This window comes from Maylandia zebra, linkage group LG5, assembly GCF_041146795.1.
Source record: "Maylandia zebra isolate NMK-2024a linkage group LG5, Mzebra_GT3a, whole genome shotgun sequence".
Taxonomy (NCBI): domain Eukaryota; kingdom Metazoa; phylum Chordata; class Actinopteri; order Cichliformes; family Cichlidae; genus Maylandia; species Maylandia zebra.
This window is the reverse complement of record NC_135171.1, coordinates 31,614,526-31,858,318: the sequence shown is the minus strand read 5'-3', so window position 1 is coordinate 31,858,318 and position 243,793 is coordinate 31,614,526. Positions and strand designations below refer to the sequence as shown.

Here is a 243,793-nt window from a genome sequence, read left to right as displayed (position 1 = left end):
ACTCTAAGGAGGAGTGCAGGTGTTGAGCAGTTAGACAAAACAAAGAGGAAACACGTCATCATTTGGAGGGCGTGTCTCGTTTACAGCCAACGGACACGTGTCGGGAAGAGGAAGTGATGTCACCAGCGCTCTTAAGTTCCTTCTCTCTTCCCGGAAACAGTTTCTGAAAGCTGTTAGTCGCATATAAAACGGTGATGACCTCCACAGCTGCAGCTGTGTCCCTCCACAGGCTCCGCCTCCTCCAAGATCTGAATTTCATGACCACAAAAACAAACAAACTGTGGTCCAGGGCCGGATTGAAACTTCTTAGGGTTCTTACAGACAAGTCCCCCTTTACCCCCAATATGTAACCATGCACATTAATGCCTCAAGTAAATTCATAAAGCTCCTGCTGTACCTGGATGTTGTAATAAATATTAACTCTACAAAGTGAAGCCTCACCTTTATCAGTTTAACCAGTGACCGAGTCCTGAACACAAAGCCAAGTCGCTGTGGGCTCAAATACATTCAGTCTAACCTGGTTTGGGCAGAGCGCTAAATTTTAGAGCTAACCAGACCACGCCTTGTGACAATTTTGGACGAGGGCTCAAAGACTTACAGCAACACTAAGATTACCTAAAGCTTGACTTAGAGTACAGCACTGAATCCACACTCCATCCTGATGTGCACGACACAGGATTGGTCTACTCGGTGGTACCAAAGTCTTTCTTGAAGCAACTCACAGAACTCGTTATCCTGCAAGCCCTTACATGGGCATTTATTTTGAAAAAACAGCTTAAAAAGTCATTTTTCAACTTTGCCCCAGAATAAGATTTTCAATAAAGAAGTTAGACTTGTCCCACGATTCTTTCTCTCTCTGTCGCCTGTGTTTGCTGTGCATACACTGTAAAACCCATTGATTAGCACTCTGTTAATGCCTCTGTTGAACCAAATGTAATAGGCTGTGATTGTATCTAGTGCGATCACAATGCTAATGCAATGGCTGGTATTCTGCCAGTGTACATGGCATTTTCTCATTTTTACAGCTCAGTTCCCTTCTTCCTGCTTTAAAGTAAAAGTAACTGTTGTTCAGAGTCCAACGTGAGCAGCTCAGCTAGTAAAAGCAAAGATGGCCGCTCTGGGGTTTGTGGCAATTCAATGCAGAACTTCAAATTAAGCTTAAAGCCTTTGACCTTGAGTCTGGGAGGTCAGAGCTTGCTTTGTGATTTGGTCTGTCTCTGTACTGACTACAACTACATGGAGCTTACTTTCGGAGGTTTTTCGCGCAGAGGGGTTGGGAAGTCAATTTGGACAAAGGTGGGCGTGCCTTCACGGACCACGGCCCCTTCAAAACGGAGGCGGAGCATGACGTGGGACACAGCTTTGATCCTCTTTAAAGTCATCAGCTCCGACACCTGCAAGCTGGAAAACAGCATCAATCCACTCATTCAAAGAAATCAGTCGCTGTAGCTTCAAAGCAGAGAAACAAACAAACCCAGAGGTTGGATAAATAATTATACACTCCCATTTAATGTTTGATACAGTTAGCTGATGCATTTTCTGAACTCTAATGGAGTTGGATAACTGCGAAAAATCACTTAAGGTGTAGTGTGTCACAACATCTCAGGTAAAGTGATTATACTCATGTAAAAGGGGGCTGATGGGACTAGACTGTTCAGATTCCAATTGATTGGGCGACAGGAAGTAAACAAGTCACTGCAGGTTTCTGAGCCCTAACGTCAGGTGACCAAGACGACACACGTGGCAGAAATATTTAGAGAGCTGTAAAAAGACAGAGTCCACGGTAGGTTCATCTCATTCATGTACGGTACTGTCACCAAACTCTTCAGCCTATACATATATATTCATATATCTCCAAAATATTAAAAAGTACTTAATATAAAAATACAGAAGAATTGTAAAAAATGAGCAAAACATTGAATTTTATATGAAAACCATGCAAGAAAGATTCCCCATTTAGTTAAATAGTAACTCTAAGATTCAGGAAAACAAGGGAGTGAAAGGAAAGTGGTCGGATGAGAGAAGCGCAGACGAACTGCCACCGACTCGCTTTTCATGTAAACATTGTAGAGGTCCTTTTAACTTGGTTCGGCAGTGACGACTGAAGATTTTTCTCCTTGTTTTTTTTCTTCTTTTGTTTCTTTTTTGGTCGTGTTTGAAGTAAAAGGGCCAGGGGAGGAGAGAGGGTGTGTGCTGGGACGGGGTTAGAAAGGGTGAGGGGTGAGAAAGTCCAAAGCAAACCTCGATAACAATGAGATTTAAAAAAAAAAAATCAATACAGACAACCTATAAAATATGGCTCTGAGTTACATAGAAAAAGCTCATCAGTGGGGAAACCTAGTCATGACAAAAGTTGGAAATATGGCAGTAGTAGCACATTACTTCAATAACGTGTCCTAGTTCAGAGATAGGTTGATGGCTGCTAGTCAGACTAAGAGGGGATTAGACGCACCGCTGCTTCTGATTGGAGGATGAGTCTTTCTTCTTTTAAGACAGTAATCTGCAGACAAGCAGGAAGTACTAAGCGGCAGCAGGAACACAGTGGATTTTAATCTATGGGCTGACTGGTGACATCATCAGTCTCCCGTAAACCTCAGCATGGCCGCCACACTGATGCCTGCCAATCAGACACAGCAGAGAAGAGAGCAATGATGTTGATGGTGAAGATCAAACATCTTCTCCGCTCCTGGCTGTGTGATGTCACTGACAGCTGATTTAAGTTTATGTTATAAAGTTATAAAGTCTGAGAAAGGAGCTAAGATTTGTCTTAAACACAGGCAGACGGTCCAGACGCTGTTTAAAGCTCCATTTACTTCCTGTCTTTGCCCCAAAAACAGACTTGTCAGCGGTGCAGTCGTTTTCTGTTTAACACGCGTTTAAACTCACTTCTTTTACCAGCGCCACAGTCAGACTGCAAAAATGTGAGTGACACCAACAGATGTGAGCTGCCCGTAGGCTTAAAATGCTTCAGATTCACTGATAGCAAAACTAAACTTTGTGGCAAGCCTACATTCTGTATCGACCTGTATCCCTATGTGATGTCTGTGTTGTGTGTGTAAGGTCGGGGGGGGGGGGGGGGGGGTCCCATTTCACTGCAGGGCAACCTGCACGTGGCGAATAAAGCCTTGATTGATTGATTGATTGACATTCATGGGTCCAGACATGAAGCACTAAGAGTACAATCTGACCTCTGACAGAGACGATCTTTAAGAAATGGGTAGAAGACTAAATAAGATTTGAAATGCTTTACCTAAACTTTTCCTTGAACAAACTAAAAGGTTAATACTCCTTCATCCTCTGAAGGAAATGTTTACTCTTTAAGCAAATACCCTAAGAAGTTAGTTGTGATCAATTGTAACTTGCTGATGGTGGGCGGGTTTTGTCTAATACGAGCCTGTCGGAGTGTAGAGTGAGGAGACACAAACGAGAGTTACAGTTTTCACACCTATCGGTATGCAAACATCTGCTTGGGAGTGACATAAATTTGGTCAGCAAAGGGTCACGTCCCTGTGCCCGGTGTATCGAGAGGACAACCGTGATTCCTCTCAGAGGAAGAGCACCGACTTAACCTCGGTGTCCAGGTGCGAGTATTACAAGACCAGAGATGAGAATGCATGTGTTTTAGTCTGTCTCTATCCATGTATTACTATTTTGATTGTATTCAACCTCTCCTAGCTGAAAGCATCTCTGTGCACAGCTGCCGACATGAGATTGGAGTGGGCCGGTCGCAGCCACGTGGCGAGCGAGCGACACGGTGGGGGTCGAGCAGTGGAAAAAACAGGCTGCAGCTTTTGTTTGTTGTCGTTGGCCCTCGGGGCTTTCCGTGTGTGTGGCGACCTCATCTTACCAGCGATACCTGTGTTGTGACAACACCGAGACAGACATTGGATTTCAGGGCTTTGTGACTTCGCATTACCCCGATACCGAAACTTTTATTGCACTCGCCTACTCTGAAACACACGCGGACGCCGGGGTATCGATTGTGTTAAACACCCTGATGGTTTCCTCTGCCAGAATATCGATGAGGCTGCCGTGGTAACAGGAGGTTCAGTCCTACAGACAGGAAGCTCATGGAGCTCTGAACAGACGCTGCTGCAGACGCACAAAGTTGAAACAGAATCCCGAATATTCATTCCTACTGTACGTTATCATGCGACTCAACACGAATTAAACAAAAACATGCATCCTACTAGAGACGGAAAACATGAACCACACTCCCGTTTCCTATCCTCACAGGGGACAAACTGGGGGAGGGGCAGAGAGAACCAGAACCCTGACTGGATGAGATGAGGTCAGAACCCCCACTGAGCAGAAAGCGAGCCCCCTCCAGATGCTGCCGTCTTCAGTATTTTTGGGTAGTAAACATTCTGTTCTTCCACATGCAACACAGCAGCTAAAAAAAAAAAAAAAAGCAACACATACAGACACGATAAAGGGAAAAACATTATTTTAACCTTGAAAGCTGTAGTGTCACACTCACAAGACATTCTCAGGAGTCTGAATCAACCATCGATTGACATTCGTTAGAAGGTTTCAAAAAGAAATCAAGATCAAGGTCTAAAAAAACAAACAAAACAAAACAAAAAACAACAATAATAATAATAAGGTTACATTTTTGCATTTGCCTAAAAATCTTCTGATCAACAAACCCGGCTTATAGCTGTGTAGAAGAGCGGAAGCGTATGTACATCTGATTCACTGCACTCTTTGAAAAGTTCGGTGCCGTTTGAGAACGCAGGAATGAAGCGAGTACAGAACACAACATGCTGCTGCTGCGAGTCCTGCAAGGATCGAATCCAATAAAGTTTAAAAGCTTTTCAAAAAGAATGTCAAGTTAAAAAAAACAAAAAAAGGAAGAAAAAAAACAAAACATGAATGGACTAGAAGAGGCCTTCCACTGTGGAGACTCTATCAGACTTACAGGCAGAACGACGCCACAGTCAGTATGAAAAACACAACGTGGCAGGAATGACTGAGGGGGGGGTGGAGACGATGTGAAGCATGTGTGTGTGCAGAATGAGTCATGACTCCCTTCCTCGGTGTGACAGTTCGGTTGGTGGGGTGACAGATGATGCTGATGAAGAGGAGAGAGGAGGAACTCAGATGGATTAATCGAGGTTGAGGGGGAAGGTGGTGGGCAAGTCTTCTCCTCCCCGGATCAATGATGAGGAGCTGGGGAGGGGGTCGATTTCATCTCCAGTCTCCTTAATGGTGGGGATGCGAGCCTCCTCCTCCTCGGACAAGGGCACGAACTCAGGATGGGCCATGAAGTTGTGGATGGAGCTACGGGACTCTGGGCTCTCCAGCCCCGCGTACAGGGAGCTACGGAACGCATTCACCACCTTAATCTGAAACAAAGAGAGGAAACAAACGTCAGAGGAGGTCTCGTAGGTGGGCAGCCATTTCTACACAAACAAAAACAAAACTGGCAGCAGGGGCTGATGGGACACGTGGCGGTCGTGCGTCTGAATCTGGGCACGGAAATGAGAAAAGAAAAAAAACACAACGAGTGGAACAGCTGAATGAGAACACGGTTGGAAAGCTGAAAATATCCACAAAACATCAACGCAAAAAAGGTCAATGCTGGAGGCAGCTCATAGCAGGAAGTGCATCAAAAAAAAACACACAACAAAAACAAAAGCATCATCAGGGAGTCACATGTGGAGAAGCACTGAATCACAATCACCACAGTACGCACACCTGCACACAAGCACACACGTCTGCAGAGAGAGTTCGATTGATGCTTTCTCTACATCTATAATTCTGCTTTTTAATATCTGACAGTTAAATATTGATACGATGTGTCCAAAAGTCTGTGGACACCTTAGTTACAGTTAAACTGGGTTCTTAATGTATGAGCACATCGACAAAAGAATGCATCATCACATGTTTTATCTTTCTACACACGAACTTATGCATAGTTAACTTTTAGCCATCACAGCCGACTTAACCTTAACAAAACCGCCACTGTAACCGTCACTTCACTAACATTCGAAAACCCCATTTAAACCAGCGCAGATCTCACAATTAGCAATGTTAACTAAATTTATCTGATGTGTTCATTTATCCCTGAGCTGGCACTCAGTCATCAAAACTTCCTGACAGAAGACGCTGCATGTTATCAACCCGCTCCCCCACTCGTCTAGCTCCAGATGTCGAAGCTGTATGCACTCCCATTCAGCCACTGCAGTATTAATGAGGACGGATGCTGGCGCTGGGTGATGAGGCCTGACACACAGTGGGTGTTGTAGTTCTTTCCAGAGTGGATAGATTGGGGCTGGGCTCTGTTCCCCCCCTTTCTTTTCTACCAAACTGGAAAAATATTTACTAATAATTCTTTTTGTACATTGGGGAATCGTCACATTGTGTCACACTGAAAGAGTAATAGGATTACCTGAAACGTAATACAGACTACAAACATATTTGTTTTCAGATTTTCTCTCACTGGAAAGCAGGGGCTAACACCAGGACAAACGCACTCATACTACATAATACAGTAAAGGGTGTGAATGGTTTTGATTCACCCAGCCTTCGTGATCTCATACCTGATGAGAGATCACCCAAAATGACTCAAAAAACACATGCAAGTCTTTCGTTACATTTGTAAGAGATCAGTCTCTGAGAATGAATTCCTAAACTGAACCTTAAAAAATTTAAGCACAGTATGAAATGCATCTGTGGAGCTATTTGTTTAGACAAAACTCTTATTCTGCTGCCCAGTTTTAGATGACAAGTTTGTTAAATAAAAATTATACTGTAGGGGGAAAAAAAAGGCATAATCACGAACACAGACGCGTCTTTATTTGTATGGTGCTTAAATAGCTGATTAAAATTTCAGTTTCAGTAAATTTGTATTATTTTTAAAGCCATGAACCAATCACAGCGCTTCCCTGCACTGGGCAGCCTGAAATCACAAACCAAAAATATGTTTCCAATCAATAACTAATTAATAAATATGTCCAGTAAGGACAATGAGTGACGGGTGGCGGAGGGGGGGGGGGGGGGGGGGGGGGGGGGGGGGTTCAGGTTCAGGCAATACAGCATCGCCTCGCATGATTATAGTCCCAAAACGGAAAAGCCTGGATCGGATTTGTCTTCTTTGTCTACAAAGAAGGTTTAATTAGCAGGAATGTCCCACAATGTAACAGTGACAGCAACAGTGGCCTAAAAACCCCCAAACATTTTCTTCTGAGAGATTCATTGGATGATTTTTAAATTTTAAACTGTGAAAGCAGTGTCCGCATTCCAGGAAAGTGTAATAAAACCATTTTTGCCACTAAAACCAACAATTAATATTAAATTTTATCCTCCCGAGTCGGTTCCTGCGTGTTAAAAGATTTCCCCAGTGGATGAAAGGGTTACTTTGAGTCAAAAAAACGGGCTCCGACTGTGGTTTGTAGCCACTCCAGTTCTTGGCCTGATTGTTGGAAGCTGCACCATCTGTAGTTCTCAGCGCTTACCTGGGAAAGTGAAATCTGGAGGCTTGTGACTGGGAGGTCTAATCTGAATCTGGCTAAAATTTAACCTCAATGCATGATCTCGTCTATGCAAATAAGATATAAATACCATAAACTAACCGTCCTGCAGCAAACTGACTTTCTGGGGTCACTGCTGGTTGGAGGGCACGTTTTACCAACTCGGCTATGATGGCGTCAGCGAGAATACCGAAATATTTCAGCCGATCCCCGACCCCAGTAAACACCACACACATAACAAACACAATCTCACTATTAAGCATTTCTAATCACGTTCCGAGTGAGAATCGTTTTGTCCTCGGCCTGCTCTCCTCTCTCGGCCTAAAGTCGTTTTCTGTGTGATGAATCCGCAGAGGCTGCAGCTGATCACACTGATTTATACGCACCAGTAGACACTCTTCATTATAATTAATAACCCTGCAGTTCAAAGCTCTCTATTACTGAACCACAAGAGAGCTGCAGGCTGAGCTCTGCAGCTTAGAGCATGCATGCAACAACCACAAACACTCGTGCATACACAAAGCTCACAAGTTAAAAAGCTCTTGGCTGTTAAACCACGAGGGAGACTTGCTCAGCCTGACAGATTTAACCCTACACAGGATTAACCCATAAAATTATCTCGATGACCAGGATGTTGCCTCAGAGAAATAGAGGGGGAAAAAAAATCAACAAAGAAAATGGGACGGGGAAATGAGAGCGATTCATCGTCTCTTTCTCTTCTAGTAGGTCACACGTGCCTTTAGTGACTTGTCAGGCACCAAGTCTCATCATGGGTTAATAGATGCATGGTGAGTTTAATTCTTCATGCAGGATGGAAGTGATGGAAGTAATAACAAGAAAAAAAGATGAATATAAAAGCACAGGAAGGTGAAGTGGACAGCACATGGAAGCAGAGAGATGGAAACAGATCAGGTTGTCTGCAGGCTCTCTCAGTACTTTTTTCTCTGGCTTTTACAGTCAAACTGCAGTTCACACTGGTGTCTATTCAAAGCCGTAATGTACATACTGAACACTTTAGAAGGATTTAATAAAACACATTCAGTGTAATTTTTTCTGTACAATAGAGCTGAAAATGTTTGAATGTTCTAGAAATGCTGAACTGAATGAAAGAAACATCTGAATGCTGCAACAAATCATCTAAAAGAATCTTAAACCTTTGTTTCTCACTCGCACCACTGTTCGAATGAAGCAGGGTAACATGAAGCAAATTAGCAAGTTTTAAAGATGTTCACTTTTTCTCCAAATATGCTTTTTAATATCTTGTGATGTTCAGCTCTTACTATACTCACATCTTCAAACTTGTTTACTTATAGATTTCAGCAGCAGCATCACAGCTTTATTTGCGGTTTTAATTGCAGCGATTGCAAACGGAGCTTTTTCACCTCGCTGCTGGTTTACATTTAAAGCTCTCCACCAAACCTTTGGGGGGCTTTTATTGTAAAGCTGCGGTAGACAATACAACTTAGCCACGAGTGTGATTAGAAGAGCTTTCTAAGCTATGCTCCTTGTGAAGGAAGGAAAGTAGAAAAGAAAGAAAAGTTTCTATTTAGTGAGCAGTTAATAAATAACCTAGACACACTCTTCACATGAAAAATTCCAGATCAGTTCAGGGCGTGCAGACACCCAGTTACGACAGCAGCAGTGCAGTGGCTTCAGTGTCGGTAAGTCATGCAACGTTCAAACAGAGGAAAAAAAAGACAGAGTCCAGCCTGGTGGAGCGTGCTGTTAGCTGGCCTCCAGTCACCGACTCACTGCCTGCAGTGGAGGAGGAAGCAGCAGCAGCGGGGGGCAGAGCCCCACCCGAGTTGGTGAGAGAGGAGGAGGAGCTAAGCCCTATGTGGGTGGGGCTAGAGAGAGTTTTGGCAGCAGTGGCGTCATTGTGCTGGCTGACGACGGACGGCTGGCGGCGCAGGGCACCGGGCACCGCCGCCTGGCTCGTCTGGAAGGTATAGACCACATCCATCTGAAGGAAGGACAGTCACAACACACTGTTAGAGAGCAGAGAGAGCAAGAAGACAGCACAGAGGAACAGACTTCTGCAGAGGTTAGAGACAGTGCAGTCTGACCTTTTAATTCATTCGGACGTAAAGAAGAGGTAGTGCAAGTACAGCGATGAAGACAAGCACATCTGATTAAATTACTCAATTTCAGGGTAGTTTACATTTAGTGTTAGCTGGCAGGAAACAGTGCAATGGCATTAGCTGATAAAATGTTGTGCATCAATCTACGATGAGACTCATCTATGTCATGCTTTGCTGCTAACAGCGTGACTGGGACTGTATCAGTCTGAATATGTCACACATTCAGTGGTAAGATTTTAAATTGTCCTGACAAAAGGGTGACGCTATGTTTTCAATGAAAGTTGGCACAGATTCTGAGCCTTTCCCTCTCATACTGACTTGAATTAATCATCCAACCACAAATATCAAAACTGTAAAAAAAATCATCTGATCAAAACCAACTAATATTTAATTTCATTCATCAAGATCAGTGCCGATGAAATAGACAGATTTTATTAAGTGGATCCTTTCCTTATTTTCTGTCATGTATGTATACACTGATGCTGAAAGGTCATTTTAAACTTTGCAAAGTTTCAAATAATGGATGATTTTGAATTGTGAATCATGGAACGCTTCTCTGTCAGAAGCTGGGTATCTACTGTCCCCACACTGAACAGACTGTATCCAGCATTTAAATTCAACAGTTAGTTTTACTGAAAGAAAGCAAATGGACATTATGGCAGTAAGAAACTTTCTGATTTTTCCATTGAGGTATTTCTTGCATATTTAGTACATTTGTTAAAGAAAAAGCAAAATAAAATATCAAATCTTCCAATGGGATAACCTCTGCAGTCCTTATCTGTGCTGCTGCAATACAGAAAAACTGAGCTACTGACACTTTTAGCAGGTAGAGACACTAGAATATGAAGGAGAAACAAAGATGAGAAAGAGATCAGGACAGAGGAGAAGTTGTAACAGCAAGGAGAAGTTTGAGAGCTGTCATTTAGTGTCAAAATGTGAAAATCCTCTGACAGAACGAAGGGATGAAGAAAGAAATGGAACAGTGAATAAAGAGCTTTTGAATCAGGCTTACGGCACTCTGAGAGAGAGAGAGCTGAGACAGGAGAAAGAGAAATGTGTCATTTGGAATGACTGATAAAGTTTCTGCAGCGAGGTGCTGCATGTAGCAATTATTCCCCCACTGTGTCTGACTGTTGAGGCGTTGAGCGGCACAACACTGCCCACCAGGATTAGAGAGGAAGAGGACAGGAAGAGGAGCGTGGAGAGATAAGAACCTAATTAGCTTGCAGCCTTTCGTCGCCTCCCTCTCCATCATCGCTTCCTCCCATCCTCCCATCCCGAGAGGACAACACTGATATTACAGATACACAGCCCCGAAGAGAAAAAGGAGAGCGTCCTCAGTTCTGTACAGGAGATCCGATGGCAGACAGAGAGAAGTGGAGGAGAAACATCCGCCTTTCACGACACCGATTTACGTGGACCGGGTGAAGATTATCGTAAACCGCACACGTGGATCAGGGTTTTCCGCTCCACCTGAAATCACACTTGCCCTCGCCTGTTCATTTGTACCCGCTTTGAAGCTTTCAATCAGATTATGTGATGAATGAGCATTTTAACCTCTAGACATTTACCAGCTCACCGGTAACGCATCGATGGTTAGGGTTTTGTTTTAGCTTCATGCAAAACAGGCACGTTTTAAATGAAGTATCATTTATTAAATTTGATATTACCAGATTTGCCTACAGTTTCTATATGAAACCACCGACTTACTAAATAATTCATTTGTATTCTTACAGTTTTAGTCTGTTTGTGTGATAGATAGTGTATTTTGGATATTTAATAGTCTACTTTCCAGTTTTTTTTCTGAACAGCTGTTGAACACTTTGGCCATCACCTGCTGTTTTAATCAAGGTATAATGTATAACACAATAATAAAAAGGACAAATGATGGAGAAGCACCAGAGCTCTGGATTAAGAAGCTACACTTATTTGTTTTGGTGTTTTATTTGGAAGAGGTCTGGTTTAAAATGAAGTCTTATTTTCTGTCAGTTACAGAATTGAGTGAAGAAGCAGAGAGTCAGTGTTTCTGCAGAGGTCAAACTGAGAAACTCAAGACGACAAACCAGAAAAAATTCGCTATTATTATTCAGACCTGGTTACCCTCTGGCCTCAGTAAGTACAAGCAAGCCCACTGGTAAGAGGAAAACACCTGACCCCGCTGACTCCATGTGTGTGCGCGTGGGAGCGGAGCGATGACTGCTGTTACTGTAAGTGGGCGTTAGCATGGAGGCTAATGAAGCCCACAGAGACTGAATGGAACTGCCCGTGGACATGCTAAAGCTCAGTGAGCTGTCCTGTAGGAGGAGGATAACACAGACAAGTTCCAGCGTACGAAAACAGCGACTACTAAGAACACCAGCTAGATTTCAATCCAAATGCAATGTAGCATGAAGTTAGTTTACTGACATAATAATTCACTAATGACACTTACTCTCCAATTCTGATGGAAGAAAAAGATGATAGCATTCGTGTTTTAAAATCCGGTTTATCTCTTCCTTTGATTAGAGGAGTGTTGACTCTTGTTTTTTCTTTGTCCGTGCTTTTTTTGCTCTCGGTCGCTCTTTTTGTTTACTTTGTGGTTTATTTTGTGACTTTTTTTTCCCTGACCCATGTTATTGGTTTGATTGTGTCTTATTGCTTTCTTTTTAACCCCTCTCTCTTCCTTGCTGTCTGAATTTAGTCGGAATTTCAATCAGTCTTTGCCAGGCTATTGCATTTTCAACTTCCTCTTGTTCCTCAGTCTTCCTTAGATTCACCCCATGTTTTAGATTCAGTGCTTTTTTTGGACTAACCAGCCTAATTGTGCTGCAGGTTTTCTAACTAACTTTCTCTTTACCCTTTCTGCGTGTCTGTCTCCGTGATTCTGTATTTGGGTCAACCTTGCGGTTCTTAGAAGTATTCCTAAAGATTTGCTCACTAAATCTGGCTTTGTTATTATTTAATCAGTAACTTTTTCAAAAAGCGTGACTTTTTAATTTCTTGTGGTTTCCCTCAGGTTACACAGGAATTGAAAGTCCGGATGGAAACAGGTGGATGGAGACACGCTTGCTGACATGACTGATTAATTTACTGACTAATGAAAGTACTCAGGAAGGTTTGTGCCGCTGTAGCAGTGTTTAATTTCTGTTTTTTAATAAAGTGGTTCTGTGCCGAAGCTCTGCAGCAGAGTGTGAAATTGACAGGACAACATCTGCAGTTGAGTGTGTGTGTTTAATCTTCAGTTCAATTCCACACACACACACAGACACACAGTGTGTGTCACAGAGGTGCCGACATGAAGCTGCAGTCGGAGATACAGCTACGGTAAACTTTTATCGAGAGTTCTGGTTGACTGCACTATGTTGTACAGTATACATATGATAAAGACTCTACAGGCTTCATTTGGTGTCTGATCTGAGATGGCTGCTGACAGAGTTTAGAGGCTCCACATGGAAAGTTTGCAGAGCCAATCAGGCTTTGCGGCACAGCTCCACGCACTCGTTAAATGTAGATACTGTGCTTTCTGTATATATTTTTTCTCCTAAGCGGCGGTCAGCTTGACTTCAAAGATTTTTTTACACCCTCCAGCTGTTAATTTCACCGTAAAGCAGCTTGATGCAGTTTACCACTTACTGCTTTTATCTCAGTAAGAGATGGTAAGGAGATTTCCATGTATCTGAAAAAAGGTCCTTTTTTCTTTTCTTGCAACGAGAAGAGAACGTCAATAAGAAAAAAGATGTACTGTACTGTGAGAGCGCAGAAAATGTGTAGAGCATTTTATGTTGAATGAAAGTGAACTTGTCGTTTTGCAACAGAGTCTGGCTGGTCACCAGTGGTGATAAGCCGATGCTTGAGGTGATGCTCTGCTTGAAAAACACAAATGATGTTCGAGAGATCTGAAATAAAAACTTTGGTAAGGAATTTGTTGATTGTGAACCAGATCAAAAATGGACCCGGTTGTTGGATTCCATCGATTGTGATGCATTCAGGTGTCTGCTGGAAAAAATATTTTTATTAAAGTCTCTCTTTGTCATCTTGATGAGAGAATGCCTCTCAAACAACAATTCAGATAAGACAATAGACCAAGAACAAAACAAGCCTTCAGCCGTTGCCATCAAAGGGGGAAACTGATAACAGAAGTAGGTGATAAAGTTAGACATGTCGAGGAGCCGAGGCGAGCATACCTGTGTCTGGATGCGGTTCAGACCTCTGAACCAGAGAATCTGGCCTCTCCTCAGCTCCATCTCGGCGTGGTCGATTTCATCCGTGCCTTCGTTCAGCTCCTCCTCGGGAATCTCCTCCTTTGTGATACCGTGACCGGCCTCCTTCAGGAACTTCAGGTGGTGTGTGGGGATGGCCGAGATCAGCTGAGGTTGAGAGAAAACCATCGTCAGCAGATCAGATCTGGTGGTGTTTACGCCAAATCAGCAGATGAAAACAGCTGACAATATCCGATAACATCGATGGTCGAACTGCATTATGGGAAATGTAGGATCTTTTGGAGTGTGACTGATTAAAGTCCACAGAAGTTAATAATTCACGTATTAATATGTGTAGTGTATAATGACTCAAAAATTAAAAAAAGCATGGTGTGCAGGGTGCTTTCCCAATCTAGGACCAAGACTTATGTGAGACAACAGGACTGAGGTGTTACTAAGAGGTTGTAGGAAGTATTTTGGGTAAAGTTTGGCAAATTTATTTTAAAAAATAAAAAGCTAACAAATGAACTCATTACTTATTAGCGCTTTCATTTTTTTTTTTTTTTACTAACAAGCAAAATGTTGCTAAAGCTGCACTGAAGCTTGATTTGACCTCAGTTTTAAAACATAATATACAAAAACTAATGAAGCACAATTAACTTGTAACTTGGTTATGCAATCATTATTTTCCTTCTGCTGGTGAACTATCTGTTCATGGTTGTTAAAAGAGAGCGGAGAGACACCCAGCATCCTGCTGGAGCTGCACATCAGCTTTTTATATCTCCGTCACCCTCCTCTCTCTCCGTTAGAAACAAAACGTGTTTTTACCTCTTAAATAAATCACAGACTTCAGATGACTCTGTTTCTGTCAGCATATTTCTGTCTCTCTGCCCTCCACCTGAACCCAGCAGGCTAGCTATGACTGAACAGTTTTTCTGTGTGTTTGCATGCTAACAGGATCATGCGTGTGATGGCGTGTTCGTGCGCGTCCACAGAGGCGCTGACACGCCGGGTTTGTTTTCCCTCGGCCCTCGTAAACAGGAGTCGCACAGCTTTCATGTGCTGAGCTCATTACCATGGCGATGGTCGTGATGGCAACACCGCAGCAGCGCGAGTGTGACAGGCAACAGTTTTCTGCCATAAACCTCACATATCCACCTCTTCATCAGCTCCTGGGTACACGTTGCTTATTCTCACAGCTCGGGCTGGTGTTTGTTCTGCTCAGCTGTTTGTGCACTTGAGGTTTTCGTCTCACCTGTCCCCACAGCAGCTCTCCCACGCCGATGAAAACGCACCACAGCCACTGGTCGATGGTCAGAGCCGTGCAGGAGAACGGCTTTCCTCCGAACTGAACAATGACGATCTGGGAAGGAAACAAGCAAGCAGCATGTCAGCCGTGTGAACTTTTAGTCGGCAGATCTGGTGGTTTAACAAAGTTATGTTAGACTATTCTATAGTGTGAGATTGGTAATACTTTTACTCATACATTATTCCAATGCTAATGTTAAGGCAAATAAATGAGATGACAGGGTAACAGAGGAAACTCCAATTTCCAGTGTTACAGGTGGGAGAATCAGTGACACCTGCACTGACCACTGGCACCCAAAAGAGACAGAAACGACACAACTTATTATTAGGTACTAAGGTTTTTCGCCATTTGGGCACTACTTTTTAAATAATACCAAGGTGCGATGTTAGTTAAGTTGCCAATAACTTCTCTGTCATTTACTGTAATCATTAGCCAGCTAACTACAGAATCAACACGACCACCACCTTTCTATTGACAACCTTTCGACACTTTGTCCCCCACACAGCACAGGCAACTGATCATCTCGTGATCTTCCACCTGTTTTTGGTCAACATTTTGGATGTGTGATTCATCGTACCACCAGTTCTACTGTTAAGGTCTTAACCTGATGTGCTGATGTCTTCTTACCATTTCTAATTCAGTGAAAAAAAAACCATCAGAAGGTTTCAGCTAAACTCTTTTAAATGTAACCAAACTATGTGGAGCAAAAATGCAGCTGCAGCTACTGAGACCATGAATCCATCCAGACTGAGCGGTAACATAACAGGAAAACCTTGGTAGCACTAAAGGATGGTGAAGGTGTTACCTGCAGAGCGAAGGTCCCCAGTACAACGCTGCAGAAGATAGGGTTCCTGTAGACACCTTCGAACACGTTCCTCTCTCCGTGGATCTTCCTGGCATTGATTTCGTTGAAGAGCTGCATCATGACGAACACGTTGAACACGATGGTGTAGTGCTCTGATGGTGGGGAGTGCAAGGGAGCGTTTCGCCCACTGTCGATGTCGAAAAAGTTCTCACCTGATAAAAGATGAAGGAAAATACCCCAAAAATGTATCTCAACTGTTTCGACAATGATTAACAAACATCAGCGTCTTAGTATCAATGCATTACTGCAGAACCAGGTTTACACCCAACTTGGATGGAGTCAGACTCACCAGCGAAGAGCAGGGTAAAGATGATGACGAGCTGGTACACAGCATGGCCAAGTATGTTCTTCATCATGGTCCTGGAGATGAGGGGCTTGTTCCGACCGTAGGGTTTACGTAGCAGCAGAGACTCAGTGGGCGGCTCCGTGGCAAGAGCGAGAGATGCCAGAGTGTCCATGATGAGGTTGACCCAGAGCATCTGGACAGCTTTCAGGGGAGAGTCCTTTTGGAGAAGGAGTAGGAGTTTAATTTACGAGAAGAGAATATAACATCAGGTATATAACAGAATACAAATATGATTCAGCAACCAAACAACAGGGAAACCAGCAGACTCTTTGCAGACCAGCAAAGAGCATTACTCCCAACTACAGCTTTGAAATTCCCACGTTTACAGCATGAGAAACTGTTTTGGTCTAATTTTCCTTATTGTGACAACTGGAATGGTGTGACTGGTTTCAAATTTTGTAAAGGTATCTCGTGATCAAAAGACCCTGTTAAATGCCACCTGCTTGAAAAGATGGACTCAGTTCAGTTGGACTCGAATGTAGTATAAACGTGTATTCATACTAGATGACTGAACTCCAATGCTTTCTCAATGACACAGTAACACACACGGTAAATAACAAACCTATAAAACATGTGAGAGGACAGTGTGACCACTACTGACAGAGGAGCTGAGATGCTGAGAAGAACTGATCATTCAGGGAGCATGCTCTGACACGGTACAGGGCAATGAGTGGCCTGCTGTCTGGAACAAATATGGAATCTCTGAGATTCAAAAAAATGTTGCCACTGATACACAAGTTATTGTTTAAGAAGGTTCAGGGACCTCATGGTGGACACATCCCATTTTTCACATGGTGTCTATGGTTATATTTGAACTTCCACATATTGTTAGGATTGCATTGTTAGGAAACAAATATATGGGCATTTTTTATACTGCTGTCACTGTGAGAACCATACTGTAAGAACTGATTTAATCTTAGTGCGTCTAACATCAAATGAGTAATTTAGCTGCATAAAAAAATGAGGAAAAAAGTACACACACATTTCAAAGCACTCCCTCCACTTCTAAAACTCAGTTTACGCCTCTGGGTCCTGCCTCTGTTCCTCTGTACACACACCAAACACATAAATCGCCTTTTAATGATCTTTTCCGTGCACTAACAGAGACCGAGCGCCTGATGATCAGTGAGCAAAATCACAGCACAGAGACCACAGACCTGCTGAGTCCCCCGTTATATTTCAGGATTATGATGGTGACGTGTTGCCATGGTTTCAGGCTGAATCTTAGCCTACTTTGTGTTCTTCGCTCTGTAGTCGAGTTAGTTATCTGGTCTTGCCAGCTGTGAGCCTTTCAATTAATACACAGCCCCAAGACTTTCTTCTTTATTGTGTCAGGGGTTCAGCTTTCTGATTACAGGCACATTATGAAACAAAGAAAATGTGACACGGCCAACTCGCCTCCTCGCAGCACTGAGACGGTCACATCGAAATCACAAATTACTCTTTGTTTCTATGGATATTTTATCAAGCGGAGATTTAAAGATGTTTCCACAGCGTGCGACGAGGTACACCAAACACACCAGCCAGCCTCAAAATCGAATCAAAACACGAGTTAATCAAAAGCATAAGTGAAGGCGATGTTTTTACTGTTTTTGAATTTGAGATGAAAACCAGCAACGACACAAACACAATTTCACATGCTGTTTATACGCAAATAGCACACTCATTTAAATAGTTTTACATTCAAAACCTTTTAAAATCTATACATTCAAAAGCATGTGATTCATTGATCACTGATTAGAGATACTGTAGCACAAATGCTAGCAGCTGCTATAGTGAACATACAGTGGCTTACAAAAGTAGTCGGCCCCCTTGAACTTTCCCACATTTTGTCACATTACAGCAACAAACATGAATCAATTTTATTGCAATTCCACGTGAAAGACCAATACAAAGTGGTGCACACAGTGAGAAGTGGAATGAAAATCATACATGATTCCAAACATTTTTTACAAATAAATAACTGCAAAGTGGGGTGTGCGTAATTATTCAGCCCCCTTTGGTCTGCGTGCAGTCAGTTGCCCTTAGAAATTTACTTGATGAGTTCTAATGACTAAATAGAGTGCACCTGTGTGTAATCTAATGTCAGTACAAATACAGCTGCTCTGTGACGGCCTCAGAGGTTGTCTAAGAGAATATTGGGAGCAACAACGCCATGAAGTCCAAAGAACACACCAGACAGGTCAGGGATAAAGTTATTGAGAAATTTAAAGCAGGCTTAGGCTACAAAAAGATTTCCCAAACCGTGAACATCCCACAGAGCACTGTTCAAGCGATCATTCAGAAATGGAAGTAGTATGGCACAACTGTAAACCTACCAAGACAAGGCCGTCCACCTAAACTTACAGGCCGAACAAGGAGAGCGCTGATCAGAAATGCAGCCAAGAGGCGCATGGTGACTCTGGACGAGCTGCAGAGATCTACAGCTCAGGTGGGGGAATCTGTCCATAGGACAACTATTAGTCATGCACTGTACAAAGTTGGCCTTTATGGAAGAGTGGCAAGAAGAAAGCCATTGTTAACAGAAAACCATAAGAAGTCCCGTTTGCAGTTTGCCACAAGCCATGTGGGGGACACAGCAAACCTGTGGAGGAAGCTGCTCTGGTCAGATGAGACCAAAGTGGAACTTTTTGGCCAAAATGCAAAACGCTATGTGTGGCGTAAAACTAACACTGCACATCACTCTGAACACACCATCCCCACTGTCAAATATGGTGGTGGCAGCATCATGCTCTGGGGGTGCTTCTCTTCAGCAGGGACAGGGAAGCTGGTCAGAGTTGATGGGAAAATGGATGGAGCCAAATACAGGGCAACCTTGGAAGAAAACCTCTTGGAGTCTGCAAAAGACTTGAGACTGGGGCGGAGGTTCACCTTCCAGCAGGACAACGACCCTAAACATGAAGCCAGGGCAACAATGGAATGGTTTAAAACAAAACATATCCATGTGTTAGAATGGCCCAGTCAAAGTCCAGATCTAAATCCAATCGAGAATCTGTGGCAAGATCTGAAAACTGCTGTTCACAAACGCTGTCCATCTAATCTGACTGAGCTGGAGCTGTTTTGCAAAGAAGAATGGGCAAGGATTTCCGTCTCTAGATGTGCAAAGCTGGTAGAGACAGACCCTAAAAGACTGGCAGCTGTAATTGCAGCAAAAGGTGGTTCTACAAAGTATTGACTCAGGGGGCTGAATAGTTACGCACACCCCACTTTTCAGTTATTTGTAAAAAATGTTTGGAATCATGTATGATTTTTGTTCGACTTCTCACGTGTACACCACTTTGTGTTGGTCTTTCACGTGGACTTCCAATAAAATTGATTCATGTTTGTGGCTGTGATGTGACAAAATGTGGAAAAGTTCAAGGGGCCGAATACTTTTGCAAGCCACTGTATGTATGTGCTCCAAATCTGACACCTGACATTAAGATTCAGCCACACTGGTACTCTGCTTTTTGGTTGTGGCATTCACAAACTGCTATTAACATACATGTGAAAAATGAAAATTTGAAATGATGTTTGGAAACAAAAAATCTAAAGCAAAACACTACAAAGAAGAAGCACACTGAGCACACAAACCTTTGCCAAACAACTCACTCTCTAGGCAGTTCTTACTAGAATTGTATTTTTTTTTTTATTGTATTCACCACAATAAATTCACCTTTAAGACTTTGGTGGATCGAAGCCAAATTTAAATGGATTGCTTCCATGACCCCACACTACACCCCTTTTCAAGCTATCATTTTTACAGACAGAGTGATGACACACACGCACACAAACACAACCAAAAATAGAACCTCCGCAGTTTTTTCTGCCCACTCGTACTCTAAACTTCTTCTTTCTTTTTTTTTTATAAACACAAGCAAACAATATCAAACTGTGAGACTGAATTTAAACAGAAGATTTTGAAAAATCCAGTGATCGTGACGTCCTTTTCTTTTTGGGTTGTGTAGTTACAAACATTATGTGAGATTTTTTCAAAAATTCTCATTCACACGTGTTCGTTCCAGCTTTTTCAGCTCATATTCAGGAGGTCCCACTGAGCCGTCTGTCGTTATTCAGACTCAAACTGGTGTGCTAAATGAGCTGTAATTTCAGACATAAGCGGTTTACCTGTGTGATGCAGGCGCCTGTGAACGCCACAATCACGGCCACCACATTGACGGTCAGCTGGAACTGCAGGAACTTGGAGATGCTGTCGTAGACGTTCCTCCCCCACATGACGGCCTTGACAATACTGGTGAAGTTGTCGTCAGTCAGGATGATGTCAGATGCCTCTTTGGCCACATCTGTGCCGGCGATTCCCTGAAAGGAAGCAGAGAGGCATCATTAGTCCTTGAATAAGAGCAAACAGCCTCTGTGATGCCAAGTTTCCAACAAATACGGAAATTCTGTTCACACAAGATCCACACAAGCAATGAATCAACTCTGCTAAAAAGTGTTCATCGAAACTTTCTTATACATACATTTTTGTATTTTTATGGTATTTATAAAAAAGTTCAAATATCTGAATCTGTGAGAAACGGTGTATTTGGAGCTAGGGTGGTGAGTTAGAGTCATAAAGTACTGGAAGAGACACAAACTACAGTATTATTTTTTAGATTTCAGTCAAATGACATCTCCGGGTACAAAATCAGAATTTTTCTATTTTCCTCCTCATGTTTAAAACACTGCTCGTAAATTACCATCCCAAGCACCAGGTGTGGGCCTGCTGCTGTTTATTGATGCTTAAGGTAATTTCTAATCGTTCCTCCAAAAAGTCCATTGGCTCCAAAATCCATTCAATGCTCATAGGTCCTGTGTTCAAATGCCCAACTTCAGTCATGAAGATAATGTTTACAATAACCAGGCTTCCCCCTTGAGCACTAGAAGACCTATGATGTAAAAGACTAAAGTCTGGCACTCTCTTCCAATCTGATTTTTTGTCACAGGCTATGTGATTTTACATAAAGACTGCGCAGTTTGCCTTAAACATAATGTGCAAAGACAAAAACTGTCGAACAAAGACAGAAATGGAAGATGCTCGGAATCACTGCTGAAGAGTGATTTGCTCAGATCAAGCAGTCCAAAAGAAAGAAAACACTTTAGATACCGTGGACACGACATCGATCACATACTTGAACATCAACCAAAGCAAAACTTGCAGCAATTTGTCTTTGCTGGAACACAAAGCAGAGAGCAGAGCAGGTGTAAGACAGTGCTGAGTGTTACAAGCAGGCTACACCAAACAACTGAAAACTCAGGATTTTATTGTTACACTGGACACTGAACTTGCTTAAAAATGCTACCGTTAGCGAAATTAATTAATGAAACCGGCCCTCTCAGCTGTGTTTGTCACTTTGGTGCCTTCTGGAGCACTTTTCATGCAGTTATCCAATAAATAATATGGCTTCCTGTGGCATATTAATATTGGTCTATGACTTTATGGTCACTTTATTCTATTAGTAGTATAGCACTTTCATCCGCAGCTGCTACTTCTGTGTTTATGAATAAATCTGAGTTGACTTGACAATCCTGACAAGCTCCATATAACAAGATGGCCAACAAGCTAACTGAGGCTCAAAAAATGTGGAGACCAAGTCAAAACATCAGCCTGGCTTTGTACTAAACTGCCTCTCAGACTAGCACTTATAGATCCCCAAAGTGCACAACACATAAATCTGAGGGACTGTAAAGTGATTAATAAGGTAAGAAGACAGAAACAAGTATTTCTGCTATGCAAATTCCACATTTACTGCCATCTTCTCCCAATGCTTGACTGATCACCACTCAACTAGACAAACTGTGGTAAGCGGTCACAGATAACACATTGCTTTACCTTAATGAGTCCCAGTAGTCACAACCTAAAAAGCCTTGGAACCGTGGCTAACTAATTGTGCATAAACATCTCAGCTGTGAGCAAGAGAACTCTGGTTTACTGAAGCTCATCTAACACCAAAATGTTGAGCTGGAGCGCCCACAGTTTCCTCAGAGATGGATAAACGATTATCTTTCTGTGGAGTTTAATGTTACTGCTTCCTAGCTCATCCGCAGGGTACAAGCACAGTTGAATAATGCTGCCGAGGTTGTAACGGCAGAGCAGTATGACAGGTACAAGGAGAAAGTCCAGCTGTTCAGCTTCACTATGGATAAAGCGACGACTTATTGTTGGGTTCTTTCTCATCTCCTGTAGATGCGAACAATCTGCCAGCTGGACGTTTAATTTTTAAACCCCCTTTCATCTAAAGTCTGAAAAGCTTTGACAGAGAGTATTTTATGCTGCTCAACTGACAGTAAAGTAAAAATAAAACAGGAGGGTCGGCCTTGTCTTAAACAGCAATTCTAAAGAAGTTCTGAGCTGCTGTGTCTCTCTACGCAGGCAGACTCGCTCAAACAGATGGAGGTGAATCGCTTTCAGTTTCCCAGCTAACCAGGCGATAATTGAACAGGGACGCTGGAGTTGAAACTGAAAATGTTCCAAATGGGACATATAAGCGCTGAAAGGTCACTGCTTTAAATCCACAAATTGCTTTTGTGATGTGTTTAGGAACAGTAGCTACTATCAGGGAATTGTTTGACAGCACAGCAGCTGCTCAGCACCCTGCAGGAGAGCCTGATGTTCAGATGACTTTCCCCAGTAAATAAAGGTCACAACAACACACAGAGGAGTCAGCTGTGAACTCGTCCACATGCATGTATTCTGTTTTTAAACAGATACACATTGGCAAGTTGTCAGCTGATCATCTGTTCAGTGTTACTCTTTAGAGGTGAGAGTTATGACGCCACAGTGTTAATTCATTCAGTTTCAAATACAGCAGAATTGGATCCTTTAAATCTACAAACACTTCACTCGCAGGCTGTCTCTGTTTTACAAACTTGCACGATACAAAGAAATGCTACCATTTGGCACTGGGTTGCCAGGTCTGTGGTTTTCCTGCAGAATTGGAATACTTGCCTCTGTCAGTGCGCCCCAGGGCAGCTGTGGCTACAATGTAGCTTGCCATCACCAGTGTGTGAATGTGTGGATGACTGAATGTAGTGTAAAGCGCTTTGGGGTCCATAGGGACTAAGTAAAGCGCTATACAAATACAGGCCATTTACCATTTACTTTACAAGTTGCAGTTGCCATCCTGAACTCCTGTACAAGTTTACTTAAAACAGTCTTCACTTTGAGGTAAATATGATGAAGATTCGGTTGGTGCGTCAAAAGTGTTACATAACAAATGAGCTGACGTAGGTGCAGCGCTTGGGAATCATAAAACTGGGACAGTGAAAACAACTGAATTTACACAGCAAACAAATGTTTATGAGTGGCTGTAGGAGAAAGTTTACTGAGACATATTTTGACATATGTCAAACAAAAACATGTTTATGCAATTTTATCTCTTTTCCATTTCCTCCAAAGATAAATATGGTTTTAACTTTTGAAACTTTTAGGTGATGTAAATAAGGAGTGCGATGTTTCCCCTTAGTGAGTTAGCTTTGTGCTATAAACACAAGCCCCAATATGTTTCGTTCCAAAAGTTCTACTGGGAAGATGATCATTTTATCCGGGCTGAGCTCAAGTCCAAACTTGGACGTCTCATGTTCTCATTTTCCATAGTAACAACTTTCTAAGCCACCTGGAAGAAAGCTATAAATATTGTAAATAATGATGATTGCTGACCCTTTTCAAATGTATCCTGAAAAGCAGCACATTTTCCAAGACATATTTCCTTACAGCATGCCACTGGTTGTAAATGTATTTCCTGATAGTCTCCAAAAAAAAAGAAAAAAGAAAAAATCAATTTCCCTACTTAAAACTTGCTTGAGGTGTTTCATTTATTGTTGATGTGCGAGTCATGTGCATTAACAATACTTTTACCAGAGTAAATGTAACCATCATGTGATGGATTACTCAACTCAAGTTTCAGGAGTCTGAAAATTAATTTGTTAACGAAAAATAAAAACTAATAAATGTCGTTTCACTTAAATCTATAAAACACACCCAGATCGCCCAGAGGATTGTTATTGGTCATATATAAAACTCAAATGGGAGTTTCAGCCACCCACCCACTACCTTTTGATTGCTATTCTTCGCGTTTAGTGACCACTTTCAGGCATTTCTCAACATCATTACTTTAACTGTTATTACACACTTTCAGCTATGAATTTACCACATTTGTGTCTTGATAAAGTGCTAGTCACACTTTTAGCCAAGAAGCTCCTTCTTTTAATTTATAATTTTAGCTACTATAATAACTGTTTATCTAGTTTTTCCAGCTACCAATTTCATTTGTTTAACTTTCTTTTTCTTTTTTTTAAGTAATCAGTTGGTCAACAATAATATGCATAGTCACCATTGCTTATACAGCTTTCTAGTGTGATTCCTCTTTATGGTTATTCTTCTGCTTTTGTTTATTTAATTAAAGAATATGAAAACAGAGCATGAGATGTTTGAGAGAAAGAAAAAACAAACAAACTTAATAAATTACAGTAACCAGATATACTTGGATATTAACCTAATGAGGAAATATCTATCTAAATCATAAAAAAGTACTGATATAATGAAATTAAGTTATAGGAAGGGCATTTCAAGGAGATACCATCTCTCCACTTTTCCTCAGACTGACCCTCCTGTAGCCTCATGAACCCAATATCAGGGCAAAGTGTGTAATAGACACGGCGGTCCATCATGTGTATGTCATGCTTTGCTTCTCCAAAGCATGAAATGCACAGGTGAAGTTGCATTACCAGCAGAGGGACATAGTATATCTAAAAAGCCAAGATGTTGCTCGTGACCCAGGAAGGTGTAAAGTAACTCCAGGATCAGTCTATGCCAGAAACAATTAAGCTAGGTGGCTAATATGCAGTTACAGATAAATATTTTAGTGATGTCTCTAAACGCTTTCTCGTGATTATTTTCAAGGTGAAGTAATATCATAAAATTCTTAAAGGGGGCGATATCTGACTCTGTAAATTGAAGTGCTGTGAGGTCTGGAAAGGTGGGATAAGATAGCCAAACGCTCGCCATGAAACAGAGCTTGATATTTTTCTATCTAAATGTGTTTTTAAACTATTTTGTTTGTTCATTTTTACTTTTACCTGAATATTTTAACTACATTTAACTAATAAATTCCACATATTTTTAACCAGCTATTGTATTTTTTTCATTAAGTTTGTTTAGCTAAAACCATAATGTTTTTATCCATACATGTGTTGAACTAATATTTCCAGATTTTAATAATTCAGCATTGTAGCTTCACATTATGAATGATTATCCATAACATGTTTTTGTAAATGGGTGAACAATCTAACAGTTTCAACTGTTTTGTTAAGCGAATTCAACTTTTTTCCACTTCGTGACCATTACTTATTTGTTTTAATCATTTTAGCAATTAATTTTGGCTGGGTCGGTCTTTTTATCTATTAACTTTAGTTAAAAGTGTTAACTTTCTTGCTCAAACACATTCTGCTCTTACCACTTCTTTAATTAAACTGTAATTTCAGTTTTTTCTTTTTTCCTTTTTGAGAAAATCTGTCCAAATACCCTCAAAAATGTGCAAAAATGCACCCCGGAGTACATGCACTCTGGTTGATAAAACAGACAACATAAAGAAACAGCATTAGTCTCACTCTCTGTGAGTTGATCTGTAGAAAACAAAGGCAGTGACAAGGTGGTAGAGTGGGGCCCCACTGTGCTGAATGCACCGAACTCAACATTTATTGATTTATTATTCCATTTCACAGCTATCTTAATGAATCCGCGGCATTAAACTGAAGAGTTATTGTCAATGACGTTTAGAGAAATGACCTATTTCATGGCTGCATTAGAAACATAATTAACTGAAAGGCTTATTTTTTTCTTTAGGTAATGATGCAGAGAAACCTAAGTAGCAGAAGAGTGAAGCAATGAAGAGCCGTGAAACAAAGGCAACAGAAGAAAAGGACGAGGGGAAAAAAAAAATGAAGAAGTGGTTACCATAGCAAAGCCAACATCAGCTTTCTTGAGGGCGGGGCCGTCGTTGGTACCGTCTCCTGTCACTGCAACCACCTGTCGGGTTTCGCCCACTGTGCTGTCGATGATGCCTGATCAGCAGAGTGAAACAACAAGAACCTAGTGAGTGCATGATCATTCAAAAAAAGAAGGGGGAAAAAAGTAGATCCATTTACAGCAGCTTGACTAAAGGTTTACATATACACGCAGATTTAAAGCAGCTCAACAGTCTCCTGTCAGAACAAACCCACCTTTGACCAGAGTGTGTTTGTCTGTGGGTGATGATCGAGCCAGAACACGCAGCTTGGGCCAAACTTTGTCCAGACGCTCTTGTTCCACCTAGAAATGACATGTTTAAGTTTCAAATAATCTTTTTCTAGCATATAAAAATAACCATCCCAGTTGGGTACAGAGCAATAATGGGGACTTGGAGCTTCATCTTTAACTGGACAAATCTGAGCACTTTGCTGGGCAGAGCAAGCAAAGCATAAGTCATAAACCTAATGCATGTGTTTGAATTTGCCTCGAGGCCATTTGCTGTGTCTGTCCTATCCAAATAAAGACAATGTCCGAAACTCCAGGACAGGCAGTGAGAGAAACAGCCAACTGCTTAAGAGTTAAACTGATTAATTGGTTAATGGGCTGCACTGATAGTTCTATAAGCTTTTCTAGATTTACTGAGCACTCAAAGCACTTTTTATGCTATGAGCTGCATCCATCCATTTACACACACTCATGCAGCACTTTATGTACACAAACACTCACACACTGATGGATGCATCAGGGGCAATTTAAGCTTCACTATCCGTACAATCAGTAAACAAAGCTCTCTACCTCCCAAACCCCCAAAAATCAGCTGATATAAGCTTAATGCAGACAGATCAGTTTAACATGATACTGTTGTAAAGAGTGCTGTGTGGACGGTATCAGCTGAACAGGTAAAACACTACCAAACACAACATCTCCCTTGCTCTAATAAGATACCTATAAGATACATTAGGAAACTTAATGTTTGCTGCTTTTGTACATAAGCCTTTGGAAGGGGGTTAACTCAGGGCCGTTAGGCCACCAGAGATGTAATGGGCTAGTGGAAATCTGGCATTAGCAACAAAGACTTATTGGGCCATATTGACTTAATTTGGTGGTTGTTTTGAGTTCATTTCAGAGTCATTCTCTGGTCAAAGCTTCTTTTTTTTTTTTTTAAACTTAAATGCTCATATGAATGTTGCTTGCAGTTGGATTCTTTTTGTAGTCGTTTTACCTCTCCCTTGTCATTTCTTATTTGTTGGTTGAACTCTTTGCCCTCCAGACACAGGAAGTCCTCCCCAGGCAGCAGGATGCCACACTTAGTCGCAATGGCACGAGCAGTGTTGATGTTGTCTCCGGTAACCATGCGCACGGTAATGCCTGCACGCTGGCACTTAGAAATAGCCTCGGGTACCTGGAGGAGAGTCAGAACAAAGGGACTTGAGCATTTTCACAGTAAAAAAAAACAAAAAACCTTGAAGATGAATGCAGAGTGACAGAAAAGATGAAGATGATTTTGAGTCTGAAACATAAGGAAGGACCCCTTGCCTTTAACCCAAATAAAAAAACTGTCACAAACATTCTGTTGGTTGTTTCTTCAGGGTCTTAAAAGATGTTAAAGAAAGAGTTTATACTGCAGCAGAGCTTGTGTGTAAGAGGTCCAATTCCAGCAGCAGCAGATTTTACATGAGAACCACCGTTGTTGTTCTTAAACCCACCCTGAGATTCATTCATCTCGGTCTGGGAGAGGTGATAGTGACTACACAAAGGTACACAGACGAGAGAGGTGCTGACTACTTCTTGTGCTCCTCAGGTGGTCCGACTGATATGACCAAAACCCAACAGAGGGCACATTTTTTGCTTACAAATACATACAAATGTTGCACAGTTCTCATTTAAAGTGCCTCAGCCAGGGTGCAGCATACTGTTTCCCTTCCTTAAGAATGGCTTCTTAACAGCCATCCTTCCACTGAGACCATTTCTGAGGAGGAAGTAAACAGTGGATCCCCTGAACGGCCAGCTTCATCTCTCTATTCCTGTGTCAGGTCTTTTTAGGCATCCCACTTCTTTTTTTGTCTTCCGGGTCTCGCTTTTCCTCATAATTTTAAGGACATATTACACAACATGCCAAGATATGCAGAGTTTTCATCTCTTTGGGAATCAACTTGTTGGAGCAAAGATTTTCTGCTGTCAAACTATAAGATCGTTGGGATTTTTAATGGATTTGGCTAAAGAAAAGGTACAGATGTGTTTTTCTTACAGGCTGTGAGTAACAAAGTTCCCAAAGACACAATTTAAAATTGTTTTTTTGCTAAGTTGTCTGCTATGTGTAGACACAACGCTGGTTCATTACCTGGAGTTAGTGACCTACGAATCATTCAAGCATCAAAATGCACCTGCTAAATTGCTTAAGAAACAAAAAAACATTCTCTCAAAGGTTTATGTACAAGGGCTGGGCTGAAAATGAGTGAAAAAGCAGCCAGTGTCCGAAGAAAAATGTTAAAAGAGCTTCAGAAAGCCTAGAGATCTATTGCTAAAGAGCATTTTTAAAATTAGTCTGGCTCCTTTTGTAGCACAATGTAAAGAAATAATGGGTGGCTCAGGACTTTGGCGCAACACTGCGGACACTTACATTAATTATAGTAAAATGTTGTAGGAAATGCTCTATGAATGGTCTGCATACATTACCCTTTAAGTTAATGAACCAATCAGGTTAAAAGGGGATCCTTGTGTTTCCTTAACTTTCAGCACTGACTGCTTGATTTTGGGGTTACTTGCAGTTACAAAAACACTTTTTCTGAACGTGAGGAGAAAAAATTATTTGTAGCACAAAGCCAAAATATTCAGTCTTGTGCCCATCACAAGTTGTGAAGAGATAAACACTGTGCTGCTGATTGACTCCTGCTGCTCTCCGGTTATTTCCATCCTGTTGGTGATCTTTGTGCTCTGACATTAAAGCAGCAGGCAGCAGCACTGATGCTTTCTCAGCTTCATTACAGGCCTCATTTAACACTTCAGAGCATCCGGACTGTAAGATCTGGCTAGGACAAACTTCGGTCTTCATGTTAGGAGAAAGTTAATGGCATGCTTACACAAATATAACAATATAGTCAAGAGCAGCCTCTCAGATGAGTTTCAATCTCAATGAAGAAAATTTAAGCTCCCTGTTTGGTCTGTTTAACTTATTTTTGCATCATCAGAAAAAACAAGCTGCACACCACAAACTCTGATTATCCCGTAGATCTACTGATCCCTGCGTGAAGTCTGGATTATTGCAGGCAACAGAAGCAGCAGCCTCTTACTGCTGTTTAGTAAAGCAACAAAGCTATTTCCGGCGCTTTTCATGTGAACAACTGATTGCAACACTATGAACGTCTTTGAATAGGGACCTTCTGGAAGTGTGAGAAACAAAAACACACACAAATGGCACAGAGCTGTTAGCGAGAGGATAGGGAGGAGGACAGCGGGAGGTAGAAACAACTGGATTATCTGTCAGTCTGCATGCATAGACAGCTTATCAGTCCTTTTACCTTTTTTTTAGGCAAAGTGGAAATTATGTAAATTCATCTCCCATGAAAATACAATATTTATCAAGGCACTGGGATGTGACATATGACTGAATGGTAATTATGTAATCCATAATTACAGTGTGTTTCTTGTTGAATAACATCATGGTCTCTTCCTCTCTGCTCTCACTGACTGTTAGGTTATCCACACTTCAGGTCAAAAGAGGAAATGACACATCGTGAATAGAAAAGTCTTTTTGGTGAACAGCGAACATTGTTTTATGTTCAGCCTTTTTATTCGGAGCTGCGGTTTTGCATGGTTAAAACAGATCCACGATTTTATCTAAACAGCGAATCCCAAACAAATCTGAACAAAAAAACGTCAAAACCATATAAGACGGGAAATGGTAAGCCCATGCAATTCCATACTAACCACCACTAACCACTGAAGCTGCCATGGAAATCTATGGAAAAATGGTCCTCATATCCCTTACTCTGTGACTTCAGTATAGTTTCCTGATAAGTTTATGGTCTCAATGACTAGCTTCAAATTATGCTGATCACATTAAGAATCAGAAAAGAAGATCCCTGTCACATTTCAAAACACCAACATGGCTACGCTGAAACCATTCACCTTGGGGTTTCGTAGCAGTCTGGCCAGTCGCACAGTCCTCTTTAAATATCTTTGTAAAGGGGGCCCTCTATGGTTGTCCTAATGTTTTTGTCATATATACACAAAGCGATGGATACTCTTCCAACAACAAGGTCAGTTTATGTGCAAGTAGTGCCTATGAGCTAATACAGATCTGGCTGTCAGCAATGAAGCCCCATCCACCTGTTACCGTTTATGAGGGGCAGCCAATGAGAGGAATGGTGGCTGCACCACAGTCCAGTATAAAAATAAATCAGGATTATTTTCACCTGTGAATCATGCTAAGCTACCACAGTGGTATTCAATTGAAGTAATTTGGACCAAGAAATGTGCATTAACTTCATATTTAACTGCACACATTCTGAGCTAATGGTGGAATGGAAAGCATGTTGGTGCATTTGTTAGCACTGTTACCTCACAGCAAGGAGGTTCCTGATTCAAACCCTCTGATTGGCTCGGGGCTTTCAGAGGACATTGCATGTACTCTGATGTCTTCCCAGAGTCTCAAAAATGCATGTTAACATGCGGGTTAATTTATGCTTGTTAATTAGCCACAGATGTGAAAGAATGCTTGTCTGCTTTTCTGTGTAAGCGCTGTAAAGAACTGGCAAACTGTCCAAGGAGAAGTCTTTTCCTCAGCCTATGACATCTGGGATAAGCTCTAGCCTAATTAAAACGATGAATGGAAACTCTTTTTATGACTTTAATATTTTGTTTATATGACTGCTTTGCAACACAGTGTTTTCAACAATGCTACAGAAATAAAGATTGGGATGTTTGGCCATAAACACGCCCAAAGAGGAAAGGTGAAAATGATAAGAATAAATAAGCTGTATAAAGATTCTTCAGCAGGTAACATCATTGATTTTGAAACCTAACGGCACATTGGCCAACATGAGCTGTTAACTACAGAGAGCATTTTGATCGGTGGTGCTGTACCTCAGGTCTGACGGGATCTTCGATCCCCACCACGGCGATGCAGGTCAGTTCGTTGAGGATGTCATTCTCAGCGTCCCAGTCTGGCTCTCCAGCCTCAGCAGGAAAGTCCCTGTAGGCCACACAGATGGTCCTCAGCCCATCGCACGCCATCGGCTCAATCACCTTTCGCACCATCTCGTCACGGTCCTTGGGCTTGAAGACACGAGGCTGGCCCTGGGCGTCCAAGATACGAGAGCATCTGGGAGATGAGAGAGAATCAGAGGAAGTGAAGGGAGATTATAAAGGTATACCAAAAAGGTTACTGTGTCCACCCAAGCAGCCATCTTTCCTCAGACTGTTTGTTCTTACTTCCTCAGGATGATCTCTGATGCTCCTTTGCTGTACATCCGGAAGCCTCCGTCAGCGTTCTTTAGCACCGTGCTCATGGATTTGCGGGAGGAGTTAAAGGTGTAAACCTTGTAGAGTTTCTCTTCGGGGACTTCATCTCTGATTGGCTGGTAGTCCCTCTTCAGCTCCAGCACCAGGCCCAGCAGAGCACATTCAGTCTTGTTACCCACATGGCGAGGTAAGCCGCCTTCTTTCTCCGGGGGCTGAGGAGCGAGAAAAAGTTTGGAGGTGCTTAAACATGATTAAAGTTACAAGCAAAGCGGGTCACTAGGAACATCCAGCGGTTCAGGTTTGTTTGATGTTTGCTGGTTCAATCAGAGAAGCTTGGGCTCCAGAATTAATCAAATTTTAATCATTTCATTGGGTCTATACGCACAAAACAAGACCATCTGAAGAACACAACGCTTCTGTAGCTGCAATTCAGGTACATGTGCAGGTTAACAGTAACTGTCAGTCATGTTGGTGCCATGAAACAGGTTTAATACTATAATTTAAAATCACTTAACACACATGGTGACACATATCTAATAAATTAATATAATAAATTATATCAGATAAATGATTTTAATTAAAATGTTAGTATTCATTTTTCTTGACTTGACATGAGCCAGCGTTAGCTTGGGTTTCAAGTCCAATATGAACACAGCGATGTACTAGGAGATTTTAGAGCACTTCATGCTTCCATGTGAGGACATGCGTTATGGAAATGACAGTTTCCTTTTCCAGCAGGAGTTAAAACCTACACACAGTGCCAAAACCGCAACCAAACGGTTTGTTGGCCATAATTTTACTCTGTTTGATAAGCGAGCCAACTCCACTTACTCTGAATCTACGGGGATATTGTCAGGGAGAAGAATGTCCAATATAAAAAGAGCTGAAGGCTGATATCAAGCACTGCGGGCTTCAGTGACACCTCAGCAGTGCCACAAGCTGATCATCTCCATGCCACACCGCACTGATGTTGTAATTCGTAACTTGAAAAGCATCCAGTGTGTAAATGACCATAATTTTCAGACACCAGACATTTCTGTATTGCCATAATCATCAAAATGAAATAAAAAAAAAAGGCTTTATATCTAACATATACAAAATATATCAGAGATTACTTTTTTGAGATATTTTCATTATCTGACTACCTCTTGTTTTCTCTGTCATGATGACACTCGCTATAATAAAACTATGGACTACCAAACACTAATAACACTACATACTAGTCTACATACTGTAATAAGAATACAGTACTTTGATCTGTAAAATAGATGGTTACTGTATGTAGGTAATGCGTTACCACTTTCTGCTTGGGGTGTGGAGGATAAACAGAAGGACAGAAAGCTCCCGGAGCGAATGCTGCTCACATTTATGCACACCTGAGGCCAAATTTTCAGAGTATGGCAAAGTTGTATGTTTGTGAAGAATGCGATCAACAGTTTGTATTGGCTCATAAATATACACTCAATATAAGAAGGGATGATGCTGAATCTCATTCATTAGATTGTGCTCAGATTTTTCTGGTATGTTCTTTGCTTAGATGTTTTTTCTCCTGTGTAATCATCAGGAAACATTGTCCCAACTATAGTTACTGCCTCAGGCAGGCACTCATGTTGCAGTTTACATGCTTGTCAGTCTATACTCATAACTTGCGTAGTGAAGACTTCCATTAATAAAGCATTTATCACAGCACAGCTTCTTTCTTTAACATAAATGAAATGTTAGGCCCATAAATAACTGAATATTCTCTGTTTATTATCATAGATGCTCCAGAGCCAAATAATTGCATTTGGAACACCTGAGTGTCACTATTTGTCGATGTGATAGTTAAAGACTCACCAGGATCTTGGTGGTGTACGCTGAGTTGATAGAGATGCTGTTGACCATTATTTCCAAAGTATCCGGCTTGATAGCATCTGGTTCTGGGACAGTCTTGTAGTGCGTATCGCCGATGTATGCCTGCACCACTGTCATCCGATTCATAGTCAAAGTACCCGTCTTGTCGGAGCAGATAGCCGTGGCGTTGCCCATGGTTTCACAGGCGTCAAGGTGACGCACCAGGTTGTTGTCTTTCATCATTTTCTAAGGGATGGACGATGAAGGTGCACTCATTAAAACCTCAGCGTCTCTGACATGATTTTGAGAGGATTCTATTAATGTTAAATAATTCCCTCCTGCTCACCTTGACAGAGTAGGCCAGAGAGATGGTGACAGCAAGCGGCAGCCCCTCAGGGACAGCGACGACCAGAACTGTCACACCGATGATGAAGAACTTGACAAAATACTGAATGTAAATGGGGGTGCACTCAGCTAACCACTGCCGACCCTGGACCCCAAAGGTGTCGATCACAAAGTAGAGGATGAGGATGATAACTGTCACCGCCGACATGATCAGACCTGGGTGGAACAAGAGCAGTTTTCCATTAAAGTCAAGTAAGCTTTTTTTAAGGGTTTTAAGGTTTCTACAACACGTATCTTTAAACCTTCAGTTTCAATCCTTTGGGACTGAGGCTGTTCTTTTGTTGCTGTGTTCCCAGTTTCTATGGACTCCTGTGTTCCTCCATCTCTGCTAACTTGTTTAGTCTCTGTCTTCATGTAATTTTGTAGTTTACTTTCAAGTTTTTCATGTACCTGGTTCTAGTTTTACCTCCGGCTCTTTCCTCCTTTGCAACTGTTTTTCTAGCACTCATTAGTTTTACCTGTCTTTAATTACTTTCCATTGTTTCATGTAATCAGTCTCTGTCTGTATATAATCTTGTCTTTCCATAAATCCTGTGTTTGACATCTGGATTCCTGTTTTATTTACTCCTTTGGGAATTATGTTTACCATTTTCAGCTGTTAGTAAATAAAGGCTAATTTTTTTGTTAGCATGCCTATCTTCTCTAACCATTTTATGTCATGTATGATGTTATAATCTTGGTGATCCAATACCTATTATCTTATTTTGTATTCAGCAACTTATACTCACATTTTAAATTGACTTACTTGACTGATCTGCACTTCTTGTCCACATTTCATACTTTTACACATTTTTTTCTAAGCAGAAGACACGTCTGCAGTGACAAGTGCACGGGACTGTTAATGTTTACCTTTAAATGCTTAATTTAATGACATTGTGATCATTATTTGAGTGACGACATTTGTGTGTTGAAGAACACTGTAAAGGCTTAGCTATTAACAGCCCACCATGACTGTGTCTGCAGCGATTAATGACACTTGTTCAGTGAACCTATTCAAGGTTGTTAAGGTTAATAAAACCAGCGTTCCTGGAACGCAGTGTGTCTTAACTCATGATGGAAATACAGCTGCTCAACTTCAGCTTTCTAAAGTTGGTCAATCTTAGTGCATTTTCAGATTGTAGTCCCCATTATTTGCTCAAAAAAAATCCACTGAGAACTGACGTAAAAAGTATCCTTAACTTAAACTATCTTTTTTTCTGATTTCCTGCCTCATTGGAAAGGCCGGAATGTCCTCTATTGAGCACATCAGTAGGGTAGCTCAAATAAGTCAAAAGATATAGACCAAAACCAAATGTCCATTACAGAGGACATTTGGAGACTATGGCTTAGTTTATTAGGTTTACGTGACTTGTCCACATTAAGTACTGCAGATTCAGTCACATTCAAGTTATTAAAAACCTTCTTTTATTTAAATTAGCATTTTTTAAGCAAAACCAACCTGGTATTTTTCACAGTGCTGTGGCAGCACTTTTCAGATCTCTTGTGGTGCTTTTAAAGATGATCTGATGAGCAGTCCTGCTGAAGACCTGCTGGCAAACTCTCCCTGTGGTCTAGCCTTTTGGGAAATATTTAACCACACTGTCCCCAGTCTGATGCTACTACAAAATAATTTTGATTGCATGTCATCCCCTTTGCTTTCCATGTCTCTGTTTCTATAGTCAACTACCAAAAGAAAATACACTTTAATCTTTAATCTATTTATGCTTTGGTGTCTAACTGCACTGATTCCGGACTGCCAACACTTGAATATGTCTCGCTTGTAAAAAATTGAAAGGTGGTTAAACTATGATATTTAATAAGGCAGTGAAGTCTGGATGCCTGTAACCAGACAACATCCTGAATATCAAACAGGTGAGGGGAAGTAACAGAAAATTCCCGTTTGTGTTTCTGTACTTCATCTCTCCTGTCAGTCACCTCCAGTCAAAGTGTTTGGCCCAAATTCTATTTCTGTTCGGTAATGATGTCCTGAAAACCCCTTGGTGTATTAAGGTCAATTGAAATGACACAGAAAATGCTTTCAATTCCGGGATGAATCGTGTCCCCAATAAAAAACATCCATCCAATAGAACTGAGTGCATTTTGACCCTCAGCCTCTTCGTCCCTGCGCTGCCTGATCACTTTGTGTGCTATTAGAGGGCAAGACACACTTTTTCTCAAATGTCGTCTTTGTGAGAGTCATGTAGCAGCATAAGTTTCATTTCTATGTATCTAATAAAGAGACTTGTTTAGGATCTACTAGCCTGTAAAGAAATAAAACTGCAAAGATCCTCTTAGTGTAATCAAAAAGAGACAAAACTGCCTTTCCAATAACTTCAGATATGTCTGATGTTGAATCAATCCTGTAGATATCTGGGTTGAACTAACAGTACAGTCAAATTCAGGCACCTAATAATGAGTAGGATCACATAATAAAACAGCCAGTTCATTTTATTAGTGATTCTGTACATTTTATGCTTTATTTATCAGTTTTGACATCCTTTGGTATTGTGACTGCGCTGAACTGCAGCTGGAGACTCACCGCTTATAGCTGTAATATACTGATAACATTAACTAGCCTTCACAGAGGCTGGCAAGGCGATGCCGTCAGACATGATCACAATGTTTACTTAGCTCAGGGCACTCTGAACTCTTTTGGCAACAGAGCTGATTTAATAACTCTGGCAATCTCTTACATTTTTATTTAACACCATCATTCAGAGGCAGAGCAGTAATACTTAACGTATGACTCAGGAACCAACTCAGGATTGCCACAGGACGTTGGCTGGCCCACAGACATTTTATAATTCACTAAATAAAATCTACTGAAGGGGTTCCAGCTATGTTTAATGCTGTACAGAGTCCTTCAAAAGTAACCAATTCAATCAACTGCAGCTAAAACGCAGCAGCAGCAGCTGCTGCTTCCAAATATGGTAAAATGAATGACTTGTCATTCTGGGCGGGTATTCAAGTTAATATAGATAAGAAATAAGGAAAATATAGGAAAATGTTAAATATTATGTGAATACAGAAAACTACCACAACACTTTGTCTTCCTGGCGAAGTAACACTTTAAGTTTATTCTTCTAAATGGCAAAAAAAAAAAAAAAACAGACCACTGCATATCAACTGTAAGCTTTCATCAGGGTCTGATAAACACATAATCAGTGTGAATTAAATTACAGTAATGCTAACACTTGTGTGGAGGAGATTGTTTGCTTGTTTAATGTTTATTAACCAGCCTCTGGTCTCCAGTGATTGTGCAAAAGTGGTCCTCAGACAAAGCAGCGCGAGTATCCCTGTTGTAGGCTCCCAGCATAAAAAAAAAAAAAAAAAAAAAAAAGAAGACGAAGGAGAAAGGTCCCATCAGAGTTTCACAGTAGTTTAAAAACTCAAATTACTGACATTCATTTGTGGCTGTTAAAGTATTCTTAATAATCAGTTAAAGTTAAACCTCAAAATCTTTTACAAAACTATTAGCTTCATTCATTTTGGCATGTCTCTTTAAATGTGGTCTACAAAACTGTGCTGACTCGACTTTTACGTTTTTGGAAAGTGAATTAAAAAAAATAAAAATACTCCACCCCAGGTTGAAGCTAGACCAGCAGATTCCCCTCAACCGCCAGCCTTTGTTCTAAGCTAGGTTAAGATTGTTCGTGTGTGTGCGTGTGTGTGAGCTACTCACCAGCCTTCCCAATCTGCACAGCTAGTCTGGTCAGTTTTCCCTGAAGCACAGACTTCTCCTTCTTGGTAACATTGACCTTTTTCACTGGTTTGACCTCTTCCTTCTCCTCAGACTCAGCGGCCTCTTCACTCTTCAAAGGCTGTATCTCCAGAGCAATGCCATCCTGGGTCTTGGCTGTTAGGATGGAGGCGGTAAAAGGAGGAAGCGGAAGGTTTTACGGGGAATGACAGAAGGAAGGAAGTAGGGTTCGAGGTGGTGAGTAAAGACAGATGAGGACAGACAGAATAATGGAGAAAATTGATGGTAGTTGGAAAAGGAGGAAGGTTTTGGATGGGAGCAAAATAAAATTTGAATGAATTAAATTGATGTTTAATTGGCAACAAAATAAAACACAATGAGGATGCAAGGTTCAGGAGTGGTTAGGGGATGAAGGAAGAGAGGCAGAGAAAACGTTACAGAATCAGTCTGAGGGAAAGCTGAAAAACGACAGGACGAGTTTTCTCAGAAAACAGAAACACCTCTGACTCCTAATCATTACATGGTGAACCTTTGGCTGAATGCAGAGAGCAGCATTTCATCGTTTTATGATCACACAACATTCATGATAAAAAGGTCCAGGTAGCTTTCAGAGTGTCACAGACGAGTTGGGTGCAGCAGTTCATAATGAAGTGCAGCAGACAGAACAGAAAACAGCAGATACAACAGTGAGGATTTAACACGGGGCTGTCAATCACACACAATCACACGCACAATCACGCACACATACAGTTTGTTTGACATCAGAGCTCCGAGTTTGAGATCTGAAGTCTGATGTGCAGTCTAGCTTCGCGTCCTGCTCGACGGCTCTGCTCTGCATTTGCATAAACAAACTGTGTATTTGCATTTCACTTCATCAGCTGTGATCCTGTTTGGACTGTAGTAATGTATGTGGAGAGTTTGTGATCTGTTTGATCTCTGCTCACAGCGCATTCAGCTCCGCTCGCTCCATCCGCTGTTTGTCGTATTTCCATACCAAAGAAATATGAGCAGGTGATGAACGAAAACAAAACAGAGCTTCTCTAATCTCACACACTGAGGTTTGATATTTGTCCTCATGAACGACTGAGCTGACAACTCTGACTGGATGATTTTATCTGAAAATTCCTTCATTTCCATGTCATGTTATTCACAATTAAATACTGGAAATGCTCTGCTGGGTCAACAAACTGGGGCAAAATTACTCAAATTTACATCATTAAAGCTATTCAGACTGACTGCTGGTAAACATTTCAACATCAAATATGGAACCAACATTTCCAACAAATCGTGGATATAAAGCAAGTTAGACAGATGACCAGAAAGTAACAAGTACTCTTGTATTGCTAAGGTTATAGCTCTACTGCTGTGAAAACATAACATTTATTCAAATTCTGAATTTTAGTTAAAAAAAATATTCAATGGAATGAACCAAAGGAAAAAACAAAACAAAAAACAATCCAATAATAATAACGTGAACTGGAATGAGGAGTAAAACCATGTTGTCCAGTTTTGCTTCACTTTTGCAGAAAGTTTCAGCAATAAGTTTAAAAGAAACTGAATTAAATCAAACTGAGATACTGAGCCTCAAGCAAGAACCGATTTAAATGTTTTTAAGGGAATTGATTCTGTTTTTCCTTTTTTCTGTCAAATATACAGTCAGTTTGCGCAGTCCTGTGAAGTACACCCTATAACCCAGCAGCTTTAGCATTTCACTGTGTGACTTTATCAGCTTCTCACATCATTGTGGAGTAATTTTTGCCCACTCTTCTTTAAAATGTTGTTTCAGTTTATGCACTTATTTAGTTTATGAACTGAAGTTGATGTTTGGGATCATTTATTTATACACGACTCTTAAGTATTTTTCAGTCAGGTTAAAGTCTGGACTTTGATTGGATCATTGCGGCAACCTGAGTTTTTCCTTTTTCAGCCATTCTGTTGTAAATTTACTGGTCAAGCTTTAGCCGTCAGACTGATGGCCTCAGATTTAACTTTGGAGTTCACAGTCGACCCAGTGACTGCAAGGTATCTGAGAAAAACAAATCCTCAGCCCTCCACCACTGTGCTGACAGTTGGTATGAGGTGTTTGTGCTGATCTGTCCAAATGTGGCGCTGTGATTCACAGCCAAACATCTCCATTTTGGTCTCATCTGTAGAAACCTGCAACAGTCTTTTTTTCCTTTTTTGTTTATGCAGATTAACTTTGAAATTCTTATGACTGACTGACATAAATCCTGGTATTAGCTGGTGAGAAAAGATGATGTTTGAAATGTGTTGTATGTATATAGTGAGAATCTGAGCTCAATCTAACAAAAAAACTGAAGATTTAAGATAGAAACATTAAAAAAGTCCCTGCATGAGGCTCCTTGTCTTTAACGGCTATATTGCCTTCTAACCTGGGTAAAATGAAAGAATTTGCATGCTCAACAAAGCCAGGAGTGTCGCCCTAACATGTTTTTTGTCTGACCACTTTTATCCACTCCTCAGTACCACCACCTTGCTCTGAGTTTCATCAGGTTGTTAATGAGAAACCTCCGACACAGATTATTTCCAGAAGGGAAGTAATTTCACAACAGCACGACCTCAACAAGACATTTAACATTCTGGATGTGGGGATGGGTCGGTGTTAAACCGGGAAGCTGCGGAGCCTTATGCACATAGTCCACTCTGAAGACAAGCCACAACATAGAACTAACTGACACAGCTTCACACGAACAGGACTGAGACCCACTGACCAACCACAGAAGTGTAAACAGGCGCAGCACTGAACCATGGGAGAACGCACGGCGAGCAGAGGGGAGGGGGTGTCTGACAATCAAAAAGTAAAGCAAGTCAACAAACAGAAGATGAACTCAAAGGATCACCCCAAAAAAAATGAAAAACAACAGCGATGCAGAACCACGACAGAGAGAGACAGGAGGAGGTAGTGGAGGCTGCAGAGCTATGGAGGCTGCAGGAGACTTCAGCAAGACAAAAAGGAACAGAGGAGAGAATCAAACAGTGCCTACAAGACAACATGAAGTCCTGAGCAACGCCCTGCGAGGAGGCAACAGTGAGAGAAATGAGAGGAGTCAAAAGGGAAAAAGAAAACAAACTGAGGATAATACACAAACAGAACAGACGACAGCCCACAGCCCACTGATACTGCAAGGGTGCAACTCCCACATCCTCGCTTCAGCGCCCCCACCCGCAAACCCCCCCGGCCATGTCTGTTTTCCCTCAATACTGCCAAGAGAAGCTTACATTGACCACAGCATGTTAAAATGTGATTTAAAAAACAAACAAACTGTGGGGTATTTTAAAGGTGAAACATCAGATTCTCAGATCCTTCTTTTGCTGCTGCACTTCCTGCACAGATGTTTCACATTAAAAGCTTTCCAACCGCTCAAGGGACAAACACCCACATGATATTAAAGTGAAACATCTGCAGGAAGTGTTGTGATACAAAGGGTAAAAAAAAAAAAAGGAAAAGCAATTATTAAATAAATGATAAATAAACTATATTAAAAATTAAATCTTTAGGTTTTAAACTAGAAACAAGCTATTATGAGATGTGACCTTGGGCTTTTTAAAAACGTGCAATGGGATACTTAATCAAAAGACAAGGGTTAGACACCTTTGTCAGCCCATTTGTGGAATCTGCACCTCCCAAGACACCTGCAGTATAGGGTGTCACCACCATAGACAGTATAAAAGATGGTAGCAGCTGACCAGTCTAAATAGTGCCTAAGTGCATCAAACATGCATTACTCTTAATGGCCAGTAGGGTGTGCCTCCTCTGGTTGCAATAAGACTTTAGGTTGTCTAGAAGAAAACAACACTCGGCTTCCTCGCACTCTGACCTCAGTAAAAACTTTCCATATGACTTTATGGCTCCACTGCTACTTTCAGGTCACACTGAAGAAAACAGGAAGTTCATTTCATAACTTATGGTTGGAAAAAATAAGCGGCTGGAAACATGACTGATGGGAGAACTGGGGCTATTTCACGTAGTTAATGTGCTGCAAAACTTGGAGCTAAAAAAGGTGGTGACAAATGCATTCAGGGCTTTAAGGTTCATAAAAATGAGCAAAGATGTTCCTAGAAATGTTGTCCAGCTTGTGTTTTTCAGCGGAGGTCGGCTGTGACTGCAGCACTGACTATAATTTCCGTGTGAAAAACAGTGATGAGCATCCAAAAGCTGTGTGTGCGTCTTTCTCTGTACATGAAGAAGCATTCTGTCTGCAGCAGATGCTTTAACCATGGGAGGTCTGGATGAGGGGAGTGTGTCGGTGTGTGCGTTTAAATGTGTGTGTGTGTGTGTGTGTTTGCTGAGACAGCTTGCAGAGGAAGCTGGCCATGTGCTGGAACACCCAGGACATGGAGGGCATTTGGCTGATTTTGGAGGTTGCCGCAATGACGTCATCAGCAATCTCACACACAGTCATTAAACCCATTAAACAAGGACACCTCAGAGGTCAGAGCAGTATGTTAGGAGTTAGTAACCCTCACTGATGGTCTCGCAGCCCAATTCTGACCGTGAACTGAGAGACTCTGATGAGGGGAAAAAAGGTGTTTAGCAAGCACATGACTTACATTTAAGAGATTAGTAATAACCGTTCAATGTTTTGTTCTTTTTCTTTCAAACAGAAAATAGCGATAAAGATCCCAACAGTTGCATAAGTTAGTTTGCAAAGTGCACACTGATAACATTTACAAATCAGTAGTGCTTCCATGTTTGTTTGAATATTATGAAAACAGCCTAACTTGTTTCTGCAATTTAACTTTTTTTTTTTTTTAGTGTGAATGTCTGTTGAATGTTTTGTGACATTTAAAGATTTGCTGACCAAACAAGAATTAATCATCATTTGAAGTCCTAGCTCGTTAGTCTGGCTAATATTTAATAACAGGCCTTCTGCAGGCGATTAACCATTAGTGTGTCTCCTTATAGACATAATATATTAAGTAAATCTGAATGATTACTAATTGATTGTTGTTTTTAACATTATATACTTCTGTTTCTTGTTGACTCTTGTGTATGCGTGCACCTGAAGCTTGCAGGCCTCGCTTCTGTGTACTCCTTAGCAACAGGTGTCACCACAAAAACATGCCAATGGGTGTGATGTCACTTTTGGTACACGTTCCTGTTGGCTAGTGCGACAATGAACTTCCTGTAAGTGATCATAAATGACTTGTATAACCCACGTCTTATTTTTGTTTTGAGTGCTGCAAATAAACGTGATTTACACAAAGATAACCACTACACTCACATTTTTAAAAATTTCCCTGTGGCTGATTTCTCACCCAAACATAAATCATGTGCTTCCAAAAAACATGCCCTGCTTTCAGGGTTGAGGCATTAATGCACTTCTACAGGGCGACCGCAGACTCGGCTGTTAGAGACTTGAAGGTTGAGAGTTGCACCCTTGGACAGGTAAAGCAAGGCGAGAGAACGTCCCCCTTTATACAGCAGAAAGAGAGAGAGAGGGAGAGAGATGGACTGGACACTCCCCTCCTGCCGCTGGGTGAAGGGTGAGGAGTGGGTGAGTAACAGGGAGGATGGAGGGACAAAGCGGGACAGATGGATGAATGGAGGGGTTACCTTTGTTGCGATTTTCGGGGGGTCCTTGTTTTTTACCTGTTCGGACAGAGAGAGAGGGCGGAATGCTGATAAGATGGCTCAAAGGAAAAATAAGATCAAATCAAACTGAGGGACAACACAAAGTTCAAACTGATAGAAACCCACAGGTGTGTGTGTGTCGTGTGTGTGCCGTGGGCAGGAATGGACGAATCAGAGGAGAGAGACACACGACTTCCCGCTGCGGAGAACCGATGGCCAACGAAATCTAAAGTTTTAAAAATATTCATCAGAAATTTAAAATGTGGTTTAAAAGTAATCAGGCGATCGATTTATTTGTACTTTCCTGAAGCTCTGCATTACTCTGTTTCTATCATTTATTGTGAGAAGGTAGACCTTTCAGGAAGTTGTCTGTCTGTTTTTGAAATGACACTGAATTCATGTTATTGATCATTACAATACAATAACATGTAAGACCCACTAGTGTGCTCGCTTCTGTATTTCACTTCACTTTATGCAGTGTGAATTCATCTGTACCAGCACACTGTGGCCTCTTTTAAAAGGTGATGCTTCACATGGTACATAACATTGTTAATATGATACTTTATCTAAGCTTACTGAGGTTTTTGTTCATTATGTACATCGTTAAATAGACTGCATGTTGGTCTGTTCTGACACATTCTTGTAAGCTGCATTATTTTCAGATTATAAAATATAAAAATATATATATAAAAAAATAAGTTGATATTATGGTCATTTATTTATCAGAGTGTGGATTTTTTTAAAATTTTTTACTTTAAAGTGGAACGTAATGAAAAATGTTAAGACTCAATTATTTCACACAATTATTGAAGGTTGTGTGATGTGAATAATCAAATCTATGTTAGCACGTTCACCGCATTGATTTGTTTCAGTACTGCCTCAAAAGGCTGCCAGCACAGCTGCAGACGCTGTGATAAACAGTGACCACGTTTACATTTTATTTTGAAATTCGTTCCTTGTTTGAGCAGAAAGTGAGAGTTAACAGAAAGCTTTGCTTTTTAGGGCACTCCCTTTGTAGAGTGGTTGTGAGATGCTCTGACATGCATCAAAACATCATTTTATTTTTGTCTGCTGATTTTCTTGAGGTCTGATTTTTTTATGTGACTAACAATGCGTTCACTTCCTGCCAAGATGCCGTCTGTGTATCCTCATTATGTGCATGATGTTCTGTGGCGTTGGTGCCCCGAAGAGCCAGCCAAGGCAGTCTTGGAGATAATGTTCCCCTTTTATATCCCTAATGGTCCCCTTTTAGAAGACTTTTAGAGGATAGCAGTATGGCATTGATTTTTCTAATCTTTTATTGACTTTTTACTTTTGCTTTCATTTGCTGGATATGTATATTTTTGTTTATTTATTTATTTTTTCAGATTTAATCCTCAAAAAAGTATTTAGGCTTACGCGTTGCAGTTTGGGTTAGAAGCTGCATCTTTATAACAGTAACCGTGCACATGTAAAGATAATGACTTGAGAGTTACAGTCACTCTCACTAGTGCTAAAACTCAGTGTGTCAGGGAACACATGACAACGGACACTTCAAATTCAAATTCAAATTCAAATTCATGCCACATGCCAAACACATGCCAACGGACACTTTGTGTGTAAACGAGCCATTCCAGTGGCTTTGACTAAACAGCACTAATTGATGCCCTGTGGATGAAACTGGGCTGTCTGAACTGGACTGCTGAATCTCTAAAAGGGATTTTATTCACCCCAAAAATGACTGAAAAGCTAAACACATGGGCTGATGCTGTCTCTGAAATTGATCTTAACGAGGTGTCATGTACTGATTAGACACAATAAAGCACATCACAGGTGAAGTGCAGGTCAGGTACGTTTTCCTGCTCATAGGAAGTTACCTTCCTGCTGCAGTAAAACTAAGCTGTCTGCTTTTATTATGAAAGGAACTTTGGCAAGGTCAGAGCTAAACAGCGCGCGCACACACACACACACACACACACACACACACACACACACACACACACACACACACACACACCTCTTTGTTATTCAGTTGGTGGCTTGATATCGAGAGTGAACTGGTTCGAGTATGTGTGTGTATGTGTGCGTTTGCAACACTGAAGGCTTTTATCCCCGCAAGATAACTGATGGCTGTGACTTGACACGAATGCATGAATGTGTGCAGTGCATGTGTGCGTGTTTACGGCGGATTGATGCAGCCATGTGTGACAGTGAAGTCTGCTGTGTGTCTGCTGTTAAAAGAACACAAGAACCTCATGACAGTGCCTCCGTGTGTGTGTGTTTGTGTGCGCGCTTCTATCTTTGCGAGGATTCACTTCCAATTTGGAAAATAAGGGCTTTTTTTTTTTTTAAGTTAAGATCCCTTTTGAAAAGTCTGAAAATATCAAAGCAAGGACTTGTTCTGAAAAGTGATGACACTTCTCACTTCAAAGACTTTCTGAGGGTTTGTGCTTTGTTTCAGCATAAGGATTAGTAACACATTTTAAGATTAAGATTAAAGCTTTGACAATGTAAACATGGAAGTAACGGCCTGTGTATGAGATGTAAATGTAAAGGCTCTTTTCTTTAAAATTTAGAATTTACTTTTAGCTGAATCTGTTTTGTGGTTCTCCTCATTAGGAAGCCAGCACCAATTTTGTTTTTGTCTGTTTGTCTGTATTTTTTATGAACCAGAAACTGGAGGCCGAAATGCAAACCTGAGCGTCTCTCTCCGCTGAGCTGGTACATTCAGCCAGTTCACAATGAATGCCTGACAAACTCAAACTTTAGCCAGTAAAACAAAATGATAAGACAAAAACAAACTAAAGGAAAAGGATACATGTGTAAAAGGGGGTTAGCATGATCACAAGCAAATCAAAAGCAATAGAGACCGACTGCAGAAGCCTGTTGTTTTACATCTGCTCTGACATAGTACAAAGATCATCTGGACGTTGGCTTTTGAAGGGTCCCTCTATAAAAGAAGCAACTGTGTTTCACAGTTAATTGATATTACGTAACTGGCCAATTTACTCAGTACTGTGGCCATGAATTTACATGAATAAATGAGACCACGATGAGGTGTTTGCTCAGGTGACCAATCAATCTGTCTTTGAGTCTTTGTGAAATCACAGTTCAAAGTGTTGCTTTACTGAAATATTAACAAAGATTGTTTGCAAGCCCACGACAGAGAACAAAAGTTTAAATGGCCTATCAAGATTCCCATCAAGCACTTAAACATAACAACTGAATAATGTTAAAAATTCAAGTATTTTTTAAAATTTTACATCTGGGGTGTCAAGCTCATTTTAGCTCGTAGGCCACATACAGCTTGATTTGATCTTAAGTGGGCAATTGCAAACCATTGCATAACAACCCCTAAAGTGCTCCCTTTCTTTTAGTGTACAGAAGTACATTCTGCACACTTTCCTGTTTAATGAACCATCCACTTACAAATGACAGCTTGACGTGACTGAAAGTGAACCTATTGTGCTTTTTTGAAAATATTTTCTGCCATATGTCACATAATGGTGGATTCTCTTATTAAACATGGCAAAAGTTTCAAATAAAGAGGTCAGTATATCCTTGAGTAATTTCTGTGAGCCAAAAGTTCAGGCTGCAGTGTGCTCTGAATGCTTGATTTCATTTTTTCTACTTTTGGATCTGTATGATGTGAATAAGAGAAGATATATATAATATGGTCTCCTCAGGCACACAGCTCCACCTGTGAGCACGGAAGCCCCACCTACCCGCTATTCAAACCTGTTCAATGAGCAGCCAATCAGATGGAGTAGCTAAAACAGCTTGTTTGAACTGAGGTGCTGCACCAAGGACCATTAAAATATCAATAAGCGTTATCTTCTAACTGAATCATGCAAAGCTATTTTGAGTCCAAGAATTATGTCTGACTCCTCAACAGCCTCCAAACTCTGGAGATTCATCTAGTGGGCAGCACTGAGTCCTTTGAAGGACTGGGGCTGTCTGCTTAACTTACAGAATGAAGTAGGCTATAATGATCCATGGATATAATAGCCATTTATCCCCTTAAGGATACATGGTCACATGCATTTCTTTGAAATGTAGCTTTGGGTACAACCATAGACTGTATATAAAAGAAGGACAGAGCAGAAAAGTGCAGCTAGTGCAGCATTTTTCAAATGTCCAGCAAGAGGTGACTGTTTGCAGACGTCTAGGAAGTACTTGTCCTCAGTACTTGTCTGATGAAGCACATTTAACATTTCTAGCCTATGACATCGCGATATGTTTCTGAATCAGCTCCACCTCACATCATATCCTGTTTGTAATCACCAAGATTGTCATACCAAAAAAGGTCAGCTCAAGACTTCAAAACAGGACTTTGCTAATTCATCTTTTATATACAGTTTAAGCTAATTACCTGGTCATAGCAAATGAACTATAATCTTACAAACTCTTTGGAATCGGTCACTAAAAAGGTGTGCATGCCACTTTAAAATTACGATAAGCTAAGTTTGGTAAGATTGTGGGAGCTCCTTTGTAGACGTCACTTTTATTTCACTTGTTTTGGGCCGGTACAATCACAATATTACTCATCTTTGGTCTCGTGTATTCACTATGGAAGGTTTTTGTGCTTAGATTGAAGTTAAATTAAGCTTACAGATCACATTCAGACCCTTCAAAAAGCTCTGCTGTTATCAGCTCAGACTGGATGAACTCTACCTGCTGACAGAGTCGGCTGGTACGACAGGAGAAACGTCAAATCAACACCAGCTGATAAAAACGGGCAAAATATTTCCGATCAGCCTGTTCAGAAATATTCAGAAGCTGACACAGTGACAGTCGTTCTAGCCAAACTTTCCTCACACTTCACAGACTTACTGTCCTCGTATGACCTTCCACACTTCAACATATGTTGTGTTTCTTGACATGTGTGACAGGCTCTGTCTCATGTCTTACTTTTCTTGACCTTCTTCTCTTCGTCGTTCTCGCTGGCGCCCAGCAGAGTAAAGATGATGCCTGTTTGAGAGTTGAGGCCGACAGCTGACACCACCATCCTGCCTGATCCCTCCATCACGTGGGTCCCTGAGGAAATATTCAAAAAGCTACGAGTCAAAAAAGAAGCTTTATTTATTTATTTTTTAAAACTGTTACTGTGTTACTGTCATTTGTTTTCATTTTAAATCAATGTCAAAGCACTTATTTATCCATCTAATCTCATTTTAAGACGCATTACTGAATATTTAAAATGACATGCTTTTACTTATGTTGCTTTTTTTCTAGGTAAATAGTCTTGCACTCCTGTGTAGCCCTACTCTGCATCCAGATATCCTTCTGAATCAAGGGATTGAATTCATACATGGGAAATTTTAGCTTTGGCGGGGTCTCAGACAGCTCTTGTGTTATAAGCAGGACATCAATCTTTCAGTCAAACACCGTGAACCTGATTTTTTTAGGAGAACAGTTTTCCAGGCACTCACCGGACAGCAGCATGGGGTCTTTCTCCATAGACTTGCGAACCTGGTCAGATTCTCCTGTCAGAGAGCTCTCGTCAATCTTCAGGTCGTTGCCTTGGATCAGGATACCATCAGCAGGTAGCAGGTCTCCTGCAAGCAGATCGATCAGATAGGTCAGAATCTTTTTCCCCCATCAGCCACAGGGTTTGAACAGGATCTTACACAGAGTCCTTTTAAATTTAAATTTTGTATTGTAAAGCAGCTCCACAAAGGTTGTTGCTGTAGTCATAAAAGCTTGACAGTTAAACATCACATGAAATAACCAATAACAATGTTTGCGTTTCATACCGTATTTGATCTGAGCGATGTCTCCAACCACGATCTCGGCCACAGGGATCTGGATGACCTGACCTTTGCGGATGACCGTGAACTTTTGTTCTTGCTCGATGCGACTCTGCAGCCCGCGGAATTGCTTCTCCTTGGACCAATCGTTGAAGGCCGTCACCAGGACCACAATGATGACTGAGAACAAGATGGCAGCGCCTTCGATCCAGCCAGCCTGGGCCTCGCCCTCGTCCTCTACGCCACCCGAAGTTGCGCCGCATGCTGTGAAAACATGAGGACATGTTGAAATCAAATCCCATCATAACAGCAAAGACAGATGGCGAGATGGAGAGCTCTTATTGGAAAGGTTAGGCAATAATGACTGACTGTGTAATGATTTAATGAACAGGTAAGGCAAGAAGCTCTAAGCTGTGATGGGGTTTAACCCTCTCAAGCCCGAATTAAGTTTTTTGTTGCTAATGCACAACCAAGTCCTGCAGTGGTACTTCTGAGTAAAAAAACCTCATAAAATATGTATGTGGGTTAATCAGGTTGTTATGTCTTAACTGTTGCAAATCTGCAACGTCTGCCTGGAGAGGGTTAAGATGACATATGGTATTGTATTGTGCATTTAAAGTGGGAATCCTGAAATTCCAAGTTTCCAGTTGCAATTTTCATCTGGATGCTCTCTCAAGTCAGACTTTCTACTTAGAATTTGGAGACGCAACAAAAAACCCACATCTGAATTCTTAAATTGCTGTGACAACCATAGACCAGTGGAATATGCTCCACTCAGGCATAACATCATCACATTATAATTTTTTCTCTTTTGGATTTTTATTAAGGCACAAAACACAACATTGCACAACAACTGTATCTCAGTTATCCTGCTTTAATAATTGTAAAATCATTAAAATTTAATTAATTGCTCAGCCGTCTTTCAAATTAGCAAAAAGCAAAAATGACCTGTATCCTTCAGTCAGGAATACTGTCAAAAGCTAAACAAAAACTTTACTTAAACAACTTTATTTACAGTACATATAATATATACATCCCCATATAAATAATAATATAAATTAAAATATAAACCAACTACCTACATATATCAGAATACTGAAAATAAATAATAATAATTAATAAATACATGTTACTTTTGGAATAGATGCAGTAATTGTGGGACGTGCAAAGGTTTGGGCTTTCAGTAACCCCTATGGGATTATCACAGCTTGGAAAACCTTAACCTTTAATCAGCTGAAAAAGTTTCTTCTCCTAATTTGTCATCTTTCAGAAATTCGTGACTAGCAGATAATTTCCTGTTTCTAGATATTTTTAGACTCCCTTGCATGCAAAGCATCTTCACAATCCACAAACATACTGCTGCCTTTTTCAGCAAACAGAGCTTTGATAATTAAGGCCAACAAAACATATTTTATCTCAGTCTGCACACAGCAGCTGTTACTCTGATCCAAATGCTGCTTTGCTGACCACACAGACTGACTTTTGTGACGCAGCAGCAGGTGAGGTTTTTCCTTTGATGTGGGCCCTGATTGTGAATGAACCCCACGCAGCGAAACAGTGCAGCATCACTTCTGTGTCAGCTAAACATTCCCGTTGCTGCTCCTCTGCAGACATCTTGTTTCGATTCCTGGCGCTCCCATCAACCACCACTACTGAATGACATTTTAGACAGCAAGCTGGAAGTGCTCTGATTTCCTTTTATAGCCTTCCCTGCTTCGTAGGCATCAGCTTCATTTTCAGATTCTCACTCACTTGATTAGAGGAGCCCGTGAATGTGTGAGTGTTACCACGAGGCTTAAAGACTCAGATAACTTATCAGGCTCTGAATTGTCATCAAGTGACAATTCCTGATGGCAGTTCTTAACCTCTCTTAGCCAACTCAATTAAGGCTCACCGAGCTAATGAAGTTCTTGCCACAATTATTGTTTCATTATTTGCATGACATAAAACGTATCTGCGTGTAAACACTTGAAGAAAGTCACGTTTAGATGTTTGTTTTCTGCACCACTTTATTTTCTTACTTCATTTTAATGCAAAAATTGACAGTAATGGAAACTAGCCCAGTAACTACTGACATTTTTAAACAAATCAATGATCAGATTTCTTGTTTTATAAAAGTGGATTACGTAAAAATGAAAGTAAATAAATCCACTTATAATTTACCCAGAAAAACATACCTGATAAAAGCATGTAATTAAAATAAACAACATGGATATAGAAAAAAAATACAGGTGGCCGCTGGTGCTACCCGTCACCCCCTTAGTAGATACATGTATGGTATTCATTTGAAACTCCCATGTCGCCTTCTTTCACAAGAGTTCACAAACTTGAGTGTCCACATCAAGTTCTAGTATTTTATAACAGTGCTCTAATTAATCTGCATCTGTGCATGACACCCATTCAGCTGTGACCAACCCAGCCAGTCACCTGATTGCTGGGCTTGCCTTTTTCAGGTGTTTAACCCATGTTGCCTTCCACCTCACAAAGGAAATGATTTCTCTTCCTGGGAGTCTAATAAAACGGTGGTTTTCTCCTCCAAGTTAGCTTCACTTGCTTTGGTTAATGTTGGAGTTCCCTCTATTTTAAGCCACGGGTAGTTTTGTCTTAGCAGTTATTTCATTTCTTAATTAATTTAACTTAATTCGTTTAAAATAATAAAATTATCCAGAGAAAAACTCCAAAAACCAGACGACACGCTGCAAACAAGCGCTTGGCGACAGTGGGAAGGAAAACTCCACTGGAGAAACAACCCTCTTTGTTATGTCTATGTGTGCAGCTTGGTATACTGATAACTTAGCACTGCCACCTCTCCATATATGTTCATCTCTGGCTCTGAAAAACCACCAGCTGGCAGCAGCTAAAATGCTCAGGTTGAGTCTTCAGTGTACCGAAAGCAATGGGTAAAGACACAGCGTCTACGACGATCTACACTGACCTTCACTGTCACCACCAGGTGGATGGTAGAAAGACAGACCCAGTGAGATGATTGCAGCGATTTCCAGAATGATAAGCGTGACGTCCTGCAGAGCTTCCCACACCAGCTGCAGGAATGTCTTGGGCTTCTTTGGGGGGATAAAGTTCTGTCCAAATGCCGTGTGACGTTTTTCCAAATCGACAGGGTTACCAGACAGACCTGCAGACACAACCGAAAGGTCATGAATATTGACATCAACATTAGTTATTGTTCTTTAGTAAAACAGTAATTATTCTGACATGTGGATGGAAACTTGGAGAAATGTCAAATGAATCCAGCAACATGACAAAGAGTGCAGACATACAGACACAGTTACAAAGAACAAGGACTTTTCTATATCAATTTATTATAGTTTTTGCACTTTTTTTTAAGGCTTGGGTTTTATTTTATTTCTGTTAACTGAAATTATTTAATATTTTAAAGAACTGTGCAGAGATATACCTTTACTCCGTTTTCAGTATTTCTGTGACGTCTCTCTGTGTGTACCTGTGTTGCAGGTGAATGAGTGTTGCAGTCAGACTGAAGTGTGTTGCTGTGTTAATATTTAGTTAGAGCAATGCTGTTTATAGTGCTAAAGTTCACCGGCCCTAAATATCTCAATGAATTTGAAATATAACTATTACAATCTTGTTCTGCAAGACATGCTTTTTCCACCACAGCTTATCAGCAGCAGCAATAGCAGCTGTGTATAAGGGTCAAAGGCTAACTCCTGTCTTCAAACTTTATTATGTTAACTCACCACACAGGGCAGAAGATGTACTTTAGTAATAGAAAGTCACGATCAGCCCCCTTTTGCTGCAGACTGCAGCATTTCCACACACAGTACTTATTTGAGCAATTCACCAAAACAGACCTGTTCCACCCAGAAACCATCTGCAATGACATACTCATCATTTCCGCCACAAAAAAAATGACCTAAAGGTCAGAAATCTGGTACACTCAGGTTCAGCTACAAAGATTGGAAAAACAATTCCCCTGATCAAGGGTGAATTATAAGCAGCTGTGATGGGGTGTGTTGTTTTATAAGTTTCAGTGACGATTCCTGAACGTTTCTTTTTGTTTCGCTTTGTTTTGTAACAGCGGCTGAACTTTTGTGGCTTGCGACCTCTAAAACAACCCTTCATTCAAAGTTACAACCGTCTACGGGCTGCAATTAGTTCAACCAAAGAGAAATGATGTAATTAACTTTTAGAGGGTGATGAACTGAAAATCACAGGAAACCTAAATATTAGCGGAAAGCAGAAAGAAAGCAGTCATCCTGCCAGCCTTCAGCTTTATTCTGTGGCCCCTCGTGTTGATCACAGTCACCGGGTCAGGGGCCTCCACTGTGTGTGTGTGTGTGTGTGTGTGTGTGTGTGTGTGTGTGTGTGTGTGTGTGTGTGTGTGTGTGTGTGTGTGTGTGTGTGTGTGTGTGTGTGCGGCAGCGATGAAACCAAAGCAGCCTGAACTGACCCAAGTTCCCCTCCCGCTGAACACGCAATCTGCTGCTCCACCAGAGCCAATCTGCTCCACGTCAACACAGCACCACCCGTTCAGACCAGCCCAGTCGCTCACAGGAAACTAATGAACCATCCCGCTAATCAAATTTGAAATCTAAATGAACAAATTGACAGATGATACACATTTTATACTGCAGCAATCATGATTTAAGGCTTATCAAAACCTTAAACTAAAGCTGGAGCCTGTCCCAGCCGACACTGGGCAAGAGGCAGCAGACTGTGGATAAGTTGGCAGTCAACCACATGTCTAGAATCATCAATTAACCTGACAGGGAGAGCACGCAAACACAAGTTACAGTCTCGGTCGTTGTGTCCTTGGGCAAGACCCGTTGTCTACTGGTGGTGGTCAGAGGGCCTGGTGGCGCCGGTGTCTGGCAGCCTCGCCTCTGTCAGTGCGCCCCAGGGTGGCTGTAGCTAAGATGTAGCTTGCCATCATCAGTGTGTGTGAATGGGTGGATGACTGGATGTGTAAAGCGCTTTGGGGTCCTTAGGGACTAGTAAAGCGCTATACAAATACAGGCCATTTACCATTCAACCAGTTTAAGGTGAAAAAACTACTGGTGGACTAAAGTGGCTGGGTTTTTGTGTCTAAAGGGGCGTTCCAACAGGAAGAGACTGACCAGACCATTAAAGGTCCACAAATTTCAGCAAATTTTGAGATTAGCACCTGAAACAACTACCAATGAGAGCGAAGGATAATACTGACTGAACTTGTTAAATCTCTCCAAAGAGTCCTGGGTCTACCCCGGGGCTTTCTTCCGGTAAGACAGGCTCAGAATACCTCACCTAGAAGCCATCCTGGAGGCCTCCTAGTCAAATGTCTGAATCACCTCAACTGGCTCCTTTTGATGTGGAGGAGCAGCAGCTGCACGCCGAGGCCCTCTCGAATGGCTCCACACCCCATCTCTAAGGGAGAAGGAAACCCATTGTTGCCGCTTGTAATGGGTGGCAGTCAGAGGCGGAGGAATGTACAAGGAATGTCATCTTGCTTTACAGGAACATTTGCTCTATGTTGCAGTGTAAATGTTTATTCAGCACTGTTTTCTAGAAGGACTTTTCATAACGTTCCCCTCAAAACAGTCTGAAAACACCTTCTGTAACTGCAGTCAAACCTCACCTTACTTAACCTTATTGTTTAAGAGTAAAACACTTTCCTTAAACACACCATTAGAACTTGCAGATGGTGTTTGCTATTTTTGTGGAAGCATCCCTTCTAGCAGAGTTGCATCAAATTTCTGCTAATGTCAGTCACTGGATTTCTCCAACTAATCAATGAGTTCACCGAATTGAAAAATGGCAATGTTTCTCCTCTTATCACTCTGCAGAGATTGCTCCCAAACCTCTGCTTACCGAGGAACAAACAATATCACTGAGTTATTGATTCCAGAACTGTGACTGTCATTTTCCAGCCGTGGCTCATATCTCGCTGCTCATTCATTCTCCATATAAAGATAGTACAAACAAAAAGATTTCCCAGTCGACCCAGATGCTCAGAAAGACGGAGACACCAGGGCTTCATCCATCTTCAGAGCTCCTTACTTGTGGTTTTATTGAAACTGGGCTTAAATTAGATTTTAAAAACACCAACTGCAGTTTGCTAATTAAAAATGGATAATCAGCAGCTTGTTTCTGTATTGATTTTCATTCACCGGAAGAATCTCAACAGTTAGCTCTTTAAAATCACGTGTTCTTGTTAACTTTAACTGGTGTTTGCTGCAACTTTAATGACACACACATACAACTGAATGGAAAAATAGTGTAACCACTTGTTTAATTATGTATTTTTCCACTAAAGTCTGATCATCAAAGACGTCCTCCTCATGGTCACGCGGGCACCAACATGGCTGCTGGGGATTCTTAGAGAAATCGGGAGGTATGCAGTGGAACGTGATCTGAATGTTAACAGACCCCACTGCCAGGATCTCTCATGAAGACAGCCTCCAAGTCAGCATGAACATGAGCTCAGCCATGTCTCTGCCGTCACATGTTTTAATAACGGACTCTTATTCTCGCTCTCTCTGATGATGCTGTCCAGACGGACCGAAAAAAAAGAGTTCCTCCTCTCCTCCTCGTGAATTCTCCCCCGTCTGTCACACTCCTCTTTGGATGCAGTAATGAGGTGAAACTATGAGACACTAGCTTCTGCCATTTTGAGGGTTTGCCTACACACAGCACACACAGATGTACTAGTTTCATGCCATCTAATCTTAATTGGACAGCTTCAGCGGCAGAAATATTCCACATCAAGGCTGACCGAGATAAGGTGAGAGATTAGATGTGGTAAAGGAGAGATGAGAGGAGGGCAAATAAGGTGAGGGAAGAAGAGATGGGGTGTGGATGGTGTAATGATATAAGGTTAGACGGAATAAAATAAGGAGAAAGGACACAACGAGAGATAAGAAGAGACAAGTTGAGATTAAATAAGTTCAGTGAGATCAATGAGATGTGAGGCGGCTTAAGACAGTAGAGGTGAAATGTGATTAAAGAAAATTAAAGTAAGGTGATCCTACGGCATATTCACACCAAACCCAATCAAAACCTATGCAAAGACACAAAGTAGGGGATGTGCGTAGAAGTGAATCTGTGTGTGGATGTTAAATATATCACATTTTCACTCTGTGTCTCAAAAATCTATCAGCAGACACTGGCTGTCCCACAGACAGTGGATGCTCCTGAGCCCACTGACAGTACAAGTATCTGTAGCTAAACTCATCGTTTCCAACAGGTCAGAGAATGACTGCGATCTGGTAGTGAATCAACTAAGTGAGCTGACTTTATACTATCATACCTTAAATAGCATGAGCTAATTCTGAATCAAGTAAGCTGATCTGAAAACATAAACTTTGACAATTAAAAAAATATTTGAATATTAACTCATTCACTGCCAGCCATTGGCAGTGAATGAGTTAAACCCATTGACTCATTCACTGCAATTGACGGCTATAGACGTCAATGGCAGTGAATGAGTTAATATTAATGCTAACAAATTGTAAATTGTTATCATTGGACTCACGCTTTGCATAATTCACGGTTCAAAATCACCCTTTTTTTAAATCTCCATCAGCTTCGGTACTAGGGCTGGGCGATATATCGAGTTTTTTAAAAATATCGATATATTTTCATACGAGATATAAGATGTGACAATATCGTTTATATCGATATAGTCTATGTTACGTTATAATTATACTCGTGGAGCCGCAGGTTTGCCTCTCTTTCGTCCACTTTTGTCTCTACGCAACGTTACTCGGCCTTGCCTCTCCTTCACTGAACACAACTCCGCCTCCCCCATAGCTTCACCTGCAGGCAATGACAAGATGAAAGCGGAAAATCTCCGTTAGCGAGTTACCGTGCGTGGGGCTGGACGGCGTCAACGTGTTAGCGAGCTAACCGCGCTAACGACATGCAGCCCGGAGGGGCTGCACGGCCTAAAATCCTTTCATTTTCTCAAAATTTGACAGTGCGCCTTATGTATGAATTCTGGTTGTGCTTACTGACCGCGAACCGATTTTATGTGGTACACAGCGCTCAGCAATCTGTCAAAAAATGTTTTAATATGACTTTGCTAAGCTACGGAGCTGCACCGCTTGATGGATTGTCTTGGAGGATTACGGCTACCGGGGAGGAGCCTCGCAGAGTGATACGTACTGTGCTTCAACGTAATATTACCGTACTGTGTGTGTATAAGGACCACAAATGGCACCTGTTCAGAGACGTGGTGCAGCTGTGAAATCTGTCTCTTTGTTATTATGCTCAGCGTCTATTAGTTTACATTTTGACTGCACAATTGTGAGCTTTTTGTTATGCACAAAAACAACATTGTTTTCTTTTATTTATGGACCATGATTATTTAATAAATGCTGATAATTTATTTTTGAGTAATTTCTTCATGTACATCTACGCTGTATGTAAATAAAAGTGCCCGTGTGACATCTGGGACACAGTGTGACTAGAACTCTCTTTTTGTTCTTAACTTATGGCTTTAAAAAGAAAAAAATCGAGATATATATCTTATATCGCCATCCAGCTAAAAAATATCGAGATATGAATTTTGGGTCATATCGCCCAGCCCTACTCGGTACAGCACCTCAGTTCATCTTTTGTCTAAAACAAGCAGCTTTAGCCTTTAAGCTAGCTGTCTTTTGTTGGTTTAATCAGAAGGCAGGCAGAGCTCTGTGCCTGAGATGACCACGACATAAACTAGCTTAGAAATACAGACCCAAGAGCAAAAAAACCCCCCACAAAACTGCCAAAGTGAGCATTTACAGCAGTCTGAACCCTGAATCTGTGGCTCATAGGGATTAATGTTCACCAGTATAAATATGAGAAAATAAGGAATGAAGTTTTTTTTGGATACTTCTTAATGATCCTTGTCTAATGTGGCACTTGTTAAATCTCTACATGCTGCAAACCATTTGCATTCTTTGAACAGATCATTTCCAAGCTTTTTGCCTTTTTTTTTTATAGTTTTATTTTTAGCAACTAAAGGTGACATGACACATATTAAATATAAAAATGAGAGCACCCTACCATGCAGTGGGATAAGAAAATATACAGTAATTCTGACACAACATAACAGAGCTGAGGACAGAATATCTTCATGATGAGCTATGACACACTCCGATATTTTAAAAATACACTTTCTGTCACAGGCACCATCGGCCATGTTTCATCACACTGTGGTTTAGTGCAGAGTCCAGTTTGATCATGCTGAGGCCAGTGATTGTCACTGAAAGCTGCTGTCAGATTAAAATAAAGATGAGTTCAATCACAGAGCACCTTTACTGAAGGTTTGAACGATATGAGTCTGTTTTTTTCCCATTTAATGCTGTGATTGTGAAATCATGTTTCATCTAGTGCTTGGCATCAGCTTCCTGTTAGCAAGCGTCCCCATGGAGATGCACAATAAAGCTCTAAGATGACGTTCCAGTAAAAGAAGAGCAGACCGCCGCACACTCGCCAGTCACAGATGTTTGGAAATTTCAGCTTCCAGCAGAAATGGGCTACCTCGATCCAAAATGAGAACTCTTCCAATCTACAGTTTTATCAGCCACCACACAGTTCTCACTTTCATTCATTCTTCCTCTACTACAAAAAGACACCACTACAGAGACTGAGGACTATTTGTCCTTTCTCTGTCCTCCATGCTGCCAAAACCGCTTCACGTTTCCTTCATCCTCTCTGTGGTTCTTCCACCTTGTCGTTTGTTTTTTTTTTCCTTTCACCACCATCCCACAGCTGGACTTATTGAGAAAAACAGCAGCAGTAACAATTCATGCTGAAGTCGCACACCCGGATCTAATAACAAAATAACAAACCCTGTACTGATAATTTAGTTTAGGAGTGGCTCAGGAGGTAGGGCAGATCATCTATTAATCGGAAGTTTGGTTGTTTAATCTCTGGCTGCTCCACTCTGCATGCCAAAAATAAGAGGGCGAGATACCGAACTCCAATAATCCTGATGTGTTCATCAGAATGTGAATGTCTGATAGAGATCACTTAAACGTAGAAAGAAAGTGCTCATCATGTTGTATAAACATGCTTTAAGAGCTTGAGTAGAAAAGTGCTATATATAAGAACAGGTTCATTCAGTAAAAGAGAACCTATTATGCTTTTACCCATTTTCTGTCAGAGATACAGTGGGGAACACTCATAATAAACATGGCCACTGTTTGAAATAATGAAGTCAGTGTAACTGCAGGTAAATCTGCTGACCCAAAAGCCTTTCTCATTGCAAAAATGTGGATTAGAAACAAAAAAGCAATTTATTTGTTTGTGTTCATGGATATTAATTGTCAAGTTTTTTTATAACCATCAGCAAGATTTTGAAAATAACTTTCATTTCAGTAGGGCACGAATGAGTTTGTATGAGACCAGTCTACAGCTTCATTTTTAAACAATTGCACTCAGGAACACACAAAGCTGATGGACTGAGGCGCTGCACTAACGGCTGGTTTAAAATCCAGAAGTTATTTGTGTCTTGGATGAATCCACATAATCACTAAAAACTGGCAGTCGTGCAGACGTCTACACGGAGCCTGAAGTAATTTAAGTCAAGTGTCCCCCTGTATACTCCGATATGGATACAAATACACTGTTAGTATTAACGAAGTAAATATTGTATTGTAAAAATGAGCCAAACCCATCCAGCACAGCACTGATTTAAGCTGTGCGAGAATAGTTCTCTTATACTTTGCCTTATAAATTCAGAAACTGCACAGTTATTTCTCGGTTTACATTTCAGAGTCAAAGATCCTCTGATGATATTTTTTCAAAACCCTTAAGCTGAGAAAAGAAACAGGTATAATGTAACAAAATCCAACACAAGGTACAAGGCTTTTTCTACAAAGGGCTTCGCTTGTTTCATCTTTTGCTCACACAAAAATGTTATCATTAAATAGTGATAAGACAAACTGTTGAACAGAGAGTTCATGCAGAAGTGGTACAGCGAGCTGCAGGGCATGTCAGTAGGCGACAAATATTTAACAACAAATGAAACAGAAATTACTTTTTTTTGAGGCTGTTTAACCTTTTGTCCATGCAAAAAGGCAAGCCTATGAGTTTGACTATCGACGATGGTTTTTCCAACACCTTACTGTGGAAAAAAAGAAGACAGTTTTTGAGTTTCAAATAATAAAATAAATTATTAAAACTTAAAATTTGTCTCGGACATCTTTCCTACCTTTGATCTCCTACAAAAAAAGTTTTTAAAAAGTTACAACTGCCAGCTAAATATATTCTTCTTCATTTAAATGGACCTGTTTGATATGCATGCTGCACTGATGTGACCTGACATTACGAACAGTGACTCAAATGATGTCACGGGCCTAAATTGGGAACCATCTCGTTAAAGAGTGATTAACCTCTGAAATTCCACCAGGTCATCGGTGAACCACAGAGTGGAAGGGTTGGGCTGAGGCTCCATTTAACCACAAGTGACACAGATGCTTTCAAAAAATAGAAGACGGCAGCTTTCAAACCAGCCCTCTGTCATGCATTAGATGAGATAAGATCGCCTTTATTAGTCCCACAGTTGGGAGTGAAAACTCTATATGAGAAGATAAATGTGAGATTTACCCTACCCCGAAATAAACATGCTGTAAAGTAACAGTCATCACTACACTGTTCTCTCCACATGCTGTAACTGTCCATATGTGGGGATTTTTCTGGTAACCATGGCACTAAATTGCCCCCCACAGCACAAAGATCTTTTTGATATCGGGATGAAGCATTTACGGCCCTGTTCTCTTGGTCTCCATAATATTCCTGAAAACTGAGAGCATGAGCGGTAAAGGATGACTACATCACTTTCCCCCCACATCCCTCTAGACCAGATCCGGTAGTGTTCACATTACTGAACTCTTAAATCTGCATTCATCTTTGTAACGAGGTGTTTATTCACTGCATCCCTGCTATAATATCCCTCTCTAGGTAATTGTCTCGTCTTGTTTTCTCATGTCCTGGATTCTTACATCTTCTCTCTTCTGATGAAGAACTTACCTTCTGTTTGTTTCCTTGCGTAATAACACCAACACATTTTTCTGATATAATGTAGAGAAGGGCCTCATATTGTGAGAAATTGTTATTATAGTGGGATGTAAGTACATTTTAAAGAATTGAGGAGGTAATAACCCTGGTCACTGTGAAAACATGGATAAAATTTGTTTTTACTGATGTCTTTTCCATAGATGTTAAAGCATTTGTCTCTTTAGTCACTGTTCCTCTAGAAATACAAGCATGCTGAGGACTTTGCTACTGTAATGCCTGCTATTATTTTCCTTTTCTCTTGCTATCTAGAAGTAAAATCAGAATTTGTGTCATTGCTCAGCATTTTTCATATTGTATATGCCACAGAGCAGGAATAGATATCAATCGGTTGACTGTACAATGCAGTTTTATTTGGTGGTCAAGTTTCTATTTAAAGCCATCACCAAGCCCTGTTTAATCTGGATGTTTCTTTCATTGTTTGAGGCCTCAAGCATCCTCTGAACCACTTTTCTTTCAGTGCCAACAGCACCTTAAATGGAGCCTGGTGACCGAATGAGGCCTATTTTAATAATTAGATAAAGAGAAAGCACATCAGCAAACACTAGCAAAAACAGGCACAGATGTGGATGCAGAACAAACATTTAACGCAGACTGCATAAAATACAGGAGCAACTATGTCAAGATGTCTAGAGTTCAGCTGTGATGCTTTCACCATCTTGTTTTGTTTGTTTACTTCTTTGTTGTTTGGAAACAGTTGCATGGCAAACATTAGCTAAAACTGTACAGCTGTGGTATTTCTATCAGCTATTGTTAGCACTGGCTAACCATTTTGATTAATAAGGTGCGTCTGATTTAATGTGAAAGGCTATTAAACAGGGTGCTAATTTGGGCGATCGTGGCTCAAGAGTTGGGAGTTCGTCTTATAATCGGAAGGTTGCCAGTTCGAGCCCCGGCTCGGACAGTCTCAGTTGTTGTGTCCTTGGGCAAGACACTTCACCTACCGCCTACTGGTGATGGCCAGAGGGGTTGATGGCGTGATATGACAGCCTCGCTTCTGTCAGTCTGTCCCAGGGCAGCTGTGGCTACAACTGTAGCTGCCTCCACCAGTGTGTGAATGAATAGTGGAATTGTAAAGCGCTTTGAGGGCCTCGATTGCTTTTCGAGGCCCTCAAAGCGAATGCAATCCATTATTATTATTATTATTATTAAAAAATTAATAAGATAATTAAAGAAAATTGTATTGTGTTTTAAGAGAGGAAATTCCCCCACCAGTCTCTGAAAGCTGCATCACCCCTAATATTTTACATTTTTAAGCTTCAATATAATTTAAGCCAGCCTCAAGTGGCCACTGAAAAAGTTCTTTGGCACTTCAGCATGCCATTTTTAACCCTCCTGAGGTTATAGCTTAATCCAATATCTGCCCAAACTAACTCCACCTGCTGTTGTCAGCAACACATTTTTTTAAATTTAATGAGAGCAATAAATTGTAATGTGTGACAGATAAAAGCATCCTGGCTGAACGGAGGACCAATAGTTCACCTGAAGCATTTCATTCACAGGCTAAGCCAGAGATGGAGAATGATGACCGTGATGACCATATCACCGGTATGAAGAGACGAGTGTCTACAGGAGATAGATTTCTCTTTAACACAGACTCGCATCCTCTGTTGCAGAATGACATAAGGCTGAGCTTTATAAGTCCTCAGGTCTATCCTCTTTGAACAAAACCAGAGACCTGGTATGCTGCAAAATGACTTACACTGTATTTAAATGTGTACGTCTCAACTAAAAGAAAGAAAGAAAGAAAGAAAGAAAGAAAGAAAGAAAGAAAGAAGAGTGTCTTTGTAGCTTTCTTCCTCTTGCTGATTGCTTAGAGGAGCGTTCAGCTTGAATTGGCAAAGACATGGATGTCCTGAGGCTGTGTGTGTGTGTGTGTGTGTGTGTGTGTGTGTGTGTGTGTGTGTGTGTGTGAGAGACAGTGAATAGGACTCGGGTCATGCAGCTAATACTGAAACTCTGATAGGGTGCTGACTTCTTGCACCAAAGAGTTCAAAAAGATCTGACAGACCAGCAGGCCGAGAAACCTCTTAACCTACAAACACGTACACTGTGTGTGTGAGTCTGTGTGTCCGTGTGTGTGTATGGGAATTCATTTACATAAAGCTCAGAACTGAACTGTGGCTGATAATTAGCCCTTTCACAGTACACACAGACAGGTGACACCATAATGAGGGGATCTGGAAGCGTGATTTTAAAATACTTCTGCTCGTATTTAAAGGCTATGTAACATTTCTGTTTGTCTGACACTTCATGTGCAAAGTTGCACTCCTAATCCTCCATGACTGAACTGTTAGAGATCTGGTATTCCTTGAGGAGAATAACTGGGGATGCAGCTTTTGCCGTTTATGCCCCCAACATTTGGTGCTGCTTTCCTCAAACTAGACTGATAATTTAAAAAACTCTTAAACATCTACTTCTTTAATCTTGCATCTAACTAGTGTTTGCATCACAGACTATCATAGAAGATGACATAGCTTAGGGTCTGACAAATTGTGTCAAACCAGAAAGACCTTAAATCTGCATTATTAAAAATGAATTATTTGACCTTGGGGTGACACCTGCACAAGAGAAACAACTTCCTGTCACATACAAGTCTATGGAAAAAACCGTTGGACTCGACCTCTGTAAACACTTTCCTGACGCCTTCAGCTGCTCAGTCACTCATTTGAGTCATACTGAATAAACCATTAAGTCCATTTTGTAATAACCAGTATGTGAGTTCTCCCATATTTAGTATTCAGGTCAAAAAGAGCATTTGTGTCAATATCAACGTCAATATCACGTCAGCTTTCTACTTTTATTATCTCTGAGTTTGTTTTCTCTTGCCACATCGCTCTTCCTTTGTCCACTCCAACAACCTATTAGAGGTGGGAATCACCATACATCCCACGATACGATATTATCACAATACTTAACGCACGATACGATATTATTGCAATTTTTAAAAATATTTTGCGATATTCAGATTCTGTACATAAAGGTAAACTTTATCAATATTCATTTTATCTAGTATCAAAGTCTCACACTCAGTTTCTCATTTCAGTCAGTTTTATTGTTGACAAACTGAACGGTTTGTATTACAGTCTAGTCCAACTTAACTGAATGCAACCATCTGGTACAATTATAGCTATTCTGAACTATGCAATTTATGAAAACTATGCAGCCCATTCAGCAACTGAAGAATTTGAAAGTAAATTAAAACAAAATATGATTTTACATTAAATAAAAAAAGTTTTAAACGTAATTAAAATAAAACATGTCTTAAATTAAAATAAGTAAACTGTCATGTTTATTGCTGCCAAAAAAAAAGTTAAACACATTTGGACAGTGAAGGAATGTCAGGATTCTTGCTCAGAAAAAGGATCAAAATGCTCTGAAGTCAGAGTTCCAGTCCACAAAAACCTTTTTTGTAACAAAATATCGATTTCTGCTGTCCCTGTATCGATACATTATTAGCAAACAAAATATCACGATACTACACAGTATCGATTTTTCCCCCACCCCTACAACCTATGTCCTTTTATTCTTTTAAATTATTAGTTTTCCCCATGAAGCTCTTCGAAATTCACATGTCAGATTGAGGTCTACAAGGCAAGGCAAGGCAAGGCAAGGCAAGGCAAGTTTATTTGTATAGCACAATTCAACAACAAGGTGATTCAAAGTGCTTTACAGAGACATTAGAAACAAGAACAAATAAAAAGCATGATTTAAAATTGAATAAAACAAGCAAATAAACTAACTAACTAATTAACAAACAAACAAACAAACAACAGTATATAAAATCAAAACAGATAAAATCAGAACAGTAGATAAAATCAGTAGTTAAATGTAAGTTTTGAAATTTAAGCTTAAAGTGTGGATTTGGTGCTTTATTCAAATGCAGCTGAGAACAGGTGAGTCTTCAACCTGGATTTAAATAAACTGAGTGTTTCAGCTGATCTGAGGCTTTCTGGGAGTTTGTTCCAGATATAAGGAGCATAAAAGCTGAATGCAGCTTCTCCGTGTCTGGTTCTGACTCTGGGAACTGATAAAAGACCGGATCCAGATGACCTGAGGGATCTGGATGGTTCATACTGGGTCAGGAGGTCATTGATGTATTTTGGTCCTAAACCATTCAGAGCTTTATAGGCCAGCATCAGAACTTTAAAGTCTATCCTCTGACGGACAGGCAGCCAGTGTAAGGACCTCAGAGCTGGACTGATGTGGTCCACTTTTTTGGTCTTACAAATAAAACTGACTGCACTAGTGTGGCATTCTCCTGGCATGGTTTGGATCCACTTGCCCTGCAAGAGGGTGGCTTCTGAATTTGTCAATGTTCATTTGTCAATTACGGCAAACAGGATATGGCTGAGGTGAACACAGGAAATACGCACCCACCAAACATTTTAGGTTTCCAACTTATCTTCTCAGGAGTTGGTGGTTTATTTTGATGAGTGCCAGTATTTTGATTATGATTAGAGAAACCCATGCAGCTCCAAAAGCCAAAGAAACGGACAAAAGTCAATAAATAGGACTAATACAAAAAATATTACTTTATTTATCATGATATAGTTTTATTTCATTTTGTTTCCATTTCTAGTTGCTCTCAGTCACTGTATGTGAGAGGGAGGGTGGAGGAACCAACTGATTACAGCTCATGAGCCCAAAATAAAATCTTTCCATTGAGTGATAAGTCATCTAAAACCACAGTTAGGTAAACTTCACAAGCTTCTGGAAATCAGATTATTTGGGAACCAGTCAAGGTCACACTATTGTCGCTCCTACTAAGTTATATCTGAAAAACCCAACAGTAAAGGTCACACGTTCATGAGTGCAGAATAACACACTGAAACTGAAAAATACATTAAAGACACTTTAAAAAATATATATATATTTGGCCAAAACACGGTGGGATTTGACCTAGAGGTGATTTTTTTTTCCCATCACCAGACTACATTTTTGACGAGTTTTTCTAAAAATGATTCAATGTTCTCAAACTTGAAGCACATTTTTGTTTATAAAATGGTCAAAAATATAAAAAAAAGCACCCACTAACATTTCTGCACTTGAACTACACCACAGGAACATTATAAAGACAAACCCTTTAAAAGCTTACTCTGCAAGAACTACTACTTACAACTGTTCAGTGCCATCATTCCCTGTACCATCATTAAATTCTGCATGAAAATCCAGCTACTTGTTCATCTGCTGCCTTTAATCTTTGTTAATAGGCTGGAAGTGAGAAACTACAACCCCAGCTAGTGTTTCGGCAGCAAATTGGAGGCACAACACGTACAATTGCAAATCCTGGCAATGGTGATTTGTGTAGGTTATCACATAAATAGACTTTCAGCTTCATTCACTGGTCAGATTTAGGCACTAAAAACTCTTGGTTAGCTTTGGGAAAATGGTGAGAGCAACAATGCATGTTTAAAAATGACTACCGGGTGTGACAGAACCATCTCCCTAGTATCATTACCTGGTTACCAAAGAGCAGAGTGTGCATAAATGAGCCGCCCTAGTGTGGTCTTTGACAAAATGGCATCAACTGACAAGCTGGGAATGGGTTGTTGTGCAAGAAAGATTAACACTAACAGCGGGAATAAAAGAACAATTTGTTTCATTCCAAAACCCCATCTCTGTTGTTATTGAATAGACTTCAAGTGACGTGACTGATTCACTGCAGCACAAATCGACCAATCGGAGCTTTTGACAAGCAGTTAACTAATCAGAAAGCCATTCTGATGTTAAGTTAATTGTTTAAGTCATTCATCAGTCATCAACGGCAGCTCTTCTCTGGCTCCACTTTCTCCAGCTGTCTCACATCACCATAAACTGCATTTCGCCTTTGCTGGCTCTCAAATGAGACCGATATTTGTACACAAGATAAACAGGAAGACATCTGTGTGACTTCCATGCCGCTTGCGCTTCAAAATTAGCATGAAACTGAACATTTGATCATTAGCTGATGCCACAGTAAGAAACTCTTTAAATCCATTTTTATCTGCCACTTTCAGCTCTAATTTCTTGAAGCTATTAAAAAGCGATGACACAAAATACAAAGGGAATTATCTCCTGTCTTCTTCTCACCTGAACAGTGACAGAAAACGCTGCTGCTCAGTGGCACTTTCCTAAAATAGAGGCTTATTTTAAGGCCCGCATGTGTATTTTTATAAAGTTTACATCTGGCTCCGTGTGTTATGTTCAAAAGCTGCATGTCATCGCAACATGAAACACACTCAGACTTTGATTAATCAATACACATTAACCAACAGGATGCACAGCTGCAGCTGAGCCTTCGGTTTTAGGATGTGTGTGTGTCTGTGTGTGTTAATGATCAGGTTCAACTCAGGATGACGAGGTCTGTGTCTGTGTCCATTCATGAGCTGGTTTTACAGACTGAAGCATCTAACTATCTATCATAGCCATCGAGAGAGAGCTGCTAAAGACGCGCCTCGCATGTGGTTAAATATAACTGTGTGAAATCTCTAACTGCTAACATAACGACGAACTGAGCTGTTACAGAGCTAATCAGGTTAGTTAGCATGGCAGTGGGCTATCAGAGAGAAGGAACAGGTTTTCTATTGTGAGAAGCATGATTCATCTGAGGCTCATTCCAGATCTGTTTACATCAACACAAGAAATCATGCGATCAATGTGAGAAAATTAGCTTAAGGTGAGAAACAGACAACCCCTGTGTGTGACTCAGGTTTCATGCAGGTTTCCCTTCTGTCACAGAGACACAATAAATGAGATGTACATGCTTTGAGGGGCAAAAAACACACAATATTCACTATTTAACTCCTCACCTCTGACACTGCGCATCCACTGTATCATTGATATTACAACATCCTGACATGGAACAAAACCCATATTAACAAATAAAATGCTGTTTAACCTAAAAAGCTTGCAGTTTCCCTTTAGTTCTAACTTACTATGCGTGGTAAGTTATTAATTCTGTATATGTTTTTGGTGTATATCACAGTATTGCTTTTCATTTTTGGTTTAGAGTCACAGAAAACAGGCTTCCATCATCTACCACTTGGGTAGCTGAATGCTTCGATGTAAACTAACAAACTATGGTTATGGTATATAGTTCACATTTCTAGATGGAGAATAGGAGAGCGGTAAAAGAGGATTTATCAATACAGCGTACTCCCACAGCAAACTCTGTGCCTGCCATGCAGACTGTAAAATCAATTTGGAGTTTATTATTAGGATGGAAACTGTGATACGTTCAGCCAGTGTAGCAGTGCTGTCAAAATCCAGCACTAAACTTTAAATCCTGCACTGAAACAACCATAAACCGTGACACAAACAACATTTAGTAGGTGAGTCCACTAGTTTAACATGTGAAATTATCAGATTAGTTAGGGTCGGTCCATCTCAGAGAACAGTTTTAGTAATGCATTGCCTTTACCACAGCCACCTTAATGATTAGGCTTGGGCTTTTCTGTTTCATAGCTTAAACATTTTCACTACTTAGGCTACATTTTATAGGTTTATTGAATTTTTAAAAAGTAGGGACGGGGTGATATATCAGCCACATAACAGCACCTCCCTGTATCAGCCTGGGTAAGAGAAAGAAACGTATCGACAAATGAGGTAGCCGATGTTTATCTGTTGTCAGCGCAGCTTCCCTGAATAAACGTTCAGGGACAGAGACTTTCAGAGATTTCTTTGTTTTCATGTTAAAAGTGAGCATCTGTATTGAACCACAATTTCAAATAACTGGTCCATCAGAATCAGCTTTTTTTTGACAAAGTAGGTGGACACATTCAAGGAAACGGGATCGTTTTTTTCTTTGCTCTCAATGTTCTTAACAGCATGGAAAACAGATAATACCAAAAACAGCAACATGACAGACAATAGCAGGACATATGTCATATTGATGTTTATGTGCAACAATGCAGCGGTGCGGAGTATATAAATAAATAAGGATTGGATAACTGGTTACTATATATAGAAGGGACTTGACAACATACATTTATATAATTAGAAATAACACCATATTTACTTTAAGGTATTTGTTTTGTCATAAATTGTTGATTTCATTGAGCTACATATTATATATATCATTGTACACCTTGCAGCTGTAGTAATCAGTCAAACTGCCGTTTAAACCATGCGTATACTGCCAAATAACACTTGTACTAAAGACTTGCAATCAGAGCTGTGAATCTGAGATAAACATATTAAGGCAGGTTTCAAATATCAGTTACGATGAATCTAAATGTATTTTAATTGGTATCAATGAACTTCCTGTGTCATTTTAGCCACTAACAAAAAAAAAAAAAAACACAGAAACACACACACAAAGAGAAACTCATATGATGTACTGGAACAATCATACATAATTGATATAAATGAATCTAAATCTCATAAATGTTTTACCGGTTTATCAGTTTTATTGAATAACCAAAGGCTTTAAACCACTGAATTTAAAGCCTTATGATTTATGAAGTCATGTTACGTAAACATCCATCAACACTATAGATGCAACAGCCACTAATGCAAATACTGACTGTGTAACAGAAAAATAAATAAATAAATAAAAGTCATTTGTGGAATACACTAAATGGATGGATTTGTCTTTCATTTTAGTCTCAGGACTCTTGAACCTGTGTAAAAGGACTCAACAGTAGCACGGTGACTCTGTGCTGTAGCTCACCTGTTTCAGGTTTAGTAGGCTGTGATTCAAGGTTAGGCCCTGACCTATATTCTCTGTGTGTCAGGAATAATTGAATAAATAACAGTCACTGCTGTAGTGCCATATGCGTAAATGTGTGCAGTGTCCTGTTAACGTTTTGTCAAACCAGGATTAGGCTGCGTTCACTGGCGAGTCTCTTTATTAACCAGGCTCGTGCACATTTGCAAATTAAGCACATGAACTTTATTCTGTGCTTCCTGATGTTTATGGACTACTGTTGGTGCAAAAGAAGCCTGATGTCAGAAAAAAAAAGAAAAGAAAAAACGCCACTTCAACTTATCACTGTTTTCACAAAGTACAGGCCTTGAGTGTTTTCCTGTATCTGGTGTGAGATTTTCTTGGACATCTTATGAGTGTGAGATAAAATCATGTGTCTAGGAAGCAGCGTCAAAAACAACTAGTCTGTGGGATCCACTTATCCACTTTTGTGCTAGTTTTGGTTTCCAGATAAAGAAATTCTCCATCTTGAAGTTAAACAGTCTTAAAAACAATGTAAACTGTCCACTGCTGCTGCTGCTGTTTGCGCTTCTCTTAATGCTTTTTGTTATCCCTTGTTGTCTTTTTTGTGCTTTTTCCCCTTTTGATGAACTTTGTTGCCCCCTTTTGTCCAACAGGCATTCGACCTACCGGTATGCTTAGCAACTTCACCGTCAGGCTATGTGCTGTCAGTTTTTTAACTCTAACTCCCTTATATGTGATTGTTTGATTAAGACAAACAAACTGACCAATAAATACACAAAAATGTTGTCTGACAATTGACCTTTTTTTTTCTTAAATTGTCATAAAGCTCAGTTTTTGTTTTTGTTGTTTTTTTTAAAAAAAAATGGAATTTACTGTCAATTATTTCATGATTTACATGGTTAAGTATATTTGCTCTCACTGTAGCAGTGAGTAGTAGGAGCAGGCTGAAGCCTGAGATTTAGGTTCAGGGGGATAATTTGCATTTATGAAGAAACTTTGACCATGTATGATATAACCCTGCCCCACAGGAAAAGCAGGAGCCCTTTAGATGGCAAAAAGATGCTCATGTAGGACATGATGTTACTAATAAACCTGGATTGATGTCTTTACAGTGTAACACACTAACAGTCTCATTTCATGCGTGTTTGCCCTAAATCTTACATCCAGATTTCCCCGTTGTTGTTTTTTACCCCCTCCCCCCTCTGCAGTGAAAATATAATTACACTTTCTTCATTAAAGTGAGTAATTTCTTGCGTGGAGGACTCGACTACAGCTGTCCTCTGATTACTAAATGGAACGGAGCAATGATCTATGGAGCCATTAGGGGAACGGGCTGGAACTAATTTCAATCCTGGAATGGACCAGTGGCTGCAAACACACTCACACACATACAAACAAACACACACACACACACACACACACATACACAAACGCAGAGGGATCAAAGGATGAGAGTGGGAGAGAGACATAACAAACAGCCACATGTCGGCCATTTTCTGGTCTCACATAGAGCTCCAAAATGATCATCTTTTAGCACAAAATAACGAGGGTATCCATGTTTCACCAAACAAGCGTGGCTCACACACACTTATCTCCTGCTCTACTTGTGTTGTCAATGTAACTGTTGATGCACTTCCATCAATATGCCTGAGCAAGAATTTTGAGAAACAGTATTATTTATTGCCCTGCCAGCTACAGTCACTTTCAGAGTTGCTGAATAAGGCTGCAGTCTCATCATGTTTGATCTTATCAGACTAAATTCTCATTGGTCTGACAATCGCTAGCTTTACTTGCACGAGGGGAAAAGTGCTGCAATAATAGCCTTCAGTCCAATCCATTACTTTTGGCAGTGTGACCAGACCTCCCCTGAATTTCCACAACCATAACTCTGGCTATAAGAAAACTTGGACAACTAACATCTTTCTTAACCATAACCACAGATTATTGCCTAATCCTAACTAAGGATTATAAAAAAAGACTACGGATTCCAACCAGAATATCAATCAATGGATTAGGAATGGAAAGGTCATCGAATCAACCGTAAACCCAACAAATCCTAATCCTAATAGTACACAGCAAAAATGCCACGTCCCGTCACCGCTGTTAATTAGTGCACTACTGTTAAAGTTGGTTTCTTCTGTTGCAATAGCTTGCTTCTTTCTTTGTGTTTCTTAAATGCAGAGATTTATGAAGAAAAGCTTGAACTGAAGTACAATTTTTATGTTCACAATTAGAATCACTCTTTATAAATGTGTACTAATAAAAAATGTTTAGTGTGCATAATGTCATGAAAATAGTAGCTACAGATTAAGATTTTATTCCTCCTGTAAATTAATAAATAATTTCTTAAATGTATGTTTTTCCATCTATTTAATGCTACTAATTAAAGGTTTTATCGTCATTTTTGTACATGCATTACAAAATCAACATTTTTTCTTTTTCGGTTTATCTGATAGGAAGATGTGACCCATGTCTTTCAGTTGCTTAGCAGCAAAATATGGTGTATTAAGACAGCCACATACTGTGTATTTCCAGGATTTTTACTGTGAAAGGCAAGGACAAGAAGCCCTTTTTGAAGAACAAGCGTGTATGGTACAGATCTCCACTGCCACCTGCCCAGACTGAAACACAATCCCTGCGTTTTTTCAATTTAACAGAGTAAGCAGTTTCCAAGTCTTTGTTTTTAGGGCTCCTAAAATCCCAGAATTTGTGTTGTCTGACTTAAATGCTGTTAGGAATGTCAAAGATGGAGGTTGCCCCGTCCCCACCTTTAAAGGGCGATTCCACAACACTCCAACAAGGAACAAGTACATGAGCTGGTTGTGTTGGCTCATGTGCTCATGCTTACAGCAGGTTCAGCTGTGTGCTGCCAAATCTCAAGGTAAACATAAGAGCAGAAATGTACTGGGCCTGGGTGTGTCATTCATCAGACCACGTGAAGCGTAGTTGCGTAATACTCTGGGTGTGATTAATCTGGTGTAAGTGTAGTTATTATCATGGTCCTGGGTCGTTGACCCAGCGTTTTGTGTTTTGTGATTATTTCCCTCTGTTCTAGTTATTCTGTGTCCTCCCCCCTTGTGTCCGGTTCGGGTTCTAGATTTCCTGTTTTGTTCTGAAAGTCTGTGTCTGTTGTCATTGTGTTCAGCTTGTGTCCTCCAGTCATCATGTGTATTCAGATCAGCTGTTCTTCCCTCCTGTGTGCGATTACCCGATTACCTTGTGTGTGTGTGTGTGTGTGTGTGTGTGTGTGTGTGTGTGTGTGTGTGTGTGTGTGTGTGTGTGTATATATATAGTGGGTGTCGGTCTGTGTTCGTTGTCGGCTCGTCTGTGTTTCTTGGTATCCTGGTCCTTGGTCTGCGTCTCTCTGCTCCGCTCTCCGTTTTGTAAGATTTCAGGTTTGCTCTTTAGTTTCTCCCAGTTTAGGTTTGTCATTACTCATGCTTCATTGCCTGTTTTTACCACTGCCACCGTGTAAATAAACTTCACTCGTATCATCAGTTTGCTGCATTTTGGGTCCTCCTTTTCCTCCACTCCACACGGCTCACTCCGCCAGCCGTGACAGTACGAGCCGACCAAACATGGACCCAGCGGCATCCGCACCTCCCGAGGAGCTTCGGGAGGAACTAATTGACTCTGTTTCCAGGTTGGTTAACCTATGGCTCGAGCATGAGGGGGAAGAGTGTCTCCGCGCTGTAGAAGCCAGGCTACAGCAGCTCATCTCTGCTCACTCCTGGCTGCTGGACTCTCTTCACAGGACTTCATACTCAACGAACTGCACCTTCACCCACCAGCCGCTACCGCTTCCCAACTCAGCCCGGCGGCGAAGATTTTGCCCGGCCCGCCGGAGGTTTTGCCCGGCCCGCCGGAGGTTTTGCCCGGCCCGCCGGAGGTTTTGCCCGGCCCGCCGGAGGTTTTGCCCGGGAGGAAGCGACGATTGCGCCGTCGGCGCATCACCCCACAGCCGAAGACTAGGACTTTGGAACTGCCAGCTGTGGTGAGTGAAAAGGACCCTTTTTCTGTTTTGGACTGTGTGTCTGTTTATTCCGGGGCTGTGTTTTTTGAGTCGGCTGCCCTGCCGGTAGCTCAGTTAGCTGCCCAGCAGCCACTAGCTCAGTTAGCCACTCAACCGTCACCCCCATTACAGTCACAGCCAGACCTATTAGACACTTGGTTACAATCCATAGCTCAGTCAATAGCTCAGTTGACAAGAGACTCATCCGCCTTATTATCACCTATTCAGCCATCGTTGTCACCAACTCCTCCTGCACAACAAGTTAAGTCCATCCAACCCGGAAAGAACTATTTTTCACCTGTTCATGTCAAGCAGAGAGACACACCACATAATATTGTAATCAGTCCTCAAAAGCTGGCCAGCCCAGAGACTGTGACACACTCCAGGGCCTCCCCAGAGGCTGGGTCCCAGCCCCCGGCCGACTCTGGACCCCTGGAGATTAAGAAGCCAGCTGAGGACTGTATCCGGCTGTCGCTGCCCGAGCTGGGTCAATGCTCTGTGCAGCTGCAGTCTGCCTTGTGTTTGCCAGAGGCCCGTGTGCCTGCTGGTTCTGACCCGTACCTGCCAGAGGCCCGTGCGCCTGCTGGTTCTGACCCGTGCCTGCCAGAGGCCCGTGCGCCTGCTGGTTCTGAACTGTGCCTGCCAGAGGCCTGTGCGCCTACTGGTTCTGACCTGTGTGTTCCAGGGGCCCCGGTGCCCACTGGTCCAGAGACTGTTTTCGCTGGGGGGCCCGAGGAGCCCGTCCAGCCTCCTGCTTCGCCTGCTGGGGGGCCCGAGGAGCCCGTCCAGCCTCCTGCCTCGTCAGCTGGGGGGCCCGAGGAGCCCGCCCAGCTTCCTGTCTCGCCAGCTGGATGGCCCGAGGAGCCCGTCCAGCCTCAAGACTCATCGGCTGGAGGTTCAGGAGAACCTAGCCAGCCTCAAGACTCGTCAGCTGGGGGGCCCGAGGAGCCCGTCCAGCCTCAAGACTCGTCAGCTGGGGGGCCCGAGGAGCCCGTCCAGCCTCAAGACTCGTCAGCTGGAGGTTCAGGAGAACCTAGCCAGCCTCATGCCTCGTCAGCTGGAGGGCCCGAGGAGCCCGTCCAGCTGCCAACTGCAGCCTCATCATCCTCGCCAGCTGCAGCTTCATCCACGCCACGGCCAGCAGCAGCTTCTTCCACGCCTGCAGCGCTACAGTCTCCGGCTTCCACGCCGTCGCCTGCTGCAGCCTCATCATCCTCGCCAGCTGCAGCCTCCGAGCCTTCATCCTCGCCCGGTGCAGCATCATCATCTGCCTCGCCTGGCCCGGCTGCAGCATCGTCATCTGCCTCGCCTGGCCCGGCCTCTGCTTCAGCCTCGTCATCTGCCTCGCCTGGCAGGCCTCTGCTTCAGCCTCGCCTGGTCCGGCCTCTGCTTCAGCCTCGCCTGGTCCGGCCTCTGCTTCAGTCTCGTCTGGTCCGGCCTCTGCTTCAGCCTCGTCTGGTCCGGCCTCTGCTTCAGCTTCAGCCGCGCCTGGACCAGCCGCTGCTTCGGTCTCGTCTGGTGCTGCGACGGCCACGCCACCTTCGGGTCCCGAACTGCCGCCTCGACATCGGCGGTCATCTACCAGGCCGCTGGTGGAGCGTCATCGTCAATATGGACGACCTCCTAGACGCCGCCGCTGCCTTCTGCGCGGTCGGCCTCCAGACTTGTGTCATCATCGCCATTGCTGTCCGCACGGTCGGCCGCCTGAACGGTTTCCTCGTCGCCGCCGTTGCTGTCCGCACGGTCGGCCGCCTGAACGGTTTCCCCGTCGCCGCCGCTGCCGTGTGCACGGTCGGCCCCCTGAACTGCCTCCACTCCGCCACCGCTGCCTTCCGCTCGGTCGGCTTATGGATCTACGTCGCCGACGTGGCCGGCCTCAGAAGATGAACTGTCCTGGACTTCTGAGTTGTCAGCCTCCGGGCCGGCCTCCTGAACTGTGTTTTGTTCTCGTGCTCCAGCATGTGTGTTTTTGTTTTGGACAATTCTCTCGGTTCGCTGGAGCTTGTGTTGGTCCCTCCGTCCTGGGCCCCCGCCGCCCGCCCTGGGTTGGTCGTCTGTTTTTGTTTTGGGCTGTCTGGAGCCAGCCCTTGGAGGGGGGGTACTGTCATGGTCCTGGGTCGTTGACCCAGCGTTTTGTGTTTTGTGATTATTTCCCTCTGTTCTAGTTATTCTGTGTCCTCCCCCCTTGTGTCCGGTTCGGGTTCTAGATTTCCTGTTTTGTTCTGAAAGTCTGTGTCTGTTGTCATTGTGTTCAGCTTGTGTCCTCCAGTCATCATGTGTATTCAGATCAGCTGTTCTTCCCTCCTGTGTGCGATTACCCGATTACCTTGTGTGTGTGTGTGTGTGTGTATATATAGTGGGTGTCGGTCTGTGTTCGTTGTCGGCTCGTCTGTGTTTCTTGGTATCCTGGTCCTTGGTCTGCGTCTCTCTGCTCCGCTCTCCGTTTTGTAAGATTTCAGGTTTGCTCTTTAGTTTCTCCCAGTTTAGGTTTGTCATTACTCATGCTTCATTGCCTGTTTTTGCCACTGCCACCGTGTAAATAAACTTCACTCGTATCATCAGTTTGCTGCATTTTGGGTCCTCCTTTTCCTCCACTCCACACGGCTCACTCCGCCAGCCGTGACAGTTATTGCTTCTTCTTTTTTTTTTTTAAGCATACTAAATAATCTCGTACAGTCAATTAAAATGGTACAACCTTCTGGCTTTAACTACCTGTTGTTCAGATCCAGAGCCAACCTTTCGAAACACTATCACCCATGATTGTTGACATTGTTTGAAATAAAAAAGTATCTTCATTAAAACTGTTTAGATCATTCTAAGGTACCAAAAGCAAACTTTCTTGACTGTACACAAGGTTCCAATAAACAAAAAACTTCCAGACTTTTTAGTACATAACACCATATATGGGGTCATGAAGAGGTGGGCTGGAGCCTATCCCAGCTAACACGTGTTGACAGAAGTTAAGCAGTTAAGCAGAATAAATGTGATTTCTGGAGGGAAAACTTTCCAAAAGTATTTATTGATGATATAACGGTGACCACTGCCAATCTAATTCACCTTGGATCATTTGTTTTTATTGTCACAGACTAATAAAAATTGTAGGTTGTGAACTGTTTCAGATCCACTGACTTAAATGGTTTGGTTGTGTGTATTGAACCGGTCTTACCTTCTATAGGGGATGTTTTCAGGCGGCGGCAGATGCCCTGCACATCTCCGTAAGTGTCCCGTATCTTGTTGACGGCCTCAGTGCTCCGCAGCTCCATCACGGTCCTCAAGTCCACCATGCTCACCCCAAAGTCCCCTTCATGGTTGCCCTCAGCAACCGAATTCCCCGGAGGGTGGTCTGCAGGGTTGTTTGCCATGGTGGTCCTCTTCACAGCAGTGTCGTTCTTCTGACTGTCTTTGTTTGTAGTGATCGAAACGTTGGCTATGTTATTAGTCACAGGAATTGTGGGTAGTGTAGTTCTTTTAGATGGCAGTCGGAGGAGACAAACTGTGACGTTAAAGCCTTCTCTGGACGTGCATGCTCCTCTCAGTAACTATGGAAACAGTGGAGTAAACATGTTCTGCTGGTTTTACTCTGCAGAGAAAATAGAAAACAGGAAAACAGTTGTTTAGAAACCAGAACCAGAGTGGAAACTGTCTAAAGACGTACCAGCCCAGCATCAGAAGCAGCACACATAAAAAATAAAGAAATAAATAAATTAAAGGGACTCCTGAAGTAATCTTTCTAATTAATAGCAGAGAGACTAATTTGCCCAATTAGAGAAGAGATTTTCTCATCTTAGATTATTAAAGGAGTCCCCTGAATCACCGAGGTCGTTATGATATAAACTTATTATCAGTTTGCGCAGCTCCTGTGAGACTTGTGGTTATTTGGTAAATATCTGCTCTCCATTAACCATATGCTGTGAGTTTATCACTCTGGTCAGAAAAAGCAGCATTTTGTCTTTTGTTGTATTTATGAGGGAGTCATAGTTTATTTCCTTGCAAACAGCTGTGGATTGAGTTCAAAATCAAGGGTGTCAAATGTAGTTTTACTAACAACCACACTGGGAAATGAGAACGAAATCAAGTGCTGGACAGATACGGTCTGTTGACAAGGTTTACCTTCATTGAAAATGTATGTCTTCTGCTAGTTCTTCACATTAAAGCCCTGAAGCAGGCCACACAAAAACATTTATTAGCCTTTATAACATTTAGTCAAGATCACGTAGTACACCTGTGCCATATAAAATAAATACCTCATTGTATGGTAGGGTTACTACTGCTTGCCAGTGGGTGTAGTACCATCATAGTAATTTCATAATTTACATAATTTCCTCTTGGATTCATGAAGTATTCTGAATCTGATGCTACAGAACTGCCACTGTGTCATTGAAAAAGGGTCCAAGGGCAAATCCTGAACCCCAAGTGGCAATTTTTCCACCTTAGTTAACATTTACTCATTACTATCAGAAAGAGCTTTCCATTTCCTCTGCCACACCAACTGGCCAATTCCTGCAGAAATAATTAAAAAAAGTGGAAGAAGACTCACCCCCCTCGGTTACACTGGTGTGTGTAGACCACAGCTACAACGGGGTGGATCAGATTTGGTCAACACTGAAATTATATGTGAGCCATATAAACATTTTGAAGGGTTTGAGTTGGCCCACAGGCCTTGATTTATTCACATATTCTCTTCTTCTCAGCCTTACTATGTGTGCAAAAGCACAGCTATACAGTGAAATAAAACACAGCAGTTGAAGACAGCAGTTGGCCTCTGAATTCATTAACTGAAGCATCTGTGAAAACAATATCAGGCAGCAAATTTAATTACAGACTACAAATCAGGAAAAGATTAGATGCCATAATCAAGAGTTTAGGAAAAACTAGATGAAGAGATGAAGAGCCAGAGGTCACTGTAAATGCAATGCAGCTCTGAGAGCCAATCAGCATCAAGCAGGAGACAATGAGATGGAGGATATCCACTGGGTCAGAGTGTGAAAATGTGTGTCTGGCCAAACTCTGACTCTCCAGCCCATCGCTACAGATTATGTAAGTGCACATCAAAGGCTGTCCTCCATTTTTCGCAGTTTAGCGCTCTTTGATGGACGAGCGCGTGCACACACACACAGACCCTGTTAGAGAAGTACTACCATTACTGCCGGGGTTAAGCATTTTCTGAGTGGTGGTTTTTGGTACAGGTGTTGCAGGATGATGCTTGGGTCAGTGGTTCTCAGACTGAGGAGGACAGACAGAACAATTTCAAAGCTCTGGTGAATGCTTAATATAACAGTGGGAGCTTCAGCTGGCTCGCTGTGCAATAATTGGCACCTGGTTCACTTAGAGAAATTACCAACTGAACGTCTAATCAAAGTATAGACCTCATTTACATTCGATGGCATCTGGACTCCCAAGTCAGAGACAGTTAAATGTTTATTGTGTAAAAATGCTAAAAAAAATTCGTGATGCTTTCCTCTTCAGAAATTTGGTTTGAAGTCTTTATAATAATCCTAACATGGTTTGCTCGGTATCAAATGTAAGACAGAGATTGTTGTTCAAACAGGAATTGCTGATGGCCATCTCAGTATGACTTTACATAATGCAAATTTTCCCAACCTGAAACAAAATACACTGCACAGGGAGACTCACTCCACATCAGCGTGGCGGTACGAGCGAGAGCTCACAAGGATCAAAGACATTTTTCTTTCTCGACATGTAAAGTAAAGTAAAGTGTGCGTGTTAGTCCCCATAGGGAAATAGTTCCTCTGCATTTAACCCATTCACCCAGTGAAGCAGTGGGCAGCCACCAGTGCAGCGCCCGGGGAGCAGTGTGTAGGGACGGTACCTTGCTCAGGGGTACCTCAGGGTAGCCGTTCAGTGGAGTCGAACCCCCGACCTTGCGATCATGGGGCCACCACTCTACCTACTGAGCTATCCCTGCTCACGTTTGCAGTGCAATATCTGCAATGTGATACTTTAAAATCTACTACAATGGCATTACTTTTTACAGGCCACAATACAGGAAATAAGAAAAGTTTACTAGACATATTAATGATTGAAGAAGAAGAGGTGCAGTCTCAGTGTAAGCTGTTGTGCTATGACAACTGCACACGGTGCAGATTTCCAGTTGGATCATTTAAATTGTAAAAGTCAAGTTTTTTGACTGACATTTTGCTGTTCTCATGCCAGATATCTGCTTCCACTCACGTATTCCCCTTTACAACCTAATCCTGTAACGCCAAATGTATCATATTTCATACATGAGTTCGGCAGCTATTTCATGGTTCAGCATTTACCAGGCTAATAATAGACTGCAGCTCATCTATATACTTAATTAAAAATTCATTTTTTTACCTAAATCTATTAGTTACTGCTCCTTACCCTTAATCCAGGGGTACTCTCTATTTCAATAAAAAATATCCAAAATAAATATTAAGAGTGGATGGATGGAATAAAACCAGATAATTCATATTAAATAAACATTTTCCCAGTCTGTGTGATGGTTTTCTTTGTGAGGGTTTTCACCACGTCCTGCGTAATGTTCAACTTTGGGTTGACTCCAAATTCTTCCCGTTTAGAGCAACGCCAGCGTTCACAGTGACAGCTTAGCCTGAGCTTGAACCCGTGTGCGCACAGTTTGATCGACATCCCCCTAAGGGGACGGGGCCTTCCCCGCTTTCGTCACAGCCACTGATCAGTGGCAGATTTGAGAAAACTTTCTGTTCTGCAGCGTTGAATATTACAGAGCTAATGAAAAAGAATAACGTGGCGCATAAAGATGCTGTGCAGTCCTTCACAAAGTAGAATATCGAGTCATTCTACACAAATAAACAAAATTACATTAACATGTTTGCAAAGTTGATTTGAATAAATTGTAAATAATTGCCGTAAAGAGTTTACAGATTTATCTGTGTCAACATCTGTGTCAACGTTTATTAATGATTGCTGCACTTTTACAAGTAAAAAAGAGGAGCTGGATGAGTTTGTTTTATGCCCCATCTCTCGCTTTTTTTTTTTTTTTTTTTTTTGGTCTTTTTGTTAACTGGAAAATATTAATAAGAAAAAGCTCGTGTTTTTCTTTTTTTTGTATTTACACGCTTTATATTAATGTCCGCCACAGTTTCACACGGCACTGGCCTCTCCCAGATAATTTAACAATCCCGTAAGTCGGTTTCATGTTTTCAGTAACTATTTTTGAGTCATTAGTCGCAACATAAGAACGCCGTAATAAAATGAATGCTTGTTTGTTCTAAGTTATTAAAGAAATTGTTGATGATGTCACTGTGATGGAATGTGTTAATTATGGATAATGAGATTACTTAATTACAGAGGCAATAAGAGGATGAAATGTGCGACTATTTAATTAAAAAAGATCGAATATCTACGTTTACATTCATTATTCAGATGTGCATTAAAGAAACCAAATGAGTTACCATGTTGTGCTTTTAGTGTGTTTTGATGTACATGGGCAGAGCTTCAGTGTGCAATTCATAGCTCAGTTTCTTATCAATTTCCTATTAATAGCAGTATTTTTCAGAAGCTTTATGACCGTCTTATCAGCATGGATATAATCAGCAACATTAGTCAGAACATTAATGTTTGTTACTTAATAAAAGTCCCTCATTCATGAATGTGAAATGGAAATAAAACAAAACTGCACAACCCACATATTTTGGGTGGAGTTTCACAAACAACATACACCTTCTGTTTGTTGACTATACAACCACACCCAGCTCAGTTCGAAGGTAAGCATTTTGACCTTAAACCCTAATGACACACCTGCTCATTCAAACAAAACACACATTTTCTAGCCTGTCAGGTCACTGAGTGTTTGCAAGGTTGTCAGGCTTTAACAAGTTGTTTCCTTATCACAAACATAAGTGGGGGAACAAAGTGATGACACGAAGATACACCACCAGGTTGCATATACTGTCACAGTGCAGAAAAAAATAGGTTTGTTTCATCTGCTTTGCAAAGGCATTGTAACCCACAGAAGCTGTCATCTGATAACTGTCATACATAACAAGCTGCAGAGCCATTAAGCTCATGTGCAGGTCAGCTTGCTACTGAATATTAGTGTAGAAGTTGGCCAGAAACCATGTTATTGTCACTGACGACTAAAACTGGGTGGGGAGACACATTTCAGTTAAAATACAAATAGAAATAGAAACTAGAATAGAAAAATGGAAAAAATAACTGAAACAATACTGGGCACTTACAAAAGACATGCAGTATGCAGAAGCACTGGTATATAAATTTACTGAGATGTGTATATGTCAATACACACATGTATAATTAATGCTGATTCTTAATTTATAGCATCTTGCATCTGACAAATTCATCTATCGCTAACAACAAAATCTCTCTCTGGAAACCAAATCTAAAGTAAAATCTAAGATTTCAAATGAAATCAAGAACATAATAACAACTGAAAGTTTTTAAAACAACAAGAAAAAAATCCTCCTGAATCCTCATGCCAGTCAGGAGAGAAATGGGATTTTCACCTCTTGTGTTTGAGAGCAAGACAGGAAAAATGACTTGCACATACACAAATCAATACAGAGATGAGAGCCAGTGAAACGCTGCATCCTCTTCTGGTGGTTCATTTTTGATCATTTTCAGTTTTGATTAGATCTGCTCTCTGCTGCTGCACAAACAAACAAACTAATCAAGCATTTGTGGTTGGGGCTAATTCAGGGTTAGTAAATTATGTAATGCCCGGCTCAAACTACATGATTTTCTGTTTGTTGCGTTAGTGTTTGTGTAAGATTAGGCGATTATGGAGTCATAAAATCCTGCTTTTTTCTTACTGTAATCTGTAATGAGAGGTGTTACAGATTACCGAGTTGCTCCTGCTGAGTTGCTAGTTGGTGTAAACATCTTCTTTTCCTGGAAATCACTAAGTGTATTAAATTTAACTAAACTAAACATAAAGGCGGGCAGCAGGAGTGTGGAAACTTTTAAGTGAACTGACAGAAATGTGAAGTAAAAAACTTCACATTTCTGTCCTGAAAAACAAACTAAAATAAAAAAGGCAATTTATTTAGTATTGTATTTATTTTTATTTTTTAGCTCATTTGTGTTTTTTTTTCCTTCAAACTAGTGTATTATTCTATTAGACTAGCATGTCTACATGACAGTAAGTCCTCCACTACAATGCCTGACAAATACCCAATCTCTGTTTTTAGAATTATAAAAATGTAAACGATCACTAAAACTTACAAAAACCTTACCAGCTGGTTAGAGAAACACGTGGACGACCAAAAAGTCTTCGAGCAGCTGCAGCATTAGCTTCCATCCATTATGATGTGAGAGTCACTGCATGAAACCCATTTTCATTTCCCTACATCGATATCGTGTAGCCTAAACAATAGATTACAAAAGCAAAGTAGCCCGCCCCTAACATGTTACAACCACTTGCCAAATGGGAATGGAATATATTTGTAAAATCTAAATCACAAAACCACAAGGTTGTAACACAGGTCCAACTAGCTAACGCTGGAAAATTCTCCAATGTGTAATCACAACTACAAACAAGCTGCACAGAATAATGTACATGTGAAAACCGACAGGTCCGATCAGGTCAACATACACAAGCTAATCCTCCTGCACACTTACATATCACTCGCACAAACCAGTTCTTTCTCAGATTACTGGTGATGAAATATTTCCACTAGCCAAGTGCCAGCTGGAATGAGAAGTAGCTTTCTAATACACTTGTGTGCCGGTTTATTATTAGCTAAAACTAATGCAACAATCCTCTTAAATACCTTTTCATGAAGGTTATAATGAGTAACAGTTTTAAAGAGGTGCTAATTCTACTGCGAGATCATTTTGGAGGCTGCAGCACATCTACAATATAGAAGTATAAATACACACAGACAGAAAACGCACACTTAATTTAGACTACTGAGTATAGTGTACATTTTTAAATCTTTTTAGGTGGAAGCTAGTTATTAAAAACTGTAAGCAAGAGTTAGTGATCTAATGACACTCACATCAACACTAAAGGAAAAGCAGGTTATTTAGGCGGAAATTTACCCACTGGGCAAGAACTAGTTGAAAGATGACTTTCCTAGACATCCAAACTACGTCATGGATTTGATTAAAAACGGAAAAGTGTTAAGTCGTCTTTCCAAGTTTTCAAGTTATAATTGTTATGATTTTTGCCTTAAATGCAGAACTGCAGGTGTTAACAAGTTAAGTTTTGACTGAGCACAAAGGCCAAAGAATTACTTTCATTATGCAAGTACTATTCAGATTTTAGTCTTAACGTGAGGCCAAGAACACCCGGCAGCACTGTTAAAAGAAACAATGATGTTAATGCGTTATTTTTACGTTCTAAAAATGTTACTTTTGATGACTCGATATAGCATTACCCAGACTTAGATATGATGTCACAGATATGTTAGTTTTTATGTTGTTCTGCAACACTGCAGAAGGCCTGGTGATCTTGAAACCACAGAGCAAAGTTTCCAAGACGTCACCTGTTGGTAGTAACCAAATTATGACCAAATGCTACACTGGAAACAGGTGATGTGTTCGTGAGAGTATTGCTAAAACTGCACATGCCCTTGCAAGTTGTTCATCTACACAGAGATCATTCATAGAAAGATAGTATCTGAGAGACTGGGCAACAAACATTGTTCATATATGCATGACAGCGGCATGCCTATAGTATGTCTGTCTGCATACTGAACGCAGCCGCAGGATATCTCTGAAACCTGTTCTGTATGTTTGTGAGCCCTGATTCACTGCAAGACAAAAAAAGAGAGAGAACATGCATTCATTTCCAGGCAGCTTTCCTTGCCACAGTAATGGGCCGATTCCCATTGAAAGTTAAAGGTTTAAAGGTGTTAACATCCAGTGTTTGGTGGAGAACCTTTACTAAACATTTCCTCTGGAAATGCAGTGGGAATGCTGTCAGCTGAAATAATCCAACATTTTCGTGTTTCAATATTTGACAAAGAGAAGATAAGAAAGTCCCAAGAGGTTTTGAGCAGACATCTAAATATAGATGGAGCATCAACGTGGCATTAAGACAACCAGTTTCCGTGCATGAGAGGCAGTGTGTCTGTTCTTTGTCTGTCTTATCTATTTCTTACTGCAGATTAAATTATGCTGTAGTTGCCATGTTGCCAGCCACTCAACTTATATGCATGTGCGATAGCATAAGCTTGTGTGTGTGGAAAGCGAAAAAAAAAAAGACTATTTTGGATTATATGTGTGGTTTGAAGAAGCCTTAAAACACTTTATAGTACAAGAACCCAATTGTTACAGAAGCGAGGCATCCCACTTTCACATCATGTGGAGATGGAGAAAGCGCCGTGTTTATAACTTGGTAAGTATTATTCAAAAACTGAGGGCAGTTGAAAGACTGCAGAGCTGGTTATGAATAAATATTCTCATAAACGAGTCTCGCTTTGGAGCCCATTTCTGAGAATGTTTTGGAAAACACCTGAAAACATAAACATGTAGGCACGTCTTTTCACATGTAAACAGTTTGCAGACACACTCTGCCTCAGAGAGGATTGGATTCATGTTTTGGCAGTTCTAACTGCATTTGGTTAAACTAAACAAAACCAAGGTGCACAATGACTCACGCACTGACATCACATTGTTATTATAAAGAAACCTGCGGGACATTAACACAATAGAGTTGTGTTAAAATGTTCAAAAAGGCACCTAAAACGTCAGAAACACCGTCAAGATGACACAATTATCTAGACAGCGCGACTCCTGAATAAATTATTGGCGGGACTGCAGACTTCTGCAGTGCAGATGCTGAACTGTGTTTGTTGGACGCGTGGAAGACATTTGCTCAATCTGAGCTCCACCAAGTATCACCATTTTCTGAAACGTACTTAATTAACTGATACAAATAAAACAAGTCACCTCAAATTCAGAAAACTGACCCCTAGCATTAATGAGGCGTTTGGGGTCACTCTGAAATGCCGCCATTAATCAAAGTCAGGTAAAGGATAAACTGACAGACATCGTCACGTTTGCATCTCTTTTACCTGGTTAATTATCAAAGCAGCTGATGCTCATTATAACCTGATCTGAAGCCAGTTATGTTCAGAGTTTTGTTTTTCCCACATTTTCACTGATGGTTTTTTTTTCGTTTTCTGTACGTTCCGTGAGCGAAACGGATTCTCTGCAGAAGAAAAATGTTGGGGTTTTTTTTTATATTCTTAGCCCATTGAGCCGTATAACACTAGAGAAGGAAGTTGCGCAATAAAGTTACAGTACAAGTTACAAAATCACATGAAGTGACATTCAGCTGGTGATGCAGAAAATACACAAATGTTTTATGCTTGATTCGATCTGCTGCCAGGTCCCATTCAGGCTGCTGGGGATGAAATAGCTAGAACACAGATTAGAAAATGTATCATTATAGGTTGTTTATTACCAAGAATATTATAATATATAAGGTCAAAGATCAAGCAGGTAACTAGAAAAAGGACATATCACATGTCAGAGAATGATAGAGGATATGGCTAAAGGCTGTGACAAAGGCTGATAAGCATATCCATTCAGAAGCAGGGCTCTATAGTAAAGTCTGTTTTCAGCCTGCTCTGTCTCAGCCAATGCCATTAACTCTTTTGATATTGATTATCTTACAGGACTGTGCCTTTCTGTTTACAGCTTTTTGCACATCTAGTTTCTGAGCCTATAGATAGAAATAAAACCAATCAATCATAATACTTTAACACACTCGTCTGAAAAATGTTTTTCATTGCAGTTTAATGAAGTCATTGTGCGCTACTCTTTGGCCTTAGACAAAATGATGCTGATGTTTACAGTGTTTTTCCTGCTTAGAGAAATTTTTGGCATGGCCCGGAGGTCTGAAATCATCAGCAGTGAAGTGAAAATAACAGGAAAAAGCAGTCAGATTTGTTAATTAGACTTAATGCTTCCCTTTACACAAATTAACCCACCAAAGGCCAAAGCGAAGACAGGAAGGAACCCTGCTTACATTTTATTTTGAAAGTTAAGCTAAGCTGCAGGCAGACCACAATTTATCTCAGGAAATGCAATCATGCAGCAAGGCTAAACACACGGGTGGAGGACAGGAAGTAACACAGAGGGCTGTAAATGTAAACTCCAGAAGCTAGCAACTGTAACTCTTAATGTTGTAAATCACTCAGCTTCTTATCAAAAGCTTCACTGTCATCAGCAGCTATAAAAATGTTTGGAGGGTCGGTGAAGCTGTGCTAGTTGAAGGGGTCAAACATGTGGCCCAGGAGCCGTGACAGACCTGCCAGCAGGTCCAAATCAGCTTTATTTATTTATTTATTTATTTCTGGTGTGACATATCAATTCCAGCATTTTTTACGTAGGAGTGAACATTTCTGGAAATTTCCACATATTTATACATTTAGAACAACTTTTCTTGAAGCCATAAAAACACATTTGTTTTTCTCAACACTTGTCATGCATTTATAGAGTTACAATAAAAATGAAAAAAATTTGAGTTTTCTTTCCTTTTTTAGAATATATGGCTTTACTGACTGGCTCCTGTGAGTTTAAATTGAGCTGTATGCGGCCCGTGAAGTAAAATGTGTTTCACACCCCTGGCCTTGTTGACATTTAATGATCTGTTACCAGGTCGCTAGCTACAGAGCTAGGCTAATAATATAAACCGATCACTACACGAGATGTACTGATGATGGCTAAATTATTTTAAAAAATAAAATAATGGGGTCCCTGATGGGCACAGGAATGCCATCACACATGGCAGGAAGAAAACGCTCCTAATGGATTAAACTTCAGCCGAGAGAACATATGAGACGGGTCCAAAGAGTGACTCTTTTCTGAAGCGTCAAAAATCAATATTTGGAAAAAGCATGAGGCTGGAGGCTCAAGTGTGCACCACGAGTTTTTAAAACTTAAATTGAAGCCTTGCTGCACATGAATAGTGCATACACAAAACTGTAGGGACCGAGAATCATATGCCTCTACAGTTTTTTTGGGGATTTTGTGTGCGTATGTGTGTGTGTGTGTGTGTGTGTGTGTGGGGGGGGGGGGGGGGGGGGGGGGTTCCTCATATGGTGGAGACGCTTGGACCAGGAAACAGGATCAATACCTCATCACAGCTCAGCCTGTCAGACAGTTCTTCTCTTCCTGTCTTTAGAATATTTAATCACAAACTGTTTCCTAAATACTTTGATCTTTTATTTGATGTTTCAGCCACAGTCCAGCTGCTGTCACTTATATTATTTTGCCTGCTATGAGAAGGCTGCTGGCATAAGGAAATTTGATTTGAATGTAAATTTTAAAATTTCTCTGTCTCTCTCTCTCTCCTCCAAACACGCAGTGAAACACACACAATAACAGGTCATAAAAACAGTTTCATTCATCTCTCTCTTTTCATTATCTTCCATCAGACCGGTCTGCTGTTCAGCTGCTGTTATCCTCCCTCCTTTTCCTCCATCTCGGTTCTCTGCCTCTGCAGACACACCTGCTCTGCATACTAAAGGAGAAGCCTGCACCGCCCTCCTCCACACACACACACACACACACACCTACTATTCAACCTCACTGCTGCCCACACCCACCACACAAAGAAGAAGTTGATTCTTGGTTCGCTCAACAACCAATCACATGCAAACACACACACCCCACACACATACAGTCCTGAGTCCTGAATCATGTCAGTGACTTCATACAGGCTTTTCCACATGCAGGACACGTTACACTGAGCTAGTGTGAGTTGAGTCTAGACGACAGTGTGTGTGTGTGTGTGTGTGTGTGTGTGTGTGTGTGTGTGTGTGTGTGTGTGTGTGTGTGTGTGTGTGTGTGTGTGTAAGAGAGAGAGAGAGTGTGTCGCAGGATGCCAGATGGCCTAAGGAGAGCAAAGCAAGAGGCCAGGAATGCAGGAGACCACACCCATATCTGCAGTCATGTGACCAGAGTGGAAAAAGGAAATCCCCATACTGCAGAGAACAGAAACGTCACATATACACAAGAACACACAAACACACAGTCATGTTTCCATCACTTCACAATGGAAGGACTTGCATTAATTATGTTGAGGCTTACCCAAATCATACCCCATGTCGGAGTCCCCACAGTGTGTCTATAGATTTATGGCCCCTCAGCATGGCTAATACACACACACACACACACACACACACCAGGGGGGTGTTTTTTTTAAAGCACAAAATAGGCTTTTACTGGGTGACTATGCAGCTAAAAATATTTGGGTCCCTTACAGTGCACACAAATGTGTTTTCTGTGTTACCTTACTGAACAGTACATGTATATTTATATTCTATTCTATCACTATTACTATTTGTCCCCTCTTTTATGTAACATATACACTGTTATAGTGGTAAATTTCATATTAAATATGCCCAGAGTTACAAATAATAAGGTCAGGGTATGTACAAGTTATGCTGTACATGCACTGACCTTGTCAAATTATTTAAAACATGAGGAATATGCCCATATTTATATGCATATTCTTGTTTCTATCAGTTTGATGGTTGTATGAATGATAATTAACGTAAAATATGAGAAACATATTTTGTTACAACTCTGGTGACTTTTCTTTGGGGCGGAAAGCTAAAACATCTTTGGAGGGAGCCACAAACAGACACACACCCACACACATTGCCTTTGTGTCTGTTAATGATGTTCTCACACAGCGACACTATATGGACAATTAGCAAGATTCATCTTACAGTTTTCCACTGCAAAAAAAAAAAAAAAAAGCTCCCAAGGCTCAAAGTCACACAAGCACACTCATTCACTGGTTTGTAAATGACTCATGATCACAGGAAGCAAGACATGTGTGCAAGCAGTGCCAGCTTCCCGTTTGTCTGTTTATTTCAGGCTGTGCAATTAACCCTTCAAACTTTAAGGCAGTCAGCACAAACTGAGGCTCATCAACTTAAACCCTTTAATTTAATCTTCCCATCACAGAGCAGAAAACTGCCATTAACCAGTCAGATCTACGAAACCTGAATCTATAAACCTATGTTTTGGAAGTAAAAGAGCCTTTTATGAAAAATATGTGAATAGTTTTGATGTCTGTCAGTTTACATGTTTGTGATCAGGACTTAGGAGAACAATGTGTCTAAAAGTCAAAAATGGCCAATTTTAATATTTTCAGGTTATCGGGTACTTATTGTTCATGACGATACTGCCAAGTTGCCTTGCGCCTTCCATTCTTTGTAACCAAGATGCCTAACAGCAGGAATCTGTCTCTACAAGATTTCACAAGTTCTATCACAACGCAGAAGCACAGAAATTCCCAGATGAGTTTGTTGCAGCAGTTGGAAAAGATGAGATGTTCTACATAAAACAGTGAAGAAACCTTAGCCATTGCTTTGCTTCCTATATTGACTTCTATTTTCGAAGATGGGACTAGAATAAACCGCACTGAGATGCTGTGAGAGTATAAATGGATACCGAGCTGCTGACGTCTCTGTCTGCATGAACAATGACAAATCTGTCAACCATAACCACAGTTTAGGTAGTCAGCTGATTGTTTATCTAGGAGTGACTGTGCAAAGAGATAAAAAGCAGGATTTAGAAATATCACTGTCCTTCATTTGAAACAGCAAATATGGTGGATGGATTCATATTAATATATAAGATATATAATATATAATTTCTACTCCTGCTGAGAACTCCAAGCAACTTCACACTACAGGCCACACTCACTCCGCTATGATACCTGCTAAGATTTACTCTTAAATGGGTGAAAATGGGCCCAGCTTTCCCAAAACTGCAAAGTCTACAACCTGTCACACATGTCTCAAGTATCACCTATTAAGGATTGCTGACGTGGTGAAGCAACAGCCAAGATAGTAGGCTAATTCATTCAGATTTTTTACAGATGACTCCCATGACGTTTAAAACAAATAAATAATATGAAAAACAAATAAACCAATGCATAAATGAAGGAAAGGGGTGGGGGTGGTGATTTTTGGGGTGAAGAAGGTGGCAAAGAGAGCCTGGGGTTTCTGCCCACATCACCTCCATCACAGATGAACTGACCTGCACTGTAGCAGCAGGGCAACCACTGGAAACGCATGCTGGCAGTTGCTGTGTTTCGCCAAAAGCAGACCAGGAAACAGACCTTAAGTGATCTGGAGACAGTCAGCTGCAGCAACGAAAAGTCTTTGTACATCATCATCTATGAAAACTTTGAGAGTTTTACTTCCGCTAGATAGATCTTGTTAAACGAGGTTTCTCTTTACACCTAAAGAATGACTCTGGGCTTTTAGTCAGGGGCAAAAAAGGTAAAGGGAAAAAATAGAAAAATAAAGGGAAAACAAGAATCTTCTTACCCCAATTATCTTGTGTTTACAATCTTTGGAGATGGTCTTAAACTGCACGGGAAATGGAGGCGGTGTCATATTTATAGAGCACTTTTATCTTTGGCGCTTTAATTGCTTTTAATCCATTATGTACATACTCAAAATCAATGGACACAGCATGGAAAATCTGAGACTCACTATCTCATCCGAGGACTTCTCAATATATAGGATCAAACAATCGACCCATTAGTAGACAAGCCCCTCTACCTCCTGAGCTACAGCTGTCATCTGTGCCAAAAGAACCAAACTAGGGGCTCTAGTGTTGAAAAGTGTTTTTATTAACTCTAGAAAAGAGTCAGTGCAATCCTAGACAATCCAATCCATCAGGGCGATGAAATATGAGACCCCGTAGATTTACAGAGGGCTCATTTTGGATCAAGTGGAAACCTCTTTGCTGTCATGGATAGGCCAGAGAGAGTGTAATCAGGCATGTTGGTAATCAACTCTGAAGGTTATAACATGCAATTTCAGAAAGAAGCAACACAAAAATAACCAGAAGAGATCTCAAACTTTCCTATTTCAATTGGTTGGAAAACAAAAACATAAAATTCTTCATTTGTAAGATGTCAAGTCTGCCTCTGACACACTACCAGCTCTGTTAAAAGATCTACAGGCAAACTTTAACAGAGCTGGTAGTGTGCAGACTGTGGTCCTGTGGTAAAAGAATTTAATCTACTGAGTGCCACAAATAAGTGACAGACATTTAAACCCAACATCATTTTATTATTCCAGGTTTTTCCTGTCTCAAACTGAGCCTTTAGGAATAACTATACAATATCAGACATTGCTATTGCTATGATGACATTGTCTGAAGGTCTTCTCCTCCCCATCTAAATGGCTACAGGGGCCCATGTGACATCTGTAAATATAGTCCAAACTTCATGACCACACAGGCTGAAAGCACCAACAAGCACATCCACATGAGCAACTGTTGCATAATAGTGTCATTATTTCCACTCTTTGATGTTTTCGTGCCTTTTTGGAAGCTGCTATGGAGACTTAAAGTTAAAAATAAATTTCCTGTTGCAAAGTTTTTTCCCCTTGTATCAGTAGGTTTGGGAGTTGCACAAAATAGAATCTAAAAAGGACAAAAAGCCCAAGTTCCCTTCAGCCTAACAAGAACTTTATCTTTCACATAAATCATTAGCTTTTCAGCTTGATCCATAGCATACTTGAAAATGAGCCGCCTCTAACTGCATTAGAGATCCCCATCTCGTACAGCTTGCAGGCTGACCTTTAAAAAAAATAAAAAATAAAAAATAAAAAATAAAAAATCCCAAATAGCCACTGTAAGATTTTATTGATCATATATTTTTGGTTATATGTGTTTTAGTCTGCACCTTAAGCTGCGTTGTACATCAGGAGGAAGCCCCCAGTCAACCATACATTTTATTAGGACCAGATATCTTTGGAAGAAGGGCAGAAATTGTACTGCGAACAGAAGGTTTGATAAAGGAAATAAAAATAAATTACAATCTGTTCTGCAGCTGAGTGCAGTTTTATATCACACAAGTCTCAAGACTACAGCTTCAGGTACAATCCAATTCAGTTATATTGAAAAGCTCACTACAATTTATATTAATCTTGTAACAGCCGCCATAAGGGAAATTAGACTGTGAAACTTCTAAAACTGAGTGGCAGCAGACTAAAATTTGTGACCCTCAGAAAATCCTGAATAATCAGGCTCTCGGTCGATCAGTGATTGGTGATGATGTGGAAAAGTCTGATTGTCTTAGCTGAGCTGAGCTTCGTCCTTAATGTCTCCTGAAGCCTTGGTATAGAAAGACTTGAATCCTCCATTAACTGTATGAATAACAACAAACTGTTCACCATTTTCACGCAGGATCCTCCTGGAGAATCACATCAGGATTATTTCCACAGTTGTCTTTTCACAGATGTAGCACACAGTAGGAAGTAGTCCACTTCAGATGTTTTAGGCGAGGGAGGTACCACGACAGCATGCAAGAGGGAATGCTCGCACACCGGAGCATTCCAACGCCACATGGATTTTGTGCAGGCACACTGGCAGTTTAAAGAGCAGCTTATATCCAGTCAAACTGCACCTGGATGTTTGAGCTCTGATATGCACCTTTGTTGGGTAATGCCTTGAGAATGTCAGGGCTGCAGTGCATGTATTAAAGCCACAGAACAATAATATTGCTACCATAACATTAACCAGTGGCATTTTAAATCCTCAGGATTAGCATTCTAGCTATGGCTGTGTTGTTTTCTTGCAGTCAAAAGTCTTGTGTTTGGCTGTGATCAGATAACAACTGTGGAATCACAAACACACATATTGGCTAATTAATGCTAAGGTAAAAGACCAAAATAATACTAGAATTTTCTGTGCCTGCTGCCCTCCCCTGGGGGTACCGCAAGGCTATGTTCTTGGACCTTTCCTTTTCTCTTTGTACCTGCTGCCACTTGGTAATATTTTCTGGAAACATGCCATTTCCTTTCATTGTTACGTGGACAATTGTCAAGTTTATTTTCCACTGAAGCATACTGGTGTGTTCTTGGACCATCGCTTTGATTTTAAGCATTCCTGCCAAAAGATTACTGCTAAGTCAATCAATCAGAAAATTACTGGTTCTGTTGTTTGTTTTGTTCTTCCTCAACTGGAATGAAAAACGTTTTATTGTTTTAAACATTTGAAAATGTCAACTTTTCTTTGAAAATGCACAGTATTCTATAGATTAAATTGTCAATTGAATAATCCTAAAAGGAATTAAGCGAGCTAATCAAATATGACAACTGAAATTATTCATTAGCTGCAGCCTGACACTTGTGTGAGATAATAAGCATGCTGTGTGTAAATGAATCCATTATTTCCTGCACTTAGATTAGGCAAATTGTCACAGAGAAAGTAATAAGAAGGGACAAGAGACACAGCATTAAAGAGGACATGACCTTATTGTCCTTTTTTTTTAAGCCCAAAGAATGACACAGAGGAGAAGACAGTTCTGAAACAAACAAAGCAGCAACATCTGGAGAGCATCCAGAGATTTAGTAATCCTGTTTACAGCCTAAGGCTCTGAAGCTGTTCATCACTTGAATCCTGATCCACGCTGATCATAACCCAAAAACACTGAGGAGGGGAGGGAAACATCAGACACTGCTGCTGCTGCTGGTCAGTCCCCAGGTGTGACTGTCTGAGAAGCAGGTTGATAAAGGCCTCCATTGTTGCCGCAGATGAAGGGAAACAGGCTGTAAAATTTAAAAACACGCCGCACAGCTGAAAGATTTAGAGCACTGCCCCTTTAATGTTTGTCCTTTGCATGACACAATATTGCCCCTCTGGGCCGCCACAGCCGTTTCTGATCCAACAGATTTGATTCTTAGTTTGGTTTTCATAAACGTATCCAGACACTTGGACCAAAAAAAAAAAAGAATCTTTTATCAACTTCAGCCCACATCTTTGTTTCCAGATGTTTCAGCCATAAAATCTTACATCAAAATTTAGATTTTGACCAATTCAGCTCCCTGTTGTATCATTTTCAGTTGTTTATTTGTCATTTTATTTATTTATTTCATTGGCTAAAATGTCTGCTGTTTTCAGCTGGTAAGAAATGCTTAGGTGGATACAAACCCTTACATTCCCAAACAGCACACTCATGCACTTTTGGATTTTGTCTCAACCATACTTCATATTTGCAACTGTACAAATACAATATAATAAATGAGATTTAAACTCATTGCAATAGTAGATATCAAAGGACCCGATTCATAGTGGGGAGCTAGAAGAGACTTTTCTTGCTTTCTTGCATGGAGCAAACTACAATGACCAAATTACAGGTGTCGTGCTAAATGCAGATGCAGAAAATGTTAGTTTTACAATCCTAACTATCGGTTATTTAGGTGTTTACTTAAAAGGTACTGCCTCCATTACAGAAAGGTGAAAATTATTCCCTTTTAACAGGAAGTACCAGGCTCACTGAAGGGCTCTTAGGGGTTTGGGACAGGACAGGACAAAAGACACACTGTGGAAGGAAGGCAGAGATTGATAGTAACTAATCATTAAATACAGAGTGATGAAAAGAGAAACACTCAGTGCACCATCAGGCCTATGACTAAGGGAGGGGTCAGGGTCACCTGATCCAGCCCTAACTATCCAATTGTTAAGTGATGACGTGACGAATCCTACTTCCGGGCCTAAAGTAGTCTGCATTTAATATGGCTTTTGTGTTGTTAACATGTTTAATGTTTTGTATTTTCTTCTATTTAATCTCAAAAAGCTCCTAAAACAGTCAGTGATCACTGTTGACCTCCCTCGGCTTTTATTACCGCTAATCATTTATTTAAGCTCAGTTTTTAAAACCTTAGGAAGTAACTACAGCCCAACACATGCAGCAGTATATGAATGACTAACCTCGTATTGTGGATGGATTATCTCAATTGTTCTCCTAGCTGAAGTTTGGTCCTTTTACAGCATCCTGCCATGCGATTACATTTGTTCCTGACCACCGAGAACACTCACGTTAACTTTTATCGAGTGGGAAAAAAGTTAGCTTGTTTATATTATGCTAACATAGCTGTGTCGCTAGCGGTCACGTAGCACATCATTATATACCAGCTAGCCCAACTTCAGTAACCCTACAAACGTCACTACTGTTTAGTTTTCTGTCTTCATTTATGCTGGAAGTGATAACAGAGCTGTACGTTTTAATTTGTGTCCAAAACCCTGCAGTCAGGACATGCTATGTTGTATTTAGATAGAAGCTAGCGAGCTAACTCCCTGCTAACTTCTAACTCCGTTAAATGTCATAAATTCTGTTTTCATGGATGCCTGGATGTTAAATTCAATTGTTACACCTGGTAGAGCAGAACGCTGATCATTTTATTAAAGATGAAAGACTTTAGACAGTTTTTCAACTCTCAGTAATGCCATAGTGATCGTTTGATATTGACCTGCAGCGGAGTTTAGGTCCAGACACGACTAGTGACGTCAGACTGAACAACCGGATAAGCTTTAGCAAAAAGGAAAGTTCTAGCCTAATATTGAAAGTAGTGATAGTGTGTCTGTCTCCTAAATCCAAACTGGGAGCTGGTTCCACAGAAGAGGAGCCTGAAAGCTGAAGGCTCTGCCTCCCATTCTACTTTTAAATACTTTAGGAACCACATGTAAACCAGCAGTCTAAGAGTAAAGTGGGGCTTTTGTAGCAAGATGGGGCCTGATTATTCAAAATGTGAGAAGTATTTTGAATTTGATTCTAGATTTCACAGGAAGCCAATGAAGATAAGCCAACATGGGGGGGGGGGGGGGGGGGGGGGGGGGGTAGTCCCTGTCGGTACGCCCACTGCAGCATTCTGCATCAGCTGAAGGCTTTCCAGGGAACTTAAGTCTGACATTTCTTTTAAAAAGATCATAGAGATAGTATATCAATGGTTTCCTGGTAATGGTGGATTCATGGGTATTTATAGTTTTTTCAAATTACATTATCCTATTTTTCTTCCTCTTTCTGTGAAACACTACAAGATTTAGATGACTCATCTTGAACTTGGGGGCAAATACTGTAAATGTATAACATGTAATTTGATTTTGGGCCAGCAGCTCAAGGCTCTGCTTACCGTATAAAAATGCATAATCACTCATGTATCACAGCTTACCAGAGTGATATTACAGGAGTGGGGATATCTTGGCAAAAAGAGAAATTTGGGAGGACGACAACAGTCCTCTACAGCCCAGTAGCTTTTCTGCACCTCTTCTGCACCTCTTTCTACACCGCATTCACCGTTGAGCAACGCAGTCATACCCGAGACTTTAATCAAATCCTTCTCATAATTAGAGCATGTTTTTGGGTTCGTTTGGATGAAAATCACCTTACAGAAGACAAAGGAGCTTCTGTAAGCTTTGAAAAGTGATGCATTTGAATTTTGAAGTAGAGAATTAAATAAAGCACCATGTTCTTTCTTAGCTTTGTGTCAGCAGTTTATAGTTTGACCTGTTCCAACACCCTGTGGTCAAAGGCCTGCCCATGAAGAAATGGCTTTCCCCTGTCTCATGTGAGACGTTGACATAAATACAGATTTTTACATCTCAGGAAACGAGTTGCAAGCTCACTATGTGTTAGGATCTGAACTAACTCAATGAGACACCACAGTCAGAAAATACCTCAAACTATGTTACTTGGTGTCTGTCATTGGAGTCTGATGGAGTGTAACAGAATCACGTATTTGTAACAAAAAAGCGAGTAAGGTGGGGAAAATATCAAAATATACTCCATATAGTGTAGTCAAATGAATGTCACTTCTTTAATAGGTGGATAAAATCCACAACAGTTCATGGCTTTAGTTGAGTACCCAGTAGTGCCTTTTTCTAGTTGGGGTTGTGGCCTGTAGCCTTGTGCATCAGGTAAATGATTCTCAAACTTTGCTTCAAAGAAACTCTGAGTGAAACCTGTTTACTCAGTGACAAATAAAATTTGAATTTGAAGTGTTTGATTATTTCAAACATCAGAAAGAGATATGTGAAACTGTTTTACGTATTAACTATAAAATTACATTTCATGCGTTAGACAAAGATTATTCTGTTGTTTTGGGAAGCTTTTCCAGATACCTAGATAAGTAAAAATAAAGATGATACTGGTCTTCCTCAGCCCCATCCAAACCCTTCGAGTGCTTCCATTTGATGTGGCGTCTCATACAGTTTTGTTCCAAGGCTTCAACTCACACCGCAAACATTTCAGAAGCTGAGTGTTTAGCCTGCACAGTTTCTTTCATTTTGGAAACCAAATTCAGTCCTTTATCCCCAAACAGATTTTCTTCGAGACAATTTTTGAAACGTGCTCTGGTACATCTGGTGGAGTTACAGGCATTGTCTTGAGTGGGGGTTATATTCTCTTTTGGCTCTCTTAATGTCTTCCCAAGATGAAGAGCCAGGCCTGATGAAAGTCACAGAACCCATTCACTAACCTGTTGGGAAGTCTTTCCAGAAAATATAGAGGCTGCCACAGCAAAAGAATTATGGCTGCACAAGCTTGTTGATGCAAACACAATGCAGATTGGAAATGTTGACAAATTTACCAAAGCCAACAGAAAATTATTTATACAAAGAAACTCCAGGTTCTCCACTCTGAAATGAGAAATGAAATCATGCATTTATTCATATCCTCCTTCTATTCCCTCTCTGACCTGTCTGCTCTTTGAAGGGGAACTCCTTTGAAGTGCGTCAGCATCTGTGCAGTGAAGACCCTCCAATTAGCTCAGACAGCTAACAAGCTCCACAGGGCGGCTCCATACAGATGACAGTACCTGCAGCTGGGGTCACAGACAGCTGACCCTCTCTGGGCTGCATGCTAACAGCTGTAGGCCTGAACCAAAAGTCCTCTCAGGCTTTGATCAAACACCGCTTGACTGATGGTGATGGTGAGGTCTACAGAGAGCAGTTCTTACAGAAAATCCTGGTTTTATTTTCCTTTCTCTCGTCTTTGTTTTTCCATTTAGTGCTTAAAGAGGAAATGAAATCACTGAATGAGGATTAGGTTGAAACTGCTTTTGTCTGGTAGCTAAAGTAGCCGGGCATCTTACCACAGCACCGCCAGTAATGAGAAAGGTACTATCCCATCAGGCACAGGCACAGGCACAGGCACAGGCACACACACACACACACACACACACACACACACACACACACACACACACACACACACACACACACACACACACACACACACACACACACACACACACACACACACACACACACACACACACACACACACACTCTTTTATTCTATGAATATTAATGTCATCTGAAGCCCGCGTGATGGCTGAATGTGTTTGCTGCCTGAGTGCTCTGTTTCAGAGGCCGATCATCATCTGTGATCCATCTCTTAAACATCATTTTTAAGCATGAGTTTTTGTTATGGGTTCGGTCCTAAATAGGTAATGGGTATATAAGGCCATTATAAGGCCTTAGAAAGGGTGAATTTACAAAGAGCTACTTATATGCATGTTACTGACACATTATATTTGTTTATAATAGCATTGCAAAGCCATTTATTGATTGTATTAATCTATATGTACATTTCTTATTAGAGAGAGCTAAAAAACTGTGAAAACAATAAAGTTGGAGCAGTGGTCACTTCATAGCAAGCTACAACCGGTTCACATTCACCAGCTGGGATGTTTGGATGCTCTCCCTGTGCCTGTGTGGGTTCTCTCCAGACTCCACAGACACACATAATGGGCTAACTGGTATTTCTAAATTGGCTGCAAGTGTGATTGCAAGGTTGAATGATTGTCTCTCCATGTTAGCCTTGTGATAGACAGTAAAAGACCTAGATGCCGCTTGTCAAGAACTATTCAACAAAACAAAACAAAAACAAACAGACAAAAAACACTTAACAGCCCACACGTTTTTACCTCCTGCACAGCTCGCCACAACGTCACAGAGGTATGTTTAAAAACCAAAATACTAACAAATTACATCAAATCAAAGTGTTTAAATACCCATCTCTCTCCTCACGTCACGCCACACAGCTGTTCTGACTCTGACAATCACAGGACAAAGTACTGATAGTACTCTGTTAAACCAATTCATTTTCACATTTGAATGTTTTTTTTAAAACAAGCTAAAATATAATCAAAATTAGGCCGATTGAAATGTATATAATCCTATTAACACATATTGTAATATATTAACAAGCTACAAAAGTGTGAAAATACAGTGTGGGTTCAATTCCAGTTTATTTCTCTGGTAATTCAGAGCAATATGTACAATATTTTGTGCCACTCGTTGATTAAATTAGGTGAGCAAAATCCCGAGGCTGAGACCCCAGTGGAGCCAAAATCATCATCATTAAATCAAATCTGGATCAATGTGATTCAAAAGAATCTAAATGTAATCAAATCATGAGGTTGCCAGATTCTGACCCATAATAACCCTTCCCAGGACATTGTGTCTCGTTTAACCTTTAGTCCGCAAGTAAAACCACAGAGATAACCAGTGTGATGGTGTGACTGTTTACAGTTTCTCCTTTTTGAAAGAGGTATGTTTTACAGATTCTGGGAAATGTTACACACATCCTTACATTAGGAACATGAATATTTCATGGAGTCCCTACTGGAACCACAGCATCCTTTTATGTAAGAAAGCATTAAAAACCTTAAGAGCAACGCATCATTTAGATTTGGAAGCAGATATGTTAAAGTTACCACAAACATCGAACAAAAGTGCGAGAGCGGAATGTGGAGAATTCCCAGATAAATGTGGAGTTGTGTGGTCCGTGACTGATGAGATTCCACAAGAAGAGGAAAAAGGGTGCATAAAAAACTTTAAATAACAATTAGAAAGAGAAAATAAAGTGGAAATCAGTCTGTGCTGTGATTCACACTTGGACTGTGAATACGCTATAACTGCTTAATCAGAACATCTGTGATTTGGGCCAAGTTAAACCAATATAATAAAAATATACAGAAAGGAAATGAGTCTTGAACCAGAGCTTTTTTTTGGCAGCCAGAGGGACAGAATTAAATTAAAAACAAATAAACAAACTGCTGATGAATCTCCATCTCTTAAATGCTAATTGTATTGTTTTGAGGGCAAAATCTCACAGGCCAAATGTTCCACACTTTCCGCTACAAAGAATTACATATATTCTCAAAGACTGAGAGTTTGGGGAGCATTTTTGAAAGATTTGTATCCAAGAAAAAGCCAGCCGGAATAACTGATTTGTATAAGCTATGCAGTGGATATAGATTCTCTTTCTCTTTCACTGTTGATATTAATGTTCAATAAAGATGAACCCCCCCTCCCACCCCTAAAAAAAAACAAAACATGTTTCTCCTTCTTAAAGAACATCACAAAGTGCATGAGTCTATGTTGATGTGTGAGAGTGAAAGCCAAGGCATGCCAATGAGACATGGAGTGCGTCTCCAACATGTTAGATAACAGCTGTTGTCTGCAGCACGTTGATAAGCAGGTCGCACCGAGCGGGACATGGCAGCATTTTCCTCAAGAGGTAAATGAAGAAGAAGAAGCAGCTAAAAATACGACAGCGGCAGACAACAAACATCCTGACGAGAGGCATCACACATGTCGAAGCGCATCATTTAACACGCTTGGATATGAGAAAACTGCCATTATCACTCCACTTAAAATTCAACTCCTCGTGTCAGTTATTTTTCCAATTACAATTAGAAAACAAGATATTAAAGATAAAACTAATATTGGTGGTCTCGTTCTCCAGTGCAACCCTTTCCTTCACAACTGTGCACTTTATCCCCTCTCTAAAAAGCTGAGCTCACTCTGGGCAGCAGTTTTGCAGATCTTTCTTTGGACAACCAAATGCAAATTTAATTGAACCCCAATACATCTTTCTTTTATTTGTGTTTTTAGGATTTTCTAAAGCAACGATTACCAAAAACCTCTGAAATCAGATGCGCTCTCCGTATTGGGAAAAAAAACAACCTTATCTAGGGCTTATTTTGAGTTTGCCTTTAACAGCAAATGTCTTTCTCACCCTCAACCTGTCTTGGCAGAGTGTCGCCCCTCCCTGAGCCTGGTTCTGCCAGAGGTTTCTTCCTGTTAAAAGGGAGGTTTTTTTCTTCCCACTGTCGCCAGTGCTTGCTTATAGAGAGTCGTTTGATTGCTTGGGTTCTCTCTTTATTATTGTAAGGTCTTTACAGTACAAAATAAAGTGCCTTGAGGTGACTTTTGTTGTGATTTGGTGCCAAAATGTAATATTTTATAACAGACTAAATTATGAAGATTGATGTGTTTGACAATCGGAAGGAGCCTTGCTAATAAAGCACATTTCCTGTTTTAAATAGTACCACTTAGTTTATATTAGTTGAGATGCAGTTATTGTGTTAAGTGAGCAATAAATTACTGCATATGCACTATATACTTGTGATTTAATACAAGTTTTGTAGAGACTTGGTAATAAGTCTGACTCTACTAAAGCCAACATTTGGATATGCTATGACTGACAGAGATACACACTATAAGGCTAAAAGTACTCGCTCGCCTGCCTTCACATGCATATGAACTTGAGTGACATCCCATTTTTAATCCATAGGGTTTAAATGATGTCAACCCACCATTTGCAGCTATAACAGCATCAACTCTCCTGGGAAAAGTTTTCACAAGTTTTACGAGTACATGTCTATGGGCTTCCAGAATCGCATTTGTGAGGTCAGACACTGATACTGGTCAAGATGTCCTCTCTAGTCTCCGCTCTAATTCATCCCAAAGGTGTTTTGTCGTGTTGAAGTCGGGACTCTGTGCAGGCCAGTCAATTTCTTTGACAGCAAACTCACTCATCCATGTCTTTATGGCCCTTGCTTTGTGGACTGGTGCACAGTCACATTGGAACACGAAGGGGCCATCCTCAAACATCCTTCAAAGTTAGGAGCATGAAACTATCCAAAATGCCTTGGTATGCTGAAGTATTAAGAGCTCCATTCACTGGAACTTAGTAAAAGGATGCAGTGAAGACCCTCCAATTAGCTCAGACAGATGCAGTGGTCTAAAGCACCACTGCAACCATAGCTTTGGATTGTGCTTGGTGATGTAAGGCTTGGATACAGCTGCTTGGCCATGAAAACCCATTCCACGAAGCTCTCTACCGACTGTTCTTGATCTAATCTGAAGGCAACATGAAGTTTGGAGGTCTGTAGAGATCTACAGAAAGTTGCTGACCTCTGTGCACTATGCTCGTCAGCATCCGCTGACCCTGCTCTGCGGTTTTATATTGCCTACCACTTTGTAGCTGAGTTTCTATCATTCCTAATAACTTCCACTTTGTTATAATACCACTAACAGTTGAATTTGGAATATTTCACAACTGGACTCGTCACGTATTTGGAATCCTATCACTGTATCACGCTGGAATTCCTGAGAACAACCAGTTCTTTCACAAATATTTGTAGAAGCGGTCTGCATGCCTAGGTGCTTGATTTTTATACACCTGTGGACATGGAAGTGACTGGAAGACCTGAATTCAATTACATGGATAGGTGAGTGAATCCCTTTGGCAATACAGTGTATGTCTTTCCCTGTTATATTCATTAAAATATGCCTATGCTTCAGTAGATGAAACATTTGTTAAAAAACAAACAAACAAAACCTTAGTGGATCTTGAAATATTTCTTTCTTCTTTTAACAGCTGGGTCTACTCTGAATGTAATTCAGTTTCTTTGCATCTTTCTGAAAAATAAAATTCAGCCAACAGAAAATGCAAATGTTTAAAAATGGAGAAATCTTTGTCAGCAGAAAAGTTGAAGCAGGTTGAATGCATACGAGAACATGCAGCACCTGAATGAATAAACACATGAATAAATGAATATGTCAGTGAAAGCCTGTCTGACTCACTGGGCTGCTTCACATGTATACATGAAGTACTAGCCTCTAATGTGCAAGTCATTCACAAACAGCTGTGTGAAGCACCTAATCTCGATGGTTTCAAACTACAGAGATCAGTTCTGTGTCAGTCTCAACACATACACACTCTTTTAAAACATATCGAGAGGCCAAAAGCCTACAAACCCACCGCAATTAGAACACTCCGCGACGACAGCAGCTTCCTGTTCTGGATAAACAGCTACAGCTACAAGTCACTGTATATCTGTTGCTTATCAAGAGGGAAATGTTAGCACCGCAATCACTTTCTTTCCTTCCTACTTTGTTTCACAAACTTCCATCAGTCTCATTTTCAGGCCATCACTCGCATAGCTGACTGCATATTAACACAGAAACACAGCAAAACCCCATAAGAGCCTGCACTCAGCTCTTAGTCATCATCACCACTGAATGCGGCTAATAGCCAGCTGAGTAGACCTCTTAAGGCAGCCGAGCCAACACACATGATGATGTCTCTTCTTCACTAAAATTCATTGACACCAGTGTTACAGCTTCTCAATGCTGCCAGTTATTCTCCGTTTCTATTTGGGCTGGGAGATCTTCTCTGTAGTCCAACAGACATTTATTAACTCCAGTGTCATTGCTAATAAGTGAGATAATCACTGGATGAGTTTAACACTGCGCGGTTAAGATTTTAACACCTGCCAGGTCATTGGTGATTGGTCTTGGGTTAAGGTTAGTTTTTATTTTCCCCACATGGAAAATGGTCAAATTCTCAGAAACAGAAAGATGTTGCCTTTCAAGTGAAGTGTCATGTTTTCATTTTGACATCACAGTTTTCCTTTTAAAAATGTTTTCCATTTGGGTATTCCAAAAGTCAAAAGTACATCATGACTAACCTTTACCCTTAACACACACACGCACACACAAACACACAATACAACACTGCGGAGAGTGTAAGAGTGTTTACAAGATCTTTTGAGTGTTTACTTCCTACTTCAAGTATGTTGACAAAGACTACATACCATAATCATTGGATACCACAGCTAATGTTTTTATGCTTCTCACTTTTGAATCTTTAACTTAAGGCATTGAATTTTCTAAATGGCCACAATTTTTCAGTTTAGGGAAACATACTCTTTTTTTTTTATTTTTTTTATGTGCACGTTGTCACGGCCGGGCGGATCACACACAGTAATTCGGCGTGCCCGTGTGGCGTGCTGGCTAGACCCAAGCGCGGCAAGGCTAGCGGTGGGTTTGGAGCAGACACGCAGTTATTCTAGTAATGACCAGAGCACGAAGCGTGGCTTCGGAACGGTCGTTACAGACAGAGAGCGAGCGGAGCCGGGAAGAGAAAAAGGGTTGAAAGGGATTGTAACTCACGGTTGCTGAATCAGGGGGAGACTGACGTCGGCAGAGTTTCGGAGCTCCTGACATGAAGATACTGATGTCTGAGCGGCGAACAGGTGGGTGGCGTCTCTCTTTTAACCCCGGCCCCGTGATCAGCTGATCACAGCCGATCACCGGCTGACACACGTTTTTGAACAATGGGGAATTTAAATGCCCAACTTGGTCTCAGTTTAGACAAAAAACAAACAAACAAACATGTAAACAAGAATTTAAAAAACACCAGACACGATGGAGCTATTGTGGAAAAATATAAGCACCAGTGTCTGAAAATAATGTAAAAATATTACTCCTAAGCTCAGGATTTCTATGCAGCCAACGATGATGAGACTCTAATATCATTCAAAAAGTGCAAATCTAATTGATGCTTAAAAAATGACTTGTTATCATCAATTTTCAAATGGCTAACAAAACACTTCTTTGTAACAACCATTACAAAAGAGTATGCATGCCCATCCTGACACGTGTGTCGAATTCTCAACCATTTCCCTGAAATATCAACTTATGTGCTCCACCCAGATTCAGTTAAACAGCTAAAAAGATACCAGGCCATCATATTTGTTTGGCTCTTTTTGACTCCCTCACAGTCTCCTTTCAACCATCTCAGGCTCAAATTAAACTTTTTGTTGCTAATGCACAACCAAGTCCTGCAGTGGTACTTCTGAGTAAAAAAAAAAAAACAAACTCATAAAATATGTATGTGGGGTAATCAGGTTGTTAGTTTTTAACAGTTGCAAATCTGCAACGCCTGCCTCGAGAGGGTTAATGTGTCCCACCTGTTTGTCCTTCGCTGGTTTCCTCCACAGCGGATTCTTTTCACCAGCAAACACAAAGCCCTGTGAAAAAGAATGAAAAGAGGCCACTAAGTTTTAAACACAAGTTAAAGTTTTTCCTTACTCTATGATGAGAAATGAGTATATTCGCTCCAGATACACATACATTCATTTCAAAGTGTGAAGAGTTGCGAGCATTAACTTGCACATAACCATGTCGGTTACATGCCAGCATGCTAACATGAAACTAGCGTGGCTGATTAGATTTATTATCAATCTAATTATAATGATGACATTCAATTAATACGCTGACAAGAAGATGAGTTGGAAAAAAAATCCCCTTGAATCCCCTCTAACGATCATCTGACCTTTAGATCATCCTCCATCGACACAACCCTAGCTTATCAGTCTTCCAGTGTCCACTGTCTCTTTTAAAATAGGGGCCAGTTTCAATTTCTCATAACATGCACGACTGAAGAGCCAGCAGACCAGACAACAGTTGAGACTCACACCAGTCTTATCAAAGCATCTTGTGCAGGGGTTTTTGCATCACAATAATGCAAATGCAGCTTCCTTTATAAGAAAAAGAGGATATTAAAATTAATGGTAACACTTTCTTGCAGGGAAACTGAGCAGCACTGCAGATTTTTACAACTTGGGTCAGTAACCTTTTACATCATAGGAACTTTTTCATATCTCCAGGATGTCACAGTACTGTTCCTATTGGCAATGCAAACCCAAATAGAAAAAAACCCCACACATCCCGAGGATGTAGTTATTCCCCAGTGACTATGGAGTTCAAAAGCACCTTGCAAGCGACAAATTTCAATTAGAAGACACAGAAAAGAGTTGCTTTTAAGCATAAATATTGATTTAAATACCACATCAGAGTACCGACAACAACACAGTCTCCTCTCTATTCAATTGTGTAACTTCCATTTGTGTAATCAATATCTTCCACTTATCCAAAGTTGATTTGTGGTGGCAGCATGCTGGGGAGGATGTTCCAGTCATCCTTCTCCCCTACAACTTCTTCCAGTTCCTTATGAGATCCTGAGGTATTCCCAGGCCAAACCACCTTGACTGGCTCCTTGCAACACGGAGGAGCAGCAGCCCTATTCCAACGTCTCTCTCTAAGGCCAGCCCAGCTACCTTCTAGGAGAAGCTCATTTCAATCGCTTGTAATCAGTCTTATTCTTTAGTTCATTTCCAAGATCTCATGACCATACTGTAGGTCACAGTTGCAACACAGACAGTCTGTTAAATCAAAAGTTTATAAAACTTTACCTATTTTATCTAATGGGGGAATGATCTTAATAATGCAGATGAGTTAAGAGTGTGTAAAAACATGTCTCTCCAAAGCAAAGTGTCTCAAATTGAAGAGCATAACAAGTATAATTTCCACAGGCAGCATGTATAAATCCCAAACGCAGAAAACGTATACACAACACTGATGCATTAAGGCCTTTAGTTTCAGACTGCGCTTTCCAGTGTGGTCGTGGGCATATAGAGCTGCTGTGGGCTGGGAAATAAAAAAATCAATCACTCAGTCAATAAAAACAATACATTTTTCTTTCCGTTTATTCCTCGTGGAACTTACTGTTAAACTATTTTTGTCCAGCAAAATGTCTGATGTTAACTTTGAGGCTGGAGTCAATGTGGACTAAACGGGCACTTCAGTCGAACCCTGCTGACATCAGGCGTCTGATGGGAATATAAAGCCCATAGATGTGAAACCAACCCTTTGTTTTAAGAGATTTCAGCCCCCTCACAGGGATGTTTGCCTCCACTTAGATTGTTTTTTTTAGTGGTATTCATGGAACAGTTTTGTTAGCAGCCAGCTTGTTTACTTCTGGACTGGACCTAACAGTGATGTTATCAGCTGTGGGGAAAATTTGGAAACAACAAGTCAGAGGAAAACTTGTTGTTTGGCAACTCAGTACTCGAGTTCATGTTTAAAAACAGCTTAACAGCTTCATCCCCAAATCAAAATGACCTACTTTCTTCTCTGTAATTCACACCAAAGCAAAAAAAGTTCCCTCCTGTCTAATGGTTCTCTGCAGGTTGCTCAGGTTGTTTTTGTTGTGCCTTATCCCACTGTCAGACATACTCCAATTTGGCGACGGTAGTATGCTAGAGAGCCTCCCGGAACTGGAGCTGGAGGGGCCACTTTCGCCACAACCTGGAGTAGGTGGAGAGCTGGGACCACTACACTGAGCTCAGAGCAAAACAAGGACTTTAGTCGCCAGCTACAGCACAAGATGACAGAGCTGGAGTCCATCCACGGGGTGAGAAACATGTTCGAGAGGCAGCTGAGGGGCACAGTTTAGTGTCTTAAAGCATTTATGGTATTCTGTCACGAGTCTCTCTTCACGAGTAAATGGAGGCGTTGTTCTTCACAGCATTGCATTTGGTGGGTGTAGTCTGATAGAAAGAAATGAGTTCCTATATGAACTGTGAACATGTTTTTTTCCCCCTTTCTGCAAATAAAGCGCCATCTGATCCCAGTATATTATAGAGAAAGGCAGACATCTCTACAGCCGATATCTCCAAAAACTGGGCAACAGTTTTGCAATATTTCAACACAATAAAAGCAAAAAGCAAATTCTGGGGTCCAAGCATTTAATTAGGGCTGTGCAATATGACCAGAATCTCATATCCCGATATAAAACATCTATCGTCCCGATAACGATATAAATCACAAAAAAATTTATATTTTCTGTAAATTCTGTGAATCTCGGGTAGGTGAAGTGTTTCCAGCTGGGCGTCGTGTAGCTGGAGTCGAGTGTTTTAACCGATGCATGAAACTACACATTTTTAGACATAGGTTGTAACAGCCGCCGTTTTCTTTGTGAGTATTTATTACACGGCGTGCTGCGGGGAAAAGCCTGTTCTAACGTTTGAGTCTAAGGTTTATTTTTTAGCACCTGACGGCTCTTTTTTGCTTCTCATCCGTCAATACTCTGCATACTTTTTCACGTGATTCCGTTTATTTTGAAAAGTCTCCACATGATCTTGAGCTTTATTGTGAAAGGTTTATGTGGAAAATAAACAAGAGGACATGTGATGGTTTTACCGTCGTTGTTGCTAACGACAGCGCATAAAAACAGGCGCTTGTCCGTCCGTAGTGTGGTTATATTAAATATAAGAGAAAGAGAGAACTTTAAGAAATTAATATACTGTAGCCACTACAGTGACCATCAAAACCATGAAAAAAAAATATTGCCGTAAAGTTTATTTTGCGACACCACGAAACAAACGATAGCGTAAAATGAAACGATAGACGTTTTTATATCGTCATCCGATATATATCGTTATATCGAACAGCCCTACATTTAATCATACTTTCCCCCCCCCTATTCTATAACAAACCCATCAGCCTCTTTCAGCCCTCATCAGTGAAGCAGCACATTACTCAGCCTCAGATGACTGTTGGTGGAGCATCTTGTGACTGAGAGCAGAGCGGAAAAAAAAAAATCCTCACAGTCTGCTGTTTGTTGGGCTGAAAACCAGCTGGACAATGTGACACCAAACATTCCTGGGTTTTGTGAAAAATAACTGTTCAGGCTGACAGAGTGGAGAGTGTCTGAACACAGAAAACACAAGCTGCCATTCATACCAGTGGATGGGAGGAGTGTATCTAACAGTCCAATCGGTGAGCAGCTGAATGTGTGACAGGGTCAAATTCACAAGAGGAATGTGACCAAGGAAACATGTTTCTGTCTCGAGTGTTCAGGACAAGTATCCACGGCAGTGTTGGCAACATTTTTTCCTCAGAGGGCCAGACTGAGTTAGATAGAGTAAGCAGAAGGAAACAAAGTGCTTAAAATCCACTAGAAAATTCCTGAAAAAATTATGAATGTGCCAGTGTCCCTATTTCTGTGTAAAATAGGTTTGCAGAGATTGCAGCAAATATTGTAAGGAAAATGTAGACAGCTGGAAACTAGAAACAGATTTTAATTGTTTATGTTAATATCCTGATAAAAGTTATTTTTGAGTTTCCCAAAAGCTAAAAGATCCATGGATCTGAATTTTAGGCAGAAGAAGGAGAATAATAATAATAAGAAGAAGATAATGACAAAAATCTGACAAATAATAAATAGTCAGCCTTAATGCTATTGCACTGACGCACTCAATTAACTTTGACAGTCTTGATAGATTGCTTTAAACTGTAAAAGCCAAAGAATGTTGACTTTTCTCTGTCAGGCTGTTATGAAATCCGCTTAAATGCCTAATGCATGTATTAATATGCATGTTTGCATCAATGAATGAATAAAGAATGAATACATGATCATAGTCGTGGATATGACTCAGGGTGCATACCTGAACCAAACGGCCATCATAGTACAGACCTGCATCACTGAATCAAGAAAATCAGCTAACACCATTTCCCATGCACATACATTACTGATTAGGGCCACTCAGACATATTTGTTCCTTCATCCGAGACAACAAGGACTCTATTGAATGATGTCCTCACGCTTGTATTGAAAGTACACTGACTGCTCCCATTTCGCATTCCCCCCCAAAGTTCCATTTAGTACTGCAAACTGTGCATTGGACCTCAGCACTATCCTGACACTCTTGTGCCTGGATTGCTTAATCTAAACAGGATTCAAGTTCATCTAATCACAAGTACTGGTCTTACAGTTATGGGTGTGGTTTGGTACTGAGTGAACCTGTTACCCTGTGTAGAGCTTAGGCCTCTAAATTAACTTTCATTATTAAAAAACTAATTTAGCAATAATCTTTGGACAAACAAGTAAAAAAAACATGAAACAATTCAATAAAAACAAAAAACAAACAAATACTAAGTGTGGCAAAAACTACACACAAATTGTGTTCCCCTTGTCATTTTGACTTTATGACTACTTTATGACTTTATATGGTGGCTCCTATCAAATGAATGTGGACTGAGTGTACAGAAATTTATGAATTTGCAGAAAGGGGAAAAAAAAAGTTGGAGAACCAGTTCAAAGACACTCAAAACCAAAATACCTATTAAGTAAGTTAATGACACACACGCACTGATATCAGTGCAGGTAAAAAAATAAAAAATAAAAAATCACCAGAGATCATCATTTAAATCATGAATGAAAAATGCATTATTCTGCTGCCGTTTTTGAATCTGCTTTCACTAAAACTTGCCTGCTTCACAAAGGCGTTGCCATCTGTACAACACTCAGTGTCAGAATTATCACAGGCCTCCAAGTGTGTTTAATTCACTAGTCTCAGGATAGTGTTCTTTTGCCTGGCAACTAACCAGTTATTCAGCTAATCATATGCGCACCACCTTCAGTGGAACTCCCATCAGTATGTGTACTTCAAATAACTCCGTATCAGCTGCCAGCTACTTCAAGTTCATCTGTTATTGCCACGTAAACATTTCCAAAGCCAAACGCACTTGAATGCAAAGATAATTAAATTTATTTCACTACCAACACACACACAGACCAGGAAACTTGTATGTGATTAGTATCATGTTCAAGGACACTTCAGCCTCTAGACGTGAGGAGCTACAGATGAAACCACCAACTCTGCAGTTAATTTACAACCAGTTCTACGGACTCATCCACTTTTTTCCCCCCCATAGTGTTGAAAAGGCTAAATTTCTCCATTTTGAAGATTCTGTGTGTGAGAGCAGAATCCAAGAATATGACACAGAGTCACATGAAAGCATGCACAGAATGTTCTGTGTGGACAATGTTCTGTGCCTCTCCTGTTTTTGTTCTTTTTTTCCTGGTGAACTTTGAAATGAAAAGCCACTTCGGTTTTATTGAGCACATGATCTTACACAGCTGAGCCCAAAGGCCTCGCTCAGTGGACTCAGAGTCAAACTGTGGAAAACACAAAAACGCACCGGCAGGTCACTGGACCAGACCTCCAGAGCAGTTTCTGGTCCTCAGAGTCAGAAAGTCACCGAGTTGTTAACAACAGCCGGAGATGAAGAAACAGAAATGGAACAGCTGAGAATAAATTCAGCCTTTGAATTTATTTACTTATTTATTCTGCTTTCCCAAACAGCAGAGGAGCGAGCGGGTCCCTGTTCCTCTCTGATGTGTTTTATGTTTTAACAGATTTCATCTTGTCCCAGTTTGGAGCATCTTGGCTGTGATGGCAGTGTGTGCGTTCAGATCGGAGCCCTGCGTGTCTGTGCGTGCACGCTGTGATGAATGCCTGCGTGCTGATTGTGAGAGCTACGCCCAGCTCTCCAAAACAAACATTGCATTCCACCGATCCTCTGCACCAGTCACAGACCGGGAACAGGAATGAGGCCTGAGTGGGATTCCCACCTGGTAGGCAGAGGAGATGTGTACGTAGCAGAGTTCCCTGCTGGCAGAGCTCCCGGTCAGCTCAACAACACATTGACAGGAGGATAGAAAACAAACCACAGCGGGGACTCTTTGCAGCGTCTGCAGTCTGAACATGAACTGAACTGACTACTGGCAGGGATTCCCCCACAGAACAGTGCAGTCCACCCACATCCTAAAACAGCTCATGTAAAAACAGACCATGGCCACACCGCCTAAACTATAGTGACCCCCATCTCATCCCACACATCGGATATGCTGTGCTGAGGTTATACATTCACTAAATTTAAGGTATAAAAGAAGGCTCTGTTTATTTAAGGCAGGGTTGGACACCTCTTGTATAAAACACTAATCTTTTTGCCACACTTGGCTGGATTAGCTGGAATGCACTGCAGGGACATAGTCTTTGGGTAATTGGGCTGCAAACGTTGTTCAAATATCCTTGAAAGGTCTTTTACCCATGGATCACTGCAAACAATTGCAAAGTAGTGATAAGAAGTGGAAAATGATATCAAAATCAAAGTTCAAAAAATAAACATAAAACATTTCCAGCACAGTTTAGCTTTATCCTTGCCACATTAGCGGGCCATTTCCGGTAGAAATGTGAACATAATGAGTAACAAATATTAAAAAATATTGCAGCAGCACATAAATATGAGCTGGACTCCAAATGGTCACTTGAAGGTTAAAAACATAAACAGTGCGCACAATATTGATCTAAATTTACCATATATGATGTGAAATGCGTTCATTTGATGTCAATCAATTTAAATGTTGCCACAAACATACCTTAATGCAGCGGTCCCCAACCTTTTTTGCGCCACGGACCGGTTTATGCCCGACAATATTTTCACAAACCGGCCTTTAAGGTGTCGCGGATAAATACAGCAAAATAAAACTAGTACCGGTACCGAAAAAAAGAAGATTTATTCATAACACACGTGAAAAGACCCAGGAAAACCGAGTTAATGATAAAAACGATAACAAAATAACGCTAAAAACCAATAAAAACCCTGAAAACCATACATTTCACACCCGAGCCTCAACTCTCGCGGCCCGGTACCAAACGATTCACAGACCGGTACCGGTCCGAGGCCCGGGGCTGCCTTAATGCATCCCTAACAATGCCTTCATTAAAACAAATAATAAAATGGAGGTTGCTGGCCCATTAAACAATGGTACTGACACCAGCAGTGTTCAAAGTACCCTTTAACTGTAAAACTCGCTCTGCAATAAGATGACTCATATGTTAAAATTCTGTAAAATTATCCAGTGGTTAATGAGGTGTTTTTTTCCAAGGGGAACAAACCACATAATTAACAAAATATGGCAACATATATCATGCTAATGGCCAAAAACCTTATTGTTCTTCTCTGTGAGTCTTTAAAATGATGCAGCCGATGCTCCAACTGCATTCATGTGAGAACAAATCTGATAAGGAACTATGTAGGTTACACTGATATTTCCACCAAATCTTTTACAGTACTCAGCCTCCAGTGGAGCTTCAAAGGATTAGATGACAGAGAAAGACAGAAGTCTGGTGGTGGAGGGAAAAAGAAAGAAATATACTCCACCTCTGCTCATTTTATGGAGAAAAATAAAATGGTTCAAGCACCAACACCAACACTGTTTTGAATTTGAAAAAAAGTTTCTGAGGTCAAAAAGCAACATGTCAAATAAAGGGAGGAAACAGACACACAGAAACAGCACCTGTTGGGAGTGTAAGTAGAGGGAAGTGAAATTTTGACTGTTGCCAACACAACATGAGGAAACCACCGAGCCTTCACTTCCTGTTGGCTCTCCATGTGCCCTCCATCTGCTCACTTCCTCCTCTGACTGGTGCCTTTTTTTCGGACCGTCTCTGAGAACAGAATCTTCCTATACATCTGAAATTTTAAGAAGCTCCTCTGAAGTCATGAAGTACCAGATTGAAAAAAAATAAAATAAATGACAATAATAATTAAGAGAGAAGGAGATGGAGGAAGAGTCTGATGCCTACCTCAAACTATGTTGTATGACTGACTTCCACACACTTTGTCACAAATGCATGATGATGTTTTACTACAGAAAAGTTGCGTATAAAAATATTTTTCAGTGTTAAACATTATGTGTGTGTTTGGGTGTCACTTAAAAAACCAGGCCCACACCCACATCACCTTCACCTCAAACCTGGTCGTCACGCACACTTTGTTTCAGCCACCTGAGTGGAAAAATCCTGTGGGTTTTCTACAGACTTATACAGAGGTTCAGCATTTTCCAAGTCAAGCAGAATGTGGACTGTTGTGTGAGACATTGTTATATCCCTTGCATCTCTTTAGCCTTTTATTGAAACAGAGATTTTCTCCCTCTCTCTCTACGTGCTGCAGCTGAACAGCATTCTGGTCAGTAGTGGAAGTGCACATCTAGCCCCCGACAAAGCGCTTCTTGCCATTTGGGCTCTCTGTTGTATGGTTGCTAGGATTAGTCGTGTTTAGTTTCACTAGAAATCTGTCCTTTGAAACAGACTTGTGGCAAACCTGTAAAACCTCAGTATGCTTTCTTTTGTGTTTGAATAAATCTGGCTGCAAGCTTGGTGGGAGTTTTCTGACAGTATTTAAACACTTTCTCTCCTCTTTTGTGGCTAGCCAGGGAGCCTAGGTTTTATAGTTTTGCTTTGTTTTGTTTTTTTTTTTTTGTTTTTTTAAACCTACAGCTCGGTGTTTCTCTTCTTTCTAGAAAAAGTGGATAGGTGTGGGTGGGGGTCTGTTTGTTGGTTTGGCCTTGAAGACCCAGAAGGCTATTTTCTTGCTTTCCTTTTCCTAACCAATGCAATATAACCTACAGAACTGTACTTCAAACAAATGAGCATCAGGAAAGCGTTTACTGGGGTTAAAGGTCAGGGGAGCCAACAGCTTATTCCCCATAGATTTCTATAAAACAGTAAGTCTTTTAGAAACCAGAGGAGTCGCCCAATGCTGTCAATTTAAAAAAAAAATAAAAATCAGATTTCACTGGCTTTACTTTTCCCAAAGTAAAGCCACATCCCCCTTTTATACCATCTATGGTATGCACAAAAGCACTATTGTTCTGCATATTTTTAAGGCAATGACTCTGCGTCACCATCCTTAACAGAAGCCTGTTCAAATTCCTCCTATTTCCAGCCATTTCTGCCCATCCTGATGATTTCCCTTTGGGAATAAGAGCAAATACAAATTTCAGGAAAAACACAACTAAACAGATTAAAATATTTACCTCTGAGTCATTTCACTTGGAGTTCTTTTTAGCTGGTTCAAACCTCTCTGGTCTTGGACAGACACTTTCTCCTGTGGCTTCGGTCTTTTTATTCCCTCGTCTTTATCAGTTGGTAACATGTAGCAGAGGGCTGCCAAGTAGGCTGCCCCTCTTGAATATATGCACACCCAAACACAAGAGTGGGCTGCACACTCTTCACAGACACCAACCTGAATTACACAGCCGCTCAGCCAAGGAGCTGAGTCAGATTACCGCAGTCTGTTTAATATACAACATCTAAAGGTGAGCGTTATGGAGCTTTCGGGAAGGGAGTGGCTCTTGTACCTGCCTCTATTGGAACCGGTGTAAACAGGACTGTAGCCACTCCAGCTGGAGAGTCGGCCTTTCTTATCACTCTGCCAGAGTCGATGATGGTTTAACCTTTTTTAAATAGTGAGCACACAGGAAGAGGATGCACAAGCAGCTTTTACAGCTGTCTGAGTTCTCTGAATTAGGAGCAATAGGACTGAAGAAGGTCATTTACAGCAAATAAGCTCCATTTTAATCTCTATTTTAGATCTATAAAATCTCTGTGATATCCAGAAAACGTATATGAAAGTGTATTTATATTTGCAACTAGGGTTAGGTGACTATTGTGCTTGTCTTTTTGTTAGCAAAGTTACATTAGTCAAAAGTCATGAAAGGCACAGATTCATTATAGTCATTCATGTTTAGATTCATTAATATAGTGCTGCCTTCTGTTGTTTGTTTGTTTTTTAGGGTTATTCGGTTTTCCTTTATTTTTTACCATTGTGAGACAGGTTCAAAACTATATATCACCTCAGGATATTGGAAGAATTGTCTTGATTTTCAAGAAAAATATCCAAAACTAGTCTTGATCCAAATATCCTTCTGGATCTTGATTCCTTCTGTTAAGGGAATTTTCATTCTTAACGGAGGTCTCAGATTGCTCTTATCATCAATTAATTTGCTGATTATTTTTGCAACAAGTGTTTCGTCTACAAAAGATTACAAAACTGAGAACTGGCAACCGGAATTCTCTAGAGCACAAAGCAGCGCCAGCAAAATTTCATTTTCTGTCTGAACAACAGTCCAAAATCTGAAATATTCAAGTTGCTCTAAGGTAGACATGGAAAAGCAGCAAATTCTCACATTTTAAAACAGAAACATTTTTGCCGTTTCTGATTGAAAATTTTTAAAAAAGAAGAAAAAAAAGAGCATAATTCAAATAGTTGGTGTATAATTTTCTATTAAATGAACTAACTGTTGTGAATATAACTTATCCTCATAGCAACAGCATAGTTATCCAGCATCACCTGACATCAACTGTAACAACCCACAGAGCAAAAAAAATAAAACACACTCACACTTATCCATCTACGCTAATACAGTCACACAGACTCACACAGCCTGGCTCACTGCAGCTCATCACATTCACAACAAGCTTCAACACCTCTCTGCAACAATGGCTTCATCAGGATTAACACACACACACACACACACACACACACACACACACACACACACACGCCTGAGTGTGTCTTAGCGGCAGCTTCACCTTTGTGAGGTGAGAAATGTTAAACTGAGAGCACCAAGACAGATAAATGTGCATTAGATTTGCTAAGATTTCTTTTTAAAATTGTATATATCCTGTGAGACACACAAACATTTAGTACACACGTGTACAGTACGTCAATGTCAAACAGCTACATGTGGGCCAGCATTATCGTAGCTACATATGCCAAACGGCAGCCTGATCTGAACCACTGAGTCATTGTCCACATATCTGATTTTTTTTTTCAGTGCTTCCAACAGGTCTCTTTTTGTGCTAATCGATAAGCGTTTCCATGGATGGAAAAACAAATAGCCAATCACAGCCTTTGTGGGTGGAAGGACAACATTTTCATGTCCCAGAGCCAGAAAAAATACGAGTATGTGCTGCTTTCTGAATTTCAGCTTACAAAACATGATAAAAAGCAAACTCAAACCATGAGCACTGTCAGAATAATGAATAAATAACGAACAATGAAAAGGAATTGGAATTCAAATGGATCACCGGTGCGGCAAACAGCAGAGAAAGGTAAAAGCTGGTGGCAGACAATTAAAATTATTTATTACCCAGATTGAATCTAATCATTGTCGCCACATAATGTAGATTGGAAATAATTAGACTGACTGCCTACAAATATTTTTGCCATAAACCCACAGTACAATCCCCAGTCTTTCAGGAGTAAGGGACAGACTGAATGAGTCAGCAAAAGAAATCCTTATTTATACTGCAACTTCTTCTTCGATGTTGCTTCTAAACCACGTCTCATTCTGCTGTATGTTGGTGTGATTACAGCTGTTTTGTGTGCACTAGGACTTGGAAACCAGGACAAAGCTCGATGTTGGTGGGAATCTTTGCTGCTTATAATACAGAAAATGCAGTGCCTTTTGTAACTTTTAATTAGGCTGATAATCAACAGTTTACCTCCAAAGACACAAAGTCCTTTATTTTTATCTTGAATTTAATTTGTCACCTCAGATTGTGCACAGATGGAGCTGTTATTTAATTCTAAAAAAAAAAAAAAAAAAAAATCTACTGCATGGAGCATGTCAAGAAAAAAAAAAATTGAGATGCAGCTAAATTTCTAGTTTTGCTTCTTTCTTACTTTTTTCTTAAAAAAGAAAAAAAAACTCAACTTGTTAATTAGTCACTATGATCATCCCCAACTCAAATTGAAAACGTTCCCTCACTCACGTCTGCAGCAAAGCAAATTATTAATGGTTAACAAACAGATTATTGACAGTCTAAGTGTTAGTTTAACTTTGAGTTTTTGTGCATTATGCACAGTGAGGGATGATGTAGGAAAAATAAAATCCAGGTCACTGGAGGAGCGATCATGGCCTCGATTAGTAGTCTTCTACTCACATACTGTCCATGAAAACCTCTAACTATCCAGGCTGCCGGAAGTTCATCACATAAAAGAGTTTAGTGAAATATATCCTGCATTTGTTAGCAGCTAACAGCTCTGACTCCAGACTTTAAATGAACCTTTTATCACCAATCATTATGTTTTTATTACTAAAGCATTAGAAAATAAAAGCATGCACAGCAGGTAGCGGCATCTTAATTTTAGCTGCTGTGACCCTCGCTGAGGTTGTTGATTAACATGACAAACATCAAAAGCAGCAGCTTCAACAAGCAGCAGATAATTAATGTTGATTCCATAACAGCTAAAATTACAGTTTTGGTTGTTGTCCAGTGAAAACGGTCTCTACAGCCAAACAGAAACATGACTCTGACACTGAGCGCTGTTTCGTATCAGATAAATATCAGGAGAACCACCCAGTTTAACTTCTAAGGGTATAATATAAATTTCTTATCAGCTTCACAGTGTGAATCAGGACCTCCATTATTTGAATCTGATTCATATTTAATCAACACTTCATATCATCTCCTGCTCATCTAATTTTCTGGTTCAGGCTACAGGCTGCCGATGTTTATTATGGCACTAATATAAACTGTAACGCACAAACAAAGGTGATTACCGATCCGAATTCAATATTTGACTCATAACTTTAGTTACTTTAAAGTGATGAAAGCTGAGCATAATTACATTGGATGAGCAGATTTGATAAAATAGCAATGCTCATCACATCTCAGGAACTCTGCCAACTACTGAGACTGACTCTTTGGTTGAGCTCATTTCAAGAGTGTTGACAAAAATGCTGTTTCTGAATTTTCCTCCTGCTGCTCAAACCTTCCTGTCTATCATAAATGCACAAACACCCACATCTCCACCCACTAAACACCTGCCAAGCAGCACACACACTCACACATCCACACGCAGGCGTTATGTAAGTGTGTGTCAGGAGGACACTCTCAGACGGTCCAGTTACAATCATCAATCCTGCTGACGCCTCCATGTCATCTGTGTGGATATTTCTATAAAGCAGGTGGACAGTGAACCCACTGCAGTGAGGTGGAGGCAGACTCCCATCCAATACTAGACTCACACATGGCCAAAATATGGTCTGTGGACCAGATGCCGGCCCCCTGACATCCTGAAGGGAGAATTTAACACGTCCCCAAAATAAAAAAAAAATGTAAAAAGTTTTAGCTTGGGGCAGGGAGCATGCAAAAGCAGGTACACCCAAGCCTTCAAAACACATTAATAAATACAATACTTTGTGATAATAAATAACAGGTATCAGCTGTCTTTTTGCAACGTTTCATCTGGCAGGCAAACTCTAATGCCTTGAACTCCAGTTTGCAGCTGTAATTCCTGCCCTCGGTGACCTCTGTATAGCCAACCAGTTCTCTGCATGCTGCAGGTTCAGGTAAGAATGACCCTTGTTAGTTGGTCACAATCGATATCCAAGAAAAAACAAGGACTGCAGTCCAAGATATTGGGAGCTAGAGTCTGTTGAACCATGGGATGAGAGTCTTGGTACCACCACAGCTGTGACCTGATAACTCTACGGGTAAACACAAGATGGGAGCTAGCTAGCTAGTGAATGAACATTCAATATAACAGAAGGGATTGTCCAATAGTAAATTGATCATGGATGTTAAAAAAAAAAAATTAAATGAAAAATATATTTGGCTGACTAGTAATATAGCATGTGGAAGACATTGTATCTCCCCGCCCCCAAAAAAAGAGTTATTAAATAGTAAACATACGCTAAGCTCAGTGATGCCTGTGGTGGTACTGCAACGTATTGAAAATCTGAGTTACCTACAAAATTTAAAACAGAGGCTAAAAAATTAATTTTAATTAAATCATAATTATGAATAAAATTATCCTTAAACACATTAAGCATCGATATGAATTGTAGACACTGAAAAAGGTTTCTTACTGAAAATTCTTGATTTTTTTTTACCAGGTGTAAAATCCCCACGTTTTTGTTATGTCTGCAAAAACGTGGGGATTTTAACATATTTCAGGACTGTATGTGTTCATGTGTCTGTTTAGTCATTTAATGTGTGGCGCTTCATTTATTATATCCAATTCAGTCTGGCCCTCAGAAGAAAAATGCTGCATGCTTTTGCTCTCTCTGGACAACTGTGAGTCCATTATTGCGTCTTCTGTCATGTTCGCTGATCAGAGGAACAAAGGTCGACTGTGCTGAATCCTCCTTCATGCTTTGAAGAGTGTTTGTAGTCACTTTAATCCGTCATCTCTACCACTGGACTAGTTTCACCAGTCTAACGCTAAGAAGCCTTAAGCTTCAGTACTGTTGCTATGGTTACCTGCACTTGAACATACAAGAACAGGTCTGATATTTCCATGTCTTGCACATGCTGCTGGTGCAAGTGAGTTGGATTGAAACAAAGACCAAATTATCACCAATGTGAGGCTCATGATAGATTCTGCATAACGTACATTTTATTTAGCCTACTTTTTGGGGGGTTTTCGCCATTAAATTACTTGCAGTGGATCTCAACTTTGTATTTCAGTGCCTCCAGAATTCAAACAGTTTTTTCTTAAAGAAACCAAATGTTTTCTAATCCATTTGATATTATTTTTAGAAAGTAAAAAAAAAAATAAAAAAAAAATGCTCACGCAACCTGCAGACCTTGAAATGAGCTTGTCCAGTATATCTTGGAGCAGATCAGAAAACATTTAAATGATTAAAAGAAAAAAAACAAAAACGCATGTAGCTCACTGGTTAGTGCACTTTTCAAAGTGCATTCCCCAGTGTTAGTTTTGGGCACCACTATTTTGTTTTTGGAGCCAAAAGTGACCAAATTTGGAAAAAAAGGTTTGAGTGCAAAAATTATCAGCTAAAAATAGAAGACGTGGTTTACAAGCTGTATCCATAAACCATATGGATACAATGTGCAGACACATACTTGTTAATTAGTGCTAAATAGCAGACTGATAAAATATTGCAATAAACATAGAGCACTAACTTCTTGGATCATCAGAGGTTTTCATTAAAATTACTCAAAAGCCACCTACACCATAAATATTAGGGTGAGGCAAACAATTAATTTTGATAGTCGACTAGTCACCGATTATTTTTGCAATTAGTTGACTAATCAGATCATGCATCCACTGGATGTAAAACGTAGTTTATTGCATCAGCATGCGTCTGCGCTTATATAACTATCATTAGCTTACAGCTTGAAGTGTTTAAGGTATGTGCTAACGAAAAATAAACCAAAAATGATAGTTTAAACTTTTAATGAATTTTGCAGATTGTCTCAGTGGAGTTTAATAAACTCAGCCGTCTGCTCCTTGCTATCTAAAATATAACAGGACACTGGAGTAAATTCTCTACTATCTCACACTTCTGTTTAATCAGTTTTCTGTTTGACGTTTATTCAGCTGTGTGAAAACGAACTTTGATCTCAGCCAAACAGATTTACTTAGGAACAAATAAAAGACTGAAAAAGCCAAACAATAACATTTTTAAGTTATCTAAGTGACTTATATATATATCATGTTTAACCTGAGTAGCGAAAGACCGCAGGGGGTTTGAAAACGACTTACCGGGAGTCCACTGTTCTCACCGGCTCTAGTGAGCCTTGAACCCCGGCTAGCTATCCTAACATATGTCTCCGAATACGTCGCAGCACTTTTACAAATATGTGACTGAACCGAACAGATATTTGATCTTTACACAGCTACATTATTTCCTGAAAACATGTTAAAAGTTTATTTTGTGACCTAGAAAGAGTAATAAAAGTAATATTAAAACTAAGTAGCTACCGCCATTGTTGGAAACAGGAATTGGCTGAGCTGTGCAATGAATTCTGGGATAGGTTTGGTCATACGCCCGACCCATCCTTCAAATCAGGGGAAAAGTAGGATGCGTTTGTCGGCTGCATTTGCAGAAGTCTTCGAATTTGGACAGGCTTCAAATGCTGCCTCCGAAGGATGCGGTTCCTGAATTTGGACACAGCTACGATACCGGAGTTGCTTCTTCTTCTTCGGGGTTTAACGGCAGCTGGCATCCTTGTGCAGTCAGTGCTGCCATCTTCTTTTTCAGTCCGTTATTACACTCTGAAATCCTACTACTTATTCCTGTCTTTCAGGATCTCACAAGGCTTTAAATGAGGCGTCGACTATTAAATTTGTGATCGACGATTTTGATAGTCGACGTAATCGTGACTAGTCGACTAATCGTGGCAACCCTAATAAACTTGGTGTTGAAATTCAGTTTAATGAATTCATCAACATGTTCTTTTCAAAGCTGGGAAACACAGGAGTCTATGGGGATTGAATCACTTTTGGAACCAGCCTCAAGAGTTCATGAGATGAAATGCACTTTTTGGTACATTTGAGTGTATCTTGTTATTTGATTCAATTTCAAATAAAAATGTGAGCTAATACAAATATTACACTAACCCCAACCATGAGCATGCAAGTCAACCACAAAGACTCCCTTTGTGAGACACACTAGAAACAAAAAAAGAACATTTGAGCCCTTTTCAAGGGCTTCAGCTCTCATGTTATTCATAATTTCAGTTTGTTAACCTCCAATTCGTGGCGTATTTTGTATCTGCAGCTCATGGGTACTGCTGCCTGAGTGAGGATTTCCTGCTTAAATATTTTACAATTGAATAAAATGGATAGCATGCAGTCATAGTTCAGCAGTTCTTTATTACAGTGGGATGACCTCTTTTTTTTGCCAGCAGGGATATGAAAAAATGATAAAGGCCAATGGCTCTATTATAACCACAATCACTGAGGCTCTGCAGAGCAGAGAGCATGCATATCTTAAATATAGGCCTGAGCTTCTCAAAGCTGCACTGCATTCATTAATTTTTGATGTGAACTTACATAAGAGACAAAGTGAGCGCTGCAGGGTCTGTCTTACAGGCAGGGACTCCGCCTGCAGAGGGGTTTCCACATTTCACTAAATCTTAAAACCACGTCCATACAAGTGTAATGGATGGTGTTTTTGGATGCAACAGGCATGGATGATACCGACTGCTACATGAGCATGAATCTCCACAGGTTGTGAGGTGGATGGTGTCATGACAGTGACAGTATAAACATGTCCACCTTTGAAGATGTTGCTATACTTTTTTTTTTTTTTTTTTTAACAATAGACTGATGCCTTTATATGTCTCCTTGTAACAGCAAAACAGCAATATGTAAATTATTGCATTTTCTTAATTTATGTGCAGTAAAGTACTTTAATGTGATAGAATGATTTCCTGTATCAAAAATGACAATGATAATATCCCAGAGTTGATGTCTTTAGATTGATAGTTGTTTTGGAATCAACCAATTGTCATTATATAAAACACACACACACACACACGATAATGGATTTTACCCATAAAAGAGCCTTTCTTTTGAAGAACAGATCATCACAAACTTCGTACCAGTGTCAATGGTAAAAAGCTGAAATTACATTTTACAATAAAAAGTCTAAACACTATAAAATGTCAGACAAGAAAATAAAAGCTCCAAGATAAAAACAACCTGAAAGCAATAAAAGAGTTAGTTTGTTCAAATAATTTCCAAACCGAGTCAAAAGATGAGATGAGATATATATTTGTATTATTTTAATACTTGAAAGGAAGCTGAAAGGAAGCGGAGCTCCGCTAAGAAAATGTAATAAAAAAGGCAATACATTTTTAAAAAGTATTTTCAGCACAAACAGCAACTTTAACATACAGAAGAATGAACACCCAGCGGTTCAAAGTTCGGCAGTAAGGGAGGAAGCGGTTTTGCCTCGGGGTGACTCAGATCACATCGATCTGTAAATCAAGTCCCAGATGGTTTAGACTCCATCTGGGGTCTGAAGGTCTGACTCAGTGAGATCACAACAACACACTTGTTTGCAGTCTCATTGTCAGTGTAGCAGGTCAGCCTGAGATGTCAACACTTGCAACGAAAAAGGCATATGGATAAAAACCAGCACGAATGTCTCGATGTACATCTGCGTCACGCCTCTTGTTTTAATGCCCACAGCAGCCAAGGAACAGCTTGCATTTAAGTGAAGTAAGAGCCACAATTGTTTTTCACTTTTACTGCAAAAATGGCTGCTAAGCCAGTGTCTACAGACTGAAAACAGAATCAGATGAGACTGCAACAAACAGACGCTTCCTATGCAGTGCTGCAATTTAATAAGTAAAAACAGTACATGTAGAATCTTAGGGCGAGGGCTTTTTATCGAGTCACCATTTTGAAAGCAGAGCTGAATACACACAGTGAGACAGCATGTACCACACAACAACATGTATGGCAGTTTTACTTGGTACTTCAACAACTACACAGACGCAGAATGAAGCACCAGCTCCTCTTTTCCGTCCACTTGGTGGAGAAGCGCTGATTTACAGCAATCTACCAAATGGAACAAAAATAAAAACACATGCTAGAGCCGCTCTTCCATACAGAACGGACATTGGTTAAAATTAATATAAATATATATCCGGCCACTATACGAGTCACACCTCTTTACATTTACTGTCTGATATTCAATATCCAACCTAAAAAAAACATTAATTGAATGATGAAACCTTCAGCCTGCCCCTGAACTATTAATGTTAATAACAATTTAATTTTTCACAACAAAGATACCAGCTATGTGCTGCATGTGGTGCTGTTAAATAGTCTTCTTAAGAACTGTTATGGAAGGAGCAATTACACTCTGCTGCAGACACGGATGAGTAGGCAGTGCTGTTATACTTCTTAGAAGTCTGACTAGTTGCTACATTGTAATGTGAAGTCTCCGCTTCTGAGTTGCCATCTGACTGGACATTTATGCTTCAGTGGGGAATCTAGCTAAGTTGTAACCGCAAACTGTGGCGTCGACACAGCTCACAACTCACAGCCTGTATATATCCAGCTACTCTTACACTGCAGTTTTTCATTTTAAGAATACCCTTCATCAATTTAAATATAAGGAGTAATAATTTAAAAAAAAAAAATCTAAATTCATGGAGGGAGATTGCTGAAACTATCAAAATGAATACAAGGGAATATACCAGCATTGCAGCATTTTATTTGTTTCTATCAGCTGGTACCCCACATAAAACATAGGGACACAACCACACGGTAATTAACACAATGCACCTCGCACGAGAAATGTTGACAGCAACGGCGGCCACTTAAATCGGTTACATTTTAGGCTCTACAAGTAAATCACTGCAGAAGTTTAAATCAGGCCTGATTATGAAATTCATATCCCTCTGACTCAACCAGAGCCAAGCAGACTCACAGACATGGAATCTATAACATGCTTTTAACTGACTGACACGACCAGAAAGCATCTGCGTGGCCATAAAAAAAGCTGGTTAAATTCTTTGAATACCTATACTGCTTTTTTTATTACCACTTTTAGCAAAGAATATGCCTGCGAACAATCCGTAAACAGCGTTGTCAATGTTATGTTGATGGTGTTGTTCAATAAATATTAGTGTGTTTTTGTATAAGCTAGGATGTGTTTTGAACCTTCACCTTCAGCCATGTTAAACCCACCTGTAAATCCTGTGTATTCTGAAGCTAAATCTTATGAATCTTTTGTGCATTGTGGTTCCCATTTCCCAAGTCCTTAAATTCTCTCTTGCATTGATGGAAAACGGCATCAAGGTCAAGGAAAAGTGATTAGACAAAGACACGGGGTTACTTTTTGGACTTTTTGACCACAGCCTTGGTTAATTCTTCTTAGGCTAAAGGAGCTAGAGCCTCATGCAGGCCGTTCAAATGACAGACGCACTGAGTCAGCATACGTCGTCTCTTGTGGTCATCAGGACGACGGCAGCAGCTTGAGACAGATACAGAACACTCGACTGTCTGCAGGTAGGCGTGACCGTGTGTCTTCAGTGGGGACGAGGTCGAGGTTGGTGAGATAATAATGATCAGCATGAGAGCTGGAATTTACAACGTACTTTATTTTTAGACATTTTTATTAACATCACTTCAACTGCATGTAATATAGCTACTTTGTATTGCTTTAGAGCACAACTGGCTCCACCTGTCTGTTACAGAAAGGCAAGAGATATACACCCCCTGCTGCAGTAGCACCCATTACATGGCTCTGTAATACACCGTTATAACCAAGAAATCTATTCAGGAGATTATTTAAATAAGGCTGGGCAACAAAGATCCTAATTTTGAATGTGATCTGCTCTTAAAATGCATCACCAAATAAATAGCAGCGCAGTATGAGGCCTGCTCCATTAAGGGAGAAGAAAAACAATCATAATTACTAGGGGTGCAACGATACAACAATACAAAAGCGAGTTTATTACAGAGAAATGGCTCTTTCCAAAATAAAAGCTATACTATACGCTTCTTCTGGGCTATATTCTCAGCAGCATATAAACATATCAGGTCCCCATAAGGAGAATCACGTGCTAACGGCTGTCTAAATGACTCGGGTAAAGTTTGTAGCATGTGTGCTTGTTGGTTTTGTCTGCTTCCACTTGTCTTTGCACTAGTATGATGTCAGAGTAAATGGGCTATCATATTCGTTGTGTTCCCACTAGTGCTGTCAGCGTTAATCTCGTTAAAATGACATTAACGCCACAACACGGCAAATCTCCGTTAACAAGTTACCGCGGATCGCCCCGTGCTTGGGGCTGGACGGCGTCAACACGTTAACAAGCTAACTGCGCTACCGCACTAGTTCCCACAAATTGAGCATTGCGTGGCACATCCGACATACTGTTTTACTTTTGTCCATGACGCGCTTACCATCAGGGTCATGCTTCACATGAAAACCAAGATAGTTCCAAACGCCAGATCTGAATGAGAGTGGGGGAGGTTCAATTTCGGGTAGCGTTGAGGTAGTTGCCATGTTGCAACGAGCTTAGCTTCTGTCTTGCTAGCTTGCACTGCGCTCAGTGGATCTGCACTCGACAGTGCAGCCTAGGCGGAGTAGTCGAACGCAGATCCACTGAGCGCTCAACACAGACAGCATCGTCAGAAGAAAAGTTGATAAAATAAATAAAAAATGTTGTATTGTTTGATAAATATGTGTACCGAACCGAAAGCACTGTATCGATCGGTTCAATATCGATACGAGTATCGTTGCACCCCTAATAATTACTCTGGTAATTATTGAGATGATGGTTATTTAAAAATAATTATTCTAAGACTTTGAAAAAACTGTACATATTTTTTCTACTTCTTCTTTTAAAATTGGATTTTAATTATATCTTAATTTGTTTTATATAGATTATCTTGTTTTAATAGTCACTGCAAGCCACAACTGTAGCTGAAATAAAAATTAGACGAATGCCTTTATTTTACATGAACTTAGCAAAAGCCTGAACAGCTGTGACATTACTAAGATGACACTTAGTTTGTAAAACAGAAAAAACATGAGGAAAAGGGTTTCAAAGACGCAAAGAAATGGATTTTAATTCTGCCTCAAAAACATCACCATGTTGGATTTTTCTGTATCTCAGAGTTTTCTGTGGCGGAAGGACAAAATACTTTATACGCAGGAAAAACCCAGCAAGTCGTATCTGATGTATGCTGATAATGAAATAATGTAATGTACTAAAGAAAAAGGATAAAATGTAAAAACCTTTTGACTGGGGTGAGATGCTGCATCAGCTAATTCAATAGAAATCTCTTTTCTTGAGCAGAGTTTTTGGTCATTAAAAACTTTTCCACTATAAATAACTGTTCCTGCACCATAGGTTTGCCTTCTTGTGGGTCCCAATTCCCAGGAGAAGAGAGGGAGTTTGGTGTTATGTGGATTGAGTGATGGTCAGCCTAACGGTGCAATCTTCAGGTACAAAAAGTGAAGACAGATCATTTTATTTTCTTGGCCAGTCCTGCAGGTAAGATCTGTGTGTGGGAAGCACTAAAGTAAATCCATGACACGTCAGTATCATCAGATACTGAAATCATAGTCAGAACAGTTTCAGCCAAGTGCTTTACAACCAATCTGCCACTACAATAAAGGCAACAGTCCAATTTACACATAAAACTGCCACTGGACTTACCAGAACAGGTTGCCTGTCTCTCACATACCTGACTAAAATTATCGTAAAATTATGAAAACGAGGTTCATTTGTTTCCCAATTAACTGATGAGTATAGATAATGTGAGAAAACAGTGAAAATGTCCATCACAGTTTAATCACAGCCTGGGGTGATTTGTCTAGCCTGCAGCTTGACACCCAAAGCAGTTTAGAGTGATATAAGCGATCAATCAACTAATCTGTTCAGTTCTAGTTCGATCAGATGTAGGCCACCTTGCCTGAAACAGCGCCCATTTAACCTCATAATTTATTTATCCAAAAATACAGCGTTAACCTTCAGCGGCAAAAATCAGTGATGCTGCTGTTAAGGTTTAGCAACAAATAACATCAAGATGCACCAACATAGGTGTGGCAGGACCACTTCATTTGAACCACTTAATGAGAAATCTAAATAATCCTGTAAACTGTACGAGATGGTCTAATACGACCATTGTTATACATGGAAATAGCATTGATCTATCCAGTGAAGACATTCAATGAACATGTTTTGTTAGTTAGTCAACTAATTCACTGACTTGCAACTAATTTGATTACCAAATGACTGTAAAAAGGTACCCGCATAACATCTACTCCATAGATATAGAGTAGTATTACCAGATGGCCATTTTTAAAAATATCATCATTACTTTTAAGCCACTTATGTATAACTAGGCGTGAATCCTGTCTCATCTGTTGTATGGTGAATTGAAGGGGTCCTTATAGACCCTATGATGTGAACACAGGGGTGTCCTTAGGAGTTTTTCCTGGCATTCTTATGCTCATCTTGAATTATAACGTTTTCTGTCACATTTTCTTCTACTCAATTAAGATTAATATAAAATAATTCTTTCATCGACTTCCCAAAACATTTTGACATTGAATAACCATTGGCTGTCCATCTTTTCTTGATGTCTAGTCTTGAAAACACGCCATAAATCCGACTCAAACTCTTGACCTCTCTCTTGACCATTCATCCATTTTCTTCTGCTTATCCAATTCAGGGTTGCGGGGAGGGCTAGAGTCCATCACAAGAAAGGCAAGAAGATGGGTACTTCCTGGACCCTGCCTCCAGGCTGACACAGAGACAGACAACTATTCATGCTACCATTCATTTAACACCTACAAACAATTTAGAATCACCAGTTTACCACCAGCTTAGCTTTTTGACCATGTTTGCTGGGTTTCCAACAGGGATGTCCAGATGATGTTGATAAGATAACACGCAAGAGATGGCAAAATTTTGTCTTCAACTTTCATTCTGGAACCACATATCAACCAAGACACCAACATAAAACAGTGGTTTAACATAAACTTTACTTTGCTGTAACGTCTAACAAAGACACCCAGGCAAGAAAAAGTAAGCCTAGCAGATATGTCTGTGAAGGTTCTCAGTCATCCAGGTCATCGTAGTCAAAGGAGCTTGCAAAGAAAGGCGTCTGGACTTCTTTAAATTACTTGAAGACGTTTCCCCTCTCATCCGAGAAGCTTCTTCAGTTCTAAGGTCAAATGGTGGAGAGTCCCAGATATAAACCTAGTGGGAGTATCCCCCCACAGAGGGACAAAAGGACCCCCTGATGATCCTCTAATCGCCTGAGCCAAGGTGTGAAACTGGGTGTGGGTCCCAATCAGCCAGAGAGAAGGAACACACACGTAAAGGAAGCCCTCAAAACATGCTTCTATCCTAAATGGGCGTTCTTAAAGTCAGCAAAGAGGCACAGAAAAGAAGACCAGACACCAGCGAGGGAGGATAAGAAGGACAGACGCAACAACATTGTCATCCCCTATGTAGCCGGTGTATCAGAAAAACACAGGAGAGTTTTCTCCAAGCATGACATCCCGGTGCATTTCAGACCCAGCAACACGCTCAGACAAAAACTGGTTCACCCGAAAGACAAAACGCCAAAACACAGACTTAACAATGTGGTGTATGCGGTACAGTGCAGCAAGGAATGCTCAGACCTCTACATTGGAGAGACCAAACAGCCACTTCACAAGCGCATGGCACAACACAGAAGAGCCACCTCCACAGGACAAGACTCAGCAGTCCATCTGCATCTTAAGGATAAAGGACACTCTTTCTAGGATGCCAATGTTCACATTTTGGACAGAGAGGACAGATGGTTTGAAAGAGGAGTGAAAGAAGCCATCTATGTCCACTGTGAGCGACCATCTTTGAACAGAGGCGGTGGTTTACGACACCAACTCTCTTCCATCTATAATCCAGTTTTGAGATCCCTTCCCAGACGCCTTAACGCCCACTCACATCCTGGGCCATCTGATCTCAGGAATTCGCATGATAAGGTGGGGCCAGGTTTCACAATGAACTCACCCGAAACTCCGGCTGATTGGGACCCACACCCAGTTTCACACCTTGGCTCAGGCGATTAGAGGATCATTAGGGGGTCCTATTGTCCCTCTGTGGGGGGTTACTCCCACTAGGTATATATCTGGGACTCTCCACCATTTGACCTTAGAACTGAAGAAGCTTCTCAGATGAGAGGTGAAACGTCTTCAAGTAATTTAAAGAAGTCCAGACGCCTTTCTTTGCAAGCTCCTTTGACTAAGCCTAGCAGACAGTAAATGTTTGTCTCCAACATTGGCACAACCTTTATTTTGGAGCCATGCTTGATCCAAGGCTAGATGTTGACTAGAAAAGACAGCCAGTAGGCAGTTTGGCAGTGTCAAAAGGTCAGGAGTTTGAGTTTCCCTCATAGTATTTTTTTTTTTAATTTGTTATGTTGTTGTAGTCCATAAATAAAAGGATAATATACAACAGTTCCTTATCAGAGACTTAATTTGTTAGAAAGTCCAACCAGAACATCTAGGTGATAAGGAGGTACGTCCAACAGACGACCCTTGTTCAACTGTCATTTTCAAAACCTTGTTTAAACAAAAGCGAGACCTTAAAAAAGTGGCTCAATGCATTTGCCTGACAAGAAAATGATCCCTTCTCTAGCCCTAGGGGGGAGACACAAAACCTTTCAAGGTTGCCAGGAAGAGCATCTGGTGTCAAAATATGCCAAACCAAATAGGCAGTGCTACCTGCTGTGCTTGTGAATGGAGGACTAGTTAAAATCTTTAACCAGAATTGAGAGACAACGGTTATTCAAATTTGAAATGTTTGCTTGGTGTTATCATAATGGTTGGAAGCCACATAGTCAGATTTCATTCCAAACCTCGATAAACTGTACAGACTTCGGTGGAATACAAAAAACTAGCCATTTTCCCTTTAGAATCAAGCAAACAGCAAAGTCATTGCTGTCATACTTATAATTCAACCCTTTTCAGCAAAGAGTCTTCAAAGTTTCCCTTTCTACTAATTTCATTTTGCAAAAACCCTCTATGTTCCGATAATTTGCAGCAGCAGAAATCAGAAGGAGCAATGCCCTCTTTTGGAGGTCACAAGCTGAGGAGGAGTCACCTCATGAGCCAAGATGCGGGATCCCCCCTCCTTTCTAACGCAATAAGGCAGGACACACCCAGCTACAGAGGGGAGGAGGAGGAGAAGGTGGAGATGGATGAAATGAGAAGAGAGGAAAAAGAAGCAGAACTGCTGCTGCTCCTCCTCATCCGCCCAAATAAGCCGATGACGTAAGGATGGTCCTTCCTTAATTAAAATAAAGCGCAGTCGGTAACGATTTTTCCACCCTTGTTCAATACCGGCAGCCTTGAAAACGCAGAAGTAGTATTTACAGTGCGAGTGCTAAATATGGGGGAACCACTCCAACAAGCTTAACAAGCTCATCCTGAAGGCGCCACATTCGTGTCAACAGTGTGAGGACACCACAGTGATACAGAAATATACACAATTAATATCACAACAGGGACAAACAACCGCAGCAACCAACGCTCGCTGCTCAGAGAGCTGTTTTTAACCAACTTACCACAGGTCCTGTGTTTTTTCTGATGGTAAAAGGCGCCTTTTCCGGTTACCACTGGAAATATCACTCGGAAAGCAACACACTCAAGCCAGAGACTGTTAACAAATTGTTTCCAGGCGCCCGGAGACATCCGCGGGCGGTCTGATTCCTGCCTCGCAGCCAATGCACCAGCAGATACGTGCCTCGCTGTCGCCCGGGGAGACCTGGCACCAGAGCGCCATTAAGAATCTGCTCTTTTTGATCTACATCTCCTTGTTGGGTTTGTGAAAACGCAATTTTGTAGCCATTAATAACAATTTACAGACCTTTTAGAAACAACCCTTCAATTCGGCATACCCCAATGACACGTAAAAATGTAATATTCAGAATAAAATAACAACTTTTACCAGCAGGCTCCTTACTTTGGCAGGCGGCAAACTAACTAGCAGTGCGTATCCAGTTCAAAAGTTGTTTTTTTCACCAAAAGTGAGTCATCGTCTGTAAATTTTACAGGTGTCTGATTAGAAACTATTGCACAATATCACAGTGTATGCTTTATGGGTATTTTAGTTTGTCGAAAAGCGTTTTAAGTTGGATTTTAAAGTCCGCATTATGAATGAAGACCCGACTGCGTTGACTGCAGGGAGGGAACGGCACGTATCGGGGCTGTAACCTAGCTAACAGCCGGGACGTTTGGCGAGGTGAAAGAGACAGAAACCGTAACTCGGGGTTTCTAAGAGACACTGTTGCTATTAGGGAGGAAAATACGCCAAGATGCGTATTAAAGTGCGTCGGACTGGGATAATTGTGCGTTCACACCTGTGGAAAATCCCAAAAATCTCCCTGTAGTTGCTAATAATTGGGTGTCAAGGTAAAGAAACGGCAGTTATGAACGTTACCCGGATGCTGAGCAGTGCGGACAACTTGGGGGGGGGGCACGACAGACCCCTTAAAACACAGCAAAATGTCACTTTCACGGTCTCCGACAGACTAAGCGAGCCTTTCTTGGCTTTCAGCCACAAGTGAATTGAAAGATTGTACAGACTCGTGGTGAGTTAAGTTTAATTAAGAAGCAAAAAAACACTGAGATTAGACGTTACCTCCACTCCGTGGATCTTCGTCCAAATCACGTCCTGTGGCTGAGTCGGAACGGTTGGGAAGCGTCTTTAGTTTAGAGGGGTTTGTCCATTTCCCAGCAGAGCTCCAACTTGAAAACTGCAGTGGCGAAAAAAATGACTGACAGGCCGGGTGGTGGTTGGTGGATAAAACCTTGAACCGTTCCTGACGTTTAAACCGTTTTTAAATACATCAGTAGGGGCACCAGCTCTGTTCCTGCAGTGGTGGCGGCAGCCCCGAGCAAGGAAAACAAACCAGATCCAGATTCAGTCAGAAACGAATCCTTTAAAAGGAGAAGATAAACTCACCCTCTCTCCCTCTCTTTTTCTCTCGCTCACTCACTCTCTCCCTCTCCTGGAATAAAAGCAGAGGAGGGAAAAGGCTCTGTTAACAAAGAGCAGATCCAGAAAATGAGGACTGGTGGTGTGTTTGTGTTGCTTAGCGGTGGGTGGAACTGGAGGTGGGGTCCGGCACACTCAACCAGACCAGAGGAAACACCAAAAGTCCGGATCAGATCTTTTCCTGCCAAGCTGGGAAACTGAAAGAGAAGGAGGTGAGCTTGTGGTGGCGAGCAGGGGGGAGGGACCAGACCGGGATTGCCCTGTTTTTAAGGTGGATCTATGAATTAATTAGGTAACAAGGCAGAAACAGAGCCCTGCTCTCGAGAACAGCCCCGGGCCACAGATGCAGTCTGGAAACTCAAGGGGGGGGGGGGAGAAAAAAAATCCAGATGTATGGAGTCTCTTTTCAGCCAAACAAATCGTTTAGAGATAGTACGTTTAGAAAAACTGTTGTCAGACTAATTTTGAGATAAAGCTTTTTAAAGACTAAAGCCATAGTTACTTCACGTTTTCAGAAAACCCTGCCCTGATTCAAGAAAAAGTCAAATTTTTACCAAAAAGTCTATTTTGGTAAAAAATAAATAAATATTTAAATAAAAATAAAAAAATGTTACTAAACAGTAATAATTTGAATCAAAAAATAATAAAGCCAAAATATGATTTTTTTTCCCCCTTTTTTTAGAAGAAGTATAGTTTGAGGCAAAATCCACAACAAAAGTCATATTAAATAATCACTATACTGGTGTGCATTTGAAGCCATCATATCAATTCCAAAATAATTCAAGGCTAAAGTTTCAGGATAAACTCAGAATATTTTTAAGTTTCTTCATGAATTACCCCCCTTTACCTCTTTTTTTGTATTCGCTTATTTTGTCACAAAGGTTGGGGGGAAATTAATGGAAAACACCAGTTGTAATGTAAAACTTTTTTTTCTTTTTTGAAAATTCTAGATTAAATCTGAGATCTTATTATTAATTAATAAAATTGTAATCTTTTTACTTTAAAAAGTGTTTTAAAGGTAAAGTACAATTCAAAGATGAAAATCATATTTTTTTAATATAAAATTATAAAAGTGATTGATATAATCTGATAAAATTTATCATTTACCCATTATGCCTACCAACTGACTGGCAGCCTGTCCAGAGTGTATCCAGCCTCTTCCTCAGTGACAGCTGGGAGAGGCTCCAGCCCTCCTGTGATGTTAAACTGGATGTTTTCTGTATTTTCTTTAGTTAGGCATTGAATAGTATTTGCCATTTACCATTTATGGAAATATTTAAAAACTTATTTAAGTGTTTCTTCTTCAATCACCTTTTCCACATTGCATTTAATCATTATTTATTATTAATCTCTGGCTATCTTCCACAGCTAGTCTTTATCCTGTCCATCCTGTCACTCTCAATCAGTGTTTCCCAACCTTTTGGAGCTATTTCACGTTAGAAAAATCACACGGCACACCACCAAACAAAAATGTCACAAAAAGCATATTGATAATTTTTCCCCATGCACCAGGTATAGTGAAATTGACTCGGTTTGTCCACAACAGAAATGGGCAGTAGTGCATTACAAGTAACACGTTACTGTAATCCGATTACTTTTTCAAGTAATGAGTAATGTAAGGGATTACTATTGTAAAAAAAGACATTAGATTACTTTTACTTTCCTGTAAGCACGCTGTGTTACTGCGTTACTAAACTGTCATGATTTTGTTTGTGAGAGTGTCTCATGACAATGACGTTAAAAAAAATTATAATATTAAAACTAATAAAACAATTTTTAGAAAAAGGCTTTCCATTTGATTCAATTTTATATGATGGATTATGCATAAAAAATAGAATTGGCCTGAAAGGTCTATTGCTTTTTTATGTATTCAGGTTGTGTATCATGTTTTTGAAAAGTAACTAATTACTTTTGAAAATAAGTAATCAGTAAAGTAACGGGATTAATTTTTTTCAATAAAGGAAAAACTTTAGTAACTAATTACTTTTTTCAAGTAACTTGACCAACACTGGTCCACAATATATATTTTTTGCTTTCTTCTGACCACTACTCATGCTAGGGCCTTCATCTGGGTCGGAACTTTCTGCAGGACCCAGTTCAGATTGACTACTTTTTCTTTTCAAATATTTATCTATTGCTATTTCATGCTGCGACTTCCAACAGCATGACTAGTATGTAATTTCTTCTTCGTCTTCTTCTGTTTTACAGGCGATTGGCAACCCATTTAATTAGAGCAGGTAGCTGTACTGCCCTCTAGTGGAAGAGAATGTAATTGTTCTGTGCGTTACTCACAATCGCGAGTACTAATCAGGTGGAACCAGATAATCTTCCACAGCACACCTGATCATTTCACTCACAGTGGTTGGGAAACTGCATTAGATGACTGCTCTGAGCCTTGTTCTTCTGGAGGTTTCTTCCTGTTTTTTTTTTCCTGTTAAAAGGGAGTTTTTCCTTTCCACTCTCACCAAAACACTTGCTCATAGGACATGATCTGATTGTTGAGGTTTTCTGTTTTCTCTTTATTATTATTGTAGGGTTTTAACTTGTAACTTGTAAAGGACATTCTTGAGGAAACTGTTTTTGTGATTTGGTACTATACAAATAAAACTGAAGTGAATTGAACCACAGTTATCAGATTACATCATATTGTGTCCATCTGTTGGACACACCCAAGAGTCTAAACAACTCCACCCTTGTAACCATGATCTAACCACTGTGCTGAAGACAAAGAAGATCCATGGTAAAATACTTTAAAACCTTTCTCAGGACATTTATTTTAACATCAATTAAGTTTCATAACTTTTTCACCCTGACAAGAATAAGCGGAAGAGAATGGATGGATAGAAGTGTTACATTAAGTTCCTGAGTTTTGTTACCTTGTAGTAAATACAAACAATAAGAAAGTGGATGCTGCAACACATTAGCAACCTGTCCACCTCTCAACCCATGACTGTGATAGCCCTCCTGTGACCTTGAACTGGACAGGTTGGTAGATGGATGGTACTTTTTATTATGAATATTTTTAAAGTAAAATTAAAGATTAAAACATGACAAAGGTACCTCTTTGGTGAGGTGTTTTGGGTATGACCATCTTGGAAGAGGGAGGTCTGGACATCTGTCCCTGAGACCCAGACATAGTACAAGTACAAGATGAATTGGTGAATGAAATAAAAATTTATGGAGAAAAGTTAGAAAAAGCCAATATTATTGAGTAGTAGTTATATTTTTTTTACTCAGATTTATTTGGGGACTTCCAAGAGGAGTCTTGACCCTCTGGTTGGGCACTTCTTTTGATTTATGTTCAGTTAAAAGACATTAAATTTAATCTGTCTTGAATTTAATTGAATCTCCAACAATCAACAAAGGGTCTGCTTGAAATAGCAGTCTACTGAATTGTTCTTGCGTCATCTGTTCCTTTATTATGGGGGTTTGGTTGGGTTTCATTCTCTTTGTTGTGTTTAGTTCTGGGTAAAATCTATTGAAGTTCTTCCCTGAAAATGATTTATTTAAGCCTCCAAGCTCCTGTGCACATCTGTTTAATATGGAGATATGAAAAAAAAAATCAGAGACCACATCATTATAAATCAGAGGTGGAGGTGGATGTTGATGAGATGGTGATTTATTTATTTATTTTACTCGTGCAAATGCAGAACTTGAACAAAGATTCTGAAAAGAAATTTCTCTCTGACTGCCAACTGGCCACTCAATCAGCTCTTCCTCCTACGCTATGCTAATGACAGAGAGGCAGAGAGGTGGTTAAAGCTGCCATTTAACAGCACATTACACTGCCTCACTTTAGATAAAAAACTGACTGCAGATGAAAGAGAGCTGCAGAAATGTTCAAAGTCCTCACCAGTCCCTATCTCATCCTTACTGTGTGCATTTGTGAGACGTTGGTTTTATTAGTCTCAATTTACACTTGAAACACCGTATAACCTTTGCACTACACAGTTTCCTTCCAGTTATTGTTGGAGATATCAATATACTGTATTTTAAAACTCAGCAAATAAGTTGTACATTCAAGTAAGCAATTTTCAAATAGCATATTTACAAGGAAACTGTTTTTTTTTTTTTATTTGAATTTTTGAATTTGTCTGACTTATATTTTGTATTGTTTTTTGTTCCATCTCCAAGGCAAAGGATCATTGCAAGTTGTTTGTCTCTTTGTCAGCAAGATTATACGAATGACTGCCAAGCAGATATTTCATCACACTTGGTGGAGAGGGGATTTAAGGAGCATTTTGGTGCAGATCCAGATGAGTTTCTTTTAAATATTTGAATAAAAATGGATTCCATTGGTTAACAGAACATTTGATGTTATGTGCATATTTAAACCATCCATCCATCCAGTTCTTTTAACATTAAATCTTAATAACATAAATTCACAAACGTTTAACTTAGAGGACCCACTTTGTTTTAATTCCAGTGGTTAGGGGGTCAAGGGTGGGGTTATAAAGACTTTTGGGTGGGTGGGTCTAATTGACAGGATATGATATAATGTGATTGTTAGTATAGTCAGGAAAAGCACATTGTAAAAAATGGAAAACAGCCTGGTTTTGTTTTTTCCAAGAAGTTTATGAGCATACCATTTAGTAATATTTGACTTCAATACTCTGTGGAAAAATATAGGAAGACATCTAATAATATTATGACATTATGTATTCATTCTAACATAAATAATAAGCTTATTATGTCAATTAGTAATTAGGCATTGATCTTGAATGTTGATTTGGTGGGCTGTAGAAACAAGCTGTAAACTAACACATGCCACATCTTAGTTTCAGAGATTTCTTTGTGTTTCATGTCAACAAGAATTGAAAAGGCCATTCGCAGCGTTGGTATAACAGGCGTCCAGACTGGAAGCGACTAGCAGCAACTAGTGTCATCTGGCTGACCACAGACAGATGAATGAACTGCTGGTGAGCAGTAGCTATTACAGAGTCTGTTTGAGGCTCAAAAATTCACAAGGAGTCCTCCAACCAGATTCATCACCATTATGTTAAAAATATTATAATGAATTAATAATAATACCAGTTTAATATTTCTTTTATGTTGGCTGAAGTAAAATGACAAAAAAGTAACATGGCATGTCATTTTACAAGGATTCTTTAGAGTGCAATGCATGTACAGTATAATAAAAAAGTAAAAGCAAAATTCTGAACTTAACATTATCAGCATTTGGAGGGGGTGACCTTATCCTTCTATTCTGGTGTTGATGCCAGAAACGATTTGGGGAAAAGATAGCATGATATAGTATAAGACACTCAAAACAGTTAATAGCATCAAATTACAAAGCTTTAACATGGCAGATATGGAATATACAATAAAATCCACACACCACAATGCACATATAGCACAATAATATGCACCAGTAATGGATGCCAATGTACTTAGAATGCATATCCAAATTTCTTTATATCAGAATTTTTTATCTTAGCATTAACAGTTTGACAGTTAGCTCAGTCGATCCGCTTTTATCATTTTACTTTAATAAAGTCCAAAATTACAATAAGTTCTCTTATATTATTGTTTATTGGCAGCTGTCATTATTCTTCCCCATCTGTTCATCCATTCATGTTCTTGCACTGATGCAATCCAGTCCGTGTTTGTGCTTTGCATCCATACAGTTAATAGATGCTTACTTCATTTGCTAGAATTAGCCAGCACCTTAACACTCCACCCTTTCATCTTTTCAGCATGGTCAAAATAGATAACTGGCAGGAGCAACAGTTTAGTTTATTTACAACATATGGTGTCCCTCAGATCTCTTAGGATGTTTCAGTGAACTGTCTTTGCACAACCCTGCAAATGTATAAATAAATAAACAAACAACAACAGGGTTGCTCCTGGTCACTCCCCTGAGCTGATCTGCCACCACCTGGATGGGGGCGGGGATTCTGGAGGCATCCCTGTTTTTGGCATGGTCACTCTGGACTCTTTTGCTGAAAAACACTATTTAGGTTTGGGAAGAGAACTTTAATGACCACGGCTGATTCTCAGTACTAAAGTCGAGTCAATTTGTCATAGAAGTTGCTCCATAGTGAAAGTGAAGTGGTTCCAAAGTATAGCAGCAAGGAGCTCTGGATAGGAATAGCACCTACCTCGTACCTTTAGAGTTGAGAGCTAAATACATGTGCTTATAGGACTGGAAATCCATCATTTAGTGAATTTCTTTACTGATCTCTGTTGGTATGGTCTGGATTGTTATGTCACTGCAACAAAACAATGCTATCAGATTATGCTCTACATTTATGTATCAGTGGGCCAATAAAGACCCCCTCCTCTTAAGATACTGTGGTGTTGAAGATAGATATTTTCATGTTGCCCAAACTCAGAAGTGTCTTCTTGCTGTAACTACAGTACAAGTTACTGAGCTTTGTGTCAGGACGCAGAGTTCATGGTGGATGTAGTTGATACAACAGGTCACACCTCAGTTTAGTAAACTCAAAGGGCTTGGAGCGGGTTGTCTCAAAATGTTTTTAAAACTTAAAAAAAAAAGGTGCAGATTTTTATTTAATAAATCTCAATAAGTGATATCAGTGAGTGGAGTGTTTTACTGGAAGTCAAACTGCCACTGATCGTCCTGCTGTTAGCTCTCCATAAATCAAAGCTGGACACTGTTGGTTCAGACTGTTGGAGTGTCATAAAAGGAAAACATACTTGCAAAAGGGGGTAGTATTTTTTTTATTTTATTTACTTTTTAAAATGTGGATATGAAATTGAAAGTTTTTGCAGTGAACTTCAGACTTCAGATTCTCCCCATAAATTCAAACATTGTCTGATAATACTGGTGCTCATTACACCTTGTAACATGTCAGTGTTGATGTTAGACCCGACCCCTCAACTATAACTAAAATAGAAATAATGTGCCTTGTCAAGACTTACCTGCTTGATTCATTGCAGTCCTTTACCTCCCCTCTGTACCATATTGTTGTCACAACACACCCGTGATTCTAAGGTCAATATATCCTGCAGTGGCAGGACAGGCGGAAGAAGAACTTTTAATCGGAAGTCCAGCATCTGTAAATATGATAAGTATTAGGCTCTGATTTTTTTGTGTGGTCCATCTATAACGTCAAAAAACAGGTAATCCTGACATTTACTTATCGATTGTAGATAATATTGTTGTAACCTAGCTATGGGTGGGCCACAATCCACTGTACCTCTAGTCCTGTTCCCAAACAAAACACGCGAATCATGAAGAACTCCATACTGGATCAGCGGGGGCCCAGGTTACCAGCAACCACCTCTGGTGCTGTTTGCCAACTGGATGCTGCTGAAAACTGTGCTAATGTTGGCTGAAGACAAAGAGAGAGAGAGATGACATGTAAAGTGCTGGTGTAACAAGGGATGCAGGGTACAAGAGGGTTAAGATGATGTTTTAGTGATTAGTTAATAAAAACAAAGTATTAAAACTTGTAGGACAAGTTTGTATCTGTTGGTTTTTGGTTCCCCCCCCTTCCTGGTGAACTAGGGGTCAATTTGTCCTCTCACGAACAGTCAGCTTAACTGTGGTTTTGTATCAAAGGGGAGTGAGTTGACAGACCTTTCAGAATCCACAGACCAGCTGCGACTGTCACTCTTACCTGTAGGATGCATTCTGCCACTCACAGTCCGTGGCATACAGACCCAGGTCCACATACATGCACACGGATTCTTTTTCTTTCTCCCTCATAATATTGCATGTTATGGATGTAGTCCTGGTGAGATTTTGAGGGTGTTAGCCTATTTTGAAAGGTCAGTGTTCAGAATCAGAATACTTTATTCACTCCTAAGAAAATTATGTGGTTATAGTTGCTCCAAAACAGTCAGTACCCGACTGAACAAAATCAAATAAGAAATAGCTCTAATATATACAAATAGTTCAATTATAAATATCCAGAATATTACAAAGGTGAAATATACATGATTGACATTTTACTCTAAACTGTAAAACTTGTTATTTGTTATTTTACTGTAGAGCATAAGTAAAAGGGTGTAACTATTGTACTTTGTAGTGTGCATTAGATGGAAGAGTTGTACAGGGTGTGTCGTTCAGTGGTGCATTTGGGTAATCTCAGTCTCTCACTGAACATGCTTCTGTGACTGGCCAGCACCTCATGGAGTGGGTGGGAGGCTTTATCCAGTATTGTCCATATCTTGGACAATATCCGCGTCTCCGACACCTCCTTAAGCCAGTCCAGCTCCATTCCCACAACATTACTGGTCTTGTGGATCAGTTTATTGAGTTTGTTGGCGTCTGCGACCCTCAGCCTGCTGCCCCAGCATGCAACAGCATAGAGGATGGCGCTGGCCACAACAGTAAAAAAATCCTGTGCATTGCACACATGTTAAAAGACTTCACCCGCCTCAGAAAATACAGACAACTCTGGCCCTTCAACAAGGTGCTGTGAACAATCCTCAGAGATTTTTGATCCATATTGACATGATATTGACATATTGACAAGCACAGCTTGATTGTACTGCCTCGCACTCCTCTGGGGAAAGCAAGGCATTATCATGTCAGAAAAGAGACATAATCTCTTCAGCATGTCTTGGTTCTGCTCCAGGGTCTTTTCCCAGTTAAGCATGACCAAGCTGCCTGTAGGCATCATCCTGGTCAGACACCTAAACCATGTCCAGTGGATCCTTTTGTAGCAGTGGGAGCATCCATTCATCTCTGACGTTACATTGTGTTTCTCATTCTCGATGCAGTAATTGCATTGGTGTGGACTACACCGAACACAATTAAGCTGATAAGGTTCTGGAAATTCAGTGTTCTGAAATATAGAGGGATGTTTCAATGGACTCATTGAATCTGACAGGGTCTTTATGTCCTCAGTGTCCTCTTGACTGCCTCTGGCTTTAAGCTAAATTTATAGTACAAGCCTCTTACGGTCAACATGCTGTTCATTTTGTTAAAACTTTGGGTTGATTTGTGACATGATAACCTTGTATCAGATCAACCTCTTTTTCATCAGGTTGAGTTTTAAATAGCTGGAGATGATGGTGAAGTCAGTAGTGGCAGTCTTGAAACAAAAACATTCATCAATGGCAAAAAACAAAAGACAAAAGAGAGATGCTGCTTACATTGCCGTGTCCTGTGGTTAAAAAAAACACAGCAAAAAGAAATTTGAACTTTAATAAGAGATTTGTTATCATTTGAGCTTAACAAATTCAGGTATTTAGGTTATTTAATAATTTAAAATAACCTCCTGGAACCCATCCCTATACTCAAGGTCGTCTAAGTGCTTAAGTGCTTTCTGAATTGCTCTTCCACAAACCCTGAGAGTCTTAAAAAGGAAATTAGAGGCTTTTCAAGCTGAATCTTATGCTCATAATTGTGGGCTGTTCTGACTATGGGTTACACTAACTTTGCACTTATGAAATGCACTACGGGGGTTAACCAGGCTCTCCACATTGTTTCCTTAACTATCCTTCTGAGATGAGGACCGAAACAAGCTAAAGAAAACAGATGTGTTGATGAACAGACAGCTGTTTGGCTCGTGTCCATCTGACAGAACATATCCTCCTAGTTTAATCATATATATTCTTTTCATATATTTTTGCTTTAATAATAGTGCATTTATTTGTACAGCACTTTTAAAATGTAGTTACAGACCTTTTCCAAGATATGGAAAAAACTGTGCATTCAAAATGAAAACATGCACTATAATTGTTTTTTTTTTGTTGTTGTGTTTTTTTAAAGGCATAAAATCTGAACAAACAGTGTGAATGAATCCATTTCCTGCTTTTTCATGCACTACTGCCGCAGTCAACATGTTTTTGGGCTCTTCTAAACTGTGCCTGAACGCCTCCTGTGTAGAAACAGATGAAGAAGTGAAGCTGCTGCTCTGCTTACATGCTGCTCACACTATGCCTGCTGTATGCCCTCTAATGGTGGGAACTTCTTTCTGTGTTTACTTTTGATTTGACTCAGAGACATGTGAATATATAAACTGATTCATGAAAATTTTTTAAGACTTACGGAAAGCTCTGAGGGGTGTCAGACGACTTCATTCATATCATAGTCACATCCAAAAGGATGTGCTGAGAGTGATGCGCAGTCAAAAGAATCGCAATGAGAGTACTGTACCTGCAACTGACTTACTTTGCAATTTAGCATATTTTAGTTTGCAAATGTTTTTTAAGCGGGGGCCCTGATCCATAACCTAAACCATTCAAGGCATCTATTTAGTTGCTGGAGCTTGTCCACAGCCTGGAGGGAGAGCATCCCAAGAGACTCAGTTCAGGGCAAGAAAGTCACCTCTCCATCTGCTCATGGCTGCAAAGGCAGCAGGAGCTCTCACACACACACTCACACACACAAAGTTGTGTTTATGACACTTCAGAGGACATTTCATTGACTTGTATTGATTTCCTGGAGATTTACCACAACCATATCCCCTACTTGCCTAAACCTTACCCTGACCTTAAACCAAACCTTCACCCCATAATTCAATGGCTTACTTTATAGGAACTTAACTTTTGCTTTACAATGGGAGATGTGTCCCCACAATGTGACCATATAAACAAATTTATGTCCACACAAGATGAGTAATACAAACACACGAAGAGGCAAAGCAGAAGGGATACTTGTAATTTCCCAAAATGTCCTTTTGACAGCCTCAACATAGCCTCGACATATCTGAGTATCCGTTTTATAGGATTTATGTGTTTCAGCCAGCCTCAATGGAACAGCAGCCAGGAATGCAGATTGTGTCCTGGACATTTTCTCAGTCAGAGGATTCCTGTCTGACCGGTGCAGTCTACCCAGCCGTGCTCATTCTTTATGACTCAGATTACATTAAACATATTAAATTTGCTTTTTAATCTTTTCGTCCATTACGTCAGCTTATGATTAACTGGAATTTAAAATTGTTGCTCTGACTCATTCCACAGCCACTAACAATATAACCAGAATATTGTTTACCATAAATTGATGATCTAATTAAAAATGTATTAATGGTAGAAATCACTGAAAGCTGTTGTTTAAAAAAAAAAAGAAGTGCGGCACAGACTGAAGCAGGCTTCTGACTGATCTTGTTGTCTGTAGTGTAATAGCGTCATACATCACTGTGTGGTGTGTTATTGGTGCTTCTGCCCTGCAGTTTCACAGATACAAAAGACTGATTCCACCTGCGGCTCAGAGTTACTGCAGTCCTGCAGCTGTGGTGAATTTCATGGAAATGTAACTTTATACTTTGTGTTTATTTATAACTGCAAGACTCAGTGCTTCAGAATTAAACTTGTGCATCCTGTTTGAAAATACAGTTAGTTTCAGATCTTCAGCATCCTCAGAGGATAAATCGTGTGGCATTTAATGCAGTGTTTGTGCAAATGTCTGGTTACTCCTCAGTATCTGAAATTAGTGCGTGTCCCATCGTCTTACTTTCAGGGACAGCTCAGGTTGAGCAATTTGGAGACTAAATTAGAGAAGGAAGGTAGAGAGGGTTTGGACATTTGCAGAGGAGGGATAGTGGGCAAAGGATGTTAAATATGGAGCTGCCAAGAAAAAGGAAAAGAGAAAGACCACAGAGAAGGACATGCAGAGGGTTGGTGTGACAAAGGAGGGTGCTAGGGATAGATGGAAGCAGGCGATCTGCTGTGGCAACCCCTAAAATGAGCAGCTGAAAGAAGAAGGCGGCCTATATATATAATAATTGGAGAAACATGTAGGGAGCATTACTCAAGTTTACTACCCAAACTCTGTATTTCAATTAATAATGTTCAGCTTCTTCAAATGATATCTCATTGCTGAATTAAAGTTTTAAACATGAAAATATACACAAAGTAAAAGTATTCACTAGACAAAATCTCTCGGCTGTATTACAACAAATAAAAAGCTGTTTACATTAAGCACATAGCTTTATCACTTATTCCAGATTAACTCTCCTCACCTTAGCTAAGTTGCTAAGACTTATAACAGCAGTTTTCTCTTCATAATATTTTCTGTTTAAACTTTCTGTACAGATACAGTTCCAGAAACACATTTTATTTTGCTCCTTGTAGCGTTGCTTTCCAAGGTACTCAGAAGAAGAAGAAAATCTTAGGTGCCCACATGACGGCCATGCATGATTCAGGTTTAGAAATTGATGTGAAAACCTCTGAATCATGGTGGTGTCATAGTACTCTGGTGGTCACCAGAAGTAAAAAGGATCACAGAATTGCCTGGGGGATGTATTCAGCTTAACAAGATTTGTATTTTCAAATCTGCAAAACAATAAATTCCTAAAGCTTTAAAGTAAATTCTACAGAGCATATCAAATTCTGCTTTCAAAACTCCACCACAGCCCCCTCAGGACACAACCCGGGGAAGATATACAAACTTTTTTATTTACTTATACTTTCAGTTACTTTTAAGTTTCCTTGAGCAGCTTTCTTTTCCTTTAATAAATAGAAATAAACCGGCAGCCTTAGTGGGACATTTAACTTTTGTCCCTTGAAGAAATCAACACTCATCCTCCTCGCAGGTTTCTAGATTGACTGTGCTCAATGAGTGGGAGAGAACAGCAGCACCTTTGACTAATCCACAGGCAAAAAGAAACATGAATCAGCCCTGAATGTGCCTACCTGAATGATCTAAATACCAAAATAAATAGCTATTTAATTTTGTTTATGTTTGCATTTGCACAGAATGAACAAGTTTATTCTGACATTCCTATCCTCTGTGAAAGCCTAGACATTGTTTCTTTCATTTACAGATATAATTTGAGTCATATTACTATTCCCTTTGCTTTTTTCTTTCTTTTCTTTCAGCCGCTCCCTTTAGTGGACGCCACATCTGCCTCCACCTCTAGCTTCCGCCTCTGCCACACCAACCTTCTGCACACCTCCTTCACTACATCACTGAATCTTTTCTGTGGTCTTCTACTTTTCCTCCTGCCTAACAGCTCCATTTTTAAACAGCTAACACAACTCTTTGCAAGTGCTCGTGCAGATAGCATGCTAACGCCAAGCTAGCCAAGAACCCAGAGTGATGTTAAAGCTGAGTGAGTGCTGACTCCAGGCCAGCAACCAGACCCTGAACTTCACACAGGTAACAAAGGGATGAGCAGTCAGGTTGCAGCCTTCGTTCTTACCTGTTCACGTTTCTAAAGTAGCGATCGCTTTCATCTTTGCTTTGTGTCATCAGGTTTTTGTTCATACCTAAATATGAAAGAGAAGGATCACGTGTGTCCGCATTAGGACAGGGATTTGTGTTGATGTGTGGGACTGTAGCCTTTAGGTTTATATTATTTAATGGTAATCACGAAACAATGTGTTTCAGGTCATTTTACGGAAAACATTTTTAAAGTAACATTAGTGTAACAAATTACTTTCTCGTGTGTATTTATGTAATAGATTCCTTTGTTTGCATAATGACACCAAAAGAGGGGAAATATATCTAACATTTAAAAAAATGTGACCAAGCAACATGCAATTAATTTGCACAGATGCAATGTCTTTGATATGCTGCTTAGTGATAGGTGGTGATCCTAAAGCAGAGCCAGTGGGAACACAATGAGATAAGATAATCAATAAGAGAATCGATAACGGAATTAGAAAGGGTAAATTCTTCACATCACTTCCCATCCCTAATAATCAGTGGTTTTACAGGTCTCTGAATAAAATCTTTGCTTAGTAAAAAATTAATAAACTACAATTTAATGAGTGAAATGATTCACAATTTTATCTTTCACCTTTGAGAATGAACAAAGGATCAAACAGGTTGTTTAAAAAAAATGAAAAAAGCTGAATTGTCCTTTTATATTCCACTCGAACGTGTTCGGCTTTTAAACTAACATGTTTACACTTCAGCTGGAGGGTTTTATGAGGTGTCGTATGTGGGAGTTTTCTGTGAAAACAGCAGGAACCCATCAGAAACCATTGATACCATGAAATCGCGGATCAGCAGTCCTGCTGGAATGAGACGCAGTCTTCCAGAGAAACTTTTCAGTATTAATGTTAATTATGAAATGGAAGCTGTGATTCAAATCCATCAGGCTTATGTAACGCTGTGACTTCCTAGGGTCAGGATCCACCTACACGGCAGCTATCTGACAACACACAGCATTTAGACAACTACTTGAGGTGGAAACACATAAATCTCTCCATATATGCACTGACAAGGGTGACTGGATGTTGTATCCATGGCTACCTCCTCACGTAATCTGCATTATTTTTATCACAAAAGCCGTCCTGCTTTTTCTCCTGAGCCTCCTGGTAGCATGATATACACAGATTCAGTTCTATATGTGAAGAAACTAAACCGAAGAGACTCAGAGAGACACAGGGAGGGTGTGATCAGTACGAGCAAACTGGAGTCTGTGTGCCTTTAACTGGTGAAATGATTTCCATTTCAACTGACAGGCGTAGAGCTGCGCCTACAGACCCTTTCAATGAAATATAACTTATTTTCTCCCCACTCATTTTCCTCTGGACTAAGGATGAAAAGTATTTTGTTGCTGCGTCTGTATGGGCCAGGATGACAAATTCTTCAATCAAGAGTAGCCGATGGGCTGTGTTAATGTCTCTCAGAAGACGTTTTTAAGACATACAATTTGACTACACTGGAAATCAAATATATTCACAGTCATTCAGAGTGAAAAGCCAGCTATCATAGTGAGGGGGAGGAAGGTGGAGGCATCATATTTTTCTAAAAACATGAATAATGCCTCTCATTTTCAGAAGATCTCTGTCTCTATTTTAAGGCGAGAGATCTTCTGAAGCTGCTAAACTTCCCCTGGGAAAAATAATTTTTTAATCTAATGCACACAAATTATGCATGTTGTAATACAATATAAATTCATATGCACCTCTAACAATATGGAAAGAAGCCACTTAAATATTTCATTTTACACACAAGATGATTTACTATAAAAATTTCTCCAGTCATCTGCTATACGGCTGTTTAGTATGCGCGGAAAATGATTCCTCCTGATGACAAGTCGAGATGCAAAGGCAGCAACAATTTCACTGGAGTAAAATAAAATTTTATTAGCAGCCTTCTCTCCACTATATGATGACGGTGTGCATTTGAGGTCGTTAGAGACTCGTTCGTTTCGTGCCCTGTGGTATCCATTAGCTTTTAATAGTTTCAAGTGTTATTTTCTTCACGTGACTTCTGTGCTTTCCTTTTGTTATCTGTGTTTCTGGTCTTTCTGTCCAGGAACTTCCTGGCTTATTTTGAGGAGATTTTGTAAAAAATGTAAACTATAAAGAAATACTTTTGCATCTGAGATATCTTTCATGGTTGAATTAATGCCAGTACATCCAAAGTTACCTGATTAATTACCTGAAAATGTCCCACTAAAAGTTCCATCGTCATTATCCAGTCAGCTGCAGGTTTTTTTAGTGGACTTGGCTTTCAGGCTATCAAAAGTCATTGCACACTTCAACTTTTAGATATGTTTTGCGTTTGATCAGGTGTTTCCTCAGATTAGATCTGCTCTACATTTTGTACTACAAACGCTCCATAGAGTTTTGAAAAGTATAACCACACCTTTGACCTGTGTGTACTTGTTGCTCCTCAGTGCATTGAAAGCACACGTCATATTGTCTCATTGTCTAACACTCTGCTAAACCAGATATGCTCTGGTGCCTAAATTTGGCATCGCCTTATTTCGTGTAACTTTGTTCTAATTCAGATGACACTCTAAAAAAAATTCAATACCCAACCCTACCTTCATGATCTTCTTTTCTGTTGTTTTTCCACTGTAACATGTAATTTAGCATGTCAGGATAACAATAGATTACCAAAGTTATTGTTATAACATGGAATTTGTCATGGTCCTGGGTCGCTGACCCAGTGTTTTGAGTTTATTGTTATCATTTTCTAGTTTCTTCTGTTTTTGTATTAGTTCTTAGAGTTTGGGTCTTGTGTTTAGTGTTTCTGTTATCCCTACCTGTGTCCTCTCCCGGTGTTCTGTTCGTGTCTCTGAGTCTGTGTAAAACAGTCTGTGAATTTCCTGTTTTACTTTGAAGGTCTGTGTCTTGTTATGCACATTAGTTTCAGCTGTGTCCACCCCTGCGTGTCATTTCCTCATTACCTGGTGTGTATTTATAGTGTGTGTTTGCCTCTGCTCGTCGTCATGCTGTCTGTGTTACTTGGTAATCACTGCGTCTCTCTGCTCTTCATTCCAGCTCTCCATCCCCTGCTCGTCATCCCCTGTGTCATCCCCTGTGTCATCTCCACATGTTTCCCTGTGTGTTATTCCATGAGTTATGGTTTTGGGTTTGGTTTGTTATTAGTTTCCCCAGTTTAGGTTTATGTTTAGTTCTGTCCTCGCTTTTGTTATTTTCACCGTCCACAATAAAGCTCCCGTGCATCACAGCAAGTGCCTGCACTTTGGGTTCTTCTTCACAACACCACACGACTGCTGCCCCAGCCGTGACAGAATTACAAGTTTAAAATGTCTCAAGTATGCAAATGTTAACTTGAAAATTCATGTACAGCTAAAATCAAAAACGTACACAAAAATGACCAGAATGGCATTACATTTCCATGACTGTCATCGAGGTGCATCATGAACAACTGGTGGTTAAGGGCATGCTCACATTACGTGGACATTTCATCATCATCACCACTGGAAGCTGTTTTCAAGGCGAGTAAAACTGGTTAGAACTACAAGGAAAAAAGATACAAAAGCTGAAACGCGTTTTGAGTTTGCTGAGGTATAAACTGTGGTTTTCTTGAGACTGCAAACTTTACTAAAAAGTTTGTTTCAGCTATGTTAATACTAGTCAACCGTTACATAAGATGATCCCGACACCCTTTTTTATGGCGCACGGACCAAATTAAAAGCAGATTAAGTGTTGTAATAAACCTGTCTGTTTTCCCACACGTAATCACTTCAGTTGTTATTTACTGTAGCCATCAACAGTGCACTCTACACATGGTCTATTGACTAGCCTTAAATTAGTTTTGATGACCTTGCCAGCATGAGATACACACTGAACTGCCACTAACCAGGTAATGTTAAGTAGTAATTTCCCTCATAACCTGTTCACACAAAATCACACTCAGTTTCCTTTTGTGTATGTTTGACAAATACATCAGGTAATGTGTCATGCATGGTTGCAGGTTATACATGCGTCTTCTAAAAAGTAGAAATATATTTCTCTCTGAAATACTTGACAGTTAAGAAAAATAGCTTTATTTTTAATATGTGTTTGAATTCTTGCAGTCAATATGATCAAACTGTGTAAGTTTCCATAATAAAAGAGCTAACGTGATAGAAGAAACTGATTTTGGCATGGTATACTGCAATATCCCCAGAGTTGTTTCACTGATTTGTTGCATAATTTGGCAAACTTCATCCCTTGTGCTGCAATAAAAATAACATTGTTTATATTTTCTTTCTTGTTTTATGTTTGTGTGACAAAACTTGGTGCTGGATCTTTTGTATTTTTATGTTTTCATAGAAATGAAATGGTAAATTAGGTTTTGTGTATTTTTCATATTACTCGATTATAGCTTAGTTCAATTGCTCTGTAGAATAAATGATATGAAGGTTATAGTGTCAAGGCACGTCTTAAGTAGTAGTATAGGGCTATTGATGATCACATGGAGGTGACATAAAATAAATAGATATACTACCAGCAAGTTATTCATCAACAGTAGCAGTGCAGTATGTTTACATCATCATGGTTATAATAGCATTTATAGCTGAAGGTTTTTCATTCAGTTATTTTCCCAGGTCTATATGACCACACTTGTTTGTGTTTTTTGAATGAGGAGGACTTGGAAACTTTGAACTGTTTTTGTGGGAATCGTTAAACATTATAAAAACAGTCACAGACATTACTGAAAAAACTGTCCACCACCCTGCACACACACCAGACTGTCTGCAGCATTCAAATCTAAGGAAAGCTCTCTGTGTCCATTTAAGAGATCACCGTGTCATAGATGAAGAACTAAAATGCCCATTGAGCGACTTTATCGAGCCGGTTGGATTAAATTACTAAACTGTTTTGTCCATCAAGGTAAATATCTGAGGAATAGGGAAACTGTTACTTGCTGTTCTAATCTGTGTCCTTTTAAATCACACATTTACCCCAGTTTTATGTCACAGAAAAGTTGTTTTCGTCCGTATTGTACTTTAAAAGATTTCAAGAAAAAGAAACTGAAGAATTGGTAGAATGTGAAATAGCTGTTCATTTGCAGGGAAAAAATACTGACAGTGATGTTAAATAATTCTGACATGGAGCACCATGCACCATGAAACCAATGACAAAATTCAGGAAAGGCTTGCATCTTTATTTCTGAATTGATAAACCAGGAAATAATCAGTGATGTTTTTGAAACTGGCATTTTGATTGATGATCTAAACAGGTATAGAGTATTACTTTCACAATCCTGTGTCTGACTGGTGTTGGGCTCCAGTTTATGTTGTAGCTTTTGATAGACACCTTATTTCTGGGATATTAAGAGCAGAATACAATAATGTCAGTCTTATTTGAATTCAGAAGCGGGAAATTAGACATTTCTGCAGCTTAACAAATTGCTATTTCATCTGGCTTCTTGAGTAGATAAAGCTGAGTATCATCTGCATAGCAATAAAAATGTTTGCTATGCCCTTAAATGATACTACTGAAGGGAAGCATGTATAATGTAAACAAAATTGGTCCTAGCAGAGAACCCTGTGGAACTCCATAATTAACTTTAGTATGTGAAGAAGATTCCCCATTTACATGAACAAATTTTGATCTATTAGATAGATTTAATTCACTCAGCCCAGTACATTTAATATCTGCTCTAAACTTTGTAAGAAAGTATTTTGGTCAACAATGTTAAACACTGCACTGAGGTCTGGCAGGACAGCTAGCACAGAGATGGACCTACTGTCAGGCCATAAGTAGGTCATTTGTGACCCTCACTAACACTACTTCTGTACTGTGATGATTTATGAAATTTGAAGGCACTGATGAGCTGTGTGGCTTGTTTCTGGTCAGTGACGCTGGCAAGACCTGGCTCATTAAAGTGCTCCATAAAAACCCTCAGAGCTGTGCTGTGGTTTTCCTCCCTGACACATCTTTTTGGATTCTGGTTGTGCTTTGGTTTGGGTTTTTCAACTAAACAACATCGCATGTATCATTTCTTCACCCATACACTGATTTATACCACTGATTGTACAAACCGTGGTTAGATTCTTTCAAGTCTGGTTTGTGACAATCTGTGAAAAGAGCATTGGTCTGTTAAGACCATGTGAACTGAACACTGCTGAGATTGCCACCACTGCTAATTGATGGTGTTGTGGTGATATTGCACTTGAAAATCATGTAATTCTGTACCCAAAATATATTGTGGAACTCAGAACTGCAGAGCATTTTCTACTTTTACAGAGGAAAGCTTGTGTTACCTTGATGCCAAAATGAGTAAGACAGGATTGCGTTTCCACGCCAGAAATTCAAAACTAAACACTGAAACACTAATCTCATTTCATTTCAAAACGCAGAATGCAAGACAATGAAAGGCAACTTGTAAAATAGTAAAGTATTTACTGAATGCTAGGTGGGGACTGGTAACTGAGGGACCCAGGGGAGCTGTGAGGGACAATAGGGTTTTTTTTTTTTTGCATCTTCAGGGGTGGGTGGGGTTCATCCACCGGTTTTCTCCCTGGGAAGGAGGCTGATGGATAGTGAGCAGGCAAGCAGGGAAGCGATGTGAATGTTTCAAAGCAGGCTTTATGAGGAAGCTGACCAGCTCAGTAGACACAGGTTGGTTTGGAATATAAGAAAATCACTTTTTAACCAGCAGGGAGGCACTGAGAACAAGGGAAAAGGACATTGAGGTAAGTTCATAAAGGTGTTACAAAAAGACCCTGATTACCACACTTAAGAGGCTGAGAGCATTTCTTGTGCATGAAGGTATTTTTTTGTGATGTATTTAAAGTTTGTTTTCCTCTAAAATTAAGATGGAAGTAAAAATAATGTGTGGGAGGTTTCAGATTTGCCAACTGTGCCTACATTTTACCAGCTTTTTTGGAGCGTTGTATAAAATGTTTCATCTGGACACGTCTCCTCTGTATACACTCATTTGACTCACCAATTAAGTTACGCAATTGCTTAACTTTTATTTGAATATGTTACGACAGAGTTTGTTGGTGTGTTTGGAAACAGGACCCAGAAGCAGACGCTGAGAGAGGAACTGCAGGTTTTCAACAAAAAAAGAGCCTTTAATTGTGACTGATTAACAAAATTACAAAACTGGAAAACACGAACTATTAGCTATGAATTGTTAACTGTGAACTAGAAGAGAACTATGAATGTGAGAAAACTAAGGCCTGACAATGAACAAAGCTAGACAGAGGACTTAAATACACACAGGAAGTGATCAGGGGAAGTGGGAACACATGGGGAAACAGCTGACTGAAATAAACATAATGACACCACGGGGGAAGTGAAACTAATGAACAAAGAACACAAGACTCTTTCAAAATAAAACAGGAAACAGGGAGACGTAGACATGACAACATAAGAACTAAATATCACAACCTAGCATGAGAAGCTCACAATATTAACTCAAAAATGCTGGATCAGAGACCCAGCCCGTGACAGAATATCGAGAAACCAGATCTTACCTGGCCCTGTCATCATGGGGCTTCTGTAGACTGGAGAAGAGATTTAAGGGCATTGGCTCGGAGTCAGTGGAATATTGGATGAAGATCAACGTAGATGTTTTCATTCAGTGCCAGATATGCATCCTGTCCGACCATGTCTAGATGCTATTTTTTCATACTATTGTGAATGTGTGGAAAAAACAATGAACTGTTTCCATTAAGGAAGCACATTCTGATTCTGTCCAAATATGGATCTTTGGGGCTAAGATCAATATTTAAGTTTAATGTAACTAGCACTGTTCTAACATTTAGCACATAAAAAAAAATAACCTTCAAATTCTTCTTTAGACAAAAATACAAAATTATGGAATCACTTATGTAAATTGTTGTTCACATTGTGCAATTAGAGAAATGCTCTGTGACTTATCATTTTAAATTTTTAAATATGATCACTGTAAGAAATGGAGTTGCAGCTTGGGTGGATGCTTTATTCTGAAAAAACTTCAACTAATAATGGTGACACCCAAAGCCAATCAATGCTTCTATTTTAAATGGTAAATGGCCTGTATTTATACAGCGCTTTACTAGTCCCTAAGGACCCCAAAGCGCTTTACATATCCAGTCATCCACCGGTGATGGCAAGCTACATTGTAGCCACAGCCACCCTGGGGCGCACTGACAGAGGCGAGGCTGCCGGACACTGGCGCCACCGGGCCCTCTGACCACCACCAGTAGGCAACGGGTGAAGTGTCTTGCCCAAGGACACAACGACCGAGACTGTCCAAGCCGGGGCTCGAACCGGCAACCTTCCGATTACAAGGCGACCTCCCAACTCTTGAGCCACGACCGCCCCGGTAAAGTAAGGATGTTACATGATATTTTTTCTTTATTTGAATTCTTTTATATTCCTAAGATAATGAAGGCATGTTCATCAAGGGGATTAAAGTTGCGTTGGCATTGTAATGTTGAAAGAAATAGAAAACATCATCACTGTGTTGGTAGTCCTTGAGGAGGCAGTAATCCTGTCTGATGTCCCAAGTGCTATTGCCATGATGATGGGTCTTTTTTGCCCATTCCATCTAAAGAAACTTAAGTACACCTTTGAAGTCATTCATAGGGGCTTTATAACCATTGGTGGAAGGCAGGGTTCCTTTCTTGTGCATAGTTTAAGAAACAGACTCTTCAGGTGTGAATCTCAATCAATCAATCAATCAATCAATCAATCAATCAATCAATCAATCAAATAAAACAGATTATTATGGATTTCAAAGTATTTGGTGACAGTATAATAAAACTGAATATTCTGTTTTTGGTGTGACACCCCAATATTTTTAGTGGCCCCCATATGGCCAATGTAAATGTAAGATCTAAGAGTAACCTAACCTTTGCTGAAACAGATAGCAGAAAATTCAAAGAAGCTCAAATATATTATATTTACTTATATTTACTTTACCTCCTATTTTTATGTGTGGTTTCTACGTGACCTGTCTGTCTACATAGTGTTTTGCATTAGTCTTGAGAATTTTTGCTAAACCATATCCTGATTCTGTAGAAAATTTCCTTCTCAAGATAAATAGCTTGAGCACACAAGATAATTCATTTGTTCTCACAAGACTGAAATATCACTTATTTGAGCAAAAAAAATTACTTGATCCCACATGCCAAATAACATTACTTTATAGAACTTAGTGGGCTTTGTAAAAAACAAAAATATGGGGCTAAATCAGTACAGTGCCAACCGATCTCTGCAGAAAGAAAGTGTGAATATTGCCTGTCAGCTTCTTGCCAGCTACAGATAATGTGCAAGACAGATAGTTGCTGACATCTAAAAGGTGTGGGTGAGACAGGTTTTACAAAGCTGTCTGACATGCCATCCAAACAGATGAGATTTCAGTCAATGTTTTGTTTCTGTTCAGGTATTTAAGAGCTGCGGCATTAAACCAACAGTGCAGTTCCTTGAATGAATGTTTCTGTCAGTCAGAGCTTTGGTGAGAATCTTGAAATATGGGGACTGTATTCACCTTCATCAAACTGATGCAACTGCCAGTAGCATTAAGGCTTTTCACTTTAATTTACAAAGACAACTCAAAAACCAAAACCAACTTTGACAAGTTTTGCCTGGCTTTGTTTTTGCTTTTTAGTAAATTTTTAAAGGATTTGTCTAACAAATAATTTGGCTTGCTGAGTGGTTAATATCATATCCAAAAACAATTGGTGTAGTCTTTCAGGGTGAAATTGTATTTGCATTTTATCTAGCAGTAAGTGAGACAGGCAAAATAAACAAAAAACCTTACTGGTGTCACAGTTTGTGCGAAGGTTTCAAGGGCAAAACGTGCTGGAAAAAGTGCTTTGTGCCCACGTGTTGCTGGTTCAGGTAAGTAACTACTGCATTTTAAGGAAAGGTCTCAGGTGGGTTTCCTTTGGTTTACAGCAGCACAGACGTAGATAAGCGTTCCTTCACATACTTGAGTGCAGGCAAGTGTTAGCACGGTCTACGGATTTGAGTTCAGGCAAGTATTTCTTTGTGGGCGAGAGTGGGGCAGGCAAATTTTTATAGAAAGCCAGCAGGTGGGCGGGCACATCAGGACAAGATCATACTTGTGTAGTATAGATACACCCATGCACACATTCACACATCAGAGAGGAAGAGACTGAAGACAGCAGGTCTGAACCCGAGAGCACATGGGGACCATGGCAGTTGGCTTACTTAAACCCAAAAGACCAGGGGAGCAGCAAGAATATATAGACTGTCTACACACAGAGGCGACTGAACGCAAGTGGCTGCTGCTCAACATGTGGAGCAGGTCATCTACTGACTGAAATGTTGATAGTTTTCCTTTGAGTATTCCTTTGAAAGTATCCTTTGAGCAAGATCCTAAACCCTGAGTTGCTCTGAAAAAACTTTGAGTGCAAGAACAATAAGAATAAGAACAAGTCCATTTACTATTTAGGTGAAAGCAATGTGGACAGGCCAGATAATCGTAAAAAAAGGGAAATCAGACACAAGTGGAGGTTAAAAGGGAGGGAAGACACAAACTGGAAGTTCAGGTGACACAAACAGGATGTGGAAAGTAGAAAAACAAGGACTACATTACAAGGACCCAGAACTGTGACAGCTTTGCTTTAATCTCATACAATATATACAGTACCATCTCTAATGAGAGGAAATTAGGTAAAAGTGACCCAGGCATATCGAACTGTTTAAATCATTGCATCATCCACAGTCTGGATCAACCAATAACAGCTTCCAAACACAGTTCTGCACATTAATGTGCCAAATTTAGCTAACAAGACTTTAATAATCGCACAAGATAAAAAGCTGAGGAGCCATCAAAATGATTGCTGTCTATTCCGATGAAGACACAAATTTGTGTGCCAAGCTTCATGCAAACAACCCAATCTTGTTGAGAGCATTTGGTGACAGCAGAGATAAAGTCAGGGGAAAATCTAAGTTATGAGCGCTGATCTTCTTTTCGCCATTAAATCTGGATAAAATGTCACTGCAATCCATGTAATAGCTGTGATATTTCAGCAAAGTGGCGGAATAAATGACCGTCAGACATTTTAGAGGGTACTAGAATCAGAACAGCAAAAATTATTTTTTTAAAAATAAAGGAGAAGTACAGAAGTCAGAGCAATTTAAAATGACTACTAGTTCAAAACTAGTACTAGTGTAGTGGCGAATTTCTGTCCCAAGCTTCGAAAAAATAATTCTTCCACTTCTTAATGTGAGCTGTTCAGATTTATTTCTGACTCGTACATACAAACAAAAGATGTCACGGTCAAAAAACTATTTGCTGCTACAGCGCACACTTCCATTGCCGTCCTGGCTCACTCTAACCTGCTACAACACATGCGCTGTAATGTTTTCTTACCCGACACAAATTAAACACGCAGCATTTATTCTCTAACAACATATCATACAAAATTAAACATGTAACAATAACTGAAACAGTATCAAAAATATTTCTCTATAGATTGGCTCTAACATTTCCAGCCCCCTAATTGGAGGGCGTGAAGACTGACAATTAGCGAACACTTACAAAAGAGCCAAATAACATTAACACTTCCTGTATCACACATGGTCATTCAAATTATCTTTCACAAAACCTGTAACCGATCAGAACATATACTGTATTTTCTCATTCCAAGTTACATGACATTCTCACAGATCAAGCATAGCTTGTCAATGGGTCTTTCTAAGGTGTTAGTCTTTGTCTTGATGATCACACGCCGCACCAGACCCTTAGCATCTGGAATGACACGAAGAACTCTCCCCAACATCCACGAGCTTCTTGGCGCTGACTCGTCGACCACCATTACAATGTCCCCCACAGTTACATTTCTTCTGACCTGAGTCCACTTTTGACGCTCTTGAAGCATAGGCAAATACTCGCGCACCCACCTCTTCCAAAACAAGTCAGCAAGATATTGCACTTGCTTCCAACGGCGGCGGGAGTATGAGTCTTCCTTTCTGAAAAGTCCAGGAGGCAAACCCGGCTTTTTCTTCATTAGTAGCAAGTGGTTAGGCGTCAGTGGTTCCAGGTCTGTTGGATCATCTGTTACTGTAGTCAGCGGTCTGTCATTTAGTACTGACTCCACTTCACACATTAGTGTCAGTAAACCTTCATCATTGACCAACTGTTCCTTCAGTATAGACCTCAGGACCTTCCTCACGGTTCTGATCTGCCTTTCCCATATCCCTCCAAAGTGAGAACCAGCGGGTGGGTTAAATACCCACTGGATTCCCTTTTGCATGAGACAATCTAGAATCTTTGACTGATTCCACTCTTGAATGGCTTCGCGTAACTCCCGTTCAGCAGCAACTAGGTTGGTGCCATTATCTGAACGCATGACAGATACCTGACCTCTTCTACACACAAAGCGTCTGATGGCGTTCAGACATGAATCAGTGTCCAAAGTGTGCGCGATTTCAATGTGCACTGCTCTTGTTGTAAGGCAGGTAAACACCACACCATACCTTTTTACTGTGCTGCGGCCATGCTTCACATTAAACGGTCCAAAGTAATCCACCCCAACATTAGAAAAGGGGGGTTCATCAGGTAGAAGCCTATCCTCTGGCAAATCTGCCATCTTCTGTTCCAGTGGTTTGCCTCTAGTTTTCCTGCAGATTACGCACCTTGACAGAAACTTCCTCACTTCTGAGATAGCGGATGGAATCCAATACTTCTGTCGCAGCCGTGAAAGCATATACAGTCTTCCACAGTGCCCAATCTTCTCATGTATATCCTGCAAGATCAGTGTGGTGATATGTGAGCCCTTTGGGATAATGACTGGGTGCTTCACATGTTCTGGCATCCCAGCAGCTGCGAGGCGACCACCAACTCTCAAAACTCCGTCCTGCATCACGGGATCAAGTTTCCTCAAGTGACTAGTCTTTGTCACACACTTGCCTTTCTTTAACATGGTGATCTCTTCTTGGAATTGTTGACTTTGACAGAACTTGATGATCTCTGTCTCAGCTTGCACCAGATCTTTCAGGGTAAGTGTTGTCTGCATTGATTCGTTGTCTTGTTCTTTCTGTTTAACGTACGTCTCTTTCCTTTTTTCACATCGTCGTAGCAGTAAGTCTTTGAGTTTGATTATCCATGCCACAGCTCTCTTCACTCGATGCCAGCTGGAATAGTGATTGATCAGCTTGTTCAACGTGTGAACATTCTCAGCTGCATTTGTGAGATGTACCATGGTTGCATGCCTCACTTCGCTGTCATCTTTATCAATCCTTTCCTTGTCAGGTCTTTCTGGCCACTGTCTTTCTGGGGTTTTCAGGAAAGCTGGGCCGTGGAACCAGCTTAGATTCTTCATGAGCTTAGATGGTGCAAGCCCTCTGGATGCACAATCAGCTGGATTGATTGCTGTACCAACGTACCTCCACTGCTGGGGATTTGTTAGCTCTCTAATGACCGCAACGCGATTGGCCACGAATGTCTTGAAGCGAAGGTTTTCATTTTCAATATACTTCAACACAGTTGTGCTGTCAGTCCAGAATGTAGATTCAAGAAGATTCATCTGAAGCTCCGTTCTTAACATTTTGTCTGTCTTTGCAGCAACCATAGCTGCAGTCAACTCTATTCGTGGAATAGTGGTTTGCTTCAGGGGCGCCACACGGGATTTTCCCATCATTAACGTACAGTGAACCCGTCCGTCATTGCTGGTCATCCTCAAGTATGATGCTGTTCCATATCCACTTTCGCTCCCATCAGAAAAATGGTGGAGCTGTGCTGTTGCGACAGGACCGAAGTCCAATGGTCTCACACACCTGGGTACGGTTACCTCTGACAGCTGGCACAGCTCTTGTAACCACTTGTTCCACTTATGACTGAGCTGTTCTGGGATCTCATCATCCCAAGCAAGACCCTCCCTGCATAACTGCTGCAAGATCACTTTTGCGGGGAGAGTTCCTGGGGAAAGGAATCCCAGTGGGTCGTAGATGGAGCTGGTGACGGAAAGTATTCCACGTCTCGTCACAGGTCTTTCTTTGATGTTAATCCTGAACTTGAATGCGTCAGACTCAGGGCACCATAGAACTCCTAAAGCACGTTCCATAGGCAGCAGGTCATGGTTCAAGTTCAGGTCTCTGACATCTTTGGCTCTCTCATGCTCAGGGATGAATGAGAGCAAGGCACGACTGTTGCTTGTCCATTTCGTTAGGTGAAATCCTCCACCAGAACACAATTCAGTGAGGTCTGTGTATAACTCCATACCTTGAGTTTCCGTGGCAACAGACTTCAAGCAGTCGTCAACATAAAAATTTTCCAGAACTGTGCTTACAGCTTCAGGTGATGATTTGCTGCGGTTCTCCTCTGCTGTTCTTCGCAGTGCATAGTTGGCACAACTGGGAGAAGTCGCCGCACCGAAGATATGCACCATCATCCTGTACTCAGCAATGTCTCGATTGAGGTCCCCTGCTGGCCACCACAGAAAGCGCTGCAGGTTAGCATCGTCATCCGGGACACACACCTGATGGTACATTGCTTCAATATCTGCTGTAAAGGCTATAGACGCTTGCCTGAACCGTGTCAGCACTCCGATCAATGAGTTTGTTAAATCTGGCCCTTGTAGAAGTTCACTATTCAGTGAAACTCCTTGGTAGCTGGCAGCGCAGTCAAAGACCACCCTCAGCTTCTTTTTTTGTGGATGGTATACCCCATGGTGGGGAATATACCACTGTTTTCCATCCTTGCGGTTTAACTGTGTTGTTGGAACCTCAACGGCACATCCCTTGCTCAACATGTCACTCATGAAGGCAGTGTATTCTTCATGGAGTGCAGGATTCCTCTTCAGCTTGCGCTGAAGGCTCAGTGCACGCTGTAACACTGCACTTCGATTGTTCGGCATCTGAACGCACGACTTCTTCGTAGGAAGACTTATGGAATAGTGTCCATCAGTGAGACGAGTAGAGCTTGACACAGACTCCATAAAGTGGTGGTCCTCTTGAGACATTCCTGCTTTATCATCACAGTGACGCTCTGGAAAGTCGTGGTTATACTGTCGTACAAGCAGTTGTTCCACGTTGTCGATGGCTATTCTGTTCACAATAGCACATGGTTGTACATCATTGGCTGCAGTATCCGTTTCTCTGAGTGGTCCATTCAGAATCCATCCAAGTGCTGTCTTTACGGCATATGGACCATTGTCCTCACTTGGGATCACCTTCCATGGCTCCAATATGGTGTATTCTTTAGTTCCAATGAGAAGCTCCACTTCAGCCTCAATATGAGGCAACCTCACTTCGCGTAGGTACGGCCACTTGTCAACCTCTTTCTGGAGTGGGATGTTCTCTCTGGAAACAGGAATACTTTTCTGTGTGAAGACCTTTGACAGTGCGATAAAGTTGTTGTCTGCCAGACTGCTGACTTCCAATTCTGTGAGCACATAACTCTCCTCTCGACTTTTGGAATTAATGGTCCTCAACGTTAGCTCGGTTCGTCTGCCTTGCACCTTCAGCTGCCTTGCCAAGGCTTTGGTGCAGAACGATGCAGAGCTACCTGGGTCAATGAAAGCGTAAACCTCCACAGCCTTGTCACTCTTGCAGGACTTCACCCTTACAGGTACAATGGCAAGCACGCAGCTGCCTCCAGCCCCAGTACAGGCACTTGTCTCCTTTTCTTCAGACAACCCTGCTGGGCCTTTAGCAGTGCTACCCATATTGACCTCATCGGGAGGCTTCTCTTCCTCATAACTTGAGAAGTGCAACAAACTTGGATGCTTGAGTGAACAAACCTCGCACACCATCTTCTTTTTGCAATCTCTGCTCATGTGACCCTTTAGCAGGCATCCAAAGCAAAGTCCGTTTTTCTTCAAGTAGTCCACTCTATCCTTATGAGTCTCCTCTCTAATCTTGTAACACTCTTGCAGTGTATGAAGTTTCCCACAGAACATGCAAGGTCTTGTGAAGGCGCAGTTGAGTGAAAGGTCACTCTGGTTCTTACTCACTCTGCTTCTTTTGTCCATTTCTGAACCTTGGTTAACCTTGATAGCAAAGCTGCTCCCATGTCTAATGTCTTTCTTCAACTTATTTCCTTGCTGTGGCTTTTTTATAACCTTGTCTGACACTGCTGTTTCAAGATCGCCAAAGAGTGGGTCGGACATGATCTTTGCTTGGCGTTCAACGAAGGCCACCAGCTCTGTGAATCTTGCTCTGTTGCAGCGCCGCTCCTGGATATCATATGCATGGACTCTCCAGCGCTCTCTTATTTTAAATGGCAACTTGGAAATGATGACCCTCATAGTTGCAGGGTTGTCCATCTCTTCCATATAGTCCACATCCTCCATAGCATTACGACAGCTCACCAGGAATACAGAGAATGCGCTCAACGCCTTTCCATCTTCAGCCTTAATTTGTGGCCACTTCGATGCCTTCTCAATTAGCGTGCCAGCAATCTGTAACTCATTTCCATATTTATCTTGAAGCAGCTGCAAAGCCCTTTCATACCCCCGATGTTCAGGCATATGCTGACAACTCCTCACAAGATCACGAGGCTCGCCTCGAGTATACTGCTCCAGAAAATATAGCTTGTCTGAATTGCTATCAGCTCTGGTGTCAATAGCGTGCATGAATGCCCTCATAAACGACCTGTATTCCAAAGGATCTCCGTGGAACACTGGCACATCCCTTTGTGGTAACCGAGCCAGCTGTTGGTTCTTTACAAGCATCTCTGTGATATCTGCCTGTTTCTGCATAACTTGATAAAGCTCACTTGGTCTGGTCTCCTGAAGTGAGACACCATCTTGGCGTTGGCTCGGCCCCTGCAGTGGAGTTCTATGTGTCTTAGGCATGGCCCCTGCTGCAGTACTTGGATCACCAGGATTCCTCCAAGAGGCAGACCTCTCTATCTCTGTTGGCTTCCCTGGTGTGTGTTTTACGTTGCCATGACCATTTTCGTTATTCATCTTCAGGAGGTCACGACGTGGCATTACCGTAAGTCTGGTTTCACTCACTTGAGACTTAACCCCTTCACATTCCTCATACACTTTCACTTTGGCAGTAGACACTGCAATGGCTGTTTCAATTTCCAGTCTTTCCTTTGCAGCTTTAATTTCTGCTTCTTTTAACTCTAGAGCCTGTTTTTCTTTCAGAGACGCTGCTCGTGCCATCAGAGCTGCTCTGTTAGCTTCTTCCTTGACGCGCTCCAACGATGCTGTCGACACCCTTGACGTGTTGGATACTTTAGACTTGTTTGACACTCTAGATGTTTTTGACACTCTGGATGCACTGTCCATGGGAGTTATCTCTTGATCACATGTTTGTATTTCAATCCATGTATTAACTCTATTAATGAACTGCAAACATCGTTCTGACATTGGCTGAAACCAAAGTTGTTGGTCAGCCTCCTTTTCCTCCTCATCTTTAATACACAGCAACACTGCATAATTGCATTCTTGAAACTCTTCATACAACTTCTTGTAAACTTTCAGTGCCTCTCTCACATCATTTACTGCCGGCAGAATTTCATGGCTCAAAAGTCGCTCAGTTTCATCTTCTTGTGCTGTCACTTGTCCTAATTTGCCTCTTCTCACCTTTGTGAGCTGATGCAGTTTGAACTCCAGACCTTTGTCTGTCATCGCCCTCTGGCTGCCATCACGCGTAACTACACCCACACTGTCATTAATGTCGTCCGCCATTGTAATCATATAACACTGCTAAGCCGTAATGATTTTCTTCGGCACAGCTGTCGGGTGGTGTACTGCACAAACTCCTTTATGCTACTTCCACAGGTAAGATGCATCTGACAAAACACTTTTTACTTAGCTGTTCGCCGTGTTGTTGTATGTAGGCGTCCTTATGCCGACGATCCGGTGACTTTTCTATGTCTCAGTCGGTGGCTCCACCGCGGAAAACATTCCTCCGTTACTCGCTAGTTTTTTGACTTTTATGTAGTGGCGAATTTCTGTCCCAAGCTTCGAAAAAATAATTCTTCCACTTCTTAATGTGAGCTGTTCAGATTTATTTCTGACTCGTACATACAAACAAAAGATGTCACGGTCAAAAAACTATTTGCTGCTACAGCGCACACTTCCATTGCCGTCCTGGCTCACTCTAACCTGCTGTAATGTTTTCTTACCCGACACAAATTAAACACGCAGCATTTATTCTCTAACAACATATCATACAAAATTAAATATGTAACAATAACTGAAACAGTATCAAAAATATTTCTCTATAGATTGGCTCTAACAACTAGTATTACAGTTTAAATATGCGTGTGCGTGGAATTAACACATTTTTGCCTGTAAGGTGTTGTCTTAAATGATAAATATTTGATATCCTGAAGATTTGTGCCTCTAAGGCTGTTTCATTGTTCATTCATTGTTTATATAAAGAGATCTACCGTCTCACATCGAAAACGTTCCTGGTTCAAAATTCCCTGTTATCTGGAGACCTCCTGATTTTCTGCATCATTTCCTTTCTGTTCCTGAGTTGTCCTTGTTTTCTTTCTCCGGGCTCCCTCCCCTCTTGGTTAATTCCTGTAGCCTTTTCAATTTTATTTGTTTATTGAGTTTCGTGTCACACCGTACAATGCCCTTTGTTATCACTAAGTTTTAGATTAAAGTTTTTTGTTTATCCACCCACTTGCAAGTCCCTGTTATGTCTGCATATTAGGTCCTCTGGGGTCTTCAAACATAAAAAATAAAAAGAACAAATGTCAAAATGACTCTTTTATCTGTGTTTTTGGAGTTATTTAGCTTTGTTTGTATTCACTGATAAATTGTCAGTTATTCATAATTTAATATTTTTTAAAAAAAGTTCTGTGTGGTGGGCTGTTTAATATTTTATGATTGACTTCAGTAGAACCAAGCCTACACTTTACATTTATTTTAATGACAAATTTTAAATGCATGCAGTGTTGCGTCTTTAGTTGTTTCCACAGTTGATCAAGAAGAAATATTGCCTTGACAGCTGGGGTGAAAGGTCGGGAGGGGATCCATACGAGGCAACATTAAACATTGATCTCTGTAACCTACTCAGGGAGTCTAGCAGCATGGCTCCTGCAGCTGGTTATGAGGAGATGGATAACAAGGCAGAGGAGTCCCCACAGCAGCGTGAGGTTTCCCTCGTGGCTTGGAGCTCTCCTGGTGGTCCCTGACCTGAAGTCCAACCTTGTCATTATTGCTGTCCAGGTGGGAGGGGTTGCTCGCTGACACCATTAACATCATTCTGGCTTTCAACTCAGGGAAGCTTCCCTCTCTTTCTCAGATGTACCGTGTATACATCTAGAAGAAATATACCACACACTCTACGGTCTTTCTGCAGCTTCATCCATCATTTGAATGACATGAACAATATAAACCTTTACAGTTTTTACATATTTAAGTCATTAAATCTTTTGGGGGTTATTTTAGCAGTTAATTATGCCATCCCACAAAGACTAATTACCACCATCCAGCCTTTTTAACCTGCGGTTTTTCACATCCCAGAATAAGCACCGCCTCAGATATGTCCCTTAGTGAAGGCCTCTGCACACTATAATGAGGCATATTAAACCATAAAGCTAAGAGTTCAACACAGAATATCGCTAATACTATTTTGGATTCATCTAGAAGGTTTCTGGCAAGAAGTCACGGTTTTTAGTTGCACAACTGAAGATGAATCCTCTGTCAAAATTACCCAGACAGGCTGTGTTATGTTAAATAGATAAGTTGGAAATGAAATGTGGGAGAATGTTCAGAGTTTATAAATTACCCACCTTTATTTCTAAAGCTATTTTTTCTTGTATTATGTATTATTTTTACAGTACTTGTAAATTGTGATTCTACTCTGGCTGCCTCTGTGCATATTGTTTTATGCATGACAAAAAATGAAATAAAATGTATGAATAAAATCAGTCAAATCAAAAACTACTCTTTAGAACAAAGTAGGTGTTTGTTTCTCTCTTTTCTGCAACTGTACATTCATAAACAAGTCGTGCAACATTACAGTGTCTATCCAGAGAACACATGGCATATTGCACACCTGTTCTCTTCTTCTGATTCTCTTTGGAGGTGGCGGTCTTTGATCTTGACGGAAAAAATATGTATATAACATATATGTAGTGATCAGTAGATGAAGGACTCCTTTATTTCAGAAGCCATCAGATGCATGAGCAGCTGATTAAAGGTGGATAACTTTGTTATGTATCATAATGAGTGGGCTGAGAAGTCAGAGCCATAACTGTGCACAGACATTTTGTGCTAAGTGGCCTGATCCAGGACAGAAGAGAAGAGAGCTGCTTTTTTTCTTTTAATTTTTAGATTCATTCATGCATTCAGAAGGAAGAAAGCATGTATTCAGCTTTGCCTGGAACATCTCTCCAGCAGTCATAAGTCTGATTAGATCTTATAGTTTTCTATCTATTCTTTCTTTGAGTTATTTGTCTGTTAGACTGAGGGTTGGAATATCTACAAGGAAGAAAAAACTGGACTGAGGCCACGAACAGTGTTAAATTATTTATTCATAATGAATCTTTTGTGAATAATTTTTATTCTTGCACATATACCACACACATTCGCTTGGTATTTATTTAATTTAATTTAATTCTGTTTAATAATCAATAATTTTATTCTTTTATTTTGCAGTCCTGTTTTATGTGTTCACATAACTACTGAATATCACTAGTTATGTCTTGCTGCTCAGTCACAGAATTTTTTATAAGCTATCAAAGTGGTACTGTCATGATCCTGGTGTTGGTGATGTGGTGGTGCTGACTTCTGGAGTTCATGAGCTACTTGGCTGCCTCTCTCCACCTGTAGCTTGTCACCAGTATTCAGCGTGGTAGCTTTCAGGACTGGTGCAGACCATCACTCTCCACCAGATCGTCAGCTAACACGTTTCGTTCATTCAAGTGTTTCCTTTTCCGTAATCTCGTGGGCCTTCTCCAGCTGCCTTCTCCTCGGGTTCATTCCTCACCTACCTCTGTACCTACCTGAATTTCTCTGAAACTGGCGTTTTGCTCCCGCTGCTGCCAAACTAAATTCACCTCCCAGTCACGACTGCACCTCCTGTGGAATAAATGGAAAACTTACCTGCCTGCTGTCCTGCTCTCCGTAATCATCCACAGCTCACCGAAATCGTGAGTGGACATCCCACCTCACCTGCCGCTCACCTTACCGTCTTCCCCAGAGAATCTCCCGTCCCTCGATAATCTTTCTCGCCTGCCTGCCAAGTGGGTCATCTCCTTTCACTCTGTTGTTGCAAGACCCACTTAAAGCAATCATTTCTGGTAATAATACCTCTCTCTTCCCATTGCAGTGGAGCCTGTCCCTGTGAAACTCCTTCAGTGCCTCACTTTATCTGCAACAATTCTTTTTTTTAAATAAAATCAGTTTAAATTTGAACCCTTCCTGCACTGAGTATACTTTTGGGTTCATTCTCGCACTGGCCTCTCAGCCCTTTCTGACAGTATGATCTGGCCATACATGGACCCAGCACACCCAATTTGCTCTGCAATTAAGAAACAGGGCGCAGTGATTGGTGTACATGAGCAAGTGCTACAATACCTAGATCAACACTGTCAAGCCATTAGCGACACTCGGGACAAGATGTTTTCTGTTCTCCAAGAAATTCATGCCATCTTTATCTCCCACTTCAGCTCAGACAGCCCAGGCCTCCACAGCTTTCCCAGAAACCGTCTTCAATCTGCACTCCCCTCAGGCCCCACTAACTCGGATCCTGCACCTCCTGCTACGGCAGACCTCTAATCTGTGTCAGAGGAGTATCAAGATTATAGGAGATAGTAAAAACATGGCGCTGTCCTCTCTGGACAGGCTGCCGACCTTCTTCTTCCCTCCAGCCATTTATACAATCTGTCACAGCAGGAAAGGGAGGCAATGGAAAGTACATCCATGAGTCACTGCCTGCAGGAGTCACCTGCCCGTCCTCCTCCCCAGTAGGAGCTAAGGGGTTTTTTGTGGCAAAAAAAGATACAATCAGACCGTGTATAGAATATTGCAGGCTTAATGAAGTCAGAGTCAAAAATAAATAACCACTGCCTTTCATTAACTCTGCCTTTGAACCTCTCCACTGAGCTTCACAAAGCTTAAGCTTCTCAATGCCAACCATCTCGTCCGCATCCGATAGGTCGACGAATAATAAACAGCTATTAATACCCCTCTCACACACTTTAACTACCTGCTCTCTTTGGACTCACCAATGCCCCAGCCGTCTTCCAGGCCTTAGTTAATGACATGTTAAGATGCTTCCTAAATGTGTTTATCTACCTTGACAACATTTTGATGTATACACGGTTTTGATTTTTTCTGTTCCTGTTAGAACACCGTGTTTATGTCCGCAGTGTGTTGCAGCAGCTTTTGGAGAATCATCTCTACATGAAGGCTAAGAAGTGGGAGTTTCACTCCCTAGCTGTTTCGTTTCTGGGCTACACGGACCCAGTCAAAATTGTGCCGTCATTGATTGGCCCACCCCAACCTTACGGAAAAACTGACAACGCTTCCTCAGATTCGGCAGTGTCGCTGCTTCGTCTGTAACTAAACAAGGTAGCCACACCGCTCACTGAACTCACCTCACCTAAAGTTCCATTTGACTGGTCTGCAGAATCCAAAGTATCCTTTTCCAAACTAAACTGTTCACCTCAGTGCCACTAGCTACAGGGAACCGAGCAACCTTTGATCATTTGGACAGACCATAAAAATCATTATATTCAGCTAAAAGATTAAATGCTTGCCAGGCTTGTTGGTCTTTGTTTTTTGGACACTTTAACTTTAATGGATCCTGTCGCCCTAGTTCTAGAATCGTCAAACCCGATGCTCTTTCCCGCCTGTTCTCTGATGACACCTGCAAGTTGGAGTCTGAATGGATCTTGCCCGCCTCGTGCACCATTGGCAGCCTAACTTGACAACCAGCGCTGGTTGACAAGATGGATCCGGGGGCTGTCCGCGCCTCAGGCAGCAGCCCCGGAGCTGGTCCGGGGGCCACCCATGTGGCAAGCAGCGGTGGCACAGCAGGCGTGGAAGTGAGCCGGAGCAACATACCACCCTCTGTTGGAAGAGAGGCCAGACCGGACAGTACGCCGCCCTCGGGCGTGTAAGGACCCTCGCGCACCTCGACCTCTGTCTCCAGCTTGGCAGGTCCCGCTGGCACGCCAGCCTCCAACTCACCCCCAGCCAGTCCGTCCTGCGCGCTGTCCACCTTACAATAATCACACGGTTGCTGTAACAGTACATTCAACGGCTGCAGCTCTCCCGCTGCCAGCCATACATATCACCACCAAAAACAACAACAACACAAGCAGTGCACAGGCCGGCAAGGCGTGATTGTGGATGATGTGCAGGTGAGTCCACGTCCGCCACAATAATAAAGTATTTTCTATTTAATTATAGACTTTGTCCTAATTATGTCCTGAGTTTTTACTATTTAATAATAAAAAAGGAAACATTACAAAAAACACTTAAGGTCATGAAAATTAATTGCGATTTAGCAATTCAATGACGCATCCACCTTATTTATTGAAAAGGATCGGTATCGGCGATACTGTCCCATATTTACATATTTAAATATGCAGTATCACACATCACTAATGATAGACTGATCTCAGCTTTTCAGCAGAACTTCAGTAAATTACAGTTCCACCACCTTTATACGAATGGTATACATCACTTAGTTTGCCTTAACTGGCAAAATAACTACCACAGAAGACTCCCATGAGGCACTCAGCCCACAATACTGGAAATGTGACAAGTGGAATCACACACTCGTTCACACTGGCACCACATACAGCAGGGGTGTCAAACAAACGGTCCACAGGCCAGAGCCAACCCACTAAAGGTTTCACTCAGGTCCACTGGATGACTTGAGAACATGAATCCCCTTTATTTTGCATGCGAAAGCATTGTGCTGCAAATTGTTAACCTGTTGACATCCACTAGATCACCAGCAGCCAATCTAGATGGGATCATCATAGGACAGAGTATTTTTCCCCTGCTTTGGAAAGACAGAAACTGTAATGTCAAAATGAACGTGTGAGGCTTAATTTAAACTGCAACATTTTCTTGTTTCTTAAAATTGACTTCTTTAGAATTTTTTTTTCTTCAAAACAACACTCAACCCAAGCCCTAAATGTGATTTTACAAACTGCACAAATTTAAAGACTGACTGCTATATGACACACACATGCAGATAGAGATAAACAGATAGAAACAAAGGATCCAGCGAGCAGGAGGCAAGGAACAAAACATGAAAACAACATACATGACATTGTGTGTCTGAGTTATTCAGCATAAGTTGGAGTTATTATTCAGACCCAAGGAGGAAAAGTCTTTCTTAGACATATTCCAATAACCAGTTCCAATATAAAGCATGTGTTTTCAATGTCATGTAGCATTTTATAGGTCAGCAATATCATCTTATCATGTGTTCCTGTCCGAAACCTCGGACAGGGGGATTTGCATAGTCTGAATATTTTGCTATCCTCTCTGTCTCCCTTGAGCAATGGCCTGAACAAAGCAATATTGCATCCTGTGTGAAGACCCCAAAACCCTGACAAGTTGCAGGTGACCAACTTTCATGATGTTAGATTAAATCATTCAATGTTCTGAATCATCTTACATATTTAAATGTTCTTACTGACATTAAGACATTACCTATGGCCTGCCATACCACACCAAGGAATCATGTTGTCACCAGTATTTGTGTTTCAGACTCTGGAATTATATTCTTTGATTATTGTTGTTCATGGTTTTGGTTTTTAGTTCTCAGCGATCTTCGTTCTCCCTCCTTTTGTGTTTACCTCAGCCTGTGTTTAGTCTCTGTGTGTTCTCTGGGCTGTTCTTGTGTTCCTTGTTTTTTGTTGAGTTACATGTGTCTCTGTGTTCATTCATCTCCTGTGTCTCCCCAGCCAGCCGTGTCTCCTTGTTAAGTCTGCATCTCTGTGTATATTCATGTATTTCCTGTTTTACTTTGAGAGTTCCTTTTCCCGTGTTCAGTGTATTCAGTTTTGCTTCCTCCCGGTCTTGTTGTGTCATATTAGTCCCAGCTGTGTTTCCCCCCTGTTTCCCATTCCCTCATTACTCCCTTCTGTATTTAAGCCGCGTTTTCCTCTGCTTTAAACTAGTTGAGTAATGGCTTTTTCTTAAAGTGTGCAGATAATGCCAATGTGAGTGTCCAGGTGAACTCCAGGACTCAGTGTCATCCTTTTTTTTTTTTTTTCTCATCATTGTTTTTATTGCAGATTTTCCTTTAACACGACAGTGTCTCGACAGTAGACACAGAACAACAAAACAGTACAAACACAAAACGTACACAACAGCTCTTAAATAAGGCATAATACAAGATACAAAATACAAAATATAACATACAAGAGGTGGTGAGTCAGTCTTACAGCGCCCGGGTGGTGATCACGTGTGTAGTAGTCCTTTGAATAAGATAGCGGAAAGGTCCGGTCCAATATAGTCCAAAAAGGGGTGCCACATCCCATAGAACTGACCCACACTGTGTATAACGTGTGTGAGGTATTCCAGAGGAATCAGTTCAAAAACTATTTTGCGCCAGCCACAGACAGTGGGAGTCCTATCGTTGATCCATTGTAAGAGGATATTTTTCCTGGCTGCAAATGTTAGAGTGTTATACAATCTTTTGTTGGCCGCCGCTTTTAGGTGGTCACTTGGAAGACCTAGAATCAGGGACAAAGGGTCCATCTCTATATCAACGTGGAAGATTTTCCCCAGTTCACCTGTAATGTCAGCCCAGTATTCTTGAAGCTTATAACAGGACCAAAAACAGTGAGTTAAAGTCCCTACATCAGTTTTGCACTTAAGACACAGAAAGAGAGCGGCTGAAGAGGTGTCTGCGGTGAGGGGATACGTGTAATCTGTGTAAAATCTTAAATTGGATTGCTCTTGTCCGAGTACAAATTGAAATCCTTTTTGCGAGAGACCAAACGGTATCCCACTTATCTTCATCTATGGTTACCGACAGTTCCCTCTCCCACACACCTCTAATCCCCTGCGCATCAGTGGTAGTCAAAGCATTAAGCACATGGTAAAATGAACTCAGAGACACCGTCAGCTGTTGCCCAAACAAAACCCTCTCAACATCAGATACTTCAGGGTGCTCAGCAAGGGTTGTATTGTGAGTGATATAGTGTCGTATTTGCAAAAAACGAAAGAAATCCTGTCTAGGCAAGCCGTAACTGTTGGTAAGCTGTTCAAACGACATGAGTTCACCACCCGAGAAAAGGTCACCAAGAGACTTAATATTCTTATCAGACCATCGTTGAAAGCCGGGGTCCAAAGAACCCGGAGGGAAAGCAGGGTTATTCATTATAGGGGTAAAGGTTGGTGTTATTCTCGATCTTCCCTCAAGACGGCGGACAATTCGCCACGCTTTTAGGGTGTTGATTGTTACAGGATTTGTACAAAGGGCCTTAATTCCGTTAAAATCATTACAAAATAATAGATCGCTCAGTTTGCATTGTGACAGAGCTGTCTCAATATCCGACCAGATTGAGGTTTTACCCCTAACCCAGTCGCTCACAAATCTTAAATGGGCAGAAAGCTGATACAATCTAATATTAGGTAGATCCAAGCCGCCCCTGGAGCTTGGCAGATGCAACACTGCCATCTTGAGTCTGGGTCTGCGCTTGTTCCAGATGAAAGAGGTGAGCCAACCATTTATGTCCTTCAGTACTCTCTTAGAGAACAAGACGGGGATCATTTGGATAGGATACAATAGCCTGGGCAGCACATTCATTTTGATCAGGGTAATGCGTCCTAGCCAGGAGACAGGAAGTGACGCCCACCGCTCTAGGTCCTGTTTGAGTTTGCCAAATAAGGGTGTGAAGTTGGCTTTGTACAATTGGTCGAGAGACGGGGTAATAAAGATCCCCAAATACACAAATCCATTAGGAGACCATTTAAAAGGAAAGGAAGGAACAGTAGCCGGCATTGTGAAAAGAGTACCGAGAGGCATGGCCTCTGACTTAGCCAAATTGATTCTATAGCCAGAGAAATGGCTAAACCTGTCAATCACCTCAATGAGACTGGGTACGGATGTTACAGGGTTAGTCAAAAGAATCAAGATGTCGTCCGCGTATAAGGTTATTTTATGACACAGCTGTCCAATCTCTAAACTACGTATTGTGGGCGTCGCCCTTATGGCCTCAGCAAGAGGCTCTATGGCCAGAGCGAATAGAAGGGGCGATAAGGGGCAGCCCTGCATAACTCCCCTATGAGTGTTGAAGTAATCAGACCTAAGTCCATTAGTCAGGACTGCTGCCTGTGGATTATTGTAGATAACTTTGACCCATTTTATAAAATTCTCCCCTAAGCCGAATTTGCCCAGAGTATACAACAAATAAGACCACTCAATTCTGTCAAATGCTTTCTCCGCATCGAGAGAAAGCACCAGGCCGTCAATAGATTTTTGCTTGAAAGCTACAATAGCGTTCAGTAAGCGTCTAACATTGGTGGCTGAGTTTCGACCCTTTATAAAGCCTGTCTGGTCCTCCCTTATCAGCACAGGTAAAAAATTTTCTAAGCGGGTGGCCAGAATTTTAGAAAGCAGTTTCCTATCTACATTCAAGAGGGCTATAGGTCTATAGGATCCGCACAAATCAGGACACTTCCCTTTCTTTAAAATTAGGGAAATGTTGGCTTCCTTCAGTGTCTGCGGGAATTCACCCGTAATGAAGGAGTGGTTGAACATATCAAGAAGCGGTTCCACAATAATATCCCGAAACTGTTTATAAAATTCACAACAGAAGCCATCAGGCCCTGGCGACTTTCCACTTCGCAGTGATTTAATAGCCTTAAACACTTCGGTCTTAGTTATAGGGCTGTTAAGGGCAGTCTTCTGTTCCTCTGACAAATTTGGTAAGTCGAATTGGGTGAAGAAATTATGCATCAGCTGCACCCCCTCCGGGACTTGTTGAGAAGAGTACAAGGCTTCGTAGAACTTCTTAACACAGTCATTTATCAGTTTGTTTTCATATATCTTGTGGCCACCTTCATCAGATATCGCTGCAATGGTATTCGATTCTGCGCGCTTCTTAACATAGTACGCCAGACATTTACCGGCCTTATCTCCATGCTCGTAGAACCTCTGTCTGGTGTATTTAAGTTTCTTCTCTGCATCTCTGGTAAGAAGGCAATTCAGCGCTGACCTGAGTGCGGTTATTTCTTGCCATAATGGTGGTGATGGGGAGGCAATATATGTTTTCTCCTTATCCATCAATTCGCTCTCTAAAGATTTTTGTTCCTCCATCCGTTGTCGCTTCTTTGTCGCAGAATACGAAATAATTAGGCCCCTCGCATAAGCTTTGCATGTTTCCCACAAAACAGAGGCAGTAATAGCTGAGGGGGTGTTGATATCCAAAAACGCTTTAAATTCTGCAGAGAAGTGAGAGGTAAATTCCTCATCCTTAAGAATAATGGTATTAAGCCTCCAGTGGCGGGACCTATGAAGCGCAGCTTTAAGATCGAGATCCATGATTACCCTAGCGTGATCTGAGATGATTATACTTGTTATGTCGCACGATACTACTGAACCTAAGTCAGTTTTCGGGAGAAAAAAGTAATCAATTCTAGTTTGGGACCTATGCGGAGCCGAAAAAAATGTGTATTGCTTATCGGAGGGGTGAGTATATCTCCAAGCATCCACAAGTCCAAACTCGTCGCATAGAGCATGAAGCGCTTTGGCCTGAGGAGAAGGAGTTGCAATGCTGTGTGGAAATCTGTCCATAAGCGGATTTAACATTAAGTTGAAATCACCACCAATAATAACGGTAGAGTTAGGAAGAAATGGGGCTAATTCCAGAAACATTTTGGTAAGAAAGGTAGTTGGGTGGGCAGGTGGAAAATAAACATTCAGTAATAAGATATTTTGGCCTTGCAAAATCCCTTTGACTATCACGTAGCGGCCCTTCAGATCCTTAACGCAATCAGTTACTACAAAAGGTACATTTTTCCTAATCAACACTGCCACTCCTCTACTTCTTGTAGTGAAGGATGAAAAAAACACTTGTCCATATAATCCTTGTTGCAACTTCAAGTGTTCATTATTATCAAGATGTGTCTCTTGTAACATAGCAACATCTACACCGTCCTTTCTTAGACAAGTAAATATCTTCCTCCTCTTAATAGGGCTGTGAACCCCTCGTACATTCCAGGTGCATATTCGCAGCCTACTCATTATTAGACTTATTCATGTATCACACAAAGCATATTGAGCCAAAGGGTTCACCACACCCTGGTTGAAAAAATAAATAAATAAAATAAAAATAAAAAAGGCATGAAAGAGCTGTGTGACGGAACATTCAAAGAACAGTGATTTGGCAACAGCCCTACTAAACATGTAGGGAAAAACCAATCTCCTCCTGCCCGTCGGGAAAGCCGAAGGGCATTGCACGCGCGTAACTCACGCCTACCCATAGACAAAAACACAGTCCGTCCGGTGCCCGATGGGGTGGAAGATTTCACCTGGTCGCTTATAAGCAGCGAGGACGAAAAAAAAGAGTCATATACGCCTAGATTCGGCAAGTACTCACACCGGTTAATTAAGGCATAGTGTGAAGAAAAGGAGTACTCCGGTGGTTACGGGGATTCAGGGCAGCGAGTCTGCGTAGGACGCAGCTGCCTCCGGTGTGTTAAATCTCTTCTCCTTGCCGTTGGCAAACAGCCTCAGTGTGGCGGGGTAGAGAAGCGCATAATCCACATTCTTCTTCCTCAGGCAGCTTTTCACCTCGTCGAAAGCCTTGCGTTTCTTGGCTACCGCCGCTGAATAATCATTAAAGAAGGAGACTTTGATCCGACTTGTTGGTTGGTTCGGCTGCGTAGCCAGGCGCCGAGCTGCGGCCATCACACGTTGTTTATCAGCAAAGTTGTGAAGCTTCATAATGATGGGTCTGGCGCGCTGGCTGGGGCCCGGCCTCGGTGCTAGAGAGCGGTGAGCGCGGTCTAGTTTGATCTTCCCATTTTTAGTTGTGAGCTCGAGATAGGAGGGGAGCCATGACTCCATGAAGGCGACAACATCATTTCCCTCCGTGCCCTCGGGAAGCCCGACCAGGCGAAGGTTACATCTGCGGCTGCGGTTCTCTAAATCGTCCATGTGGTCTGCCATGTCAGTTACTTGTTTTTCGAGTCGAGCCACTTTCGCCTGCAATACACCTGCCGTGTCTTCCACGCCTGAAATCCGTATCTCGGCGTCTCCCACCCGTGTCGCCAGAGCCTGGATCTGAGACGTCTGTTCACGGATTGCGGCCAGCACAGTATCAACTTTAACATCCAATAAAGTTGTAATGCTGTCAGTTATCTTACTCAGAGCCGCAAGGATATTCAGGTCGATATCACTCCCAGTTTCCTCAGCGTCAGCGGAGATTTCTGTGTCGCTGGCGTTAGCTTCTTCAGGCTCAGCCGCCATAGGACCCACAATGTCGCTAGCTTGCACAACCGGAGCTGTCTTTTTCTTAGACCTGACGTTAGGCATTTTAGAAAAATAGTCGTCCAGACTCATTATAGAGTTACTCCCACGCACATTTGTAACGTTTCACCAGGTGAACACGTATTTTAGACGGATAATCGGGGGACCTCACCGGAGCACAGCGAGACGGGTGTTCGCGCTACGACGCCATCTTGCCAACCGCCTCAGTGTCATCCTTAATAGTGTTGTTAAAGTGAAACCCACAGTATGGAAAAAATTCCAGTCCAGCCCTCACTTTTCTTGAGCATTCTCATGGAGGTTCTGCCACTTTAGGTGCCACTTCAAAGCAACTACTTGTCACTGGCACTATATTATAAAGCCCTCCAGCACAGGCTCTGCACCAATGCAAGTTTATTAACCACACTCTGTGATGGTGAAGCACCATCTGACATGGAGGAAAGTCCATACACTTAAAATATGAGTTCCATTTGATTATTTCACAGTCTTTCCAGTAATAAATTAAATTAAATCGAGAAGTGTCTCAACCTTTTTTATTATATTGTTGATATATGTCATCTCATAAGTTATTGAGTTACAATGAACAAGAAAGAACAGAGGAATTAAGATGGGAACATTTCAGAAATGTTGTTAATAAATACATTAAACAGAAATATAATAGTTTGACATCTAATAAAAATTTAGATGATTTTACTCTATCCTTTAGAGAAGTATAGATAGCAATAGAGGCTTATTGGTAAGTGTCTGTTTCCCAAGAAAGGACAGAAGTATTTGTATCCATCCATTCATCCACCCATCCGTCTTCTGCTGCTTATCTGGATCTGGATCATGGGCCAGCGTTCAAACCAGAGATGTTCCCCTGCCACCTCATGCAGCTCTTCTCTCATTCCCAAGCCATCTAAGAAATTTCATCTCTGCAACATCTCTGGGGCCTGCTCCATGTTCCAGTTGGTCATGCTCACCTTTCCAGCTCACAGTCCCAAGTCAGACCATGCATCCAGCAGCGGCCGATAACTATAACAAAAAGAGTTCAGGTGGCTTACCTCGGCTGCAGTGGCTGCGACGGTGTCGCGGCTCTGGCGGCCTGCCACGGGTCCAGTGGTGGCGGCGCTGCAGCTCCGTCGGGTGGCCATGGGTCCGGCAGCAGCGGTGAAACAGTTCCGGGGGCGTGCCACGGGTTCGGTGGCGGCAGTGTTGCAGACCTCTTCTGCGGGCAGTGCGGGCTCCTCCGAGTCGCTGAGCTCTTCCATGGGCAGCGCTGGCTCCTCCAGCTCACTAAACTCCTCCGCGGGGAGCGCTGGCTCCTCTGGCTCGTTGAGCTCCTCCGCAGGCAGCGCTGCTCCTCTGGCTCATTGAGCTCCTCCGCAGGCAGCGCTGGCTCCTCCGGCCCGCTGAGCTCCTCCATGGGCAGCGCTGGCTCCTCCAGCTCGCTAAACTCCTCTGCGGGGAGCGTGCACTCCTCTGGCTCGCTGAGCTCCTCCAGCTCAGGCTGAACACTTCTGGGTGGCTCTATAGCAGTAGGTGGTGGAGAAGATGGCAGAGTGGTGGCTGCAGGCAGACGAGACGATGGTGGCACATCCGCTGCAGATGGTGAAGCAGGGAGTGGTGTGGAGACCTCTGACTGAGGTAATGCTACCTGCACTAACGGCTGGCTTACAGCAGCGTCACCATCCACTGCAAACACAAAAACAGATGGTGTGGGAAATGAAAAATTATCCTTAACAGCCGGCTGTAGAGATGTCCGGGAATCCGGCTCCTCACCGCAGCCGGATTCCCGGAACATCGTTTCCGTGTAGACGATGGGGCTGGCATGTCAGGCTGTGAATCTACCGGCTGTCCAGGCTGGTGAGTAGCCTGAGTTGGAGAGTGGAGGTGGAGGGTGGAGAGCAGGAAGTCCGTGGCGACTGGGTTGAGAGAGTCCACCAGCCAGGGAAAATTAAGAAGTGTTTCCTGCAGCTGCCTCTCCACGGCGCTACGCAACACTTCCTCAGACTTCTCCCACCACAAGTCACACAGTTTATAAACTTTATTAGTCACCTCCCTCTCCTTAGCCTCTCCATTGAGTCTGCTGGATCCATGCCCTGGCAGAGTACAACACCCACCAAGAACAAGTCTAACATATTGCCGGGAATGCAAACCAAACTCTCACTGCAGTTGTGTAGGAACTGTCAACGTGACTGATCCCCAACTTGTGGAGCGCCCACAACAGGACACCCTGGTTTCCCTTGCACCCTTGAATATCCTCAAGAGGATACAGTCCTCTTTTCTATTCTTCTATTCTCATTTAATAAAGAAACCCTTCTGCAGCTGCAAGTGTGACGCCACACAAAGCTACACTCATTTGTCACACTCATTGTAGAGAATGGACTGGAATTGGGCTAGTGTCTGCATGATGAAGAGAAGGATGAAGGTGAGCCACTTCAGTGGGTTTGTCACCGTCCACATTTTATTTAGTGAATGATCTCATTCATTAGCACAAGCTGAAGTCAGAAAAAGCTGAATGCACTGTACATACGCAAAGATTTTGTTCTTATAAATAAATGCTTCAAACACACTGCCTCAAACTTGAGCTACGTTGAGAATTAAAATATCTCTATTTCTCTGAGTTCTCAGCGTTCAGCTTTATATTCTACATAATGCATTTCAGATAGTTTGATCGGCTTATGCCTCTGTGCTCAGACTCAGGCCATTACTGCTGACATTTCTCTCTTGGACTTGTGTTTCTTTTATGGGAGCAGAAACTGGTAATGAGGATTTCCTCACACTGAGGCTTCATGTCTGCCATTAAGCCTCACTGTAGAAATCAGGAACATTATGATTCGCATTTGAACGCTTTTTATTCTCATCTTGTTTAATATTCAGCTCTGTTGCAATTATGTGTTATATACAAATATCAGACAGAGCTTAAACCTCCTTGAGGTAAATTTTTGATTTGTTTTCTGATTTTTTTTGCAAATAATTGAAATGACCGAGTCTTCCCTCTCTGTCGAAGATGCCCAGGAAGAAAGTCTGCAGTGTGCTACCTCCCAAACGACTCCGACATGCTGCAAAAACACAATTTTCTAATCTGCAGGAGACCTGTAACACCAGTCCAACGATGGCTGACAGAGCTTTTGATTAGTCTGTGTTTGTGGGTTTGATCCTCCTGATTCTCTGCAGCGAGGCAGCAACACATCAACACATCCAGCCTGTTCTGATTCTCCACCAGGAAAGGTGTGAAATGGCAGGTTGTGATTGTGCGTGTATGTGTGTTTGTGGGGGCGTGCTCTGGCCTTTTCCCCTCCTCTCCCACGTCCTCCAGCTCTGCCGCAGCATTAGCATGCAAACAGCAGCTGCAGCGCTGCACCCCATCGCTCACTTCAAACAGCAGCCCAACCTCAGCTCCCACACGCACACACAAACACACACGCTTAGACACACACACGCACACTCTGACCATGTAGTACAGTTCATATATCACAACAGCAGACGAAATAGCACTTTGTACATGTCAATGAGATGTATTCATTTGACATTCAACCCACGCAGTCAGTGACACACGCACACAGTTACCAACCCACACAGAGGAAGCACTGCACACGCACACAGTCTGCTTCTCTGCAGAACCAGTTCAGCTGTTCAGGATGTTTTCTTGATTTTTCACTTTCTTCCCAAAGTACAAATTCAAACAGTCTGAGTGCAGAGCTAGATTTATACTTGTGCATTAGGAGGTAACAGCACAGAGGCAGATCCCAGGAGCCTCTGGAGCTACACCACAACTGCCACCGCAGCTGACATATACCTCTGCAAAAATGTAACTCATGCAGAAGCTATAGAAACTAGACTAAAAATGAACTTAACTACTTATCTGAGTCTACACACTGGGTCTACATTGATCGATCATGTAGAGTCTCAAAGCACAGTTATCTGCATGCTGAGAACAACGAGAAGGAACATATATGTAACATAGCAAGTTTAGCTCTCCTTCAGACTCTTGTATGAATCCAGACAGCAAACCTGCTCCCAAACCAACACCCACAAAGCTCACAATTATCCCTAAGCTCACTGTGCACCCAACCCACTAATAAAAGACTGGACTAATAATGGCTCAGAGCAGCTGATGAACAGTATAGGTAAAGGTTTAGTGTTGCAGGGTTTAGTATATTCACAGAAGCACCAAAAGAAGTCACATAATTACAAAAGATTTATATGTGCTCACTGCAGATGTCTTCTGTGTGCTTTATTTACAAGGGTGCCTGTTTGAGCACAACAGTAGTTTTCATGCCTTCCTATCACCTGTATCTACTTGGGGTAACCCTTTATTCTCTTTCCTGAACTGAAGAGTTTCTATGACACTTCAGGTCTGCTTCAAGAACAAAATGACTGTGTGGATTGGAAGTTAATGAGGGTGATCTCTGCCTATACAGCTTGGTAGAAATTATCTTGGAAAAACCCCTTAACCAAAATAATAAAAAACAAAACACTTTCCTGTTGAGCTTATAAGCTCAGTCACATCGACTAGTCATAAAACCTCGACTCCATTTTGTAAATTTTGGTGATTCTCAGCTTCAAAACGGACGATTATCAAGGATATCCTCATTGGTCAGTGTCTGCTGGCTAAAGTCAATCACAAGTGATCAGCCAGTCAGCATTAACTGTTAGTCACATGCACACTTCACTCGTCACATCCAGTTTTAAAGCACCAAGATGGCGAAAATGCTCATCTTGATGCTTTATAACAGGACTTCTTGAACCAATGGCTGTTTTCATGTTAACTACCTCCTATCTTTCATAGTGTCTATGGTTTCCTGCAGGCTAAGCATGGTAGTCTAGCTGTCCCTCTCCCCGGCAACATTTTCCATTTCCTCTTGTAAGATCCCAAAAATCTCATAGTATTCATACTACGAGGAAATGCCTGCAATAACTCTAATGAAAGGCATCCTGATTCGAGCCATCTCCTCCTTTTCATGTTAAGGGGCAGTGGCTGTACTCTGTGCTCTCCTCATCCTGTCTGTCATGGAATATTCCGGCCAAGCACAGTGGAGTTTTATCCCACATTGGAAAAATCATAAATAATTACAAAAGCCAGTGGGAGGAGGGAGAGGGTTGTAAGTGATAGCTAAAACAAAGTTACAGGAACATATTTTCAGAACATACCAGGAGTCTTATTATGACAGTGAAGTTGAATGATGACCACACACAACAATAAGCCTTTCCTCTATTTCTGGTTGTCAGCAGCATCAGGACAGTCTTTGAGAGAATATCAGCTGATTGGCTTTCTCAACCCGACATTTTTGTAGACATTTTTAACTCTCACAGATGCGGCTTTGCCTCTGCTTGTTTCTCCTAGCATCAGCAATCTAGTTCTTTCAGCTGAGTTCTAATCACAAGTAAAGCAATCCATTATTTCCACCTGAGCACCTCACCCTCAGACTTGGAGGTGCGTAATCAGCAATTACACTAGAATCTAATGAGAAGAGCAAGAACATTATGACCCCACGCAGATTAAATAAACAACTCCAATAATGTCAATGCCACATTCAAAGGTCTAGCATGTATTTAGGGGAATTCTGCTGCTTAGGTTACACGATGCTGCTTTAAATGTCTCAAAATTTGGAACTGGCTCAAAAAGAACAATTGAAACAAAAGTCAAACATGTAATGAGGCTAATGCTATTGCTATTGTAGCTGCCGTCATAGGCAACTCTCGCATTTAAGTTCATTTTATTAGATATGTAAGGTTGAAACAATTAGTAGTTGAAATATTAAGAAATAAATCAATAGTAATTCATGTTTTGTTCATTGGATTTATATGTTTAAATGTGTTATTTTTACTAATTGTGCAATTAGATAGGAACCTTTTCTATAGTTCCGTCTGTTGTTGCTAAGAGGGTATTTTTGGCTGGCACACTCAGCAAGCTAATTGAGACGAGCCACGAGGTTTGCACGTCCACAGTAAGATAGTAAATAGTAAGATAAATAAAAGAGTGCCTTTTTTGGACCTCCCCACGATGTAAGGATTAAAGTTTTATTCCCTTTGAGTGAGGCCAATGAGGTAAATGTTTTCTTTTGTTTATTTTCGTTGTATGTAAATATGCTAGTGTTGCGTGATATTCTAGTGCAATTACCGCAGTGTGAGGTGTAATGTGTATTTTATTGATTGTTTTGTTGGAATGTTTCGCCATATATAATGCTTAGGGGCTTTATTAAGAATATTCATTTAAGTTTGTATTTCTTTTTAGTTCTGACGGCATTGTATCGGCTGTGGTTGGACATCATTACATGTTAAGGCATGTCGAAGAATCCTCCTGTCCGAAATAAATGTCAGTTAAAACACAAGGAACAAGTTGAGCTTTATTACGACTCGAGGGGAGTAACAGTCAGAACTCAGCCTGCTTCGTGCTGGAGGAGAGAGAAGGAGAAAGAGGTCTGCCGCAGCGGAGCCGAGCGGGAGCGGAGCTGAGCCGAGTGGGAGCGGAGCTGAGCCGAGCCGAGCCGACAGCGCGCCGGGTCACGTGATTAAGCTCGCGTCTCTCTCAAGCATCAAAGACGCTCAAACACACACACAGACATCTCATAAAGCAACCAGAGTCCAGCGGTGCAGCTTGGTTAAGCTACAAAGAAGTAACACGTTTATACAAGTTAAATGTGGAGAGTAGATTTCTTTAGCTCATCTTAAAGGGACTCCGTCAAGCAATGAAAGTGGAAGTGTGGTGGTTTGGAGTAAAAGTTTAAGCTCATGTTATTGTTGTTTATGCTAAGTAACTGTAATTAAGGTACGTTTAAGTTGATTATAAGGGTTTGCTTATTTTTAAGACTGCATTAGATATTTAAAGGTCACATTATAGTATTTTGTTTGACATTGAAGGTTATTTTCTGTTTTACTACAAGTGAAGAGCAATTTACTATTTTGGTTTAAGAGTTTGTGACATATGTTTAAGTTGACTCTTTAAAGTAAAGCAATTTAAGGTCCTAGGTGCTTCATAAGGTGACTATTCACGTATTTAAGTTGACCTAGGTGACTTGAGTGTAGTACAATACCTTTGACTGTCTGTGACATGGAGCAAGAAGGCTGTGACACTGAAGCTGTGGAGCAGCAAGAAGCTTTTGAAGAGCAAGAAATAGAGCTGGGCGATAGAACGATAACGATATGTATCGCGATATAACTTTTACTCGATAGAGAAATTAAGCTATCGCGATAGACCTCGCCGCTCTTGTCCTCTTTTTTTTTTTTTTTTTAAAGGTCAGCCAATCCAAATTAAGTAGCGCAGAGCCGAACCAATCACAGCCGCAGCGTCACGTCGCGTGACTTGTTACGTACAGCACAAGTGCCAAGCCGCACGTGTGTTTGTTTGGGAAGCAGCCAGCGGGTAATGGAGGAAATGAGTGTGCCGACTAGAAAAATCAACCGAGCGTGACCGAAGAGAAAACAGATGATGGTTCCAATGCCGGAGAGATTGTCGAACGGAAGAGCCATAGAAGTTCCGTAGTGTGAAGGTATTTCGGCTATTTCAAGTCTGACAAAAAACAGAGTAGCGTGCACTGTAAATTGTGCCGAAAGCAAGTCTGGAAATACAATAAACTGGTGCATGCGTCACACTGTGCGCCACGTTATTGTTTCGGTGAAATGAATTTCTACAATACTGTTACTGTTAATTGTACTCTCTGCAGTGTTTAAATGCTTACATATACACACAGTTACTGTCCCTCCACACATACGACTCGGTTCTGCTTCTATGCCCCAGCTTTGTTTACTTTTTCCCACCGAGGCTTCTAGACTTCTGATTGGCCAACATTTCTGCACGGTTAGGAATCTAGCTCCACCTGCTGCTTTGGCATGTTCATAGCAGCGTTTTCCTTCATTTCTGCCTTTATGTGTGGACGGGATTATTTTTTAAAACGAAAACGGAAAATCTCCGTTTTCAAAAATACCCGTGTACGTGTGGACGTAGCCTCAGTCTCTGACTGGAAGCGCTAATTCGTCATTCGGCTTTTGTCAGACTAAAGTAACTGTTAAAACTGTTTGAAAAGCTAAGCTATACAACAAGGAGAGATTGAGAATTTCCTTTTAGTTCTCAGTTTATTTGATATTGACAAAAGTTAGTCAGTTTTGTCTGTTCTTCTGTAAAACAAACTAAGATTTATTTTTAGAATTAATATTTTGTTTCTAAGTGGAATTGACAATTTAGTCTGTTTCGTTTGTTCTATTTTGAAACTTAAACGCTTTAGCGGCTGCCTTTTGTGTAGTTTGCAATATTTGCCTTTATTTATCTGAAAAAGTCTCATGTTCCTTAAGTACATCTACCCTGTTGAACTTATTATGGGAAATAAATATTTAAATAAAAACAAGCTGCTGATTATTTCACATTTTACTTGTGAGCAACGGCACATTTAAATCTTACAAATATAGTTATTTGGCTTATATCGTGATATATATCGTTATCGCCTGAAATGAAAAAACATATCGTGATATGAAAAAATCTCATATCGCCCAGCTCTAGCAAGAAAGTTTGCCAGAACCATGCACAAGTAAAGCTACTAAAGAAGGAAGTTTGAGGAAAAGTCAAAGAGTTAAGAAGTTCACTGAAAGGGGCCAAGCACTACATGATGAAAAGGTGAACAAGCTTCAAGCTCGCTTCAAAGTCAGTTATGAAATGTGGAAAGTTGTTGCAAAACAAGGCAAAAGGGCACTTGAAGAACCTGTTAGTGCAAAACTTAAAGAGCTTATCGGCCGAGTTGAACATACCTCGGCAGAAGTGAAACAAGTTTATGATGAACTGCGCAATCATGAAACTCCTGATGCAGACACTCGCCGCAGAGTGGACACCTGTGATGCGGTTTCTCAAAAGATGATAAAGCTAGCTCAAGAAAAATTAGCAGCAGAAGAAGACGAAGAACTTTCTGAGAGATTGGTTCACTGGAGTGATATAGGATCAGCATTCAATTCTGCCGCCTCTCAAAGATCCAAAGGTTCGAATAGCAGGCAATCAAGAAGCTCAAGTAAGTTGTCTGTAAAGAGGCAAGAAGCAGCTGCAGAGCTTGCGGCTACTGAAGCAACTCTGAAGATTATGGAGGAACTGGAAAGTGAAAGAAAGGCACTTGAAATCCTTGAAGCAGAGAATGCTGAGAAACAGAAGGCCTTAGAGCAAAAGCGAAGAGAGCTTGAAAGGCTAGAAACAGTAAAGAGAATGAATGCTGCTAAAGCACGTTTGAAAGTGTACAATGACGAAGGAAGCTCAGATGAAGAAATATCAGACCTTCTGCACGAAAGGAGCAAACGGAGAAATGTCACAGCTAAACCGATGAATCAGTTTGCACATTCGCAACTTAATGCAAATGCAGAGCCGTTTGATATGCCACAAGCCAACTTAAGGTCACAACCAAGAGAAAGCAAACAGGAAGATAGTACCACAACATTGGCCCAAGCTCTAGCTGAGTCCATTCACATAAGTCGCCTACCAGTACCAGAACCTACAGTCTTCAACGGAGATCCTCTCAAGTACAAGGATTGGAAAATGTCATTTCAAATGCTGATAGACAGAAAGAACATCCCAGTGAATGAAAAGATTTACTATCTTCACAAGTATGTTGGAGGACCGGCGAGAAAGGCTGTTGAGAGTTATTTTCTGTTGGGAACAGAGCGTGCTTATTACTCAGCATGGAACATTTTGGAGGAAAGATATGGAAGTTCATTTGTAATCACCAAAGCTTTCAGAGATAAGTTGACATCATGGCCAAGGATTGGGAACAAGGATAGCGTTGAACTTCGAGAATTTTCAGATTTTCTCAGAGGATGTGAAGCGGCCATGCTTCAGGTTAAAGGTCTTGAAGTTTTGAATGACTGCAATGAGAATCAGAGAATGCTAAGCAAGCTACCTGATTGGTTGTCAGCAAGATGGAATCGAAAGGTCATTGAAATTGAAGAACAAGATGGTTCTTTTCCAACATTTAGCCACTTTGTTGACTTCATTGCGAGAGAAGCCAAGATTGCGTGCAATCCAGTAACATCGCTTCATGCACTCAAAGCAGGTGACTCAGAGAAAATGAAATCTTTCAAGACAAGAAGTGTTGGAGCAAAGGTGCTAGTGAGTGCTGCAGAAGAGACGTCCAACACAAAAAAATGTGTGTTTTGTGAAAACCCAAATCATAGCATTCACACATGTAGGAAGTTTATGGACAAGGTCTTGAGTGAAAGAGTCAAGTTTGTGCAAACTAAGGGACTGTGCTTTGGATGTCTAGGCTTTGGACACCAATCAAAGAAATGTGAAAAGAGAAAGATGTGTGACACATGTAAAGGGAAACACCCGACATGTTTGCATGAGGAACGAGACAAGACCTCAAAGAAAAGGAAAGAAAAGGAAAGTGACAAGGAACCACAAATGAAAGAGATGGAAGGCAATAAAGAGAGTAGAGAAACCAAACCCAAGGAAGCACCAAGTGAAGCAATATCAAACCGTGTGATTCAAAGTGACAGAAGTAATCTCACATCTACAATCATTCCAGTTTGGTTATCCACAACAAGCAATCCTGAACATGAGATTCTTCTCTATGCTCTTCTTGATAGCCAAAGTGACACGACATTCGTCTTGAAGGAAAAGGCAGATGCTCTGGATGCAGAGAAGGAATGTGTGCAGTTAAAGCTCTCGACAATGTCTTCTAAAGACACTTTAGTACCAAGTCAAAGGCTGTCTGGGTTACAGGTCAGAGGTTTCTCTTCTTCAAGGAGAATTCCTCTTCCTGTGACATACACAAGAGAGTTTATTCCTGCGAATTTGAGTCATATTCCCACACAAAGGACAGCAAGAGCGTGGCCACACTTAGAGCACCTGGCTGAAGAAATCGCTCCACTGATTGAATGTGACGTAGGCCTGCTCATTGGTTACAATTGTTCACAAGTGTTGGTACCCAGAGAAGTTGTGGCGGGAAAAGATAATGAACCTTTTGCCCAAAGAACAGACCTTGGCTGGACAATAGTTGGAGGAGCTAATCCATGTGTTGACTATGGGGATGCCATAGGATGTAGCCACAAGATCATTGTCAAGGAAGTGACACCCAATCAGTCAGCTGAGCAGTTGGTCAAAGAAGTGCAATACGTCTGTCGCACACAAGTCAAAGAGGTGGTCACATCTGCAGATGTAATTAAAGTGCTCGAGTCCGACTTCAATGAAAGAAAGGTGGAAGATTCACACTTCTCACAAGAAGATTTAAGGTTCATCTCCATAATGGAAGAAGGAGTGAAGATGAAAGCAGATGGACACTGTGAGTTACCTTTGCCATTTAAGGAAGACAGACCAAGTCTGGCAAACAACCGGAGCTGTGCAGAACACAGACTCAAAAATTTGAAGAGAAGATTTGAGAAGGACAAGCAATACCACAAAGACTACACAGAGTTCATGAGAGAGACTATAGAGCGTGGTGATGCAGAAAGAGTTCCCTCTGTAGACCTGGACAAAGGCCCTGCCTGGTACATTCCACACCATGGAGTGTATCATCCTCAAAAGCCTGGCAAAATAAGAGTGGTGTTTGATTGTTCAGCAAAGTACGGAGGGGTGTCCTTGAACGACTACCTGCTTACAGGGCCAGAGTTAACCAACTCTCTAGTGGGGGTCCTGTGCCGATTTCGGAAAGGTCCGGTTGCAGTGATGTGCGACATTGAGCGCATGTTTCATCAATTCAGAGTCAGAGAAGAAGATCAAAATTACTTTCGCTTCTTGTGGTGGGACAATGGAGACTTCAACTCTACTCCATCTGTCTATCGCATGCGCGTACACTTGTTTGGAGCTGCTTCTTCCCCTGCCTGTGCGAACTTTGGTCTCAAGTATATTGCTGCACAAGGTCAAGGCAAGTTCAGTGAAGCTACCATAAGATTCATTGAGCGAAATTTTTATGTGGACGATGGTCTTATCAGTTTCCACTCAGAAGAAGAGGCAATTCGTTTGGTGAAGGAAGCAAAGGAACTTTGCAGCACAGGAGGCTTGCGACTTCACAAGTTTGTTTCAAACAGTAAGCAAGTGCTTAATTCGCTACCGGAAGAAGATTGTGCAGAAACAGTAAGAAAGGACTTGTCACTGGGCGAGCAACAAATTGAAAGAGCCCTAGGTGTCAAATGGTGCATCGACTCGGATCATTTCCAGTTTCGAGTAGTTGTGAACGAGCAGCCACTTTCCAGAAGAGGAGTGTTGTCCACAGTAGCCTCTATTTACGATCCACTTGGCTTTGTGGCACCTTTTGTTCTACTTGGGAAGCAGATACTACAGCAAATGTGTCGTGAGAAAGCAGATTGGGACGAACCACTCACAAGCGATCTGAAGTCACGGTGGGAGTCCTGGTTGTTGGATCTAAAAAATCTAGCAGATGTCAAAATTGACAGATGTTACGTGCCAAAAGATTTTCAAACAGTTCAGAAGTACGAGCTTCACCATTTCTCAGACGCAAGTGTTTCAGGGTATGGTGTTTGTACGTACCTGAGAGCTGTCAGTGAAGCAGGACAAGTCCACTGCGCTCTTGTCTTTGCCAAGTCCAGAGTAGCACCCACGAAGGTTACTACGGTGCCAAGATTGGAGCTGTCTGCAGCAGGTGTAGCAGTGCGGATTAGTGACATGCTCAAAGCAGAGTTGGAGCTAGAAGATGCTCAATGACCCGGGAGGTCAGGCAGCTGCTGAAGGAGAGGAACATTGCGTTCAGGTCTGGCAACAGGGATTACTACACCACAGCCCGATCCAACCTGAAGAGAGGCATCAGAGAGGCAAAGGGGGACTATAGGAGGAGGATCGAGGACCATTTGAAGAGTAATACCAGCCGGCAGGTGTGGCAAGGCATCCAGCACCTAACCAACTATAAGATCAATCTCGGAGCTGCGGACGGTGACCTGGAGCTGGCAGAGGAGCTGAATATCTTCTTTGCCCGCTTTGAGACCAGGGTACCGGAGGTATTGAAGCCACAGCAGCAACACGCCACCCATAGCAGCACCACCCTCACCCTGGAAGAGCACGAGGTGAGGCGCATGCTGCAGGCTGTTAACCCGAGGAAGGCGGCGGGTCCTGATGGTGTGCCAGGTCGAATATTGAGGGATTGTGCAGGACAGCTGGCTGGGATCTTCACCAGGATTTTCAACAAATCCCTCGCACAGGCGACTGTCCCACTCTGCCTGAAGTCCTCCACCATAGTCCCCTTGCCTAAGAAGCCCCACATCACCGGCCTGAATGACTACAGACCGGTGGCACTCACCCCAGTGGTAATGAAATGCTTTGAGAAGCTGGTCCGCAGACACATCACAGCAGCCCTGCCCCGCAGCCTGGATCCACACCAGTTTGCCTACAGAGCAAACCGATCCACGGAAGACGCTGTAGCCACAGCACTCCATGCTGCATTAACTCACCTGGAAGAGCATGGTAGCTATGTGCGGATGCTCTTCGTGGATTACTGCTCAGCTTTTAACACCATCCTTCCACACAAACTGGTGGCCAAGCTACAAGACCTGGGGCTTCCATACAGCACCTGCATGTGGATCAATAGCTTCCTCTCGGGCCGTAGACAGAGAGTCAGAGTTGGCCATCACACATCCTCAGCCCTGAGTCTCAGCACTGGCTCACCCCAGGGCTGTGTGCTCAGTCCACTGCTCTACTCTCTCTACACACACGACTGCACTCCTCGCCACCACAGCAACATCTTTGTGAAATTTGCAGATGACACCACAGTGGTGGGGCTCATTTCCAAGGGAGACGAGTCTACGTACAGAGACGAGATGGAGCAGCTGACGTCATGGTGTAAGGCCAATAATCTCCTCCTCAACACTTCAAAAACCAAAGAACTCATAATAGACTTCAGAAGGAAAAAGGCAGAGATCCAACCACTATTCATAAATGGGGACTGTGTAGAAAGGGTGGCAAGCTTCCGCTTCCTGGGAGTCAATATAGAGGAGAACCTTTCCTGGAGTGTGAACACCTCCGAGCTGCTGAAAAAGGCCCAACAGAGACTGTACTTCCTGAGAATTCTCAGGAGGAATAACATCACACAGAGACTGCTGGTGTCCTTCTACAGAGCCACCATTGAGAGTGTTCTAACTTACTGCATATGCATCTGGTACACTAGCTGCACAGGGGCTCAGAGGAAAGCACTCCAAGGGATCATTAACACCGCCCAAAAGATCACTGGCTGCCCTCTCCCCACACTGGAAGTTCTACACAACGCCCACTGTTTTAAAAAGGCCCAAAACATCATAAAAGACACCTCACATCCTGGCCACTCCCTGTTCGAACTGTTGCCCTCAGGCAGACGGTACAGGGCAATCAGAGCAAGGACTAATAGACTCAAACACAGCTGTTATCCAACTGCAATAACACATCTGAATACTACAAAAAAATGTCCATCACGCCACTCTTGTGTTAATCTATGCACGGTCTGAAGCATGTGTGTGGGAATGTATGTGAATGTTTTACTGTTATATCTTATTAGTATTTTAAGTATTCTATCTATTTTATTTATTGAATTTTATTGTTTTATTTATATTTTGATATTGCTAGGGATGATGCAATGATCGGGGACCATTCTTAATTTCGTTGTTCTCATGACAATGACAATAAAGTTTCTGATTCTGATCTGATTCTGATTCAAGAATTCTTCTGGACAGATTCTCAAGTTGTCTTGGGATATATCAACAACGATGCGAGACGTTTCCATGTTTTCGTTGCAAATCGCATTCAGCGTATTAAGGAAAGCACTCAACCGATGCAATGGAAGTTTGTGGTATCAGATCTCAATCCAGCAGACCATGCCTCACGCGGACTGAAGGCCAAAGACCTCATTACCTCCAACTGGTTTAGTGGTCCAAGTTTTCTTTGGCAAGAGAAATTTCCCCACGAAGAAGTCACGGTGGGGAAACTTGATGCAGAGGATCCAGAAGTACGCAAAGTTGTTGTACTCCATACAACTACAGAAACAAATTCTTTGGCAGAACGTTTTCTGAAATTCTCCAGTTGGTCAAGGTTGGTCAAAGCTATGGCAAGACTTCTCAGATTTGTGAAAGAGTTTAAGGGCTTGGAAAGGAGAAGCAATAAAGCCACTAACCTTGAAGAAAGGAAAGAAGCCGAGCTTAAAGTCATATCCATTGTACAAAGATCAATCTTCTGCAAGGAAATCAAGGCACTTCAAACGCGAAAGGATCTACCCAAGGACAGAACAAATAGACTCTATCGACTCGATCCCTTCCTGGATGAGAAGGGTGTTCTTAGAGTGGGAGGTAGATTAGAGCGTTCTACATTGCAGCCACACGTCAAGCACCCGGTCATCTTACCAAAGACTTGCCATATCGCAAAGTTACTGATTGATCACTATCATCAGCGGGTGAAACATCAAGGACGGGGCATGACGATAAATGAGCTGAGATCGAACGGAATATGGATACTAGGATGCAGTCAAGCAGTATCATCCTTTATCTACAACTGTATTAAGTGCAGGAAATTCAGACGTCGAGGAGAAGAGCAAAAGATGGCAAACCTACCAAGTGAGAGAATGGAGACCACCCCTCCCTTCACGTATTGTGGGATGGATTGTTTCAGCCCATTCTACATTAAAGAAGGAAGAAAAGAACTGAAGCGTTACGGGCTTCTGTTTACCTGTCTATGCTCTCGTGCGGTGCACATAGAGCTACTTGATGATATGTCAACCGACGCTTTTCTAAACTCACTGCGTTCTTTCATCGCTTTGCGTGGGAATGTACGTCAGTTGCAATCAGATCAAGGCACCAATTTTGTTGGAGCCAGACGTGAGTTTCTGGAAGCAGTAAAGGAAATGGATCAGGAAAGTTTGAAACAGCTAGGCTGTGAGTTTGTGATGAATCCTCCCTCTGCCAGTCATATGGGTGGAGCCTGGGAAAGGCAAATTCGTACGATCCGAAGTGTATTGACAACCATTCTGGATCAGTCATCCAGATCATTGGACAGTTCATCTCTAAGAACCTATCTTTATGAAGTGATGGCGATAGTTAACAGCAGACCTATCACCCCACATTTACTCAACGATCCTACTGGACCTCAGCCACTTACACCTAATCTTCTGTTGACCATGAAGTCGTCAGTAATACTGCCACCACCAGGAGACTTTGTAAAGGAAGATTTGTATCTTCGCAAAAGATGGCGTAGAGTCCAGTACTTGGCCAATGAATTTTGGCACAGATGGAAGAAAGAGTACTTATTGAGCCTACAACAAAGACAAAAGTGGCACAAAACAAACAGAAATGCAAAGATCAATGACATAGTGATCGTACAAGATGACCAAGCATCAAGAAACGACTGGAAGTTGGCCAAAGTTGTTGCCATACACCCGAGTGAAGATGGATGTATACGCAAAGTACAACTGTTAATGAGTGACTCATTGTTAGATGACCATGGAAAGAGACTGAGTAAACCAGTTCTACTTGACAGACCTATACACAAGACTGTGACACTATTAGAAGCAGATTAGTTTACATTTCATAAGTTCATAGGTGGAAATCACAAGTGATTTGGTGGGAGTGTAGCTGCCGTCATAGGCAACTCTCGCATTTAAGTTCATTTTATTAGATATGTAAGGTTGAAACAATTAGTAGTTGAAATATTAAGAAATAAATCAATAGTAATTCATGTTTTGTTCATTGGATTTATATGTTTAAATGTGTTATTTTTACTAATTGTGCAATTAGATAGGAACCTTTTCTATAGTTCCGTCTGTTGTTGCTAAGAGGGTATTTTTGGCTGGCACACTCAGCAAGCTAATTGAGACGAGCCACGAGGTTTGCACGTCCACAGTAAGATAGTAAATAGTAAGATAAATAAAAGAGTGCCTTTTTTGGACCTCCCCACGATGTAAGGATTAAAGTTTTATTCCCTTTGAGTGAGGCCAATGAGGTAAATGTTTTCTTTTGTTTATTTTCGTTGTATGTAAATATGCTAGTGTTGCGTGATATTCTAGTGCAATTACCGCAGTGTGAGGTGTAATGTGTATTTTATTGATTGTTTTGTTGGAATGTTTCGCTATATATAATGCTTAGGGGCTTTATTAAGAATATTCATTTAAGTTTGTATTTCTTTTTAGTTCTGACGGCATTGTATCGGCTGTGGTTGGACATCATTACATGTTAAGGCATGTCGAAGAATCCTCCTGTCCGAAATAAATGTCAGTTAAAACACAAGGAACAAGTTGAGCTTTATTACGACTCGAGGGGAGTAACAGCTATAGTTCCCGGGGTTTACAGGCTTCTTTTGGAAAATCTACATAAAATGCAAGATGTTAATGACATGTGAGGTCTAGCAGTGATTTCAGTCTCTCTGCTCAAAGCAGTCCTCCTGTCAGCAGCAGAGAGGGCAGCAGGAGGACAAACTGTCTTCATCAGCCTGAGTTAAACATTGCAAACCTCACTTGAACCTGCCAGCAAGGATCTAAGCCTCAAACCTGAACAGTCTCTTAAATAAAACTCTTTCTGTGGGTAGACGTGCAGATTAGCTAGCTCATTTTGCACGTCACAGCCGTCCCTGGAGAGCCTCCCAAGCTAGCAGGATAAGCCCTGTAATAACGCAACCAAAGCAAGTCTTCATAATGTAAAATCAATGGATTCATGTGTGGGTGACCTCAGAACTGATCTGAGCTTCAACACAGATGGTAATTTCTAATTACACATTCCCAACACTTGGGAGGTTGGTGGGAATGAGAGCAGAGTGCATTAATTAGCAAACTGGATGCTGCTCTTCAATGAAAACAGGTCCTGAGCTGCAGAAGAGACAGAGTTCACTGAACCTGAGTGTTGCTGATTGGTTTAACTGTATGTTTGTGCATCTTTGTATTACAGCTTCTGTGAGTACATCTCCATATATTGCTAATGACCACACCAGTGTAATTACTAAGTAATTGAAGCTGACTTCACTCACTGACGTCAAAGAAAGCAAAAAAAATGGTTCTTCACTCGGTTTCCCGGTTTGTCTGCAGACAACAAGGATCCAGCCTAGATGTTTTATTTATTTCCTGCGGAAGCTGGAATTATGTCGGTGACACAGTGATGAGGAAGTCTGACTTCATACCTGCAGTAGCAATGCAGCAGATTTAGAAACAGGGCTGTCAAATGGGATTTTTTAAAAGCTTTTTAAACTATAGAACCACTAAAGAACAAAACAGGTTAAAAAAATCAGCTCCAGAAACAGAAAATGCTTCTTTATAGGTTTTACAGAAAAATAAAAACGCCGTGTGGATAAAACATTTCCCAATTACACAAGTGAAAATCATGCCTCAAAATGCAAAACATCAGTGATGTCACCCACTGGTTTATGGACTAATGTTCAGAGGAATTTTTGGTCTATTGAAACCAGACACTATATGCAAAGAGTGAATCTGAAACTCAAAAATCAAGGAAAATTCAAGTTTACATAAAAACTTGTAAATAAAAAGGTACCTGAGCTTTAAATCACATGCTTAGTTATCCTTGTGAGTTATCCCAGGCTTCTCTAATCCAAATATTGAAGTGTGCTAAGATACTGAAACACGTTGCACCTATCCCATTGAGGCGTTTTCAGCGTTTAGTCTATTAAATTGTAACTGGTGCTAATCATTTGTAACTGAATGTGGGCCAAAACAATTGCACCAAGACCTTTCAGAGGTGGTTTCAGCCTGGTTGAACTCTAGAGCAGCAGAGCAGAACATTATCAGACCAGAGTAAATGAAGTATAGGTGTAAAAATGTCCTAAGTGACCACTTTGAGTGCTCAGTTCATGTAGAAAAGTGCTATATAAATATAGTATAAATACAAATGCATATATTACCAATTCTAATTAACCATGGAGTTAGGCCATGAAGTCAAACTCAGCCCACTTACATTTGAATACATTTTTAAAAATCAGCAGATGTATCTCTTTTGAGAAACCATGTCCTGGTTTCTAGTGTCTGTATCCACTAGTGTTCCCAGACGAATCTGACAGTGACATATTCTCATGACAGAGAGACTGTTTCACAAGATTTGTTTCCTGAAAGGTGAAGTAACTTTGCTGATAAGCTGTAACACTCTGATTAGCCTAGCAGGCAGCACAACAGAACAACAGCCAGCTAAATATAATAATATTTAAGTAGGATTCCTTCATTTATCAGTCATAAAAGCAGGTATGACCCAGTCTTAACTACATGCAACATCCGGAGCAAACTAAGCTGCTATGACACACACAAAGCAAAAGATTTTGTAAAAACTCAGATGACAAAATAAAAGTTTTCCCATAACCCTCTAACAAAACAACCTCAGCATCAGTTCTGTTATGGCAGATGTTAATCATCTGGAGGATCATCACCAGCAAAAGATATGAGCAGATGCCACTAATGGCGACCTACATGGTTTAAGATTCGCATCATAAAGCCTGAACTAACTCACTAATGTTTTTTACATAGTCTCAGCGGAAACTTCAGAGCTTAGGATAGTTGGCTTTCTGTTTCATAAACCTAAAAAAACAAAATGAAAAACTGCATTCGTTTGCTTTTCTTAAAAAAACTATTATTTTTAACACAGAAAATCCAATATGCAGCAAAAATGCAGGGCTCTTTATGTGGTGAATTATCTGCAGGCTTCATCCGAATCATTTCTTGCAGTAACTCCCCTCAAAGCCATGACACAAATTTGTGCTCAGCAATTTCGTGATGCTGTGTTTGTATCAGCTTTTTGTTATGGCACTATAGACTGTATATAAAACACTAAGCTAGGCTGTAATCAGCATTTAAGCATCCTGGCTGCAGCCATTTTGGCTTTGGAACCACAAGTTATCATATTTGGGCAAGCTTGGTTACCAAACTGCCTTCATACATTTTATGATTACAACACAGAGACACAGGTATCACCAATCCAGTTAATCCAATACTAGAATTTCACTCTCAAACATAAATTTATTTATCCAGATTTATCCAATAAACACGCTACACATGAACTACTTTTAGAGCCTGCTTCAAGTGGACATTAGAGGAACTGCATATTTTTCACAGTTTGAATGCTGCCTGTCTTTTTGTGACTAAAATGCATGGATGCAGTTCTAGACCGGGCTTCAGAGCATGAGTTACTATCGATTTTAGATGGAATAGTTGCAGAAGAGCATGCACAGACTGCTCTTATATATACTTCTATGTCTTCTAAAGAAATACATGAAGCATAAACTGTATGTATGCACATATACAGCATGTATACATCTCTTTGGATGAACACAGTGTATAGATACGTCTAAAAGAAGATACAGTCAGCTCACAGAGGCAGATACTAAATACTGTTTTCTTTCTTCTCCCACTGTAATGAAGTGTGTGCGCTCGTTTGTGTGTGCCTGTGTGCGTTTGATTCAGATGTGACTGTGCCACCTAAATCATGTAGGCGCTGCAGCAGAGTGTTAGATATCGACACCATGGCAACAACACAAAGCTGTGTGGTTACATAAGGACGATCAGAGTTTCAGAGTGAAAGGACAAACTGATCAAAAACAGCCGTAGACTCACCTGGGGAACTGAAGCACTCAGCGGATCTAAACTGATGCGATGGCTACAGGTCTGATTGCACACTCGGTTTAGATCCTGTCAGTCAGAGTATCAGGAAGGCAAAATGACAGTGCACTAAGGGAGCCTTACTGACATCCATCTCTAACTGTCATGGTGCCCTGTGTTAGGCAGGCAGGATAGGACCCCAAAATACATTTTTGGATACCTTATTTTACAGCTTGTTATTAACAGTCCACTTTTATACTTTCACAAACCTGTGACCAGAGGTTCCAGATTGAGGCATATAAATGTGTATAAATAATAAGGATGTTACTGGTGACTAATTTACTGGTTATCTAAACAGGATATGAGTGGAATCTAAAAGTAATAAAACACAATTTAACTCATTCACTGCCAGCCATTGGCAGTGAATGAGTTAAACCCATTGACTCATTCACTGCAATTGACGGCTATAGACGTCAATGGCAGTGAATGAGTTAAGAGCCATTTGATTCCTTTAATCTCATTATTTGATCATCAAGTCAAACTGTAAACGCTGCTGAAATAATCATGACTTTGCAGTAGCATTGCACAATTACTGTCTACACACAAGATTATTGTTAACTTGCTTGTTACCACTTGGCTGTGCAGACTCAATACTATGTACATATTGTATTGAAAAACTGGTTCACAGAGCTGTTATCTGTCTTAGTTCCACCTTGATAGTTTTTGAGTTGTGCAGCCGTCTATCAGGGCTACAGCCACAGGCAATGCTGGGCGATGTCCTAACATCTTAATGGATTAATAATAACGGACCATAGTCGACTGGTGTTGTACCAGCTGGTGTTAATAAAACATGAATGTTTGTGTGGTGTCGACTAGTAAGGCCCCACTGTCTAATCAGCAAATCAGCAAGTCAAGCACAACCCTGCAAAAAGTAGCCCCTGCCAACGGTGCAAACCCCAATGACAAGCCACTGTAATCCTGAATGTACTTTGTTTGCTCTGCCTGTGCTGATAATTTATTGATAATCTAAAGAGATCACTTCCAGTTTTACATTAAAAGCTTTGAGTCTTTACTATTAAACAACAGAAAACTCTGTATTCGTCAGCAAAACTAGAATAACCAGGTCATTAATAATCCTTTGATGTAATTACACCAAATCTGTTTTGCCTCACGCGTCTCATACTACATCGTGAGGACCTCGAAACCTACTGACTTTGTGTAGGAGCTGAAGTGGGCAGTTTCTTTATGTGGAGATGTTTCTCATTTACCATTGTCAGAATAAACAGGGATCAATTCCATGGAGACCGCAGCGTGTCACGGCATCTTCTCTTCATAACCGACACAATAGAGAGGTTTCTGGTTACACTTATCGATTTTAATCATCATGACATCACTCATTAATTCGTGGACTCCACGTGGTGAACCCAGTGAGCACCATGGCCGATTTTAATGGTGCAGCTTAACTCTCATAGCATGGAATATCTCCAGCTAAATATAAACCACTTTTATCCCCAGCAGTTTAATTTTTCATTCCATAATTTATATAATCACATAAACAACACTATGGTGGGAGGGACTGAGATGTAAGGAGAGAACTGAGGATGTAAGAAATGGAAAGGAGGACCATCCTCATGAAACAGATGATGAAAGACAACACACTCTTACTGGTCAGTGAGCGGCATGTCTGTCATGTGTCACAGCAACCAATTATCACAACTGTGATCTCAGCATTAGACTCATTTTGAAAGGTGTTTTTTTTTTTTTTTATACTGAACCTCCACTTACACTTTATATAAAATTCTCAGATAAAATGCTTTCAGTGACATGCACCTAGGTAACTACCTTGCATGCTGTCACATTTCTTCAAAAGACCAGAACATTAAGGTATTGCCTGGAAATACCTTTTGCCTTTTACAACCGTTAAATTCAGCCCAACAGTGACTGATGGTGCTGTGACACTTGGCTGGTTTTTGTTTTCTGGTCCAGGTGTCCCTCAATCACCCAAATTCCTCTCTATGTTTAGAACGGGACTGTTTGCCGGCCTCTCCTACCCAGATTAAAAGTGCCCCCTCAGTGTAACGAGCTGTACTCATAACTAGTGATGGGACTTAATCACTGCTGAAAATTTAATTAAATGTTAGGAAACAGCTAAAATATGTGACCCAGCATGATTCATTGTGTTGTACGGTTTCTGGGCTGTGACCCAAGAAAAAAACACCACAAGCCCTGCTTTTCACTGCAGATATGCACACACTCCCTCTTCAGTTGATTAGTTATTTATTAAACGACACCAAGTGTCAAGAAAATAAAAAATCCAAGCTGCAATTAATATTTGTATAACAATGCCTCAAATGACAGTGTGTTAACAACAAGATGACACAAAAGGAGACTCTGAGAGCGGTGGTTGTGCTTCTCTCTGCAGAGAATTATTGTCACGGTCTGGCTGGGGCAGACCGTATGTGTTGCAGAGGAGGACTCAAACGCAGACCAAAACGTGGTGTGGATTAACAAAACAAGCCGTTTATTGAGGTTAGCAACGAGGGTACAAAATAATAGGGCATCGGTGAAAACTAAACAATAACCTAAACTGGGTGAACTAATAACAAAACATGAAAAACCTTAACCATAGTGAACTGACATGGGTACCTGGAGATGAGACATGGATGAGCAGACGACCTGACAATGGCATGCAGAAAACAAAGGGCTTAAATACATACATGAGGTGATCAGGGGAGGTGGAGACACATGGGGGAAACAGCTGACAGACATAAACCTAATGACAGGACCAGGAGAGGAAAGCTAAATACAATAAACAAAGAACACATGACATTGTCAGAATAAAACAGGAAATACTAAAACTAAAACATGACAACACAACTTAACAGACCTAATATGTGATGAATAAATACAAAACCCCAAAACATAGAAAACCCAGGAACAATAACTGCCTAAACTAAAGGCAGATAGGAAATAACACAAACTAAATCACATAACAAAATGAGACAAATACAAACATGAACTCAGAGTGCTGGGTCAGAGACCCAGCCTGTGACAGAGCCCCCCCCCTCAAGGGCGGATTCCAGACGCCCAAAACCTTGAAAAACAAAACCAAAAACAACCCACCAAGGGCGGGCGGTGGGGGTCCAGGACGGAGGGCCAGAAACAAGGCCAAAAAAACCAAAATGTCCATCAAAATCACAGGAGCACAGGGAACAGTTCATGACTCCTCAGGGGGCCGACCCGGAGGGTGACGGTCCAGAAAATCATAGTTCATGTGATCAGGGGGCTGGCCCGGAGGCCGACGGCACAGAAGTCCATGGTCGAACAGTTCCGGGGGCCGTCCGTGCGGACGGCAATGGTGGCGACATGGAAACCGTTCAGGGGGCCGACCGTGCGGACGGCAACGGCGTAGAAACAGTTCAGGTGGCCGACCGTGTGGACGGCAACGGCGTAGAAACAGTTCAGGTGGCCGACCTCGACGGCGGTGACGTCCAGCAGGTGGCCGAAGATTCCCAGGTGCAGAGCGAGGCTTGGGCGGCGGCATAACAGCCGTAGGACCAGGCGACGCTGAAGCAGAGGCTGGACCAGGCGTAGCAGAGGCCGAACCAGGCGAGGCAGAAGCTGAGGCCGAAGCCGGACCAGGCGTAGACGAATGCTCTGACGAAGCCGGACCAGGCGAAGACGAAGGCTCTGACGAAGCCGCAGCAGGCGAAGCACAGGCTGGAGCTGCAGCAGGCGAAACAGAAGCAGAATCTGAAGGTGGCTGGACGGGCTCCTCGGGCCCCCCAGCTGACGTGGCTTGAGGCTGGTGCGGTTCTCCTGAACCCCCAGCTGACGTGGCATGAGGCTGGTGCGGTTCTCCTGAACCCCCAGCTGACGAGGCATGAGGCTGGACGGGCTCCTCGGGCCCTCCAGCTGACGAGGCATGAGGCTGGACGGGCTCCTCGGGCCCTCCAGCTGACGAGGCATGAGGCTGGACGGGCTCCTCGGGCCCTCCAGCTGACGAGGCATGAGGCTGGACGGGCTCCTCGGGCCCTCCAGCAGACGAAACTTGAAGCCGGCTGGGTTCACCCGAACCCCCAGCAGACGAAACTTGAAGCTGGCTGGGTTCTCCTGAACCTCCAGCAGACAAAACATGAAGCTGGCCGGGTTCTCCTGAACCTCCAGCAGACAAAACATGAAGCTGGCCGGGTTCTCCTGAACCTCCAGCAGACGAAGCATGAAGCTGGCTGGGTTCTCCTGAACCTCCAGCAAACGAAGCATGAAGCTGGCTGGATTCTCCTGAACCCCCAGCAGACGAAGCATGAAGCTGGCTGGGTTCTCCTGAACCTCCAGCAAACGAAGCATGAAGCTGGCTGGGTTCACCTGAACCTCCAGCAAACGAGGCATGAAGCTGGGTGGATTCTCCTGAACCTCCAGCAGACGAAGCATGACCAGCAGGTGTAGAGACCACCGGCTGGACAGAAGGCTGAGCAGGTGATGGAGCGAATGACTGAGCTGAACAATGGGGAGCTGGCTGAGCTGCACAGTGGGCTAAGGGCTGAGCTAACGGAAACACAGGAAAATGAACTATTGACTGGGCTGCTAACAAAGCTAATGACTGAGCTATAGACTGAAAAGCATGCAGTAGTGATGGTGGTGTTGGTTGCGGACTGAATTCTCCTGAGCCTTCAGTAGAAACAGGAACGGGTGCAGGCACCTGCTGGACACTAGCCACTCCCACCCGAGGAGTAGGTACGGGTGCGGAGACGGGCTGTATCCTGGCTGACCTCACCCTGGGGACCGGCATGGGTGCAGGGGTGGACTGGTTCACAGCCCCCCTCACCCCGGAAGCCGGGACAGGCACCGGCAACGGCTGGGCAACTGCCCTTCCCACCCGAGGAGCTGGTACGGGTGCAGAAACGGACAGAGCCTCAGCTGGCCTGGAAACCAGAGCAGGGACCAGCTGGGCCTCAGACTCCCTCACCCGAGGAACTGGTACGGGTGCAGGGGTACGCTGGGCCCGAGCTGCCCTGGCAGCAGAAACACGAACAGGCAAAGGAGCAGGCTCAGAAAAAACAGTCTTAGAAACGGCAGGCTTAGGGTTAATATGTATTGGGTCGACAAAAACAGACCTAGCAAAAATGAATCCGCCGTCCACTTCATGTTTAGCAGTCTTAGTATTAGCAGTCCTTGGGTTAACGGTCTTAGAGTGAGCTGACTTGGGGATGATTGAACCAGACTTAACAAAACCTGAACTGAGTGTTGTAGACCTGGTAGTGTCAGGGTCCCTGTGCCTACCCGGTCGGCTCAGTACGGCTACATATGTTTTGTATTCCTTTTTTATTTTTTCCCTGCTCTCTCCTCTCCCCTCTTTCCCTCCTCCCTCTGCCTGGGCGGAGCTTACCTGCGGGCTCCTGCCCTTGGCCCACGCACCTGTGGCTCATTACGAGTGATCCAGCTCCTTCATAAGACGGCAGCCCTGTGTTTCTCGTCGCTGGACCGTTGCCGACTCTCGTTAGTGTTAACCCCAGCTCAGTTCGTTCTCGTGTTTCCCTAGCGATCTTCTTACAGTAACCTTTTGCTTCTCTGTGAATAGATTTCCCTGGACCTACCCCTGTGTTACCTGAGCGATCAAGTGTGTGAGGATTGGAGCGAGCTTTTGTGTTTCTTGTGGAGTGTGAAGAGGAGCGTGGAGCGTGGATGGAGTGAGGACTTTGGAGCGTGTGTGGACTGCAAGTGTCTTTCCCCCCCCCCCTGTTCGTGTGTGGATTCCTGGAACCCGTCTTTTCCCCACTGTGTAAATAGATCACCTGGTGCTTCTGTAAATAAAAACCTTTATTGTTCCCTACTCAGAGCCTGCGCGTGAGTCCGTTCAGTCCCGTTGTGACAGAACGGTCCAGCCACGATGGACTCAGCAGGCTCGGCGTCACCCGCCCCAGCCCCGGTCTCGTTGGATGAGCTGTTGCAGCGACACGAGCATATGTTGATGCGGCTCAGTGAAGACGTTGCCGCTTTGTCCCTGGCTCTCGCCCAGCGGACCCCGTTGACTGACTCTCCGCCCCCGCCAGCCCCTCCGGCAGACGAACCCATCCCGGGCGCGAGCGCGTCTCAGCCCGCGAGCGCGTCTCAGCCCGCAAGCGCGGCCCAAACTACACCTGTGGTCGTCGGGCAGCAGCCTCCCTCTCCTGAACTGTTTCATGGTGAGTTGGATAAGTGTGCAGGATTTCTCACACAACTCACTTATTTTTTTCGTCAGCAAATTCACTGGTACCCTGGCGATGGAGATAAGATTTCCTTCTTTGTGCAACTGTTACGTGATCGCGCTCTACAGTGGGCCCAGGCAGTGCTACGATCCCACCCCGACATCTCCTACCCCGAGTTTTTGTCTAAGTTTAAGTGCGTTTTTGACAAAGGATCCGAGGCTGCCGCCGCCGCTCAACGCCTGTTAAATCTTAAACAAGGTAGACGCAGGATGTCGGATTATTCTGTCGATTTCTGGGTTTTGGCTGAGCAAACGGGGTGGGGGCAGGAGGCGCTAAAGAGTGCCTTGCTTAATAACATCTGTGATGAATTAAAAGGCGAACTAATAATGCATGACCTGCCTGCCTCTCTTGACTCTCTAATGACTCTGTGCATTAAGTTAGATGATCGCCTTCAGGCTCGCAGAAACCTCCGGGGGCGGGCCTTTCAGGAGCCACGGGCGCTCTTGGGCCCACCAGCGGGGGAATGGAGGGCCCAACCCAGTGCTGCCCACAGTGGCGAGCTAAGCGAGGAAGGCGAGCAGCCCATGCAGCTGGGTCGCTCACGGCTAACACCCGCGGAACGTCAGCAACGCATGGTCTCTGGTGAGTGCCTGTACTGCGGCCGTAAGGGCCACTTCATTGCCACCTGTCCATCTCGACCAAAAGGGGGCGCCCGCCCGTAGTTAAGGGAGTACTGGTGGGCGACCTATCTAGTAAAAGCTCCCTTCCACGCTTAACGTTACCGGCCAAGTTAACAGTTCACACAAAAACCCATTCTGTGATGGCGTTAATTGACTCTGGCGCGGAACAGAGCTTTATCGATTCAGCCCTCGCGGAAAAATTAGGGGTTGGGTCTGACCTTCTACCTCATCGTTTACATGTCACCGCCTTATCTGGGCAGCGGCTGCCTGATATAACCCATGTCTCAGAGCCCGTGTCACTCACACTCTCCGGCAACCACACCGAGGTTCTAAGCCTATTCGTGTTTAAAGCTCCTCAAACACCGCTTGTCTTAGGTCACCCCTGGTTGCGACAGCATAACCCTCATATCGATTGGAAATCTGAATGCGTGGTAGGCTGGGGAGTGGATTGTCATATGAACTGCCTCCGGGCTGCAACTCCGCCCTCCGCGTCTCCTCCAAATAACCTGTCTGAGCCTCCGGATCTCACCTCTGTTCCACCTGTGTATCACGACTTGGCTGAAGTTTTTCGTAAAGACCTTGCACAATCGTTACCACCTCATCGGCCGTATGACTGCGCCATTGATCTTCTCCCAGGCACCACACTCCCCACCTGTCGCCTTTATAGTCTCTCCCAACCTGAGAGAGCGTCTATGGAGAAATACATCACGGACTCACTGGCAGCAGGCATAATCCGGCCGTCCTCTTCCCCTGTGGCAGCCGGCTTCTTCTTTGTAGAAAAGAAGGACAAGTCCCTCCGGCCTTGCATTGATTACCGCGGCCTTAATAACATTACGGTTAAGAACAAATACCCCCTACCGCTCCTTTCCTCGGCTTTTGAACTTCTGCACGAGACAACGATCTTCAGTAAATTAGACCTCCGCAATGCCTACCATCTAGTTCGGATCAGGGAGGGCGACGAATGGAAAACAGCTTTTAACACCCATCTGGGGCATTTTGAGTACCTGGTGATGCCCTTTGGGCTGACTAACGCCCCAGCAGTTTTCCAGGCCCTCGTGAATGACGTCCTCCGGGACTTTATCAATCGGTGCGCATTTGTCTACTTGGATGATATCCTTATCTTCTCTAAAACAGTGGCGGAGCACGAGACACACGTCAGACAGATTCTGCAGCGTTTGCTGGAAAACAGACTGTTTGTGAAAAGCGAAAAGTGTGACTTTCACGTGGACTCCGTGGCCTTTCTCGGATACATAATAGAGCGGGGTGATCTGAAACCCGACCCGGCGAAGGTCCAAACAGTGCTTACCTGGCCCGAACCCCCAAACCGTCGACAGCTCCAGCGCTTTTTAGGCTTTGCCAACTTCTACCGCCGCTTCATCCGAGATTTCAGTAAACTCGCTCTGCCTTTAACCAGACTCACTTCTCCTAAAGTGTCTTTTCAGTGGGACCAGTCCGCGCAGGAGGCCTTCCTACGTCTCAAAGAACGGTTCGCTACAGCACCTATCCTCTGCCAACCCGACCTCCAGCAACAGTTCGTCGTTGAAGTGGACGCATCGGATTCCGGGGTCGGGGCGGTGTTGTCCCAACGGAGGGAGGGTAAGCTCCACCCATGTGCCTTTTTCTCTCACCGTCTCTCCCCAGCAGAGCGCAATTATGACGTTGGAGACCGGGAACTTCTGGCTATCAAGTTAGCACTGGAGGAATGGAGACATTGGCTAGAGGGAGCCACTCAACCATTCATCGTGTGGACAGACCACAGAAACCTTGAGTATCTCCGAGCCGCAAAGCGACTCAATCCCCGGCAAGCGAGGTGGGCTCTCTTTTTCACGAGATTCAACTTTTCAATTACGTACAGGCCCGGGAGCCGCAATGTGAAGCCAGACGCCCTCTCCCGACTGTATGACTCCTCTGAAGCGGAACCCGAGCCAGGTCCGATTCTTCCTGCCTCCTGCTCCATCGGCACGGTGACCTGGGAAATCGAATCTCAGATTAAAGAAGCTCAGAAAACAGAACCAGATCCCGGGACCGGGCCCCCAGGTCAGTTGTTTGTGCCCTCCTCTGTTCGTTCTCAGGTACTGCAATGGGCACACGCCGCCCGGCTCACCTGTCACCCGGGAGTACACCGCACCATACGATTCCTCCAGCGTTACTTCTGGTGGCCCACTTTGGCTCGGGATGCACGGGAATACGTCGCCGCCTGCACGACCTGCGCCCGTAACAAGTCGTCCAACCAACCTCCCTCCGGTTTGCTACAACCGCTGCCCACTCCGGGATGGCCTTGGTCCCACATAGCCTTGGATTTCGTCACCGGATTACCGGCCTCAAAAGGTAACACAGTCATTCTAACCGTTGTGGACAGGTTTTCTAAAGCTGTCCATTTTGTTGCCTTGCCCAAGCTGCCTACGGCCCTGGAAACCGCTGACCTCCTCACCACACATGTATTCCGCCTCCATGGAATTCCGGAGGACATTGTGTCAGACCGTGGCCCCCAGTTCACTTCACGGGTCTGGAGGGAGTTTTGCTCCGCCCTCGGCGCTAAGGTTAGTCTGTCCTCTGGCTTCCACCCTCAGACCAACGGACAGGCTGAGCGGGCGAACCAAGACCTGGAGGCTGCTCTGCGGTGTGTGGTGTCCACAAATCAAACGACTTGGAGTGACCAGCTGCCATGGATTGAGTACGCCCACAATTGCCTGACTTCCTCAGCCACTGGAGTTTCACCTTTTGAGGCGTCATTAGGATTTCAGCCTCCGCTCTTTCCGGCCGTTGAGGGTGACCTCTCTGTGCCATCCGTCCAACACCACCTGCGTAGATGTCGCCGGGTGTGGAGAGCCACCCGAGCTGCCCTCCTCCGGACGACGGCACGTAACAAACAGCTCGCGGACCGCCATCGGACACCGGCTCCTGAGTATGCGGTCGGACAAAAGGTATGGCTGTCCACCCGCTATGTGCCCCTCCGGGCGGAGTCCAAGAAACTGTCTCCAACTTTTATTGGGCCATTCGAAATCGGTGCGCTTGTGAACCCTGTGTCTGTTCGGTTGAACCTTCCGCGCAACATGCGTGTCCACGACGTTTTCCATGTCTCCCAGATTAAGCCCGTGCTCTCCAGTCCTTTGTGCCCTCCTTCCAGGCCCCCGCCTCCCGCCCGGATCGTTGATGGGCTGCCGGCGTATGGGGTCTCCCGCATTATGGACTCCCGGCGCCGGGGGCGGGGGGTCCAGTATTTGGTCGATTGGGAGGGCTACGGGCCGGAGGAGCGCTCCTGGGTGCCTCGCTCGGCTGTTTTGTGTCAGCGCCTGCTCCGTGACTTCCATCGCCGGCACCCTGGTAAGCCCGGTGGGTCGCCGGGTGGCTCCCGTTGAGGGGGGGGTACTGTCAGGGTCCCTGTGCCTACCCGGTCGGCTCAGTACGGCTACATATGTTTTGTATTCCTTTTTTATTTTTTCCCTGCTCTCTCCTCTCCCCTCTTTCCCTCCTCCCTCTGCCTGGGCGGAGCTTACCTGCGGGCTCCTGCCCTTGGCCCACGCACCTGTGGCTCATTACGAGTGATCCAGCTCCTTCATAAGACGGCAGCCCTGTGTTTCTCGTCGCTGGACCGTTGCCGACTCTCGTTAGTGTTAACCCCAGCTCAGTTCGTTCTCGTGTTTCCCTAGCGATCTTCTTACAGTAACCTTTTGCTTCTCTGTGAATAGATTTCCCTGGACCTACCCCTGTGTTACCTGAGCGATCAAGTGTGTGAGGATTGGAGCGAGCTTTTGTGTTTCTTGTGGAGTGTGAAGAGGAGCGTGGAGCGTGGATGGAGTGAGGACTTTGGAGCGTGTGTGGACTGCAAGTGTCTTTCCCCCCCCCCCTGTTCGTGTGTGGATTCCTGGAACCCGTCTTTTCCCCACTGTGTAAATAGATCACCTGGTGCTTCTGTAAATAAAAACCTTTATTGTTCCCTACTCAGAGCCTGCGCGTGAGTCCGTTCAGTCCCGTTGTGACAGGTAGAAGTGTTAACAGTTTTTCCTTTAACCGCATGTGCAGACTTAAGCGAGCGGGAATTGTCTTTCATCCCTCCCTGCGTAGAGGGAGTAAAACAAAACGGATCCTCCCAGTCCACGTCGTCATCCATAAGGGAAATTCCCCATGGATCGGAAGTGAGCCGATTGTTGTTAATGTCAGACGGGACGTGAGAATAAAAGTCATTTTCACTCACCACCGTGAGCTGCTCAGCGATGTACGGTTTATGGCGGCGTGCGCGCCGCTTCCTGCGAGTGGAGGAAGCCGGCGGAGCGAGCGACTGAGCCCCTGGTGCACAGAATGGTGACACCGAGGCTGGAGCGTGAGCGCCTGAAGCCACACGGAGGACTCCCACCTGAAGCGAGCGAGGCTTAGATGCAGGCAGCGCAACAGGCGGGGACTTTCGGCAGCTCTTGGGACCTCCGAGAGCTAGCCGAGTCCCGTGGAAAATGCGCTCGTAGTCGGGGGTACGCCACGGCTTCCAGCGGAGCTCCTCCTCCAGCTGGGCGAAGGCTGCCTCCCGACGCTCGTAAAGCTCGCGGTCTGCTGAGTCCATAGTGGTCAGGTCGTACTGTCACGGTCTGGCTGGGGCAGACCGTATGTGTTGCAGAGGAGGACTCAAACGCAGACCAAAACGTGGTGTGGATTAACAAAACAAGCCGTTTATTGAGGTTAGCAACGAGGGTACAAAATAATAGGGCATCGGTGAAAACTAAACAATAACCTAAACTGGGTGAACTAATAACAAAACATGAAAAACCTTAACCATAGTGAACTGACATGGGTACCTGGAGATGAGACATGGATGAGCAGACGACCTGACAATGGCATGCAGAAAACAAAGGGCTTAAATACATACATGAGGTGATCAGGGGAGGTGGAGACACATGGGGGAAACAGCTGACAGACATAAACCTAATGACAGGACCAGGAGAGGAAAGCTAAATACAATAAACAAAGAACACATGACATTGTCAGAATAAAACAGGAAATACTAAAACTAAAACATGACAACACAACTTAACAGACCTAATATGTGATGAATAAATACAAAACCCCAAAACATAGAAAACCCAGGAACAATAACTGCCTAAACTAAAGGCAGATAGGAAATAACACAAACTAAATCACATAACAAAATGAGACAAATACAAACATGAACTCAGAGCGCTGGGTCAGAGACCCAGCCTGTGACAATTATCTCCTGAATCTACAGCTTCCCACAGCATTATGGATCTTTATAGTCAGTATTAATGAAATGTTTAGCTTTCATACTTTTATGGTTTGGTTCAGCTTGCTTTGCTAACCTCAGCATCGGCAGTCAGGTCAAGATGCTCAGTGACTCAGTAAACAAACTCAGGGTTTATCAGTCTGAATGCAAATGAGTCCACATGAAAAGGATGGCCCTGGCGATGTCTGACCAATCACATACAGGTTTGCTGACAGCAAAGTGGCGGATTTTACAAAGAAGAAAAAATTACACTGCCCCCAAAAAACATTAAAGGAATGCCATGAAAACACACCAGATCTAGGTAAGAACAAAAAAGTAATGCTGGATATCTATACTGATATGGACTGGGTAATGTGTTTGGAACAAAAGGACATTGTTTTATTAAAATGAAAATTATCAACCTACGCGGGACTGAATTTGGGATCTTCTCTCAGATCTACACCAAGGCATCGCTGAGCTCCAGGAGAGTCTCAGGTGCAACCCTGCGGCGTTAGATGGACCAAAACAAAATGTCCTAAAGGTGTTCTGTTGGATTTCATTCAGACGAACATGCAGACCAGTCAGTAGAACCCACAACTCAGTGCACCAGTGTAGGGTCTGACAATGAGTCCAAGGATTTCCTCCTGATACCTAATGGCAGTCAGGGTGTCGTTGGGTAGCCGGCAGGGATCTGTCTGCCTCCCCAGACCATCACTGACCCATTGAAATGGCCATGCTAAACAATGTTGCAGGCAGCATAACGTTCTTCACGGCTTCTCCAGATCCTTTCATGTCACAGGGTGAACCTGCTCTCATCTGGGAAAACCACAAGGTGCCAGTGATGGACCTTCCAATTCTGTTATTTTATGGCAAACTAGAGGACGTTGGGTCCTCAGACTACCCTCATGAAGTCTGTTTCTGATTGTTTGGTCAGAAACATTCACACCAGTGACCTGCTGGAAATTATGTTGTAGCAGTGCTCATCCTGTTCCTCCTTGCATAAAGGAGCAAATACAAATCCTGCTGATGGGTTGAGGACCTTCTGTCCAGCTTCCCTAGAGTAACTCCTGGAATCTCCATGATCAAACCTCCTTGCAATGGCACGCTCTTTCATTAACAAACGGGAACATCTGATGGATTATAATTATAATTCCATGAAATTAATATTTAGATATAACACAACATAAGTTAGTTTTAGTTTTTATTCTTTCAGCTCCAAGCGAGTGGTGTTTTGAGGATTTGAGAGTAGAATGAAGGTTAAATATAAAAACAGAATGGAAACATGCAAATTTTGATGATGCTTTTCTGTGGATTTATTTCATCAAAATTTATAACAATTCACAATAATAACAAGTGGAGAAGGATAGATATCTGTATACATCTGTATACAATTCTGCTGGAGGGCAAATACAAAGATGATCTCTAGTAGGCATGAACTGTTGTTACAAGTTTGCATTTCAGTTAACTATCATTTAACCAGAGCAACGTCTGTGTAGCTAGGTTTTACAGCATTTTATTACATCATTTCTCATTAGCAGACTGGCACACGTCCATGGGATCGGTTATTTGCATGTTTCCATTCGTTGTCAGTGGTTTTCAAACTTTTTCTGCTGAAGACACGTCAGAGGGCATGCCAACATTTTAACGCACACCTGCATTTACAGTGGGGCAAAAAAGTATTTAGTCAGCCACCGATTGTGCAAGTTCCCCCACCTAAAATGATGACAGAGGTCAGTAATTTGCACCAGAGGTACACTTCAACTGTGAGAGACAGAATGTGAAAAAAAAATCCATGAATCCACATGGTAGGATTTGTAAAGAATTTATTCGTAAATCAGGGTGGAAAATAAGTATTTGGTCAATAACAAAAATACAACTCAATACTTTGTAACATAACCTTTGTTGGCAATAACAGTGGTCAAACGTTTACTATAGGTCTTTACCAGGTTTGCACACACAGTAGCTGGTATTTTGGCCCATTCCTCCATGCAGATCTTCTCGAGAGCAGTGATGTTTTGGGGCTGTTGCTGAGCAACACGGACTTTCAACTCCCGCCACAGATTTTCTATGGGGTTGAGGTCTGGAGACTGGCTAGGCCACTCCAGGACTTTCAAATGCTTCTTACAGAGCCACTCCTTTGTTGCCCGGGCGGTGTGTTTTGGATCATTGTCATGTTGGAAGACCCAGCCTCGTTTCATCTTCAAAGTTCTCACTGATGGAAGGAGGTTTTGGCTCAAAATCTCACGATACATGGCCCCATTCATTCTGTCCTTAACACGGATCAGTCGTCCTGTCCCCTTGGCAGAAAAACAGCCCCATAGCATGATGTTTCCACCCCCATGCTTCACAGTAGGTATGGTGTTCTTGGGATGCAACTCAGTATTCTTCTTCCTCCAAACACGACGAGTTGAGTTTATACCAAAAAGTTCTACTTTGGTTTCATCTGACCACATGGCATTCTCCCAATCCTCTGCTGCATCATCCATGTGCTCTCTGGCAAACTTCAGACGGGCCTGGACATGCACTGGCTTCAGCAGCGGAACACGTCTGGCACTGCGGGATTTGATTCCTTGCCGTTGTAGTGTGTTACTGATGGTGACCTTTGTTACTTTGGTCCCAGCTCTCTGCAGGTCATTCACCAGGTCCCCCCGTGTGGTTCTGGGATCTTTGCTCACCGTTCTCATGATCATTTTGACCCCACGGGATGAGATCTTGCGTGGAGCCCCAGATCGAGGGAGATTATCAGTGGTCTTGTATGTCTTCCATTTTCTGATGATTGCTCCCACAGTTGGTTTTTCACACCAAGCTGCTTGCCTATTGTAGATTCACTCTTCCCAGTCTGGTGCAGGTCTACAATACTTTTCCTGGTGTCCTTCGAAAGTTCTTTGGTCTTGGCCATGGCGGAGTTTGGAGTCTGACTGTTTGAGGCTGTGGACAGGTGTCTTTTATACAGATGATGAGTTCAAACAGGTGCCATTCATACAGGTAACGAGTGGGGGACAGAAAAGCTTCTTACAGAAGACGTTACAGGTCTGTGAGAGCCAGAGATTTTCCTTGTTTGAGGTGATCAAATACTTATTTTCCACCCTAATTTACGAATAAATTCTTTACAAATCCTACCATGTGAATTCATGGATTTTTTTTTTCACATTCTGTCTCTCACAGTTGAAGTGTACCTCTGGTGCAAATTACTGACCTCTGTCATCATTTTAAGTGGGGGAACTTGTACAATCGGTGGCTGACTAAATACTTTTTTGCCCCACTGTATATCTGTGCAAAATAGTCTCCATATCTTCGGACATGTAGTTGCTTTCTCTTTTGTTTGTCAGTTGAAGTTGCTTTTGATACACTGTTTGTAGCATGTGGACCTAATGTGAAGGATGCCATCTGCAGTTTATTTTGAGCAGCATTTACGTTCTCTCCATCACCTTATTGGACACTTTTCCACAATCCAGCAAATGCACATGTTGCCATTGGTGCAGTTTCTGTGCTCTTTTCTTTTCTCTCTATGTGCTCTGGCACAATGGTGGTTAATTTTGGGTTGTTCTGCAAAAGAAAGTGATCAGTTCTTCCCGTAATTATTAACCCCCTCAGTGTCAGTCAAGCCTTTTGATGTGTCACAGTCTCATAATTTCCCATATCTTGCAGCTACATAATCAGACTGGGTTCCCTTCAACTGCAGTTTTTTTTAAGGACTTTTATAGTAGTGATGCAGTAAATTCACAAGTCAATGATAACTTTTTCTCTAGTTGTATATATTTCTGATGTTACCATGGTTCCTGTATTGCCTCACAGCACACCATTTGGATACCACTGGTCTATGTAACCTTTTCTGTGATGCACTGTGGTTGTGCTGCATTGTGTTATGTTGTGCTTTGGCAGCTTCTCATTTCCATTAACTTAAAGTCCAGGGTACTTCATGCAAATCCAGTACGACAGCAACCCTGGAAACTTTAGTGGTTCAGACTGTTGGTCTAAACTAAAGTTTGAATAAAAAACCATGTGGCTTATTCTTGCCTCAAACATATAACATTTGAGGAAGTTTGCAAACAAGCAGCCGTGTTGGTTTTGCTTGGAACTATGGGAACAGAAAAACCCACAAGAGACTTAGCATGTGTGCAGGATGTTTGGAGAGCTGAAGGACAGGAACAGCTCTTGTCAGTCATCTACTGTAACATGCTACTGCCAACACTGACTCGAACCAACACTTAAAACTGACTGAGCATAAAAGTGAGTGGTGAGGTCACAGGTATGGCTTCAATCATCACATCTGGATATACAGGGTGGGCCATTTATATGGATACACCGTAATAACATGGGAATGGTTATACAAGTTATACAAGGAACCAAGTTATTTGGTTCCTCGTATAATGTCAGAATCAGTGTGTTTTAACTTAAAATATCTGTATTAGACAATATTTGTGTGATGTGTATTTACATCATACAAATATTGCAAATAAACAGTAGCAGTCAAAATTTTGGACACACTCAACCATTCACATAGGTAGTGATTATAATGTATAATATATAATGATTATAATGATTATATGGACAGAACTAGAGAACCTAAACAAAGTACATATGTATAGCATATGTTTTTATTTACTGACCCACAGATGAGGATAAACTTAAGGTTTGTTATGAGGCTAAAGTTGACATGCTGTTTTATTCTGCCTGAGACAAATAATAATACTTCCCTCATTTAGGAAAAAAACCTCTTTGTGTAGTTTCATCTTTAAAAGTCTATCAAAGGTCTTGGTACTTAATATGTATTAACTGTTGGGAAGGTTGTCTTCTGGGCTGATACACAGTTTTTATTGTCATTTTAAAAGTTAGTGTGCTGCATCTCCTCTTATGGGATGATAAATATTTCACCAGGCGTCAGAGCGTTTGACTCCGTTGCTTCTGCTGGAACAATTGAATGTGAATTCTGTTTTTCTGAGCATCCATCCAAATACACTCACCTGCTTCCAGGGAAGCACTCATGAATAATTATTTTACACTTTCCACCACTTAAGCGCTTTGGCTGTGTACCGACCCAGGGAGCTGGCCTGATTATGCTGTTTGCTTGTTTATGAACAACATTTTTGCCTGGAAGTCTCTACAGCCGTTTGCTTTTTTTTCTTTCTTTCCTGTCTCAGGAGTCTGAAGTCGTCCGGATGATGATGCTGCTACTTCATCCCCTCGAGCTGAAACAGCCGTCTCCTATTCTGCAACAGAGTTCAGTGCTACTGCGGGTGAATTTATCAAAGCTCTGCTCCAGAATAAAAATATACATTCACTGTTTTGCCTCTGGGATTTAGCATTGCTGTGTTATACCACATGCATATGAATTAGTTAGTCCTCCAATCTAAACACATGTTTTTGCTTTCTAGCTTGTCCTTAAGAATACTGAATACAGCAGTTCAGCATCACTACATCTGCAGTTACAGGATAAGTGAAAGTCAAACAGTTTGACTTGGTTACACCAAAAAAAATCCACAAAACAAAAAGTAAAAAACACTTATCAATAGCAATTTGAAGGGGACTGTTTCTCTTTATTACTGTAGTTTTGTAGGGTCTTTACCTTATTAGATACAGTGCCTTGAGGCACCTGCTGTTGTGATTTAGCATAATTTGAATTGAGTTGTTTGCTCTGTGTGCTGTCTTTACAACGGTACAGGTGGCAATCTGAATGTGTACCAGCGGGTGGAAACGGTGAGAGCAGAGAGTTGAAGTCAATAAAATGTGAAAGTATTCAGGGTTGACAGCTGACTCTGTGACCTTTCACTGACCTTTGGTGAACATGTTGTTCAGTGTGGGTGATGATGCTGCCCAGATCAATAATGCCCAAAGGATCTATCACCAGCCTGGGGAGCTGACAGCAGGGTGAAGCTGAGAGGACAGCTAGCTGCACTCTGCAGCGAAGAAGAAGTTTGTCAAGAGTCCGAGAGCAGTATGACACTGTGTGTGTGTGTGTGTGTGTGTGTGTGTGTGTGTGTGTGTGTGTGTGTGTGTGTGTGTGTGTGTGTGAGCGTTTTGGGATGAACAGCATTCATTTTTCCAATTTACAGGATCTAATTCACACACACACTCCAGGCTGGGAGTTGGGTGTAGTGACAGCACCATAGTCCTGCTAGCGTCCCCTACAGGCAGCAGTGTTCATTGCAGGTCCATTATTGCAGAAAGTGACACAACAACAATATGTACATTTCAAAGAAAAGCATTCTAATTATAAAGCTTCATGCTGATCATTAAAACTACCCACAGGTGACGCAAGTAACATGAACCATGCCATTACAATGCAATTTTCTGCTGGTAAATTTTGGGCCCTGACATTTATGCGTTAGCACAGAACTTCCAGTATAATTGAGAACTCCCACTCTCTGGACTTCCAGTTTCAGACGGGGCGCTTGCGAGACAGAATGAATGGGGCCCTGAGGAGCTGTAGAACATAAATATAAATTTGGTGAGGAAATTGTTTTTCTTCTTGCAGTTTTCACCATGTTTTTGATAAAGGAGTTTGAGACAATAAATTCATTCATTGGCTTGCCAGAAGATGTGCATGCATATATCTGCCCTGGTGCAAAGGCACAGTTTTTTATCATCCTGGCATGCTTGGGGGTTCGTTTCCTTTTTTTCCCTCTTCTCCTTTGAAAACCTCTTTCTAAGTCTCAGGAGGAGTTGTGGGCTGACGCTCCTGCTGGCACACACATGGGTGGGGTTCCTCCTTGCATCAGTATGGTGTTAATCAGGCCCTCTTTGAATCCTGCAAGTTCTTGTGTTTTTAACCTGTAGCTCTCTTTCTCCGTCTGTCTCATGGTTGCCCATCTGAAAAGCCTGTTTTTCAAGTCATTCTCCAGGATTCTGGTTCTTTTAAGGAAATTAATGGACACTACCAGCCACTCCCAGGCATTCTCCATGCCTGCAAAGGAAAGTTACCAATCTGTAACATACCTGCCTCCTTGCTCTCCATTGTTGCCCTTTCTGGCCACTTTGGAAGTTTGACTGCCTGTCAATAGCATCTCCAGACCTTCTATCCAAGAAACAAGTAAAGTCACATACGAAAGGGAAGCAATTCGCATCACTTTCGAGCCCCATGTGACCAGCAGTTATTTGACAAAATATCTTTCACTCTCTATGGTTTCTGGTCACCATGTTGCCACAAATCGCTTCCAGTGAGTACGGTCAAAATCCAGAATCAAGTCTCAAATCCTGCAAACCAAATCAAATCCTCACCTTGGGCACAACATTTCCTTTCTCCTCTGGCAGAACTCTTTGGATTGTGTTGAATACTTCATGATGGTCAACAAGTTTCATGTGCAGAGAAGGTTGTAAACAACCTGCCAGACCACCAAGTGGGCAAGAATGATTTTATCCAGAGTCTTTCTCTCTGAGCTGAAAAGCTAGAATAAATAAAGCTTTACTTTTTGTGTGATTTGTTGATTTAAGAACATATATTGAAGGTGGAACTGAAACAAGGGTTTGTATGGATGTGCTTTCACAATGGAAAGCGACAAAAAATATCACAAAACAGGTGCTAAGCTGATGGCCTGCTCCAGGCAGGTGGGCGACAGAAATGGAAAAAATAGTCTCAGTGCATCCTGGGGAAATGCCAGTTCGCCCGCTGTGTGCTGCATCAAAACAAAGCCCTTAGTAACAAAAACTGCCAGCAATCAAAAGTTTTAATTTAATCCTTTGTTAGGTCTTTAAAGCTGTTTTGCTAGTGTGCCAGGGCAGGGTTTTTACTGCATAGAGAAACTTTGTCACCACTCAAAGAGGTTTTTGTTAGAGGCAAAGAAAATCACCAGCGCTTTAATGAAATTACTTTTTTTCTTTTGAAAATCAGTTAATTGGGGTTTTATTTATTGAAGTGTAACAGACATTGTGATGATCAGAAATGACTAGAAAGTGTTCAGACTTCTGTCAGATTTTCAGCCTGGCAGAATCAAATAAGATTTAATCAAGGTTATATTATAGAAATTGATGTACTGTATAACACCAGTGTGGGTATTTTGAACAACATATGCCTTATGTTTACACTATTACACCATTTCCAGATATGTGCATTTAAAAGTGACTAAATGTGGTTTATTTTTGGATAAAGATTACCACAGACATGAATGTATGGAGGCAAAACAACTAAATTAAGTGATCTAGACTGACGTTCTGGGCTCAGCGTGCCTCGGTCAATACTACAAACATTTATGGTTTATTTCTTGCTCATTGCACGCTCATTAAAGTTTCCAGAGTGTACATATGGGTTTGTTCACTTATTGTTGATATAGCCAATGATCTGTAACCTGTAAGAGTTTTTCCACAGTGGATTTTTACCCGGAGCAACAGGTTGCACTAACCTGTACAAACCTCTGTGAAACCACACTGGATATTACCTAACTCCCTCAGCTGCATGGCAAGCAGAAATATTATACACTCAAGGCTTTCTTCAAGGTCTGTGTAACAACTAGAATATCAATTTGTTTTGTTTTCTTGGAGGTAAAAAGTTGCACAAAAGAAGAAATCCTACAGTCATCTTATTGGCTGCTCTTTGTCCTTTTTGACTTTATGCTTTCAGACATTCTGAGGTGCACCGTCAGCTATGTGAAGGAGCTGTGAGCCGGCTCATCACACTTAACAAAATATGACGAAGGTGTTGACATGTCATACATTAGACAGCCTTCGACCTCTATCAGGCCTGAGGAGCACACTAAAACACTAACGGGGGGCTGACTCAGCATCTTCTTACATTCAGCAACTTTAAAACAGCAACACGTCATGTAGACAACTTAGACACAGTGAAGGATGACCTTAAGTCCTGCTCAGGTCTCACAAGGGGCAGCTGATCCACATCCAACCACATCTGCCCGGTAACATGCCTGTTAAGTCCCAGTGCCACGATCAATCACAATCATGTTGTCACTGCCTTTAACACGGCACTGTGTCTTCCCTCTTTATCAGCCTCTGCACTGTTTCTATTCAGGTTTGGGTTCATTTTATATTCAACAAAACCTGACAGACCTGACATGCTGTTGTTAACAGGAGTATTTACATACAGAAGCACATTTTAATTTCATCTAAATATTCAGCAGAGGCCTGTATGATAAAGCAATAGTAGGCAGCTAGTTACATAAGTTCAAGTTTAATTCTGGGTTTTCAATATTTTGATGGTCATCACAGGAAGCTGTTGTACGGCGGCTCTGAAAGGTCAAACGGACTTCAACTTAAGATAACACCAACAAATAGAAAAAAGCTGCAAATGCATGCAAGACACAACAGAAGTTGAATAAAACAATATCTCACAAAAACGTAATGGAAGTGTTTTTGGGGACACAATAACACAATGGAACAGCTGCAAACAGGTGACAGAAAGTGAACAGGTGACAGACTGCACTGAGACACGCTTAAAAAAGTTGTGAGTGGAAAAAAAACGCAAGGTAATGTTTAATTTTCACTCTGATTTTTCAATTTGATTTATGTAGCGCCAAATCACAACAGTGGTTGCCTCAAGGTGTTTTATATTGTAATGTAAAGACCCTACAATAATACAGAGAAAACCCCAACAATTATATGACCCCCTATGAGAAAGCACTTTGGCAACAGTGGGAAGGACAAACTCCTTCTTAACAGGAAGAAACCTCCAGCAGAGCCAGGCTCAGGGAGCGGCGGCCATCAGAGTGAAGAGAGAAAGGCAGGACAAAGACACGTTGTAGGTGTTGTAATTGCATGATTCAAATAATACTGTTGATGCATGTTTGCTATTAGATTGTCTGTCAAGTTATTGTTTATTAGTGGGTTGTTTCTTTTTGGTTTATTTGTTTTTTGTGTGCTTTTGTAGCATTTGTGTATTTTCTGGTATTTTCGTAAGTTGCATTCTGTTGATTTCTCAAGGCTACCATATCATTGAGATTGGAGATTAACACGTGCACAGCCACCAACTCCTTACGATTCTTTGATGATCCTTTGAGGCTCAGTGCACAGGTAGTTAGAGGGTCTTAGGTTTTTCAGGTGTGCCTTAAAGTATCTGCATTATGCCAAAAAGTTGGAATAGAAGCAACTTTATTCCTTGCTTATTTTCCTGTTGGATGAAAGCAATTTTAAAGCAGTTTTATATTCATCTATAAGCCTCCATAGTGAGAGAAAAGTAAAACAGAAGGCCTATGCCTTGCACTATCTGAACATTGTGTGAAATTTGCAACTTACCAGTCTGATTCTTGGTGTTATATTTGTTCACCCCTCCTCTTAGTTTAACAGCACCAGGGTTGCAGATGAAAAAATAAGAGCAGAAGTAGCTCATGCACATCTAAACAACACATTGAATTAATGGAATTTGTGATATTATACAGTTGGCATGTAAAGAGCACTGAAAGCACACATGCAGTCTAACACTAAACCTCTGCTGCTTTGTCCGCAGCAGCTGTGTTGCTTTCAGCCTTTATTATGTGTTTAAACTGCTCATATTTTTCTAATATCCATGTTTGTGACTGGTCAGATGCTGCCAACACTGCCCCTTTCATGTGAATGCTCTTGCAGCTAGACTGACCCTGTGTTGATTTATTGAGTTGATTATCCTGATTCTCAGTGTTAGGGTAAGCTATGCCAGATATAATGGTATCGTTCGCTTATTTGGTTTCAGTTACCCTAGCATCAATCGTGTAGCACAGGCCCCAGTCAAATAAAACATTACAGTTCACATGTAATCGTAGAGGTATCATAAAAGGAGGCAGGAGGCACGATGCTTATCCTTTACAGATGCACTGAAAAAATAAAACTACCAATTAAACCTCATATTTCTGTCACCAAACGTCAGCTTCTCGCTGTTATCTGCAGGCAGAAGCACAGTGAACCTATGACTGAATTAATAAATAAAAGGCCTGCAGGAAATAGCAGCACTTGTCACTCAGCACACTAATCAGTTTTAATTGACTGCAGCTGTCTGGTTAAATGTCCGGCAGGTGTAACTGAAACAAATCATCGCTATTATTTAAACAACTTCAAACAGAGGAAGCAAATGATTTATATGGAATTTCTGGGCATCGGTAGGAAAAGCTCAGTTTGTTATTACTGTAGCACACATACACACGGTGCTTTATCCTGGCTTATGAGATGTGTCTCCAGCTCCGTCTTGCTCTCTTTTTCAAGTTCCAATCACGGAAATGCTAAAACTAAATAACAGAGAATAATCTTCCACAGGTGAAGATATTTTATACAGATATTGTACTGCTGTGTGTAAATTTGTAGCAATAATTCATGTTTATGTCTCCGTAATAATACATGTTCGAGGGGGCTATGTGTGTTTATGGAAACAGAGACATATATGAACATCGGTCCAGTGAACAGCCATGGTGATGAACATGTTAGTTGTTGCAAATGAAGAGTCTTAGCTGAATCTAACGTAAAAACAGACGGATATCACACACGAACAGTGAAAAAACAAGCTTACACTAACTTCTCCCACCACTACCTTGGTTTTAGAAACACGGTCTTAAACTGTTTTGGCAACACAAGAAACTTCCTTTTGATGTTTTTCTCTTGTACTTCGTGAAGAGTTTCACTGCATGAATTTTTCAATCTGTCAGATGCTCAGCTGTGGAGTCTGAGATGACTGAATGAGGAATGACCTGTTTGCTGAGGCAATATGGATAATTTAGGAAGTGATTGTTTTGGCAGCATTTGGTGTGGTGTTTTCCGTTTGTTGTGCATTTATCAACAAGGATAAAACCAGAACAGATTTCTTCCTTTCTCTTTCTCTTCCCTTTTTTTTTTTGCATCTACACTCTTTAACAAAATTGTACTAAATCCGTCTCTTTCTTAAATAGGTGTTGTGCCAACAGCAGGATATTTGTGTGTTTCGGTTATCAATTTCATTTTTTTTTTATATATATATAGCACCAAATCACAATAATAGTCATTTCAAAGCGCTTTTTAATGTAGAGTAAAGACTCAAAAATAATAATAGGAATGAATTTGATTCCAGCTTGAGTGCATGAAACTGGGCTTAAACGTAAACATGCTTAAACTCACGTAGCCACTGTGACATCGCCCTTTGCTATCTTGGTGTTTCGATACGTGCATGAAGCGTCGTCCGCTCATTCTTGAACTCCCAACCTGAGACCCAAACACAGATTAGCGTATCAGCCCAAGTACCTGTTGCACACTAACTGGCTCTCAGAACCTGTGAAATATTTACTGGCTCAAAACACCAGTCATTTGCTTCTCTGCGCTTAGTACCTGCTAAATACTTAACTCTTCACAGTATCTGTTGCACATTTACAAACTAACAGTCCCTTATCGGTTCTAAGTGCATATTTGCCCTCATCCTTTTCATCCAGCTTGACAAATAGTTAATTAAAACTTCTGAACTTTTTAGCATTTGAGTCTATAAAAGTAGCCTTTGCACACAGACAGGTGCCGAGTGATTAGTGCCCAAGCAACAACAAAATAAATCAATAAAGTACCATCATCTGAAACACAAACTTCTTGGGCAGTCAGATAATCCCATTAAAATTTCCCAAAATGCACCACAAACAGAGGTTTAAAAGCTCCATTTCGGTGGCTTGAAGGGATGAGGCTTAGCAAACGGTGATTAGCTAGAGCTTACAGTTCCTTCATAAAATCCAAAGAGGTGCCATCAACAAAGTACACCCCCTGTAGAGTTGTAGCTATGGAGACCAAAACTGTTTGTTGGCCATAAACATGTTTATTTCTGTTGTAAATTTGGACCTTTTAAAAGGCAAGCATTGGGGAATTACTTTTTTTTGCTGTCAGATTCAAGTGAAATAGAGGAACTGCTATTCTTTTGGCACTTCTTCATTTTTTTAGCCACAACTTGGCTGAAATTTGTCAATCTTCAAGAAGCGATGCATTCCGTGCGTCACTGTCTTTTCTTACTGGGACAATAATTTACAAAAATGAACATGTCTGTATTCGAGGGGGATTCACCACCTGCTGTCCTATTAGAAAGACTCCAGGTTTTCCGAGCTGGAAGCTATATCCATCTTTTATATTTATCTATGGATAAATCATGTGATGACTTCCAAACTGTTTTGAAGATTTATTTGTGCACTTTAGTAGTAATCTTTGCTTTACAGGCCCACCCTGATTATAAACAATAGGTGTCTAGTTTAAATTACCTTCTACACATCTTTTGCTGGAAGAATAATGACACTGAATCCAACATTAATACTCACATTTATCACATTAAATATCATGCAGGGACTTGACAATTAACAACTCTGTCACACACAAACCTCTGACGTGTGTGAGTGTTTGTGTTGTTAGCAGGTCCTAAAACACTGTGGATGTTGGGATGGGTACACAGACACACACAGCGGTACATTTTGTACTCCGTAGAACGCTCCAGTGGTGTCTCCCCTCCCCACCCTTTACCGGGTCGACAGCCCAATTGGAAATCCATGCAGCTAAAGCTGAAGCCTCTTCCCCAATGGCTGCTGGCTCGTTGATTATCTGTCAGAGAGACAGGGGGTGAGAGAGTAGCCTTGGGTGAGTAAAACAGAGAGACAATGACTAAGAGAGAGGGAGAGAGCTAACGGCATGGAGCTGAAGACAGAATGAAAATGAGGAAGAGTTCTGTACATGCTAAAAGGAAGTGAGGAGAGATGAAACCAGCGGGGGGGGGGACCTGAAACCAAACCACTCCTTTCTTGCTTGCTCGCTCTGTCCGGCACAACAGCTGTGCTTAATTTTATATTTTATTATTATTTATTATTTATTTATTTAGTATTTTGTCAGAAACAAATTTCTCCAATTATTATTCTTTTTTTTTTGTTTCACTTTAATTGTATGAAAGGAGAGGTGCTGAAGAAGAGAGACCATCGATTGGTGGAACCTCAGATTCAGGATTGTGATTGTCCAGGCCATGGACAACAGCAACCTTTCCAGGATAATCAATATCCTTGATAATCAACAGGACATATCAATTATGTCCTGTTGATTGTGTTCTGGGAGTGTGGGGGATTGGGCCTGTTGTTGAAGGCCATTCAGTATCTGTGAGCCCTAACTGAGAACTTGTTTTATATTAAGTAATTAGTCTTGTTTCATGCTTGTTGACACAATTCTGTTCTTAACTGTGAAAGGGATTTCTAGGCATAGTCTGAGGTATACACCTCAGAATTAGGCCTCAGAATAATGTTTTAACCTTTTGCAAATGATGAGCTCCTTTTCGGTCACTGATCCATGATTTCCAGCTCACAATGGAGCAGTTTGTAACTGAGTGTGAAGCAGCAGGAATTAGAAGTAGCACTGGGTAGGAGAAGAGTTACCCCCAGCTGCAGCAGTTATCTTAGGGTGGTGTCATCAGTGAAAGGAGGATAGAGTGGGAGACTGACAGATGGATAAGTTCTAAACTTCTCAACACATCTCAGCTGGTTCCCTTACTGCCAGATTCCTGAACCGCCACCTCAGTGGGCTGCATGAGGGAAACAACTGAGGTGGTTTGTGAATCTTGCTCCTGTGTGCCTCCTAAGTGAAATGTTTCAGGCATGTCCTGCTCAGACTTCAGGGTACAACCAGGGCAAGCTGGAGAAATTATGTCTCCAAACTGCCCAGGGAGCCCCTTGGGTTCCCATGGAAAAGCTGAAGGAGGTGGCTGCAGAAAAGAGAGATTTGCTACCCTTGCGACTCAGATTTTTGCAAGCTGCGGAAAATGGATAAATGAATGAAATTACCGTTAACCCTATTTTATTTATTGTGGGTTTTTTTGTTGCTTCTAAACAAGCTGAATTAATTTTTTCCTGAATTTTTAAATTTTACTTTGTATCTCTTTTTAAGATTTATTGTTTTTATATTGACTTTCCCAAAGTGCTTTATATCTGCTGTCTGTGGGGGAAAAAAACACTATATAAATTTCAAATATTAAAATACACATTTCTTATGTACATTGGAGCTAAATGATAAATGCCATTTATCTCAAAAGAATCAATAGCTCCGATGCACATATGGAGCCTTTTGGGGGAAATACAATGTTGGTATTTATTTATTTGTTGCTGTTTGTCTTCACTTCTCTTTCTGTGCTTTGTTATTTTTCCTTTAAGGGAAAATCGGTTGGTTTTGTGCCTTTTAGACATTTTTGAAAGATCTCTGCAGAAGTTTGCTGGGTCTAGAAATGAAATTCAGAATAGATTGAACAGAAGTAGTGGCACTGCACTTACTTCAATGCTTTATAACAAAGTTGGGGTTTTTTTTTAAGTCTTTGCAGATGACTGTAATAATTTCCTCTACAATGTCTGTGATGACTCACTCTCAGGAACATGATACACAGCTGGTAGCAGCTCGGGGGGAGAGAGAGAGAGAGAGAGACGTTTCATCAGATTTCCCTGCAAGTGTGGATCTTCTGCATTTGTTCTAAACTGCATTACACTTGACAAATGTTGAACGGCAGCCTCTCTTTATTGCCTCATTGGATGTTGCTTTCACGGTGGTAGCTCTGTGGCCGAATTGGTGAGCTGTAACTCGATACCATCTTTTTTAGTCAGTCAGCCTCTTCAGCTTTTGACCACCCTGATGGGATCAACTCTAGTGCCATTATCAGTTGTGCTTATAGGTGCAATTTGATATTGATTCCCTCATTGATTTCTGATCTGTTTTCTATGTAAAAAAAACAAACAGTAAGACAACATAGCTATTTATCATCAACACACAGCTTTATTACCTCAGAGTCTGAACACAGTGGAGCAACACAAGGTGGACAAAAGGCTTGTAAGTGACTCAGGTGTGTAAAAACCCAAAGGCATCATAAAGACTAAAATTAAATGGCCTATGTTGACATTAATCTGTACACCAACTAAAGCATAACTAACCTCTAGGAAAGCAGGTACTTCCCTGAGTACCCTGAGAGATACTAACATCTAAAATGGATTAAATAAGAGAATATTTGTAGAGCTTTTTGTTTTATTCAGGTTTTCTTATTAAATATTGGTTTAAAAAAGGATTTTGGCCTTTGGAAATATGATGTGCTGATCAGCTGGAAGACTGTGGAAATGCTGGTGAAAAATTATTTATCATGTTGCTGTTTTTTTATAGTTTTAATAAGTTCAAACATTGCATTTACTGCATCGTGATGAATTTCTATACACCACTTTAAACCTTGTTGCATTATTATATGTCGGAAGTGACCTTATTTATATAAAGGTCTGTGCAAAATCACGCACTGGATGTCAGTTCATACAGGAACATAATGCAGTGGGAACCCCCCCCAAAAGAGCCCTTTTCTCATTTATCTCATTCAGTTATCCCTGCTGAGTCAACACACTTATAGGCTTCTGTCCTCTTTAGTGTTTGCCTGTTTCCACAGACAGTCAGAGTGTGCTGAGTTGATGTTTGTCTTTTATTCAGAGAGTTACCCCGTACGTGGGTATCATGACGATGATAATAAATTCCTCTGTTGAGGCAGGCATAAAAATGAGTGTTTTGTGGGTCATGTGACTCACAAAAGGATCCCTACCAGTGCCTCCTAATCTAGAAATATGATGATGAGGATGAAATAAACTGTTGATGAAAATCTCTAAAGAACATAAGAAATATAACAGTAAAATCAACACTTTTGCAAATGAGACAAGAGACTAATGCTGCAGAAACCCTCAATCTTCGGATTTATCATACGGAGACGTAATATAAACATTTTAATGTTTATATTACGTCTGCTACGGTTCTAGCAGTGCAAAGCGGACTCAAGCTAAGCATTTATATGTTTTCTGAATCACATACACATTCCTGTGACAATGTGGCAACTTATAAAATGTATTCCTACTACATAAAATCTATAATGTACTTAAAACATGCTCTAAATAAAAGAATTAGTGAAAACGTGGTGTTTCTAGTCGACTTTAAACCTGCTCCTTATCGGGTTATGAATTAAGTTACCATGGTGATTTAACCAGGCAAAAGAAGATCCACTTGCTCAACACAGAAAACTCTGACTTTGAGCTTGACATGGCTCACTAAAATATGGTGACATAGTACATCCCTCTTTTCTGTGGGCTAATCTTATTTGCATTTGGTCCTTTAGGTCAGACGCTGCTGCAGAGAACATAAATGTTGTAATATGCAAAATAAGTTTTGTGAAGGAAAAACAAATGTTAAAAAATAATGAAAACTTTCAAGTGCAGCCATCATCTGTAATGATATTTGTGTGTTTCTGTCTGGGGTTTTTTTTTTTAAACTTTGGCATTACTCCTTTTCTCTTTCAAGCTAAGATTTCAAACAGTCAACATCTCTGAGTAGGTTGCATACCCAAAGTCCTTTAATCTGTTTAGCCAAACACTCATGCAAATGGACTAAAATGCAGTACCATGAAGTGTTTTTTTTTATTTAAGGTTTGGTGATAGCAGCTTAATTTGAGCGAAGACTCTGGTTCATCCCTCTGAGACCTTTGTGTTCTGCACATTGTTTGTGTTTTTCCTCCCTCGTTTTTAATTTTTTATTTCCACTCACTTGTTAGATTGAGTCACTAAAAAATGTAGTTTTAGGAAAAAATGGTAAATGAATTGGTTCTTGTCCACCACTTTACATAACATGCCACATTTTTTCCATGCTTAAGTGCTTTTTTATCAAACATTCACACTCCAGTGAATACAGAAAGCAACTTGGGGTTTGCATCTTCCACATACAGAATAGAGAAGCCAGGGATCGAACTCCCAGCCTTCTGACTGCTAAAATCACTTACTCTACCTCTGGACCTACAGCCACCCTAAGCTCATGGTTTTGGTTGAAACACAATCCTTTACAGCAGTACACCTGCTCATTGACAAGTTGGAAGTTACCCATCACTCTCACTAATATCATATCCCAGTGTGACAAGGTGCAGACACTAAAGCACAACTTGAGCTGCACCAACAGTTTGACAAAATGGCACCAACTGATGCCTCAGGGATGAAAACATGCTGACTGTTCAAATACAGGAGATAGTAGGAAAGAGGAAACCCTAACATAAGCTTAAAACCGTTCAAGTTTAAATTTATCAGTAAATAAATAACTTATTTATTTATAGCAGTGAGCTTAATATATAGTCAGTACATTTTCAGAAACAGGTATAAAAAGGTGGAGCGGTGGTGGCCCCGAATGCTGCTATCATTTGCATTTGTATATCTCGCAGCATGTATTAAAGTCTTGTCAAGGCCAAAGGGCAGGGCGGTGAACTGCCAGTGTAATTTCTCTGTGCTGCCTCCAAATACTTGTCATAAGTCATTAACCTGCATATTTATGATGCTGCTTACTCGTGTAAATCCTACTTATCAGGCAGATTAAGCGACTAGGAGAGTTGGGGGCTAGAATATATTTTTACATTTTAAAAGGGGTGTTTTGGAGGTAAGGTTTGGGACACAGTGACTTCCAGGACTTGTTAGTTAATCCACATATTTTACCAGCTGCTATCAGAATGTTGAAGTGCATGAATAACTGAATGGAAGGACTACAATTAGAAAGACGGACGGTTAATGTGTAATTTGGGGGGGGTTATACATTAATGGGGAAAATGTAACGGATAGATAATAAAAACAAATTTTAAAAACCCACAGACACATGAATAAAAAGGTGGTAACAGATGGGAAATTGGATGGGATATGGATCATCGAGTAGATTTATTAATGGATGTCTTGAACAGAAGTGGTACTTTCTTCGAGACATAATCTCTCAGTTATGATTCAGCAGCCCTGGGAGGGTTTGAGTTGTTTGTTTCTATTTCCTTTTCTTTTCTCTACTTCCTCTGTTTTCTCAGGTGGACTTGCTGGTCTCATCTGTGGTCTCCGACTGAGGGCAGCGTCTCTTGGTGTGGGTCGAGCCCTCCTCACCTGTGGGCAAACTGATTCATCAAGCATTGAGTATAAGACGGACAGGTGGTGCCACAGTTCCCTGCCTGACCGCTCCTGTTGTTATGGCAGCTCTTAGGCTCTTCACAGTTCGAAGTCTTGTTTGTTCTTACCTTTTTCTCCCTCTGCCCTTTATAGCTGCTCACTTAAGAGCCTTGCTTGGAATCTGCTCGCTAAAGAATCAACTTAACTACAGTCTGGTGATAACTCGAGCTGCCTTACTTCTATTTATGCCAACCATCATTATGCACATTGTGGGCAGTTAATTAACTCCAATTCTCTCCTCTGGCAGAGCTCCTGTGATCCCTCTCACACTGAAGTGATTCTTGTTCTCTGGTCTGGTCATAAACCCCCATTTGATCATTGTCCTTGCAATAAAGCTCACTTAGTTAAGTCTCTGCATGTCAAGTCTGCTTCATGGGTCTGGCCAGTCTAACATTATGACAGTCTCAGATTCAAACATGAAAGCATGCCCTTTGGATATCTACTGGCATGCACTCAGATAGTTGATTAGGTGCACCTTTCAAGTACCCATTGAATTCCCTTTTGCCTTCAGAACTGCCTCAATTCTTTGTGGCATAGATTTAAAAGACATTCCTCAGAAAATCTGACATGGCAGCTGCTGCCCATCTATGTTGTCTTGTGGTTTCTCTGCATCCCAGAGGTGCACTAATGGATGGAAATCCATTGATCGGAGCTTTGTGACATGGCTTTTTATCCTGCTGGAAGCAGTAATTAGAAGATGGGTACACTGTGGTCATTTATGACATGGTCAGCAAAAATATTCAGGCAGGCTGTGGCTTATAAATGATGTTCAGTTAGTAATAATAATAATTACTATTTTTATAGCACTTTTAAAAACAGAATTACAAAGTGCTTCACAGTTTGAATAAAAGCCACACATTAAATGCGAGGATCATATAGGCCAGCTGCAGTGATCAAGGTCTCAGAAGCTCATGGGGCCGCTAATGTCGTAACTGGCCTAAAGAGTGCCAAGAAAACATTGAAGTGTGTTAACAAGCAGCTGAACAGGAATGCCTTAAAAAGTAGCCAGTGAGTGTATGTTGAACCAAGGTAGTGTAAAATATTTTCCAAACTCCAAACTTGAAAAATTAAATATTTTACGATGCAACCAAAAACAGCAAAACACTGAAAATGAAAGCTTAGTAAAAATGAAAGCAGTCATTCACGCTGGAATTAAAAGTTTATTAGGTTTTTGTTATATTCTTGGACCTGCAAGTGCCTATTTCAGAAAGTGAGATGATGAGGTGCTGCACAGAGTAAGAGCTCATTTTTGGGGCAGAAAGACGAAATGTAAATGTCAAATGTTAATAAGATTAGAAAAGACACTGGATCAGTTGAAAAGAGGAGGTGAAGCAGCACAACGTGGGGGTACAGCTTCCCTCTGATGTATCCCAACTATCATATCTGAGCGCTTTAATGATTCTCTCTGGATGAAGGAAAGACAGACTAAAGAGAGATCAAGGGAGCCGAGGGGGTGAGGAAGGAGGGAGTGGAGGAGGGTGGAAATGAAGAAGAAGAAGCAGTGAAACAGCAGGAGAGAAGTGCCCTTCTAGACATACTTATTCTGCACGCCATAATTTCTTTTTCATGGCTGCAAATGTATTAAAGTTAAAATTTATGTTAAACTCTCCTGACTTCGGTTTGCACCACTCCAATCATGAGTTTCCATCAGAGAAGAGAATTTAATGGGTACTAATGAAGATCAAATTAAATCCTGGTGTTATGCTTTCACCTGAAGAGACGAGGTTAAATGAAATGCTAAATCAAAATTTCAAAGCACTGTTCTCTTATGACCAAAATAATGAAGGCAAAAACCAGAACACTGCTTTACTTCAACAAAACAATGTGATCAAATTATAATTTCAACCTTTCCAAAATGATTAAATTGTGTGTTGAACGACATCAACACAATTCATGATTTATAAAAGCAATTTTAACTTCCTGGAGGTCACTGGCATTTGGTAGGTGAAACTGGTCACAAAGAGATATGCAGCATGGGAAATGCTGACTTGACTACAAACACTCGTCTACTATTTCTTAAACTGTTGCGAAACTGAAGAGTGCAATATGCCACCACAGCGTGGGAGTGAAATTTGAGAAAGTGCGACACAAACTGGCCCTTCCCCTTCAAAATAAAAGCTGCACGATTTGAAACATGTTGTTTAAGCTCTTAGGCCCAACCTGTCAAAACTGTTACAAAATCTACAGACAGAAGAAACCAGGATCTAAAACAGACAGGAAAGACACTGCTGGTAGTTAGATAGTCAATAAGAGGTTTATATAAATATAATTATTATATAAAATTTACTCAAAGGAAGCCACGGCTTAAATATTCAATAATGAAGTAGCCTTAATCAAGGGAATTAGACACAGGTGGGCAGCAAGACTCAGCTGAAAGTAATCAAAACAATGACTGGGATGAAGTAAAATTTAAAGCGTGACACAGGAAATAGGAGACAAAATAAAACAGGAAGTAACACAACAGGGAAACACTGGACACAGAGGCAATGACTTTACAAGACAGAACACTAAAATAAAGTTTGTTTGTTCTTCAGGCCATTATATTATTTTATGTCTATTTATACAGACATTTTTTTTAGACTCGTATATGTTTTCCAAGTTTGAAGAATCCTTTTGGACAAACATCACTTGTGAAATATTCCTCCACCAACCACCAGCTTCTTTCCCCAGGTGGAGGTTTGAGATTGGTAGAACACTGCTAGAAAACAGCTTTTGTTTCCAGGAAATCGATTTAACTCCCAGATGAAGAGTTGCATATTGTTGTGTGTTGTCCTTATCGAGTTCCATCACTTTAATAAATGCTTTGTTTTATAATTCTACCTCTAATGTCTCAGCTAGTTTAAATATCAACTGACATAGCCAGGCACCATTTACACCACAATCCTTTCCTTTTTATTTTACCAAATAACTTCTGAAATATTAAAGACAAAATCACAAATAATGCATTGGGTTATTTATGTGGCTTTATGTAATGTAAATACCTTGTAAAAGCAGGAAGATAGCTGAAGGAAACCAGCGCTCTGCTTTCTGTTCACTCTTCTATATTGAGTTAGACAGCACAATTTCCACACTACCAAAGCCCTGAGGCGGTAGCCACGATGCACAATCAAACCACAAGGATCCCAATCTACTTTCTGTCACCCTGCAATGCTTATGTAACTGAGGTGAAGAAGATTGTGAATTAACACAGGTGTACTACAGGAGGGAAACCCTCCTCAAAAACGGACGGAGCAGTGGAGCAGCCAAGGGAATGCCCCGAATTAAAAAAAACTGTACAATATTAAAATATTAAAAAGGTAAAACACAGCAAAACATGCATAGTAAAAAACCCTAGATAACTTGTCCCTTTCCACCCCGTGACATCCCCCCACACTGAAAGATTAGCAGTCCCTGCTAAGGCCCAGCTTCCAGTCATGCAGCCTTCTTGGAGTCCGGTTCCTTTTTCTACCCCCAAGCGAAAATATAACAAAGTGCGCCATACAGTCAAATGCCACAACGAGCGATCCCTTTCACGTCCCCATAGCATAGCTACCCGGAAGCCATAAGGTCCTAAACTGCACCTAACTGGTACTGTGGGGATACTTCCAGGCCTAACCTGGGCTTTGTGCTTAATCCCAAGCACTGCTGCCTAGCAGCAAACCATTACCCCAGATCCCGCAACCCTGCAGCTGACCTCCCATGACAACCTAAGTCGGAAGTTCCTCATTTACTCTTCTTGTGACCAACACTCATACCTGCGCACACTGTCCATACCCATTTGCTCAGGGGGCCCTTGGCTAAAACTCCAAACAGTTAATCCTCCATCTTCTTATTTGGCCTATCCCTTTAAACCACAGTAATACTGGGGTACTGGAATACACAGACATCATCATATTTGCTATTCCCCCAGCTATCACCAACTGCACCTCCGCATCCTGTCGACAACACCACTTATGTAACCGAGATTGTGAATTAACACAGGTGTACTACAGGAGGGGAACCCTCCTCAAAAACAGACGGAGCAGTGGAGCAGCCAAGGGAATGCCCTGAATTAAAAAACTGTACAATATTAAAACATTAAAAAGGTAAAACACAGCAAAACATGCATAGTAAAAAACCCTAGATAACTTGTCCCTTTCCACCGTGTGACACTTATGAAATACAACCTAAATAACTACTTTTACATGTCAGAACTGCAGTAAGAGCTGACCTTCAGCTGGAAATTCACTTCTTTCAAAGATCTGCCCCACAAGAAAACTTTAACTTAGACAACAACTAGGCCTTTACTGCTGATTTTCATGTTTTTCCCCCTTTCTTGTGAAGAATAACCAAACATTTTTACTTTTTTTTCTCTGTAAAGTTAGAATCACCAGAATCATGTTCTGCTCATGCTTTAGCTATTTGATGTTAATTCCATATAATAAACCTCTGTGGCATGATTTTTTATTGTTTTTTCAATTTGATTTTGACAAAGATCAAGTAAAAATAAGTATTTAATCCAGTGTGTGTGTGTGTGTGTGTGTGTGTGTGTGTGTGTGTGTGTGTGTGTGTGTGTGTGTGTGTTATCAAATAGATATAGTAATGCCCTCGAAATTCTTTTGTGTTTTTCTTGCTGTTGTTTTCAAGCCAATTAGTACTAATTGGACTAAGAATTCAGTGCAAAAACACATTAAGATAGTACAATTTGTCAAATATTAAATTGCAGTTTTGCAAACAATAGGGTGATTCTAAAAGTGTATTAACTGTAAACACCACATATCCAAGCACTGTGTGCAGTAATTCTTGGAACAAAGTTCAAGAAATTGATCAAGTGGAGGACATAAATACATGGAAGACATACAACAACAATGCACAGCAGGTGAACTGCATCTAAAAGTTCCTTCCTTAATAAATAGCAAAACAAACAAACAAAAGATCTACCAGCTTTTCCGTCACTGCTACAAACAAGAAGGGACCTAAAGTTGATCCCTGGTGTAGTCCCACTCACACCTTCAACTAACTGATCTTCTGCACTTCCTGATTCATTAACTTTCACTTCATCAGTCCTCATCTGTCACTCTCATGAGCTTCGAGAAGTAAAAGTACTCCTTCAATCTCCTCGACACTCTGTTCACTCGATAGTACATTTTGATTTCTGTCTAACATTAATCACCCTGCTGCACATCGTTTCAAGGTCGATTTTTCTGCCATCCAATCAAGACAAGTCCTTTTCTCTTTCATTGGTGTCGAGCCTCACATAACTCACATGCATTTTCACTTCTTATTTTGATGTATGTCAAACCTCCCAGGACTCCTGGCTGCTTTCTTCAGACTATCCCGCTTTTTCTTTGCCAGCTTCTTCCTTTAAAGAGTGGCTTGCATTACATAACCTTGTCTCCTTGTCTTCTTTCCTCTGTCCAGAGGATACATCGTAACAAGTGTAGCCTCTCTAAACTTTAGTAACTAACAAAACATGGCAACGGGTATCCTGGTAATTAATTAATTAATTGAAGTATCATTGTTTTCCTGTGGGACTTCAAGCTTTACAGAATACACATAGGTCTCTTCCTTTGGGCTGTTTATAGGGCCAGTTTATCCAAATGACCAACTCTGCATATATACCAGATACTGTCAGGGTACAAATTTATGCATCATTGTCTTCCACAGCCCACGGCTTCGTGTTTTAAAGAACTCTTGTAGGCCATTGTTTTACTGCTTAAGTTTACATCTACAATGAGAAAATTGGGATAAACAGGAAGATCATATGAAACAACATGACCCTACAGCTTGGCTTTTCATCCTCCTTTTCTGAATCAACACTCGTCATTTGTATGCATCTTTTCACAGTATTGACCCAAGGACGGCTATAGCCTACACTTTATTCAGTTCATAAATAAATAAATTGTAGTCTACTTTAGTGCAAAATAAACTGTTTTTTTAGCAACATGAAAGTTGCATGAAGTGTTTCCATGGTGACCTGCCTGGATGTGAGGCATAAACAGAGAGCTCACAAGACAGATCTAGAAATTTGCATTCTTATATTTCAGCCGTAATTCTCCTCCAGACAAACTGTTCATTTGCACAGGACAAACTATTAAGTTTGGAGTACTTTTTTACTTTTAGGAAATGTGAATTTAAAAATATATGAGTTTCAGATAAATTAAGAGTGTTCATAATTAAATGCTTATTTTTATTTTTAGGTTGCAGTGATGATGAATAAATTATGGTTATATAGAAGCAAATCACACAACAGTCACCTCAAGGTGCTTTATATTGTCAGGTCAACACCCTAGAATATTAGAAACTCCAACAATCATACCATCTATGAGCAAACAATTGGTGACAATGGGAAGGAAAACTCCCTTTTAACAAGAAGAAAGTTGGTGATGGGGGAAAAAGTAGAGAGCAAAGAGAGACAGGGCAAAGGGTAAACTATAGGAGAGAAAGCCAGAGTTTAATAAATGCTAAATGCTTTAGACAGGTGTGAGACTGCTGTGTCATTACATTAAAAAAAACCCACCACCAACAAAAAAACAAAACAAATTATAAGAAACATTGTAAAAACCAAAAATGGGGTTTCTTGCCTGAGAACAACACTATAAAGGCATACCAGCAGCTCAATAGCTGCAATCCCCCCTGTAGACTTTAAAAGTACCACTGGCATAGTCACAGTGGCATCACCCCATTAGTGATGCCACTGTGATGCCTTGAGTTAAGCATTTTCACCTAACCGTTTTTGAAACTAGATGTGACAAGAAAGAAGTGGTTAAACTCTCATATGGTAGCTGACCAGCTCTTAAGTATACCAAACTTTATTTACCTTTTGAATTCTGATTGGTCTCCCTAATTCACTAACTGAACATTATTTTGTATTCAATACAGCTTTTTTAACAACCAGGAGTCGCCTCCTGCTGGCTGTTTAAAAAAAGCACTGCAGGTTTAAAGCACTTCCCCACTGGCTTCAATTTTGAGCTATCTTTTATATACAGTCTATGGACAGTTTCTGTTCAACATCTTATTTTGAAATCTTTGCAGGAAATTTAAAAAAAAAAATCTGTATATAAATAAAAACATGGTTTCACAAATATTGAATAAGGTCTGCGTTTTTCCAAAAGTAGCCCTAGTAAGCTATATAAGCAGAGACCACCCTCACTAACCTCTGGTGCACGCTCAGTCATTTTGTTCTTGAAGCAGGCCTGAAATATGACAGAAACCACTCAGTTTAGAAGAAAGAAACAAAGGTTACCCCAATAGATCATTACATGAAGGAACCTTTTAAAAAAAACAAAAAAAACCCAAGCGCGTCCATGCTCACAGGCGTACACACGGGTGATCACACCCACAAACTACACCCTTTTTGGCTCCTACCTCAAAGCACACTGTGTTCTGTTGATCTTATGTGCTGCACAATAATGTTTAATATTTAGTATTTACTGTCATATTCCCATATATCATTGTGATGTTGTTTATTCTATACTCTTGTTCTCTTCTGCTTGTTTTCTTTTTTCTTTCTCAACAGGTGATCCAGGTGATCGATATATGCATTTTTTTTCTTTTTTTTTCTGCCCATTCTGTTGGTTTTTGTCTTTTGCCCTTCTCCCCCGTCCCTCTTCTCAACTGTTTCTCTTTCCCTCTTTCTTTCTCCCCTTCTTTCCCCCAGTCAAGTCTGTCCCGTATTCAGTAAGTGAAAATAAAATAAACAATAAAAGGTGAATCAAATGGACCATTACGGCAAGGCTGGGATGGTCAATTTGGTAAAGTAAATCCGTTGGGCATCTTTCTTTGCCTTTAGACAACAATTCTGATGGCAAAAGAGCCAAACGGGACGGGCACAAGGAAAAAAAAAAAAGGTTACCCCAATAGACTTCAAAAGAGCAAAGAGTTAAAGCAAAATGGCCTTTGAAAACCAGCTTTTATTTGAAGACTGGCTATTGTGAAAACTTCCCAAGACAAAACATCCCAACGTCCCAATTTCCAGTGATTCTGATACACTGAAAATATTTACAGTCAATGTAGGAAGTGTCGCATCCATATACAGTGTGGGTAATGAGAAACAAACTGGTGACTCAAATTCAAAACACTTAACTTTTCTGTAAGAAAATAATCAACCTTTGTTTCCTTCCAAGTTTAGTGTGCAAAGGTAGAGGAGAAGGTTGAAGAGGAGATGAGAGGTAGACACTGGAGTCGTTGGTGGAGCGTGGCAGGCGGGGATTTTAGCTGACAGCGGAGAATGGCAGGTAGAAAAGAAGCTGAGGAAACAGGTTGCCAAAAATCAGAGGATGCTAGCTGACACTTTCTAGAGGTCTGCAGCACAAAGGAAGTGAGTAATGAGTTCGGTGCAGAGTTTAACAAGAAAAAAAATAGAAGAGAATAGCCTCAGTGCTGTCCACCACAGCAGGCTGACTGATAATTTGCTAAGCAGGGGATGACAGGCCATATATATACAGCAGGTGGTTGATTACATGATGAGCAACAAAGACATAGACAACTCCAGAGAAGGGGGGGGGAGATGGCTGTATTTGAACAGATGCCGAAAACTGTTTTTTAATTACTTTTCCTTGACCTTGATGGCAAACATTATGAAGTCAGAGGGGAAAATATGTGAAGCAGAATTTATAAGGACTTAGAAACAGCAGACCATGGTTCTTAAAAAACCCAGCTGCTCTTTCAATCAGCTCTGTCAGGATGTAGCTGCAATGTGATGGGCGACAAAAAGCTTGTTCAAATGAGGGAAGGTTCCATGTTTATTACAGTGACTCATTGAGTGTTCCCTATGAGCCGATTTGGTGGAAATTCAGTGCAAAGGATGAAAGGATAACTCAACATGTCCTCAGTCTGGGTGTTGTTTTCAGTTCTGAAACTCTTAATGTTGCTCATCTATGAGTGAACAGCATCAACATTCATTTAGCTTATTTTAGCAGTAAGCTTTCTTTTTTCTCAAAATTGCAACCTTGGTAATAAATTGGCATTTCTTCCTCTGTGATGCGTGCATTGTAAAAACGTAAAAATAGCCTTCCTTTTTTTATAAACTCACTGTCTATCTCTAGTTGGGAAGGTTGTTAGCCAGTGGGAATACGCCATGTGAAGTAGGATTCATTAGTGCTCTCAAAGGGACACAGTCATTTATAATTAACCGCTGAAGCTGATCAATAATAGATGACCAGGAATGAAGGTTTTTCTAGTGACAAAACACAGAGGGAAGCAAAGGAGAGAGCAGAAACACACACAACCGCCAAGGTGACTGAAATTAATCACGTGTGAAAAATAAGAATGTACCTCAGAAGAGTCTTAACAGGCGGGTCAACAGCTGTCGCTTCAGCTTCTAAACCTGGGATCAAAACTTAATCTCGTTATTCTGGGATAACAAGTTGTGCTCTTTGTTCATTTTTAAGCCTTTTTAGTTACAAACAGTGCTGACCAATGCTACATCCCTACTAAAGAAAAATCTTTCACCTGTGATGAGCAAATCCATTCAGAAATTCATAAAGCAAAAAAAATGAATAGCTCCAAATCAGTCTGCATGTCTCAGAAAGTACAATTAAAATGAAAAACCCTCTGTGTCTCAATGCTGTCGTAACAAAGCTTCTTTAACTGTGATTTCTTCTTGTTTTGTTATTGTTGTTCAGTGGCTCTTCTTCAGCAAATATCTTTCCACCACCACCTAAAAATGAAACATTGTCTTCATTTACTAGTCCTCCATATTACAAGACAAAATCTATTGTCAGTAATGACACAAAGTGGGTAAAGTTTGATCTGACTTTGGCACAACACGACACTGATGGTGTTGAAGGAAGATAATGGGTTAAATATTCCCTTAAATGAGACACACACACACCTCTTGTGGTTTTTATGTCAGTCTTTTATTATTGTGATATCAGCCTAAGCCTATGGCTCAAGAACATATTCTCATCTTTTGTTACACATCTTAATAATGTCTTAATAATGTCCATATAGAAATTCCTAAACATTTCATCACTCGCAGCTCTGTTTTCCCCCCTTTCACAGCAGGTTCTTCCTACACCCTGTCAGTGTAAAGATGGAAAGTGCACGTATTATGCGTTCCCCCATTTTCTGTCATAACCCTCTTACTGTGAGAAGATGACAGTAGATGAACTGAGGGGCTTTACTAAGGCCTATTATAGCATAAATAAGGATTATTCTGATCTGTGAATCAGCAAAGCTACCTCAGTACAATCCAAGAATAAAATTATGAAGTTGGAAATGTAAGTATAGCTGATAGTTCATAGTATCTCATACTTCTGTAGCCAAAAAAGAAATACATCTCACATCTCATGTCTGAGGTTCATTATTCGGGAAGCCCATCATCATCAGGTAGCCCAGCTAGTCAAAGCATCTCCAGATAGTAGTGATCCCCTTTTTTTCTGTACTGTTTATGAAATGAAACATACAGTCGTTGATAGTTGATGGTTGTTTATAGAAGCATTTATTTAAAAAACACTAATTCAGGATGTACAAGGCAGCAAGAACAAACTACAAATCCCTTATCTAAGGAGAGAAAGGGGCAGGAAAAGAACAAAACCCAAAATTGGTTGAAAGCTTGACTTTCATGGGACAAGACAGTCTGACCAGTGAGAAGTATAAGGCTATGTCTACACTAGCTACTACTCGTCTGAAAACACTCCGCGTCCACACTATTGGTCTCAGTTGCTTTCACAGAGTTGTGCGCCCACATTGAAATGGCAGAAAACACTTATGTTCCAGTACTGCGCATGCGTGAAACGCAAGGCAGTTCGACCTGCCTCATTTCTGTCTGCCGTTTATTTACTTTCCGGCTCTTTGAAACATCGCAGCAAAATGTCGAGGAAAAGCACCAAGTTTTTTAAATGACTAACAATGAGGTGGAGTTGTTGCTGCGAGTAACAGTGAAAATTGAGCGCAAACAAAACAACTGCTGTATAATGCCCTCCTCTCTCTTAGTTTAATTGGTTGCATGACTGCATCACATGACTAAAATGTGTCATCGTTTTCGAAAAGGCTCCGGGTTCGCTGTCCACACTGCGATGCGAAAACGCCGTTTTCAAATGTATCTGCTTTGGAGAGCGTTTTCAAAACGCTGCACTTTCCTTGACCGAAAACACCGTCTCAGTCTGGATGGAAGGCCAAAACGGGGAGAAAAAGACGCATTTTCAAACGAAAACATATTAGTGTGGACATGGCCTAAGACAAGTAGTACATATACACAGCTGGGAACACTGGTGCCACCAATTCAACACAGTTGTCAGTGAGATGGGGTTGTTAAGACAAAGGCAGGAAGTAAAGCAACAGGAGACACACGAGAAAAAGCAGTTACTAAAATAAAAAAGGAAATGAAGCTAAAACAAAAACTCAATACTACGACAATATGATGCATCTCTCACTCTCCACCCAGAGAGTTTGCCTGTGATTCCTGTCCCTATTGTGTCATTTTCGTTTCTCTTCTTATTTCACCAGGACAATAACACTGTGAAATTAAAGAAAATCTCCTTTGCAACAGTGTTGTGGTCATGACAGACAGCAGTACAATCAATGGTAGCTGCACAGATGAGCAGAGGAGAGCACAGATACAGCTGCATTGCAAGCCTCAATTTGAGCTGGAATGACCCTGCTGGGAGTGAGCGAGACCTTCATCTGCTGGTGTGACTTTCCAACGCTCAACCATAAGATTACTCAATAAAGGTGTCACCTTTGCTTCTGAAACACAAAGAGGAAGGCAGCGACTGTTTGCGCCTCCTGTCACATCCCAGCATGCCCTGAGCAAACCATGAGATGTGCTCTAAATGCCTGCAGGTGTTTCAGTTGTATCTGTTCCCTGTGCAGTCATAGTAAGAGCTTAGCTCATGTTGCCAGCAGTAAGTCAAGCTTGTTCAGGCGGGTGTAGTTCTCCACAAGATCTGCTGTTTGTCACCAATTCTACTCATAATGTGTATGGACGGAATTTCTAGGCAAGAGTCTGTAGGTGGAGCATTTCATGGTCTCCGGATCTCGTCTCTGTTTATCCCAGATGATGCAGCTCTGTTGGCTTCATCAATCCATAGCTGAGGAAGTTTGTAGCCAAGTGTGAAGTGATTGGGATGAGAATTAGCACCTCAAAGTCTGAAGCCGTGGTTCTCAGCTGGGGAAGGGTGGAGTTGCTGCCCGAAATGGAAGTTGAAGTATCATAGGGTTTGTTCACGAGTGAGGGAAGAGTAGAGCAGGAGACAGACAGAATGTGGTTTTGATAGTGATGTGGATGCTGTACTGTGATGTTTGTCAACTGTCAGTTTATTGGCTCCTTGGTAGGGAACTGTGTGTAGTGACTGAAAGAACAATATCATATTTATTATAGATAAATGGATACAAAATACATGGTTCAGACTCACAAGCTAGACTTGGTACACCGGCACCAGTTTAGAAGGTTTATTGAACTGGGTGAAAACGTGCTTGGGCAACCACCAGCAGAAGAGAGGAATCTGCGAGAGGAGAGGTGCACTAATCCTGGCCAAGGGCCGAATGGAAGTAGTGTGAGGATTCCCAGATTGGCAAGCAGGATTGCAGTGAAGCGCTGTGTGAACAGGTAAGCAGAGTTACTCCGAGACAGAGTGCATGTAACTGAAATGATCAGGCAGAGATCCGACATCCTTGCAGCCACTAATTACTCAGGTAAATGAGTGGATTCAGCACAGGTGTGAACAGCCACCAGCAGAGGCTACACCTGAGGCCAAACTAAGGAAAACTTAAGCCCACTTCTCCACCTGTCCAGAAAAAGAAACGAGTATGGGGAAAAAAGGGAAAATGAAAACCTTGAACCCACCCCGAAACATAACAACAAGTGGCAGAAATGTGTTTCCTGTCAAGGTAGCACATTTGCTGTCCGCTGCACTTTTTTAAAGCTTTGAATATTCTTTGTGGTTCCCCTGTTCCCGGTGAACTCTGCCATCGCTCTTCTCTATTGCAACTCATTTGTCAACCAGTCGACATTCAGCAGCTGCTTATGTCATCCACTTCTAGCGACACACAGTCAGGATATTGGAGGACTGCATGGGAACACGTCTCGTGTGGGTGAAAATCCCCCCCTCCCCTGCTGGAGTCTGCTGGAGCTAGAGACACAGTGGCCTGTTAGAGCTACTTCTTTGACATCTGCTTGAAGTGCACCTCCTGGGGAGCATGCGTCGTTGGTGCAATGTAATGTAAATTCTCCATGAAGGTGTCCACTTGGTCACAAAAAACAGGCAGGACCATGGACATTCACATTAATTTTCCTGCTAATGGTCCAATAATGAAATTTACTTCACCCAAAGCATCCTGGCAGACTTGTCAATATGGAACATATAATATATCCTTTACAAATAACACTTAGAAATAAGGTTTGCTGTCATTATAATTTTTTGCTATTATATTTGCTTCTTGCAGTAAATCCCCAGTAGTTTGTGTATGTTAAATACGTTAGTAGGACGAGGCAGAGCAGTTCCTTAATTTCTTGACTTTGCAGCTGAATCTAGGAGACAGCTGCAAATTTATAACACTGTTTTCCAAATGTCACATTTCAGGACAGACAGACTGAGTCTTGGGATAGAGAGTAATTTGCCACATTGTATTGATCTGTGTAAGTCAACAAGTAAGATCATTTTGTGTCTAGAAATTGACAAAGCAGACCATCAACCCTGAGTTTTAAGGTTCTTTCTGAAAACATTTAAAGCATCACTCCTTATAATCCGTTCTTTTTTTGCTAATATAACAGAGAAAAAACGACAACAAAGGAAAGATTTTTTTTTTTTTAGAAACAGTTGTTTTTTTTCACTTATATTAGAAATTGAAGTCATTCTGATGATTTGAAGTTTCAGTGTAAATAAATGAGTAAAGATATATCAGCCGAAGCAGATGAGACTTTTTAAGGAGCACACACGGAATAAAAACAGGGAAGCCCTACGCCTGAGGACAGCAACTGAAGAAGAAGTTATTACCTTCATGTCTAATTTAACAACACTGAGACGAATGAGCTGTGGACCTTCTTTACAACCACCAGGGGAAGAGTATTATGGAACAGATGCAAGGTCACCGCCTAAATTGGTAACGCTTCGGCAGTCGCGATGATATTGGTACCGTCAGAAAGCACGGGGGAGTAATAATGCAAACAGAGCATAATTTTGCAGAAACATTTCCACAGACTGACGCATTTCTTGGAAATGAATCTGCATGTTTCACCCCCGTGCTCAGCGACTGCAGCCTGCAGTGCTGACTGGCAGCCATAACTCTTCCAGCACATTTCATTCATCTCTTCCCTCTGTCACCTCCCTCTGGTCCCATTTCTTTCTCCATCATTCTTTCCCCCCACCCTATTCTTCCTCTTTATAGGCAAATTTGTATCTCCACCGGTGAAAACCTGAGGGCTTTAATGTGGGTGTGAAGAATCAGATAATGGTGTTTACTTTTTTTGCTTTTTCCCTTCGTATACTGATGTTTGTAGATCTTGAGAACAGGGTCACACACAGTGAGGGCCACCTCTGCCCAATCACTATGGCTGAAATTAAATGTAATTAAATTTCTCCATCCAGGGTTTGTGACCAAATTAAAAATCAACTTGTGTGGGCTACTCAGACAAATTGCTCTTCAAAAATGACCCTTCAACCTGGAGTTTCCGATACCAGAACCTTAAAATCGATCGATTGTGCTGTTCTTTGTTTATGTACTGCTACTCCTCTTTGCTGTTGTCTTTTCTGATGTCTCCTCCTCGTTTTGTTTAAGAGCTCACCCACTTTCAGCCTTCCATGATCCATGGTCCAAGGCAGTTTCCTCCCAGCGGTCAGTGGGTATTTGGTGCTCTTCATGTCTCATTAACGCACATCCATAAACCTCAGCTGGGGACATTCCCTTTTTTCATTTCTCCATAGAAATGGTCTTTTGGGATGCCTCCATCGTCCATTCTTCCGACATGTCCAAGCCAGCGAAGTCTTTGTTTGAGGATGGTGTACATGGTTGGTAATCTTGTTCTGACAACTCTCTCCATCTTTCCATGTTATGCCCAGATTGTGTCATAAATTCCTCATGTTGAACGTGTTCAGCTTGTGTTGTTGTTCTATGCCATTCACTGCCATCGAGAAGCGGACATGTATAAAGAGACCTTCGACTTCTCACCGGACAATACTGCAGAGGAGGGGAGTATCTTCTATTTCTCACATGGGGAAGAGCCACCAATAGTAGCTAAAGACACTGAGAAAGCAACCACGAAGATCCAGTTTTCAGCAAAGTCTGGAGCTACACTATGAATGGGTGGCTGAGTTATAAGCAAGATAAGCCTTATTTTATACGCAGACAAGACTTGTCATCAGAACAAGGATGTATTCTTTGGGGACAACGAGTTATCATTCCACCAGTTTACCAACAGAAAGTAATGGAAGACCTGCATCATGAACATCCAGACATCCTATGAAAGCTCTCGCCCACAGTTACCTGTGGTGGCCAGGCTGTGATGGTGACATACAGGAACTAGTTCAAAGCTGCTCAATCTGTCAGGCTGTACAGAAGTCGCCAGCAGTTGCACCACTCCATCTGTGGAAGTGGCCTGGGAGAGTTTGGCAATGGATTCACATTGATTTTCCTGAAAAAGACAAGCAGTATTTTTTAGTTGTCATAGACAGGCATTCAAAATGGTTGGAAGTGTTTCTTATGTCATACATTACTTCAAACAATACCACTGAGGTTTTAAGAGGGTTATTTGCTCCCAGAAGAGCTTGTTTCAGACATTGGACCTCAAATTGTGTCAAAAGAATTCAGTCAGTTCTTGGAGTTAAATGGGATCAGACACACAGCTTCATCCTGAATCAAATGGAGCAGCAGAGAGGTGAAATCCTGAAACCATCCCTGATGAAGA

The 243,793-nt window shown here is 41.4% G+C and overlaps 1 protein-coding gene across 8 annotated transcripts; it reads right to left on the bottom strand.

Annotated features, from left to right (window-relative positions):
• Positions 1 to 1,481: 1,481 nt before the first annotated feature.
• On the bottom strand, positions 1,482 to 133,381 carry LOC101473100 (plasma membrane calcium-transporting ATPase 1). 8 transcript variants are annotated; one of them, XM_076884215.1, is made up of 23 exons: positions 132,859 to 133,381; positions 105,433 to 105,492; positions 76,794 to 77,207; positions 51,883 to 52,080; positions 48,954 to 49,211; positions 48,630 to 48,755; positions 48,109 to 48,234; positions 43,201 to 43,236; positions 37,605 to 37,778; positions 33,885 to 34,099; positions 33,542 to 33,784; positions 31,676 to 31,917; positions 31,328 to 31,565; positions 27,465 to 27,644; positions 26,455 to 26,542; positions 26,189 to 26,295; positions 20,362 to 20,553; positions 16,198 to 16,411; positions 15,849 to 16,060; positions 14,990 to 15,097; positions 13,720 to 13,902; positions 9,349 to 9,438; positions 1,482 to 5,348 (listed from the first exon to the last, which is right to left on the bottom strand). In XM_076884215.1, the coding sequence occupies exons 3-23, from the start codon at positions 76,987 to 76,989 to the stop codon at positions 5,109 to 5,111; spliced, it is 3,666 nt and encodes a 1,221-aa protein (XP_076740330.1). In that variant the 5' UTR covers positions 76,990 to 77,207; positions 105,433 to 105,492; positions 132,859 to 133,381; the 3' UTR covers positions 1,482 to 5,108. The 8 variants fall into 8 exon arrangements, with proteins under 8 accessions (XP_076740330.1, XP_012773578.1, XP_012773579.1 ...); XM_012918124.4 differs by lacking the exon at positions 9,349 to 9,438 and having other exon boundaries at positions 132,859 to 132,973; positions 133,183 to 133,381; XM_004547401.5 differs by having other exon boundaries at positions 5,211 to 5,348; positions 9,228 to 9,438.
• Positions 133,382 to 243,793: the final 110,412 nt, after the last annotated feature.

Excerpts from the sequence above, each read along its gene's own strand:
- LOC101473100 (XM_076884215.1), bottom strand. The coding sequence starts at position 76,989 with ATGGCAAACAACCCTGCAGACCACCCTCCGGGGAATTCGGTTGCTGAG. Across the intron at positions 43,237-48,108 it reads AGAGAAGAAGGTCAAGAAAA|GTAAAAAACAAGGACCCCCC; the intron begins GTAAGACATGAG and ends CTGTCCGAACAG. Across the intron at positions 16,061-16,197 it reads CTTTACCCTGCTCTTCGCTG|GTGAGAACTTTTTCGACATC; the intron begins GTGAGTCTGACT and ends ATCTTTTATCAG.